The sequence below is a fragment of the Balaenoptera ricei genome, chromosome 10 (genome assembly GCF_028023285.1).
Source record: "Balaenoptera ricei isolate mBalRic1 chromosome 10, mBalRic1.hap2, whole genome shotgun sequence".
Taxonomy (NCBI): Eukaryota; Metazoa; Chordata; class Mammalia; order Artiodactyla; family Balaenopteridae; genus Balaenoptera; species Balaenoptera ricei.
In genome coordinates, this window is record NC_082648.1 from 45554339 (window position 1) to 45825684 (window position 271346).

Consider the following 271346-nt stretch of genomic DNA (forward strand, 5'->3'; position numbering starts at 1 on the left):
TAAATACCTTTTCCAAGCATTCGGTTTGTTGGCTTTCTGACCAAAAGGGCCCGTTGTTAGATCTCTGAAAGGAAGCCAAATCCAGCCCCCTGCAAACGCTCCTCCACCTCTTCCCCAACCCCCCTCAACTCCCTTGTCTAACTTGAAAATGAACTTGGACTTCCCTCTCAGACAGGCCCTAAAACCAGGAGAGATTTTATTTGTCTGTTTTTGAAGGGCTTCCTAAAAGGAGGAGGTGTCTGGGGTGAGGGGAGGGGAACAGAGGGCCCTCTCCCACTGCAGGGATGGGGTAACGGTAGGGGCTCTGGGGAGGCAAGAAGCCGGGAGAGATACTTTGTTAATTTCTTAACTCTGTGTTTATTCCCGGAACTTCTGTCAATGGGGGTGGGGGGAGGGCAAGTGACCAGCTGAGATGCTGCTGAAAAAGAAAAGGGAGTAGGAGGAATGAGGATTAGAAAAGGGATGGGTCTGGGGAAGGAGAGGATGAGGAGGGTTGGGAAGGGTCTCTGTGAGGAGCTTGGCAGGGCTGAGAGGACAGCGATGGAAGCAGTGGAAGAATGAGGGCTGAGGTAGGGACCCTGGAGGCCACTGGAGGAGGCTTCCTGAGACTTCCCCATGGAAGCAGCTACCTGATCTCCCCACTCAAACACAGAGCACCACAGGTGTGATTGGGGGCAGGCTGGAGGAGAATCCAGGAAAAGACTGGTGATGGCAGCCTAAACCCCGACCCTCGTGTGGATCCCTGCAGAACCATAGAGGAAAGTTTGATGTGACTTCCCAAACCCTCAGCCAACACTGCAATCCTAAACTGACAGCAGAAGAGAGTGGATTTCCCTGATGTCTAAGAGAGGGAAGTGAATAGGGCCTGGAGGAAGGCAAGTTTGGGTTTGAGAGCAGAAAACTCTGAAACTAGGAGCAAAGCGATGCCTCAGCCCATCCTGGTGCCATCTTCCTCAAGCTGGGGGCCCAAGGAGGAAGAACAATAAAGGTGGACGATGCCAGGATGGCAGCTGCTGTCCAGGAGGTGAGTCTCAGCCTGGGAGGAGAGGCCTGGGTGGCTCTGCTCTGAGTCCAGGCTGTGGGGGTGGAGAGATTAAAGCCGAGCAGGTTCCAGAGGGATCCAGGAGCCTGGGAGTGGCATCTGCATCTGCACACTCCTTGGGCCACCCCCAACCTTTTAGAGTCAAGGGAGGTGGAGGGAAAGGAGGCGAGGAGGGGACTGGGCAGGGCCAGGGAGCCCCATTATCAGCCACTTTTCCTTCCTTCCCCACCAGTATCACCCTTTGTGACCCAACAGGAATTAATTTCCTCTGAGTGTGTAAGGCTCTCCCAGCTCAGTCACACTATCAGGGGGCTCTCTCATAGTTTCACCCCCCCACCCCGGAACTCCCAACCCTTCCTGTAAGTGACTTCTCTATCCCAAACATCCCTTTCTTTCCTAGATAGCTCAAGCCCTATGTCCTCTATCCTCCACAAATCTCTTCCATCCTGCCTGCAGCCCGTATCCTGGACAGGAAAGGGCCCCCCAAACTCTATGCCCGCCCACCAAGGCCCCAAGTCTGGGCGAGAATCCAGACCCCATGGTGGTAAGGCTCTTTGTTCTCCTGCAGCCTCAACCCACCCCCTCCTTTTTTAAACTGGAATTTCTCCCATAAAAAAAAAAAAAAAAAGCGGGGGGTGGGGGGGCAGGAGCTTCAGAGCTTCAAGCTCTTTTTTTTTTTTTTTCCTGGGCAATATGGAGGAAACAGAGGAAAGAGCGGGAGGAAGGGAAATCAACTGATGCTTGATTTCCAAAGAAGGCAATCTGGGCCCTGAATAAGGGGTACGCCAACCTCATTTATCTCATCCCCTTTTCCCTAGCCTGGCATTCAAGCTTCACCCAGCCCTCGAGTGTGTACGGCAACCTTGCACGCTCCTGCTGCAAATGCTGCTAACTTACCCCTCCGACTTGGTCTCTAACACAGCAGGCCAGGAATTTCACCCCTCAACTTTAGAAAGACACAGACATCTGCCTCTTCATTTTCCTGGGGATATCTAAGTAGAGAGCAGGATGAGCATATAAATCAAGTGTGTATCCAGAGAAATAAACAGACCAGCAGAGATCTTTATTTGCATAGAGAGGATTTCAGCGAGGGCTGGATATTTTCATGAATACACTTGGGCCGTATCCGCAAGGGCATGTGCTGGAACAGTGCATGGAGGCTGCCCACGATCACAAACCCACAGGCCAGGCGTGTGCACACGTACACCGTGCAAACACACACACACACTTCCAGTGAGAAGGCACATTGAATATCTCCTTTATATATTGGGGCCTTTGAAAACAAGAATTTCAGAGTTGAACTTAGCGGGGAACTCAGTCCATAGAGGAAGCTGAGGGCAGAGCGGCTCCCGTGGCCTCGCCATCACAAATGTCCCTTTGAAAAAAGAGCGGAGAGCGCAGCCCGGGGCTTCTAGACGGGGCTAGAGGGGCCGTTTTCCATTTTCCTTTGGTGTGATGAAATGCTCCGTCCTTTCCCGCACACACCAACATCACAGCTAGAGACCGAAGGGTCACATTCCTATTCATTCCTCCCGATTTCCTCTCCACCAGGTCCGCAGTCCAGCTCCATCGGCCCACCCGCGAAGCCCCAGGCGGGGCGAGGTGTGGCTCAGCGGCGGGGGGTGAGCGCCGAAGCCGAGGGTTTCAGCGCCTGGCTTTCTAGGGCGGGATCGCCTCATCGCTTCGGCGATGTAATTACTACGTTTCCAGTAGTGCATATTCTCCTGGAGTGTTTAATTTGGTTTTATTTGTGTCTCAGCGAGATTCACAATTTTTTTTTCGGGGGAGGAGGGAGAAGCGACCCCAGGCTTAAAGTTAATTAACCAACAAGGCTCTACTTTGAGGCGCCCGCCCGCAGGCTCTCGCCTCGTCGCCTCCCTCCTTGCTCCGGGTGCGCCCCAGTCTTGGAGCCGGCAGTTTCAGGCGCGGAAGGTCTTGGGGAACCCAGCGAAAGAGTGGGAAATCGTTCAGAGCATGCGGACCCTTCTCTGGCGCTTTCAACGCCCTGAGTCCTGAACTTTCGCCTCCAGCCTTCCCACTCTCTCAGGTCTCTGGGGGGCCTACATCTTCTTCAGCTGGTCTCCTTGACGAAGGGAACTTTTCCTTCTCTTTCCACTCTTCGCTAAATTTTGGCCGCATAAAGCCCCTAATAAATGGAATTGTAAAATTGCTGGGTTAAATCTATATCTCATTGCAATAGGAACAGTTAATGCCCTTATATAAACCTGGAAAAGAACCTACTATTGATTTTATTTATTGCTGGGCCGCCTGAACCCAGAGCCTTTCTGCTGTTCTGCCCCTTACTCCCAAAGGCTGGGGGACCCGTCTTTGGGTTCTGGCCCGTGAAGACGGATCTGGCGTTGAGCTAGACCATTCCCGGACCCGGGAGGGAGCCCCAGGAACGGGGTGGCCATTTCAGGCCCTTTGTTTCGCCCGGTTGCCCCACTCAGCCCGGTCCACGTCGCCCGGGTTCTCCACGCGGAACCGGACCCCGCACTGCACAGGAGGGGAAGCTAGGGCCTCCACACCACCCCTACACCTGCGGAGGGAAAAAACGGCAGACCTCTCCACCCACCTACCCCCACCAGGCAGGCCGCAGGCAGACGGGGGGGGGGGGGGCCAAGGTCACACGACCCAGTCTAGACTAGCCAGGCCATGTTTGCTTTCCTCCTTTTACCTTGACCTTGGAACTCCGGAGGCAGGGAAGCCAGTTTCCTAGCCAAGAGCCGGCTCCCAGCAAGACCCACCTTCCCCTCCACTCCTCTCTCCTCCTTCCACCATCATCGCCCTCGACACACACTCAAGTTGGCCTGCTCATGTTCCAAGCTTCCTGATATATTTTTCCTCCTACTGCCAGCCCAGTCCAAAGCCTGCTTTCTGGAACTCTGAGGTGACCCTTCCGAATGAAGATCACCCTGATAAAGATTGCATCTCTTATCCTAACTCACCCACGCCAGGGCGCTCTCCATCGTCCAACACCACCTTGCCCCTACCGGTAGAAGGGAGGCGGCCCGTGGGCCAGATCTCAGTACAGACCTGGCCATTTGCTCTCAAGTTGAAGGGATCCAGTGGGTTCGGCTTAGCCCGAGGCTATTTCCTGGCCACGGCCTGTGCGCGGTCTGGACAGGAGCACCCAGCATTTAAAATCTTTGGCAGAGGCAGGAAAGAGGGAGATGCTGTAGCCCCTCTCCCCTTTTTTTTCTCTCTCTTTATTACCTCTTCTCCTCAGGGAGGCCCTGTGCTGAAAGGGAACTTGGCTCAATCCCACGGAGATGCTCTCTGGAAAGGGGTGCCTCTACTGAGGCACCAAACTGAGCACAGGAAGCCCGACAAGTCTGGAGATTGGGAGGAGAGAAGAGGGGGGCTTTTTTAGAAAATTAGTAAGTTGGTGTTAATTTTTTCTTTGAAAAGATTGGGTAGTTTCAAAGCATCGAAACACTTCACATTAAAAGGGAGTGACCCCAAGAATGCTATGGGAGCTAAAGTTGGGGTTATTCAGCTGGGAACTGCATTGATCCCGACTCTGCCTGGCCCCTCAGCCTATGGCCGGCTCAACCCAGGCGGCCGAGGGCGGAGGCGAATCCGCGGGCTGGGGTCGGGCCTCCTGGGGTCTCCCAGAGTAGCGCCTGGGAAATGTCCCTCCAAAGGGGCAGCGCTGCCGACTCTCCCTCATCCCACGTTTCCTTTTGTACACGGATCTGAGAGCGCGTACTCTTCTTGTTCACATCAAGAGCTTTTCAGCTTTCCTAGACCGAATCCCTGCTCCTCCTCCCCCTTTTCTTTGAAAAATCTCACTCCGAGTCTTTTAATTTCTATTGTATATTGAAATACCCGTCTATTCTATTGCCCCCATTTCTCTTCTTTATTCTACCTCAATTTTTCATTGAGAGCATCCCGCCCTCCGTGTGATGATGTTTGTGTTTGGGGGCTACTACATCCTCCTAGCCTTCGCTGCTCCGCTGGAGGAAGACCTGCGGGCAACGAGCCTAGAGAGGGTCCCTCTTAGACAACTGGGGCTTTGGGGAAAGTGGCTGAAAGTCGGAAATGGAAACACAATCCCGGCATCAAAGTCTTGCTGCTCGGTGTCGGGTTCTTTCCAGCCGGAGCTCCCAGGGAGTCAGCCAAGGCCAGACCCGGGGCTCCCCACGCCCTGCCGGTGCGCTTCCGCCTGCTTTCCAGTTTTTTTATTTATTAAGAAAAAAAAATACGGTGTCTCCCCGACTCTTAGCTCCAAGCCCCAATCCAGTCACAGCGATCTTTTTGGGTAGGAATCAGTCTCCCCCACACGCCTCCTAAGCCTAGTGGGAGGCGCCCAGGAACAGTCCTGGTCTTGCCAGACCCCTTTGCGTCGGCCAAATTCAGCCTCCCCCTCCTCATTCTCCCTCCCCGAGGCCGGCCAGGGGGCGTTGCCCTGTCCCTTTAAATCTCCCAGCTCCCTCCTCTTTGCCCCTCCTGAGAGCCAATCAGCAGAGACCTCTTCCCTTTCGCCCCGCCCCACCTCTAGGGGTGGGAACCCCAGGAGACCCGGCCAGGGCATCACGTGCACGGGTGGCGTCACGTGGGCGCGGGAGGGTTGCAGAGGGGAGGCTGGCGGGAGCCGGTGATTTCTTAATGAAATGTCCCCGCATGCGTAGAGGGCATGTAGGGAGGGAGGTGGAAGCACCAGGAGGAGGAGGAGGGGAGGGGTAGAGAGAGAAGGGAGGAGGGATGGGGGAGGGGAAAAGGGAGCGAGGTGTCTCCCCAGCTCGCAGCCTCTGGCAAGTGGAGTTTTTAAAAAGCTCGAGCAGATCATGTCATGACGACTTCGCTGCTCCTGCATCCTCGCTGGCCGGAGAGCCTTATGTACGTCTATGAGGACAGCGCGGCGGAGAGCGGCAGCGGCGGCGGCGGCGGCGGCGGCGGGGGAGGCGGCGGCGCGGGCGGCGCGGGGGGTGGCTGCAGCGGAGCGAGCCCCGGCAAAGCCCCGAGCATGGACGGGCTGGGCAGCAGCTGCCCGGCCAGCCACTGCCGCGACCTGCTTCCGCACCCCGTGCTGGGCCGCCCGCCGGCTCCCCTGGGCGCCCCTCAGGGCGCCGTCTACACGGACATTCCGGCCCCGGAGGCGGCGCGCCAATGCGCCCCGCCGCCGGCGCCCCCCACCTCGTCCAGCGCCACCCTGGGCTACGGCTACCCTTTCGGTGGCAGCTACTACGGCTGCCGCCTGTCGCACAACGTGAACCTGCAGCAAAAGCCTTGCGCCTACCACCCGGGCGATAAGTACCCCGAGCCGTCGGGCGCCCTGCCGGGTGACGACCTGTCCTCCAGGGCCAAGGAGTTCGCCTTCTATCCCAGCTTCGCCAGCTCCTACCAGGCGATGCCCGGCTACCTGGACGTGTCTGTGGTGCCTGGGATCAGTGGGCACCCGGAGCCGCGTCACGACGCGCTCATCCCCGTCGAAGGCTACCAGCACTGGGCTCTCTCCAACGGCTGGGACAGTCAGGTGTACTGCTCCAAGGAGCAGTCGCAGTCCGCCCACCTCTGGAAGTCTCCCTTTCCAGGTAAGGAAGGGGCCCGAGCGCCGCCGCCGCCGCCAGGGACCCGTCCCAGCCCCGCCTGCCCCGGGGCTCCGCGCCCCAGCCACCCCCGCCGTCTGGCCCCGGCGCGCCGGCTCTGCTGGGCTGCCGATGGAGCCGGCCGGGCGAGCTGCGCTGAGGAATGCGCCGGGGAAGAAATCTGCTCCGACACGTTCCCCGGAGCTGCCGGGCGGAGAGTGAAGCAATCACAGGCGCCCGAGCGCCCGGCCGCCGGCTCCGCTCCAGTCGGGAGCTTGTCTCCTCCTCCCCCAGCGGGCTCCAGTCTCACGCGCGGCTCTTGGCCTCCTAAGCCCGCTTCCGGCCAGGAATGGGGGGTGGGGTGGGCCTTGGGTGCCTTGGAATCCAAAACCACTAGGACAAAACGCTCAACCCACCGATTAACTGCGGAAAAAAATAAGAACACCCAAACATTTTGTTTGCCTGAACGTCCAAGATCATTCAGGCACTGCAGGCACTGGACAGTTTTTGTTGTCGTTGTTTTTAAATAGGGGTCTAATTTGCCGGGATCTACAGAAATGTAGGATGTTTTCTTTTTTATTTTCTTTTCTTGATTTATTTTAAGAATTTGGCCACGAATTTCCTGATTGTTAAAGGAACAAGAGAGCTAAAATCTCTGGAGAAGGTGTGGAGAAAAGGGAGTTCACATCCCTCTCCTGGATTATAAAATTCTTTGCCTCTCTGGTGTACTGAGCTCAAATCCTGTGGGTGTTCGCACTACCAACTCCCCCAAATGCGGGGGAGAAAGAGAGTTACCCATGCCTTAGACACAGGGGAGTGTCTCTTTCTCTTAGAGGGGAGTGAGGATGAGGGTGGGGCGGGGCGGGTGGGGGGGAGACCTGCTTTGGAAGGATCTGAGGTCCAGGCCCAGGCGGGGGACCCCTCTGTATTGTCTGGCTCCATATGCGGTGGGGGATTGGAATTTACTGGTGTTCTGTTCCCTTTCCAATTGAGGCTATCTCTGAACAGGAAGGGATCCTGCAAACCACCACCCCCCACTCCACAGGGGAAAAGACCAGTTCCAGGTTTCTCAAAACCACATCAGGAGCTTTGTATTCAGCTTTGTGCTGAGAAATCAGGATTAAGGGTCTAGTGAATCCAGAGCTTGAGTCTGCTCTTGCTATATATAAGCAGAGCTCAGTGGGAGAGGGCTGACTGGCTCCATTCTGATGCCTACAGGGATCCTGGGGCCCCAGAACAGCCATATATGTCTCCCCATACTGCCCAGAGCCCCCCCCCTTCCCAGCTCTACATGTGGACCCAGGGACATTTTCACTGGGAAGTATAGACCTGAAGACCTCCTAAGGGTGGGCCTGAAATTCCTCTGCATCCGGGATTGGGGCAAGGGCAGATGGTTAAAAAAAAAATTACTGAATGATGTTAGAAAGTGTAGCAAATAACATTCTTGTAAATATTATAAGATGACTTAGTATAACACAGCTGACCAAGGTGGGACCCACACTAGACACCTAATTTCTGGCTGCCAGAAGATTTAGGATGATAGAATTTTAGTACATGGTATCATGCGTTACCTACTCTGCATTGACTATATTTTTATATAGTATGATTTCTGTTATTAACCACCTAATATGAAACACATAATAACACTTTTCTAGAAGATAGGCAACTCACATGTAGGTGTACAATAATGTGTTGTGGAGATATGGCCCTTTAATTTCCCATCTCACCCAGATGGGAAGCTGCTTAGGAGATGGGGGTTTAGCAGGAATTCCTGGAGCATCAGTAGCTGGTAGCCAACAGGCCATGCTAAGGAGCTGAAGGACAGAGGGGCAGATGCCCACCAAGCCCACTGTGGGCAGAGGCACAAGTCTAGAGCAGTGGGCAGTGGGTTTAGTGTGAAGAGGGGATGAGAGGGAGCTGCTCTGGCATTGCTGTGTATGCATGTGGAGCGAGGTGGGAGTGAGAGATTGGAGAGAAGCTCAGAAATATCTTTGAGCAAAATAAACATCTTAAAGATTCCCAGAAAAAAAAAAACTAAAAGTAAGCACTTTTTTATCACAGCCTCCTAGAGAAAAATATCTTTGACATAAAAAAATATATAGCCCAACTGAGATTTAATACACTTGCAAATTATGGCATGGAAGTGGATATAAAAACCCAGTGTATCTCAACAGCTATGTGCTCACACACTCCCGGTGTGGAAGTAGAATCAGGCTGGTGTATCTCAGTGAGTGCAGAGGTCCAGGCAAAAGGCAGATGAATAAGAAATTATCTTCAAATACCCTCCATCTTTCTACCCACACAGAGCTCTTTTAAAGTAGTGAGATTTCCAGATAACTCTGTCTATGCAATTGTGGTTTGTTCGGCAGCATCTAGGCATAAACACTACTGTCTCTTTTCAGTGCCTCTGGCTCTGAGAGACCTCATCTATGGCAGTCTGGGCTGGTGTGGGAGATGAAGGCAATTGTTCAGAAAGATCCAGATAATTAGGGCCAAGATGAGTTGTGGCTTCTTCCTTCACCCAATTATCTAGACCCTTGCTTCTTTGCTCTTTGTTTTTCTTCCTATAGTGCGTATAGACAGTTTTTAATTTTGACAGAGAGAGGCAGAAATTCCAAGAGAGAAGCAGAGAGGAGGGGGGCGGGGTGGGGGAGACAGGGAGAGACAGAGACAGATAGGATGGGGGGAGAGAGTAAGAGAGAGAAGGAAATAATGGGCTCTTTGGGCCATACTGGAAGTCTCTACTGACAAGTCTTTGGAATTGGGTTGAGAAGAGTGGCTAGGATTTCTAGCTGAACAAGGTCCTCTTCGGAGGACCAGAGCCCTGTTTTGGGAGTGGGTGGTCAAGAGCCAGTGGGCAGTAGGAACATGTACACAGGACCCCAAGAGAGAGCTATGGCTGAGTATTGATCTGATTTTTATCTGCTCCTCAAAAGTGTCTGTTAGGTTCCCAGGTATGAAGTGGGGTGTGTGTGTGTGTGTGTGTGTGTGTGTGTGTGTGTGTGTGTGTATGTGTGTGCGCCCACACGCTCTGAAGGGAGATTAGGGAAAGGTTGATTGTAAAATTAATCACCAGGTCCTCTACTTACTTTAGGCAGCATAGACACAACTCGAGGCCTAAGCTTCCAGATGTTTCCACATCTGCAGATCCCACTTCCTTTCCAGACAAGACAGCAGACAATGAAAGGGGCTTCTTTGAGAAGGCAAGACTGAAGGTATTTCCCCAGTTGGCCAAAACAACCAGCCGTTAGGTCTGATCCACGAAAAACTTGGCCAAATCAACTCTTGGCATTCTGTAGAGAAAAATAACCAATTTGGACCAGTTATCTGCTTTTTTTAAACTGATTTTTTAGGGTTTGTTGATTAAGCCTCATTGGAAATTTATAGTTGGGGTTTAGGAGACCCAGACTTGGGTAGATAATTGTGAGCATTTCCAGAAAGTGAAGTTTAAAAAAATCAGGGACAATTATCTGGTTAATTCAGGAAACCAAACCCACTTGTATCCCATTTGCTCTCCAGGAAAAAGGAGGTATTTTAAAGCTAAATTGTACCAGGTGGTCTGTTTCCATTTTAGAACTTACTGTGTCATTATGTTGAGTCCAAAAATCTGGGTTTAAAATCTGGCTCTGCCACTTAAGTTCTTTTACCTACTCTGAGCCTCAGATTCCTTATCTTGTAAAATGGGTTTAATAAAATAAGACTGGAAAAAATGTTCCGAGGATTAAAAAAGAGCCTCACGGTATCATTACTGACCCTCTCTGTTTTACTCTTATTCCAGAATCATCAATTTCTCAAATCATAGTTACATCTGTAAGAGTAAGACACATTTGAGAACTGAGAGACTTTTAAAAATTATCTGTGCAAAAAAAAAATCCTTTTTAACATAAAGAATCTGCTCTGCTAAAGTGAAGTTGTTTTGTTTTGCAGATTAAAAAAAAAAGAAAAACAAAAACTTGGCCTATTCCTACATAGGCAGAGAAAAGTGACAAGTCCCACAATTTTCCTGAAAAATTGTCGTCGTGAAGACAGCCAGACCAGGCCATTGGAACCCCCTCTCTCCCATATTCTTTCTGTGTACTTTATTCCCCCCCTGCATTTGATGGTGACCTCTTCTCTCCCCATCCTTGTCAGGGACAAGGGTCCCTGAGAGAGAGCAGACCCAATGAGAAAGAGTATAAGGAAGGTGTTTCATGAGGGCGGGATGGGGGGGGGCAGTGAGAACAAGCATTTCAGGAAGAGCTTTGTGTCCTCATTCTAGACTGTGTCTACACTTCCAAAGGGCAGTAAGAATGAAGGGGAAATCTCAAATATTCAGTCCTACTCATTAAATCCTGCATGAAGAAGTCTGCCAATTACGTTTTTAAAAATTGAAGGGTGAGTTACTCAGATAATTTTCCTAGTTCCCCACTTCCCCTTGAAAGTGTTGCTATGATCTTTTTATTGACAGAGGTGAGGGTGGAGTGGAAGGGGGGATATAAGTGACACATATTGCCTGTGACATTCTCAGAGCATGAAGAAATTGAACTAGTAGTGGGATGACAAGGTATTTAGAATTTAGGATTAGGGTTCCTGCATGGGGTGGGGACAGTCTCCTTCAGCCTCAGAGGAATGACAAGGATAGCAGATTGGAGCAGAATTTGCAGTTTTGGTGAGTGGACATTTATGGGGGCAAGGGAGGGGCACTGATTTCTTTTTATAGAAGACTTACGTGAACAGCTGGTTTCAACCCAAGAAGGGCTCTCTTGGTGTCTCCTCTGGTGGGCACACACCCGGGTGTGGACCCTCTACTTCTAGGGACCTGATTCCCTACATCTCAGTGCTAGGACTTCCCACCTTGGATGTTACTAAGTGGCTCACAACACTGGACTCCTAGAGATTGGCTCCCAGGCAGTCTGGCTTCACCTGGCCACTTTTCTTCTCTCTAGCTGTCGGTGCTGGCCTCAGATTCCTAGTGCAGAGCCAGTGACCAAAGGCAAGAGGCCCCACTTGGGGGTCTGTGCCCACTGAAACTGTCTCCCTGCCCGCCATGCCCTCCCTCAAACATACAAAAGAACACCTTCCTCTGATAATGGGGCAGAGTATAAACTGACCCATGCCCAAATGATCTAACTGCAGGAAAGAGGGATTTTCCTGAATACCTGCAGTCCTGCAGGCTAGCAGACCAGGGTGCAATTTGGAGGGACCCCTCTAAGGGAACGAGGATTCTAATAAGGAGTGCTGTGTAGAGCCATGCTGGAAGCTGAGGCAAAAGGAAAAATCAGTAATACTGGTCCCGTATTTATTTAAAATTTTCATATTTTGTTCATCATGGATTTGGGGGCATTCATTTATATATTTTAAAACATTGCATTAAAATATCATTTATCTTGGTTACTGAGTTTTGGGCGCCCCCTCCTTTAAAGTTTGCACCAGAGGCAATACCCCAGGGTCCTCACCTAAGTCGTGGCCTTGCTAATAACAGAGGTGCAAAAGATTTGGGGACAATCCATCAGCTCCCTTTGAGTCCCTGCCGGAACCTGTGCCTCCGCAGCCGCGCAGACTTGAGGCCCCTCGCAGGGTCCTGGGTCCAACCATGCGACTCACTTCTTGCCGCCCGCCTTCTCTCTCCCCCCAGACGTGGTCCCCCTACAGCCCGAGGTCAACAGCTACCGGCGCGGGCGCAAGAAACGCGTGCCCTACACCAAGGTGCAGCTGAAGGAGCTAGAGAAGGAGTATGCGGCCAGCAAGTTCATCACCAAAGAGAAGCGCCGGCGCATCTCGGCTACCACGAACCTCTCGGAGCGCCAGGTCACCATCTGGTTCCAGAACCGGCGGGTCAAAGAGAAGAAGGTGGTCAGCAAATCAAAAGCGCCTCATCTTCACTCTACCTGACCGCCCACCCAGCAGCCCGCCCCGTCTATTTATGTCGCCGATTTGTACCATATCCGAACACACCGAAGGACGCTTTTCGGGTACAGACAAATATTTAATGTTAACCAGAAAGAGGAACCGCTCCGCTGGGAGGCAGAGGGTATCAGAGGGTGTGCTCTGCCGCCCTCTACTCCCCACCCCGTCCTCAACCCTCACCCCTATGCAGATGGCACCTACCCCGCCTCAGCGGCTTTGGAGGTGGGTCCGGGCGGGCGTGGGAGGAAGGCAGCCTGCCTCCACTCCCTCTGGCCGTCGCCCCTCGCCTTGCCAGAACGCCGAGTGGCAGCGAAGAGCCCAATCATTCCAGCCAAAGCAGAGTTGGGGAACCCCGAATGACCCTATTTTTGCCTCATCCTTTGCCCGGGCAGGTAGACGACCCCCCCTGAGGGTGCGACCCCGAGCAGGACCTGGCGAGCTCCTACTTTCCTTCCAGTCCTTCCTCCTGTTCCCTGTCCCTCTGGCACTCTTTAGTTAGGCAAGATTTCCCAGTTAAGATTTTTCTGTGCATATTTTAAAAGTCACATTAATATTAATGATAAGTATTAGGGATCTGGCATCGTGATTGGAGTACAGACAGCGCTTAGGTTTTCTTTCTTTCCTGTTTCAACAAAAGCTGGAATTGGCTGAGGAGCCACCTACCCTTCTCCCTGACCTGGACCAAGGAACTGAGTTTCTGAGGAGCCACCTTTGCCCCCATGGCCTCCTCTGTTCTGCTTCTCAATCAACATGCGGAAATCCAGGGAAGACAGAAACTCCCACCATGCTGCTAAATCTGTCTTCTCTCCTTCTCTCTCTCTTTCTCTCTCTGTGGTGAGGCTGAGGATCAGGCCAGGCACAGAAGCAGAACTTTTTTCTAGGGAGCGGACAAGCTTCTCTTCCAAGGGGATGGAGAGCCGGTCCCCCAGCAGATTCCCTCTCCAGTTGCTTCTCCATCAAGGCAGTAGCTGAGAAGGCCTCACATTTTCACTTTTACTCATTGTCCAGAGGACAGCAGTTTTTCTTCCAGGAGACCAAAATAGCTGGCTCCCAATTAGCCAGCTAACGTAGACGCTGCCTGACATTTCCCTCCTCAAAGGCCAACTTGGTGCTGGGGGATGGGGGCTCACCTTCTCCCTTCCCACTGGTGCATTACAAAACAGTGTTCTTTTGAAATGTTCATCCAAAATAGGCTTTTTAAAAATGTTGTGTATCTGTATATAGTATTGTGATGTCTGAATGACAGTGTACTGAATGCAAAAAGGAAAAAAAAACCCCACAAACCTGTTTTTAAAATAAAATCTTTTTTTTTTTTTGCCTTGATTTTATTGCTCAGATTCCTTCTGAAACTCCTTCTATCCACTGGCTCTTGGGGTAGGCTCTGTTGCCCTGACTCAGCCAGAATGGGCAGGGGGAAGAGTAGAGAGAACACCCCCAGCTGGATAGATCCCAAATTTATATTCTGCTCCACTTAAGTTTTTTAAGTGAGTTATTCAGATTGTTGATACTATCTAGACAGGAGAAAACTCTTTCCCATCCTGATTCCCCAAATAGATGAGTATGCTGGGGAGAGAAGGATGTGATCAGCGACTGAAAAGGCCTGGGAGCAGGTGAGTGGGTTCACTTCAGTTAATAGTCAGAGCTCAGAGCTGGATCTCTGTGCTGAGAAAGTGGTGTCCCAGCTGGGAGCTGGACGCTGTGGTGGTGGCAGCATGGCGGCAGTGGGGCACTAATCTTAGGCTCCTGAGGCTCTACTGCCCCCAGAGGGTCCCAAATCCCTCCAGACAGTTTAGAGCTGGAGCTAGGAAGGGGTCCCCTCAGTCTGTCCTGCTGGGAGGCTGCTGCAAGCTCAGCATTCCCAAGCTGCTCCCTTTTCCTCCCCACCAGCCTATGCAAGAGGTCGGGCTGCTAGGGCCCCATGGGCCCCCAGTTCTCTAAGCCAATCTCACTTGTATTCTCCAGCATTCTCGGGAACCCCAGTCTTCCAGGCAATCAGGAGCCCTGTAGACTCTTCCACTAATTTGTTTTTCCTGCCGCGTCCGTCTGTGCCTATCTCCCTATCTGGCTGAGTTAATGAGGTCGTTAAGATGTCAGGTTAAGAGACTTTTAAAAAGCGATATAGCCTAAAACAATGTTATCTCAGATTAAATCTTTACTGCAGCAATTTTTATTTATATATAATATTTTTTCGCTCCTGAGACACAGAAAGACTGGAGGCATTGGGTTGGAAATCAGAGTTCTCTGATCTCACATTGCCTGATGGCTGAAGTTCTTAAAATTTTATTTAAATAAATGTTTCGGGGTGTGTGTGTGTGTGTCTCTCTCTCTCTCACACACACACACACACACACACACACCCCGAATCTGAGAGACAAAGAGCCTGAGGAATTCACCCTCTGTGGAGACTCCGCTACTGATATGGCTGCCAGTACTGTTCTACTCCATTTCAACTCTGGGTTAACTACCAAAGAATCCCACGCTGGGCAGTACAGATCTAGGAGGGAATAGATGAATCTCCCAGGAATAAGGTTCATTCTCAATTCCATCTCTCCTTTCTCTCCCCACTCACCACCTTAACCTCTCTCCAAAACCCCTGTGTCTCTCCTGAGGTGGGAAGAATTGAAAATTAAATGTGTGTGTTTGGTCAGAAAAAGGACCTGAGTAGACAAGAGACCTGGGGCTCTCTTGATACCCCCACCCCTCTTGACTTGGGGGTACATGGGGTAGTCCCATGACATAGCTGTAGAGTCAGTGGAAGCTGGAGACTCAGTGGGGAAAGAGAATTCTATAGTTCTCCGAGGCATCCTTCCACTTCTGCACACAAATCCACATGAGGGCAAATGAGCGAGTCTTCCCACATGGAGGGATCCGCCCTAAGGCCCCAGAAGGGGGCGATGGAAAAGAGAAGAAAGCTTGTGCAGGCTCACTGGGATTGCACTGGGACACCAGTGACCCAGGCAAGCACTGCGGTCCCTCTGAGTCCCTGTGAGCCCCAGTGTGCCACAGGGTGTTTAAGATGTCTCCCATGCACTGGATCAAATATGCCTGGATCAATTTTGGAGATGCCTCTTCCATAAAAGTAAGCAAGTGTGAGAAAGGAAACTCCTATAGGTGAGACAGGTGTTGTGTGAGTGTGTGTTCTGGGGAGACATACACTTCCCAGAGTTGGGAAAAAGTATGATTCTTTCCCTGATTGTGTTGGTTCCTTACCTTTCCTTCCTCTGAGAGTTGGCATTCTCATTGGGGAACTCTGTGAGACATTCCTGTGAAGGTGTGTGTGTATGTGTGTTTGTGTGTATGTGTGTGTGTGTAGAGCCTCTAGTAGCCAGTGCAGAATTTCCTCAGCCTTTTCTGCCTGTGTGTGTGCACGTGTAGCAATGTTGTCAGTCGGCACTGATCTCAGGGTGTAGAGTGTGTTTTTTTTCTTTATGCAAATCTATAAAAAGCCTTTCTTTCCAAGGCCAGTCTCCTAGTGTCTGTGTGAGAGTGAAGACGCAATAAATATGCGGGTGCAGGGGGATAGAAAATGTCTGAAGGATTGTGAGTATAGAGGCATCCCCGGGAAATGGACAGCTCTTCTCTGGGACTGAGGTTCCTGCTATCTTTCTCATAATCCGATGGCATCCCCGGCTCCTTGTGGCTCCCCGTGGCCAGGGCTGGGGGACCTGGGTGAGCTGGAGCCTCACGGGACTCTCCATCCGGAGGTCTCTCTACCAGGCTGCCAGGGAGGGCTCAGTTAGATCTTTTCCTGAACTTGGGGAGAAAACCCCTTCCCCACCCACATCTTAGTCCTCAGACCTAGGGCCAGCAGAATGGGCCTTTCGGACGGTAGTCAGTCCCACAGCCAGGAACCCACCTGAGGGAGCAAGGCCAGCAGTTCTCGGGAGATCCCTCCACGACTGTCTCCAGACCATCTGCTCCTGAGGCTTTTCGACAGGCGGCTCGGTCAGCAGGCCCGTGTGGGTATAAGGCGGGGGCAGCCCCTGGGACACTCTCCATCTCTCGGAGGATTGAAGCTGGGGACCCTGCAGCAGCCCCCTCTGTTCAGAAGAGAACTCCCCACCCTAGGATCCACCTGGGTCTGACTTGGATGGTGTCGGGAGCCCACTCCTCAAAAAACTCCAAGTGCCGGATCAGGCAGATGTGTATCTAGACCCGCGCTGGTGGAGGATTGAGGGGCCCTGGGGAGCCAGGGGCTTCTGGGAGGAGGAGGGGGCCAGAGCCTTTTCGCAACCAACCAGGCTCTTCCTCTTTTAGCCTTGACCGTGACTAGGTCTTTCTGACCTTGACATCACAGGGAGCACAGGGAAGGGGGGAGGGTGGAAAAGGCCTTGATCTTCCGGTGGCCAGAGAAGGGGAGGGCCACTCGCCCCCTTGACGCGTCATCCCCCTTCCCGCCAGAGCCCGCCGCCTCTGTTTACACACAGAGGTGTCGTCTCCAGTCTAGACAGGGGCGCTAATAACGCCCATAAAAGGCGGCCTCTCCAGAGATGCTCTGCAACTCGGCTCCCGCGCGCCTACCGCTGGCCGCAGCCTCCGCCTCCTCCGCCCCGCCCTCCTCAGATACCTCGGCTGGGCTTGCGGGCCGCCTTGGGAGGGGGGACCCAGAGGGTTTCTAGAGGCTGAGAACCCCCGCCCCGCACCCTTCTGAACCTCTTCCGTCTCCAAAGGTAAGTGGACCCCCGCTCTTCCAGCCCAGCCAGCCTCGGGGATAGCGCATCCTCCCACCCCCACCAGCCTCCCCGGGCCCGTTGCCCTTACCCCAATCCGCCCGTGCCCAGCGCCACACCCGCCCCCGCCCCGAACTGGAGGCTTGGATTTGGGTAGCAGTTGGGTAGCTGGGCAGATCAGACCCCAGGCAGAACTCAGCCCCTCCTCAGAGCTAGGCCTGGTCAGAGGCCATGGTCACAGAGAGCGGCTGGCTGTGGGGCAGAGGGCACTCTGGGTAGTTCTCACCCCATACTGAGTTTCGAGGTCCACGGAGACCAGGCCCTTGGCTCCCCATACTTTGCTGGTGACTGTAGGTGTGGCGTTTGTGGAGAAGGTGCTTTTTTTTTTTTTTAATAACTCCCCACACCTTTCCTGACACTCAGTAATTCACTAGGTGGAGGAGATCCTCTGCTGGCGAGGGGGAAAATGTCAGAACCCCGAAATTATTTAACTATTAGTGCGCCGAAAGGACAGTGAAAATGGGGGAAGATGGCTCACTTAGGGATGCTCAGGTGAGGGGTGGAGGGATGGTCTCCCAGATATTCCTGCCTGGGACCACCCCCATCCCTTCCGCATTTCCTGAGTGGCAATCGGGCTGGTATCTTGTGGTGGGAGGGGGCCAAGTGGAGCCACTGAATGTTTGGAGGAGGTTAGGACGCTGCTGACCCCAGGCTGCTTGTGTGAGCCTGAAAGCCTGACTGGGCCCCTCACCCAAGGTCCCTCTCACACCCCGCTCCTCCAGGCTGCAGAGCCCTGGAAGGCAGCACAGGGGAAGGGGCCTCCTAATTTTCTCCTTAAGTCCTAGGCGCCCGTAAGGGGGCCTGGGAGCCAGGTGGGCTCGGACCCCTGGATGAGCTGGTGAAGCGAAAAAGAGGAGTCTGAGCCCCCTACCTCCACCCGGCAGCCTTCGCTGAACCCGACAAAATCCTGCCCCAAGCCTAAAATGCCCTAAAGGGGCGACATAGAGAGCCGAGGGATCGGGCTGGATCCCAGACCTTCCCCACCCGCCGCTTTTCATCTCCCCGCTCCCGCCCAGCCCAGCTCCTGCTCACCTCCCTTCAGAGACCCAGACCCTGCCTCATGTGCATACGCGGCAGAACCGTTTTGTGCAAACTAGGCAGTGACCTTGAACTGGGCCGCCTTGTCCTCTCGACTGATCCGGGAGAAGGCAGCACCGCGCGGTATAATTTCGACCTCGGTTTGTCTGGGGAGCCCGAACCCTGCGGCTCACAGCCACTCCGCGGTGGCCTAAGCCTCCCGCAGCTGCTCTGCCCCTGCCACCAGAGCCGGCGTAGATTTTATAATAACTCCTTTCACCTGGCTCGGCGGTGGTGGGGACTTGAGGACCAGCGCAGAGCCCGCGAAGATGCAGGAGGGACAGAGGCTTAAACAGAGTCGGTGCGGGAGAGGCGGCGACGCATCCAGCTGGTGGATGCGAGGAAGCAAGAGGGCTGCCGCGGGTCTTCAAGGAAAGCCTTGGACCACATCCTGGCCTTCAGTTGTAGTTAACCCCTGAGTTAATGAGCGGGGCATGGTTGAGCCAGGCCAGCTGTAGCAGGAACCTGTGGTCCAGGGGCCAGCAGGCAGTCCACCTCTTCTAATCTCGTAATTTGATGAATGTGCGGAAGAGTGGGCGCAGAGATCGCTCCGCGGGTCCAGAGCCTTGCCAGGCCATTACAGTTTTCCATGTGAGCTGCGAAGTGCCGGCGGATTAAACCCAGCTAGAAGCCGCTGCCCAGCGCCTTGGGCTGCTGCGAGTCCTAAGCATTCTCCTCACCAAGTCCCCCGTCGGCTCCTGGAGAGCAGCTCTCGCCGAGGCTGGATTTAGATCTGAAGCTTTGCACCCGAGCCTCCCGCCGGTCCCGGGGACCCAGGCTGGGAGCGGAGCTCTGCAGCCTGTTAGTCCAAGTAGGGTTAAGAAAGGGGCGCCTGAGCTGCGTGTGCGGCGGGGAGCCTTAAAGGCACACAGAACCGCGGTGGTGCACGAGGAGGCTGGGCGCCTAGATTGCCTGGGTCGTCGCCGGGGTCCTGATAACCCCTAGGTTCCTAGTGAGCCTCGAGTAGCAGGGCACTGGGGATGTGAATTTTGCTGATGGTCCTCGGCAGCTCTCCCCTAGAGGAATCAGGTCGGCTGCACGGAAGGAAGAGGGGGAAGGAAGAGGGGTTTGTGCGTGTGCCAGTGCCCAGGGTCCGAAACCTGGGGGAAATGGTCTTTTTTGATGGGGCCAAATCGGACTGGGAGAAACTGCGTGTCTGGAAGAAGGAAGTCCTCACTCCATCTTCATTTCCCCGGCATTGCATCTGCCGCCCTGCGGCCGCCGCTCTGCGTGCTCAGCGGCCTGGCCGGGAGGGCAGCGAGCACAGCTCCGGGCCTGAGATTTTCGAGCTGGCGAGGGATGCGAAGAGGCTAAGACCTTCCTCCTGGAGTCCCCCTTCTAGGAGATTGGAGTCATCTGGGAGGGAAAAAGAGAATGGGGAGAAACCTCCACCGCACAAGGACTAGTGATTATCTCGCAAAGCTCAACTCGGCCTCCCCCACACCAACAATAGCGGCTGAGCGCGAGGCCTGGAGGCCTGGAGACCTCGCCGCCGGCGCAATGTTCTGATTGAAAACAGCAACGATATTAAAGTCACACCCTGTTTATCTTTATGACCAAAAATAACCCCCAAATAAATTTTTTTAAATTAAATATTCAGTAGCGCTCATTAATGCATCTTGAAAAGAGGGCATAAATAAGACGTTGGAGATGCTGTGACGTGCATTTTGCAGCCGAAGGATGCTCCTCTGTGCAGCCGCGCAGCCCCTTAATCAATTAGGCACGAAAAGGCCAATTCAGGCTGTCTGTCTCCTGCCCGCTCCTCGGCGCCCCGGCTCTCGTGGTTCTGACCGAAGGTGACTGCGCGGGGCTGGCATCCCACCGCTTGGCTTCGGTTCTGGCAAGTGGGCCCGGCGCGGGGCGGGCTCCTGGGGGGGGCGGGAGGGACCTTGGCCGGCCAGGGCAGGGAAGGGGAAGCAGGGCGAGGGGCGGGTGCTGAGCTGCGAGCTGTGCCGGGCAGGGCGACGCCCGCGCGGACACATTTCTGTCCCAGCTTTGGTTTGGGATATGAAATCGCCCGGGGAGCTGTGGAATTCGAAGAATCTGCGTTTCTCTCTGCCATGTCCTGCAGAAGAGAGAAAAAGAGGGAGATGAGAATCTTCTGCTTCGGTCTGCTTTTGTAGCTTCCGCTCATTCTCAGATATTTAACTTTCACCCACATGGGTTTCTTTCTCCCATATTCTCTCAGACTCACGTCTCTCTAATTTTCTCTAAATCTTCTGGTGTTCTCTCATATTTAGACTTTTGCTGAACTATTGATCTCACCTGGTATTACTTAAAGCCACACTTTTGCTAGGAGCCCGAAGTAATCACATAGAAATCTGAGTATTTTGTCTACTAGACCCCAATAGAATACACCTAGTTTTGAGGGGTTTGTTTCCTTTTTCATTTTAATCTGTTTGGCTGTGTCTGTGGACTTGGTTGAGATCGGATTGTGGTTTCCAGATGTCGATTAATTTCGCCTGTGGCCAGCGTTGGGTTCTCAGCCTTCTGCGGAAGGAGCTGCTGAGGTTAGCACCATAAAAATAATTTTAACCCCCCAACAAGATAATTCTCTGGCATTCTTTCCCTTACTCCCAGCACACCTATTGGGCTGGGCACTGTTATCTGATGGTCCCAGTGGTATGCTAGGCTGGTTCTGGGGTGTGAGTGTCTCCTCCACAGTGGGAATCAGTAGCCTCTTGGGCCAGCCAAGCCCTGCTGGGAGCCCAGAGCCTCTTGCTGCAAAGTCTCCAAGAGACGCCCCCAGAAGCCCCCCTGACCCACAGAAGTCATGGGGAAGAGTAGTTCAGCCCCCAGATTTTCAGGAGCAGGCAGGCAAGTCCTCATGGAGCTGGGCGCTTCCTTTTTCTGCTGCTTCTGCCTCTCTTCTGCATCCATCCTCTGACGGTGAGTGAAGGTGTGTGGCTGGGTGGCTCCCAGCTGGAGAATGGGGAAGACCCAGCGTTAGTAACCCTCCCTGAGCCCTTCCTGGAGGAGAGGACCCCAGGTGTCTCCCTAAATTCCTGGGGAGAAAGAGCTGAGGAAAAGGAGCGCAGCAGCGGCAGGGCTGGGAGAGACAGCGGCAGGGAAACCTGTCTTTACCCCCACTTCGCCTCTACTGTAAATAAACCCCGAGCCAAAGGGCTCATCCGTCTCCTTAAACAGCCAGTAAACTTTATATGACACAATATCTAATAGTAATTTATTGGGGAGATATTGTAAATTCCAACGGTTTTAGTTAATAAAGGAGCTAATTAAAGAGGGACGGGCTGTGCTCGGCCAGCTGTTGGTGAGAAGATAATACATCTGGGGGGGGTGCAGGGTGCAGAAGCGTGTATGTGCGGGTATTTTTGGTGTGGCTTTTTTCCTCTTGCCCCGTGTCGGGCGATTGCCTCGATCTCTGCGTTAGGTTTTATATGATTTTTTAAAAACCAGAAGCCAGCGAATAAATCTGCCCCCGCGGTTCGTTCCCTCCCCCCCCCATTGGGGAAGGGGGAAGTTGGAGTTGGTGCGGGGTGGGGGGATTCTCTGTCCCCACCCATCCCCCTGGCGGCGGCGCCCACGTGAGCTGGACGGCCAATGGGTGGCCGGTGCAGGTTTAACTATGTTTAATGTCAGATAGCAATAAAGTAGAAGCTGCCGGTCGGGCCCCGCGGAAATGGGCGAGCATAATCTCCTGAATCCCGGGTTTGTGGGGCCGCTGGTGAACATCCACACGGGAGACACCTTCTACTTCCCCAACTTCCGCGCGTCCGGGGCGCAGCTGCCCGGGCTGCCTTCGCTGTCCTACCCGCGCCGCGACAACGTGTGCTCGCTGCCCTGGCCGTCGGCGGAGCCGTGCAATGGCTACCCGCAGCCCTATCTCGGCAGCCCGGTGTCGCTCAACCCGCCCTTCGGCCGCACGTGCGAGCTGGCGCGCGTGGAGGACAGCAAGGGTTATTACCGCGAGCCGTGCGCCGAGGGCGGCGGCGGGGGCCTGAAGCGTGAGGAGCGCGGGCGCGACCCCGGCCCAGGAGTCGGGCCCGGGGCAGCGCTGCTGCAGCTGGAGCCGTCGGGGCCGCCTGCGCTCGGTTTCAAGTACGACTACGCGGCGGGCGGCGGCGGTGGCGACGGTGGCGCGGGACCCCCGCACGACCCGCCCTCGTGCCAGTCGCTGGAATCCGACTCCAGTTCGTCCCTGCTTAACGAGGGCAACAAGGGCGCCGGCGCGGGCGACCCCGGCAGCTTGGTATCGCCTTTAAACCCCGGCGGCGGCCTCGCGGCCAGCGGTAAGGACCCCGGCCCATTCGCGAGGCTACTCTGGACGGGACGTCTGACCCGGGGGGCGGGCAGTGTAGGACTGAGCTAGGGCTTCCTGGGGTGACAGACTGTGAGGAAGCGCTTCTTTTAAAAAAAGGAGTTGGGGGGGAAAGCCCTATAAACATGTAAATATCCCCGCAAAAGAACTAGAGATTCCCTTTTTCCTCAGCCTGCAGCTGGAGGGGGCAGGGAGCTCCGGAGAAAGGGGATTCTGACAGACTTCCCCAGGCCTGGGGGGGTGGGGACCCAGAGCCTGGTCCCCGCCCTCCCAGGGCCTCTCTTTCCACCTTCCCACAGGCCCCCATTACCTACTTTTTTTTTTTTTTTAAGAAAGACCAGTGGTTGACTCTTGTCACTCGCTCATGTCTGTTCTAACTAATCAGGACCCCATCCTGGAGGATGTGAGAGGAAGGGGCCAGGATATCCTGGAGAAGAAGAGGTTTGGGGAGAAGTGAGAGGATAGGAATTTAGAAGGTTCTGGGATACTGCAGTGAGAAGTAGGGGAGGCAAGGAGAAAGAGTGAAAGGGGAAAAAGAGATTGATGAAGGCAGAGGAGTTGTAGGGATGGGAGTCTTCCTAAGAGAGGAGAGGAAGAGCCTGGGGTCGGGTGTTAGGCCGAGGTGAAAGGGGCTGGGGAAGGACCGACGGTACTGGGCTTGTCACCTCTTGGTCCCCTGGCCAACCCTGCTGGTTCGTCTCCACCCAGGCGCGCCCTGGTACCCGATCCACAGCCGCTCACGGAAGAAGCGCAAACCCTATTCGAAGTTGCAGCTGGCGGAGCTGGAGGGCGAGTTTCTGGTGAACGAGTTCATCACAAGGCAGCGCCGGAGGGAACTCTCAGACCGCTTGAATCTTAGTGACCAGCAGGTCAAGATCTGGTTTCAGAACCGCAGAATGAAAAAGAAAAGACTTCTGTTGAGGGAGCAAGCTCTCTCCTTCTTTTAGGGGGCAAGACACGGGCACCAGCCCCAGACTGAGCCTGTCTCTGGCAGAGAGCAAGAGGGGGCACTGCCTGGGACACAGTCCCCGCTTAGAACGCCAGGAGTCTCTGGCAGGTCTTCCTGGGACGTCCTCTTGTCTGTTTTGTTCGTGGTTCCCTCCCACACACCCCCAGCAGACCCTGCCAGGTCCCAGAGAGAAGGGAAGAACCCAGCCAGGGAGAGAGGAAGCCCACAGCTGCACGTAGGGGGTAGGGGCAGGGAAGGCTGAGGCGCTGGGGAGGGGCTAGTCTGACGTGGGACTGGGGCGTTGGGCCTCCGTCTGAAGATCTGGAGGAAAGGTGACTCAGGCGTCCCCTCCCACCACTTCCATGGTCTTAGGTCTGTCTGCCTGCAGGAGTAGGCGAGGGTGGGGACAGTGGGACCAAGGCTCTCAGAACTTGCAGTTATTGGGGTTAGGAGAGGCTGAGAGGAGGGAGCAAGAGTGGAGGATGGGCAGAGAGCAGGGAAGGGGTCAGGGTAGCTCTGGGAGGGCAGAAGGAAGTGGGGGAACCTAGGAGGAAGTGTGGTTTGGGAGAACAGAATGATCAGCAATGTCCAAGTCCGCTGGGGTCTGGGTCCTCCAGGCCTGGCTGCAGAGCAGGCCGAGGCATAAGCATTTGGCAGACTCGGCTGTGGACAAGGTGATGATCAGGCTTTTGTCCCCTCTAGGGCAGGCTACCCGAACCGTCTCCTGGTCCCCAGCCCTCTCCCGAGCCCCCTGCGCCCATTCGCTCACAGGTGTGCTGCCATCCACTCTTCCTGCCGCTGAGGCGGCTGCGGACCGGAAGCCGCAAGCGGGGAATTGAGAGCTGAGCGGACGCAGCCTCAGGTTCAGTAGCCACCCCAGGGACCCCCACCTGGCCCTCCGGGAAGCCCAGGAAGCTGTAAAAGGAGCTGCGAAGCGCGGCATTGATTGGCCGAGAGAGTTTCTGGCAGCCGCTGCAGATTCTCCCTTCGCCGCTGGCGTTCACGGTCACGGCCGGCCGGAGGCTGGCCCGGCGTAATTTACGAGGCGGGAGGAGAATCCGCCCCTAAAAGGGGCTACCGGCCGCGGAGGCCCCCGCTCAGCCCGGGTTTCCCAGGCTGGTGACAATGAAGGAGGGGGCGCTGCAGCCCCCCACCCAACTCCTTTCTCTCTTTTACCCACCCCTACTCCACCTGCTCCCCAACGGCGCCCTTTGTCTCAGGATCCGCTGTCTCCGCCCCCAGGCCAAGGAACCGCAGATTAGGAGGACCAGAGCAGAGGGAAGGGCACATCCCAAAAACCCATTGGAGGCCAGAAAGTGGCTTCTCCAGCCGAGGGCCTTTTATTCATAGCCCCCTTCAGGCCTCAGCCCCAGCCCAGTAGATCCCAGGCTGGCTTCCGAAAGAGAAGCTGTGAAGGAGCCCCCCTGCCTTCTTGCACTCTGTTTTTATTCCCCTTGGTGAGAGTCCCCCAACCTCCCATCTGCTGACCCACCCTTGCCAGGAGCAAGAGGGCGAGAAGCAGGGGAATGATGGGAGTTAAGCCCAGCCTGGACAGTGTGAAACTGGCCTGCCAGCTTGGAGTTCTTCCCACCTGGGGAGAGTCTCTCCTTCCACACCCTGGAAAGGCAATCCACTCTCCCACCAGCTTCAAGTTCCTGTGAAAGATTGTGCAGAGGCATGGGCAAACATATAGGCACAGCTGCCCAGTACAGCACTCGGCCCACACCACTCTCCTGACTCTACTTGCAAACAGGCAGCCTCATATCCCCAAATACAGCCCTGCAGAGTAGCCGTACAATCACATACCCTCATCCCCCACTGGGCACCTGACACACTTCCCCACCCACATTAACCTATGTACAAGTTTGCAGAAATCACCACCGTTCCAGCTGTCTGCACACTCCCCTGTGGGCTGGCGCTGGGTATGAGGCACTCCCCTCTTTGCCTGGTCACCCATGTACCCCTTCATACAGCCCCTCCTGTGACCTCTTGGTCTCTGGGGTGCTGGACTTGAGTTTCACCACTCCAGCCTGACTCTCCCAGCTTAATAAAGGAGACCAAAACACGCCAAAAGGGGTGGGGGGACAAAGATATGCAATATTCTCTTCCTGTCGCTTTAAACTTGATTTCTGTGAGCTTCTCTGTCAATCTGTGTCCTGTTCTCTGTGTCTGTTGCTAGTACCTAGTGTGATCCCTGTGGGTAGATGCCCTCCTTTCCTCCCTCCCCGGCTCTCTGTAGTGTGCCCTCCTATGCAAATGTCTGTCTCTAGCACGTTTTCCCTTTATATAGTCCTTGTACAGAGTTGCTTCATCATATTAATATTAATAATAATAATTAAAACATGATGGTATGATGATGTGATTTTTTTGAGAGAAAAATTTTAAACTGGCTCCATACACATGGTCTCCTATGCCCAGAAAGAATGGGATCCCCAACCTCCTAGCTGTTCCCCAACTTTATTTTTTCCAGCCCAGGTGAATAATAAAAATAATAAACATATAATAATAAAGGAAGAGCGGTTGCAGGGGCAACAAAAATATACAAGCAACCAAGATCTGTTGATGAGCTACCATCTCTAGTCCCAAGCAATTACTAGCAGAGAGAAAATTGGGGGATGGTAGATTAGGGGGGAGGAGAGGGATATCTGAGGAGTCGTGGGGTTGTAAAAATAATGTGGACAGCCCGGAGGAGGCTGAAACTACCTTCAGGACCACAAAAAGGAAGTCTGAGCTGCAAGATCTCCAAGAAGTGAAGCCAGGGTAGGGGCAAGAGCTGGTTGGAGCTGGGATGGTGAGAGTGCCACGGGGTAGGGGCAGGGGTTGGTGGGTCCACACTTCACCCTGATGGTTCTAACCCTGTGGCTTCACTCTGAGAGCACATTTTGTGCACTGCAAGATGACTGGAGAGGGTACTAAAGACCCCTTGAAGCTGGTGAAATAGGCTCCGCCTCTGTCAGCTGAGGCCCCTCCAGGCCATGACAGAGAGAGGCCCAGGTCCAGGCCAGAGTCTAGTCCCAGCTGAGCCCATGAGTCCTCTGCACCTCCACCTCACTCCTTCCTTATGGATGGGATGCCCTCCCTCTGCCTCCACCCGTGAGCCTCTGATCCCCCAGTTTCCCTTTCTCACAGCCAGCCTCCAATCACGGAGTCTCCTCCAAATTCCCCCTCCACCCTCCTGGGCCTGCTCCAGAATAACAAGAGCCCCCCACAGAGCCCAGCCTCCCGAGCCACGCCTCCTGCCCTGAAATCTTTCTTTCTCTTTCTCCCCTCCTTTCTTTACTCCTGCAACTAGGAAAAGTAGCAGATTTAGACCAAATCCCATCCTCCCTTTGCCCCAATCCCCTGCTGAGTGTGCATCTGAAGGATTCAGGCAGGAAGGAGATCTCAAGCTTTGGGAGTCCTCCTATAAAGGGCCCACAGAGTTCAGGGGAGGCTGGGGACTGGATAGCTTCTGGCAGCCTTGAGCTGGTGGTGTAGGGGAGGGACTGAGTGGCTGCCCTTGAGTCTGAATAAAGGTGGGGGGAGGTCTGAATCCCAGTGAATCCAGGCAAGAGACTACCCTCTCCTTAAGCCACATCTATACAGGAAGAGTTAACAGTGAAGGCATTTCTGGCTAAATAGGAAAGAGGGAATTTAGAGAGGTCAGGAATAACTGGCCTTTAATTTATTCCCTTGATTTATTCCCAGAGACACTGCAGATCTGAGAGAGAAGGTTCCTTGTTGGGTTTTGTCTATGCAGGCCCTGAGACTCAATAACTGGGGAAGCTGTCAGAGAAGGAAAAACACTATAACCTCCTCCCAATGGCTGAATAACAAGTCCTTGGGTCTCCTGGCCAAAGAGAAGGTCATGGCTGGAGCCACAACCCAAATACCCAGGACGTGGCTGAGCTCTGGATCTGGGCAAAGATTGCATCTATTTTGCAAGTATTTGGCTTAAGCCCTCGAACTACAATTTACTCCACTGATTTAAGACAAAGCACCCTGTGTCTCTAACTGGGTCGTGAGGAACAAGAAAAGGAGAGAGTTATCTGGATAATTCAGGTAGAAAAATAATTTCACTGTTGTGTATGTGTAAGCTTATGCCGTTCAAATGAGTTGTGTATTTGGCCCTGATTAGCACCCAGTTCTACTCCACTCTGAGCTGCGTAGACGCAGCTAGGGTATTTAAAGCCACTGTCGAGCGGGCGGGAGATGGGCCCGGCAGCCCGGGTTCTGTGGATGCTAATGCAGCCGGAAACCGGGCGCGATCGATGGCTCAGACCCAGAGCAGAGCAGGGACCGCCGGCCCCGATCTTCGAAAAATCAAACCCCCGGGACCTTGGGTTCCGGACCGGCCGGAGCTCCCGCCCATCCTCCCCGCCATTACCAGGAAAGTAGGAGCGTTTTTTAGGCCCCCGATCCGTGCGGGAAACGCACCCCGGAGCCCCCAACCCTCTCTGCGCGGCGGGCACAGGGAGGCGCCAAAGGTCCCGGTGTAATTCAGCGCGAGGTGGGCTGCAGGCCTGGGATCCCGCAGCCGCGTATAAGCCGAGCATCAGGCCCGAGCGGCCGCCCTTCGGTATCTGCCTCCGTCGTGACGGAGCTGCCGGTTTTCCGCGGAGAAGCGTGCGTCCCGGACGCCCAGCACCGCGGCAGCCGGGGGCCGAGCTCGCGATCGCCGCTCAGGGGAGGCCCCGAGACAAAGGCCCGCCGGTCGCTGGTGGCCGACGCGGGCGCCTGGCCGCTCGCTCCCCGCCCCGCGCCCGGAGCGCTCCGTGCCCCGGCCCGGCGGACAGGGTTCCGGGACCTCAGTCCAGTTCCCCGCCCGCCTGGCCCGGCCTCGGCTCCGGTGTGCCCGGGGTCCCGGGGAGAGGAAACCCGGCGCGCCTGCCAGCCCCGGCCCCGCCGCCCGAACAGCGCCGGCAGCTCCGGTCGCTGCGCGAGGGCCGCCGGCTCCCGCGAAGGACCGGATGACCCCTGCTGGCCAGATCCGCGGAGGCCGCGAAGACCCGGACCCGCCCAGCCGCTCGGCCCTGAGCCCCAGCCCGGGGGCGGGGGGACGGTCCGTGGGTTTGTGGGTGACCTCGAAGAACAGCCCGAGTCCGAGGCGCTGCCGGGCTGCGGGAACCAGGCCTTTCTCCCAAGTGCCCTCCCTCTGCTGGGCACGCGGCGTCCCCACAGCGGCGGCCCGCCCTCCCGCCGGGTTCGTCACCGCCGGCGGCTCTGCCCCAGGCTCCGAAAGCCTGTGCCGCCCGAGAGAGCCTGGCACCGGAGCCGAGGAACTGGACTTGGATGAGACCAAACGCAGCGGACCTTTAGCCAGTGTGACCCAGCCGGTTGCCTGGGGGTGATTTCTCCTCTCTGAGCCGGAGCCGCTTCCTGGGGACTCCGAGATAAGCCTTCCGTTTGTCAGTTTCCCTGACCCGGAGTGGAGAACTTCCTTCAAGGACCGGTCTGTGCGGAACTCACCGGCAGTTGTTGCTAGAAAAGCTCCCTGTGAAAGACGCATAGTCCACATTCGGAGCGTGGAAAAGATGTTCCACAAAATGCACGCTTGGCCATACTGCCGACATAACCGATATACTGAAACAGTCTAAAATGCACAGAGATCTATATTACATGTACATTCTGGGCATGGAAAATATATTTCTCTAGAAAATATACATATGGAGGCACTCTTTTCTATTTTATAGGAAAACAACCTCCTGGGAAAAGATTACATATAGCATGTATACCCATCACATGTAAAAATTCATTTACATAGATTAAACAGTACACTTGCACATATCCTGCGCAGGGAAGGTACAGTCCTACATCTATTTAGCTACATGGATGTAGGCATATAAAGGGCATATAAAATCAGTACATGGACAATGCATCCAGATATTAATATATCCACATTAAAAAACTGCATGGAAAATATACATCATATTATTATATATACACAAAGTGCCTATCAACCCAGTGTATGAAAAATATATTCTGTGAATTATGTTTGCATACATGGTGTATGTGTACCAAATACATTGAAGTACATACTTTGATTTCACATATTACCGTATTTATAATACACATTTCTCTGGCAATCTTAAAAACAGTAGCAGGAGGAAGCTCAGGCATTGGCAATGACATTCTCTATCAGCTGAACCTCTTTTCTGTCCTGTATTTCTATTATTTCTGTCTTTTACAAACCCCCTTCTGTGTCTACATGGATTATTTATATGAGTGGTCTTCTATCTCTCTTTAACTGTTGCTTCTCTTGTCTGAGGTCAGGGTCTATATTTAGAGCCCTAGGTCCTGTTTGCGGCAGAGTCTGACTGCATAATCACTCCTGTATGAAATTAGCATTGTATAATTACGTTACCCCTTCTGTCTCAGGATGTGTTCTTCTAGATCTAATATAAATATAGTTACTCTGAGCTGCCAGTTAGGAAAGGGGGAAAGAAGGCAGCCCAGCAACCAGGTGAAGTGTGTGGCAGGCAGGCTCTGGCTGTGTGCTGGACATGCAAGGGCTTCTTGAAAGCTAAGGTTTGTTTAACTTTTACAAAATTTACTTTAAAAACTCAAGTCCAGGGAGCAGTATGAAGCAAAGGCTGGACCTTGTCTTCTATGCTCCTCTCAAATCTGAGAGCAGCCCCACTCCGTCCCAGACGACCGGGAAGAGGACTCCGGCCTGCCCAACTCCTCGACTCCAGTTCCCATCCTTAACCTTGGCCGGGTCTACACAAGCAACTGGGAAAGGTTATCCAATAACCCAAGTTTTTCTCAACAAAACCCATTCCCAACGCCTTTTCAGAGGCAGTCATAACCTAAAGTATTTTCTGGAGCTGAGCTAACTCCGATCTGGCCCCCTAAAAATGAGTCCCACTTGGGTCTCTCTTTAGCAGCTAAAAATCCTGGGCTACATGACACACGCCTATGGAAAAATTCTTTGAGAGACAATACACTCACACCCAACAGAGATATTGTTTATGAGTCGATAGGTTCCATGTAGATGCGGCCATACTTTACTGTCCAAAGAAATCAATTAATTAGTGCCTCACCAGTCCCCCCCCCGCCACCGCCCCCACCGGCCGCTGCTTGGCTGAGCTCGAGCGGCAGAGATAGATGTGCGTGGCCAGCTCGCTGGTCTTGTTAACAAGCCTCGTCATAAAGATGGAATGATAAGGACAGCAAGGAAGCCCTGGTGGCCGCGAGGGGGGGCTTCAATGGCCCAGCCCAACGGGCTGTGGGACGGCGGCAAATCGGAACCAGAGCGAGCCCAGTGCAGCTCCTGCTCCAGCACCAGCACCGAGGATCACCAAGGATCTGGTGTATCCAGTGTTCTCCCCTTCTGGGGTGGTCACGCTGTGACTCGAATAATTCCCTCTCCCCTCCCCTTTCCTGAGTTGTCCCTTTTCTTCATGGAGCCCCAAATTTTAAAAAAAATTTAATAAAAATACATAAACCTCTGTCCATGAGTGCCTGTCTTGCCCTCTGCCACGTTTGTTCCGGAACCTGCCGCCTCCTTCTTTCCCTGCATTTCTCCGCGTGGTTCCTTTTCATCTCCATCTGGCGCTCTCTTCCCTCCTTTGGCTCTCTCTCTGGCTTCATGGTTGCTTTTTCTACCAGGTTGGTACTGGCTCAGGCCCCAATGAGCTTGTAAAAATAATACAAATACCCCCTGGTTATCTCTCGGCAGAGTAAACACACCCAGATAAGCCCAATGGAAAACAAAAAAACAAATAACAACAACGAAACACTCCCCCCCCAAAAACCCTTGGATATAATCGCTGGTTTGGGTTGCAGCACTTAATTCTGTTTATTCTCACCAATGTGCATACTTAACAGAGAGATATTGATATTAAAAGGCAGGGGGGAATTAATTTTACTTTTATAGTCATCTATTAAGAGCAGAGGATGATCTGGGTCTCCTTTAAAGGGACCGGAAAAAGGGAGGAGGGAGAGAGAGAGAGAGAAAGGGAGGGGGAAGGGAGAAATATGACTGAAAGGGAACAAAGATCTTTGCCTGAAGAAACAATGTAACACTAGACAGAACTATAAAGTATGGGAATGTAAGAACACAGGACTCTCTCAGCTTCCCCCATTTGGAATCCTGTCCCTTGCACTTCCTGCTGAAATCTCAACCCTGACTACACAGCAATATTCAAGGAAGAATTCATGCAATTATCTGGATAATTGTAGGGGGAGAGAGAAAGAATTTCCCTTTGATTGTCTGATCCTCTCTGGTGTCTGTGCAAAGGAGGAGGAGAAGTGAGATGTAAGGGGGAAAAGGAAGTGGTAGGGTCTCCCAATATGACCCTATCCCCTACAAGATGGCTACTCCTAAATCAAGGAGGTCCTAGGCAGGCTTACAGATTCTGGAACATACTCAAGAATGGACACAGATTCACTTTCATTTTCCAGGATATTTGCTTGGCTTTACATTGTCTGCATAGATCTGCCTCATCCAGTATTGTAATTATCACAAGTAAGTGAATAATAGATAATTATAGGGGTGTCCATAATATCATTTATTTTATAGCCACACAAGATATGATTAGAGTTAATGTCGGAGGCTTTGTTGGAGCCTGGGAGGCAACAAGAGGCAAAGCAGAGAGGCCTGCATAATCTGACTGTTTCCTATTTTCATGTGTGTGGGAATCTCCAGAAATCCCTAATTCTCTAAATTCCTGCCCCAAATGTCTTAAGTGAAATCTCTAGGATTTTAGGGGCTGGAAGCTGAGAGAAGGGCAAACAACAATTTGGTCCTAAGTCTCCCCCTTAGTCTCAAGAGCAGTGGTCTCTGCTCTCCCCATACCGCCACGAACAAGGGCTGCGTCCTCCATTCAAGACCACTAGGGTCACAGAGACTTGGCGGGTGAGGCCAGTGAGAGGAAGACAGAGTCTTACCAAAACCAAATTCACTGCCATCCTCAAGTGGGCACTGGGCCCAGAGTGAAGCCCCTATAATCCCAAATTGGCCTTCTTTCCTGGACCCTCTTCCCCAGGGATACCTGGATGGGGGCAGAGGCCAGGCTAGGGCTGTGAAGGTCACTTGGGGTGGGGATGGGAGAGTATTGAAAATATTTATTCTTGTTTCCGGGATTCAAAAGATCAGGAGAGAGAGAGAGAGATTGCAATAGAGAGCCGGGCAAGAGAGAATCAAGGGAAACCATGAAACCAGCAGCCAAGAATAAAAGGAATGAGTGAAGGGAAAGGGGCAGGAAGAAGAAAAGCAGGAGAAAAAGAGAAGGAAGGGAATAAAAAAGAAAAGGTAGGAAAAAGGGAAGAAAAGGACAAAAGAGAAAAAGAGGAAGTGGAAAAAAAGGAAAGAAGAGAGAGATTTGACAGAGAAAAAGAAGTAGGGAGGCAGAGGCCAGGGTCGCCTGGGCTCTGCCTGGCTGCCTGCAGCGGTCTGGGTGGGCGGGGGGCGCCCTGACAAAGTGAAGGTCAAGTTAGCATCGTACCTTATAAGGAAGGCGTCAGTCCTCCATTTCAGCCTTTCTTTCTGGCAGGACGTGGCCGTGGCATTTCTGGTCTTGTAAACACTGGACTCTTTGGGGCCTTAAAAAAAAAAAAATAAAGACCCCCCTCCTTCCTTTATTGGGGGTGAGCTCGGCCGGCTGGGGGAAGCAGTGGACAGAGAAGTCAACTAATGAAGACTCCGGGAAACTTTTCTCTCCTTTTCTCTCTCTCTGGCTCCGCTCCCGCCAGCTGGGGCCCCCTCCCTCCCTCTCTCCCTCCCTCCCACTCCCTCCCTCCTCTCCCCACCCCAATGCCTCTTTTTCTCTCCGTATCTCTCCGTCTTCCGTATCTCTCGCCACCGTCTGTAACTCTGGGCTCCATCTCTCCACTCCCCCCCTCCCATACGCAGACTTCTAAATCCATTCCATTCCACCGCGAAGCGGAGCAGGACGTAAGAACTGGAGAGAAAATTAGCCGTCACAAAGAAAAAAAATGTTAATTTACAACTTAGATGTCTGACTATTAAGATTTTCTTCGAAAACAAGGCGGTACACTCGGTAAGGAGGAGGGGAAGTGAGGCAGCAGGAGTGGGGAGGGCTGATGAGGCAGGAGCCTTGGATTTATTTATTTCTCATATCCAGAGGCGGAAAGAATGGGGGAAGAAGCGGCAAAGCGAGAGAGAGAAGCTGTTGAACCCGGCAACTAGCAAAGTAGGAGGCTGCAGCCGAGGGACGGGGAGCGAAGCGCGCCGTGCTAGGACCCTGTAACGCGGCTGCGATCCCCTAGCGTTGAGCCGGCTCAGCCTAGGCCTTGGGTGCGGAGAGACAAGTATATTAGATATCTGTTGGTCTGAGAAGTGGGGGAAAGGCAAGGATGGAGGGAGGCAGGGAGAGAGGCGGAGTAAGGCGACGCCACAGCCTGCCCGCTGGAGGGAAGGCGAGTTCCGGAGTGGAGGCGGCGGCGGGCTGGGCTGCGGGCAGCGGGCAGCGGGCAGCGGGCAGCGGGCAGCGGGCAGCCGGCGGGCTCAGGCGAAGGAAGGCAGCCGAAGAAAGGAGCCTGAAGTGGAATCATTGGCCCTCTCCCTCCAGGGTACCAGGGTAGCACTACGGGAGAGAGAGGGAGAGAGAGGGAATGAATATGACGTGGAGGTGTCTGTGAAGGGCTCACCTCTTTCCAGGACCTCACAGCTTGTTTTCGCCTGCTCTGCGCCCACTCAGCCCTTTTTAGGCCTAATCATTGCTTTTGAAATGGGAATTCTAATGGCAAGGGAAGGGAGGGATGCACTGATGGGGGGCTTCTGGTTAAATCTGATGCCCTACAAACCCCTGCTGGTTGTCACCTACACCCTTCTCAACTGGAAAACCAACCGGAGTCTGGAATCAGTCCCCTCTCACTTGACCTACCTGGTTGAGGGTGCCTAAGAGCTATCTGGGACCTGAAGTGGGGTCTGGGGCCCAGGTGGGAGCTGCCAGGAGCGGTGGGGGCTGTCAGGGAGCTCCCAGGCCTGTATGCCTGGAGCCCTGCCACCCTGTGTTCTGATCATGAAAAACAAAGTGGGAGGATTTGATTATCTCTGCTGGTGTTAAAGGAGCCTGGCTTTCAAAAACAGCCTCTGACCCTGAGATCTAAGGTGATAAGTGTCTCTCCCACTGACGTTTAATCTGGGCAAACGTCCTACTGCCTGGGCTCAAGTGGCTGAGGGGGTGGCCGGGGTGAGGACAGTTGCTGCCAGGAAGCCCCAGGGAGGGAGTGGCAGGCCCTCTCTGGCATTATCTGGAGTTCTCTGGAGAGTATCTTTAAAGGTCAGAGTGGACTGGGGAAGCCCTTTCTGATGTCCCCCTCAGCCCAGAGAAGGGGAGCCCCAAGAAGGGAGGGAGTTTACTACGAGCTGGGACATTTTCCCCTAGTGAGGGAAAGGCAAAGATAGCCAGACCTCATCCTGCAAAAATGTATTTTGTGTCTGTGACAGAAAATTGGTAGTCACTTGGGAGATGTAGGGACTTGCAGTGAGTGGAGCAAGGCAAGATGTTGTGGCGAAGGCAGAGGCTGAGGTGTGATTTAGGGTGGTGCAGGAATCTGAGGGAACGAGACTGGAAAGGTATCACCCAAACCCATTTTCTCAGAGAAGCCAAACACACACACACAATGGGCCCAATACTGAAAAACACCAGATGATCTGCTTCCAAGGGACATAACAGGCCAAGCGGATACAGGTTAATAAAACCCGCAAAAGCCCAGACAGGAACACTTAAAATGCCCGAGAAACAAAGCATACCGTGACAAATTCTCACCCAACACACAAGTACATGCACCAGAATGTTCCTTCTGGGGAAGGCACAGACAGACCTTCCCCATTTTGAGCCCTCACCCTTGGACACTCAGGTATACCTGCCCAGCTCCAAGGGCACACACACACACACTTGCGAACCTTCCTAAACCTACCCACAGAAACCCCTGGGGGCAAGGGGGCAAGCACTCAGCTGCACACACACCCCACAGAGCCAGGCCCGTGTCTCCTGAGCCTCAGTAATGCACGATCCATACCCGGAGATAAAAGTCTAGACAATAGACGGTTGTTTATGACAACGAGGCTCTCCAAGTTTGGGGCCAGGCGATAAATCTCTGGCGAATCTTCTTGGAACTCAACTTCTGGCTGTAGTGACGGGAGAACCACGGAGACCGCAGAGAGGAGAGCAGCAAAATGGGAGAGATTTTTGAATCGTGAGCAGAAGACGACTTCCCCGCTGGGGCAAGGGAGTGCAGGCGGCCACATTCTGCCCCACGTGGCAGGTCCACACTGTGGAAGCTTTCGGATCAGGCTTCAGAACCAGGCGAGTCAGGCTTCCTGGCTCCCGAAACTGGGGAGAAATGGCAGGGCCTGGAGGCTGGGACTGACCCACAGACAATTCTTGCTGCAGGCAAAGGGTCTCTTTTGTGGGTGACTGGAATCTTCTTGCTATGTGTCACCTGAATTTTTTCACCCCACGCCTGCGCCCTCTCTCTCTCTCTCTCCTTTTCCTTTTTGGGTTGTTGGGCTGTTCCCTTTTGCATTTTCGACCCAGGCATCTGATCACAAGTAAAGAGCCACTGAAGTTGATCTCATAAAAATGCCGCCAGCTCACTTTGATCTGTGCGGACTGGGTCCGAGCCTAAGTAGGCGCTGAAGCCGGGGAATGGCGGCTCCGGCCAACCCGGCCTCCACTGGGCCAAGAGTTCGGAGATCCGCGTGGCTCAGCACTGCAGTTCTGCCCAGAAAAGGCATTTTTTGTGTGTGTGCTGTTGCAGCTGAGTTTGGAGAACAAGGTCCAATGGTAGTGGCTCCATTTCCAGACTGCTTTTAAGACATTTCCTTGATTTTAGAGCATTTGGTGAGGGGCCAGTGAAACTGGCTCGTAAAATGGGACTTTTATTGGGAGAAATGGGGTCGCGTTGCTAGCCTCCTGGGACAATCCCTCCGCCGAGGAGGAAAGGGGGTGGGGCTGCGGGGGCAGAGGGGCTGCCCTTCTCCCTCCTCCTATCCTGTCCAGGGGCCGGAGGAACCTTGGAGCAGCGTCCTCTTAGGTGACCTGACTTGGGGCCTTGGGCTTGGGGCAATGGCCAGGGCTGAGGAGAGATGGGAGTCTGAGAACTGGCGGTCCCTTTCCCTTCTAGTTCCCTGGCTGGGGGTGGGAGGTGTCACGGGGTGCAGGATAAACCGCTGGCCTGAAAACCCCCAAGCACATTAAAGGGATTATTAAACTCAGTGGCACTGCAAGGGAGAGAGATTTGTGCAAAAGGATTCAATCCTCGCTGGCCCAGCCTCGGATCCACTGAGGGTGTCCATGCGCTGATTGCCTATCTCTTTATTGACCCCACAGAGACTGAACTTACAGACCAGAGAGCTCTAAGGGCCCCCTTTCTCCGAACTGGGGTTTCCTCCCAGTTCTTGGTCTGTGGGGTGGGCCCCTTTCTCTACCGCAGTCTGCTCTCTCCAGAGCAGCAGCAGGAGGTGGACAAGCTCCGAGGGGGCCCAGTACTGTGTGTGGGGTGCTGGGCTGGGACCTGGAGATACTGCCCCCTTCTGAAGCCACCTCTGGTGTCTGTGTGTGAAAAGGAAGTGTACTAGAGTCTGTCGTGGCCCTGGCCAGAGTACCGAGGCAGCTGCCCAGACCGCAGCTGCCTGCTAGCCGCCGGGCAGGCAGGCGGTGCTGAATGAGGCCACCCAGAGCCAGTGGGGCGGGCAGGATGGCCCTGCTGAGGAGGATTTCAGGTGAAAGCTGGGACTCCAGTAGGTGGAGAGGCCGCAGGCACCCATGAGATGAGGGGGGGAAAGCCGCCTCCTCTCCGCGGCGTGGGGCTTGCCAGGGCTCCTGGGAATCAATTTGGGAACCGATTTTGGATTTTGGGTCTCACGTCGGGGGAGGCAGTGATGCCCAGGGATGCCGGCTGAGGCAGGCAGCTCAGCCTATGCTTCAGGGTGGCCTGGACCTAGGACTGGGCAGGGAGGCCACTCACCCACACCGTAGGCACTTTTGCCAATCAATGTCTCCCTGACTTCAGCAGCCAAGGCCTTCTCTCCTTGACCCCAGCAGCAACCTCCAGTTGTTGGGATTTTTTTAAGTTGTTAAAAAATTAAAAGTCAGACCAAAACTAGAAAAAAATTTTTTTGAAATTTGTGCCTTAATTTTAGGGGGAAAAATATTAATGTTCAGAAGCCTCTATTGGGAGACCCTAGAATTTCCTGAACATCGACTCCTTTGACATTCTTTCTTGCCTTTCTTTTTTGTTTCAAGGAAATAGAGCCGCCAGCAGCTCCTTGTAGCAGCCTGGCTCACTTTTATGGTGGCCCTGGAATAAACTTTGGTGGTCAAATTCAAGTGCTCAGGCCCACAGCTGTCTCCTCACAGGAAGCGAACCCCCTCCCCACTGTCGGCCCTGGCGGTGCAGAATTTGCCTTGGGGGCTTGGGCCCCACAAGGCCCAGGAGGCCAGGACTGAGGGGGAAGCAGGGCCCTGGGGGGAAGTGGGGAAAGCCAGAGCGGAGACTCTGAACGCTCATCCACACCTCTGCAAGGGATAGGGGTACCTCTCAGCTCCCTCTTACCAGTTCCTATCACTGTTTGGGGAGCATTTTGCCTCCAATAAACTCGAGTTTAATGAGGAGAGCACGAACCCCATAAAAGCCATAGTCCATAGTTCCCCATCATTATAATTAAAAATGCCGGCCCCAGTACACCCTATAAAAAGAGGTAGGGGAAAGAGGAAAAGCAACAGATTTTTTTTTCTTGCAACCTTCTCATTAGCAAAGCCCTAATCTAGTTCCTTTTTGCCCTTAGTTAAGATCTGGCCCTTAGTTAAGATCTGGCCAGGGCTAAAGGAGAGCTCGGGAAGCAGTGCCCAGCAATGAATGTGTAGAGGGATGCCAGAGACCTATCCCTGGGTATGCCAGAGCCTCCCCGAGAATGGGACCCATGGCCAAGGCTGTTCCAACCCAGGTGTTGCTCTAAAGCAAATTTGAGGAGACAGGAGGGTTGGGAAAGAATGATTTGGGGAGGGGTTGTATTTGGGGTCAAGGTACCATTTTTTGTGTCTTCCCCATCTAGTATTGGGGCCTCAGTACCTTGTCAAGTTCAACAAGGAAAATCAAATACAAATAATATTTTTAAAGTGGAAACCAATTTTAAACAAGAGTTAGGGGTTAAAAGAGGGTTTGGGCCATTTCTGGCTTTTCCTAAGGGTGCGGTGGACTGTGTCCCTGGGGGCTTCAGTTCCTCCTGCTGATCTGAACAGAACAGATCATGCCCTGCTGGCTCCTCCTTGGATGCAAGGTTGCTTTCTGCTTGTGGGAAGTTGCTGTAGTACCCAGTCTAGAACCTTTCAATAAACTGATTTTCAGCTGCCCAGATGTGTCCTGTGGGAAGGAAGGCAAGGGAGTTCAGAACCACTGAGCCCACCTCTGGGGTCACAGCCATCCAGGAGGCTGGCAGGGAAGGGCAGGACTGAGAAACAGGAAAGTGGCACCCACCAGGGCCTGGCTGCAGCCCCCGGGGAGCGGGGAGCGGGGCTGGGGGTTTCCACTAGAGAGTGAGCCCTGGCCCTGCCCAGCCCACCCAGGGTCCTCAGTTCCCTTCCACTGCCCTGCTGGTCTATTCCAGAGACCTGTACCTGGCCCCACCGTCCACCTCACAGCCCCCAAATCATCCAAGGATAGGAGCCCTAAACCCAGTCCCCCCACCATATCCTTCCTAGAGCCGACACTGGGCTTCTTTTCAGTGAAGAAGCTGAGACTGAGCCCCCAACCCAAAGGGCCCCTGACAGAGAAGACACAGGACTCTCATTCCAACCTTTTTCTTGCGGGTTTGAGACTTAAAAATCCACAGTGGATGTAGCTTTCTGTGCATTGATTGACAATAAAGTCAGGCATGAAATATTCACCCAGGGCCACTCTGTCGTACTAAATATTTAACACAACATTAGAGAAGGTTTTTCCCAGACTTCGCCAGGCACCGGCTGGGCGGCTGGCTCACTGCTTACCACTGTTTATGACTAATCTGAGTCCCTAGCCGCCAGCAGCACAGCAAGCCAGACAAAGTTGGGACACTGGCTTGCTGCTGGGCCGCCTCACCTTTGGGAAACTTCAGATACACTTCCGGGGAGTCTCTCCAAAGGGGAAAGGGAGCCTTGATACCCAGCCCCAGCCAGGAAAAGAATCGACTTCTTCAAACTCTTGTAAACAGGCGCTGTGACCCTCTTCAGGTTGGTGGGGTAAGAGTCCCTGAGACTTGGCGGAAAAGAGTCACATCTCTGGCAGAATCAGGCAGTAGGGAATGAGGTCCTCATCCCTAGCCCTGTCTTGGGCTGATCACGGGGAGGAGGCAAGACCCCCCCCCCATACGTGAGAACCCTCCTCCTTCTCCCAATCCTGGGGGGGGGAAGAGCAGCAGCTAGAAAAAAATACAATTACCCCCTCCTAGCCCCCGCCCCCGTCCATCCCACCGCCCACCCCACCCCACCCCACCCCAACCCCAACCCTCTCTCTCTCCTCCTTTGCTCGCTCTGTGGAATGGAGAGGAGGGGAGTGTCAAGAGAAAAACGAATACAAATCTGCAATTGATTTTCATAATGTTTCTGCGGTGTTTGCAAACCAATCGCCTGAACGTCCCCATCTTACCTAAGAGAGAACCCCTCCTACGACTGCGAAGTGCTCCGAACTGATATATGACAATATCTACTTTGGATCACGTGCTCGGGGAGAGAGACTAAGACGGATAACGCGTCATCTCGCCTTCCCAAATTTCCCCCCCTCGCTAGATCAGGTCCAAAACCTTCATCTGGAGCCGGCAGGAGAAGAGAACGATGTTTAACTCGGTCAACCTGGGCAACTTCTGCTCGCCGTCGCGCAAGGAGAGGGGCGCTGATTTCGGCGAGCGAGGGAGCTGCGCCTCCAACCTCTATCTGCCCAGTTGCACTTACTACGTGCCCGAGTTCTCCACGGTCTCCTCCTTCCTGCCCCAGGCCCCCTCTCGTCAGATCTCCTATCCCTACCCGGCCCAAGTGCCCCCGGTCCGGGAGGTCTCCTACGGCCTGGAGCCCTCCGGCAAGTGGCACCACCGGAACAGCTATTCCTCTTGCTATGCGGCGGCCGACGAGCTCATGCACCGGGAGTGCCTGCCTCCTTCCACCGTCACCGAGATCCTCATGAAAAACGAAGGCTCCTACGGCGGCCACCACCACCCCAGCGCCCCGCACGCCGCCCCCGCCGGCTTCTACTCCTCAGTCAACAAGAACAGCGTCCTGCCCCAAGCCTTCGACCGTTTCTTCGACAACGCCTACTGCGGTGGCGGCGACGCGTCCGCCGAGCCCCCCTGCCCGGGCAAGGGTGAGGCCAAGGGGGAGCCCGAGGCGCCCCCGGCCTCGGGACTGGCGTCCCGGGCTGAGGCGGGGCCCGAGGCCGAGGCCGAGGAGGAAAACACGAATCCCAGCTCGTCCGGTTCAGCCCACTCGGCGGCCAAGGAGCCGGCCAAGGGAGCCGCCCCCAGTAGGTAGCAGCGGCCGGGAAACAGGCGGGCAGGAGGGAGGGAGCCAGAGAGGGAGGGCGAGAGTAGGGGGGAGGCGAGGGGAGCGGGGACGGCCTCGTGTTTTGGGTCAGTCCGATTTTATGTGGAGTTTTATAAGCATTCAAAGGATTTTATTATAACCTACAAAGCCCTCTCTCCCAACGACTCGACTTTTTACGATGGAGAAGGGGTGGGGCGGGAGGGAAAAGGGCTCTTTGGAAAAGCCGGGTGAACCCCCTCCCCGTTATCTCCCTCGGTCTGTGAAATTTTTAAAAGCGCCACCATCGCGGGCTATATTAACTTTGATCGTGAACTTAGAGGAGCATTTAAGGAAGGATGGGGAGCCCGGCTGCCGGGGGGCGGGAGGGAGGGGAGGGGTGGAGGGGGAGAAAGGGGAGGGCAAGGGAAAGACAGGGAGAAACTCAGAGAGGGGGAGTGGAGGGGGAGAGAGGCAATGGAGCAGAACCTGAGACCGGGGAGGCCAGCCAGGGCCGCTCTGCTTCTTTCAAAAACTATTTTCCAAATGTTCAAACTGTGTTCGCGTGTCCCTGAGCAGAACCCGGAGCAAGCTGGGGGTCAGCGACGACAGGGGGGTGGGGACGAGGCGGCTCAGGGCTCCACTCTGCTCCAGGCCTGGGGCTCAGCGTTTCTCTGCGGCCCGCGGCCTCTGCGCTGGCCTAGCCTGGCCGCAGGGAAGGCGCGGCCCGCCGGGCGTCCCGGGGCGCCAGGGCCCCCGGAAGCAACTCTCGGGTGTCTTTGGTGCCTGCTCGCTCGCTTCTTCCCCGCCTCCCCACGACTCTCGCCCGGTCTAACTTCTTCGCGCCTGTTCTCCGCGGTTCCCCCAGATTTCTGGGGGAGGGGGGGCGGTGGGTTTTCAGAGTCACTAGGAGGGCAGCGCAGGAAGGGGCAGAGGAGCCCGGCTGAGCAGAAGTCGGGGGGGGGGGGGGCGGGTTCCACGGGGACGCACTTGGCCCCGGCTGGCTTCCTTCTCCCCCAGACTCCGCCAGCCCCGGCCGTCGTCCGAGGGGAGGGGACGCGGGTCCCATGGTGGCCCGGGATGGGGGAAGAGCTCGCCCTGCCAGGGGTCTCGGCTCGGCCCAGCGCTGCGCCCGCGGGAGGGCTGCCCGGCGGTGGGGCTGGGGTCGCCCGGGTCTCACGTGTCTCTCTCCCCCTCTCCTCGCACTTGCCCCCTCCCCTCCCCTCCAGACGCCCCCCGCACCCGCAAGAAGCGCTGCCCTTATTCGAAATTCCAGATCCGGGAACTGGAGCGAGAGTTTTTCTTCAACGTGTATATCAACAAAGAGAAGCGGCTGCAGCTGTCCCGGATGCTGAACCTGACGGACCGACAAGTGAAAATTTGGTTTCAGAACAGAAGGATGAAAGAAAAAAAACTAAGCAGAGACCGGCTGCAGTATTTCTCGGGAAATCCTCTGCTGTAACCGCAGACTGGGCCCTTTGGGGGGAGGGGGGAAAGGGGGAGATTATTTTATTTTATTTTTATTTTTTATTTTCTAACTCGCCTTCTTTCCGCGGGTGGAAAACTGGACTGTGGCCAGGGCTGGCCCCCACTGCCGTTGCCCGCACTTCTTTCCGGAACCTCCTTCACCTTGGTCTGACTCAGTGTGGGACAGGGACCGGGCCTGGAAAGGGAGGTGAAGGAAAGTGTCTGATCCACGGCGAGTGGACACCGTTGGCGCCGAGGCCAAGAATCTTTATTTAAAAGAAAACACACCTCGCGACAATGTCTTGCTGCTCGGATTGGGTGGGGGGAGGGGCGTGAGTAGTGGGCGCTCGAGCCGAACAATCCTTGAACTGAAAGCCTTCCCTTGCCCATGTGAGAAGATCTGCTAGGACACCGTGTCTGGGAGGGGAGACCTCCCGGGCGGGCTCCCCGTCCCTACCCCACCACGCCCCACTGCTGGGGGGCAGCTAAATGTGATCCCGCCTTGCTGTGAAATTTCTGTTCCTTTGATCTGGTGTTAGGTGTGCAAAGTCGTGTCCTACCTCTGTCTGTGCCCAGGCCCTGCCCAAGCCTAGTTGTTCTCCCCCTTGAACGTGTAGAGCCCTCCTTTGAAATTTCTTAACTGGTGCGTTGAGGTTTCCTAACCTTTTTCCAAGCTGTGCCCCACTCCGCAAATTTATAGCTATAGTCTATGCATTTGTTACCTTCTTTTTTTAAAAAAAAAAGATCGGGGTGGAAGAAGCAGTAGGGAGATGGGATTGGACGCCTCCCCCATGCTGAGGCCTGAATTTTTGTAAATAAATTTCACAAGCATTTCTTTCTACCCGGAGGGGATATGGGGAGGACTCGCCTGGAATGAGATTTGAATCACCCATCTCCTTGTGCGTGAGTGCGTGTGTACGTGTGCAATCCCCACCCGGCTCCTGTCCCAGAGGGATTGCTGTGAATTTTTTTTTTTTGGTGGCAAATAAAGATATTTCATTCTGTTCAATATTATGATTTTATTTGACCCTTTTATTAGCCCCTCTCCTCTTAAAACCCTCAATGCTCCCAAGGCAGAGGAGGTGGAAGCAGGCAGGCAGAGCCCAGCAGAGGAGGACAGGCGTGCGAAGGTGAGGTAGGCTGGAGCTGGCGGGCCTGCACCCGTCTCTCCACGGGCAGGGGCAAGAGTATGGCGGTAGCTTCCTCCTGCTCTCAAGTTGAGGACTTTCCACTGCGACTCCTAAAGCTCTCATTTCTCACGTGCAGCTCGAGCTGCGTCCAAACGCCCAGCAACGCTTTCCGTTTAAGCACACGTTTGTTGTGGAGTTAATTGTAACCATCATCGAATTTAAATTTATAGGAATTTTCTTGGCTCCACCGCCCTCCCACCAGATGTCTCCGTCTGTGGCAGTTAAATGTGTAGGGCTGAGGGTAGGGCTTTCGTTTTTTCTTTTCTTCTTTTTCCCTCTATGAGAAGACTGTATTGGAATTTTTATATACAGTTTTGAGGGAGGGAAGGGAGAGGGGGAGAAACCAGCCCCCTCCCTTTCCTCACCGCGCCAGCCCCTGAGGGTGGGAGGGTAGGGCTGGGCCCCTTCCCCTCAAGCACAAATGGCCAGGCTCCTCCAGACACAACAAGACCCTAGGCTGGGGCCACCCTGATGTTTATACATAGGTCTCCCAGCATAGAAAGCCCCAGAGATTTGTTTTGTAAGAGGTTGGCTTGGGGTGGGGCGCTGGGGAAGGAGGTGACCCATGAGGATGGTCACCACACCCATATATATATTTGGTGCATGTTTCTTCTGCATAAAGATAACCATAGTCCTTTCAGCGCATTCGTTGAGGGCACTCTGGCGGTCTCTGTTCCAAATTCGTTATTTGGGGGCAGAGGTTTAGGACCAATTCTCTCATCTTTCCCTTTTCTTTGGAACTGCTCTTCTGTAATTCGAAGAAAATGTTTTCGTCAATATAATTCTGTTGAGTGAAAGAAAAAAGCACCATGACTATGGACTATTGCATCTAGGTTCCGTCGTTTTTGATGACAGGGGTATCTGAATCTCCAATTTGTAAATGTAGGTCTTGAGACAAAATTTGCAAGCTGGGGTGTATGTACAACCCCACAATTGCCTCATGTGCCCACACACAAATATTTGTCGGATGCCTATGGGTGCACATGAAAAGGAATATTAATGTGTACGCTTTTGCCTATAGTATGGAGTAAAACTGACCACATGCACATCTAGGGCTTGTGTCCTCTGAGGTGTGTAACCACTGTCAGTGTGTAGTGAGTGTCAGAAGGAATGCAGCTGAGGATCGCCTGTGTGTGTGTGTGCATGCACATTTGCATGCGTGTGCACTTGTGCACGAGAGATATCTCTAGGTGTGATGTTTATCCATTAGTCATAACAAGGGATATTGGCCTGCCAGCCTTGTTTCCAATAAAATAGGATGGAGATAACTATATAGAATGAACCTGTTTATAAAGCAAAATACTGATCTCTAAATGGCTCTTGATTTTGGAGAAAAATATTTAAAATCCAAAGCTACCACTTTCCCTGCAATATGCAGCCCAGAAAAGATCCCCAGCTCTAGAAGGGATTTCTGAAGGAAGGCGGGGTGTCATGGTGAAAGAAAAACAAAAGCTTTCTATGATCCAAGCCCAGGAAGCTGCCAGTCCTCGGTGACCTTCTAAAAATTAGAAAAAAGAGGTCTCTGTCCCCCCCAACAAACCCACCTTCGGGCCCCCGGGATGTCCGACCCCCCTTGGCGGTCAGGGGCACTCTGGGCTCAACCTCTTCGGGTAATCCCCTCCAGCCGTGCTCTGCCCGGGAACAAAAGAGCCTCGTCTAGACGCCGCCATAAAGTGCCCCCACCCCACCCCGCGCCTCTAAACCTAGTTTCATTTCGCCCTTAACGACCCAATCTGGCCTGTGTTAGAAAACGCTTCCGCCCTAAATAGTAAACAAATCTGCAGTGGACAGTCTTGGCTCCCCCAGCACACCCCATACCCCCACTCCATTACCCCCTTGCCCGCAACCTCCTTCCCCCCCTCTTCTCCTCCAGCCTTTCTCAGCTCCCAGTCCCCCAATCCCCCCCCCCACCAGTAAATAAACCCGAGGCCGAGTTCAAAGTTTCCCGGAGCTAAGGAGGAATGTTGGTTGTAAAAATCCAAGTTTATAGCGCACGTGGGAGTTTACAAGGGTATTAAGTGGTGTGGGCTGAGAGAGCACTCTGGGCCCCTCCCCCTCCCACTATGGGCTTTGGGGGTGCAGGGGGAACCTGGGGGACTTGAAAGGAGAAGTGGGTTTGGTGTTTCTTTGTCACGCAGACCCCCAGGTTGCTGGGGGATGGCGATGCGAGGGCGCCTTGAAAGACGGTTCACAGAGCCCAGCCAAGCGCCTCTGAGAGAAAGCCCACAGGTTCTAGGTGTCCCAGATGGGGAAGATGGGGAGCTCTGCTTTAGGCAAGCAAGAAAGTTACAGACTAGGTGTCTGAAAGGTGAATGGAGTTGGAGATACCTGGAGCCGTTTCTCAATCGGAGGAGGAGAAACTACCTGGGGAATAATTTCTCGAGTGGATTGAAGGCAGAGAGGGTTTTTCTCACCAGGACAAAGAACTTTGAACTTCAAGGGAGTCAAGGGCGCCACCCCTTCCCTCTCCCCGCCCCTCTCCGGAATCTGTAGGGCAATTCGTTTCTGGGCCAATATTCCCTCAAGGGGGCAGCCCCTGGGGTTTCCTGTTGCCCTAAGGCTGGATAATGCTGTTTGTTGAACCCTCCCAGCTCAGAGCCCGCCAGAACTGTGTGCACGCGACTGCACTCTTTATTATTCATATAAACCTTTGGAAAAGGCAACGCCCGGGAAGTTTTTATAACTTTGTTTGGCATAAAAGTTTTACAAGATTCCTCCTCTCTTTTTAAAAAACTTAAAGTTTTGGTCTTGCCATGGAACGAAGTCTCAGGGTCTCTGGGAGGTTGGGGAGAGAGAGGTTCTGGGGTCCTGGTGGGAGGCGGGTGTCTGGAGCTGTATCTCTAACTAAGGCAAAACAAGGCTTAAAGGTTGGGATTAATCCTTCCTGAGGCCCACCTTGGATCCAGCTTTGGGGGCTGCTAGGAAAGTCTCAGCCACTCTGCTGTTGAGACACACCCTTACAGAACCCCAAAGTTCGGACAATGTCAATTAGACCAGGTCTTCCCCATCACATCCTCTTGTTCTCCTGTAGGCATCTCTCTTTCTCTCTCTCTCTCTCTCTCTCTCTCTCTCTCTCTCTCTCTCACACACACACACACACACACACACACACAGCCCTGCACACACCCTCAACCCACTGCACAAAGTGGAGACCCATAACCTTGACTCAGACCGTTAAGTTTGGGAGAGTCTCTGCACACACAGCCCTGCAACCCTGCCTCCTGCAAAGTCCACAAAAGGTTTGATGGAAGACAGAATTCAAAACGACAAGAAATGCCTGCCCAGAGGTTGCAGTGATTCTAGGACCGACCGAGAGAGAAGGAAGGCCAGCGGGCTGCAGTCCAGAAGCTCGAAGAACAAAGTTGCCTGTATAGGGACGTGGCCTTGGACTGCTAAGCCTGCGAGTGACCCCTTGGATCTGCCCCTCACCTGGGACTGACAGACCCCACTCCTTCATTTCCCCTAGCTCCAGCCTTGGGGTATCAAATGGGCTCAAACAGGGACTATTTTAATGTTCATCTCTGGAAGTCAGGACAAAGATGGAGCAACTTCTCCAAAGACAGGCCTGGTGGATGAGGCTTCTTCAGGGTGATGGACTTGAGGATACCTAAGCCCTGGAGCTGAGCACTTCAGTGAGCCAGCGGAGTTGGTCAGGATGTGCCCCAGCGCCTGCTTTTCCTTCCCTCTAATAGTGACTGCTGAGGCCTGGCGGCCAGCGGCTGCCAGCCCTACACTTCGCCTTGTGAGGAGCCGAGTTAAGGCTGAAGGCGGCGGGCGAAGGTCAACTCCAAGCTTGAGCAGTGGGGCTGGGAAGGGTTGCTACTAAGCCTGGCGCGCTCCCCCTCACGGTGCCCAACGCAACAGAGAAAAACAAGAAGAGCTAGGGGAGAAAGTCAAGGGGAAGGAAAGCATTTAGGAGGAAAGAAAAGAGTAAAGAATAAATTGTATAACAAAGAAAGAAAGAAGGGAGAACTAAGGAAGACAAGAAAGAGAAAGAATCAGAAAAAGAGAGGGAAACAAATGAATTGCAGAGAAAAAGAGAAAGAAGCAAATAAAGAGAAAGGAGGAAGATGGAAAAAGAAAGAAAGAGGGGGGAAAAAGATGGAAAACAAAGATCTTCGAAAAGGAAGTTAGCTGGTAAGGGAGGAGTGCGATTTTCTCCGAAGTAAGCCGGCAGACCACAGCCCTGACTCCGGCTGGAAACACGACCCACTGGGCAACTTGGGCGCAAACCATAAAGTGGGGAGCAAGGCTTCCCCCCTCCCGCCCGCCAAAGACATCATCCCATCCGTCCTCCTCCCAAAGCTTCTACTGGATGTGTTTGCTGTCTGGTTTCAATTCAGGAGGCAAAGTTAAATAACTGGTTGGCTTCGGCAGGGCAAGAAAGCAGTTGTGCTGGCTATCAGACTTCGGGATGCGGGGATCGTAGGGAGTACATTTTTTGGGTAAAAGTGAATATTTGTGGCCGTGTACATACAATCAAGCTCCAAGGCAATTACGTGTCTAGGCGGTAACCTCCATAGCATCTGGGTGCAAACGTGTACAACGTCCAGATGTGAGAGCGACTCTGATGGCCAGGCTGCCGCCAGGGTGGCACTGAAATCCGGAGTAGACCAGAGGCCCCTCCAAGCGTCCTCAGCCTCCCACTTTCCTCTTGTACCTGTTCGAAATTCCGTTTGGGGGGCTTCGGTGCATTCTGTCTTTTGCCTGGGATTTTTCTGCTCCCAATTCAGCCGGAGCAGAGCCCGGTGTTAGTGAAGAAAAAGAAAGCAAATCTTTCCTTCAAGTTTTGAGAAGAGAATGATTTATTTGGGCCTCCAAAACAAGAGGGAAAAACCCTGCAATTTTAACCACTGGTGTGATTTTGTTTTCCATTTCACTTGAGATTTCAACACACACACACACACACACACACACACACACTGTATAATTATTTTATTTTATTATTTTATCCCAAAGGGAAAGACACTCTTTCTTCTTTTCACCTCACCTTTGGAATTTCCTAGATGACGTCCTTAGCCTTGTGGGGAAGCTCCACTAATTTTCCTTGGAGAAATCAGGGTGCCTCTGGGGTGCTTTGAGGGCTAGAGCCTGGAAAGCAGCCGAGGTTCCTTTCTGTTCATCGAGCACTAGATTCTCCTTCTGTTTTCACATGGGGACCCCTAGCGCCCCAGTCCTCAGCCTGCCGTCTGGAACCCGCTAACCACCCTGAAGTCTGCGAGGCGCACCCTCCACCTCTCCCTTGGTCACAGTCCCACTGGCGGCAGGAGGCCCAGCTGCTCATCCCTGCTGCACTTCCAGGGTCTAGGTACCGGGAAGAAGGGCACAGGGGCCCAGAGCTCTCGGGGTAGGGGGTGTTGGTCAAAAGGTAGGTGCAGCCTGAGCCCGCTCTGGCCTGAAGCCCCTGGATTTTCACATCCCCCAAGTTGAGGCAAGAAGAGGGAGCCTCGGAGTCAGGCATAGATGCAGCACTCCTGGAAAGTTGGGGAAATGGCTTAACAGGGTGATTTTAGCAACATAGAGTTCTTCTGGACCCCAATCCAGTTCCCTTGGGGTGCAGGCCTGAGGGTCTTGGCCCGGTGGGGCTTGGCCGGTAGGCGCCCAGCAGTGGCGGCAGGCGGCAAGTGGGATGGCCGTGGCAGCCTGAATGCCTTTGAACACCAGGCCCGGACAATAGGATGGAAACAGCCTTTGCTCGTGCCTCGGGAAAGACAGAGCCCAAGGGGGCAGGGCTGGGACCCACACCTGACTGTACTTTCCCAGACCCGCACAAATGCTCCCCTCTCCCCGTCCTCACCCTCACGTCTTCCTTCCTTTCGTCTCCACTGGTGCAGAATCCCAAGTCTGCAAAAACCCAACAAGTTATTCAAGTCGGCGTCTTCGGGTTCTTGTTTAACAGCTCCGGGTTTGCGTTTATCCTGCGTAATTAAAGGCAAACATTTGTCCCACCGGGGGTCCCACTTAGGCTGATGAATTTGATTTCTTTTTTCATTAATGGGCCATGTTTATCATACTTCTAATTATTTCAACTTTAAACACTATTCGTTCTTGTGAGGAGATGGGAGTGGAGGCGCGAGGCTCCTTCTCCCAGGGGGATTATTTCCATTAATAATAGCAAGGATTCTGAAAGCGACTCCATCCCCACCCAGGGCTGAGGTAAGGAGTGAGTTTGGGATGGGGGTCGGGCTGGTAGGGGAGACAGGTCTCAAAGCCGAGTGACTCTGCTTCTCTCCCGCTGGTTCCCCAGGTTAAGCTGTGGGGCATGATGTTTTTGAGAGGTTATCTGGAGTTTGTCTCCTTCACTCTGCCGCCTCCCTCACCCGCTCCCGGGCTGGGCTCAGACCCTTCCCCTTCGAGGCTCTTGGAAACCTTCCACAGCCCCAGCCGATCCCAGCCTGGCCTGGGCAGAGAGGCTCAGGGAGTGCTGTCCCGGCCCCCAGCTACTAACACCGAGAGAAAGACGAGGAAAAGCTGAGGTGGTCAAGCGGCACCTGGGTCTGGGGGAGAGGGCCCAGCAGACCCCAAGATAGGGGGCAAGGGCAGGAGACTGGGATGCCAAACTCCAGGGACAGGGACACCAGGCAGGAAAATAAAGGAGATGTGAAAGTGGGGGGAGGGAACCCCCCCCAAAGCCATATAATTCTCAATTGCTTTGGTCTTTAATTTCATCGCCCCATAAATGAGGAAATATCAGTTCCCATACTAAATTTTTATCCTCGGCTGATAAATATGACGGGGAATTTTCGTTGGGTCCTCGTAAAAGCGAACAGTTTCGATCAAACTGGCGGGGAAAGACTTACGCAGATAATACAAACAGAGTGGCCATAAAGTCTGCGCGTTTCCCGCGGGGTGGGACAAATGGCTCCCTGGATTGACTGCCACGGGGCCGTCCCAAGTCTCATCTGGGGCCTAAACAGGCTAACCTTGCCGGGGCCAACCCCTTGTGCCGAGCCCATGACGACCTCTGTAAATGAAAACACGAAAGCATTTCAAATCTCCCCTGGCTGGCCCTGCCAGCAAGTCACACATTACACATTTTCTTCCAGTTTTCCCGGGGTTCGGGGACCCCTGCGCCTTGTCTCTCACTCTCTGGATGACAGATTTCGGCGGATTTCTTTCCGAAGTCGTCTTCTAGCAGCCGCGGGCTTGGGCCTCCCTAGAAGCGATCCAGCCTCCTCACTCCTCCGCGCCAGGGTGTCTGGAGCGCTGGTCTTTTCCTGGCCAGCCCTTCGGAAAGTCGAAACCCATGGCTCGGTCCAGGGGAAAATGTGGGGCGACCTGAAAGACAAGTTATACTCCAGATTCCGTTTCCTGAGGAAAGGGTGGAGAGTTTAGTTCGCTTTGTGAGAAAGGAGATGAAGAAACGGAAATAACTATTTGAAACATACCTTGTCCCTTATTTCTCGCTTCCCTTTATTAAAAAAAATAACCACAAAAATAGACTGGTCCGTCTTCTCCTCTCAAAAACGCCCCCAGCTCATTCGCTCTGTTAAAGGACACTTCTCTGGGTCGGATTTTGTCGCGTCCGTTGCCCTGGTTTCCCGGTTGATACGTGACTCCCCCAAACCGCCTGAGGCCCCGCGGGTTCCCTCTTTCTCTCTGGGAATGCTCCCTGTTTTCGTGGGGGCAAGGTCAACTGGAAAGCGAGGGCCGCCAGGGCCTGGAGCAAAGCAGCCGAACCGGCTCCAAGGCCAAAGCCTTCCTGCCCCTGAGTTGATAACCCAGGAGCCACCCACCCAGCCAGGCCCAGGCCGCACACCCTGGTGGGGGAGCCGGTGCCTTTGGTTGCCGGCTTCCTCCTCCCGCGACCCCTAAATCCCCTCGGAATCCCCCTCTCCCAAGCAGCCCTTAAGTCATCTTGACCTCCTCCCTGGCCTGCCCCAGACACTGGAGATTCCCCGTCAATCCCCACGGGGAACTTGCAACTCAACCAACTTCCGTGACGGGAGGTCCCGAGCTGAGCTCCCAGCCCCAAGGGCCGAGCGCGACGAAGGAGGACGCAGGAGAGGAGAAACTTTAGTTCCGTTTGGGATTCCTTAACTTTTTCTCTCCCTTTCTCGGCCCGCAGGATCCCTCCCCCAAACCTCACCCCACTCCCATCCCAGGGGAAGAAGTGGGGGCGGGGGCCAAGGCGAGGAAAAGAGGAGGTGAGGAGGGGAAGAAGTACCTGAATCGTGTCTTGACCTTTTAGTTTGAATGTGACTGTTTTGAGCCCCGAGTTGCCTCGCTCTCTCATTCTGTCCCGCATTTCCCCCCTCTCCGCTCCCCTCTCCCCAAGAGTTACAGGCTGCTTCCCGGATAAACAAACCCCATTCTCCCTAGAACCCCTTCATCCCCCCTCCACCCCACTCCTGCCCCAGTCGCCCCGGGGTCCCTTCCTTTGTTCGCGGGGAAGGGCTCCGGCGCCCCTACCTCGAGGCGGCTGCTAGGTGGCGCTGTTACTCCACGCTGCGCGCTCCGCCTGCAGACAACTTGACCCCGCTGACGTCACGGCCGTCTGAATCATCAAGGCCATTTTCAAATCCCATTGGTCTAGCCGTCACATGGTGAGGGCCGAATGCGCGGATAATTATGGAGCTGATATTTCCCCCCCTCCCCTTCTTTTCCCTCCCGCCCCTCCAACCGCCCCCCCTCCCGGATGGGGAAAAAAAAGATGTCAGCTCCTCCGCAGTAGTATTGCTCCTTAAAAACCCCTGTCTCTGAAAATGACATGCCCTCGCAATGTAACTCCGAACTCGTACGCGGAGCCCTTGGTTGCGCCGGGCGGAGGAGAGCGCTATAGCCGGAGCGCAGGCATGTATATGCAATCTGGGAGTGACTTCAACTGCGGGGTGATGAGGGGCTGCGGGCTCGCGCCCTCGCTCTCCAAGAGGGACGAGGGCAGCAGCCCCAACCTCGCCCTCAACACCTACCCGTCCTACCTCTCGCAGCTGGACTCCTGGGGCGACCCCAAAGCCGCCTACCGCCTGGAACAACCTGTTGGCAGGCCGCTATCCTCCTGCTCCTACCCACCTAGTGTCAAGGAGGAGAGTGTCTGCTGCATGTACAGCGCAGAGAAGCGGGCGAAAAGTGGCCCCGAGGCAGCTCTCTACTCCCACCCCCTGCAGGAGTCCTGCCTCGGGGAGCACGAGGTGCCGGTGCCCAGCTACTACCGCGCCAGCCCGAGCTACTCCGCTCTGGACAAGCCGCCCCACTGTGCCGGGGCCAACGACTTCGAAGCCCCTTTCGAGCAGCGGGCTAGTCTCAACCCGCGCGCCGAACATCTGGAGTCTCCCCAGCTCCGGGGTAAAGTGAGTTTCCCTGAGACCCCCAAGTCCGACAGCCAGACCCCCAGCCCCAATGAGATCAAGACCGAGCAGAGCCTGGCGGGCCCAAAAGGCAGCCCCTTGGAGAGCGAAAAGGATCGGGCCAAAACCGCCGACTCCAGCCCAGACACCTCGGATAACGAAGCGAAAGGTAAGGCCGCCTGGGCCGTGGCCCGGGTGGGACGCTCGGGCACTTGGTCTTCGTGGCCGGGGCGGGGGCAGAGAGAGGGTTGGGCCGAGGAGGCCCTGGACGGTCTTGGGAATGCGACCCCGGCTTGAGACTCGTGCCTGCTGAGCGCCAAGCTGGTGGCGCCTCATTTGGCTAGGGAAGGTAAGCGGCGAAGTGGAGGTGCCGGCCGGCAGCGGCCGTGGGCGCCGAGACCGGGGTGGTGCGCACGGCGGGCAGCCTGCAGCGTCTTGTGTTGCCCAGGGCGGGGGACCGATCCCGGGCGCGTGCTGGCTTTGGTTTGCTTGCTCTGCGTTGGTGTCCTGGGAGGCTGATGCCCCCCTCCCCACCCCTCCACCCCCACCCCCGCTCAGGTCAGAAGCATGCAAAAAGCTTAAAATGGCGATCTTGGGCCAGGGACTAGGAAAGGCTTGGGAGAAGGGGCATTTCGCTTCACTGCGTTTTCCCAGTTGAAAATTGTTTCCTTCGAGGCGCAATTTGTTGTTTGTGGGTCTGATTTGTGCGTGTGGCTTGGGCTCCTGCGGTTTTTGGCTCGGCCGGGGGCCTCTGGCAGCCGCGCTGGGGCCGGAAGAGGTGGAGGTGAAGGGCTGCCCGCCACGTCCCTCCCTCCCCCAGACGCCCAGGCTGCGTATGGCGTTGGAACAGGGCATTTGGAATGTTGTAAGTTTTTTGTCTCCCCTTTGAAAATTTTTTTCCTTTTTTTTTTATAGTTACGTTAAAAAATTTTTTTCCCCGTTGGTTTCCAAAAGCAGCTTACAAATGAGTGGTCGGGAAATTTCTGTGTGCATGGTAAGCGGTTTTCTTCTGAAAGGGAGTGAGGCTTTAGTTGGATTTTATTGTAATTTTGGTGGCGAGGGAAAGCCTAGCCAGAGTTCAAGCTCGGGGTTCAAGATTCATTTCTGCTGCAGGTACTGGGGGCCTTCAGGACCATTCTCTGACACCTGGAGAAAATGTGGAGGAAACGGGAGCAGTGGAGGGAGGCTGAGGGGACTCTCCCTGAAAAGTTGGAGCAAAAAGCATCAGAAAAGGCCCAACTGGCGGGACGGGGGTGGGGGGTGCGGGCAGGGGATAAACCTGCTCCCCACAGCACTGGCTACTGGAGGCTGTGTGTAAGAAGGGCTCTTTGGGTGCAGAGGCAGATGAAACAGTGAAAACTGAGCAGACTGGGGGCAGCCTGGGTCTTATGGTGTTTTGTATATGGATGCGGTCCACACGTATGCCCGGAGGCGACCTGTGTCACACTCACACACACTCACGCATGCCCTCTCATACATGCACACGCACTCTTTTGGCGGGTGAGGGCAGACCCTCGCCCTCTTGGGTCTCCTCTGCAAATCAAAGGTGGCCTTGGCAAATCAGCCCATGGAGACCCTAGCCAGAAGGTGGGCACGGGTGTGTCCATGAAGGGGAGGGGGAGAGAGGCACGCATACCCACGAAGCCTTGGTGGTGGCACATGTGCAGCACAAAAGTTTAATTTTATACCATCTCCCCACACCCCGAGCTTGGTTGGGATGCAGATTTAGGGTTAGGAAAAGCTGCGTTCTAGCCCCACCAAAAGAAAAGTCAAGGTTAACAAGCCTACCTCCTAGCTCAAACTGCCCCCATTCCGGTAGGCTCCCCTTTCTCTCCTGCCATCCCCATACCATCTAAACCCTCCCACCCCAACTAATCCCTCTGACTCTGCCTGCTCCCTTCTTGCCTGCCCCCTTCATTGTGGTGCCTCCACCAGGCCAGAGGCAAGAGGGCTTTGGGCCAGACTCCCCATTTGTAATTTCTCCCCTTCCCCCAGACCCCAGCAACCCCAATAAAAAATAAATGGCACAGAGTTAGATGTGGAGAGCCTTTAAACAATTTGGCAGGAGGCTGCAGGTGCAGAGGTGGGAACAGAATTAAGGACATTCAAGTGTTTTAAACTGCAGCCTCAAGTTTGCATTTTCTGATGCCTCCTGGTTCCCCTAGGACCCCCACCCCACTCCCCATCAAGCTAAGATCCAGGAACCTGGCAGTTTCATTTGGCATAGAAGGGGAGATAGAGCACAGAGCCAACAGCAGAGTCCTTTGCTGGGTGCCCCTCTCGGGTCTCTGGACTCTGGGTTTTTCCCTAGAAAAGATGGCCAAGGTCTCTTCTGCTGCTTGAGGAGCAAGGCTGGTTCATTTCAGCAAGAATTTGTGCTGGGGGGAGAAGCTGTAGATAAGGGAAAGGGAAATACGCACCACACTTATAGCATCTCCTGATATAAATAGACACATGTGTACATATCCCTGTGTGTATGTACATATGTGTAGGAGTGTGTATCTCTGCAGAAATACACATGAACATGCACGCATACATATCTACATAGACTAGGCAGGAGATTTCCAGGAGGCTGCATTTCCTCAGGATCTCTCTCTCCCTTGACCTTAGGTCTCTGGCCAGGGCAGTTGTCTGAGGACTCCTCAGCATGCCCCAGAGCTGTTGCCCCTGACCTCTGCTGCCTGCACAAGCTCCCTGCCTCAGTTACTCCTGGGGGAAATGGCCGGGATAGGAAAAGCTGGCAATGGGAGATCCAATGGGGTAGAGTCGCTCTGTGACACTTCAGGTGGGAGCCAGGGCTGGGGATCTGGTGCAGAGACGGCTGCAATGGCCTCTGGCTGCAGAGTCTGGGGCGACATCCCTCCACTGCGTTGAAAGGGGTCAAAGCTCTCTGGAAATTGCTCTGGGCAGCGAGGTGGCCTCTGCCACCCGGTCTGAGGCCTGGAAAACACTTTTCCTTCTGGTTGGATTTTTACAGAGCTGGAAAGGAACAGAGAGGAGGCGGGGACTGGTGAGGCTTAGAGTGCACACCAGGGTCAGCAAGCCAAGGGAGAGCAGGAGTACTCAGAACATGCTAGGTCAAGGTGGATTGGGTGATTAAATTTAATAGACGCGTTGGAGGCAGTACTTTCTGTCTTTCTCCCGTGTAAGTCTAGACCCCAAAGAAATTCTAAGAGCCTTGAGGCCAAGAGGACCCCACCAGCCAGGCCTGTGGGGCGAGAACAGCTCCCCTGTGCTCCCTCAGCTGCCCCCACTGCAAGCTGGCCAAGGCTGCAGTGCTGCGAGGGTTGCCTCTTCGAGGGATACTTATGTAAATAATGTTATTTTTAACAGAGGAGATAAAGGCAGAAAACACCACAGGAAATTGGCTGACAGCAAAGAGCGGAAGGAAGAAGAGGTGTCCCTATACTAAACACCAGACGCTGGAATTGGAGAAAGAATTTCTGTTCAATATGTATTTGACGCGAGAGCGCCGCCTGGAGATTAGCAAGACCATTAACCTTACAGACAGACAAGTCAAAATCTGGTTTCAAAATCGCAGAATGAAACTCAAGAAAATGAACCGAGAGAATCGAATCCGGGAACTGACCTCCAATTTTAATTTCACCTGAGCGAGGGGCCTCCCCTCCCACTCCCCCTCTTCCCCCCCCCTCCTTCCTTTCCCCGCCCCTCCTCCCTTTGTGCCTGGTGGTATATATATTTTTTCCTCCCTGAGTATAAATGCAACACGCCTGCAAAAAAGGCAAAGACCTCAGACACTCCTTTCAAGGGACCCATGGTTCGTGCTGCGAAGATGTGTCCACCTAAAGCATGAGAAATGGGGTGCTGGGTTGTGGGGTGTGGTGTGCCTGCATAGACGAGGGTGGGAGTGTGGCTGGTGTGTGTGTCAACCCCTCACTCACCCACGCACTCACACATAGCACCCCGTTCTCCAGGCAAAGTTAAGGTCGAATCCACCCAATTATAGGGGAAAAAAGGAAAAAAAAATCAACCAGAGAAGGTCTGTAATCTCGAAGAGCACAGTCAGAATCACTCCTTCCTTGCTGCATTTCCTCCTTAGAATAATAGACGTTTTGGAAAGTTCGGCTAGTGTTTGTGTGTTTGTCGTAGCGTCCAGCGCCTGCACCAAACCCTCTCTGTGTCTTCACCTCCCAATCGCTCTGAGAATCTGCTTGAAGTCTCGTATTTGTACTGCTTTCTGCTTTTCTCCCATTCTCCCAGCACCCCTACATCCCCCATGCACTGCCATCTCAGAAATTCCATCCAGAGGAGCAAAAAAAATTTTTTTAATTTAAAATAGAACATAGTGAAGCAAAGACAGAGTGCCCCTCCCCCAAATATCGCCCTGTCCCTGTCTGGGAGTTGTGTTATTTAAAGATATTCTGTATGTTGTATCTTTTGCATGTAGCTTCCTTAATGGAGAAAAAAATCCTAATAAATTTCCAGAATCATAATCCTCAAATGGGTGGTTTTTTGTTTTTAGCGTTTTTTTAGCGACACCCTCCCCCCAAAGAGGCTGAGTGTGTGGATGTGTGTTTTGTGTTTGAGTCATCTCCTAGAGCCTTTCTAGAACGTCTCTTGGCGGGTTTAATGTAAGTGAGAGACCATAACGTTGATTTAAATATTATCCAGGTGACCACAATAAGTCAAGGTCATAAAACAGTAATGTCAGGACGGTCTTGGTGCGCGCGAGAGGTGGATTTTATGATCTGCAAATATAATGTGGTGCTGCAGTAAAAGATGCATTTAAAGGTGACTGGAGGAGGGAAAGAGGCAGAGAGCAAACTGCAATCTTGAGGAGCAGACGGATCTGATTGCCTGGGGTGCTGGGCCAGGCGCACCCCACCGCTGCTCGGGGGAACCCCAAGAGCCCCCCACCTATCCAAGGAAAGGAATAAACTTAACCGCCGGAGGGGGACAAGGAGCTCAGCCACCCCCCCTCGACAGCAGCAGCAGAAGCACGGGCAGCGGCAAGAGGAGGAGGAGGAGGACGAGGCAGCGACAAGGTAAGAGAAGCGGTTTCTTGTTCTTCTCTTGGCGGTGGCGTGGGGACTAGCGGTGTCCCCAGGTGCCCAGCGCGCAGTGGGCAGAGCAGGGTGGAAGGTGTTTCGCGCATCCGCGCTTGCTGAGAGCCCAGGCTTGCCTTGTGGCGGCTCGCAGTGGAGGGCAGTGGCCGTGAGCTCCCCGTCCCCAGCCCGTTGCCGTGGGGTTCGGCGGTCAAAGGGGTAAATTGGTGGTTTTTGGCTTCTTTCTTTACTCGGTCACTTAGGGTCGCCTTGAGTTCAACACATGGGTCTAGATGTCTCTCATTCTGGTCGTCTGCTGGGGGAAGCAGAGGGAGGATGGGCTAGAGAGTGTTGGAGCTTGAAGCTTAGGTTTTCCTGCTTTCTGCTGGTTTGGACGTGAGCCTTAGCCAGGCTCTCGTCCCCCACTCTGCCTGGCCGTGGGGCTTTGCCAGGCAAGTGGCCTGATTGGAAGAGGCTCTGGAGTGGTTCAGCCACACATAGACGAAGGGAAGCCAGAGCCCAGCTGAGAGACGGAGAAGATCAGAGGGAATCTAGGAGGAGAGCACAGGAGAGCCAGAAGGGCAAGACAGGGGACCCAGCTGGAGAGTGGAAGGACACTCCAGCTTCCCCCAGGGCCAGGGCCAGAGGCAGGGGGGTAGCTCCACTGCGGTGCTGGGGGCGGGGCGGGGGTTTGGCAGCTGGAGGTCCCATTTCACCAGTCTCTCTGAGCGATTTGTTTAGACTAGCAGCTGATGAGGCAGTCAGATCCCCTACCCACCCAGCCACCCAAAGTCTACTCTCTAGTCCTTAGGGAGGTCGTGAGGGCGGAAAGGGGGACGGGGCTGAATTTCTTCCTTCCCCAACCCCCTTCCCTTCTCCTCCTGATAGATGCAAAGCTGAATCTCCCGCCCTGTTCGCTCAGCTGATCTGTGGCTTAGGTAGTTTCATGTTGTTGGGATTGAGTTTTGAACTCGGCAACAAGAAACTGCCTGAGTTACATCAGTCGGTTATCGTCGAGGGCCCCCAACCCACCTATCCTGCTCCTACCCTCCCCAGTGGGACTGCCCCCAGCCCCCCTCCTAGATAGGGCAAAGTGGGTACAGACTGAGGCGGGCTAGCTGTGAGTGGGGCTACACCACAAGTCTGGAGAACCCCGCTTTATCCTGTCCATTCCTCAGCCTGTCCCCATCCCCGTGATTGAGGGAGAGGAGTTTTTCCTGCAGCTATTGTTTCCTGGGCCCACCTGATAGAGACAGACAAAGAAGGTCTAACCAATTCCAAGGAAATTCAGGAATTTGAGTAAGAGGTGGCCTGGCGGGCCAGCTCAGTTGGGTAGCAGGGTGGGGCAGGATGATTAGGAGAGAGAAGACCACAGAAAGAGAAAGGAGTCTCTGGAAGGGTTAGCTTCTCCTACCTTCCACCTCCAAGGAAAAAAATCTGCCTCCAGTCGGCTGGGGCTGGAGCTTCTCCTTAGAAGAGTGGGGTGCCTGGGGTCCTAAGAGTTGGGAAACTCTGAGCACCAGCTCAGCCACCTCGCCTTCCCCTTCTATATCTCCATCGCCAGGAGACGGGCATATTTAGGGTGTTAGTAGGCTGGAGGAAAGCCATCCAGTCCAAGTAGAAACCCCCCACACCTACCCTACTGGGAAACATCAGGGCAAGAATCTGGCTCTGGTCTCTTTTTAGCTGTCTGTTGCCCGTAGGCCTTGGTGTGTTGTGTCTGTGCCTGTCAGGCAGCTGCTTGTCTTCGCGCTGTGTGGAAATGTCTGGGTGAAAGGAGGCTACCAGCGCCCACCATTACCATATTGCTGGGGAAGTTGTTGGCTGATGCCAGGGGGAGGAGGGGAGGGTCTGGGTTAGGGAGAATCCAAGCAATGTGCAACTTTGCAAAGCTTCTTCCCCTCCTTGGCCCCTCTGGTTGCTCAATTCTGGTCCTGGTTACTAGAGAGAGGGCTCTCCAGCGAGGTTTCTCTGCCTGCAGAGAAAACTGAGGAGGCCCAGGGAGAATGGAGAGATACACCCCCGTTCTCAGAGAGACTGGGAAAGAGAAAGCCAGGTTCTTGGTTCTCTTACTTTGGAATTATTATGATTATTAAAACATTATAAACTTTCAGACAAGGGAACAAAATCACGTCCCCAGAACACAATATGTACATGGAGTTCTGTATTCACGCAGTTTTCTGCTGGGGGCTTATATGTAACCTTGGATGAGTGTGGTTCTCTGTTTCTATATCTCTTGTCTCCTCCAGGCTCTCTCAGATCCCCTGTATATATTTTTGTGCACACTCGCGTATTTTTCCCTGTCTCCTGTACGAAGAGACCCCATGGAGACTAGAGGGGAAAATGGGAATAGGGCCTTCCTTCTCCCCAGCTGAAATTGTCAGTCTGTCTTTCTGTCTGTCCCCCAGCCCTTGGTAGGGGAAAAAAATCTCTTCCCTTGGAAGGAAGTGCTCAAATCGCCCTATGGATCCTGGGGAAATGGGGAGGTTTTCAGAGAGGAAGGCCAGCTGGTGCGAGGCAGGCAAGGGCTTCCCCAGTTTGGGAGCCCCTAGCAGTCTCTGAGTTTTCAGGCTGTCAGAAGCCCGGGGCCAGCTGGAGTGAAGGGAGTCCCAGGCAGGGGCTGGGTGCTCAGGAGTGCCTGGCTTGGAGACAACATCCCTGATGGGCCGAAATTCACCAGTGAACGACTTCTGTGCTTTGGGTCTCTCTGCCCCAATATCTGTTTCAGAGCTGGTGGGCTTATGGGGTGGGTGGCCACAGAGCTGTGGGTCTGGGTGCCCCCCCATATCCTGGGGAATGGGGTACATTCTCACAGGGCCAAGGTGAGGGCCAGTCTGGTGGCCAGAGTCCACCAAGGGGCCCTGGGGCCGTGGATCATGGCTAAGGCAATGGTGATTATTTATTCGCTTCGCTGGAAGGGAGTCTTCAAAAGAAACAGCGTGAAGAGGAGGGAAAAAATTATCTCTCGTCTGCGGATATTAAGATGGATTTTTATTTCTTAAAGGACCCTCCCCACCGAGAGTGCATAAGCGTAAACTTAATATATGCTCCGCAGCCCAACTCCAGAAATCGCAATAAAAGTTAAAACCTCCCCTACTGGTTTTTTTAAATTATGATATGGGAAAGAGGAGCAGGATTTATAGAGCTGAACTCTCGGCGTGTGAGTGTTTAAGACTTGCAGGAGAAGGAGGAAAAGGCAAGAGCTCGACAAGGAGAGCCTTGGTCTCTGAGATCTCTCGCCCGCCTGCGGGGGCTCCGGCTTAGCCGGCCGAGCCTCTGTGGCCTCCCTGGGACCTCGGCTCCCCAGCACCCTCCGCCCGGGCCCACCGGCCTGCCTCGGCTCGCCCCGAGATGCAGCCCTTCTCAGGAACAGGTGCAGGGCATGGGGCCAGGGACAGGGGGCTGCGGGTGGGAGCGTCAGGACACTGGGCTTTGTGTGGGTCCCGTGCAGGGGAGGAGGTTTGCAGCCCCGGGCAAGGCCGCGGCCCGAGGGTGGCCGGTGGGCGCCTTGGCTAGGAAGGGTGTCCGGCCGGGCGCGAGAGCACGAACAAGGTGGATTGTGTGTGGACTTTGGCCGCAGACGGAGCGGAGCGGGCTCCCGGGGAGAGGCCAGCGGCGAGGCGGGCAACCGGAGGTTGAGTCTGTAGTAAGGACCTTGAGGTCTGTTTGGTGTTTGGGCCTCGGGGGCGGCGGCCCAGAGTGTGCAGCGCACAGTGCGCGGAGCGCGGCGGCCAGCGTGGGCGAGGCGGCAGGCACCGCACACCTCTGCAGCTGCAGGGCCGGGCCCAGGACGTCTGAACTGAGGCCCACCAAGGGTCAGAGCGTGAAAAATAAATGCAGTTAAAGGTCTTTCTTTCTTTCTTTTCCACGTAAGAGGTCCTTTCTTTTTTGTCTCTTTCGGAGATACCTGGATTTGGTCCAGAACAGGTTGCCCGCGGGAGGGCCCCGCGAGCGGCAGCGCGCGAGGGAGGGAGAGAGGGAGGGAGGGCGAGGAAGAGGGAGGGAGGGAAGGAGGGCGGGCAGCGGCGGCTGCGGTGGCCGGGGCTTCCCTCCCCCGGCGGAGGCGGCTTCCCTGCATCTGTGGCCGTGGGGAGCCGAGGAGCAGGTAACGAAGGCGCTTCCCGAGGCGGGATTGGACCAAGCCAGAGGGACCGAGTCTTCCGGGTCTCTGCCCAACGCCCTGGAGGGGAGAGAAGGTAGGGAGATCGGCGCTCATCCGGCCCGGCACAGAGGCCTGGGGAATGTTGAACCTGTATTTGATTTCAGGCTCACACTCATGTTGTGAGTCTGTCTGCCTCCGGAGATGCGGTTTGCCTGCCTGTCTGTCTGTCCGTCCGTCTGAGACGTTCCAAACCCTAGGCAGTCCTTCCAAAGGCTGGAAAAAATCGGGCAAATTCGTCGGAACGTACACTTTCATTCACTGGATTCTCTGCAACTCAGCGGACCTGGTTGGTGCGCGCCCAAGTTGGAGGGAGCTTTCCTCCTGCTTTCTGGCTGCCGGATCCTCTGGTTCCCTCCACCATGGGCTGAGTTTCCGGCTCCAGGTTCGCGGCTTGCCCTGAGGTTTGAGGCCAGACAGCTCCTAGTCTGGCAGGGAAGGCGGGGGAGAGCCTAGCGGCTCTGGCCCCTTAATTGTACTTCGGACCCTTATTGTCTCTCCTTTCGCCACCTCGGCTTCCTCAGTCTGGGCTCCAAAGTCACTGCAAATTTCCTTGCGACACACACATCACACAAAGATCGGGTAACCAGGCGCCCTAGGCCATGGGGGCTCCAAGCGCAGAGCACCCCTAGCTCTGGGGCCGCTCCCCCTCCAGCCACTCCACAGGCGGGGAAACCGGACCGGGTTGGGGGAGCCGGAAATAGCCCCGTTCGCTGTGGGGCGGCTGGGCAGGGGCCGGTGGGAATGTAGGCCGTGGCGTTGAGAGGGCCACGTTCACAGCCCCTGGGGGTTGCACTCCTGCTGGGTTTAGCGGCTGGACTCCTAGTGTGTAGGGATCGCGGGTACCCACCTGGGGTGGGTGCAGGACGCTGGTCTCCTCGCGGCAGGCCAGGAGATTTCAGTTTCTGCTTCCAGCGCAGGCCTGAGCTAGGAGGAGTTGTGTGTGTGGGTGTGTTTTTCCCAACAAAGAGGGATCAGGAGAGAAAAGGGGGGAAAGTAGAGGGGAACCAAGGAGGGGGCGGGGAGGAGGAGAGGGCAGCGGAGAGGTGAACTGAGCCCATTTCAGGGGGAGAAGGAAAATGAAAGCAAATGGAGTACACACAGCCTCCTCCGCGCTGAAGAGCCGGGAGCGGGCGCCCTGCCTGCGGGCGTGGGGATGACCCGCTGGGGGACTGGGAAAAGCCTGTTTTAAATTTAATCCGAACTTGGCGGTGTGGATTGAACCGGAGGGAATTTAAATCACTAAAAGGGAGATGCAGGGCAAGGGGAGGGGATGAGTATAAACTGCCTGTCTTTCTGTCTGTCTGTGCTTCCCACGGTGGTGCTAGCTTGATTGTGGTCCCAGCTGTCCAGGTCTGAGGTGATGCAGTAAGGGTGCTCCTCCCCCTGCGGGGCCTCTCCTGTGCCCAGTGCCGTCTTTTGGGGTCAGAAGAGAGCTCTAAGAACTAGAGTGGATGCACAGCTGCTAGCTAAAGCTGGGGTCCCCCCGCCCGTCCCCAACAGGGACTCCCAGTGGCCTCCAGTCCCTTGGGTTCCCCATCGGTGATGAGGAGAATTGAAGGGAGTGGTGGGGGTGAGAGGGAGGCTGGGAACCGGGCAGGAGATTCAGCAGGCATAACTGAACCTGGGAAGACAAACCCCTCCTTCTTGGTTCCCCCACATCCTTTGTGCCCGGACACCTACAGGCCTGGATTTGGGGGGAGCCTGAAGGTCTGCTTCAGAGCCCTGACCTGCCACCCCATCTCCAAATGCAGAGAAGAGGGGTACTACCCACATGCAGTTGTGGAACCTGAGGGACCTCGGCCTGGTGGCCTGGTGAACTCAGGGAATCCCAGCCTCTTCCAGCCCCCCTCCACCTGGCTGCCTCTCTCAGCAAGGCCTAGGCAAAATGGGGCGTTGGTGGGGAGGGGGCTGTGGTCGAGGCCTGCTTCCTGATCCACAGCTGTGTCTGTGCCTGAGTGAGGAGGGTCTGAGTTCACTCTCCGAAATGAAGGCGCGACAATCTCCCCTCAGTCTGACAGGGAACTTGACGGCAGCGGAGAGCGTGGGCCTGGTGATCCAGGCTGCCCCACTGCTGCTGCCTCTGCTGGGTGGGCAGGCTGCTCAAGAGTTGAAAAGAAAGCGGTGACCGAAGTGGGTAGCAGAGAAAGGGACATCTGTTTACAGCCAGTATGTCTGGGGGGCTCTCCCAAATAGTAGAGGCTCACAGGAGAGGGGCTGTAGGGGCATCTTTCTTCTAAGAAGACTGAGGTTGGGACAGATGGGCTCTGTTCCCTGGCGAAGATGCAAAGAAGGAGCGGGTGTGAAACCTTCTCCTTCCTCATGTCTTCTTTGCTCCTTGACGAGACCGTGGCTCAGCTCCCAGCTGCCTGGGCGGCTGCCTGGGCCGAGTTAGGGTTCTATATCCCAGAGGCCTGGTGTACCCACCTCAGCAGGTCGCCCGGGAGAGGCAGGAGAGGAGGCCTCTTCCTCCTTTGTGTCCAGACAGAAGTGGCCGCAGCGCCCGGAGCTGGTCCCGCGGCAAAGGCCCGGCCAGCCAGCGGGCTGCACAATGCCACGGCTGCTCGGCCAGCCCGCGCCCTGCCCGGTCCTGCCTTCCTGTCACCGCCCTTCCTCCGGCTCGCTCTCTGCATGCCTTCCTTTCCCTGCTCTCCCCCTCTTTTCATCCTGCCTCCCCTCTTTTCTGTAATTCTCCCCTCTTTCTTTCTTTTATCCTAATCCGTTTTCTTTTTTCCTTCCCTCCTTCCTTTCTCCCTTCCTCTCCATGGGCCTGGTGCCGTGCTTCAGTCTTGTTGTCTCAGGCCGTCTCGGGCTCAGTCTGTCTCAGGCTCTGTCCTCTGATGTCCTCTTGGTCGCAGTCTGGCCCCAGGCCCTCTGAAGGCTACACAGCTCTGCTCAGCATTGCCAGCAGTCACCCAAGAGCCAGGCAGGGTCCCCAGCCGCCTGGGCTGGGGGAGGTGCTGATGGCGCTGGGGATTTGGAGGAAGCCTAGGCAGGGGAACGGGAATCTCCTGTCTTTTCCTTGAACTAGTGAGGGAGAATTTTTGATTGACAGCTAACCCAACTCCATCAAGGCCAAAGAGGTATGCTGTTTCTTGGTGTAATTTGGATTTCCCAGACCAGTCCAGTCCGGGGCAGGAGAAGATAATCAGAGCCGAGGGTAAAGAGGCTGAGGTCCCGGGTCGTCTCTCCCCAGCCCAGTACTTCTCACGTCACGCCCCCACCATGCGTCAAAATCCCAGCCCTGCTGGACCGAAAAGGACAGAACCGGGGTTGGGGGTGTGTGGGGGGGGAGTAGGGACTGGGGAGGGGGCCTGGCAGGCTGGGGTCAGTGCTTCGGGCTGCAGATCTATCCTTCCCCCTCAACTTCCCCCCACCCCAAACACACATATTACACTCTCTGGGACACCTATCTCTAGCCCTTCTCCTCCCCAGAGGAGACAGGTCGACAGAGATGTGGGGTGGGGGGGAAGCAGCCTCTGCCCCCAACCCCTGGCATTTGGTCCCTTCCTGGGAACGCGAGGGGAAAGAAGGGCAGGCGTCTCAGATCTGGGAAAACTCGTCCTTCCCTGCTGCCTCAGAGCCTGTGTCTTAGCCTCAGCTCCTGCCTATTTCCCCTAGCGCAAACTGGACTCTTTCCTGCTGACCCTGAAATTGTACCCCTCCTTCAAACTCACTCTGCCCTGCATAGGGTGCATCTGTCTCTGGGGACATCACCTGCTCTTCTCCCCCGCCCCCAGCCAACTTCCCTGCCCCCTCTCTTGCACCCACATTGAGAATTTCCTGCTTGCCTAAAGCCCACTTTTGCTAAACCACCATGGGACAGTGTGATGGAAAGCAGAGGGCTGGGCAATGAACCCCAGATTCAAGGAGGAGGGTAGCGACCAACTTATTTCGGGGGGGGGGAATCCAAGTTGTGTGATCTTCCCTACAATCACACTACCCCTCCAGAATTCCTGTGTCTGACTCCAAAGAAATTGCTTTCTCCCATTCCTCTGTAGCTTTTTTCCCGTTCCAAAAACAGCCTACAATTTTATTTAATGAAAGACACATTTATGAACAATCAAATGATCCTCATAAAATTTTTATTGAAGGACGTAAAAACAAGCTACTTGCCCACGACCGAGGTCGCTCTCTTGCCTTGCCCGCTCTCACCCTGGCTCTCTGCAGACAGAGCCCTGGAGTGACTTCTTTTTGGGGGGCGGGGGAGGGCAGGATGTCTCAGAGATGGAGTTGGGGGCAAAGGAGGGCGAGCAGGAAGACGGGATGGGGACACCCCACTGAAGTTGTGTAGGTCTCTCCTCCACTTCTTCAGGCTGGCAAAGAAAGATAAATAGATACAGACAATAAATTTAAAATAAAGGCGTTTGCATATCTGTGCCAAAGCCAAGAGAGGACTTCTGGTGACAAAGGTGTACGAGGTCCCGAGGTCCTACCCCTCCCACCCGCAGACCACCTTCCCCAAGCTTCCCTTGCCCCAAATTTGGGGGGCTGAGTTGGCCAGTGGCAGAAGGACGCTCCCCTTCCCCTCCTTCCCTCCCTCCACCCCAGCTTCCCCAGTCCCCTCCCACTCTCCCTCCCTCGCTGCTGCTGCTCCTGAAAGAAATACATACATACACACTGTTTAAAAACGTATTTTTAAAAGCCACGTTCGGAACTGACAATCGCTGATCTAGGCTCGCGCAGAGACTGCGGGAGCGTCGGGGTCGACAGAGACGGATTACGTCAAGAAATAGTTCCTCCACCTACCTCGGCCGGCCTCTCCGCCCCTGCGGGGCTCCCGCGCCCAGCTCGGCCCCGGGGGTCCGGAAACCCTGGCTTCGGGGAGTGGCACTTGCACACCATTAAGAAATCCTCCCGGGGGTGGGGGCGGAGGCCATCTGCTTAGGAGTGGACACGAGCCAGGGGCTTCTCTGCTGAGATGCGAGTTGTCCTGAGGGGGTGGCCGGGTCCTTGGGTCCAGAGTTGCGAACCCCCAGGAAAACGCAGGTCGCGGGGATCAGCAGAGAGAAGGGGGTGGGAGAAGGTTAAAAAAAAAAAAAAAAAAAGCCAGGAAAAAAAGCCCCTGCGCATTGATCCGCGCCGTATTTTTGGGTAAATACGATCACGTGGGGGCCGGGGAGCCAATGAGCTGCGGGGAAAAGGCTGGAAAAATAATTACCTGCCTTGATTGTTCTGTGAGCAGATAAAAAGTACATATACAGTTCATACAATAATCTTATGTATGTAAAACCCTGTTACGATGTCGGCGACGGGGCCCATCAGTAACTATTACGTGGACTCGCTCATCTCTCACGACAATGAAGACCTCCTAGCGTCCAGGTTTCCGGCCACGGGGGCTCACCCCGCCGCCGCCAGACCCAGCGGTTTGGTGCCGGACTGTAGCGATTTTCCGTCCTGTAGCTTCGCGCCCAAGCCGGCCGTGTTCAGCACGTCGTGGGCGCCCGTGCCCTCGCAGTCGTCCGTGGTCTACCACCCGTACGGCCCCCAGCCCCACCTCGGCGCCGACACGCGCTACATGCGGACTTGGCTCGAGCCGCTGTCCGGCGCCGTCTCCTTTCCCAGCTTCCCGGCCGGGGGCCGTCACTACGCCCTCAAGCCGGACGCCTACCCCGGGCGCCGCGCCGACTGCGGCCCGGGCGACGGCCGCAGCTACCCGGACTACATGTACGGCTCGCCCGGGGAACTGCGCGACCGCGCCCCGCAGACCCTGCCCTCGCCCGAGGCGGACGCCCTCGCCGGCAGCAAGCACAAAGAGGAGAAGGCCGACCTGGACCCCAGTAAGTTGGGAGCAATTTTCCTTTACAACCCGAGCGGGAGGGGAGGGGAGGCCGGGCGGGGGGAGCCGGATTACAGCCCCTCCGAGCGGCGCAGGGAGCGCGGGAGAGGGGGTGAGGACTCAATAAAAGCGAATTACCTTGGGGAGCTTTCAGGGGCAGGAAGGTCTGAGAAGGGGGCCCAGGGAGCCAGGTTGGGAGAAGGCTGATGGGGGCTCCTCTCCCAGGAGCTGGCTTTGATGAGACCCCCGCCCTCACACCCCCGGCCCAGGCTTTTTGGCTCAGTCGCTACTTTCAAAGAAATGCAGACAGGGCCAGGGGATGGGGTGGGGGCAAGGTTCATTTTATGGTTTGGGGTGGGATGGGGGAGAGATGGGGAGGACACTGGGGGCAGAGAGGAAATAACCCCAAGGAGAAAAGCCACCCCCTACCTCCCAGGCAGTGTAGGGGTCCTCATCCCACTAGAGATTCATAAAACAGAGGGTCCATGGGCTTCTCCCCCAGGAACCCTGGGTGAGGGGTCTGGGGGCTTTCCCAGCCTGGGAACTTGGAGAGATCAGGACTTCCAGAGTTGGGGGAGAGAAGTGGGGTCCCAGTCTCCTTAAACTTGAGAGCCCTCTTCTGAGCGTCTGCAGGAGAGAGGGGTGGGAATGGGGGTCAGGGATGAGGAGTGGGGAGCGGGAAGCGGTATCTCCCCAGATTAGAGAATTGTACACACACACAACACACACACACACACACACACACACTCCAATCAGGGAAACAGGAGCCTTCTAAGTATTGCAAAGAAAGGCAGGGGTAGGTGAGGTGAGGTGGGGTGAGGTGGGGTGGGGGGACAGGTGAGAGCTGCAGGTCCAGAGAAAGAGGAAAGAAGGGGAAACAGCAGGGTAAGGGGTGCAGCCCCTGGGTGTGAGGGAGTGTCTGGGGGAGTCCCAGGAGGGGGTTGCAGGAAATCCTTTCCTGAAGCCCCATAAGGGGCCAGGGCCTAATTATACCCCTCTGAAGGCTTCCCTCCTTGCCCTCAGCTACTCCCATAAACCTGAAATTGGAGGCTTGGCTCCTGCAGAGCCTGTCCTGGGGCTGGCAGGAGGAGGGGGCACTGGAAGCCAAACAGGGAAGCTGAGATATAGGGGAGCCTGTCCCCAAGGCCAGCAGCTCCCTGGGGAGAGGAGAAAGGCTTTTCCCATCCCAGCATCACTCTGAGAATTCGCCTCATCAGGGTTGAATTCTGAGAGAGCGGAGATGGGGCGCTGGAGAGGGTAGTGAGGGGCTTGGGGACTCTCAGGGTCAGGAAGCAGAACTGCTGAAATTTCAGGACTTGGTCGTGGGCTGGGAGGATGGGAGGGGGCAGAGGAGGAGGGAAGTGGGGAGGAGAGAGACCTCGCTATAAAAATAAAAAACAAGAGAGAGAAGTGTTTATGGGCCTATGAAACGGTTGGGAATTTGGACTTTTTATGGAGATATTCTCGAATTACTACTCTTGAAGCTGAGGACCAGACTGTAGAGGCTTTGATAGCTTCGATTTCCTATCGTTTTAGGTGCTGGAAACCGAAGAGGGGGAAGATGAGGAGGGGGGAGAACGCAAAAGGAGTAAGGGGGGAAATTCCTCAAGCAAAACGTGGCCAAATTCAGGTTCAATTATTGGGTTTGGGGAGCCTGGCTGAGGCTGGGGGTGGGGTGGCAGGCGTCCTGAACTGGAAGGGGGCTCCACTGACCCCTGCCTGTGTTTGGCCCTCCAGGCAACCCCGTGGCCAACTGGATTCACGCCCGCTCCACAAGGAAGAAGCGCTGCCCCTATACCAAGTACCAGACGCTGGAACTGGAGAAGGAGTTTCTCTTCAATATGTATTTAACCAGGGACCGTCGGTACGAGGTGGCCCGGGTTCTCAACCTCACCGAGCGGCAGGTCAAAATCTGGTTTCAGAACCGGAGAATGAAGATGAAAAAGATGAATAAAGAGAAAACCGACAAGGAGCAATCCTAAACCCTGCCCCAGCCTGCTGCCTCGGCACAGCCAAGGGAAAAACAAAAAACCCACAAAAATACCCCAACCCAGGCGGGAGACAGCACGAAAAAGAAAAGGAAAGAGCAAGATAGAGAAAAGCCAATCGGCTTAAAAAGAAAAAAAAGGGAAGGGGAGAAGGAAAACTCTTGCGATTTGGGAGGGTTCAGTGTTGAGAAATTGGTGTTTTAGTTAGTTCTACCCAGCAAGGAGGAGGAGGCCGGGAGAGAAACCGCGTTCTCTTCTCCCAGCGCAACTGAAATAAATGACACACACAAATGTGATTTTTTTTCTCCTTTCTTCAGAGAAGCCAGTACTTGAATCGCTATATTTCTATTTTTTTTTTCTCCTGTGTTGTATTTGGTCCGGGCCATCCTTCCCCAGGCCTGGGGTGCTCTGCGTGCAGATTTTGTACAAAAAAAAAGACACATACGTATAGACAAGAATGCTTCCCAGCCCAGGAGCTGAGGGGCGACGGCCAGGGACCATGCCGCAGGCTGGGTCCAGCGGCTCAGGCCAGCGCCTCTGGCGTGTACATAGCAGTGTCTCCTCATCCCCAGAGTCCGTCCTGTAATGTGCTTCTGTTTGTTATGGTAGAACAGCTCTGTGTTAATATATCGAAGTCACTTAAAAAACCAGAAACCCAACCGTATCCAGTTCTCGTTATTTCTCCTCCCTGTGGCTCCCAGGCTTCTGGCGTGGAGGAAGCAAGTGCTTAGATCCTTTGGGGGAGGCGGGAGCCAGGCAAGGGGCTCCCTCTGCTTCGGAAGGGCAAGTCCCCGCCGCTTCTCCAGGCAGGGTGCGATGGGGCTGAGGGCTGCCGGGGTGCAGTGGAGGCTGCCGAGGCCCGGGTCCAGCTTGTGCCTGCCCAGGCTGGCTGCCTGTGAGTCTCCTGGTAGCTCGATGGAGTCCCTGGGGGTGGGGGCACGGCATGAATGGTTTTCCCTGGCTGTAATTAATTGTAATAATTTATGAGTACATGAGATCGGAGGGAAGAGATAGGTAAAGATGAAAGTTGGGTGCTGGGTGAGGGCCCGGGCTGGATTCTTGCCCGGCTGCATCGGTGCTTCGAGGGATGGCTTGGGGGGGTGGTGCGGGCAGTGCTAGGGAGGGTGTGTGGTGAATGGTGAGGAGGAAGGCCCAGCAGACCTCAGGGAGCTGGACAGGCACTGGGCATTGAGAGTAAAAGAAGGAAGATGCAGAGAGAGAGTAGGGAGAGAAGAAAAGGAGGAAGGAAGGAAAGAAGGAAGGGGGGGGCAAGGGAGGGAGGAAAGAGAAAAAGAGGGAACGAAAGAAAAGGAAGGAAGGGAGAGAGGGAGGAAGGAGAAGGATGGCAAAACCAGAATCAGAATTAGATTTAGTTTCTACTTCTCAATGTATTCTCAGCTCCTCTCTCTCTCTCCTCTCTCTCTCTCCACCTCCTAGTTCTCTCTTTTCTAATCAATCTCTCTCTCTGGTGCTTAGTTTGAATGTTGATCTGGGGGTGACGGGGTTATGCTGAGCGGCTGCAGCATTCCTGGGAGATGGCGCAGCTAGGGCCCAAGGAAGCTGGTCAGGGATTAGCCAGGAGTGGAGGGTTCTCTGGTGGCTGTGGGACCCAAGGGGCAAGGATGTGGGGATGTGTGTGTAACAGCCCAATGGGGCTGGTTGCCTGCATAGCACCCCAGAGCGCCTTCCCCAGAACCGGCAGTTTTCATCTGCTAATCAGAAGCAGACTCAAGCTGCCGGGTATGACTCGGCCCGGCGCCCCCATTCTCGGAAATCCCCCAATCTGGAAACTATTAAACTCAGACTGCTTGAAATATAGCCCTTTAATATCTCGGGCTGCCCATTCTGGGGAGGGCGCAGAGTGTTGCTCTGAATACTTGGGGAATACCACCGTAGAAGAAAATAATTGGGGACCCCAGTCCCTGTGCAGCTCCCTCCATGGCATCACCTTACAGGACTGGTGAGGCACTTGTAGGGACCAGCCCCTTCCCCATCATTTGAATCTCCTACCCCCTCCTTCTACTAAATTCTCCAATTTCGGGGGCTGGAAGAAGGTGGGAAGAGGTGAACATTTTGTTTTGATAATATTTCCTCTCGTCTTCCCCGCTTAAGAAGAGACCTCCCCAAATTCCAGAAGCGATTGTTTTCTCAGTCCTTTTGAAAGGTGCTTTGCCTGTAGTTTTCTCTCTTTTCTCGCCTCCTCGCTCCTCCCTTGGGCCATTTTGGTGTTCCGGGACCCTGGCCTCAGTTCCGCACCGGGCGGAGGACAAGGCACCCGTCTCCCTCGGTCCTGACCGCCGGGACTCAGGCTTCTCTCCGGCCCGAGCTCGGCGGCGTTTCCGGGCCTCCACCCCGCCCCTGCTCCAAGGCCCTGTCGCCTCCCCTCGTCCGTCCGTCAGCGCGGCCTGCTTCCTGCGGCCCGCCTGAGCCGGCCTTGCTCCGGGCAGGAAGGAGGGCCCTGACCAGAGCGTGGGATCCAGAGCAGGCCCACCCGGTCCAGCCCACTGTTCAGTACCAGCTCAGCCTCCAGCCTGCAGGTCAGGATTGGATTCTATTTTTATTTATTGTCATTTGTGAGCTCAAACCACAACAACACAACACACATCTGGGGAAAGAAACGAAAGCTGGGGAGGAAAGAGGGGCTTGCAAACGCCCCCCCGCCCTAATCTTCTCCTCCCACCTCTCCTCTGCTCCTTTGTCAGAATCACAAAACCCTAAAGGTTGTTCCACTTGGGAAGGCAGAGGATAGGTACATTTCCGCGGCTCCGAAATGCCTCTTTTATGGCGCTGTTTGTCTCCCTGCGCTGGATTCTGAATGGGGCCGAACAAAACAGCAGCGCGGAGCTGGCTAGACGTCTGGGCTTGTTTTATGGTTTAAATAAGGTGGACACTCTTTCCTTTGAAATCGGATTATAGGAATGTTTTGTCTATGGTCCACGGAGAACAGGACCTCACTGGCTGGGAGGGAGAGGTGGAGAGAGCGCGCGCGTGAGAGAGAGGGATGGGCTACAAACCAGGGGGCAAAGAGCCGGGAGAAGTCAGAATCCCACCCCAAAGTCCTGCAGGCGGCAGCGGGATAGGCGGTGCGGAGCCAGCGGCAGGGTAAGAGGAGCGAGGAGTTTAGGGTGCGCGCCGCGGGCAGGCGGTCGCGGGAGCTTCGGGGCGTACATCTGCGTGCGCGGAGGTGTTCCGAGGCCAGAAATGAGCCTGAACGCGGGTGACATCGCGGCAGTTCCATTGCACAGTGTCTCTTAATGCGGGAAGGGAGGGTGACAGAAAGAGAAAATAGTGTGAAACCTTTGACAAGGTTTATTTCGAGAATTTAGAAAACAAAAGAGCAGCGGTCCGGAGGGAAATCCCTTCCGGGGACCCCTCTCACGCGCACCCATTTGGAAACTCCTTCCTCCCTCCTCCCACCTCCCACCTTTGGGTCAAGCCTGGGGACCTGCTTGCTCTAGCTGTTGGCTTTTTCCCGGCCGGACTGCATTGGAGCAAGTGGACGCGAGGTGGCGCTGTTGCTCAATGTTAGAGGCGGCGGCGGTGCCCCCGGCCGGCCTGGCCGCACTGACGTTTGAGGCCCGGCCCCGAGGAGCAGCAACGAGAAGGCCCGGCGCCCCGGCCCAGCCCGGCCCCTCTGGCTCTGAGCAAATCAGTCCTCTCACCTGTGAGGTGTAAATAAATCGCGAGTGGCGGCGGGAGATGGGCCCTCGCTCTGGCAGCAGACTTGGGAATCTCAGGAGGGCGGGCGCCGAAAATAATCGCTTTGCGGAGGAGATAAGCACGAAGCAGGCAGCGCGTAATGATCACGAAAAGGCAGAATGACCCGGACAAACGAACATAAATCCGTGGTACCTAGTAGGGCGGTGCAGGCCTCGGGGCGAGGGACAGAGACGCCCCAGCAAGGATGGCTGCTTGCGGTTTCTTTATTTCCAGGCTCCCGGAGCGAAATCAACCAGATACGTGTAAAAGAAAAAAAACAATCAAATGAACGAAAGAAAGAAAAGGCGAGGGACGCCCCCCCCCTCCACCCCGAAAGGGGAAACCAAGTCCAACCCGGGATTTCGGGACTGGTGGGCTCTCGGAGCAGACGGTGCTGGCAGCACACTCGGGACAGTCGCATTCCAAGACACAAAGGCCCGGAAGAATAGCTCTGTGGCAGGGTTTTCGCTGGACCATAAAGTGTCGAGATATCCCCCCAGCCCCTAAAAGATAAGGCGCAGGCCCCAGAGCGGATCCGGCCTGCCCAGCCTCCTCTTTCCAGGAGGGGAAGAGAAAGTATTTATGACAGTCCCCAGTGACCTAGAAGCTGGGAGCCCAGAGTCTGTCTCGTTCAGCTCAGTAGCCACAGAACAGGCTCAGAAAAGGCAGGGCCAGAACCAAGGCTGCAGCGTGCTCTGGTAGTGGAGGACACCTCTGTCATGCCCTCTACTGCCCTGGACCCTGGGGAGGCCTGCAGCCCTGGCACGGCCCTCCGCTGACCCTCCCCTCCTGCTGCTCCAGGGCCAGAGTTCTGGGTGTCACAGAGTTTGGGCGGTCCCTAAGTCAGATGGGGGTAGGTTCTTCCAAATTCAGGGGATCCTGGAAGCGTCTCTTGCTGGGCCACCAGTGACTCTCCTTTGGGAATTTGGCTGAGAGTGGCCATTTCCTCAGCAATTATTTAGATACAAAAGGGGGAAGCTCATTCTCTCTACACCATCCTCCCCTGCACTTTCATTTCTTCCTCCATCCCCAGAGCTGGGCTCTGGATGGGGAAGAAAAAGATCTGGTTTTCTAACCGCCTCCTTCCTCATCCAACCCTGAAACCCCAGGATGTGGAAGGAAAATAGGTAGCAATTTTTTTCATGATGCAAAGAGCTAAAGATGCATGTGTGTTTATAAGGTCTTATTTTCATATGTGCCTGGATGTGCATGTGTGTGCACAGTGTCTGTGAGGTGACAGGGGTGCTTCCCGGCATGCGTGATAGCTGAGTGAGCATGCATTTGATGTTTTTCAGAATGGAAGGTAGCACATACAGTATGTGTGGATCCCGAGTATGGCCCCGCGTTGCCCTGTGTATGACAACCTCACACACTGTGGAGGGGGAGGACCGGAAAAATCATTCTTATTGCTCGTCTTCATTCGCCTGCACACAGCACACATATCCACAGCTCTCTGACTTTCTCCCTTTTCTCTCTGTCTGGGTTAAGTCCACATAATTGTACATGTTTATGGCCAGGAAAGGGTGCTGATGGAATAAGGTTCCTTTATCCATTAGAATTAACTTGAATTTACCCAGTCTTGGGGATGGGGGAAGCCCCCCAGAGAAAGTGTGGGTAAATATTTAAAGAGTGTCTGTTGACAGTTCCCATCCACATCCTGGCCTGGGCAGCCTGCCTGGGGAAGCGTGGGGGGGGGGGTGCGGTGAGGCCAGGGGGCCCCTCCTAGCCGAACTGGCATTTCCTATGGGGTTAGGGTATGTGGGGACAGCTAAGAGGCCTGCTTTAGTCTCCTCCAACCCAGATACAAGGGGTCTCCTGAGAAGAAACCTCCTGGATCAGCCCAGCCAGAAGCCAGGGACCCACCAGCTGCCCTCTCCTTCTCTGTCCCCACCAGCAGCTTTGCTCTCCAGCAAGCTCGTGGCTATTGCCCGGGCTTCCTGCCTCAGGCAGGAGCTGGTGTCTGAAGGGTCAGTGCAGCCCTGACTGGGTATATGGAGTGCCCCCTGCCTCTGGCCCTCTCCACTACCCACAGCAGGCAGGCAGGCAAGAGAATCTTAAGGATCTAGGGAAGACAGGGCAGCTTCCCACCCTGGGGAGGGGCAAGAGTCCTGGAGGGTTCTGAGGCCTGAAGTGTTTGGGGATATGATGCGCTTGTTCCTCCTCAGAGTCCCCAGACTTAAGGACCCCCCTGGGGAGCCCATCTTTGGGGGTTAGGGGAGCAACTGTTTCTTGTTGGCATTCAACCCCTCGGGGGTCTTATACCTGTTGAGATAACCTGAGTTGACCTGCTGGCTCAGGTATCTCTCTCTGTCTCTCTCTGAGAGGAAGGAAGAGAGAAGGGGGGAGAGGCACCTTCAAATCTGAATGCGCACCTTGGAAAAGCTGGCCCTAGTCATTAGCTAGGGCTGGCTCACCCCCCCCCGACATACCACACCCCCATCCCTCCCCCTTCCTCCCCTGCCCTTCTTCCAGGTCCCCCCCCCAGCCCTGAACCCCTCTACCACCCGCCCGCCATCCCTCCCTTTCTTCTCTCTCTCTCTCTCTCTCCCTCTCTCCCTCTCGCCTGTCTTCATGTCGTGGATTGATGAACGCGAATCGCGTGTAAGCGCCGCCACCGCCGGGGAGTCTGAGGAATTCGCCTGGGCTGTTAAAGGAAAGAGCTAAGTGCGAGAGCGCGAGCTCTACCTACCGACAGTGAAGAGAGCCGCCGCCGCCGCCGCCCGCTCGCCCGCCGCCGCCCGCGCCCAGCCCGGGAGCTGCGCCGCCCCGCCGGCACCCAGGCGCCCCCCACCTGCCCAGCCCGGCCCGCCGCCCCGGGGAGCCGGCCGGCCTGGGGATCGCTCCCGGGGGGGAGGGCAGTTTCGGGGTCCCGGGCGGGGGAGTCGGGAGCCAGAGGGGAGAGGGCGGCGGGTTTTCATGTGCCCAGCATGAGCTCCTACTTCGTCAACCCCCTGTTCTCCAAGTACAAAGGCGGCGAGTCCCTGGAGCCGGCCTATTACGACTGCCGCTTCCCGCAGAGCGTGGGCCGGAGCCATGCGCTGGTGTACGGGCCCGGCGGCTCGGCGCCCGGCTTCCAGCACGCCTCGCACCACGTCCAAGACTTCTTCCACCACGGCACCTCGGGCATCTCCAACTCGGGCTACCAGCAGAACCCGTGCTCGCTGAGCTGCCACGGAGACGCCTCCAAATTCTATGGCTACGAGGCGCTCCCCAGACAGTCCCTTTATGGGGCTCAGCAAGAGGCGAGCGTGGTGCAATATCCCGACTGTAAATCCTCCGCCAACACTAACAGTAGCGAAGGACAAGGCCACTTAAATCAAAACTCGTCTCCCAGCCTCATGTTTCCATGGATGAGACCCCACGGTGAGAAGCCTTTTCTCTTTCCCCCTTGGTCTCCCGCGCTCCGGGGTCTTCCCCCCCCCCCCGCCCCTTGCCTCCTTTTTGTCTGCCCTCGCTTTACCTCCTGGCTTGGGGCTCTCTCGGGCCCCACCCCCGGGCATGAGTGGGTTTCTGGAGGTTGGGAGGTTCAGCTGGGGGTGGGGCACGGAGTTCGCCTGGGAGATTTGGGGGATTGGGGTGAAGGTGGGGGAAAAGGTGGTGTCTGGGTGCAAAGGGTTAAAAAAAACGTTTTCTCCACTTCCGTCAGTCAGTCAGTCTGTCTGTCTCTTTCTCCCCTCCACCCCTCTGTCTCTCCCTCTCACCATCTCTAGTCAAAGTTGGGGAGGTGGCTGGGAAGGGGCCGGGGACCCTGAGGTTATCAGCCTTTGGAGCAAGCCAGTTTCTCCATAAGGCAGACAGCCTCAGTCCAGGACAGTGGCCAGGCTGTCTTGGGGTGAAGGGAGACCCCTGCTTCCCTCCCCTAGCTGGGTCAGAGGGTGGCGGGACCCCAAGGACAGGTGCTCTGCCTGTCTGGGGCCCCCACCACCTCCTCTCAGAGCGCTAGCCTTAGGGCCACTACCCCAACTTTGCTTTACTTCCCTCAGTTGGAGAGAAGAGAGAGCCAGAGAGGAGAAAAAAGTGTCCCGGAAAGGATGGAGGCCATGCAGATTAGTGAGCTCTGAGGTCCGGGGGACCCTCGCCAAGTTGTCCCCAATCAAAGGCTTGCGGGGTCTCCCTGAGACCCTCAGGGCAGCTCAGGTCATGAGCCCCTCCAAGGGTGGCCCCTCAGAGCCCAGTTTCGAAGTAAAAGGGGACGCGAGAAGGCGACAAGTTCCAGCGGGGATGGCCCGTGATTTATTTGCTGGTCTCCAGTTAGCAATCAGGCCAAGCAGTGATACATTCCAGGAGATCAATTCTTTTTCTTCTGGAAAAGCATTAGGCAGAGAGATCCGAGGAAGGGCAGTGAACAGAGCCCCACTTCTTCACCCCCAGCCCTTATGCCTTCCTTTTGGAAACAGACTCTGTCCCCATCCCTGCTCACCCAATGCCCCTCTGCACTTGTGAACAAAGCTGCAAGGGCCAGTTTTCTGGGACTGCAGGCCTGGGGGGACTCTACAGTGCTCCCCTGGCCTCTGCCAGCCCCTACTTTCCAGACAGACCCCAGCCCCTGCCCCCCCCACCTCCCAGGGTGAAGCCAGACCAAAACAAACCCCCAAACTTTCCTGCCCTTGCCTGATTTCCACTCTTGCCTTTTCTGCAGGAGGGAGGGGAACTGGGGAGACCACAGGGGGGACTTCAGGGGAGGAAGAGTGACAGGGGAAAGCCAGGCCCCCACCCAAACATAACCAGACTGGGCTTCTGTTCTGTCCAGCTCCGGGGCGGCGCAGCGGAAGGCAAACTTACAGCCGGTATCAGACCTTGGAACTAGAAAAGGAGTTTCTCTTTAATCCTTATTTGACACGAAAGCGCCGGATTGAAGTCTCTCACGCCCTGGGACTGACTGAGAGACAAGTGAAGATCTGGTTCCAGAACCGAAGGATGAAGTGGAAAAAGGAGAACAACAAGGATAAACTGCCCGGAGCCCGAGACGAGGAGAAGGTGGAGGAAGAAGGAAATGAGGAAGAGGAGAAAGAAGAGGAGGAAAAGGAAGAAAACAAGGACTGAGCAAAAAAGAGAGACATTCCCCCCCCCTTTAGCAACTCCCTTGAAGTTTCGTTTTATGGTAGCGGATAAATTGAGAAGTTTACGACTGTCATTTGCTTTTATAGAGAATAGAATGACACTCAAAACCCCAACTACCTGTCAGATACTTGCAGCTCGGGTTTTATTACCTTTGGACTTCCCCCAATCTTTATTTGTTTGGAGACTGGAGGGGGGAGACTGAGACACAGCGAAAAGTTCCGAGTCTCTGTCTCAGTCGTTGCCCCAACACACACACTTGTCCGTCCCCCCACCCTTCTTAGTCCTGCCTGGATTTTAAGGTCTGAGACCTGGCGTCTTTGCCCCTTCTCCCGGCCCTGTCTTGCCACCCTGCCACCTCCCTGCTTCTCTGGTATTTATTTTAGAGGGGAACCCCCTCAAACTGCAGAAGAAGACTCGTGGCTTTGTTTTCAAGCTAGGATTAGTGTATTAGATTGACTTTTTTTTCCCCGAAGGACAGAAGATTGAAGGAAGGAAGGAAAAGAAAGGGAAGATGTTCAAAGACATTTTTTAAATGATAGCGAGGAATATCCCCTCTCCCTCCCTGGGGCTCCCCGCTTAGAAAGACTCCCTTGACTTTCTCTAGGAACCTGATGGAAACCTGAAGCAGATGGGGGTCTCCCCCTCCCTCCTCCCTTTCCACGGGGTAGATAAGAGCCTGCAGTCACCCGCTAAGATCCTACCTAGCCATCCCATGGTCACTCGGGCCCATGCCTTCCTCCCCTTTCCTGTCTAATTTCTGTTGTTGGGCCCAGCTTCCTCTGAGCTGCGTTGGTGTGAGCGCTCAGAAATCACCATAATCATGAAAATAATAATAATAATGATAATAATAATAATACTAATGATAATAAATCTTTAACATACTACCTAAAGGGAACCTGCAATAATCTTGAAAAAAATAAAAAAGAGAAATTTTTTAAAATCCTAATATGGGAGAAAAAAAGAGAAAAAATTTAAAATAAAAAAAAGAAAGAAACCTCCAACGTATTTTATCACTACCTATAGGAAGAAATCCCGCTTTGAGAGTATTTGTAATGCGGATTTGTTGTCGTTTGTTGCTGCTTATTTCAATAAGAAAAACCCAACAACTGAGACTGCCTAGCCCGACGGTCCTGTGCGCTATTATTGTGCTTCTAACCCCAGTAGAGTAGAACTAAATTGCACTGAATGTATAGTTAACTCTGTCTTGAATTCTCTGTTTATGCAATGTGCTTGAAAGAAAAAAAAACGTTTAAAATTATCTATAATAATAATTTTTCGTCATTTGTCTTTATGTCCAGCTATGAATGTAGATTTTGTGTCCCAGCAGCCCTGTTTCTGGTCCAAGTACTTTGTATTGTATACGTGAGTCATAATAAAAAAAAAAAGAGGAGAAAAATAGTTGAAGCTGCAATGACTGACTTGTTTTTTCCCAGCACACACCCCCCCCCCATTCTCTACCCCCCTCCCCTCCTTATCCTTCTTTTTCAACACTCTGGTAAAGGTTTCCTCCACTGATTTGACTTGGGGTTGGGAGCACTCACGTGGAAAAGGGCAGGAGAGTTGAGAGGGCAGGCTGGACTGGGAGGGCAGGTGAAAGGGGGGAGGTGAAGAAGAGGAGGAGGAGGAGGAGGAAGAGGAAGATGCTCTTGGGAGAACCTTGGCTCCAAACAAAGTGGGTTTCTGGATGCCAGGATCCCAATGGGAAGAAAGCATCTTCTCCGCACTTATCCCTCTTCTTCCTCCTCGTCCTGGGCTGGGCCCAGACCAAAAATCTGCCCCTGTGCCCCTCTGGCAACTAGGCCTTTTTCTTCCAGGGGCTGAGGATGAGGATGAGGCAATGGGGTGCTTTCTGATCTCCACATGCTCCTCATGGCCAACCCTTGGTACTCAGCACCCAGCACTAGACCATGAACAGGGTGGGAAGGATGTGAGGCTCAAGGCAGTCTGGAGGGCTTGGCTGGAAGAAGCCTGAGTGTGGGGGGGCTAGGAAGCTTAAGCCCAGGGGAGAGGAGAGGAGAAGGTGAGTGGACTGGCATGCCAAGCAGCATGGGCCCACAGTCTGAACTGCGAATGCGGCCAGCACAGGGCCATCGCTGTCACCTAGCCTGCTTGCACTTACTCCAGCCTCTGTTCTGGCTGTTTCAAGCCCGCTCCTGGCTTCACCTTGGCAGTTGGGCAGCCTGCCCTGGCCTTACATTGTGGGTCAATTGGCCTGGGTTGGGGGGTGCTACTGAGTGTACAGTCCCCCACCCCAGCCACAGCAGGGTAAGGACAGTCTTCATGGGACTCCTCATTCCCCAAAATAAAGGGTCAAAGGCTAAGGGACTCAGGGGGCAAGGTGTCTCTCACTCCTCCCTGGAGGGTCCTAGACAGAGAAATCTGTTTATGCCAGTAAGATCCTGGTCAAATAATACCAAATTCCAGAGATACAAGTCGTCTGATTCAGTCATGAGAGGGGGAGAGGGGAGGGGAAGGGATCTTCTGGTCTTAAAAACCAGACCCCCAAAGACTGAAATATTTTTGAGGCCAGATCCCTCTCTCTGTCTCTGTCTCTCTCTCTCTCTGTTCCCTGGTCAATGATTTTCCCGGACTTAGGCCCAGGTCGACTCTAGTTTTGTGTAATTTCACCCGCATCTGGGTGCCTGGCTCCCACTCAAAGTGGTCCTGAACACAGGATTGGATCAGGCGTCATTAATGGGGGACTCCTGCGGCCCCAGCGAGGCTGCCGATTGGAAGCGCAGGCTGCCGGCAGCCGGGAACAGCTCTGAGCAGCTCTGGGGGAAATGTTTCGGAACCTGGGGTCCCTGCTGCCAGCCGCGGGGCATCCAGGTAACCCCGTCTGCTGCGGGAAACACCGGCAACCAGCCGGGGAGGCGTTTCGCTCCGACGTCAGGCCTTCCCACAGGCATCCAGACTCCGAGGGCCGGCGAGGGCCGTTTCATTTTTAAATGTGGACTTCTGATTGCTATTAATACAAATCGCTGGCCCGGTAGCCGAGTGGGTTGACCCTACACTAAGTGGCTTCGAAGAACCTCGCCGAATTTTCCCCACACCCAATGCCCCATTCAACCCCGGCCGTGCAGTGCCGGTGGCCCCAAGCCCGGCGTCGGAGGGCTGGGTGCGTCTGGCACCCGGCATCGCTTGAGATGCGAAGCATCGGGTGGGCAAGACCAAGAGAGCTCCAGCCGCCCCCTCTTGCAGCACCCGACCCCCCACCCCTGGTGCCCACAGCCTCTGTTTTCTCGTTTGGAGAGAAAAAGAGGCAAAACCCGTTTTATGGGGGAACTTAATTGCGAGCGGCTTGTACTCTCTTTAGAAACGCGTCCTCCCAAATGCTCCCGCCGTCCCATTACCGGAATGGGGACCATTCGGCTGCAGCAGATAGGACTTTCTCCCATTCTTTACTTGTTTATTAGCCAATCAAAGTGGCTTCCGAAAGCTATTTGTGATTTGTGAAAAATAGTATCTTTCAAACTGCTGAGTTGAAGCATCTCGCTCATTTCGCCTTGCATTTATTATTCTAATCCCAACCGTAGAGAAGGGATAACGCAGCTATTAAGTTGGGGGGCAAATTCGTTTCTCTGGCATTTTTGAAAATTCTCGGCATTTTCTCTCCCTCCCCACTTCACTGCAGAGGCCAAGGGAGTAGCGGGCCTGCAGGGGATCTGGGGGGTGAGGGAGGCAGTGAGTGCCCTAAAGGGTTCCTTGGGAGAGATGGGAGAGTGGATTGGCCTCCCCAGCCTCAGCTTCCCTAAATGAGATGCCCCAGCGGCCGCGTGTTGGATAGAGAGAGTCACCCCGCCCCAGTTAAAGCGAACTCAGGACAGGTTATGCCACAGACTAGAAGTAAAATTTCCGGTGAACTGCCCGCAGTGCTGCCCCATTCTCCCCTCGGCCCATTGTGAAAAGCTGGGCCAGCGCTTCCTTGTCGTAATTTTTAACTACCTGTTATAAAATTTATGGGTGGGTTTGTAAAAGGAACGAGGTCTCTGCATCCGGCTGAGGGAACTGCTTCTCTTACTGTGGAGGAAGTTTGGGGAGGGGATGAGGGACCCCCTGTTGGTTGGGGTGGGGGCACCCAGCCACAGAAGTCCCCATGCCAGCTTAATTTGGGACCAAGGGAAGAACTTTGCGCCTTCAGATCTCCAGCTGGTGGGGAAAGTGGCTGGGTTGCGACTGGTTGGCAAATAGTCTCTATGGGGGAATTTATTCTGGGCTCCCCCACGCTGGATTCATTGCCAAAATCAGGGGTCTGGAGTCTCGGGTGCTCAGTGTTTAGCATGGAAGGTGGAATTTAGGGAAGAATTGGTTCTTTTTTCAGAGCCTCCAAGGTGTGTCCCAGCTGCCCAGATACTAGAATTTTTCCGAAAAAGGCAGGCGGCTGTGGGCCACCTGATAAGACAGAAAAGGCTTCACACGACCATGCACTCAAAGGAAAAAGAAGTGGGAGCCAAGATTGTGGGCCTTTATTTTTAATTCTAGAAAGATTAGGAGGAAGCTGCCGTCTGAACCTAGGAACTGAGGAGACCTGACACTAGGGATGGTCTTGGGGGAAAATGTCATTCATTTTCTCTGAGAAAGGAACCTGGGGATGACGGGCGCTTTGGGGGTTCTAGAGGCTTCCCCCCCTTCCCATCCCTCCTGCTGCCTCCTCAAGACTGCCCAGGACCGGTCTCAACCCTCTCTGCTCTTCAGACCGTGGCCAGGTCAGGCTTGGTTATTAGGCCTCCAGCCGCCTGCCCCTCCCGTTCCCAGCTGGGGTGAAGTGGGGGGGGGGGGGCTTCCCGGACGCCCCATTGGGAAGGATGTTGTTCTCTTCCTAGAAAAAACAGGGGTAGGGAGGGAGCAGGGGTAGGGAGTGAATCCCTTCTCAGTCCCTTCACGCCGCCACCGGCACTGCCCCAATGCCACAAACCTTTGCAAAGCTTTGGTTCCGCCAGAGCCAGCCTTAATACCCCATTTATTAAGGAAAATATGTAAAATTCGGTATGGCAAAGGGAGGCAGCTGACTGAGCAGCCAGAATCCTTCCTTCTCTCCTGTCACGTCCTCCCGTTGCCCTTTCCGCGCTACCCAGGAGCAGCCCGGCCCGTGGGGAGTGGGCGGTGGGTGGGGGTGGGGTGGGGGTCTGGGGATGCTCCCTCTGCGAGAGAATTGGGTAAACATGGCGACCGTGGCGCCCATTTGCACACGCTACACAAATGCATCGCATTCCCGGTTGTTTGCAGAAAATTTACAGCTGAGTAATAAAAGTTTACGATCGACTCACAAGTTGGATTGGCCACAAGAAGTCATGTGGATTCCATCCATGAACGTGAACTTTTTATTGTGGTTTGTCCGTTCGGAGCGCTCCGCAGAACAGTCCTCCCTGTAAGAGCCTAACCATTGCCAGGGAAACCTGCGCTGGGCGCTCCCTTCATTACCAGTATTTTTTTTTAATTAATCTGATTAATAATTATTTTCTCCCCTCATTTAATTTCTTTCCTCCCAGATGGAGTTGCTGGAAGCTGGAAGCACCTGGGGAGCGGGGTGGGGGGAGAGGCAGGAGTAGAGGGCACCCCTCTCTCCCTTCCCGACCCTCTAGCCCCCCAAGGGGCAGGAGGAATGCGGGAGCAGGAGTTGAGATAGGGAGCTGCAGATGCCTCCGCCCCTCCCCTCTCCCAGGCTCTCCCTCCTGCCTCCTTCTCGCAACTCTGCTTAAAATTTATTTGGCTTTTTGATTATTGGGACTACTCTTTTTTATTTTTAAATTTATATAAAGTATATATATGCATGTGGAGCTGAAACAGTCTCGGCAGCGGCACAGAATGAGGGAAGACGAGAAAGAGAGAGTGGGAGAGAGAGAGGCAGAGAGAGAGAGAGGGAGAGGGAGAGTGACAGCAGCGCCCGGTAAGTGTTTCCTTATTGGTTCAAATATGTAACTAATGGTCCGTAACTGGGTGGCGGTTTCAAGATAAGGACAGCAGCGGCTTGTCTTGGTTAGAGAGGAGAGGGGGCTGGCGAGAGGGTGAGAGGGTGGGCGCGTGGGCAGTTATGGGGGGGGAGGGGAGGGAGGAGAAGAAATTGGGTTAAATTGGAATATGGTAGTGGGGGAAGTGTGTTGTCCTTATGTCACTGTGCGCTGAAATTGGGGGTCGGGGGGGCAGAGGACTGCACCGGTGGGGCTCAAGGCCTGGGTCTAGTGCGCGGACCATGTCCCTACGTTTTATAGATCTGCGGCCTCTTGGCTAATGGGACTGGGACAGAGGGGGCCCGGAGCTCAAACTCCAGGGCAGGTGAGAAAACCTGTAGGCTGTAACCATTGCTCCCTGAGCAGAGTCAGCCCCCCAACCCCCAAACAAACTTTCCAGCGCCCCCTCCCTGCTCCGCAGCCCCCTCCCTGTCTCCGGGAGACCGCGACCGCTAGAGCTCACACATGCGCAGTGCGAGCCCAGGGCCGGGCAGCTGAGCAGGAAGAGAGCGCAGCTAGGCGGGCGGCTGGGCCTGTTAATTGGCAATTAGGGTGGAGGCTGGTGGCTGGTGCGCGTCGGCGGAGGGGAGAGCGTCTGCCCACCCCTGCTCCCACCCCCACTCGAGCGGATGGAAAGATGGGAGGTGCTCTGCGCTGCGGGTGGACGGGTGGGGGTGGGGCTGGGGGACTCGGTACTCGGTACTCAAAAGCCATCTTGTGCTTGGAGAAAGGGGGCTAATCTGCCTTCTCTCCCCGCGGCCCGGAGTCCCCCACCCCCAGCCGCCGCCACCCCACCCAGGATACCCACTGGGCTGCTTCACCCGCGTCGCCTGGCTGCTCTGGGCTGGGATCTGCCCTGTCTGGGGCGGAGGTGGGAATTGGGGAGGCCCCTGGATGGGTGGGGACAGGACCAGGCCTCGCTGGCGGGGCCTCCTGGGTGAGCGGAGACAGTGAGGACTCAAGGCACGGCTGGCTCATGGGGTAGGGACGTCAGAATTGGGCGGCCTGGAGGGTCCCGGGCGCTCGGGAGCTTCTTAATAATTGGTGCTAATGGCGTGTGGTATAGTCTTAACCCAACACACATGGTTGCATAACACAGTGGCTTAATTTCTTCCAAATGTACGTAGCCCTGAATGTGTTGCAGCTTGATATATGACCCCGCCCTGCTCCCTGGCCTGGGTCCGAGGCGGCACCTATATGTGTGAGCTTCTGTTTATAAAGGGCGGTGATGCACACACAATCGCTTACACAGCCAGGCAGACACACCCCAGAGCTGGGGGAGGGGGGTGCATATTCCTGGAGAGATCCAAGAGTCTGGGGGCCAGAGTCCCCTCCAGTCCGAGCCAAGAGCACCCCCCCCCCATCTTCTTCCAACCATGCGACTGGGCTTCTCCGCCAAGCCCGAGTGGGGGAGGGGATCACTCCTCGATTTCCTGTTTAAACCCCGACCGGTCGCCTGGGGGGGGGGGAATGGAGGGGGTGGATAACCTGTTTTTATCAAATTCTTAAAAATATAATTCGACTGCATTCAAATCAAACCCCTTGGGCCCGAGTTGACGGTGAATCTTCCCTCCCCTACCCCCACAATCCCCTTCCCTTCCTCTCCTGCCCCCCCAAAATTCCCCTTTCGCAGCCCACATAAAGGCCTCGGAGGTATTCTCCCGGGGAAAGAAATGGCATTTTCTCTACCCCTTCCACCCCCCCACCCCCAGTAGGACTTGTGTGTGTCGGCCGAGGCGTCTGCCGAGGGGCTAATTTCGCGTTCCTTGTTTACGATCGAGAAAAGCACTTGGCTCTTCCCAAATGGGCCCAGCCCGCCGCCTGCTCGGGCGGCCGCGCGCTCTCCCGCCGCTCCGGCGCGGCCCAGGGGCTGACGCCCCGGGGAGCCCGGCTGTGGCCGCCGAGGCCCCGAGTCCGTGCAACCTGCAAGGGGCAAGGGGAGTACAGTGGGCCAGTGGAGGGGCCCCGGAAGCCTGAAAATGGGAGCCTTTCTCCTGGCGTACTGTGGGAACCGCCGATCGGTGAGGCCTCTATTTCTCTCTTTCGCTGTATTTTGTCTGCCCCCACGCCTGCAGATGGCCTTACTGATTTGCGGGGGGGACGGGGGTGGGGGTGGGGAGTACGGACAAGTCTCCTTTGTTCACCCCTGAGGACAACAGTTTCCGGAGAAGGCCTCTCAGGCCAGTAGGGCTTCACCTGGAATACTAGAGGGGGCCCCCTTCCTTTGGAGGGGTGGGCCTGTGCAAGGCTGGGGTATTCCCCTCGGCCTACAGGGATCTAACCGAACGTGGCTGGTGAGACTTAAGCGTGCTAGGGTTCGTGGTTGTCGGGTTAACAGCACCGTCCTGAAACGTCCTTATATAATATTTTTATCAGTTGATTTTCTGTCCCTTCCTGGCTAGGGTCCTGCAGGCCCTCACTCCCTTCACCCCTAGACTCCTCCTCAGGACACAGAGAGATGCAGAGACAGCATAGCAACAGTGACTGGCCCTGGTTTTCTGTGTTCTAGTCTGGCCAGGGAAAAAACCCAGCCCCAAATGCCAGCCCCTTCCTTCCCTCCTTACTTTCGATTTTCTTTCCCTTCTCTCTTTCCCTTGATGGTGCTCAAACTGAAACACAAGAGGGGCCACCCTTGGCAACCCTCAGCCTCCTTGCAGGCCAGATTCCCTGTAGACAAGGTCCTTAGAGAGGGAGAGCACTGCTGTGATTGTCTAATAATAGCCAGGGCAGTTGAGAATAGCATCAGGCTCAAGGACTCTGCACACCCAGAACTAAGGCTGGGCAGAAGCCCTGAATCCGTGGGTCAGGGTCTGGTGACACTCCCTGGAGCCCAGGGCCCCCAGCAGTCTCCTCTGAGCCCACTCTTTTGGGCACCTCAGGCCTGCCTCTTACGGGGCTTTGTCAGTCCTGCCACGGGCTGTATTTCATGCGCCAGCTCCTAGCTAAGGAGAAGTGGGCAAAGCAAACCCTTTCTCTCCCTGGTCTGACAGTTGTGATCCCCACGAAGAAGGAGACCTTGTTTGGAGAAGGCGGCCTTGTTGGGTTGGCTGTTGTGTTCCGAAACCAGGCTTAGTAGCTTTATACATTTATTAGATAGAGGCTGAAATGTACAGGCGCAGACTTATGCATGAATATATACAGACTCATATTTCTTCAATGGTTAATTGTATATAACCATACCTATATTCGCTCAAACACCGTTTTATGTGCGTGTGAAATTTTGTTAGCCCTCACTAGATGGGCATGGGCTCAAGGAGGCACTGGGTGCCCTCTGTGCGTGCTCTGCTGAAAATGTGTTCGTGCTGGAATCGGAGTATGCGGGTGTCAGTAACCAAGGGATGCCACAAAGGCTTTCTCAGACCTTATTGCCTTCGCTGTCCAAGTAGCCGGGTTGGGGAAAGACTGACTCCCTTTTGCTTTCTCTCCACACCTCCCTGCAATCTTCCCCAGCTCAGGACTGTTTTAGCAGGGGAACCCCGTTGTGTTGAAAGTGAGTTCGGTGGGAAACTTTCATGGGTGAGGTAGGCCTGTGAGCAGTTTTGAGCAGTCGCTGGGCCCTGGTGCTTGAAGCCTTGCTGAGGTGGCGGAGGGGATTGGAGTGGTTAAGAAGGTGGCCTCTGGGCGGTGGTCTGGGGCGGCTGCCAGCTAGGGTGCCTGGAGAGGCCTCTGGGGAAAGCCAGCCAGACGGGTAGGGGTGCGGTGAACATCTCTCCCCCGCCCCTGCTCACCCTGGCCGCTCACGGGGCCCCAGCTTTGCCTGTGTCATCTGTAGGGCAGATTAGGGGCTCTCTAAGTTCCCCAAATACCCAGATCTGGTTACCGGTGGGACTTTATTTTAATCCTCTCTGCTACCTAAGCCGGGGAGATGGCTGATGGGGCAGAAGAAGCTGGGTCTGACCGCCTGCAGGCTTAAAGCACTGAGTGTGGGCCAGGGCTGGGAATTAACCAGCCTTCTTTCTCTCTTCTGGGCCCAGGGAAAGACAGAGCTGGGGGGGGCAGTATAAATGTCCATTAAAATGCCCAGGAAAGAAAGTAAGGACGGGAGAGGGGCTCGTGGGTGTTTTTCCTCCACTCCCTAGGTGATCAAGTTCCTCCCAAGAATCTCCTGTCCAGACTTGCCGTGGGTCCCAAGGCGTGCAGCTCTCTCCCACCTTCTCTCCACCGGCACCAAGGGCGGCCTTGAGCTTTTAGGCCTAGGCGGCCCCCGGGTGCCAGGGTGACATTACCCCCAAAGTGTGCTCCTCACCCGGACCCAGGCCTCTGCCACAGCGCCGCAGCCGCCCCTGTTTATTGTGTCTGTGAGTTGTTTACTTGTTTTGTCTGCTGCCACCCTGCGTCAGAAACCCGCCAAACCAGCAAACTCACCCAGGAGAACAAAGTACAGCGCTATCCTGAGCTCCCTCCCCTTTCCGGCACCCTGCTCCCGCCATTACCATCTCCCTCACTCTCCCTTTCCGAGGGGAGGAAGCAGAAATCGTCCTAAAATAAGGCAGCTGTTTATAGGGTGGGGGGAATTATGGGGACACCATAAACCTCCGGGTGTCCTGGTGGTGGAGAGACAGAGCAGCCTCCAGCTTTTCTTCCTTCCCCCTGGCAACTGCTTGGTTAAGGGGGCCACACTCATTGAGAAAGTGGAGTCCCCCTCACCCCACTCCTTTCTGCAGTTTTCCCTGAGACATAGGTTGTTGGGGTTTTAAATCAGGGTAATGTTGGCGGATTCATAAAGCTAGATAAAGCATGTCGCTCTCCCCTCACCCTCCCTTCTCCTCAGCCCCCAAAATAGCAGTGAATTTAAGCAAATCCTACAAAATTAAATTGCCCCTTCACTAAAGATCCTATAAATCTCCAATCCCACCAGGTGTAGAGTCGGAGAGGCCGCTGTTCGCCTCTAATTTTGCTCCTGGCTATCAAATCTGAAAGAGTATCATTGAAGTAAGTAATATTCTAGTTTCTGAAATTAATTTCCCCCCTGCCCATCTCTCTCCCTCTTTTCGCCAGCGCAGATTAAATGGTTCTTTCAGGTCTGCAAACAATAAAGGATAAAATTATTTATAGGGAAATGAGGATGATGTTTCATTGTTGGCTTATTGTTCTAGAACATAATATTTTATTTTCAAGTGGGAAAACTTAGACCAGGGGAAGAAGGGGAAAGCGAGGGAGAAAGTGAGGGGAGGCAGGGAACCACACACAGAACCTAGTCGTACATAACTTTTATGACATTTACAATTTCCTCATGACAACTCGCTGTGACGTCATAAATGCCTTGTTCTTGAATTTTACAATTTTCATAAACCTCCAAAAGGGGTCCAAACAGTGCTCGGTGCGGAGGGGTATAAGAGAAGCCAGGAAGTTGGGGATCCTTTGTCCTTATTCTGGGGGCCAAAAATATTCTGAATATTCTGGATTTTCATTTTCCTTCCTGGGCCAAGCATGGCTACTTGCTTTCCCTCCCTGAAATGTCACTCAGGGTCTGAGCTCCCTCCCCATTCCCAGTGGGGATGAGATACAATGTCCGAAGTCTCTCTGTACGCCCCCACCTCAGCTGATATTCAGCTGCTTGGGATAGAGGTGGGAGGCTTGGGGGCCAGGCCCCCAAAGCCAAAAATGATTTCTTCCAGAGGGAGCCAAAAGGGGCTCAGGGCTGAGTCTAATGGGACAGAGATGCTGAGGACCTATTTTACTTTTTAACCTTCAGCCAGAGAAGTGAATTGAGAAGCCAAACAAATGCCGGTGTGGGAGTTTGTGTCTGCTAATGGTAGCAGCATTGAGTGGAGTGGTGATAAGGAAAGGTCAGGCAGAAATCTGGACAGAGAGAGGGAAAAGAGAAAATATGATGTGAGTTAGCAGTGTCCCTCCAGGTACCTTTCTTCTGTGTTTAATTGCAAATAAAGCAAAAGCAGCTTGGGCAGCCTCTCAACCTCTCAGCTCAAAAGCCCAGGCCTCTGAGGTGTTTGGGGCAGTTCTCAGGCACTTGACATGCCCCCATCTGGCCTTTTCCTCCTTCCCCCCTCCCTGCTGACCCCCAACTCCATTCAGCTAGCCAGCCTGGGCCCTGTCCCCAGAATATCAGCACCCCCAAATGGGATCCATTTCCGGGTTGGGTGTGTCAAATTTCACTTCTCTCCAAGTGTCTCCACGCCTGAACTTTGAAAGACGAAAGAGCATTCTTTTTTGCAATGCAATGTGTGTATGGGGAGGTATGAGCTCAGACAATTTCCCCACTGGATCTTTGAGAAGCTGGGGGCTCCTTGCGTCAGCTATGCTTTGGTATCCCCAAGCAGACCCCGTTCCCCGTGTTCAGGTTCTCTGGCAGACTAGGAAACTCTCTCTGCAATCCTTTTACTCCGGATTCTGTGGAGATCAAAGGAGCTCGTACACAAAACACTAGGCATTTGGAGTAGGATTTATTTTTTTTAATTTTTAAATAAAAAAAAATCCAATCATAAGTCAGTCGGGCCAACTGAGCAGTCACTCTAGAACAGCAAAGCCTTAACCAAACAGTGCTATTGTGAGGTGAGCTGAACAATTATTGAAACTCAGCTTTCTCTGCAAGAGGGATTTCAGCCTTCGCCCAGTGGCACAAAAGGGACCAGTGGGGCAACCGCTCCTCTCCCACCCTGGAAGTCGAGGATTGAGGGGGTGGGTCGGCAGCTATAGTGGCTTCCAGGCAACCAGGCGCTCAGGCCGAGTGCTGAGTCCTGTGGCTCCAGTGCCCACGTCCCTGAGCAGCCTCCAGAGGCGCCGAGCTGTAGTTGGTGGCGCCGGCAGCCAGGAATGGAGTGTGTGTATCTGTGTGCGAGGCTGGGCGAGTCACAGACATCCAGACATCGGTGCAGAGTTGGGGGATCTGGGGAGAGAGAGAAGACTGGCAGAATACAAACTAAACAGGACCTCTGGAGAAGATTGTCCCCAAATCAAAATTCCAGATCTCATCCCTCTCACTTCAGATACCCTTACCCAAGAAATTAATATATTTCCCAGAGCAGAGTGGAAAGCAAAGGCAGGCAAGATGAGGCCTGCCCATGAACCCCTCCAGGGCCAGCGTCCAGTCCCAGCCACCCTTTCCCCAGTTCAGAGCTACACAGGCCCCCAGCCCCCAGCCTGGAGCGGGGTAAGGCTAGAGTAGGAGCCCTATACTTGCCCTGGGAAACCCTCAAGTGCCCAGCCTCCAATGCAACTTTGGGGACTCCAGACCAATGACTGCCCCCCACTCAGGCCCAGGGCACCTACAGTAAGTTCTCTCCTATAATTAGCACTCATGAAAAGCATGTGTTTTGGATGGGGGTGGGTGGCTGAAGCAGGGAGCCGGGCAACTTTCCGCCTTTATTCCTTTTCTGTGTTTTTGGAATTCTGTTTCTGAATCCACTAATTCCAGCTCTGAAAGCGAACCGCTCTTTCTGCCAAACCCCCTCCGATGCCTGATTCCGGAGGCCGAAGGGGGCAGACCAAGTCGGAGACCTATGGGCCTGATGGGGAGTGTTCTCTGATTTCTCTAGGCTTGTTTTATAGAAACAAAGAACAAGTTCTCACCCCTCCTTCCCAGGACTTGTGCATATTTACAGAGCTCAACTGCAGTTTTAATAAAACATCTGTTCTTGCTTCTGCTGATGAGTTTCCATAATTGTTTTCAGACAAATTTAACAGGAAAATATAAATATATTTAGAAAAACCCAAGTCCCAGCTTTCCCCCCATAGACAGTTGTTCTTTTGCCAAAAAAATAAAATTATCATGAAATGAAAAAAGGAAAATATAATCCAATGGAGGGAAGATCCGGCTCATCTGACCTGCTCTCCCCCTATGGAGCAAATCCTTCCAGCAAATTTCAGCTGCATAATTAAAGATCCAACTGAAAGAAGAAGGCTTCATTCCTCAGGAATGAAAGGTGATGGGGGAAGAGTGTGTTGGAAATTAATTTTGCCGAAAGTCTTTAAGCAGTAGGGGAATTTATTTGTATTTCTGCTTCCCCTTCTCCCCCCGTCCAGCATTTCTGCCTCTTTCCCCCAGCAGCTGGTTCCTGTTCATTATAAATCGGTGAGACCTTTCAGTCTCTGCCCTCTGTTTAGGGACGTAATAAAACACTTAACTTTCCGGGGCTGAGACTTAACATTCTGTTCCTCAGGTCGCCCACCCCCCGCGCCCACCGCTTTTAGGCCCTAAAGGAGACTCTCCCCAACTTTGGGGCCCCTTTCCCCTCCAGACTTGGTTTAGGAGGGGCTCAAGGAAACCCAGGCATCCTTGCTGGGGAGCTGCAGCACATGTTTCCCCAGAAGCCCCTTCTTTCTTTCAAGGTCCTTCCTTCCCCCACCCACCCATGAAAGAGATTTTAAAATACATAGAAAATCAACACTCATTGAAAGCGAAACCTCATTAAGACATCCTATCTTCCATCATTCAATTTGTTGTACATTGCAACAATTTAATATCTTGAAGGAAATATCACTGACATGATTTATCCCTCTAGCAATCTCTCTCTGAAAAGGAGGTGGGGGTGGGGAGGGGATTTACTCTCTCTTCCGGCCTCTTTTACGTGTTACACTGCTACCCTTAGGGCAGAATTGAGGATGGGAACTCTGAGAGCGGCTACTTGTATCCAGGGGTGCACTGACTTGCTCCTTAGTTCAGACCCCTCGGTCTTCCACCCCTTCCCCAGTTCTCTCTCCCTCTCCCTCTTGCCCTCCAGGGGGCCTGGAGCCCCAGCCAGCTGTTGGAAACCACTGCCCAGGCATGCCACGAATTCAATTCGAGGACAGCTGGATTCTAGAGCGAAAAGCAGCTTACGCTGGTGTCTGTTTGTGTACCTGCCATGGCACCCCAAAATGAGACAACTCATCTCAAAATTTCTTCCTTAATTTAAGAATCCTCCTCTACGCTTCACCTTCATCTCCTTGGGGAGAGGAAAGTATGGTCCAAGAGGGGGAACCTTAATAACTATAGGGGCCTTCCCCCTGCCCTTCTAAATACCAACACATTTCTCTCCTTTCTGAAGGACTGGGGCTGTATTTTTAAAAGCCAACACAAATTGTCTCGCAGGAAGACTCTTCCATCCCTTAACGAGGTTCATCATGTATTAAGTAACATGTTGTCTCCATCAGCTCCCACACAGTCTGCTTTTGGGTTCGAAACTTTATTTTTCCCCCCTAGTGACACTCCAGGGAAACCCTTAACGTTACAGAAGATGAATAAACGAGTTTTTTTCCCAGCGTAGTCCCGTTTATGGCTTTATTGCTACCCATTGATTACTCCGCTTTGTTACACAGAAGGAAAAGATCATAAAATCCGGAGACATCCGGGTTCTTGTTATAGCCAGTATCCCCCCACTACCAAAAAATGGTGAGGCGAAAATATGAGCTTCCACTGCTCCCTTCGCTTGCCCCACTGACCCTCGCTTTGTCAACTCAAAGCATTTTCAGCCTATGTTACGATATCAAAATAAGTTTGGATTAATCAGGGGAAAAAAAAAAAAAGAACATCTGCACACCTTCCGCTCTTTCTGTTTGCCCACTGCGGCTCCCTCAGAAGCCTCGGACACAGCCGCCTTTTCCTAACCTTCTCTTCCTTTTTCTCAGCCCCCAGGTGGGAAGAAAATGGAGGTAGGGGGCTGCTGAGAGGCACGGCCCCACTAGGTGTGGCCGGCCCTTGGGTGAGAGCACCCCGGGAAACCTTGGCTGGAATCTCCAAGCCCCAGAGCTCAGGTCCAGGGGCACCTCCCTTGGCAGGACAGAGAGTCCGAGGGGGCAGGGGCTTCTGACCTGGGCAGGGGCTTTGAGCCTGCAAGACACACACTGTCCATCAAAACCCCGCCGGCCTTCTCTTTCTGGCTGGATCCTATGTGAATTACCCCAACGGCCCTGGCTGGCTCTAAATCATAAATTCTCACCAACATAAACAGGAGTTGATGTGTCTAGAAAGACTCAGAGTTCTTTCTTCTTCCTTTCTTCCTTTTTTTCTCTCTCTCCCACCTTTTACTTTTTTCTCTTCCTTTCCTGTTTATTTTTAAAATAAATCTTCCCTTTTAGGCAAAAATGCTTCAAGAGTTTCCCCCAAAAGGGGTCCTGAGGAGGAGGTAGACGCGGGGGGGGGGGCTAGGAGGAAGAGGAAGCAGATGCATGGCTACTTTGCACACCTCAGCTCTGCCACTGCACCCTGAAGTCTCACTCTTCCCTCTTTAGACTTAGGGACTCCCCACATGCTCCCTTCACCCCAGACTCTCCTTCCTCTGAGCACCATGTTTTATGCAATTTCTTTCCACTTTTGATTTTTTTTTAAAAAATTATTGGGAAAAATATACTGGTTTAATGATGTGGACTCACTCCATGGAGTATCAAACCAGGATTTCCTGTAGGATTTCTGGGGATCCCCCTGAGCTGGGAGGGAGTTCCTCCCATGGAGAAATCAAGATGTAATTTTAGAAGGGGGCAGATATAAAAGATGAAATCAGATTGAAAATACAGGGATTTCTCCAGCCCTGGCTGTGGCTACAGCACAGCAAAGTTAGCTGGAGCTGAGAGATTTCCTGGGAGTGCAGCTCTCCTTTTCTGGGCCCCAAGGCCCTGCTCGGGGACATTCACCCTTCCTTCACCTTCAAATCAGTTCCCTTACATATATATTTTTAAAAGAAATCCAAGTCTTACTTTCAAAGCACACACTTAGTCTCAACTAGGGAATCAACAGAAGCAGAAGCGATTTTTTTCCCCCTTCTTGACATCTGGCTTGCGATTGGCTGGGAGGGGGTCAGCTGACTTTGTCATTTTGTCTGTCCTGGATTGGAGCCGTCCCTATAACCATCTAGTTCCGAGTACAAACTGGAGACAGAAATAAATATTAAAGAAATCATAGCCCGACCAGGTAAAGGCAAAGGGATGAATTCCTACTTCACTAACCCTTCCTTATCCTGCCACCTCGCCGGGGGCCAGGACGTCCTCCCCAACGTCGCCCTCAATTCCACCGCCTATGATCCAGTGAGGCATTTCTCGACCTATGGAGCGGCCGTTGCCCAGAACCGGATCTACTCGACTCCCTTTTATTCGCCACAGGAGAATGTCGTGTTCAGTTCCAGCCGAGGGCCGTATGACTATGGATCTAATTCCTTTTACCAGGAGAAAGACATGCTCTCAAACTGCAGACAAAACACCTTAGGACATAACACACAGACCTCAATCGCTCAGGATTTTAGTTCTGAGCAGGGCAGGACTGCGCCCCAGGACCAGAAAGCCAGTATCCAGATTTACCCCTGGATGCAGCGAATGAATTCGCACAGTGGTGAGTTTTACAGCTCTGAGATATAAATTAAATAAACTGAACTGGCTTTATGACCGGCTTCCCTAGAAGAACGGGCGGAGAGAGTTTTTTATGGCCCCATAAAAACAATCACGCTCGTCTCCTCGCCGACGCCGAGACAGGGCCCCCTCTTCTGCCCCCTCTGCTCGCCTCCCGCTTGCTCGCAGGGGCCTGGCCCCCTCGGCCCCTGACGGATTGGAGGGCTCCAAGGCGAGCTGAGGGGGCAGGAACAGGGCAGGGGATGAGGGGAGGGGGTGGGGGAGCCCCCCCAAAGTCGAGTCAGGCTGAGGAGAAGGGAGGGGGAGAGGAGGGGACAGAGAAGTGGGGAGAAGTTTCCAAGGAGCTAGGGCGCTTGGGGAGATGGGGGAACCCAGTCGTACAGAAATGGGGCCCCATCCCCCGTGTTTGGGATTTTTCAAAAATCAGCCTTTAGACTTGCAGCTTTCTGCCTGGTTCTGTCCCCCACCCTACCCCCACCTTTCTTTGGGACCCACCTACCAACCTGGGGGGGGGGACTGAATGAAGTTGGGATCCTGGCTGTAGTACCCCCAGTGGGGGTGGAGGCAGGGCAGAGAGGAGAAGGCTGGAGCCCGAGGGGGCCCGTGAGTTGCTGGCCAAGTTGGGAGGGTCAGGGCTGTGCTAGGCTAAATCGTCTGTGGAGGATGCCTTGCTGATTGTTCTTAGTGTGTTTTGTGCCCGGATCTCTAGGGGTCGGCTATGGAGCGGACCGGAGGCGCGGTCGCCAGATCTACTCGCGGTACCAGACCCTGGAACTGGAGAAGGAATTTCACTTCAACCGCTACCTAACGCGGCGCCGGCGCATCGAGATCGCCAACGCGCTCTGCCTGACCGAGCGACAGATCAAAATCTGGTTCCAGAACCGCCGGATGAAGTGGAAAAAAGAGTCTAATCTCACGTCCACGCTCTCAGGGGGCGGCGGAGGGGCTGCGGTCGACAGCCTGGGCGGAAAAGAGGAAAAGCGGGAAGAGACAGAAGAGGAGAAGCAGAAAGAGTGACCAGGACTGTCCCTGCCACCCCTCTCTCTCCTGCTCCCTCGCTCCCCCCAACTCCCTCCTAATCACACACTCTGTATTTATCACTGGCACAATTGATGTTTGGACTTCCTGAGACAAAATTAGGGAGTCAAATATGGACCTGAAAAGTCAACTCTGGACCCCCTCCCTCACCGCACAGACTCTTTCACAAGGCGCCTCCTCCTCCTGCTCCTCCTGCTCCCTCGCTAGCTCGTTCTCGGCTCGTCTGCAGGCCCCTTCCCTCGCCCAGGCCTTGGGGCTCGTGCCTGAACCTCGCTTCAGACTCCACAGATCTCCCTCCAAACGAGGACTTGGCCTCCCACCCTCTCGGCGCCCCCCACCCCCGCCCCCGCGCAGACAGCCGGCTCCCGGGCCCGGGGGCCTCCGCTCCCAGGCCTCAGGGCCCGGCGTGGCAGCCGGGGAGGGCGGGAGGCCCAAGTAGGGTGCGTGGTGGTCCCACAGCAACCCCCAGGGCCTGCCCGCAGCCCCCGCCCGGCCCCTCTGCCCCAGCAAATGCCCAGCCCAGGCGAATTGTATTTAAAGAATCCTGGGGATCATTATGGCATATTACAAACTGTGACCATTTCTGTGTGAATATTTTTAGCTGTATTTGTGGTCTCTGTATTTATATTTATGTTTAGCACCGTCCGTGTTCCAATCCCATCTTAAAAAGGAAAAAAAAAAAAAAAGAGGGGAAAGTACAAAAAGAAAAAATAGTGAATGACGTTTGTTTAGCCGGTAGGAGAAAAAAAATAAATTAAAAAAATCTCGTCGTGTTACCCTCCTGTATAAATCCGACCTCTGGATCCGTTCTCGAATATTTAATAAAACTGATATTATTTTTAAAAGTTTATATCGGGATTTCTGTTACTTCGCTCGCCTGCCGGCCTCGGGGTGAAACTTGGAACAGGCTCCGAGCGCTCCCGCGTCTGCCCGCCGCCTGCGAGCCCCCGGCCCCCTGCACGCGCCTCGCCCGGCCCGGCGCTGAGCCCTGCCTCCCGGTTCTCCCGGGGATCGCGCTGGTGGCTGAGAGGCCTCTCCGGGTTCCCCACATAGAGCAACGTCCTCGCCCCGCAAAAAGGGCCGCACGGGGTTTCGCTGGGGGTAGAGTGGGAGCCCGGGTTGGTCGGTGTGGTCTCCGGCCCCACACAGGCCTTTCTTCCTGCCTTTGGTAGTCTGGGGTCCTCGGCTTCTGAACCCCGGGCCCCAAAGGCCAGAAAGGACGCATTATCCAGGCCCCAGTTCACCCCCGCCCACTCCCCGGAGCGAGGAGGGAGGCGCAGCCGGAAGCCAGCAGGGCAGCCCCCGGCCCGCGCCAGGCCGACTCTTGCGAAACGTGGCGGAGGCGGAGAACCGAGGGAAAGAGGAGACCGCGGGACCCGAGCCCTTCGGCAGAGATTGAGCGATTCAAGGACATCTCGGAAAAGAAAGCCTGGAAACTGAGCTCTCGCCTGCTCTGGGACTCCTGACGTGGCCGGGACCAAATTCCTTCCTCCTTACAGCGCCAGCCCCAGTCTGGTTCCTTACTCTTTCTTCTCCCCTCAAACTAGGCCGGTGAGGAGCGCAGCCAGACCCTAGCCCTTCCCCAGCTCAGGCCTTCTCTCCTAAGCCCAGCCAGAGAAACCTGAGTGGACCTAGGGGGTGAGGTAGTGAGGGGGTCTCCCAGAGGGAAAAAATCCGCCAGTTTTCCAGACCTTCCAGATCCCCCGCCAGCGCCCCCTCCAGCGCCTCTGCCAGCGGGGGCGGGAGGGGGGCTTCTCCTGGCCGGGGCGGATATTTCCTGGGGAGAGGCAGGCAGGAAAGAATAAGACTTGGGGCTAGCGGAGGGGGGATGTGAAGGGGCCGAATAGCTGCGGAGCCCCTGGTCACAGGCTGTGAAGGTGGCCCAGACGCCAGCCCTGCCTACCCCCATCCCCCCACCCCCAGCTAGATCCTTTTGGACACCTCCAGAAAGCTCAGAAATTGCTCTCCTATGGACCTTTTGAACCCAGGTCCCTGGAAAGCCTGGTCCAGAGGCCTTTCCTCCAAAGGGCACAAAACAGGCCTTTTCCTCTGCCCTGCTCATATAATATTTGTGGAAGCTTGAATCTTGCTTCTCCATGCCCTCAATTAACATCTATTTTCCATCCAAAATACCTGGCATGGGTACCACACCAGGGTCATACACAGGGATGCAGAGCAGTCCTCCAGTTCATTGTGTGTGGTTCTTCACCCACCCAGCTAGCCATCCACCCACTCACACAATTGAAAATTGCCTTGTTGCTACTCTGGGGTCCCTGGCACGATGAGGAGGCCTACTCATCTTCCCCTGGCTCCTCACCTCCAGGCTCATCCCAGAGTCCCCAGCACTCTCAGTCCCATGAGCCCCCTATCTAGTTCTGCCCACCCGGGACCCCTCCTCCTGGGCATCCTGCCTACCTCTGCAGAGGCTGGGTTCACTTTCTCAGGCTGACAGGCACCTCCTCAGCAGTATCAGGGCCCTGGGGCCTCAAAGGAAAGGGACCTCGACCCTTGGTTTAGAGAACCTGAGATAAGCCCCCTCCAGCCTGGGTAGGGGCTCTCCTACCTCAATCCCCTTCCCTCCGCCATTTTTGAACATTGAAAGACCCCGGGGTTGGGGAGGATGGGGCCATCCGTTACCCAAGAAAACCCCGAAAAAACAGAAAACAAAAAACCAAAAAGCAAAACAAACCCTCTGTGCATCCTAGTGAAGCCTCATCTCCCCTTAAAATTAAATACAATTTAAAAGGCCATTTCAGTGGTTTGTTGCAGCAACACCCAGCTTCTCCTCTACAGCGTGGAAAATCCAGAGTCCTGAAGGCCAGCCAGCGAGCCAGGCTGCAATTCCTCCAAGGAGGCACCAGGTGTCGCTGTGGGCTCGTTGTCCCGCCTACCCCCCAATTCCAAGAACCTTTTTTTTTTTCTCCCCCTTCTCTCTCTTTCTCTCTCTCCCTCACTCCCTCTCCCCCTTGGTTGGGCTTTGCCAACATATCAAGATGCGTTTCGCCGGCTTCCATCACTAACCTCCCGGAGGTCATCAAGCCAAATTTATGAGTGGCCGCTCGAGTCACGTGACTCTATTTAAGGCTCCCTTATTTGGGAAGAGCGCATAGGATAAAGAAAGAGATATCTCCACCTATAAATTGTGCACTTTGGAGAACAAAAAACCCCTCAACTTCAAAGAGTCACAAATCACCCTTAATCAAAAAGGGTGCAGAAATTTTTTTTGGGCCCTCCCCGCCATGAGCTCCTACGTAGCCAATTCATTCTATAAGCAGAGCCCCAATATCCCTGCCTATAACATGCAAACTTGTGGGAACTATGGATCGGCCTCAGAGGTGCAGGCATCCAGGTATTGCTACGGCGGATTGGACTTAAGCATCACTTTCCCACCGCCTGCGCCTTCCAACTCTCTCCACGGGGTAGACATGGCTGCCAACCCCCGGGCTCACCCCGACCGCCCCGCCTGCAGCGCCGCGGCCGCTCCGGGACACGCTCTGGGCAGAGATGAAGCGGCTCCTCTGAACCCCGGGATGTACAGTCAGAAGGCGGCTCGCCCAGCGCTGGAGGAGCGAGCTAAGAGCAGTGGGGAGATCAAAGAGGAGCAGGCGCAGACAGGGCAGCCCGCCGGACTGAGCCAGCCACCGGCCCCGCCACAGATTTACCCGTGGATGACCAAACTGCACATGAGCCACGGTAAACTTTAGGACTTCATTTTGCGCGCTCGGGTCCGCCTGGGTTTTATAGGCCATGCGGGGCAAATAAAGAAAAAAAACCTGCGGCCATAAATTTTACGATCCAGGCATCAATGGCTCGTAAAACTGTCCACTAAAAGGCTTAGAGGCTGTGTGCGCCCAAATTTACGACGACATAATTGGATCATAGGAACAAAACGTGTATAAAAGGCAATATTCAATTTTGGGGGGAGAGGGAGGGAGTTAAAAAAATAGAGGAATCTGAAGGGTGAGGAGCGCGGGGCTCCAGAGCGGGGATCCCCCCGCGGTCCCTCCTCCCTCCCCTGCGGAGCCGGCTCGGCCGCCGCTTGCCGCTCCGGAAGATTTCAGCGACTTGGGAGGGGCGGAAGGGGGGTCCCCGGTGCTCGGATCTCGAGGGTGCTTATTGTTCGGTCCGAGCCTGGGTCTCCCTCTCCCCCCCACCCCCTCAGCCCCTCCGGCTGCTGAGTGAAGGCTGCGGCGGAAAGTTTCCTGCCTGGGCGGAGGCGCCTCTCCCGGGGCCAGGCTGGGCTGGGCTGCGCTGGGCTGGGCTGGGCCGGGCCCGCCTGCGGCCCGCCGGGCCTGTCCTGCCCCGCTCGCGTCTTCTCCCTCCGGCTGCGGGTGGGGACCTGGGGCTGGGATGGGGAAGCTGGGGCGCTGCACGCTATTCACCCCTTCCTGGCTTGGGGGGTTTATATTCCAGAGACTGACGGCAAGCGGTCCCGAACCAGTTACACGCGCTACCAGACTCTGGAACTGGAAAAAGAATTCCACTTTAACCGCTACCTCACTCGCCGCAGGCGCATAGAGATCGCCAACAACTTGTGTCTCAACGAGAGACAGATCAAGATCTGGTTCCAGAACCGCAGGATGAAGTGGAAGAAAGATTCCAAAATGAAAAGCAAAGAGGCTCTCTAGAGGCAGCGGGGAGGCCCGCCGAGAGCACCCCGAGCCCGCTTCGGTCCCTGCGCCTTTCCTTTTCGGTTTTCCTCTCTCGGTATAGGGCGGGGGCTTGGAGCATCGGCTCCCCGGCCTCACAGACAACAGCTCTTTCCCTTGGCATTCCGCATCCCCACCGACCCCAGGTTCCCGCGTGGCTGCCCGCGCTGCCCGGACTCCCCTCAGTTCGGCTCAGCACCGAGGTCCCAGGGCAGGCTATCCGCAGGATCCCCAGGGGGCTGTGGCATAAGGGCTGGTGCTGAGCGAGCCCGGCCTGGGCTGCCTCTCAGGATTCCTGCCCCGGCGTGGCCGCCGGGGTTCAGGTGGGCCCTGCGGGCGCCTCAGGCCCCGCGCCCGGACCCTCCGGCCTCGCCCTCTCCTTTGTTCCAGGCTGCGGGCTCGGTAAGAGGATGGTTGTGCCTGGCAGAGTCCGGCACCAGACTCGGGGTGCTTCCTTGTAGCCACTAAACTCGATGTTCATTTTTTAAATGATTTGCATATGAAAGGGGGAAGATGACTGACTGTCTGCCTAGGGCCCCCTTGGTTGCCCTATGCTCTCCCAACCTGCACCCCCCACCCCAAAGCCCGGGAACTTGTCCAGCCTGCGCTCTCTGCATGCCCTCTCAGGCCCCCAGCCTCAGACCGCTAGCTAGCTCAACTATTGGGGTTCCCTGCTACTGGACCCCAGCAAAGGTCCTAGAGGCTCCTGGCTGCCCCAGCAGTCCCTGCTACGACTTCCGGTGTCCTTCTGCTCATCGCTATTGTCCAACTATTTATTGACTCCAGGTCTTTCCTGAAACTATATTTTGTCATATCAAATAAAGACAAAGAGAGAACAGGACTAAAGATGCAGCGGCTCCTCTCTGTTTGGGGGGCATGTATTGGGGAAAATTGTCTAAATGGGCTATGGGTGTTGGGGGAGGCCCGCAGCCTTTAAGCCTCTCCTTTAAAATAATTTTTAGGAACCTCTAGGAGTATTGAGAAGAAGAAGGTCAAACTGAGCTTCTTTCTCAATCCCTGGCTCCAAGAAGGACCTCTCGGGGAAGGGGAGGGCACCCAAGCCGTCTGTACTGGCTTTTCCCATGCTGTGGCTGTCCCAGGCATTCAGGCCTCTGCACCCACTCCCACTTTGGCTGGATGGATCTGAGGCCTCTAGACTGGCAGCGGCCCGACAGCATGCCAGAGCTAATCTGCAGGGACCAAGGACCCATGGCTCCACGGTGCTCAGACTCAGGCCCTTCTGGGCCTGTGCAGAGCTCTCTCAGGGCTATGGGGTCCCCGGGCCTCGCTGGACATAGAGGAAGGGCTGAGCCCTCAGCCTAGGGGCCTATTTGGTCCCAAAAGGATGCTCAGAAAGAGTTGGTACTGCTCAGTAGAGGGGCGCTGTGGGAGGAGGTGTGTGAGCTTTCTAAGGTTGGGGGGAAGCAGTGGGGCAACTTGCAGTGTGTACCTGCCTGGCAGGAAATGTTCAGACTGTCTTCCCCACCTCCTAGGGCCTAGGGCTATGCAGGACAATTAGCTGGGAGAGGAGTTGCATAGACCAGTGCCTGAGTTGCGTCTGTTTGCCATCATTTATCTCAGTCTTTGGGATTTTGTGTGGAGGGGGAGGGGGAGCTAAAGGGAAGGGGAGAAGGCAGATAATTCAGGTGGTGCCTGAGGCTGGCCTAGGCCAAAGATCTGCTCCGCCCCAGGCTCCTGGGATGGGATGGGGGAGGAAGTACTTTATAGGAGAAACAAATGCGGGAAGGGTTCATAAAACTTTACTGCATTTCCTCTCCCGCCTCCCACGACGGGGTGATTTCCTGGAGCCAAGCCTAGGCCCCCCACACTGGGGGCGGGGGCCAGTTCGGTATCTGGGCTAGAAGTCTATTCCATCAGCCAAGAGGGAAAGGGAGCAGAGAGGCTTTGGGGAGGGGCAAGGAGAATATTTATGATTATTAATGCTGATGCTCCTTGGATTTATTATAAGGACTGACTTCTCTGCATCCCACTGCCTAAGCTGCCAGTCTGTCATTTTTTTTTTTCTGAAAGACCCAAGAGGCTTGCCTCACCCCATGCCTAGCATGTAGGAGGTCTCCACACATGTTTCTTGAACTGCACCCATGGCTACACCCTTCCCCTTCTCACTGCACTCAGGCCAGGTTAGGGAGCCTGTAATGTCTCTCTTCCACTAGCGCTCAGCAGTCAGCCCAGCCCTGCACCAACTCATCTGTCTCCTTTCTCTCAAATAAAATGTGTAATTTTCTTCAGAGAGTTATTTTAATTTTTTCTCCATGCTGAGTAAAACTATTGGGCGAGCAGTGAAGTGTGGAGAAGCACTGGCGTCTCCAGTGGGTAACAGTTAACTAAGAAAGAGGTTGTAGTGCCCACCATCACCCACCCCAACCTCCCTGACTGCCGAGGCCCTGCGCTTCCTCCTGGGGGTTGAGGTGCGGTGGGGTGAGGGGATGCATCGCCCCGGGAGGAGAACCAGGAGCTTGGCCAGGGGTGGGGACAGTGTGGCTCAGACCCGCTGGGCAGGGTACACCAGCCCCACTGTGCACTGATGCCTCCTCCCCGCAGGGTTTGGGTCTCTCTTTCCCTGGAGGAGCTGGAGTAGTGACTCCAATCGGCCAGACTTGGGTAGACACAGCCGTGCCTGCCAGTTTTCCACCCTCTGTCACAGTCCGCAGACCTGCGCTCAGGGCCCAGCCTCTGCTTCAGCGGCATCAGCGACCACAACCTAGACAGAGGCCTCGGACATACTCCCTTGCACTGCGAGTGGGTGCGGCCCAGACTCTTGCTTTCTCCCAGAGCAGAGGCTTCTGCTTCACCAGCCGGCCTCCTGGAACAATCTTCAAGTACCAGGGTTTGGCATTGCTCTTGGGGAGTTAGTGGAGGGGCTTCTGGGTCCCAAACAGAGACCACGGAGCCTGCTTCTCCACTTTGCCCTGGAACCCACCCCCTGTGGCAGTGAGAAAGAAGGGGAAGAAGCGTGACTTACCTTCCCCGGGGAGTGGGAAGAGGGGGACACGGCCCACTCTGAGCAATTAGAGGAGAGAGGAGAAAAAAAATAGGAGGAAAAAAAATATCAACATGACCTCGAAGGCGACAGGTCCTTATGTAAGTAAGTAAGTAAATAAATAAATAAATAAAGATCCACCCTCTCCCCTCTCCCCACCCTGCAAGGGGGGTATGGGGGTGAGGCCAAGGAGCAGCACAAGGGCTTTTTAGTGTAACTGAGCATTAGGGAAACACGCAGGGCTTCTATGTGAATTTAGGAGTTTGAAACTTTTGGAGGTTATTTATGTGAATGGCCCGAAGGCAAGCCCATGAGTGGCTCTTGGGGGACCACGTGATGTCATTAAACCAAGTTTTATGGTGTAGGGAGAGCTGACAAACCCACAATATATTTACATCATATATAATCTTAACTGTCCAGCCACGCAGCTGCTGGTGAGGTTTAATGCTAGGACAGAGGGCCTGGCAGTTAGAGGGGATTACGGCGCTGGGGATGATGGTGAGAGAGGTTACATCTTCGCAAATGAATCCCAGACGAACGCTGTAAGTTAATTTTCTCTATCTCTGACCCTTTCTCTCATTTACCTAATCCCCCCCCCTCAAAGAGGAGGCAGTTCCCACTCATGAAGGGAGGGGAAGAAGGCCTCCCCAGGCCTCCCCAGGCCAGGGTGGGAGAAGAAGAGGAGAAGCCGCTGGGAGGTAGGAGGATGGGGGAGCTTGTCTCCCCAGACCAGCCCTCCCCACCCCCAGCCCCTCGGTCCCTCCAGCTGCAAGTCGACTGGGGTAAAGAGAGACCTGTGTCCTTTAGAGCTTTGCCAGGTCTCCCTGACCCCCTCTCCCTTCTCAGCTGGGAAGAAAGACAGCGGCAGACACAGGGATGTTTGGTGTTTGTTAGGAGTGTGTAAACTCTAGGCACAAGTGCAAAGGGCCTCTGGGGCCCTTGTTCTGGGGAGGGGCCAGTTCAGCCCTTGGCCAGTGGCCCAGAGTCCAGGCAGGGCAGGCAGCTGGGGAGGGGGACAGGGAAGGAGGCCTTTGGGACTACTGAGCCCGCAGGCTGTGAACTGAAATGGCGGAAGCATCTTAAAGTTGGCGGGTGGAGCCCAGGGAGTCCCGAAACGTTCTCTCTCTCTTCACCACCAGGCCTGGGTGGGCAGCTGTCCCAGTCTCCACAGTCTGGGGTCTTAGTCTGTCTGGGGCCAGTGTGGTTTCATGCCTCCCCCTCCCTCTAACTGTCGGGGTCTTTCCTGGCATCCCTAGCGCTGGCCTGAGGTAAAACTAGGCCCTGGAGGCCTAGAGGCTCCTGCTGTGAGTGGAGTATAAATGGGCATGGGAGTGGAGGCAATGTCTTTACTAGGCTGGCCAGGAAAGTCCCCTAGCCCCGAGGAGAGAGTGGCCTCTGGGCGATGGAGCCCTCAGGACCCAATATGGGTATGGTGCCCTGGGGCCAATCTCAGACTGGGACTCCCTTCAGGTTTCTAGGAAGGAACAGCAGAGGCGTTGGGCACGGAGGCACGTGTCCTCCACACGCAGGTGTGGAGGACACGTAGTGTTCACCTGCCCGTGCTTCACTGGGAGCTAAACAAAGAAAATGACAACATAGGAACGCAGGTTATCTGAAGGGGCCAGGGATTCCAAAGCAGAGTGGGAAGTGGGTCCTTAGAGGGCAAGGCATCTAGGCCAGGGGAAAGGGGGAGGGGAGCGAGGGGGTGAGCCAGAGCAGAGGGGGAGGGAATGCTTTGGGGGCAAGGGGCTCTGGGCGCCCACTGGGTGGAGAGGTGCAGTTGGGGGACAGGAGGAGGACGCTGTTACCGTGCCCCTGTCGCCCAAAAGACTGAGAAAGAAACAGGAATCAGGCAGAGGCAGGGAGCCCAGGCAGACTCTGGCAGGGTGATGGGGGACAGAGACCCAGGGACACCTGGTGTCAGAGCTGGAGCCCCATCCCTCGCTCTAGGGGACTGTCGCATGTGTGAGGAGCTGAAGAGCGGGGGATGGGGGGCTCCCAGGTGGAGAACTCTCCAAAGCCTTCCCTCCCGGGCCTCAGTCCCTCACCACCCACCTCCCCCTCCAGCCTCCCACCCCTTTATTTTCTGGAGAAGCGTTAGGATCCCAGCGGACTCTTCCCAGGAACTCATTGGAGAATTAACTCTCGTGTTCTCCCTTTCTCATTACGGGCCCTCCCCGACTCTACCCCTCCCTCCCAGTCTGATTTTGAGGATTTTTGGAAACTTTCCATCCAAGCAGCAGGGAGATGGGAGTTTCCCTTGGTCTATAACTTGACTCCCCCCCTCCCTCCAGCCTCCCTTGGGTCTGGGGGAGCGAATCTAATGGTCTTCAATCAAGAATTTAACCAGGGCCAAAGTCCCACACCCAAGCAAGACTCGCTGCCTTCCCCCACTCCTGGCCAGATCTCAGTCCCAATCCCTTCAGCTCTGTGTAGCAGGGTGAGTGAGTGTGTTTCTGTTTTACAGATTTACACAGCGTCTCTCGGAGGGTTTCTATGACTCCCTCGCCCCCTTTTCCTGTTTCTTAGGCTCAAAAGTTCCATGTAAATATCACCCCTTCTTCCCACCGCAGTAATTACAGACTGTCTTTCCTCTCAGATAATTTGCCACGGCGTTGTTGTTGTTGTTTGTTGTTTGTTTTTTTGTTGTGGTGGTGGGTTTATTTATTTATTTATTTAGCTGTTTTGTAGGACTAATACAAATGGCAGTAGTACAAATACAAACGGGCCTTGAGATTCTTGGTTTTCCCACCCCTCCCCCATTCTGGAATTTGAGGTTTCTCTGGAGTAGGGGGATGGGCGGTCCATCAGGTGCCAAGGTGCCCCAACTAACCCGGAAAGCTTTTAATTTTGTTCCTAGGTCTTTAACCCTAGAAGAGGTCAAGCAACCAATCAGAAATGCGCTAAGCAGGGTCACATGGCCTTTAGCAACCAATCAGCCAAAAAGTACTGGGGTCTCAGTTTCGGCCTTCCCCACACTCCTCTTCCTCTCTCCCCACAACCCTCTTTAGTTCTTGGGTCCTCCATGTCTCTGATGTGAAGGGGATAAGTGATGCTGAGAATATTCTAGCCCTCTTCCTCTGTCCCTGACGCAGCTCTGGGGAGTCTTTGGCTTTTGTCCTCCAGTTCTAACAAAGTTATACTTCGAGATCAGTCTCAACTGTACTGGGATCTGAGGTTGTGGGGCATCCTCTGTATTATTCTCATGTTCTCCTGTGTGATCTTACCCAATTCCCTGGACTTTATAGATAATGCACTCTAGATTAGGCTGTACAGTGGGTGTGGATACAAACTCCAGCCCTGAATTCAAATTCTGACTATGATTATTCCCTATACACTTACCTTGCACACCTTTTCGCTTTCATTCTCTTCTGATCCTCTTGGGGACAGGTGGAGTGATTAGAAGAGACCTCTTTTGATTTATCTTTCTGGAAATGCTCCAGAAGCCATTAGCTTTATCAAAGTGTCTCTGGCATGGTTGGGGAAGGGAGCAAAAGGGAAGGGAGACTTTTTGAAAGTTGTATTTGGTACCTTTAGTTTGTTGAGTAACTTCAAGTCAGTTGAAAGAAGCATTCTGGAAAAGGGAATCAGCACGGAAAACCAGGACCCTTCCCCCTCCCTGCCCCCATACTAAACAGGTGATGGATTTAAGTCCCCTTCCTTTCCATTCTTCTAACAAGATACGATGATGATGATGAAAATGATCCTTTGTCCTGGCCAATGGTTATCAAAGGACACAGCCACTGAAGGTGTGGATTTTGGTGTTTGTGTTTATACATGGGTTAGGTCAGAACAAGCAATGGCTGATAAACTATTTCTGAGCAAGACCATCTGATGGCACAGAGAATGTGCATGTATGGCAGGAGTGCTTGTCCTCATGTCTCCTGAACACTTGACTTTCAGGTCCAGACCCAGGCATTTCTCCCCCCACCCCCATCCCCCAGTCTCCAAGGCTTTGTTCCAGGGTTAATTTTCTGGTTGAGTTCCCCTCCCCTCCCCTCCCCTTCTCCTCCTCCTCCTCCTGAACTCGTGCCCTCCTTGAACTGACTGAGGAGCAAGAGTTCTGATGGGCTGTGCCACCCAGACCTCTAAGCCCTCCTCTGGGGGTGTCAAGGGATAGCCCAGATTGAGCTGGGCTTTGTCAGCACTCCCCTGTCAATTTGCCTTCTGGGTGGGGCTGATTTGGGGCCAATGCCACAGGTCAGGTGGGAAGGATTAGAATGAGAAGCCAGAGGGAGGGCAGCTCTTCTCATAAACCATTGAGCCCCCACTTCCCAAGTCACCTTCAATCCCACCACTCCATTGACCTCTATCATGAATTATTAGAGCACACAAACTTATCTTTCCCTGGTAGATGGTGTGGTAGTCTTGCCTGAGACCAATCCTCATCTCTATGTGGATATCTCATGCTGGAGTTTCCAGACTCTAGGAAAGTAAGGAAAGAAAGGGCAGGAGTGTTGGCTCATTCTAAGCAGGCACTGGGAAGAGAGATTTTATTGCCTCAGCCCCTCTTAATATCCAGGTCAACTTTATCTGTGTCTTTGACTCTCACTCTCTTTGTGTAATTGCTTTGGGCTGAGTTTCTGAGCTGAAACATCATTGTCCTGGGCTTTAATTCTGTGCTTTCCTTTCCTGGAGAGACAGGCACTGCTCTGAGCCTCCTCCTCAGTGGGATTGGAGACCCTGGAGCCCTTAGAAGTGGAGAAGGGACAGAATCTGGATTCAGGACCCCAAGCTAGGGCTTTTTGGCTTTTTGAGGTTCAATTTAATGAAGAGGCTAGCTGTTAGAGGGCCAAGAAAATCACATCCGTTTTGTCGGGTCTTTGTAACCCAGAATGGTGGGTCTGTTGTGATACCTCCCTTCACTGCTTTGATGGGGTCCCAGGAGCCCAAGGAGTCTGGACTGAGGAACTGAGGTGATAGAGATCTCTTTGTCCTTGAGTCCTACAGAAGAACCCTGGAATCCATTTTCTTCTCCCACTCCTAGGAAGATTCACTGTGTGGGGGTGGGGGTGGGAAGGAGATGAAATTTGGGACTTAGGGAAGTTGGGCTAGGTTATCCAGGACCTTGTTCAGCCTCTGATGACCAGGCCTTAGAAGCTAGAATGAGAGGTTGACCAGAAGGCTCTGGGCATGCTGCGGAGCCGGTGCAGGACGGAGGCTACTTCTCTACACCTGACACAAGTGCATAGAAAGTGCCATGATCTGCAGCCCCATATTAGGAGGGGGGTGTGGAATGTGTGGGCTCAGTTCCCTGGGATCCCTTCAGCTCTGCATGTGCCACAGCTCTCAGAGAGGTAGAGGAGGCTGGGTTCTGCCCTTGAAAGATCCCCAGTTCTCTCAGCCCCCAGCCCAGAACACCACACCTGAACAGACAAAGTATATGTATGTGTCCAAGTGGGTATGAAAGAGGTCTGAAGCCCAGGCTGGACACAGTAAACCAGCCGTAAACTAACTTCCCAGTAGCCCATGATTCTTCCCATCAGCCCAGCCTGAAGACCATTTGTCCTCCCCTCCCCACTCATGCCCTCGAGCCCTAGGCATCTGTTAAGTTTCTTCCCTTCTGCCTCCCCGGAAAACCAACCCCCTGGAGCAGCCCCCACAGATGGGGTCAGCCAGGCTCTTGGTGACCTTTAGTGTCCTGTTGGCCTGTTGAGTTGCAGGGGGTTGGAAGGTAATGTGGGACTATGAGGCCAGATCCTTATCTGATCAAATCTGCTCTTCAGGCTCAACTCCAAATATCTCAGGGCTGCTTCTCTGCTCAGATAGTGGAGAAAATTTTTGTCTAGTAAATACTTCTTTAAAAAGTCAACTTTCTGGCTGGAAAACCCAGTGTGTGTGTGTGTGTGTGTGTGTGTGTGTGTGTGTATGTGTGTGTGTGTGTGTGTGTGTGTGTGTATGAAGCGAGTAAGGGTCAGGTCCCTCATTTTAGATTGTGTCTCTCCCCCTCCTCTGGGTGGAGGATGGGGGCGTGGGCTGAGGTTTTATTGAAGGTGCTTTTCCTGTTGGGAGTAGAGATGGGGTCATAAAGCCTAGAGGAGGCTGTTTTGATCTGGTGACTTCTCAGGAAGTAGCATTTGAGCTTTTGCTTTGTAAATCACTCTCCCCCAAGCTGGCCAACTAGATTGGATTGCACTTCTCCAAGCCCACCTGGGGCCCTCCTTACCTCCCTTTCCCCAGTAAACCAAAGCAGAAAATTCAAAGGAAGTCCAGGGCCCCCCAAATCCTCTGCCTCCAATAAGAAAAGGGCTCATTGGTGATTTTTCCCCCTCAAAACTCCAGATTTAAAAATCATGCCATCTTTTATTTTATTTTGCCCACACAGACCTTGGTTCCCCCAACCTCTTAGTTAAAAAGGAACTAACATGGAAAGCAATCAGCTTCTGAGCCTGGTGGTAGATACCATGACTCCTGGGGGCTCTACTCTCTTATGGGGCCACTGTCTCCCTGTGATGTCTTTCCTGAGCCCAAAACCCCTTCTTGACAGGGTGAGAATTCAGGTGTGTAAGAGAGAGCTCATGAAGAGAGGGGATGGGAGGGGAGCATATAGACGACCCCATCTAGCATTGTATGAATGGAGGAAACTCTCTGCAGTCAGTGACTGGGTTTTATGTAATTAAGATGGGTGCAGGGTTGTGTGTGAAAGCCCACAGCTTTCTCACATTTCTCTCTAACCAAGCTGTTGCCAAAAAAAAAAAAAAAAATCATATTTTACCTAAATGGCTCCATTTTGTAATGTTAATGAGCCTTCCCTTCCTAAAGACACCCCAGCTTCCCATGGATCTGTCCCCCAGCTTTGGGTTAGGGAGCTAAAGGGAAAAGAAGTAAAGAGTCCTCTACCTCTGTCTCAGTTCAGGCTACATCAAGTCAGAATGCTTTCAGGCCCAGTTGTCAGGGCTCCTATCCATCGCCAGAGAGATGCCCCATATGCTGGAAATAAGGCCATAGATTATATGAGTCCCTGGGCCCTCTTAGCACTTACTTGCACAGGCTTCCGTTTACTCTCATTTATTTCCCAGAGAAGTCTGGGCTGGGGCATCCCAAACCCACAAGCATCAGAGAATCTCCCTCATTCCTAAGACTCGATGCAAATACACGTGTCTTTACAGAGAGCTGAGCAATCCCATAGCTGTATACGTGAAAATGTATTTATAGATTGCCCTGTGTATAACAGGATGTATGTTTTACATCCCTCTCTACTCCACATTTAAATGCAGATTTATAGATATTTAGATTTATAGATCCACAGTGAACGTAACAGTCCTCTGTCAAATTCCTGTGTGCACGTTACCAATCTCTCTATAGTGTTGGATGTATAAGCTGGGATGTATTGGTATAGCTCTCCCTAAATACCTGGATGAATAATTGGTGAGTTTTTTTCCTCGGTTGGAAAGAACTCTGCGTGTGCTGCTCAATCTCTATTTTGAAAATTTTATCTAGATTTATGCAAAAGTCCCAACTCATAAAATAGCTACATATTGAAGCTACATATTTGGAGATCTTTATAGTCTTTGCAGTTTTGCTGCAAACTTAAATATTTGAAAGTGTGTTTAGAGATGGTTCCATAATGCCTGTATCTATATGTAGGGGCATAGATCTCCCTCTAGAAGGACTGAAACTTACTGCATCTCTCTGTCTCTCTATCTATGTGTCAATAAAGATATCAGGTGAGTGGGGATAGGGAACAAATATCTTTGGGCTGTTTTGCTTATTAAAGGGAGTGATTCTGTTGCTATCTCCAAGGCTGAGTCCAAATGAATTATTTGCCTCCGAAAACCTGCTCTAGGGACCACAGCCCCCTCCAGGCTGTCCCTGTGACCTGAAATCCCAGCCCAGGCTCCCCAACCTGCAGTACCTCCCAAGACAGCCACTAAGAAGGGAGAGAGAAGGGAAGAGCCCTCTAGCTCCGCTCCCCTTGGCTCCCAGGGTGGAGAGGCTGACGGAGGCGTTGTCCCCCCACGCCAACTGGGCCTTTGAAATTTGGGGAAAAGAGCGTTCAAGTCCCCCACTATTTTTGTAGGGTGCCCAAGTGGTGCCAGAGTCACTGCCCGACCCATAGATGCCCCCTCCCCAGTTGTTCTTGGTGCCCAGGGCCCAATTAAGCGGCCGCCTCACTCCCGGCAGCCGAGCTCTTATCGGCCGGGATTGATGCCTCCGCGGCTCCTGTATATCATTTCCAAGATTTTTTCTGTCCAACTCCTCGGCTCCTTTGGCTTGCGCGGCTTTGACTAATGATTGCTACAGATGCCAACGTCTCCAGAATCCTAATAGCCAGGCAGGCGGACTCTTATTTACCCGGCAACATTTCTGCGGGAAGGGGTGGGGGGGAGAGGGGCTGAGGGAGCTGGGGCTGGGGTGTTGCAGGTGGGGGGGGGACAGGGAGAAGGTTGTGACCAACTCACGTTTCACTGAACTTCTTCCCCAGTGAGAAGGACATTCCCAGCTCCCTCCTCTCCCTGAGGGAAAAGCAGAATCATAAAATAGTGCTAATAGTAACTCAGAGCTCGCCTCATTGAAAAGGATCAAAGAACGAACAGGACATGGGGAAATAATCAGAGAAGTGTTTATTAGCTGTAAATAGATGAGAGATTAAGCGGGAGACCAGCGGTTTAGGGAGGAAAAAGGGGGATTTTTTTTTTTCTTCCGGAGGAGAGAAAGGGAAGGTCAGCCACGGTGGGAGAAGGGGCTCCCTTTTAAAATTTCACGTCTTCCCTGTCCTCTCCGCACCCCGCATCTAGTCTTCCCGTCCGTGGAAGTGCCTCCCCTCCTTCCCTTACTTCTCCTCACCTTCGGTCCCTCCGGTGTGGGACCGCGGCCACTTCCCAGAGGCTGCTCCGGTGCCCGCTGGGGCTGCCGGGGTGATGGGGCCTCTATCTGGGGCTGGGGAGCAAAATCAGACCCAACGGCCAACTGCGGGCTGGGGGCCGCCGGCCCTGCGGTCCCACTCGCGCCGAAGTGGTGGAAAGTTGCGGCCGAACTCGCTTCTCCCGGCGCTTCAGGGCCGCCGGCGGGGCCGGGTCTTTGGGGGAAGCGTATGGAGCTCCCCGCCGAGCCTGGAGCCGGGCGTCGTGCTTCCCGGGGTCTCGATCCCGAGCTTCCCATACATACACACCTCATTCGGGTGAAGAGAAAACAAAAACGCTGAGCAGCCCGGCTCCGAGCCCAGGCATGGAGTGCTAACTCCAACGCGGAACATTTTTCTATCAGAGAATAACGGAGCACAAAATAATTCAGCGAGGCGGATGGGCAGGAGCACGGTGTGAGAGCCCCGCGCGGTGAGGCGGCAGCAGAGCGGGCCGCGCCGCATAGCCCGGGAGGACCATTTCGTTGGAGTGTAGGGCGAGGCCGTAGCCCGGACCCGGACCCGGACCCAGCCGCCCGAGGGCCAGTCTCTAAATTACAGCCCATCAGGAGGACTCGGAAATGCAAAACAGGGAGCCGAAAGATTTAAACAGTCCAGAGGCGTCCCGACGCGGCCAAAGCGAAAATCAATCACGTAATTAAAACGGGGAGAGGGCGAGGCCCGAGCTTGGGGGTCCGGGGTTCGGAGGAGGTGGCCAAGGTGCGGGCCGAGGTGGGCGAGCGGCCTGAGGATGGGGCTCTCCCGCCGCGGCCGGAGCGCGGAGGGGCTGCGGGGAAGTTTATAGCAGATCGCTATTGATTCCCGCTTGGCTGGAAAGAGCAGGCTGTGTGTCCTCTTGCAGGCCGGACCCTGAAGCCGCCCGATGGGCCCTTCCCGGGCTCCCCCATTTTCATGGGGTTGTGGCGTGTGGTGATCCCTGGAGTGCCCCGATCTGTCCAGGCAGGTTTGTCTGAGAGCGCAAGTGGCACCAAGACGTTGCCTCTGGGTTTAAGGGGATAGAGGGAAGTGGCAGCCTAGTTTCAGGCACTTACATGTTGCCTTCGGACTGGATTCCCTCACCCCAGGGATCAAGGCTTGCCTTTGGAATGACTCTCATCTAGGGATCCAGGTTTGGAAGGGAGGTGAGTGGGCTTATTAAGGGGAAACTTGGGCCTGAGCTAACTGGACCCCTTTGGGCAGGGAAAGAGAAGGAACAGTTCCTGGAGGAAAAAAATAAGGCACGCAGGGAGCTCTGTTTGTGAGGGAATGATGTTCTTGTTATTACTGAGGTTAATGATGGTAATGATCGGATATGGCTGGGTCAGCCTGGAGAGAACGAGCTCTCCACAGCCCTTTCTCACAGAGGCTTCTCTGGAGAAGTCACCGGCTCCCCAACTTGGGTGTGATTGGGGCGAATAAAATGAAGACCTTTCCTCCCTTTCCCTGCCCTTTCCTCTCCCACTCCTTAAGAACTCCAGAAAAAAAGGGGAAACCTTATAAACTCTTCAACTCCCCCCATCATTTTCCTCTGCTCTCTCCAGTTCAGTAAAATGCATCATCTTTGGGCACTGGGCTTTTGCCGGGCACCCTTCTTAGGAAGTTCAGCAAGCAGTTACCGGGCCAAGTCCCCATGACTTCTGTTTCTGACCCTGGAGGAGACCCAGGATTCTCTTGCCTGCTATATTGGAATTCTCCCTCTATCCTTAGCCTTTCCCAGTCTCTGCCTTCCTTGGTCCTGGGTGTCTGATCCCATGGGTCTCTGGCAGCTCAGAGGCCAAGAGCATGTTGAGATGCCCTCATCAGCTCCCAAAAGGGATCCCACCTTCCTATCGGCTTCTTAATTCTGGGAGCACCAGGTCAGGGAGCTCTCCGTAAGCTCCCCTAAACCAGCCTAATTCCTAGATCTTTCAAAACCACATTTAGAGAGCTTTAAAAGTAAAAGTCCTTTCCCTCTCTAACAGGAAAGTTCAGGTTACAAATCTTCAGCAGCGCAAGCTTCCTGCAGCCACAAGTCAGAATTTTCAACAACAACAACAACAAAAAGAAGAATTAAAGCTTGCATCAAAGGGAGAAAGGGACACCCCAACCCCAATTTTAAAGGGGATACAATCCAGCAGCCTTGGACAAGAGTGGGGGCCTCACTTGGCAAGAGTCAGTGAGGCCAGGATGGGCAAGGAAGGGGGTGGGGAACCCAACCTCTAACTAACAGTTTCTCCAGCATAAAAATGAAACATCAAATTCGTTAGCCCAGGGCCTTCATTTTTTCCCCTTCCACATTATAACTAGTTATTGAACTCGCTGGAAGATCTAAAGGCCATTTGCGAAGAGACAAATTTCAATGGAGTTTCCCCATCAATAACCCCATGGCAGTGACCTATTGGAACAAGTCAAACACCCGAGGTGAAATGCAGGTCACTCTGTCTAACCAATATTAAAATGCAGCCACTTTTTAAAAAGCCACTTTAAACGAGATTTGAGGAAAATTGAATTCCAAGGAAGGCAAAGCAAGGAGGGGGAAATCCATGAGAGGACCTTGCCTATGGTCTCCGAACAAACAAGAGAGATTCATCTTTAATATTTAAAGGGGGGGCAAATTAACATTCCATGATTGCTTTTTCTTTTTTTTTTTTTTTTTTTGAGACTATAAGCGATTCCAGGAGAAAAAAAAAGGTTGAGTATTTTCTGGTGACACTTCTGGGTTATTAAAATCATTTTAGACCAATTCATTACTTTTACTGACAAGAGATTTAAGAAAAAATCAATTAAGCATTTGCATATTCTTTTGCATACATTAGCCCTGCCTGCTGGCATTAGAAAGGGACAAAACACATACATATATACATATACACACACAGGGGGGAAAATGGGAGCCTTGCTTTAGTTTGGGGTTTTCAAGTTGCTCAGAGAAAAAATAAAAATGAAATGAATTACTTGATTGTATACCATCTAAAAGTCAATTTATTTGAGGAAGAAGAAAGAGACATGTTGCAATTTTTAATCTCTAAAACAACAACAAAAACCACATACACACACGGGCGCGCGCGCCCGCACACACCCACGTCCTGCACTTCTGAGAGTGGGGAATGGAATGACCCTCATTTTCCTTCTCTTTGCCCTCCAAGTCCTGAGTTGGTTCTCCCACTTATTTTTCTCCCTAGGAAAATCCAGGGATTCTGAGAGGTGAGATTTTAAGGCATCGCAGAATCAGTGGAGCCGCTGAGGTCTCTCAGCCGGCAGCTTGTTACTGGGGAGGGGAGGAATATGGGTTATCCAACGGTCAGTATGGTAATCCGGGCACAATAAGGCCTCGCACACAATGGACACATATTTTTCTTCAGCGGTGTCAGAAGGAAAGCGCTTTGTACTGAAACATGTTTCCGAAAGAGAAACCAGATCAAGATTTAGAAAGGATATGGGGTGAGGGGGGCTTTCAGACAGTGATTGCTTAGAGGCTGGCAAAAGGTGATCAGAAAAAATAAAAAATAAAATTGGGGCAGAGAGAGGTGGAGGGCAGAGCAGGGGTTGGAGATCCCTGGGCTGAGGAGACAGGAGGGCGAAGCACAAAAGGAGATACAAGGATTCATCACGGGCAAGAACCGCTTTATTGCCCCCCTCCCCAACCCGTTAAGCCAGTGCTAAGTACAGAAGCCCTCCGAAGGGATCTTATTTCTGTGCTTGCAATAATATCCTGGTGAAAATGTTCTTATGTGTGTGTGTGGTAGAGTCTGGCTTGCTATTTTCCCCATAGGCAAGTTTCTTGCTATTAAGATATAGGAGCCCAAAGAGAGGGTTTTGGTAAATGATGTAGATAAGTGTGGGCATACTTGGGGGAATCTCCCAGATTTCACTTTCTGGATGTGCATATCGAATTAGCTGTGAAAACCTGGAATGAAAACTCCACAGATTTATGGCTGCATAAGGAGGCATTTAATACATTAATAAATATGAATAGTATGAATGCATATATATTTGTTAGCAGTAATAACCAAAGACGGATTTGACATGTGGTTGGAGGCATCTGAACTCTCTGGATCTACTTACACATACTGGCCCGAAGTGGGTTTCCTGCTCCCGTTCCCTCGACCCACCTGCAGGAGCTCAGAATCCTGGGGAGTGGTGGTGTAAGATGTGCAATGCCTTGGGAAGGACTCCCTAATAAGCCCAAGAGGGTGAAGAGATGGAAGAAAAGCGAGCTGAGGTGGGGGCAGGGCTGGTAGAAGGTGAATGTGAGGACTGGGAGGAGGGGAGCCAGGTGGAGCAGAGATTATTCCCTGCCAGGATGAGGTGGGGCAGCCTGATCCAGGTGCAGGCCTAGAAGGGAGGATGGGGGTGGGGCTGGAAGGCTTTCTCCTTCAGCAGCCTTCCTCCCACCCTACCTGAGCTCTCAGGAGCTTTGCCTCTCCCCAGGCAGCAGTCTGGGGCTGGGTTCAGAATTTTTATGTAGATCAGCAGTCAGCATTGGTTTCCCTCTGCCACTTCCAACAACTTATAATTAACCTACCCCCCTCCCACCAATAATAAAACCCTCACGCACTCCAAATCACTGTCAACCAAGCAGCAGCCTTCCCCTTCTCACAGTCTCAAGCTCCTCTTCCAGCCAAACCAGCCAGCCCTCACACGCAGAGGGTCCCGGACAGGAGTGGGCAGGAGTTCTCAACCAACTTTGGAAATCTGAGAACCTCTTCTAAGAGATGGTCAACCTCCAGGGAATTCCGGTTCTCTCACCCATCTGGTGGCAGGGGTCGGGCACTGACCTCTTGGGGAGAGGGTATCCAGGGACCCCCAAGCACTGGCTCTTGGTGAGCCTGGGGTGAGTGTGGGGGGGCTTGAGCATTGCAGAAGGGAAGGCAGCCAGGGGCCCAGGCAGGGCGAATCAGTCCCTCTGGGCACCGGCTGTGGCCCAGCTCTCATTCCAGCCCTCAGGGTGAGCCCTAATTTGGAAGTGGGGACCCTCTCTGACATCCCAAAGGTGGTGAGAGACAGATTGGGAATCTCCCGCCTTCAGCCTCCCCTCTCACAAGGGTTTTATTTTTTTTCCCTTTCCCCTCCTCATTCCCTTAATTGCAGATGTTCTAATTAAACCCTCAAATAGTTGTTATGCCGTTTTAAAAGGTACTTATTCAAGTGTCAACCAGGCTGGGTTGGGAGGAGGCAGCGTAGGGCGGCGAATTAAAGGTAGATTGACTAATCACAGCGGCGATCATAATAATAAAATCAGAGGGAAAAAAAATCACATTACGACTTTTCGTGGAAAGGAGGGAGCAGGCAGCCAGCGGCCGCCAGCCCTGCGCTGCCGCCGACACAAAGAGTGCGGGCGATTCCTCGAGACTGATTTATGACGTTTTACAGCCCTATAAAAGCTGTAGCGACGAGGCAAGCGCTTCTACCACCGCTGGCAGATTTAGTCTAATAAATAAAACATAAACAGTTAACTTTATGTGTCACTTTTATTGTTATCAAGTAAAATATAGCCGAGCCCCGGCAAGCTATGATTTTAAACTATAATTGTTATCAAGTGCAACAAGGGGACCCGGCTCCCTCCCTGGGCTCTCCCTTCTGCCACCCCCACCTCAACTCTGAGTTATGGGATCAGTTAATTGGAATTGGTGCAAGACGTGGCCACCCCTAGCTGAGGGGGGTGTGTGTCAGAAAGCAGCTCTTCCTTGCCCCCTCCCTCCTCCATGGCCCTGCCACCCCACCATCAGGGTATTCCTGTGGGTGGGTAGCAGGGAGAGGGGAGGGCGCAGGAATGGGCTGGAGACCCCCAAGTCCCGCCCAGCATCCCCAGCTTCGTGAGCTCACCCTTCAGCTTTTGGAAGGCGGCCTGGAGCTGGCCCTTGGGGATGCGTGTTTACATGTAAACACATGTGTTACATGGATACAATCCCTGGCCGGAAGCAGGCTCTACAGACGCAGGCCTCCCCCTTAGCTAGGTCTGCCCTCTGTGGGGATGGAGAAAGAAGAGCTCCCTGGGCCTTGGCTGGGCACCATCCCAGGGCACTGGCCCCTGGCAGAGTGCTCTCCTCCCTGCTCCAGGTCCTTGGGAACCAGCCTTGGAGACAGTTGTCAGAAAGCAGCAGGCCGGACGGAATGGAGAGTGGAAACAGCGGCCAGCAGGAGAGATGCTCTGCTCTGGGCTGGGAAGGGAGGGTTAGTGGGTACTCGGGGAGGGCAAGGCTTCTGAACTTTGCTTTTGCCAACCACTTCCTGTCTCTCTTCAGCGGGGGCTCAACCCCCAGACCTCCAGAAATGACGTCAGAATCATTTGCATCCCGCTGCCTCTACCTGCCCTGTCCAGCTGGGACCCTGCCTCGCCGGCCCCATGGCCAGAGGGTTGGGTGAGTGTGTATGGGGGAGGGGGCTGGACTCCGGTCTCCTTGGATGGGGGGCATCCCAGGCTCACCAGCTTCCTGGGCTCAGCCTGGGCCTCTCCCCATCCAACCTCCACTCCAGTCCTCATTCAACTTCCTCTTCCTGCGAAAGAGGGGCGCTGCCACGGTGCCCTACGCAGACTGAGACAGGATCGCCATGAATGGAGACCTCTAGAAAAGCTCGGGAGCCGAAGCCCGAGGGGCCCACCGGAGGCCCAAGGGGAGACCCTGGGCGGGGGCTGAATCACAGCCTCCCGACAGCCCCCCAATGCCCAGGCTTTGGAAGGGAGCTGGGGGCTTCCCATCTCCTTTTGCAGGGGAGGGTTGTCAGTCGGCGGGGTGTGCACTGGGGGCACCGCAGCCCCTGCCAGCTAACCCCACATCACAGCCACCCCCCCACCCCAGCACCACCACCACCACACGCACAAAAAAAATTGGATACATTTTGAATAAAGCGATTCGGTTCCTTATCCGGGGACTGGGTTGCTCCGTGTGATTGGCCGGCGGAGTCACATGGTGAAAGTAACTTTACAGGGTCGCTAGCTAGTAGGAGGGCTTTATGGAGCAGAAAAACGACAAAGCGAGAAAAATTATTTTCCACTCCAGAAATTAATGATCATGAGCTCGTATTTGATGGACTCTAACTACATCGATCCGAAATTTCCTCCATGCGAAGAATATTCGCAAAATAGCTACATCCCTGAACACAGTCCGGAATATTACGGCCGGACCAGGGAATCGGGATTCCAGCATCACCACCAGGAGCTGTACCCACCACCGCCTCCGCGCCCTAGCTACCCTGAGCGCCAGTATAGCTGCACCAGTCTCCAGGGGCCGGGCAATTCGCGAGGCCACGGCCCGGCCCAGGCGGGCCACCACCACCCCGAGAAATCACAGCCGCTCTGCGAGCCGGCGCCTCTCTCAGGCGCCTCCGCCTCCCCGTCCCCAGCCCCGCCAGCCTGCAGCCAGCCAGCCCCTGACCATCCCTCCAGCGCCGCCAGCAAGCAACCCATAGTCTACCCATGGATGAAAAAAATCCACGTTAGCACGGGTAGGCAACTTTGCTTTTTGCTCTCCCCCTCCCTCCCCTCTTCCCCAGCGCTCCCCACCCTCCTCGGCCCCCTCCGGCCCCCGTCCTCCTTTCTCTCCTTCCCCCTCTCTCTCCAGGAGCGACTCTGGGTTAGCACAATTGAACTGGATTTACGAGCGAGAATGGGTAATTACATCCCCCATAAATTTTATGGCTTAGCTACTCTGGGCAGTCCGAGCCATGTGCTACGATCTGTTATGTATGTGTGAAAACTATGCTCGCTTTCTAAGGGCGCATAAATAATTCAGTGTCGTTACAATGAGGATTCCCCTCTTATTACACTACAAAGTCTCCAGCTCCCTTCAACTTCTTTATAACCCCTTTAGCTTGATGACTTTATTTCCACCACCCCTCTCCTCCTGTTACAACAGAGCTGAGGATGGGGTGAGGGTGGGGGGCAGGGAGCCTGCTGCCTTTGAACCCCACTATTTGCTTTTCCCCTCCCCCTCCCCCAGTGAACCCCAATTATAACGGAGGGGAACCCAAGCGCTCGAGGACAGCCTACACCCGGCAGCAAGTCCTGGAATTAGAGAAAGAGTTTCATTACAATCGCTACCTGACCCGAAGGAGAAGGATCGAGATCGCCCACTCGCTGTGCCTCTCTGAGAGGCAGATCAAAATCTGGTTCCAAAACCGTCGCATGAAATGGAAGAAGGACCACCGACTCCCCAACACCAAAGTCAGGTCAGCGCCCCCGGCGGGCGCTGTGCCCAGCACCCTCTCGGCAGCCACCCCGGGCACTTCTGAAGACCACTCCCAGAGCGCCACGCCACCGGAGCAGCAACGGGCAGAGGACATTACCAGGTTATAAAACATAACTCACACCCTGCCCCCACCCCAGGCCCCCATCCTCCCCTCACACACAAATTGACTCTTATTTATAGAATTTAATATATATATATATTTTGGTTCTTTTCTCTCTTCCTCCCACCTTATCCCTCGTCATTTCCAAACAGACAAAACAGATAAACAAACAAGCCCCCTGCCCTTCTCTCCTTTCCACTGTTAAGGACCCTTTTAAGCATGTGATGTTGTCTTAGCATGGTACCTGCTGGGGTTTTTTTTTAAGGCCATTTTGGGGGGTTATTTATTTTTTAAGGAAAAAAAGCTGCAAAAATTATATATTGCAAGGTACGATGGTCTGGTTTAGGTGCGTTTCAGGGGAAATGAGGAAAAGAAAAAAGGAAAGAGATTTTTAAGCCAATTCTCCTCCTTCTTCTTTCTCCTCCTCCTCCTTCCCCGCTCTTTCCTTAGGCCTTTTGCATTGAAAATGCACCAGGGGAGGTTAGTGAGGGGGAAGTCATTTTAAGGAGAACAAAGCTATGAAGTTCTTTTGTATTATTGTTGGGGGGAGCTGGGAGGAGAGGGGGGAAGACAGCAGACAAAGCTAAATGCATCTGGAGAGCCTCTCAGAGCTGTTCAGTTTGAGGAGCCAAAAGAAAATAAAAATGAACTTTCAGTTCAGAGAGGCAGTCTATAGGTAGAATACCCCTCATCCCCCCATCGTGGTTATTGTGTTTTTGGACTGAATTTACTTGATTATTGTAAAACTTGCAATAAAGAATTTTAGTGTCGATGTGAAATGCCCCGTGATCAATAATAAACCAGTGGATGTGAATTAGTTTTACGTCAATGTCTGATGGTTTCTTTTTATCCCCCTCCTCCTTCTGACCTGGTAACATCCCACCTTCTCTATATAGTTGCCGAAGTTTACTCTAAGCAAACACACAAATCTTAACTCTCAACTCCAGTTTCCCAAGGTCCTTAGAAGAACCAGCAAAAGGTTTGGGGCAGAGGATCTCAGGAGAGGGAATGTGGAAGATTAGGGCCAATTTCTCCCTGAGTCTGCAGAGGCCAGACTCTCCTGGGGGTAATTAGAGTGGAGCTGGGAAGGGGGGGTGTCTCACTTTTCTAGAGTTTAGCACAGTGCCTTCTTTTGTCTATTTCCTTCTCCTCTCTTCTCCTTTCTCTCTGATGAGTAGGCCTGCCTAATTTGCAGACTAGAAGGCAAGATTAGGGAGTTGGGAGGAAGAAGAGTTTTCATCTTTGGGAAGCTCTTTGGGAATAAGGGATTAAGGAAGATGCCCACTCAACATGCCTGTTCTCCTTAAAAGAAGAAACATTTTGAGCTGGTGACTCTAAAGCAGCAAAGTGACCTGTCAGGATGGCTTCTCTGTTTGTTTAGACTTGGAAAGAAGGGTGAAGTGGAGGCCAGAGGCCTGGGAGGCCCCCTTGCATGGGTAGGCCTCAAAGCCTGATTCCTGGAGATAATGAAGCACTTTTATTTTTTCCCCCTAACTTTTATCATGGACCTGCCAGGTGTTGAGAAAAGACACAGGGAGAGGCAGGGAACACCCCTCTTCCTACAACTTCCCAGGTCCCCGCAGGGCCTGGGATAGGCAGAACAAGGCTGCCTGGTTGTAAAAAAAAATTTTTTTTAATTGTTTCCTTGGGGGCTAAGACAGACAAACAAACAAAAAACTGAGCTGGATGACCTGAATGATTAATTTAAGCCAAAGCCTCTAAAGAATTCTGGTCCTGGGGACCAGGCTCTGAGCAAGGCCTGCTCAAATTTTTGCTTGTTCGTTGGGAGAAGGTGAGGGGGTAGTTGGTGAGCTTCTCAGGCAGTTTAACCAAATTTCAGGATGGAGGGCTATCAGAAGTAGAAGAGAGAGGGAGAAGGTATCTGGGGTAAGTAGGGGAGACATGGATACCTCTGTTCTCTCTCCCCAAATTCTGGAGTGAAAGGCAACAGAAGAACCAAGTTATGAAAATCTGTTTGGTGTGCTTTGGATTTATTTCCTCTTGAATGACTTGCTGGCTGGTACTTAGCGTGTGTGTGTGTGTGTGTGTGTGTGTGTGTGTGTGTGTGTTGAGGGGAATCAGTCCTGTAGGTCTACTTTCTCCTCCCTCAATGGTGCCCTGGGGACAGCAAAACAAGCTGCCTACAGTGTGAGGAAGCAGAGCCAACAATCATCTGGAGTGATTTTATGTAATCAAGTGAATTAGGGGCCAAATCTGACTGTGGCTCCCATCATCTTGAGGCAATTGACTTTGGGGCAGGAAAAGGGGGTCTAGTTGTGCTTGGGGGAAGGGAAGGAAGGTCTGAGGGGTGGACCTGGGTGTCTTTCCAATCCTGTAAGGAAGCTAAGATGGAAAGAGAGGGGAAAATGGAAATTAAGATCCATAGTCCTTTCCTAACTTTGCTCATTTGGTTTCAGGGGAATTTATTCCCTCTCCTCCCTAAAGTGGAAGAGGTGAAAGCAAGGAGGGGAAAATTCACTATCTTTTATGTCTTACGCTTCTTCCTGAACTTGCTGAAGGGACATGCTCTTGCTCTGGAAAAGCAGCATAAAAGGATTGGGACAGTTCTTTTATTTTTCCTTCTTTAGGGGCTTCTGTTTTTAATTCTTCTTCCCACACATACACACATGGTCACTCTGTCCTTCCTCCCTCTGTCCTCCTCGGTCTGAAAAGGGGAAACATCAGACATCCCTAGTTTGTAACAAATAAAACAAAACTAAACCCTCTTACATTTGATTTTTGGAAAATTTTGGCCTCTGGCCTTCCCTCCAGTGAGCTCCATTCTCTCCTCTTTCCCGAAAACTCTCCTTTGCCTTGGACCTGGCCACCCAGAATGCGATCAGGCTGTCGGGGAGGAGTAGGATGTCGGGTGTGGGGACCGACCTGGGCCGGGGCCCCTAGCTCCAGCTGTCTTGGTCCACTGGATGCTGCTACAGCCTCACTGGGAAGGTGAGGGCCAGAGCTTTTATTGAAGTTGGGTTGAGCAGTGGGAAAAGGCTGGGGTGGCGGGGGGGTGGGGGGGTGGGGGGGGGGAGCGGGGAGGATGCAGCCCAGGTTCACGGGGAGGACACAGCATTTTCTCTCCCATTGCCTTTATATTCGGCAGCGCCTCTGACCTCTCCCCCACCCCCATCTCCGACCCTCCCAAGCCAGCCCTTGCTCAGCCCCTGGTCTCCAGATAGGATGCCACTGCTTTTGTAGGGCTGGGGATTTCTTGCCCCGAGTAATGGGAGAGGCAAGGCGCATGAATGCCTGCTAGCGTATTGTGTGTCTCTCCAATGGCTAAGTAAAAAGAAGACAGGGTGAAAACGGAGACACCAGTCTTCCAAGGTCCTTCTCTCCAAGCACCAGGAGATTCCCCAGAGGTCAAAAATCCCCTTGACGTGTAAGTAGTTAGCACTGATCTGCTCTGGGGGCGAGGAGCACAGCAGTTTCAACTCTATCTCTGTTTGCGATTCAATTTTTATCTCAACTCCCGGTCTTGGGGAGGGAAGGCGGGAAATCCAATCAGGAGCAGAGGGCTTCTGCTTGGGAAGAATGGAGTTTCTGTGCAGAGTCGTGTACCTGAGGAGTGAAGAAACTTGGCTCAAAAAGGAGAGAGAGAGTCGAAAAAGTGAGCCTGGGGGGAAGGACTGGGGAACTTTGTTTCTCTGAGGGCCTCTCACTGCCACTTGTGTGAAGTTACCTACAAAGTTTTCTCTGCAATCTGTGCATCAGCTTTTTTTTGAGCATGGACTGGGCGGATTGCAATCCAGAGACATCTTCCTGCTGTTAGATGTATGTATATGTGTGCGCGTTTGGGGGAGTGCTAGGGAAGATAAACAATTAAGGGGTCCTCTGGAGCTTGGGGCCAGGGTACGCTCTGCTAGGCACAGTTTGTCTGCTTTTCTGAGATTAAAGAGACTGAACGGTGTCCTTGAGATGGAGGGTGCTATGATGGGGAGGAGCAGCGTGCTGGGGCAATTTCACCATCTTTTTCTCAGCTTTTTGCCCAGTCCTGGGGGAGCGTGGTTCACAAAGCCACTTCTCATGGTTTTCCACAGCTTCTATCTGGCACTCCACTTTTGGAGAGCTAATTCTTATGAAAGTGTTCCCCTTTCAAGAAATCCTTCTCTGACTTGGAAAAAGAGATGGAGGAACCCCCAACTCCAGCAGCCATCAGTGCCGAGGGAATATTTATTACCTCTCTGGATATCATTACCTAAGAATACAATTTTATGAACTTCCTAATCTGTTAGCTTGATTTATCTGGATGGGTAGGGGCCCAAAATAAACATTTGGGAGATTTAGTAGAAAAAAAAAGTCTTTGCCTGTAACCAATCTTTCTGATGGAACTGACCACCCCCCTCAGCCTGCTTTTTCTGCATCCCATCTCGCTAGCCCCATTTCAACTTTTCTCCTGTAGTGTGTGGCTGCTTTGAGTGTCCGAGTTTTAGCTGCTTCTTGAGAATTAAAAATGGTAGGGTGCACTGTTTGAACCGGAGACCTGAAGGGCTCCCTCAGCCATCTTAAAATCTGTGCGGCTCCAGGAGCTCAGATCCCCTTTGGACTTGGGGAGCAGAGAGAAACCAAGGTCTGCTCACTGCCCCCCACGTCCAGGAGCCTCTTCTCAGGCTTGGCTCTCCCTCTATGCCTCGGGATTTTCCTGCTCTTCTCTCTGGTGTCAGCTCTGTAGCTTCTTTGAACACAGGATCCATCCAGAGGCCAAGCCCACAACCATACAAGCAGGGGTAAGGTCCTCTGCAGCACTGTCTTCCAGCCTGCCGCTTCCTGCAGGCCCAGCTAGCTGATGAACTAGGAGGCAGGGGAGACAAGGATGGGTAGGGGGGGGGGGTCTCAGAGTATGTTTGAGTGTAAATAGGGTTACATAGTCTAATAAATGGAAAGGGACTATTTAAAATTTCCAGTCCCCATCAACAATTGCCAGATTCCCTAAGATGTAGGGTCCTGTAGGATCCGCTCTGCTAGCTGCCAGTGGTGATGGTGATGGGCTATGGATCCAGCCCGAAGAAGTGTCACCTCTACTCACTCCTTTCTGACCCTCTCTTCCAGCATCAGAGATTGGGAGCGGGAAGTATATTTGAACTTCTGGGCGGAGAAACCCTAAATCACAGCGTATCTGAGGCACGGCCAAACAGCCCAACCCTAGGTTCCCGCTCCTGGCCTCTGGCTTCCCAGGAAGCCGGGCGTAAGACAGCAGGGCACAGAGCAACTGCCTGCATGCGGGCCGGGGCCGGGGCCGGGGCCGGAGCCGGGGTGGGGGTGGGGGAGTGGGGGTGGTCCCAGCTCCCCTCCTCGCAGCGGCCAGGGTCTGGAAGATGGCGAAATGTGACCAGCCAGGGCAAAAGCGTGATGCAAGGGCGAGATGCGAGAGGTCGGCGGCGGCCCGGCTCCTCCTCCGGGTTCCACGCCGCGTCCGCTCCGGCTGGGTGCGGTGTCGCCTTCAGCTGGGTCACGACCCCGGGCTCGCACGGAGGACAATAGGGCGCGGGGCGGGGGCTTCGGGCTGCGTGGCCGGCCGAGCGGGTTCACTGCGCGGTGAACTCCGCTCCACCTCCGGGGACTCGCCCTTTAGAGCCCAAGCTCCCTTTGCTTCCCCCTATTCCACCTTCCATTTTTTCGTGGAAAATGGAGCGGACTCTCGATTGCTCCTCTACCGACCAACTCCCCACCGCCAAATAAGGAGATTTCATTTCCTGGAAATGAAAGGATAGTTTTCTCTGAGTTACAAGAGCAGGAAATGGGACCCTCTCAAGATTTCTGTGTGGAAGGACGGAGAGGAGAGATATAGTTAGTAGTAAACATCCCCAAGCCGGGACTTGGTTACTCTGAAGAATCCAAGTCATCAAACCAACAGTCTCCTCCATCAGAGGAATTCCAGGCAGAGAGTGGGTCCTCCCCCCACCTCCACCCCAAATCCTAGGGAGAATTGCCTCCCTCTTCCCCTGGCCTTTGTCTCTGGATGTCAAGTTAGGATTAGGGCTCTTACGAAAGGGGGCGGCACCTTCTCCAATCTGATGGACGGGGACAGGGCTGGGTTATCCACGGGGGTGTGGGAATGAGTCACTTGGGAGATGTCCCCCAACCAGTTTGTTCTTGTTCTGAGGTGTTACCCCCCTCCGTTGATTGCCTGGCTCCTGTTTGTGACTCTGTCCCTTTGGGCGGTAACCCAGTGTTTGTAACTTTGTACATGTGGAGTCTTTCCACTCAGCTGGAACAGACCTTAGTAATTAAGGTTACAGAACAAGGGTTGAGTTCTAGCTGGAGGAAAGGAAAGTTGGGGAGAGGAGAAAATGCGGGAGGTACGGAATATTCCCCATGTGCATTTGCTCCTGCCTTTAGCTGCCCTTCTCCAGCCCCCCACCTCACCCTTATCCTGCCTGATCAGACTCAGAGGTGAGATGGGGAGATGTGGGCCCCCAGCTGGAAACCTCTCTTCTTGGACTCAGTCTCTCTGATGATTTTGAACCATTTTGGAATGTGACTGCCTCCAGCTCTGTCTGTCTGTCTGTCTTTGCTCGGCAGTTTCAAGGAAGCCTCGCATTACTGCTGCTTTCTGTGCTCCGTATTTCCTCGAATTCTTGCTCCTCTGCCCTGTCATCTCCTAATAATCTGCCGGGACAATCCCCAGCCCCAGTGCTCCTCCTCAAACTCCCCTCCAACTGAGAAAGCAGAAGAGGAACCAAAAGGTAGGGGCGACAACCTGGGAGGCACAGCTGAGGTTCAAAGGTTCCTGGCTGAGCCTTCAGTCCAGGTCACTTCAGGGGCCCATCTGACCGCTCCAGAGTGGCCCCTTGGCCAGCGGCAAATAGAACAAGGTTTTATAGCCCGGGGCAGATGTTGGTTTAGCCGTCTCACCCGGATTGCCCTTTATCTCTCCTCCACCAAAGAGGCTGCAATCTCCACTATACCTTTGTTCTCTTTCCTTTTCCCCCTCCTCCCCCTCGTCTTCCTCCGTTTGATCCTGCCTTTCCCCCTCAAATTATTTCTTTAGATCTGGAAGCATCTGTTCCTGACTGCCCCTCCCCCGCACCTCATTCCCTCTTCCCCCCTCCTTCCCCCTCTAGCAGTCAAAGAAGCCCCCAAATGGAGGGCCTCTGGGTTCTCGTCTGTTCTGCTACCCCAGAGCCCAGAGACCTTTGAGGCCAAACCTTGAGACCCTTCCCCAACCCCCAGTCCCTTTCATTTCATTCTCCTAGCTGGACAGGGTCCTGGAATTGCACAATTTGAGTCTTGGCCCCCAGGGACCAGTCTCTCCTCTCACTGGGACAGTTACCCATTAAATTCAGGTAAAAGCGCGGAATCTGAGGTCGCGAAGGGTTTGGTGCTGAATTATTTAGATAATTGCCCCAGTTCTCTGCTGGGCTTTTTTGGGCTCCAGATTTTGAACATACCTTCATATTCTGACCATAGAGGGGAGATGTCCTTTTCTAACCTCTCTACCTGGTCATTCTTTATCACCCTCTCCTGCCCCTTCCCTTGGTTGCAAAGTCATTTTCTGAGAAATTAGAATTTCCCTTAATCCCCCCCAGAATTCTGTAACCTAACTGAGGAGGCCAAGGCAGTGTCCACACTGTACACATTGGAGGCTCTCTTTTCTCTGTCTTCCAAAAAATAAAAAAGAAACCAAAAAAAGACTCCCTCACATCCTCCTTCTCTCCACTCATATCCAGGAATATGTGGTCTCCAAAGCTTGATGGAGAGGGTGGTAAACTTAATCAGGGTGAACAATAGCCTGCCTTATCCTCTTAGTCCAGTTGGGTCTCAGTCCACATCATTCAGGCCCAAGACTCTTGAACTCTGTCTGGTAGACCTGTCTCTAGCAAGAACCCACCTTATATTCCAGAGCACCAGACTGGAATAATCCTGAGGTCTTTGCCCTAGTGCCCACAGTTGAAAACTGGTAGAAAAGAGTAAATCCTCCTCCCTCCCTTCCCTCCAGCTTTGTCCTGAGATTCAGCCCTGCCTGGGATCCTGCCCCTCTTCTCTTCTTGAACATCAGTGGTTGGCCAGGAGCCCCAGATTCATGCTCCCCGTTGCTCTGCCACTCAGTTTCCATGACAATGAGCGGCAACTGAACTACCAACCCACCCCTGACTGGTTGGGTAGACCTAGACCAGCTAGGGTGTTCTCTGGGGGAACCTGATCTAAGAAAGATACAGGAGACGGGAGCCCGAGCCCGTATTTTGTTATAGCAGCTTTGCTAATTAGTCAGGATGGAAGAGGGAAAACTGCGGAGAGAGTCCCTCCCTGCACCCTATAACTCCACACAGTCCTTTCTCTTTGCATACGTGTTTACCTAGAGGTACACCCTCAAAACACGCATGAGGCAAGGACCTTAACACATTCATTTCTTCTGTTCATATATGCATGGGAGGTGAATTTGCTGAAGGCGTGCGTGTGTGTGTGTGTGTGTGTGTAGGCTATGAGTGACAGAGAATAACATCCCAAGTAGAGCACCTATGAAGTAGGTTTTTTGACTTATCACTCATATCACTGGTGACAGAGGCTTTTGCTGTCCCCTCTTCCCCATACACTGCTTTAAAAGGCCTGCCCATTTGCTGAAGGCCATGTGGCCTGAGGGGTCACTCTTGATCCTACAACTTGGCTCCATAGGCCTGGGGTGGCTATATAAAGAAGGAGGCAGGAGTCGGAGGCATCTGGAAGATCAGATTCCTCGCTTAATACTCTCACTTATATGTCAAAGTTAAATCAAACCCACAAACATTTATCTAACCCTCCAATCTTCGCTATTCTGCCCATAGGCGGGACCTGGGAAACCACCACCACTACCACAATAGCAGCAGCAACTGCAGAGTAACTACCTCCTACCAGTGTTCTTAATTGCCTTGGGATTAAGTGGATTAATGTATGAAAAGCACTTAGATGAGTGCTTGGCATACAGTAAGCTTTCAGTAAAAGCGCTATCTATTATATTATTAACAATAATAGGCATTTTCTTAAGTGTTTACTATGTACCAGGCACTGTGCTAAATTGATTTCAGTCGAGCCTTACAATAACACTGCAAGGAAGTTGTTATATCCCCATTTTACACAAAGGGAAGCTGAGTAGCTACTGATATGCCCCACTGGCAGAACCAGGACTCCAATCAGACTTGCCTGACCCGAGAGTGGGCACTCTGAACCAATTCTTTGCTCATAATGGACTTGGCACTGGCTGTTAGTGTGGGACTGAGTTTGGCAGGGAGCGCTGCTGAGGGTGTAGGGACAGCACCAGCCTGAGGGCGAGCAGAACCTAACCTGGGTTTTGCTAACTTGGCTTGGTCTTGCCTTGACAGGTTCTTGTCTTCATCAACAACAGACTCTGACCCAGTGGTTCACAAACTTTTTGGTCTTAGGACCCCTTTACACTCTTAAAAATTATTAGAATCTCAAAGAGCTCTTTTTATATGGGTTATACCTATCAATATTTACCTTACTAGAAATGAAAACTGGAACTTTAAAAGTCTTTTAAAACAATGATAAATCTATTATGTGTTATCATAACTAACTTTTTATGAAAAAATAGCATTTAGTGAGAAGAATGTCACTGTTTTACATTTAAGCATATCTTTTAAATGTCTAGCTTAGTAGAAGATGACTGGATTCTTATATCTGTTTCTGCATTCAATTTGTGGTGATACATTGTTTGTTTGAAGTATATGAAGTACATAGCCTCATGCAGATACATATTGGGAGAGAAAGGACTTCACAGAGCTCCTGAAAGGGTCTTTGGAACCCCCAGGGATCCTTGGACCACACTTTAAGAGCCACTGATCTAACCAACTGAGACAACCAGCAGAACTCACTTCATGATAACTATATTGGACACCTTTTTAGCTCTTTAATGGTGCTTCTAACTCCAAGACTCATCATCATTTCACAAGTCCATGCTGCATTTGAATTGTGTTATCTTAGGCAAGTTACTCAATTTTTCTATCCCACAGATTAAATTAGAAAGATAGATGATAGATAGATAGATGATAGATAGATGATAGATAGACAGATATGCATACATACAAATATTTATATGCTATGTATGTTATCAGTGCATACTCATTATTTTATTGTGAATATGTAGAGTAAAATATAGATTTATAGATAAAATAGTTTTTATGTTTAGCATAGTTTGACATGGGCAGCTTAGCTATTCATGTCAATCTTGTTTTTCCAAAGGGGAAACTGAGCCAAAGAGGAGTGATGTGACTTGCTGAAGATGACATGCTCAGCAAGTGGTGGACAGGAAACCAGAACTCCTGTCCTCTGACTCCAACACTTGTGCTCACCTGCTTAGGATCCCCTCTCTGAAGACGTGGCTGCGTAACACGCACATGAAGGTGGCTGGGTGCCATGCACTGTTTATGGAAGTACATGTGGTGGTTTTATTTATCTGAACATATCTATGTATGAGAGGAAAAAAAATATCTTGTATCCCTGCATGTGAAGTTGCAGCTTTATTGAGAGGTACAAGGCACCAGCTTACCAATGTTTTCCCTTCCTCACCAGACTCTCTGTGTCTGTGGTCTTGGTCTTGATCTGCCTAATTTCAGGGACATTTCTTCCTTCCAAGTCCCCTGTTTGTACATTCTCACCGGGGGTATGTGGATAGCCCAGTTCTTCACATGAGCACACAGAACAGGCACACCTGGAAGTAACAATCTGATCCCCTTCTTTTTTTTCCTGGACATCACGTGCAACATACTTTTTCAAAATAAGTGATCTACACGTGTACAACTAAGGGAAGGATAGCTGTGTGAACTGAGATGTGTATGTGTTTCTGCAGATGCAAATGTGGAACCCTTGGGTGTCCATATACTTGTCTAGGTAAGCACCATGCAAATGTATGAGCAACTGGAGCCTCAGTAATTTCATTAATCTGATAGGAATTTATTCACAAATTCTATATTTTACGACTGCATGAGGCTCATGTTTATGCACGGTCCAATGAGAAGAACCCTGGGTGGGAAGCAGGCTGCCGGAATTCTAGTCAGAGCTTTCTGCTCCCAGTTACCTTAAACAAATCACTTACCCAGTGAAGGCCCTCCACTTCCTCATCCATTTAATGGGGGGAAATAATTAGAGTTTCAGCTACATCTCCAGATGGAGAGTGTAATGGGGAAGAATAGGAGACGCCTGCATGAATGTGATTCTTTTCTACTATGGAAAAATCTAAACAGAATCATGGAGAGAATAATATAGTCAAACACTCATGTACCCATCACCTCACTTTAACAATGATCAACCCACAGCCAATCTAGTTTCACCTAGATTGAACCTAACACTACCTCATATACTTTGAAGCAAATCCCAGACATCACATCATTTCTTCTGTGAACAATTCAATAAATATCTCTAAAAGGTAAAGAGATTTTCTACAACCTAACTACAATATGATTATCATACCAACCTAAAAAATTTCAGCAAAAATTTTTTTAGCTTTTAAAGCATGAAAACGTTCTAAAAAATGCAGAACGGCTGACTTCCCTGTGCCTCATGCTCAGCACTGATGAATGTCAGTAAGGGAAAATGAGGAGAATGGGGAGGAAAGGATGAAATTTCCTTTTGTATTTCCCTCTTAAAATCCCAGTGCACCTCCAGAAACTCCCCTCTACTCATTAGGTCCATTAAAAATGGACTGAGAGGGGACCCTAGAGGTCTAGATGTGCTGGAGGCAGCCAGAAGGGGCCCTTGGAAGGTGCTGCAGACTTCATCGTGGAAGAAAATAGTTTTTGAGCCAGAGGAATCTGAGCAGAGGGCCTGCCCAACCATTCTCCAGCATCAGATTTCACCTTTGGCTTGCCAGGCATTTGAGAGATGTCTGAAGTCTCACTGGAGTCATTGATCTCCAAAGACATGCAGATACATGTAATAGCATCCTCATACAGAAACCCAAAAAGATATGCACAGAGGCACAGGCAAATCCACCCGTTCATATACAGGTCATGTACAAACACATGCAAACATTCAGAGACAGATGCAAATGTACAAGTAGACGCAAACTCAGGCATGTGGGAAAACACAGAGACACAAACCCAAACACTCTGACATATGTGAATATACAGGGATACAAAAACATGCAAGTCCTGGAAGAAAAATACAAAAACACAAATACAAAAACCCAGAGGCATGCAAATGCATGTTGGGTCATTTTTACTCATGAGCAGTTAACATGGTCAAGCCCCATTCTAGCTGGCTCCTTCCCTCTCATCCTATCAACTGGGCCAAATATTGGCCAAAGCTACAATCTGAGTCACATTCATGCACATATGTGCCTAAGAGAAGTCATCCCAAGGTCTTCCCACTGTTCCTGCCAGCACAAGTTTTCTATCTCTCAGTCCTCTCTCTCCCAGAAGACAAGACTAAGAGTCGAGTGGCATGGTATGTATGTGTGCATGTGTCCATATGAACACATGTTTCTTTGTCCTAATAAGTCAGCTTGGTGAGAAGGGGAAGGATGCTGGTCACGTACAGACTGCAAGTCACCTCAGGCTGACAAGGGAACATTGCTTTGCCTACACTGTGCCACAGCTGTAGGTTAGACTGATTTTTCACTGAATTGATTGACCCAAGTGGGTGTTTTGGCATCTTATAGACATGACCTGAGAGTGCTTTCTCTGGGCCTGAGTGAGGCTGTCAGTTGTCTGGGTTTGATTTTTTTGAGCGAACTTACCAATCAATTCAAAGAATAACAGCGATGGAACTGAGTAGATCAGGTGGTTGACTAGGCCTCACGTGGCCACAGAATGATTCTAAGTCAGAAACGATGGGCGGGATCTGACAGTTTAAAAACAAGATCCATCAGTTAAGCAGAGATAAACCAGTGGGGCTGTGTGGCACTGTGTTCACCAAAACTAGTCAACTGACTAAAATGTTCTCATTTCAACCAATTTTTGCAAGATGCACCAGCAGCACCTGAGAGTCAGGGAACCCAAATGTTGTTTGCATTGAAAGTTGGATCTACACTGGCATTTAGGAGAAGAAAGGGCTGTGTTCATGGCTGTACATTTGGAAGAATAAAGTTGTGATGCAAGGCTGTGTGTTTGATTTCATGAGTGCATCTATCTGGAGCTGTTGTCTATTTACAATTAACATCACTGGTAAAATAGTAAAAGTTGTGTAGCGTAACCGGGAATTTCCCTTAGTATGGAATCACAGAATGTTAGGTATTGAAGAGACTTTGGAGACGGACCACCAAACACTGGGAAAAGGAAGTTTCTAACCAGAATCTTTGGCCTGGAAGGAACCCTGTGAGATTAACTTGACCGTCTCAGGGGGATGAGAACTTACCTGGTGTGTTCAGAGAACACAGGTGTCTGACAACTTTCATGACTGGCAAATTCTTTCTTATGTATACTCGGCATTTCTCATGCTAAGCTCAAGCCTCTTCCCTTGCCTCCAGTCCTCAGAATTGGACAATAAGAGAGGTGGTTGTTTTTTTTTTTCCTTTGGAGCTTGAGGAAGACTTGACAACATATTAAGGAAAACTTTCTGTTCAAGACAGCCTCTTTCCTTATCTGAGGCTGGAGGTAGGATGTGAGAGGCAAAAAAAGGTGTGCTTACCCCTTTGCTCTTTGCCCTGAGACCTTCAACCCCTCTCCAGGTCTTGACCAGCTCTAGGGAGTGGATTAAGGTGAGCTGACATGTAATGTGGCACAGAAACAGGGTCTTCTCCTGCTTATTAGAGAGGTCCTGTAATTTCACAGAAATCACAGATGGGCTCCAGTGGGATTGTGGAGCATGGTGTGGGTATAAGGCATGTGCCAAAAAAGTGGCCATAACCAGGCAAGAGAGTCCACATTAACACGATGGTTGGTGCCTGTGTTCTCTGCCATGGAAAGCAAGCTCAGATCCTGGGTTTTGGAGGACGCAGTTCCAAAAGTATCTAGCTGAAATGCAAAGCGAGCCAGTTGCAGTGTGACATTGGCAAGAATACTGGTTTGGGGAGCAGAATACCTGGGTTCTGGTCTCTGTCTGAGCCTCAGTTTCCCTTCCTTCACAATGAAGTGGTTCGATTAGGTTATCACAAAGATCCTTCCAGCTCTGAGACTCTAAGCAAAAACTAGAGGATGCTGTGGGGCGGGGAAGGAATACTCTTTGTAGCAAATCAAATGATGGACTATGTGTCTCTGTGAACCAAACCAGGCACAGAAAACTCTCCATCTTCATTCCAGAGGTGGTGGGGGTTGGAGGAGTGGGGTGTTAGCTGTGGTATCTCCTCATTTGACGACTCAACCTTTCCTACAGGGCTCCTGCAGACACACCATGGGGAGCTGTCTCCCTTAAGGACTCTGCCCCTGAAGGGAGGGAGGCAAAGACAAGATGGGGCAGGACCATGGGGAGGGTGTCTGCAGGACGCCAGCAGCCAGGTAAAAAGGGAGAAATCCGCCCACTCTCTGCTTAGTCTCAAATATCAGAATAAAGGAATCCAATTTTATAGCTTTCAACTGAAGTTAATGGATAATGAGATGCAGGATCAGCCTTATGCAGTGGTGCAGTTTAAAGCCCCTGGGAAGGCTCTGTTTTCCCCCTCCCCAATTATCCTGCTGCTGAAATGCCTTAAGTTCCACCATTAGGGCACATGGTGTTAAGTGCAGTCCTCTGCACATCACATCCTTTAAAATACAAAAGCACCGCTGGGATACTTTATCAAACAAGGATAGAATCAGAAAAGTAGTGCTTAGGGGGGATGCTCAGGGAAATGAGGGGCTCTGAAGATTAATCTCTAGATACTTCTCAGTTTCACGTTGGCTAAGCCTTAGGGGAAAACTAGACTCTGCCTGGGGAAGTGGGAACTCAAGGATTCCCCTAGAAACCAGGTGCCTGAACTCTGGGTATATTTCCATTCTTGGGAAAGGGCTGACTCTAAGTGGGGAGGCTAGTCACCATGCTGAAGAAATCACAGAGGCTGACAGAAAAGCCGAATTCAGGCAGATGAAAATTCTGAGTGTACATGCACTTGGATCGGCCAGCGTAGAAGTGCCTCGTGGAGCTGCCTCTGTGTGTCCAGACGATGTAAAACTATTTCAGAAAAAAAATTTTTTTTTCCTTTCCATGGTTATCTTCTGTTTATTTAACCCAGGAGGCATGATTTGGAACTGTTAAGACCTAGCAGATGGGGAAACACACAGCCAGGGTTCAAACCTGGCTCAGCGACCTTGGGCAGGTGACTTAACCTTTCTGAGATCACATTTCCTCATCAAATTCAGTATAAAGCACCTGGCATATAGTAATCCTCTATAAATGGCAGCTATTATAGTTATGAGTATTGAGAGGGCTTCATGACGCTACCCATGAATTGGAACTGAGTCACGGAATGAATAATCACCATATTCTGAACAAATCAGAAGCCCAAACCCTGATAATTCATGCATAATCTTCTCACCTGAATGGAATCCAGTCTTTTTCCAACTTAATTTGACCCCTCAAAAACTGGTGATAAAAGAGGAAGAAAGAGTTCTGGACCCCTCAAAGCAGCCTGGAAACCTTAGGTTTGGGGCAAAAATGGTCTTCCCCACAGACAGGATGGGCGGCTGCCTTCATGATATGGTTTAAGAAAAATCATATACCACCCTCACACAAATCTATACCATGCCACTTGCCATGGATCTGAAGTTCCATCATTATAGCGATTTCTTTCCACCTGGGCAATGGTCCCTGCAGATCCCTACCAAAAAGCACACAATTTCCTGGGAGAATGTACATGTGAACACATTAGTTAAGGTTTCCTAATCTGGCAATCTGGCTTTTACCCAGTGGATACTGGGCTGGGACTCAGGACAAGTAAGTTTTTTGATAGGACTGGGGATATGGAAAGGCCAGAGGGATACAGTGGAAAGTGTGGGCAGCAGAAAGACATGAGTACTAGAAAAAGAAGAAAAGACACCAAATGGGCTATGGGACCTGCTGAGAATGTCAACTATGCCACCTACGGTTTAGAGAGGCTAAGAAGTAGATGCAATTCTAACTTTTCCAGTTCACCTTGATATTGACTTTACCTGGCTCTTGCACCCTCCAGCCCAGACTGGCTTCTTTCCAGGAGCAATTGTGTACTTGGGCAGAGAGGTGGAGGGCTGGCCTCAGCATCCTGGTGGTCTGAGCAGCAACACCCAGGACCTCAATGACTGGCCAAGCAGCTCTGTCTCTGACCAAGACTACCATGACAGCAGCTTCAGTTCCCCACCCTGGACTGGGGCTGAGGAATGAGTAACTAGGAGTGTACTCTGCAGATCACTGGGACTCCAGGGGGCCTTTTAGATGGTCCAAGCTTCTGGGTCTACCCAGAATCTGTCATCCAAAAACATGTGTCTGGTTTTCATTTTAATTATAATCTCTGAGAAGATAGGAATTTACATTTAAAAGTACAAAGAAATATTTTAAAAAGTATAACCACTGTCATGGTTATTTACTCAGGAAAAAATATGTGTATGAATATGTATGTACGGATAAATTTATATACATATGTATATACACACACAAACACACATATGTCTTCCTTCTTTCCTTCTTTCCCTCCTCCCTTCTCTCCTCCTTTTCTTTCCATTGCCAAAAGAGGCCAATAGATGTTTGGGGCCTGGCATCTCCGAGGTCTGGCCTGAACAGTCTGAAGGCCACTGATGTTGTTACATTTGTAGGACGGGCCACCCGTCTACACTTGATTCAGATGTTTTGGCATCATGGCATCAAGTACCCTCTCTAACCCAGTCTGCCTGGGAACCCTGTGCAGGCAGTTTCTGCCCCAAAAGAGCAATCAGAGAAGTTAAGAATTTGGTTCCTCCCACGTTATCCTAGATACTGCTGTGATGTCAGGGAAACAATATTAATACCTACAACTCTCTGGTAGTACCTCAGCTACTCCCCTCCCCGGCCTTTCCTCCTCCTAATTATGGGGAAACTTCCCTAACAGGGATGGAAAAATCTGGGAATGGGAGAGGAGAATTGGGACTGGGGAGACTGCTAAGCAGGTGTAAAACACCAGGAGGGGTTCTGTAAATGCTCCATCTCTGAGAGGGTGACTTTGTGGATGGGAGGAGGAGAAGGAACTGAAGGGTGGTAATTAGCTTATTATTGTCTCCCCTGGGTGTTGTGAGACTTCCTTAGGAGACACTTGTGAAAAAGCTGAGGGAAGACAATAAATACACATCTAATGATATGCTAAATAAATTATTATTGTTATTATTATGACTATTATTATAGCAATTGCAACTTGCTCCTCGCATCCAAGTTTCCACTAGAGATGGGAATTGGTCCCCTTATAGCCAGGCCTCCACTGCTGCCAGGATGCCCCCAGACTCCCCCACCCTCAGGAATTAGTGGAGTAATTGGGCAGTGGAGACCAGGCTTCAGTTAACAGCCACTTGCCCGGTTTCTGCAGGGGAGCAGATAAGGAGCTCAGCAGAAACGTGTAAGGCCTCTGCCTGGTACCTCTGCTCATGAAGGAAAGCAGGAAAAGCACTTTGCCAAGAAAGGCAGGGCTTATACCTGGGGAGGACTCAGTGAGGGCAAAAAGCAGACCACTGGGGATGGGTCACAGAAATAAAGGGTAAATAAATATATAAATTAGGGACACCCAACCCAGAGATCCCAGGCTTCCCAGCCCCATATAATCCCGGCAACTGTCTACACTGTGTATGTGCTTGGCTGGGGACAGAGCAGATTGTTTTTAACAGCCTCTCAAAGGGGTCTGGTACCCAGAAACAGCTAAGAGCCATTCCAGCCCAGGTAAAGGGACCCAGCCTCTCCAGGCTCAACAGCGTATGGCCAGCATCTCTTCATTTCCTGCCTTTTGGCCAAAGACAATTGTTATTTGAACCCTGCAGGTTCTGCGGGTTACAGCAAACCATCTCCACCTCCTGGCCCGAGCCCAGATACCTGCCCAGAGTCCAGCTACCTGCCCAGAGTCCAGCTTAGGCAAACATATGCAAATGCAGGCCCGTCAGTTCTCTGTCTGCATTTCCATAGGGAAAGCATCCACCAACTGGGTGGGCATTGGGTTTTTGGGGGGGGGGCAGGGGCGGTGGAGACCGGTTGTCTGCAGAGGAAACTGTCAAAGGCTGGGGGACTAGAAATGAGATTCCAGGTTTAACTTGGCCCCCTCTCCGGACCTCAGTCCCTCACCCAGACACCGGGCAGATGGCCTCTAAGGGTCTTTAGGAGAAAAAGGAACCAAATTTGGGAGGGTTCTCCCTGCTTCAAGCCTTTATGGGATCCTGCAGACCTGGATCCTCGCTAGATGGGGAAACTCTGAACTTGCCTATCTCACCCCATGCCAGTGACTGCCTGTCCCCAAACTCCCAGAAGGAACTATTCTGCAGGGACCAAAGCAAGGGGGAATTAGGACAGTTAAGAAATAACTATATGAAACAACCTGAGCAGGGGGTATGACTGGATCAGAAAATCTGTGAGCCCTTTTACAGTTAAAAAAATTTTTTTAAACATTAATTCTGATCAGTTTGGTAGCATCTCTGGAGCAGGGCTGAGGCATAGAGGTGTTTCCTCAGCCGGGCTAACTGCCTCCACTGATTTATGTTTGTTTCATTTGTATATTTCTTAATGGATCAAGTGGGGGTTCCTCTTTGGGCCCCTCAGGCCCACTGGCAGCTCCATCCCAGCCCAGGTCTCAACTCTGGTTTAGTTTTAATATATTTGGGGGTCTGGGGAACCAGGAGACTGAGGGTGGGGGGCAGAGCCTGCCTTGCCCCCTCCCCTATTTCCTGGCTCCAGGTGCCTCACTCCACCCCCTAAACCCCCATCTCAGGGCTCAAGCTACCCTCTTGCCCTGGCACTAACCACTGGCCCCACCAGAGGCCACTGCAGCCAGTGACCACGTGACCCCCCAGCCCGGCTCCAGCCCGGACACCCGGATGCCCTAGCCTGTGGTGGCCAGTGGTCAGGGAGGGTGAGACTCCCTCCGCCAAAAGCTTTGGAATTGATTGCCATTCAGTTTACTGCAACAAGTAGTCATATGTATTGGACGACCCCTCTGTGGCAGGCAGCAGAGAGAGTCCCTGCTCTAGAGCTCCATTCCAGTGGGCAGGGGTGGGAGGCTGGCTCTCGGCTTTTAACCCCAGCAAGGGGTCTCCACTCCCTTCCCAGCATACTAGAGATCTTGGAAGCCCTGCTGGCCACTAAAACTAAGCGGGGAAACGCCTTCACGCAAACCATTCAGCAAAGATGCCTGTGACTCCCCAGTTAAAAAAAAGGAAGTGGGCTTGAGGGTGTCTTTTTCCCAGGGGATGGTTGGTGCAGGAGAAGAACTGTGGAGCCTGGGCTCAGCGGCACCTGGAAGGGGGCTGGCAGGAGAGCCATGTGGATGTGAGTAGGAGAAGTGAGGGACAGAGGTTCATGTCTCTGTTCATTAAGGTCAAATTCTCCCCATAAAGGCCCAAGGCAGGGTTATTAGGGAGCTGGAGGGGCCCCTTGAAACCTCAATTTGGGAAGCAACAGAGAAGAAGTGGTCCAATGGAGCAGAATTAGGCCCCTGAAGCCCAGGCCTCAGAGAAGGGGGGATGAGGCAGACCTTCCCAAACTCCTATCAGAATAGGCCCAATACTGGAAAATTCATCCCTCAATCCACCAGGGTCCCCACGGGCACAGGAGACCCAGGCTAAAGCAAGCTTTATTAGGTCACATTATCTCGATTTTCTGGCCATAAAACCAGAGAGCAGAAGTGGCAAAAGTGCACCCCACTTCCTGCCCTGTCCCTCCTATATTTCTTCATCGCTAAAGCCTACTCTTTGAGACCCCAAAATTAGGGTTCAAGAGAAATGCACCAGGATTGCGAGAGGGGTTGGGCGGTAGCCGATCTTTGGTGCATTAAAAGCCAAACCGAAGGCCCTTTAAGGCCTTCTCCCTCCCTCCCTCGGTGGAGAGTATCTCTGGGTGGTAGGACAGTTCAATGCCTCCCCTTCCTTAAGACCCATGCCCGCCTGCGCCAGCCCCTCACAAAGCTGGTTCCGCTTTCAGTGGGTGCCCGCTGTTTACCTCTTTCCTCCCTAACTATCTGTGCCGAGCCCCAATCTCCTTCCTTTTGCCTCCTCTCCTGGAGGCTTCCTATGCTCTGTTTACCCTCTTGTAACTCCATCCTCCATAAGTAAAGAATTCTGGTAGCTGGTTTCCTTGTTGGCCATATACAGCCTCTCCGTTGGCCCTCTGGAAACATTTCCGTGAACAAGTCTCTCCCAGCCCCTGCATATAAATATGCCTGTACAGAGATAGACTGGCCTAAGCCCAAATACACACACATCATGAGATAATTACACCCTTATATACATACAGATATCTCTATAGAGTTATATTCGCAAATGTCTATAACTCTAGCGAGATAGCAGCATGTACATATAGGACTATAATTACTTATGTCTATTTTTATAACTATGCAGTTATAAATAGATATGCCTATATATAGTGATAATAATATAGAAATATCTCCGTAGCCATATATGGCTCTAAGTGAATGCTCTAACTACTCTATATCACAATCAATAAGTATATATCTCCTGATACATAATTCCAATGATATACATTTATCTATATAGCTGCTCAGAGATATTAATCTGTCAGGATATCAAATGTCCATAAAGCTGGATGGCTAGAAAAGAGTCGTATATTTTCCCATATATAAATCTGCTCTTACAACTACTGTATATGTACAAATACAATGGTAATAATTATATTTTCCTCAAGCATAAATCTGTAAATACAACCACAGCACATTTAGGTATGGTTAGAGATAGAGCAATATTTTCTAGACATCAGTCTGTCAACAGAGCCACCAGTGCCTCCAAACAGAGAGAGTTATAGTGGGAGTTATAAATAAACTCTCCAGACAGGAAGGGATCTGTAGAACTACATGTAAACAGGAATCTAAGCCGCCTTTCTTCTTCTTCTTCTTCTTTGTAAGATATTCCTGATGAGAGCACGGTGCAGAGGTGCCTGGGCACTGCTGTTTTCCCCCCAAAGAGAGCTGGAGGCCGCTGGACTTGGGGAAAGCAGGCAGGAGTTGGTGGGGGGCAGCCCAGATGCCCCTTCCGCGTCAGTCTCCCGGTGGCCGAGAGCTCGGGCAAGTGGAGAGGGCCTAGGGGGAGAAAAATGAAGCAGAGTCTGGCCTGAATCACTGTCCCCCGTCTTAGGCCCCAAATCCTCGCACCAGGGAAGCCCCCGACTGGGCGACGGGGCATCCGAGCCGAGAAAGCCAGGAGGGTCTCGGAGGCTGGGAGAAGAGGGCTTCAGGCCGGGCCAGGGAGGCCGAGACCCAGCGGGGTCGCCCACCACCGCCGGTGCCCAGCCCTCCCGGCGCCCCATCGCCCGGGGCAGCTGCCTCGCTGGGCGGCTGCCTGGAACCCCAACCTGGGCCCTCTCGGCGCGCCCCGCGCTCAGCGCTTCGACCGCTGTTCTTTCCTTTTATTGTTATTTTGCCCGATTGGGTATCACAGTGTCCTCCACCCCGCGTGGTTTTCAAATGAGAGGACGCCCAGGGGTCTCTTTCGAATTTTTGTGTGTCTACACTGGGCTTAAAGAAGTGTCTCAGTGGAAAGTGTGCTTCTCGGTCTCTTTTCTGACCAGATGGGTCACCAGCTGCTAAAAAAGAATCCAAACCTCTGACCAGGTTTGTTACTTAAAATTTTTTAAAGTTCTCACGCTCATTTGTTATGATCATTTTATTTTATTTCTCTTTTTAAAAGTTGGCTAATTTGCGTTTTTATATTTCCTGTTTGGTTTTTTTTTTTTTTTTTGGATACAATTATTTTTAAAGGGAGGGAATTTCGTTAGACCCGAAACTGTGGGGCAGCTTCCTCCCCCGCGAGAGTGTCGATCGCATCTCTACACGTATGACTCCATCCTCCCCCCCAACACATAAATTAATAAGATTATCAACAAATTGTACCTGGATAGAATGAGGCGGACGTGGAAGGAGCCGGGACCGTGATCTTCTCTTCCTTTACGGAAATCCGCTCCGCTCCAAGCCCGCGAAGGAAAATTCAACGCGCCTCAACCCCTCCCTTCTTTCTCTCACTCACTCTCTTTTTTTTTTTTTTTTTTTTGAAAAGACCCCAGGAAGGCAACTTTCCCTGGGCTACCGGAGCGCCGACCTCGCTCTCCCCTCTCTCCGGGCGAGGCCATAAATGTTTTTAGATCTCTGCCCGGCGGCTGGTCCTCCCGGGCACCTCGGCCGCTCTCCGGGCCTGGACCCCGGCTGTGGTCATCGCCTCATCCCTCTCTGCCGCTGCAGGGCCTGACCCTGCACGCTTTGCCTCCTCTTTAAAACAGGGCCTCCAAAGAGTCCTCAAAGCCACTAACCATCCCGGTATGGAGGTTCCTCCCCTGATCGCACAAAGCAAAAGCCGAGAAAGAGAAGCAGGACAGAGCGGCCTCCGGGCTCTCCTTCTCCTCCTCTGGCCGGAGGACCTCATCTGGGGAGGGGGTTCCCCAACCCAGCCCCCCAAGGGCATAGGAAGAAGCTAACTTCCTTCCTTCCTTTCTTGTCTGTCCTCGGTTGCTGTGATCATGACTCCCTCCCCTGTCCCCTCCTCAAAACATCTCCTCTCGCATTTTATTGCTATCCTGCTAGGGAGGGACTGTTAACTACTGTTTTTATTATTTATTGTTATTATGATTGTTGTTAGAGATCTGTTCACCGGGTTGGGGGGTAGGGGACGGCAGCCTGGCCCAGAGGGAGGCCTGCTTGTCACACGTGCTCTTACACACACACACCCCTAGCGTGGTGCACACACTCACAGGTACATGCCCACAAATTCCTGCTATATTCACAGGAGGCTGGCATCCTCCTACCTCAGCGCACAAACACCACACTGCCCACGCACACCAGCATTCAGGCGCAAACACCACCCCCAAACCGATTTCAAAACCCACACAACGCGCTGGTAAGGAAAGGAAAGTACGGAAGAACCCACTTGCAGAGATCCCTTCTCTCCCACAACCTGGAGGGGCGAGTCAGGCCTCTGTCTCTTCCCTCCCAGTCTCTCTCTTTCTCTCTCTTTTTTTTTCTCCTTGTTTACAGCGGCAGAGAGCTCAAGGCCCATAAATCTTGAGGGGCCTACAGAGGCAGAGCACATTTGTATGCATCGTTAGGACTCGCTAATACCTAAGCCCATTAACGAGCGTGTTTGCGCGTGGTTTCCGGTGTGTATTAACTTATAGTTAAATTCTGGAGGAAAGGGCATTGTGAATTAACATATACCAAATCCATCACGGGCTTTTGTCATATCAGATTAGTCAGCTATGGGTTTGGGGGAGCGGGTTGCCTGCGTCGGGGGGGAACCCACCCTCTAAACTTGCTGGTGCAACCTGAGGGTCTAGGGGAAGACAGGATGCTCCGATCCCAGCCCCAGTCGTTCAGATCCCCCAGGCCAGCGGCTGCCCACCTGCGGGACGGTGGATGGCCAAGGGACCCGGGTCCGGGAGGTCGGCGCCGGAGGCGGAGGGAGGCGGGCGAGGGGAGGCCCTGCCGGCGAGGCCTGTGGTTACGCTGGGACCGCTCAGCCCGCGGCTGCTGGGCTGTCTGGTTTCCGCTTTGTGAGAGAAATGAGAGGAGAGGCAAGTGGAGTCGCTGAACTTTAATTAAACCGAAGAGAAGACAGTGGGGGGAGGAAAAAAAAAAAACGATCAGAGAAGGAGGAGGAGGTGGAGGAGGCCGAGGAAAGGAAGCGAGTCCGGCTCGGGAGATCTCTGCGAGGGCCTGAAAGCTGGGCCTTGTGTGAAGTTCTTCCTTTTCCCCACCCCAGCTTCTCCGTCCTAGTCAAGGAAGGTCATTCCAGCCCTCTTTTAAAAAGAAAGGAAAGGCAAAAGGAAAAGAAAGAAGAGGTAAAAAAGAGAAAATCCTTTGTAATTACAGGGCATGTTTCAGCCAGGTGGTCCCGGTTCCAATGACTCAGATCCTATTGGAACCCCAAGTATCTCTATAATTGGCCTGTATAGACAGAGAGGAAGGATGCCAGTTCTAGAGGGAGGACGAGGAGTGGAGGAGGGTCCATCTCTTGGGGTCCTGTAGAAAATGCCAAAGACAAAACCAACTAAATTATTGTGTCCGTGTGGATCTAGTAGCCTATTTAAATAAAGCAAGCGGGGCGGGGGGTTGGGGGGCGGAGATACACGGCGGCCGGGACGGAGCGGGCTGGCGGGAGAGAAAACGCCCCCCTCTTCCTTTGCCAGAGCAGCTCAGGGGCCTCCCCGGCTGGGCTCGGGAGGCCGCGCGGGCCGGGCCGGGGCGGGCCCGGGCCGGAGGGGGGAAGGGTAGGCGGGGGCGGGCCCTCCTCGGGCGCTGTGAACTTTAGCTGGGCCGCCGCCTGTCAGCCGCAGAAAGCGTTAAAGGTGCAGCAGCCCGCGCCAGCCTCCGCAGCCGCCTTTGTACGTGTGATTTATGACTTCAATCTTGGTTCACCGAGAGTTCACACGGCTTTCGCTGCTGTTGAAGGTTAAAAGATGGTCTTCGCTTGACAAGTGGGACTATTGAAAATTCCTTCTTCTTCGCTTTTTTTTTTTTTTTTTTTAGAAGCGAAGAGAGGAGGTTCAGGAGAGAGAAAAAAATTTGGGGGGCGGGGGGACAGGGGTTGCAGGTGGGGAAAACGGTAAATCAGGAAAGTTTGCCCCTCTACGTTTAGGATTTTTTTGGAGCTAGGACTTGGGAGTATACGCTGGGGAGGCGCGTGGAGAATAGGAGGAGCTAGGGAAAGGATTTTTTTGGCACCTTTGGAGGCCAAAGGAGTGGCATTTTAAAAAACACAACTCGTGCTTCCACAGTTAATTATCTGGATAACTTGGATCACACCTAACTGATCCTCCTCTTGACACCAAAAGTAGGGCCAGGGCAGGAGAGAACTTGGGGCGAGGGGGGGTGTGTGTGTGTGTGGTGCCAACCGGTATGCTTGGCTGACCATCCGCCTTGCCTGTAGCAGCTTTTCAAGGGCACCATTATACCCACAGATTTGGAAAAGGCTTTTAGATCCCAATTTTCCAACTCCCTTCATCCTGTAGATGTAGCCTCACATGCATATTTGATGCATATGATGAAGCTGATGGGAAAAGTCTAGAATTGGAATTGGAAGACCTTTCTAATACCAGATCCCTGAGGCCCCCGATCCACTCGCTCCTTCTTCCTTCTAACACTTTGAACAAGGTGGGTCCACGGCAGAGATGGTGGTCAAGGATCTCCTAAGGGCCAGAAGATAAGGCCCCTTTATGGTCTAAGACATTGAGTGTTTGGAAGAACAAATCTCTCCTCCTTTTCAGATTCCCTGAGAGAGAGAGCCGGAGAGTCTCTGGAGCTGAGAGTTTCTGAGCAGCCTTTTGAGGTTCCTTTAAGATTTTTTAAAAAATCCCCTGAAGTGGGAATTGGGGGCAGTGGGTGCTGGGGAAGGGAGCAGCAGAGAGCTGGGTCTGGTGCTGGGTATGCCTCCCTACCCCTGTTTAGGGCCCACCACCATGAATGATGCCATGTAGATGTCTTCTCAGGAGGTCAGAATCAGCCTCTCTAACCCAGATCCTGGAACCAAGGGCATCCACACTAGAAGGGGTGCTCCCTGCTTCCCTTCCTGCACAGAGTTGGAGAAGCCTTCCGTCACCATTTGAGGGCTCCTAGGCAATCCCCAGAAGAAGGGAAGGAAGAGGGAGGAGAGCCAGATGACCACACCCCCTGGGACACCCAGCACCAGCCCCTCCCACACCCTATATATAAACAGTAGAACAGGCAGCAGGGAACAGAGAGACCCCGGAAATCCAGAATCCAGGTTCTAAGGTCACTTTGGCATGGATGGCCTCTGGTATCAAGGCTGTGTGGCACTGTGTTCAGAGGCTTGGGGAGGGGAATAGCTGTTGGGAGGAATCAGCCAAAGAAGCTAATGAATCTCTTCCAGATTTGGGTTGGGAAGCAGAAGAATGAACTTAAGGGCCTCTAGAGGTAATGGCTGCACTGAAGTCCCCTTCCCACCCCCTCCGACTATGTTCCTCCCTGGGAAATACTTTTAGCGGGCTTATGCTTATCTGCAAGTCTGGAATAATTATGAATTATTAATTCATAATTGACTGTTGCTTGTGACCATTGCCCTCCAGTGGGCTCACTGATTTCCTTCTCCTCTGTGAAACACAGGGCAGCCTCTGTTAGCCCCTGCCCTCAGAACAAGCAAACTGAGGCCAGCCCCTTGAACTCGGCCCCTATGTGGAATGCTTGCCTCATTCCCAGTCAAGTCACGTTGCACCTCATAGAGTATTTGCACTCAATAAACCACCTCCCATGAACTTCAGATTTCAAAGTGCTTTGTAGGCTTGGCTCCTAGAAAGACAGAGTGGGGACTGGACGTGAGACCCCAACAAGGGAAGCAGCTTGGCCAAGCTTTGTGTGGAGACAGAGATTAAGGCCTGGTGGCAGGACTCCCAGGCTCAATGCTCAAGTGATCTGGGATCAGGGATGAGCATTCTGCCTCCCCTGCCCTGAGGGGGTGCTGGCCTCCCTCAGCCCTCTGGGGACCCCTGAAGACACACCAGGCTCCTTTTCCTGACCTCCTTTTCCCCCACCCCGCTCCCCTGTAGGAGGCACACACCCTGGGGTGATTAGGGGTTGAGAAGTGGAATCCGCCAGTTGTTTCACATCTGTAATGGCCTAGCGAAGGAGAGAACTGTATCCCATGAGATAATCTGCCTTTAAATCCCTGCCTGCAGCTCACCTCCCTCTGCACTGAGACAGTTCTCTTCACCCCCTCTTCCCTCCTTACCTGCCCTCTGAAAATGCCGGTGGGGAGGTCGAGGCAGCTCCCACAGCTGCACCTCCTGAGGGACAGAAGTAGTAAATGAGGAGGGGGGTTCAGACCTCCTACGTCCCATGACTTTTCCCTCTATTCCTCAAACCCAGCTCAACCCCTTCATATCAGGGCCCTCCCTCCTTCCTCCCCCGACTCGACTCTCTCATGGAAAAGGAACCCTTCCTCCCTCCCTGAGGTGAGGGCTGCTCTAAGAACACCACCACCTTCCATAGGACATCTGGGGACCCAACCCCCAGGGGAAGCCAGTGGCCCAGCCAGCCCATCACTGCTTCCTGCCCCAGTGGAGTGGTCCACGGAGTCATCTCAACCACCATCCCAAAGCTCACTCGCTCTTCCTCCAGGCCACCCCAGTGTCCCTGGGTCTCTCCCAAGCCAGTGTCCCTAGGAAGCCCATCCATAGAGTCCTCTGGAGCTGGCGAATATATTTTAATTTACTGTTTGATGGCAAGTAAGTAGACCTTGGGAAAAAAGGGAAGGAGCAACCGTGCCCGGCTTCCTCCCCACCCTCCCCTCCTCTGGACATTGGCTTTCTCCACGAAACAGTGCACTGTTGTTCTTGGACAACCATTCCCCGCCATCTCCTTTCGAAGGGTTTGAGTTTCACCCTCCGTTCACCCCCATTAATCACCCCAGCAGCTAAACATCACCCAGCCCCCTCTGGCCCTTTCTCTTCTTCTTGCCCTTAGTATTCATGGCGGGCATTCCTTACTGCTGCATGCCTCACAAAGACCCCCTCCTCCGACACAAGGTCCCTCCCCCTCTCCAGCCACTCAGTCCGGGTGGGCACTACTCACCGGTCCTGCGGTTCTCACTGCCAGCTCCCGCTCCTGGACCCCATTCCCTCACCACACCCTCCTTCAGGTACCTCATCCCATCCCCACGTACCCTGTCCAGTCTCTCCCACCCATCACCACTCTTTCCTTCATGCCCCATCCACGTGTAGCCCCTTTCTACACTTTTCCCTTCCCCTCCCCCAAGATATTCCCTAGGCTCTTCAGATACTAGCTTTCAAGCACTTCCCTTCCAGCCTTGAGAAACTGAGAGGCAGCGAGCATAGCACAGTGGCTAAAAGTATGGGTTTTGGATTCAAATCCCAGATCTGTCACTTGCTGGTTGTTTGACCTTAGGCAAACGACTTAACCTCTCCTAGACATCCATAAAATGGACACACCCACTGACCTTATGGAGCTGTTGTGTAGATCAGATTAAATTTTATTTGCATAGATCCAAGCATTCAGCAGGAGCTTGATAAATGGTACTTATTAACATCAGAAGCTTCTTGTAAGGGGAGAAAAGGATGCTTTTCAGAGTCCAATAAAAGTGAAGGAATTGCCTCCTCCAGCATCTAAGAGGGAGGGATAACAATGACAGAGTCTTGCAGATAAGCAGGGCCCTGGACCAGCAGCCACTCTCTTCTGTTAGCTCTCTAGGTTCTCATCATTTGCCTCACACTGGAACCCCCTGGGGAGCTTTAAGAAATACTGATGCCTGGGTTCCACCTCCTGAGATTCTAATTTAGTTGGTTTGGAGTAGTACCCAGGCTTCTGGACTTTTAAGCACTCCTCAGGTGATGCTAATTTGCAGCCAGGGGTTGAGGTATGGGCCCTAGGATACAAGAGGTGCTAGGAGGCCTGGCACGTTGCCCTTTTCCTGTGTGTTAACAGGGAGCAGAGCAGGAAGGATACTCAGCCGAGAGCTTCTTCTCAATGTGGGGCCCCATCGGCAGCCACACTGCTTCAGGGGGTGGAGAGCTGTCACCTAGGATTGGCTTCTCTTGAGATCGCAGAATTTCAGACTCCCATCCTTTTCGTTTCCTACAACTATTGGGATTTATAAAGGGGCCACCCCAAGAGGAAACAGGGGAATGGACAAATTGACCTCTTCAAGGTCCCTCCCTCATCAGAAAACTATATGATCCCCAGACCACCAGTGACAGAGGCAGAGGCAGCTAGTGGGGAAAATCTGTAGTTACATAGTAAATGGAGTTTCTCCCGGGTTGCTACAATAATAGGCTAAGCAATTAGGATACAAGTTTCCAGGATCTTTTCCCATATTTCCAAAAAGATAAATCAGCCCCAGGAACAGAATCTGCATATTATAATTAACTGATAAATATTTCATGCTTGGTTCAAACTTTCTCCTCTTCTATTTAATGGCCACAAACTTGAGCACAGAGGAAACTGGGGAAGAGGACTGGGAAGGGCGGGAGGGAGGCCCCACATTGGCTTTGGGGGAGGGAGAAACTGTCTCAGTCGCTTCTTTATTTACTTTATTTATTTTCCTCCTGTTCCTTTAAGGAAACATTGCTCACCTGAGAAAATCTGGTCCCAGGTGGTAGAAGGTGTGACTTGGGCTTCTTGGCCTCAGCCCTGACCTCCCCCAGGAGAGGCCAGTCTCTTGTGACCCTGGGGCACTGGGAGCCGCATGCTTTGGAGTCCAAGGGCCCAGTGTTTGAATATAAGCTTGGTTCTGCCATTTCTTAACTGGTTGGCTTTAAGCAATTTACTTAATTTATCTGAAACTCAGTTTCTTCTTCTGTAAAACAGGCATAACAATCTTTTCCTCGTAGGGTTGCCTGTGCCCAGTAGTATTATACATGATAACTATTGTTATCAACAGTAACAATTTATAATGATTAATCACCCCATTGCATTGCCTTGCATTGTACCCTTTCCCTTGGCCAACCCCACCCCAATGTTTAGGGCACTTAAACAATGAATGCTTACTGTGAATGGGGTGAATACCTTACCTCATTTAATCAACACAACAACCCTGTGAAGGGAGTATAGTATTATCCCTATTTATTATGTGTGTTATGCAAATAAGGGAACTGGGGCCTGTAGCAGTTAAGCATCTAGCCCAGGGTCACCCAGGGAAGTGCTTAAGAGCGCCGGCTCTATGGTCTGACTGCAGTTTCAAAGTTGGGCTCTACCATTTAATAATAGCCATAGGATGCGGAGTAAACTACTTAGCCTAAGTCTCAGTTTCTTCATCTGTAAATTGGGACTATTAATGGTACCTACCTGGAATGTAATTGTGAGACTTAATTGTGAAATGCACGGGAAGTGCCTAGCTCAGTACTGGCACACGTAGGTGCCCAACAAGTATTAGTTATTGTCATCATGATCTCGGCAACTCGGCCCTGGTGTCTCCTGCTCTTTGGTGCTGCTTGGAGGTTAAGTGTGTGAGGTTCTCCACAAGCCACAGAGCTGCTCTCTCATTAACTCCCCCTCTCTCCCCACGCACACTTCAGTACCCAGGACTTGGGGAAAAGGACACTAAACAGATTATGACTCCATTTCAGGAATTAAATCAAAACTCAAGACTAACTCAATTTGGCTTCCGACGAGAGGGAAAGGTTAAAAGGGAGTGAGGAGGCGTCTGGGTGTGCTCTCAGAATTGTAATGGGTTCTGGGTCCTTGCTCCCAGCCCTCTGATGGGCCCTTGCCCAAGGGGGATCCCCTGGGGTGGAGGAGCAGAGGAGCCTTATAACTCTAGGTCACCTGGAAGTGGTGAGGGGGTGGAAAATCATCCAGGAACATTTCCCCAAGGGAGACCCTCTCCTCACAGCCCTCAGTCAGCCCGGCCCTGGATTGAAGGGGATCCCAAGACTGGATGGGACTGGGGCTTAGATGGGTAGGTGGGCCTTGAGGCCGTCACCTCCTGAAGTGATATCTGTGCTGACCTGCTTCTCCCTGAAGACACCTAAGCATACTGATATTGTTAGACAGCCCCAAACACTATGACATGTGTACTTGTACAGACATATAGTATGCATGTGAATATCCGCCCAGCTCTCATTCAGCTTTGTATATTAGCCCAGATTGCTCTGAACACCGTGAAGGAAAAAGTAAAAATCGATTTCTACTTCAGAGAGAGTGGTAACTTCCCTCAGTATTTTCTCCTTTGCTGTTGACACTCTCCATCCAGGCTTAGAAAGACCACATTTCCCCTTATACAGAAGGGGAAAGTGAGGCTCAAGGAGATGGGTAGCTTGAATCAAACAGAAGCGGTGTAGGATCCAAGGATGAATCCCAAACAGAAACCAGTGCTTTGGGGGAGACAGGGCAGGGAAAGCCCCTACCTCGGCTTTCCCCTGGAGGCTGCAGGCCTCCCCAGAGCCCAGTGGGATGGGGACAGCGCCTGGGAGGCAGTCGCTCCGGAGGGAGGGACTCCGGGGCTCGCCGAACAGCGGGGCCTCGGGCGAGAGCGTCGCCAGCGCGTCCTCATTCTGCGATTACTGTCAGGGGACCATCCATCAGCGCCGCCCAGGACGCTCGGCCAGACTGCCCGCCGCCCGCCCGGGTCTCTCCAGATCGCATTAGCGTGGGGAGAGGGCGCGCGGCGGCACCGGCTGCTGGGAGAGGGGCGGACCGGCCACGCTGGGGGGTGGGGGAACCTGGGCACCGCGGGGGGGCCGCTGCGGGGCAGGGCAGAGGCCGCTTTAGGGCCCCTCTCCTTCCAATCTCCCGGCTCTGGCGTCTAAGGTCGAGGAAGGGGGCGCTAGAACCGGGGAGCAGTGGGGGAGGGGAACCCAGAACACAAAGGGCTCCAGGGAGGGGGCCAGGTAGTGGGGGAGGAATCACCAGAAGCAGAAAGCGAGAGAAACACCTGCAAAGGGGAAAACAGGAGGAAGTTGGTTGGGGAGGGGAGGAGATTGAGAAGGGGAGGGCAGAGAATGTGGGTTAAGTGGGAGACGGGGACTTAAAGGGGGAGAGAAGTGAGGATGTAGAGAGAATCGGAAAGGAACAGATGAGCGAACAGGGGAGCAGGGGTGAAAAAACCTTAACCTAGCGCACCCCCCTCCTTCCACACGTGGAGAAAGTGAGGCCCAGAGAGGGGAACCCTTATCCAAAGACCCACTCCAGCTGCTGGTCTCATTTATTCCTTCAACCCATGTGTTTCGAGTATTTGCTGTGCGCTGGGCACGGGCCGCTGAAATGATGCAGGATCAGTTCTTTCTCTCCAGAAGCTGCAGTCTTTTCTGGGTGGGGTGGTAGAGGGGCTGAGTATCCAGAAGAGCTCTTCCACCCCCAGCCAGGTGGGGTTCACCTGAACTCAACTCCCCTTGCCCTCTGCTGTTCTGCTTATCTCCTTGCGGAGTGTGGCAGGTGCATAGAAGAACCCCCTCCCCTCTCCACGGGACTCCCCAGAAGCTGAGACAGGTGCTTGAGAGTTTGGCCAACTCTCCCACAGCCTTCCCTGCTCAGTTTGTCCTCTGGGGATGGGCAAACTCCACAGTGAGATCAAAGCAAGCAGGATTGAGGTTGAACACAAAGAAGTACTTCCGGGTCCCACTGTCGGGAATCATTTTTTTGCTGAGGCTGTAAAGCAGCTGTCCTTCCCCAGGGGTGGAGTTGGCACCATCTGCCAGGGGAAGACTTGTCCCCTGATGTCAGATTCTACGGTCTGCCTTGTACGAGGCTTGGTGCTGGGCATGTTGGGGGTCCCAGACAGCCTGGTCCCTGTCCGTGGGGTTTGTGCTCTAGACATGGATGAACCGACATCTCACTGGCCTCGTCCCCAGTCCCTGCCAGCTCTGCAATATCATGGAATCCCTGTATCCTTGGCAACCCCCAAATCATCTCACCCTTCTTCCTGCCTCTGGGAGAACTGAGTCTGGGTGGTTCCATCTAACCCTCCCCAACTTCTCTCCTTACACCTGTTTCCTGACAATCAGGAAGTGCCTCCTTATGTCTAAACTTGACCCCGCCATCTCCATGGTCCATCATCATCATCATCATCACTTTGATGAGATTTTGTCATGACCAGGGCTGAAGCAGCACATTCTTTCTACAAACACCCCTCCTTCCCAGTGATACCCAATCCTCAGTGGCCAGGCAGGGAGTGGGGACGGCCTCCTTTCGAGAGCCCTGGAAACTTCTCTTCCCTCTATCTGAAACCAGCTCCTATATGCTCTGAGGTAGTTGTTGTCGTTTTTAAGAAGGGGTCATCTTCCTCCAAAGCCCAGGTTACATTTAGAGGAAGGCAAATGTGAGGGAGTTTCTAATCCCAGCCTTTGCCTCTGTGCCCGTCCCCAAAGAGGCGAGGGGCTCAGGAGAGGAGAGAAATGAACAGAGGATTCCCTGTCCCCCCTCCCAGCCTCAACTCCCAGGGTCGGGGTCCCCACAGGACAGGAGAGGTAGATACTCTTGAAGCTCCAGACTAAAAGCCCATAGATGAACTTCAGCATTATTCCTTCTTGTGGGCAAAGTGATGCCCTCAGGACTTAGCCAAGTGGAAAAAACTGGGAAAGAGGCTGTTGCTGCAGCTGCTGACACTTTATCCAGAGGAGGATGTCAGCCTCACCCCAGGAGCAGTGCTGGAAGCTGAGAGCTTGGGAGTAGACAGTGAAACAATTCTTCCAAGGGCATGCTAGCTGAGGGGGTTGGAACGCCCAGGCCAGAAAATCATCCAAGGAAGGAGGCCTTGGCAATAACTCTCTGTGTCTCTGCACTAACTCCACATACATTGTCTCATGTGATCCTCAGTGCCGGGTTCAGCGCCTGGCACAGAATACATGCTTGTTGTACAAACGGATGAATGAAGAGCCGTGGGAGGGAGGTCACGATCCTCAATTATAGATTAAGAAACAGAGGCACACAAAGGTTAGACGACTTGCTCAAGGTCACGTGTCTCACTGGGGCAGGGCCAAATTTCAGGGGAGAGCTACTTTGGTGGTCGAGGGTGCTGGAGAGGAGGGAGGCAGGAAGGGAGGGAATAAACGATCAGACACCAGACCAGGGGACAGAGGCGAGCTCTGTAAACAGATGACTCCCTGGGGAAGATGACATTTCAGACCATGCAGCTTAAAAAATATCTCACTGAAGGTTGACTGGTAGCATATACACAGCCCTGCAAATAACACGGAGAGGGCAAGGGGGAGACTGGGCCGTTGAAGACCAGGAGAGGAGGTTGACACTGAGAGTCTGGACACATGACCCTGGGATCTTTGCTTGCTCCTAAATGCTGTGTGACATCAGACCAGCCACATCCCTCTCTGAGCCTCTAGAGAATGGAGATACCAGATGAAGAGGAGGGTGCACGTGGGCAAGAAGGGTCATCATCCTCAGGCAGCAATTGCAGGCATCAAGTTCCCACTTCCCTGGATCTCTTTTTTTTGGGCTGTGTTGGATCTTTGTTGCTGCACGCGGGCTTCCTCTAGTTGCCTTGAGCGGGGGCTACTCTTTGTTGCAGTGTGCGGGCTTCTCATTGCGGTGGCTTCTCCTGTTGCGGAGCACAGGCTCTAGGCGCGCGGGCTTCAGTAGTTGTGTCATGCGGGCTCAGTAGTTGTGTCTCACGGGCTCTAAAGCACAGGCTCAGTAGTTGTGGTGCACGGGCTTAGTTGTGCCGCGGCATGTGGGATCTTCCTGGACCAGGGATAGAACCCGTGTCCACTGCATTGGCAGGAGGATTCTTAACCACTGCGCCACCAGGGAAGTCCCTGGATCTGTTCTTTGTTGTTATTATTGTTGTCATTGCTTCTGTCTGATTTTAATTATCTTATTTTTTTCGAATACGAAATACATGTACATAGTTGAAAACTGAAAAGGCATCAAAAGTTATACAGTGACAAGTAAGTCTCCGTCCCATGCTCAGGACCACCAGGCCACCCAAGTCCTCTCTCCATTCTAACCGCAGTAACCACTGTCTTGTAGAACCCTCCAAAGATACTTTCTACATCTCCTGGCTTGTACCCTGGAGTCACCACAAAGCTGAGTTGAGCACTGAGGTTTGGGGGAGAGGAGTAAAGGGACACACCTGAATGGGTGGGGCCTTGGAGGACCAAGTACTTTCAGTTTCCCCTCCCACCCTGGTGAGATGGCTGCATGCCTTAGGAGCTCAGAAGCCTTGCAGGTCAGAGGGTGTGGTCAGGGGTCCAGGCAGAGACAGGAGTCTTCTCCAGGGCTCTAAGCCCCCACTCTGCCCTCCCAGGACCCTCAGTGTTCGCCTGGCTGAGGTGTCACCCAGTTGGGTCCTGCTTAGGTCCTCCAGAGAACAAGGCTCCACATCTTCCTTCTAGTACCTGTTGCACTGTTGGGAAGTCTTCCTTGATGTCTAACTCCAATTCCTTCTACTTTTGGTGTAGCTCATGGTTTTAGCTTCTGCCCTCAGTGGAGATGGAACGTCCTCTTTGAGATGATGATTTTGTTCCTTCCCCCACGCTGACATACACAATAACATACACCCTCCCCCGTCCTTGAAGGCCTCTGAATTCCCATCCACCTATCATTTCCAACCACTTCGTTCTTGCCTGGCACATCCCTTTGGTACTATTATCCCAGAGTGCACTTTGGTCACTGAAATGATGAAATCCCAACATAAAGCCAAGTCTTCCACCATATTCAGGGGGTAAATCCAGGCTAGACCCCTTGCCAACGGAATTTCCCCATTTTTGCTGATGGCCTAGCCCAACTCTTGCACTTGTGCCCATCACCTTGACCCCCCCTCGCCCCCCCCGCAATCCTCATTCATGGCCTGCAGTGGGATAAGGCATAGGTGGACCCCAAGCCTGGGATGGCCTCCCCTGCCCTCTGCTCCATACCCTGCCCTGGTTAAACCTCATCCTTTTCATTTACTCATTAAGCAATTATTACTGAGCACTAGTCTAGGTTCTTGGGATACATCGGTTACCAAAACAGAGAAAGACGCCTGCCCGTGTGGCGTTTATGTTTTAGCAGGGTGAGACAGCTAATAAACAATACATTTATTAAATAAGTAAATTCTATTGTGTATTAGGTGGAAGGTATCACAGAAAAAAATAAATCAGAGAAAGAGGGATAAGGATGAAGGGGAAGTCTGCAATTTTAAATATGGTGGTCAAAGAGGTCTCATTGAGAGTATAGTATTTGAACGAAGACCTAGAGGTGAGGGTGTAAATAAGCCCCACAGCTGTCTTGGGGAAGAGAGTTTCGAGCTGAGGGAAAGCTGGTGCAAAGGCCCTGGGGCAGGTATGTGCCAGGCAAGTCTGTGGAACCTGGAGGCTCGTGTGGTGGAGTGGCGAGAGCAAGAAAGTGGGAAGGGATGATGTCAGAGAACTAATGAGGGGCCAGGTGACATAGGACCTCCTAGACTGTCTTAAGGAGTTTGATTTTTATTCTGAATGAAACAGAGAGGAAAGATATGATTGGACTGAAGTTTTAAATAGGCCTTCTGTCTTTTGTGTTGAGAATGGATTGCAGGAGGTGGGGAAAGATGCGGGGAGACCTGTTGAAAGGTTCTGGCACTAATCCAAGTGAGAGATGAGTGGCTCGGACCAAGGTGGCAGCAGTTGACATGGTGAGAAAGGCCCAGATTCTGGATTTGGTGACAGTTTTCCCTTCTTTGGCTTCCATCCTCCACTCTCTTCACACCCTCTCTTCTTTTCTCTTTCCTTGAAGACTGAGAACTCTCTGGGGGCGGGGTCAATTCCGGCCCCGAGATCTGCCCCAGCATCCAGGGCTGGGCCTTGCACAGGTCAACAGGCCCCAGTGCTGTCCAGGAAGAGGCTGACAAACAGGGCAGCCTGGCAGCCCTTCCCGGTCCCAGGCTCCCTGAGCCGAGGGGCGGGGGCCGCTGTCTCTAAGGAGGATGTGATGGACAGTTACTGAAGGCACTCAGCTGGGGTCTCCACTCCAGTCTTAATCTGAGCCGCCCTCAAGGAAATCATAACCAGCTCTTAAAAACATGTTAAGACCAAAGCTGGTGTGTGTGTTTGAGCAGTGCTTCAGACAGCTGCCTAATACTGGGGGCCTCCAGGCCTTTGATTCCTCCACCCTTCACCTGGCCCTCTCCCCCCATCTGGCTGGTGTTTATCGGCCAAGACGTTGTTTAAATCACACTCATTTCCTATAAACATTTCACTTGAAATGCCATCCGCTGCTCCAGAAATTCATCTATCACCAGCTCAGGGCTGTACTTGAGGAGCCTCGGGGTGATGGCTCCCCATCTCTCTTCTGTCCCCCATCATCCCTCCTCCCCGACCCATATTCTCAGGTTTCACGCCATAAGAACAACTTCCCCTCAGTGTAACAGCACACTTAGTGCCAGGATTATTTATAACAGTTGAGATGGCAACAGGCTACAGGGAACAGCCCCGCCCATGGACACTGTCTCTTGCAAAGCTCAGTAAATGGACCTGGATCGCTGTTTACCACCTGGCGTCTCGGCCTTCTCTGTGTTTCCTGCTGGCTTCAGGGGGACATGGGGGGATGGGGGAACAGGGGCCTGGACCAGGTCAAGGCTGTCCTCAGAGTTTATTATAAGCCAGGCCCCAAATAAAGTGACCCCCTCACTCTCCCTCTGTCCCCTGCCTCTCCGTTCTGGCCTCGGGCCAGCTCTCCTCTTGAAAATGAGCTGCTCCTAAGGGCTTGTTCTCTAGCAGGGGTCCCACCACCTCCCCAGGAGTCAAGCTGGGGAAGGCATCTAATCTGGATTGGAATGGGGGTGTGGGAGGTTCTGGGGTCTTCTTCCAAGGAAAGGTTTGAATTGGCTCAATTTGGGCTAGAGTGGAGGCAGGGGGATGGATGAATTCATTTCCTGAAGACGGGAAGCTTTCCGACCATCTTCCTCCTCCCCAGGCGTAACAATTCACTAGTTGTCCTAATTTGAAGACTCTGCTCCTGTTTGGGGCTGGCGGATCCTGACCCATTGAATGGCTCCTCTCTCAATCTCATTTATTTGGCTGGAGTCACTTGAAGGAAAAGCATCATCAGATCTCCTAGTCCTTCCCTCAAGCCTGATCCAACCCCTCCCCAGACACTGGGGCACCTCCACCTCCTCTCCACACCTGGGACCACTCACTGCACTGGGGAGGCTCCCAGCTGAGTTCCAAGGAGAGCCCAGGTGAGAAGCTTCTAGAAGGTAGGGAGGGATCAGGGTTAAACCCAAGGTGGGGCAGGCAAGGGAGTGGCCCCAGTCTTTGGGGGTCAAGTAGTATCCCTTTACAAGCCAAATGAAGAAAAAAAGTTCTAAGGGGAACACATGACTCCATAAAATAAAGGGACATAATTGGGAGCGATATCTAATTTATCTATTGAATGCCTCCTACGTACTCTTTTATCACTTAGATGGACAGAATATAATTGGTGTGCTGAACGCCATCAATCTCAGGGCCTGGGCTTCCTGTGCTGGCTACACCTATTACTGTCAGATTATGACACTGTAATACCAAGATCAATGACATTTTAAATGTGCTCCAGTTATGGGCAATTGCTGACAATAAAAACAGTGACAAATTGATGAAACTTGGGCAGCGACGATCTGGTGTCAAAAATAAACCATAAATAATCTGCTTTCCAAACTGGAAGAGGTGCCTGGGACTCCAGCTTAGGGGGAAAAGGCCCAGGGAGAGCAGAACCTTCCCACTCACAGCATCTTGGCCAGTCAGGAAGCCCCACCTGCTTTGGCAAACTCCCTGCAGGCTGGACTGCGAGGCCCCGACCGGAGATGCAGAGGCAGTCTTGGGTCAAAGCCTGGAGTACCTTTAGAGAGAGTCCCCATCACCAAGACTTTGGGAAGTGCCTGTGTGTGGCTGCCAAGACAGGGGCCACACAAGTTCTCCAAGACGTCAGCAAGTGGTCTTGCGGGATCCTGCCCACACTGAGGGATTGGTGGCCGAGTCACAGAGTCGGACTTAGTTAACATTAAAGCTGGGAGAGAGTTTGGACTTCCCTGGTGGCGCAGTGGTTAAGAATCCGCCTGCCGGGCTTCCCTGGTGGCGCAGTGGTTGAGAATCTGCCTGCCAATGCAGGGGACACAGGTTCGAGCCCTGGTCTGGGAAGATCCCACATGCCGCGGAGCAACTAGGCCCGTGAGCCACAACTACTGAGCCTGCGCGTCTGGAGCCTGTGCTCCGCAACAAGAGAGGCCGCGATAGTGAGAGGCCCGCGCGCCGCGATGAAGAGTGGCCCCCGCTTGCCACAACTAGAGAAAGCCCTCGCACAGAAACGAAGACCCAACACAGTCAAAAATAAATAAATAAATAAACAAACAAACGAAAAAAAAAAAAAAACCAAAATTGTTCTTTAAAAAAAAAAAAAAAAAAAAAAAAAAAGAATCCGCCTGCCAACGCAGGGGGACACAGGTTCGAGCCCTGGTCCAGGAAGATCCCACACGCGGAGCAACTAAACCCGAGCGCCACAACTACTGAGCCTCTGCTCTAGAGCCCGCGAGCCACAACTACTGAGCCCGCATGCTGCAACTACTGAAACCCACGCGCCTAGAGCCTATGCTCCACAACAAGAGAAGCCACGACAATGAGAAGCCCGCGCACCGCAACGAAGAGTAGCCCCCACTCGCCGCAACTAGAGAAAGCCTGCGCTCAGCAACAAAGACCCAACCCAGCCAAAAAATAAAAAAATAAAAAAGCTGGGAGAGACTTTGAGTCTCTTCCGGTGGAGGGTCTGACTTTGTCCTCCAAGCTGGCTGGCAGAGGGGCCTGCATCCTCCCTACTCCTCCTCGATCTGCCCCAGGCATTCTTCCCCCAGGCTGCCATCCACCCTGCTCATCTCTTTCCAGAGAGGTTTGGTGTCTTTCCTCAGGGAAGGCCTTCATGCAGATGTGTTCTGGGTGCCCAGCACCAGTGCAGCGGGAATGAGTTAGAGGCGTGTTCCTTTTGGGATCATGAAGAAGAGATGGGAAAAGAACATGAAAAAAAACAAAACCAAAAACACCCCCAAACCATAATGTGTGTCTCCTTCTCTGGTTTTGACTTACATTAAAGGTTTCTTAATGAAAGGGAGCTCCAGGCCTGCAACCAGCAGAACTTTTTTGGGGGTGCATTAAGACAGACCCTTCTCCAGTTCCTTATTTTTAAGGGATTGCCTTACTCTGTAGTTTCGCTCTCACACATTTCCCTCATTTTAATAATCACAATTTCTCAGTATGGATACTACCGCCAATATTATTACAAGGTTTACTATTGGAAAGCATTTATTGAGCAACTACTGCATGCCGAACTCTGTCCCAGGTGTTTTACACCTATGGTTTTTAATTCCCATAGCAGTCCTATGAGGTGGATGTCATTTTCCACATTTCGAGGCTTAGAGATTTGGTGACTTCCTTGAGATGACATAGTGGGTAAGCAGTAGAACAAGAAAGGAATCTAAGATGTAGACTCTAAGGCTCATTTTTTTTTCCGATGTCCTCCTCACAAACTATTTTCATCCCATTTTACAGATGAGGCCCCAGAGGCTAAGGGGCTCCCTCAAGAACCTAGCTAGTCACGGACAGAGCTGGACCTAAACCTAGCTTTTCTGACTCCCTCTATACCATATCCATGCTCTTCCTAGATGTCCCACAGCTGTCTCCTTCAGAAGGCTACTACTCACTTGGCCAGGTGCTCCAGCCTTGGCCCCTGGAGGCGGCAGGCGGCCACAGTCTGCTTGACTCCAAGCAAGCGGAGTCTGAATCCTCACTCTGCCACTCGACAGCCGTGTGACCTTAGAGAAGCCGCTTCACCTCTCTGAGCTTCAGGTGGTTGTGAGAATTTAAGTGACATAATCCATAGAAATCATTTGGCACCAGAGCCTAGTGCATAATAAGTGCTCACTAAATGTAGTCATTAGAGATATAACCTGGGACAATGGCAGGGAAGTTTGATAAATGAAAAAGGCAAATAGAGAAGGGACTTACTGGGGGAGAGGGGCACACACGGAAGCATTCCTCACCTGGGGTACAGAGGCCGCATAGTGGGAGTATCACAGGATGCATAAGAAGCCCCTCTGAGGACCACAGAGGTTCGTTGATGGCAAACATCATTTTTATATGAAGACATAAAAAATATACTATGTAATAGAATGCAAAATTTGCATAATTTTAAAGCTAAAACTTAAGGCCTCAAAAGAATTTGGTCCTCAGTGAGGGCCTTTCAAGCTGAGCTCCCAGACCACTGGGGTCCAATTCACTCTTCTCTCTCTAATATCAAAGGGACTTTGGCAGAAAAGTTTGAGAATCTTTATGTCAGGGACAGAGCCTGGACAAGAGCCAGGATTTCCGACTTGGTCACGCTTTAATAGAGCAAAACAAACAACAACACCACTATTTCCACTGTTTAACCTTCAAGTTTATCATTAAGAACATGAAGTATCCAATTTAAATTTATGATAACTTATTCCTGATTCCTTCCTGTTTAATAATTACTAGCTGAACCACTAACCATCAACCCGGTGAATAGTCACACTTTATAGAAGGTAGCAAAGCAGAATACTTAAAATTGGTTGGATTCTTAAGGAAAAACCCAGAGGCTGCCTGTCACTTAGATGGACAAAAGCCTTTAAGTTTTATGACCGTGGGAGGGATTTGCCCATCCAGGTCTCGTGGACTCTTTCCTCTCTTGACCCCCACCGTAGTCCTCTGCAGGTGCCCTCTGTTGGCCCAGCCTTGGGGCTGCCCAGGGTTCAAGGCTTTCATGTTCCCAAAGGGCCTTGGAGTGGCCCTTGACTCATTAGAACATCCCCAGGACACACCTACCTAGGGCTCTTTAACCAACCCAGCAGTAACCACCACCATGGCTAACTTCTGGTCTTTATAAAATTTTGTTTTCTTCTTAATTGTGTAAGTAATACATGTTGATTGTAGAGAAATGTAAGAGTCCAGATAGGTGAAAAAGAGGAAGAAAGAAAGTCCCCTGAGTTTCCCCACTAAGGAAGATCCTCAATTTGCCGGGCAAGTTACAGGACTTCGGGAGCCGTGCTGAGTCTCCCCCTGTTTAAGGTGGAAGTCTACATAATGTGACCCTCTGTTCAGGGTGGGGATTCAGCGAGGTGGTATTCTGCAGGGTGTATTGCTCTGATAAAAATCAGAAGCCTGCCCAGGTTCATGGTGGAAGGGGACTGGTCACAGCCCAGTTTGAGGATCGTTAGATTAGTCCTTGGGTGACTCTAGGGGTTGGATACAGGGGACGGGGGGCCTTTCCAATGGATCCCACCACCCCTTCAAATGGCAGGCTCATGGAGAATTGGACAGACCAGACCCTGGCCAGCCCTTCCAAGATTTTTCCCTACACTTATTCCACTACTTCATGGCATTAAAAATTCCTTGAATAAAGAACAAGTCTAAATTGCAAGTACTCTCAGGAAAGGAATTTGAGTGACTTAGATCCATGACAGCTCCATTTCTGAGAGAAGGAAATGCTTTATTCCACCAGATCAGACAAAACTAAAATGACTCTTTGGTCCCAACCCCCAAGAGAGGGGCAATGGGATTGGTAAAATCATTCCTGCCCCCAAACCCAGGAATGATGGGGGGAAATGCCACGTGGCCATACCCAGGTCCCAAAGAACTCTGAGGCCAGGTGAGGGGCTGAAAAGAGGAACAGAGACAGATAAGGATGGAGCCATGAGCTGCCAGACTCAGTTCAGGAAATTGGTGCTAGGGGCAGGGAAAGGGCGGGGCAGGGAAGGCTTCCAGGGGAGGGGAGTGTGTCAGAGGAGGAGAAAAATGAGACTGAGCAGGGAACTGGGTAAAGGTGAATTGGCAGCAGAGGGTGGGTGATGGCTGGGACTGGGGCAGGAGTGTGGGGCGAGGAAGGGGAGGGGTGGCAGCGGCTTTGGGAGGGTAGCCTTTCGAGGTGATGGCCAGAACTCTGGGTCTTAAGAGCAGGAAAGCAGGTTATAATTCACATCCTTCTCCAAATATCGAGATTAGATTTGGTCGAGAATAAGTCCCTAGGAAGCAATTGTGAGTGCCCCACCCACCCATCTTGTTGATGAGTATGGAGTGGGAGCAAAGTTAAGAGTGTGGGCATCTGACAGGTCTTTATGATTCTAGAAGCACTTATTACACCTTCTTCCTCCTCCTCTGCCTTGGCTAATGGGCTGTGGGTACCCACTGTGCACAGGGCAGTGAGACTCTTGTGGGTAATGCAGAAGCTGGGTCCTGCCCTCCTGGCCTTCTGAGGAAACTGCTTTTTAAAAATTTGGTTTGTCTTTTCAGCCCCAGCAGGACTGAACCCTTCCCCCCTCCAATCTCTGGGTCCCTCCAAGTCCTTCATAGCCTTCAATCCTGAGAACTGGAAGTCTGGCCTGCTCCCTAATATCAGCTCTCCTGTGCACCGCAACCTCATTGCCTCTGGCCCGAAAGACGACTTCTTGATACATCTTTCCCTGCAATCCAGCTTCTCCTCCTGGGACCCTTGTCTTGGAGGCTGGCACCATCATTGGGTCAGTCGTGTTGGGCCAGGAATCTGGGAGTCGCCTTGGGTTCCTCTGCCCCTAAAACCTCTCTGATTCAATATTTATTGAGCATCTTCATTGAGGCAGGCCCTGTTCATGGTGCTGAAGACCAGTGTGTACAAAACAAATTCCTGCCCTCGCTGGCTTGCAGATCAGTGACCTGATGTGTGGGTTCTACCTTCGGAACATCTGTTACCCTCTTCCCACTGTTATCATCCTCGGTCCTCTGCGTCACTTGGAATCCTCTGCTTGGTCGCCAGAGTGATCTTACAAACCCAGATCTACCCTTGTAGTGCTTTGCCAAAAACCTCAAATGAAGACTTAATTTTTAAAAATTCAGAGTGAAAAACTCAAGTTGTAAATTATATCATAAGAGTTGGACAGTTTTTCAAAAAGCACTGAAGCAATGTAATATGCTATTCTTGGATCTATGTATGTGGTAAAAAATACAAAAACAAATTCATGATGGTGGGGCCTTTGATAGGAAGGAGAATGGTACTGGGAGTGGGGGAAGGGAGCTTCAATTTTATCTGTCATGACCTGTTTATTTTATTTTTAAAAACTCCAGAGCAAAGTTGAAGAAATGTTGATAGTAGCTTAATAAAACCTTAAGTCTGGATGGCGGGTACAAGAGTGTGACATTATTCTATTTTTTGTATTATAAAAAAAACTTGTCCAAATTTAAACCATAAAATCCTCAGGGGCCCCTCACTGTCCCCACCTGCTTAGCCTAACATCTTGGGCCTTCATGAGCTTGTGCCAACCTCCTCTCTACAGTGAAGGCAGTTCCCCAGAGATGCCACAGGTGCCCTGGCCCCTGGGCCTTCACCCAGGCCTCTCTCTTCTCCCAAATGGCCTTTCCTGATTTGCTGATTTGCTACTTCACTTCTGCCCCATAGCAAGCTGGATAGGACTGGGGAGGTAGAAACATTATGAGGAGGATAATTCTTTCTTGTCCTGGTTTGTATTTAGCTGCAGCTAGAGAGACAGATCACCTGTTTCTTTTTATTTAAAATCTGGTTTATTTCAAAACTGTTATCAGTGAGGGGGAGGTGGAAAGAGTAAGACCCTCCACAGAGCCTTCCCGCCCTCCAGGCCTCCCAAATAACCCAGCCGGGAGGCAGAAGCTTCCCAGCAGAATAGAGAAAAACTGATAACCTCATTCCCTGGTCTGGCTCTGTTAGGATTATCATCTGGCGTTCCCTGCTGTTGTTGGAAGAGCTTCTTTAGAGCAAGCCAGTGCCATCCCCTGCCTAGAGGGAAGAAACTCAGTCTGAGCCTGATTTGACCACAGCTCCTGGTGGGATGCTGAACAGGCACACAGACTGGCCCAGAACACCCTCCCGTACCGTCCTGCCCCTGATTGCCATGCATCCTTTGGGATACATTTGGTGTTGCCTCTCCCACATCCTCCTTGCTTCTGCCTCTCACAGACCAGGGTAAGTGTCCCTCATATGCCTTCCCTGGATCCCTCCCATGGCAACTGTCCTTTCCCCTTCATAGCACACATCATCCTGAATTCTAACTGCCTGTTATGTACCTGCCTCCTGCATCAAGTCTTGCTCTCCGAGAAAGCAAGGATCAAGTCTGTCTTGTTTGCAGTTGCATCTCTAGCACCTACAACTCTGCCTGGCTCATAGTAGATGCTCAAGAATTTTTTTGAATGAGTGAATGGTCTCCCTCACTAGACTGTGAGCATCTTGTTGGCAAGGACTATGCCCTGATCATCTCTGGATCCTCAGCGCCTTATATATTGAGTGGCACATAGTAGGTGCTCAATAAAGACTTCCCCATTTGAGTGACTGGACCTTGGTTTCTCCCCTTACAAGCTGGGTAGAGGGAGAGAATCTTTTCTTCTCTCTCTCTCCTCCCCCGACTGTGTCAGGGCTGGTGGTTAAAGCTGTGGGGCCCTCCCTGCCTTCAATGACCATATATTCAAACATTCTAATGGTACAACAGAAAGTGGTGGCCAAGACCCTGGATCCAGGCATCTCTCCCACAGCCCATCCCAAATAGGGATGGACTCCTTCAGAGAAGGGGTGCTTCAGGGCCCCTCCCCACTCACTTCAATCTCCTGTATCATCGAAGAGCCCACTGTCTACCCAGAATTCTTCCTGCTACCACACACATCTTGTTTCATCTATTTGTGGGGAAGATGTGCTGTAGCCAGGTGTATCTGCTCCTCAAGGAGAAATAAAATATATTGGGTTGGCCAAAAAGTTCCTTCAGTTTTTAAGTAAAAATAAAAGACACAATTTTTTATTTTCACCAAGAACTTTATTGAACAACATAGTCACCGTTTTGTGCCACTACCTTCTGCCATTTTTCAGGCAACTTCATAATTCCATCTTTCCAAAACTTTTTATCTTTTTGTGCAGAGAACTGTTCCAGGTGCCTTTAACAGTCTTCCAGGGAGTTGAAAGATTTTCCATTAAGATAATTTTGTAAAGACCGAAATAAATGGAAATCCAAAGGTGCAATGTCTGGTGAATACAGCGGATGAATCAGAACTTCCCAGCCAAGCTGTAACAGTTTTTGCCTGGTCATCAAAGAAACATGCATTCTTGGCATTATCCTGATGGAAGATTACGCATTTTCTGTTGACTGATTCCGGATGCTTTTCGTCGAGTGCTGCTTTCATTTGGTCTAATTGGGAGCAGTACTTGTTGGAATTAATCATTTGGTTTTCCGGAAGGAGCTCATAATAGAGGACTCCCTTCCAATCCCACCATATACACACCATCACCTTCTTCGGATGAAGACCAGCCTTTGGTGTGGTTGGTGGTGGTTCATTTCACTTGCCACACGATCTCTTCCATTCCACAGTATTGTACAGTATCCACTTTTCATCGCCCATCACAATTTGTTTTAAAAATGGAACATTTTCATTACGTTTCAGTAGAAAATCGCATGCAGAAATACCGTCAAGAAGGTTTTTTTCGCTTAATTTATGTGGAACCCAAACATCAAAGTGATTAACATAACCAAGCTGGTGCAAATGATTTTCAACGCTTGATTTGGATATTTTGAGTATGTCAGCTATCTCCCGCATGGTATAACGTTGATTGTTCTCTAGTAATGTCTTGATTTAACGCTGTCAACTTCAACTGGTCTAGCTGACTGTGGAGCATCGTCCAGCGAGAAATCTCCAGCACGAAACTTCGCAAACCACTTTTAACACATTCGATCAGTCACAGCACCTTTTCCATACACTGCACAATCTTTTTTTGCTTTTCAGTTGCGTTTTTACCTTCCTTGAACTAATAAAGCATAACATGCTGAAAATGTTGCTTTTTTTCTTCCGTCTTCAATATTAAAATGGCTACACAAAAATTCACCAATTTTGATTTTTTTTTAAATGCACGTTGAGATACGACAGCTGTCACAATACAATCTAACAAAATTGTTTCGAATGAAGCTAAAGACAACTAAGCACTATTAGAGCCATCTTATGAAAACAACCAAACAAACATTTTGGCTAACCCAATACAATCTGTCTTACCTTAGGACCAGTGTTCCCTCATCTGGAACTTTCTTTTCACATTTGCATCTCCATTCTACTTCCAAATCCAGTCTCTGCCAGGAAGTCTTCCCTGATTAAGCTAAACATGTTTTAATTTTCACCCCCTTCTTTCTATATCCCAATAGCACTTGCAGTTTGTACTTGTTCCCTATACTGTTTGTGTGAGTTTTGTCTCCCTAACCATACTGCATAATCACACACTATTTTAAGCAGGTTTAATAGATGATCATCGCAAATTGACAAGAAGAAAACAATACATACGAAAAAGAAAGCAGAAGAGGATTTTTTTTCTCTTTTTTTGTTTTAACCTAGAATTTGTCATCTGGTGCTTGCGAGCTCCTTAGTACAATGAGAACAGCACTTGATTTCTGCAAAACATTTGAGGATGCATAAAGTACCTGTAAATACACTGGAATAAAGACCATGTCTTTTATTTGTATTATTTTTCTAATTCCTCCGCTCTGAAGAGTTTGCCAAAGTCCTCGGTTTAAACCCTGAGTGTTAATTGGTTGATTTAGCTTTGGATTGTAGTCCACTGAGATCCCTGGATCCTTTTAAGCCGAAGAGTTATTATGCCCTGCGATGGAGATATAGGTAGGAGAAGGGCCTTTAAATGTGACCCGTGAGAGGAGGTGGTTCTCCTAGGCCTCAGGCTCCAGGCTCTGTGTGTAAGGTGGGAGGGGGTTGAGGAGAGACAAAACATATATACTGAGCTGGCAGTTATGGGCAGGGTTGGGAGGAGTGGGGAAAGGGGAAGAGGGGAGTCTGGGCCAAGGCCAGAGGTGGCTCCCAGGGGAGTCCTCGGAGCAGGCAGCTGCACGTCGCTCCGTCCTAACCGCCTGACGGATGGGTCTGCTGCTGAGGCACAAGCTGTCAGGCCAGGCCGCTGCCAAGGCGGAACAGTGGCGCTTCTGTGCGCGCTACTCGGCGCCTGGAGAATGGGGCCCTCCCGGGAAACCGGGGAGTAATGGAGAAAGCAGACGTCCCGGGACAGGAGCCGTGAGGGGCGGGGGCCCGGAGCTGCTGGGTCACAGGAAGTGTATCTGCCTCCCTGAAACAAGGGCCACAGGATGCCAGCAGAGGTGGGGTGGTGGACAACCTTGGGGGGGAGGCGGGCGGGGTTGGGGTGGGATGGGGATACTGGAATAAGCGCTTGGGATTGCTGTAGTTGGGAGCTGCTGCTGGCCGGAAGAAGAGAGGCAGAAGGAAGGACACTGAAGGAGGGCTGGGGTGAAGAACTCAGTCGTTTGGCCAAAAGCGCCCTCCCCTTTAATAACAAGAGCCGTTTGCCTTCAGTTGCACTATGTTAGTTTCCTGGTCAGACGCTCAGAAACCTTCCCACCTCTTCCCCCACCCCTCCGCCTCCGCCGGCTCTGCTGGCGACTTCGGCAGCCTCGCCGGGCCCTCCACGCGCGCGGCATCCCTGCGGCTCACGCTCGGGACCTGGGGATCCACGAGGCTCCGTGATCCGTCCGTGGCCCGGCCCCGACCCCGCCCGGCAGCCGCCTCCCCCCTCAGCGTTAATTAAAACTTGCTAGATGGAGAGGCTGGTGCGGGCGGCTTCGTTTTATTTGCAGCATCTTTCATGCTGCTGACGATCGTAAAGGGCTTTAATATTGAAATATGGGCCATTTTCCCAGCTCCAGCCCTCGCCGCGCGCTCCCCACACCCCCACGCCCAGCCACCCTGCGCTTGATGAAAGAGCCCCTACAAATCCATTAAGAAGAGATAATTGAAAATTCCGGGGTAATATTTAAGGCCGCGCGCCGACGCGGGGCGGAGGGCCCGGCTGCGCCCGCGGTGCCCGTCATTGCCGGTGCACGCCTGTCCCGCGCTCCAGGCCGCCAACGCCCCGCGGCCTTCGCCTCCGTGAGGCCTCCTCACTGGGCTCGCCTCCCTCCCAGCTCTCAAAGGGTCCTTGGCTCTGAGGAAAACTTGCCTTGAGAGACTCCTAGTTCCACCAAGAGTGACAAGTCACACTTGCGAAAGATGGCTCAGGGGCACGTGTGCTGCGACAGAGCATCTTGCCCCACTGCTCCAGCCCCGATTTGATGCATCGGCCTGAGGCACTGCTTGGTGGCTCTGGTCATTGCATTCCCTTCTGTCTGTAATGTCCCTCCTGCATTTGCTGTTCCTCCATCAAAACCAGCCCAGCTCCATCCAAAGTAACGGTGCCCCACGGAGTGGAGTGGGCCGGAGAATAGTCACACCAAGACTGAACTGGAAGTGATCATCGCTGCAGCTGGTGATGAGGATACACGGGTTTATTATACTGTTCCATTTTTGTGTATGTTCTCAATCTTCCACAACAAACATTTTTAGAAAGCAGCTCAAGTGTTTTCCTTTTACCCCTCCCTTTCCCTCAAGGATGGGCTGGCTACCTGTTCCTGTACTTTACTGTCCCTTAGCACATTGTGTTCTTAATTACTGTTGAAAGTCTGTCCCCCTACTATGCTATGGCATCTTGAGGACAGGCATCAGGTCTAATTTCCTTCCTTAGTCCTTGCTCCTGGCTCAGGGCCAAATACCTAACATGTGCTCAGTAAACGGTATTGAATTGGCTGCTGTCTGGGCCCCTAGAAGTCTCCAGGGTTTCCAGATCAGGATGGGGGAGGAGTACAGAGCATGGAAGAGGGGCAGGATCTGTGACGCTGGGTTGGGGTTAACGTCTGTGTCCCCAGTGACGGGCTCCAGGATGTACCCAGAGTGGGATGAAGGGATGGGAGAAGGGCTGAGGACCCTGCTGTGCACTGTGGCATAGGAATCCTTATGTTTCTACCCACGTCCTCTGGGCGGTGGGTGTTCTCTACACCATTTGGTCAGACTCTGTGCGAGTCTGGTTCTGCCGTGAGGTAGGCTCTACTGTGATTATGAGTGCCTGTGTGTGCCCGTACGCCTGCGCACTCGTGCGTGTCTTGGGTGGGAGGAGAAGAGAGGAGGGGAGGAGGTTATTTTGCGCAACAGGCACGAGTGGTTCAGGCATTTGCATCAGCCCCCACCTGGCTGCCTGCCCTCTGCAGGGCCCTTTAGGGCCTTTCACCCCTCTTGCCCCAGGGCTCCCAACCACGGGGTGGTCGGCCAGGGATTGTGCTCACGGGAAGGCACCACTGAGGCAGGGGCTGTTCCTGCTCAGCTCCCACCCCCACCTTGGTCCCTAGGTCTGCAGTGGCAGGGATACCCTCCGCGTATGGCTAGGATGAGGTGTCTCCTTTCCATCGCTCCATTTCCAGCTCAAGGACTCCTTGTTAGAACCACGAAACATCAAAGCTGGAAGGTGCGAAAAGACATTGGGTCTAGTCCTCTCTTAATACCTCTGGGGCAGCTGAGGCCCAGAAAGGTTATGCGTGGGAGGCCACTGGGGACAGAGCCAATGCTAGATGGAACCCCAGCAAGTTAGTGGCAGAGTTCGAATCCCAATCTCTTGACCTACTTAAACGCACACAATTAGTATTTGAAGTGCCTTTTGCAAATATTATCTCACTGAATTTTCACAAACCTATGGGACTGTATTATAATTCTTACCTACAAACGGGGAAAATGAGGCTCAGGGAGATTAGCAATTTGTCTTAAGTCACACACTGGTAAACAACAGAGCCAGGATTTGAACCCCAGCTTGACTGGCTCCAATTCTGGTGCTCACTTCTCCAATGACAACTCCACCACCCACCACACACACACACACACACACACACACACACACACACACACACACAGGGCCACACTGTGCTGGCTTCCCAGACACTCACTCTTCGTCCCTGGGACACCTAGAGTCAGAGGTCATTTCTCTCTGCAGCCCACCTCCCCTGCCCAGGGCAGTGCTCTTTGCAGATGGCGGTGTCCCCACTATGGTCCTGGGCACAGGACTCCGTGAACTGAATCCATGCAGAGCCTCGTCTCCTGCACACAGCCCTGCTCCTGTCTGTGGCCACTGAGGCCTCCGCCATAAATCCCCAGGTCTCAGCTCGTAACCATTAGCAAGCGATTGGGCTCATCAGGATGCGTTTATGAGACTCAGGTCAGATAAATGGATTGCCGGAGGTCAGGAACAAGGGATCTCCTCACCCTGCCTTGCTCCAGAGGTGTCCGCACCATCCAAAGCCTGGCAGATTCCACTTACAGCTGCAGGAAGAAGAGGGGGCATTGCCACAGTGGAGTAAAGACGTATCCCCAGGTAATCCACGTTCATGGGAGGAAAATGGCCTGGAGATGTAAAGCCTCAGATGGCTCACAGCCATTAAGGCTGGAGTTACACACACACACACACACACACACACACACACACACACAGGCACATCCACAAACATGTACACTCTCACACTCCATCTCTGATTCAAATCCAAACTCTTCAGCAACCGCCCCCAACCCTGCCCACCCCAGTGCTGGCCTCACACTGTCCCACCTTTGAGGTGTTCTCTGGATCAGCGCTTCTCAAACACCCCTGTGCCTACAAATGACTAGGGGTCTTGTTCAAATGCAGATTCTGATTCCGTAGATCTAGACTGGAACCTGAGATTGTTTTTCTAACCAGCTGCCAAGTGAGGCCGCTTCTCCAAGGATTTTAAACAATGGTCCTCCCATATTGAAGGGGTAGGAGTGGAGGAGATGGGGGTGTATAGTTTGGAAAAGCTACCCACCCCCACCCCCTGGACATTCTACTGTGCACACCCGGGCGCTGAGCCACTTCTGGAATGCTGTTCTCCTGCTCTTCACGTGTCTCCTTCTTCCCCTTTAAATCTCAGGCCAAATTCTCTGCTTCCCCTGAGAAACTTTCTCTGACCCCCCCGATGGAATGGGGCCCCACTTACCTTAGCCCTCTTCATAGCAGTTACCTCAACTTGCATTTATGTATTTACTTACTTATTTTGGGGGGTTCAGTCTCACCCCGTGCAATGTAGGGTCCCGGAGTTCAGGGGTCATGCCTGCCCTGTTCATCCATGAATTCTCAGCACACAGTGCCTAGCATGTAGTAGATACTCAGTATATCTTTTTTTCTTTTAATTTTATTTTTGGCTGCTTTGGGTCTTTGTTGCTGCGCGCGGGCTTTCTCTAGTTGCGGCAAGCGGGGGCTACACTTCGTTGCGGTGTGCGGGCTTCTCATTGCGGTGGCTTCTCTTTGTTGCGGAGCACGGGCTCTAGGCGCACGGGCTTCAGTAGTTGTGGCATGCGGGCTCAGTAGTTGTGGCTTACGGGCTTAGTTGCTCCGCGGTATGTGGGATCTTCCCAGACCAGGGCTCGAACCCGTGTCCCCTGCGTTGGCCGGCGGATTCTTAACCACTGCGCCACCTGGGAAGTCCCCTCAGTATATCTTAACAAATGAATGAATGAATGGATGGATGGATGGATGAAGCACTTCCACGATGACAATGGTGTGGGAAAGAATATCTGAGGGGCTAAGGTCATAGGCAATTAGAGAAAGCTTCTGGAAGGAAGGAACATGGGAGGAAAAGAGCATGGTGTGAAAGACTTGGTAGATATGACCCATGGAAATGGGGGAGGCAAGTGCATCCGGGTAACAGGTTGGCCCCATTGGTCCCAGCTGACAGAAGTGGGGGAGGGTCCTGGAGGGAGAAGTCCTGGGGGTGGAGGCAGGTGGTGCAGGGTCTTGAAAACCATGACAGGCAACAGGAAGGCTATGGTCCTCTCCAGACCTCATGGGCAGGGACCTTCATTTATTTATTCTTTCCTGTGCTTGACAAATTCTTCCTGCGCCTCTGTCACACGCCAGGCACTGTGCTGGGTACCGCACATCCAGGGATGAACACAACGGCTCTGATTCCAGCCCTCATGGGGTTGACGGTCTATGAGGAAAGACTGAGGTTAAACAAACTAAACCGTTAGAGTTGGGCTAAGTCCACAGAGAAGTGCATGATGAGGGACGTGATGATTGGTGGAGAAGCTTCCCTGGGGAATGACAGTCACCCAGAGTCCTGAGGGGTGGGACCGGTCCTCGCCAGCCAGCCCCCTGTCTGCCTCAGCACTTGTCCCGGGCTTCCCTGCATTCCACTGCACTGCTCCTTTAAGAGGCGCGCCTCTTTCCTGAGCAAAGGAGGTTCCGGGCACACAGCCGAGCCTGCCAAGGTTATGGGTTATAAATCAACACTGGCACTCCCTTGGCAGTGGGCTCTCCTCTGAGCTGCCCAGATGGCGGGCAGGCCTGGGGCTCCAGGGGCAGCCAGACACACGGGAGGGGGAAGGAGGGCAAGGTGGGGACGCAGCTGGGTCCCGGGCCCCAGTGGCAGCTGCCCACCTCTGTCTAAGGGCCTTGGGCCAGAGAAAATGCCAAGGTCCTTCTCTGCCGATCACAGGGACCTTCTGACTCCTGAGTCACAGGCTGGCACGGGCTTCGGGGTCATTGCCCTCACCCCTGCCAGTGACCCAGGCCTCACGGACACCCGCTGGGACCGAGAGCCATGGGTTTTCCCTTTTGGATGACCTCTTGGGGTCACAGTCCGCTCCAGTACCCAACCTGAAAGTTCTACTTGTGGTTTGACTCTCTTCCCTCTTGCTGTAGCCAAGATGTGCTCTTTTACATTCTCCAAAAGACAGCGGCTTCCCATTTGGCGGGGATGGCGTGGCACTGGGGCTGTGGTGATGTGCCTCCTCAGCCTTCACTTTAAACCTCCCCGAAAAGCAGGATAAGAAGATTTCTCAAGGTCAGCTGGAGAGGGTGCAACTCCACCCTCTTGGGGGTTGCCATCCCTCAGCCACCCTCACAGGTGCTGTGACAGAGGGGACATATGTCGCTTCCACCCCAGAGGACAGTGACAACATCTCAGAGGCCACGGCCCCACAGAGCTGGGCTCAGCGGGCCTTGACAGAACTGGAAAGGCAGCCTCTCTCCTGGGCCTGGGCCTGGGCCTGGGCCTGGGTCTGGGTTGCATGCGGAGGGGTGGAAGCAGAGCCCAGAGACCCCTCCCACAGAGGGATAGACAGGCTTGACTGCTCTCCCCCTCCCCACCCCACCCCCAATATCCAACAGTGTTTCTAGAACAGTGGGAAATTCCTGGGTTATAGAACAATAGAGATTTCCTGGGGTGTTCTTGTCCTCCAATTCTCCTGTGAAAAATTGGAGCTCACAGGGGCTTAGAGACCCTCTTACACACTCTTTGTACAGATGAGAAAACTAGACCCAGAGAAATAAACACAGGCCTTTTAGCATTTAGGTTATTTCTGCTACCCCACATTTGCCTCCTGAATAGAAGCCCCCTGAACCACCACTAAGCAGGATACATTAGACTCCAACTGTAATAGAGCAGATGGAGGTTAGATAACAAGCAGAACTTTCCAGAATAGTCGATTACAGAGAAGGATGAGAAACGAAATATAAGAATGGAGTTCTCCAAAACAGTAGGGTGGGAGTGGGGAGGGATGGAATCAGGAGTTGGGTTGGAATTTTGCAAAAAGGAAATACAGAGAATGGAGGAGAAGGCGGCTGGCATGGAGCCCAGAGCAGGGCAGCTGGGGTGTGGGGCTTCCAGGGTTCCTCACTGAGGACCTCCAGCCTCCACCTGTGCCAGGCCTCTGGCTATCTACAGAGTTTAAATTCAGGCCTTACCTCAGCTGACTCTCTGGGCTTATTCCTTGCTCTCCCAGGATGGCTTATCTGGCTGCCAGAGTCATTTGCCTTCTCTAATTTGTGTTTAAATTAAAGTTCCCACAAAACAGGGGCTTAATGTGCTGTTACCAAGAGCTCCCGGGCTCCCTGCCTCTCCGGAAGCTGAGGGGGGCTGGAGGGAAGAGGCCATGGTGCACGCATAGAAGCTGATCCCACTGGGTGCAGGGACCTGGCGTGGATGACCCAAGTGAGTCTGGTCCTTGTTGCTCTCTCCAAAATGGTGACATCTGGGGGCAGGGCAGAGCAAATCATGCTCACAGAGGGTGTGGGAATCAACAGACTTGTCAATGGGCTCCTGGTAGGTGTTCACCCTTTTTCAGGACCTTGGGAAGAAGGCAGGGAAGGCAGGCAATAAGAAGAGGGCAGGGGGTAGAACATAAGGAGAAAGCTTAAGGCTCCTTTTTTTTTTTTTAGCTTATACATCTGGTTTATTTCATTTAGCATGTTTCTGAGGATCACTCATGTCATAGCAGTTATAGTATTTCAATCCTTTAAGGCTCCATTTTTTAATCACTTACACATAGTGTTGCACTGTGTGCCTGCACTTCCTAAGGACCTCATAACCGTAACATCACTTCACGGTCTCCACAACCCTCTCAGGGAGTGTTGTTTTTATCAGCCCCATTTTTATAGCTGGGGAAACCGAGGCACAGGGAGGTCAAGTAACATGCCCAAGATCACACAGCTAGTAAGAGGCGGATCCGAGATTCAAATTCTTAACAGTCTGGCTCCAGATTCCAGTGCTATGCTGACAAGCGGAGATTTGTCTGTTACCCTGCCAAGCCCTTGATCACAAAGTGAGGCTTCTCTTTGATTGACAGAGCAACCGAGGTGGAGTGAAGCTCCTTTCTGCTCCCTCTTTCCCTCTCTGAGCCACAAGCTTCTCACTTGTAAAATGAGGACAGGCACTTGGAGGGATTAAGGGGCTGGGAAGTGTTGTCAGAGGCCACCACAGGGTCGGTCCTCAGTCGTAATTTCCTTCCCTTTGGCCCAACCAAAAGCCCTCCTGCACCACTTTTTTTTTTTTTTTTAACATCTTTATTGGAGTATAATTGCTTTACAGTGGTGTGTTAGTTTCTGCTCTATAACAAAGTGAATCAGTTATACATATACATATGTTCCCATATCTCTTCCCTCTTGCGTCTCCCTCCCTCCCACCCTCCCTATCCCACCCCTCTAGGTGGTCACAAACCACGGAGCTGATCTCCCTGACCTGCACCACCTCTGGATTCTGCTTTCCAGGGAGCTACAGGCGGTGATTCCTCATCCCTCAGTGAAAACCATCCGTAGAGAGTTGTCCCCCATTCCTTGGTCCAAAGCCTCTCTCTTCCAATGGGGAGCCCCTGGAGAAGAGGAGGAATAAAGCTCACCTGGGGCCCCAACCTGCCTGTTCCCCCTCCCCCACCTACACCCAGGTGAGCCAGTCAGGGTCCCAACAGCAAACACGTGACACATTCAAAAGGGCTCCACTGAAGAGACTTTAATGACATGACAATTTTCAAGGCATAGTTGGAATTAAGGGAACCGTTAAGGGCTGATGAGGTACCAAAAGGGTTGAAATGGTGCCAACAAAACTGGGGTCGGGGAGAGCAGCCACCCAGCAAAGCCGGGGCCACTGGGGAACCACAACCCCTGCCAGGACTTCAGGCAGGCCGGTGGCGGAGAGGCAGGCAGGGGACAGGGAGACAAGTACCTTGGCTCCTCTCTCCCCTCCCTGCCAGGACACCTGCTGGCCAAGCCAGACCACAGATGGGAAGTCAGGAGCCCAGGTGATGCCGTCTGCACAGGGCAGCCTCCAGGGCCAGGGTGGCCCAGAGAACGGAGGCGGCAAACAAAATCACCGGCCCGCTCCACCTGGGATTCCCTTAGGACACTGAGGCCTTAACTCTGCTGCTTTATTGCCACCTTTGTCACTGCCTGCAGCCCAACAGCGACCCAGCTCAGAAGGAAGATGGGATCCAGGCAGAAAGAAGCTGGAGGGAAGGGGGCTACGCTGAGCATAGGGAGAGGCCAGGAGGAGGGCGGCTCTGAGGGGTAGTGATGTCAAGTGGTGACACGAGACTACTCAGTACTTGGTACAGATCACTGTAATCTTGCTCCGGCCTCCTCTCTCTAGACTGTAGCCCCTGTGGGGTGGGGATTTTGTCTTGTCCATCCTATACACCTAGCATGGTGCCTCTTAAGTACATAATCAGAACTTACTGAATAAATAAGGGGCTAATCGGTAAATGAACAAGCCTATTCACAGCTCAGGTGTACACCCTGGGCCCCCGTCGGGGAGCACTGTTGAGTGAAGCACACATAACCCTCCTACAGGAGCTTTATTTCAACTATCCACCACCTCAGATTTTCCATGCCGCCGCCGTTCAGTCACCGGCTGCCCAAGCCCACGTCTGCCTCTGAACTGGTCAGAGGCCGCGCTTTGATGGCCCCCGTTCAAACGTGCAGTGACTTCATTTGGCGCCTCTTGATGAGGAAATCGGGGAAACAGCAAGGGACTTCATTTCTCACAGCAGCCTTCCTGTGAGCTTTCTCCAGAGGAGTCTTGATCCATGGCAAACCGTCTGTGGTATTCCCGGCTGGAGCCCCTGGCAAGAGATGGGAGGCGAGAATGACAGTGCCAAGGAGGCAGCTGAACGATAGTCACCCTGGGAGCCACAGCTCTGCCTTGCTTTTTCCAATGGGCCATAAAGACTGAGGGGAAGGGGAGGGAGGCGGCCAGGGAAACACACTCGACTTCCCAAGTATAGTCACTGCGCCAAGCCCACCTGGCGGAGCGATGACCCACAGACTCCGTGCTGGGCGGCTGGCTTCGTAATCCCTGCCCGGCCATTTGCCGTCTGTGTGACCTTGGGTAAGATGCTTCACGACTGTGCCTCAGTTTCCTCACCTTAAAAAACGTACGTGGAGAAGATTAATACCTAGTTCGTATGGTGGTGGAAAAGAGATGAGTTAATAGTCATGAAATAGTGCACAGAGGACATGGTCCGTAGTCAGCCCTGCATAAATTTCATTACATGAAATTGAGCAGGACACTTGGGTTCTAGTCTCAGAAACTTTTTTTTCCGTAATAAGCCCAGCCTTGGATGCATCTTATGTTTGCTCTGAGAAGTGAACAAATGCATGTGAAAATTAGAACATGTTACAGTTTGTTATTTGTCGTCAAGCTCGTGTACGTGCCTGATTGAGCAGGGGTCGGTGGGGGTGTGGACGCTAAAGGGCTGTCAATCGTCAGTTTCTGATTATCTGCCTTGCTGAGGTCCCCTTCTCGTCAGCATCATCGGCTCTTTGGCTGGTTCAAGCCTTTGCTTGACAACATCCAGGCCTCTTGTGGTCCCTCCCACACAGCACGGGCTGGAAGGATAAGGCTTTTGAAAGCAAAACTGGTCCTTCCCTTCCTACGCACGAGGCAGGTATAGCCAGTGGACACACGCTTCCAGAGAGGAGCTGGCAACTCCACCTCAGCCCACTTTGCCTTTGGGCAAAGGGAGGAGAGGGGCCGAGCCAGGGCAGGACAGGGGAGGGTGGCCAGCTCCTCTGTGCTGGGGCCTCAGAAAGAAATGTATCTGTCTTTGTCGTGGAGACCTGGGAATAAAAAACAAATCCATCCCAGAGTCCAGTACGAATGTGCTGCCACTTACTGCTACCAACATGATTTCAAATAGTTACTTAATCTCTTTGACTCAGTTTTTCTCATCCTCAAAATGGGGATAATCATACCTAATTCAAAGAGGGAAAGGGAATTACCTGGCAGTCCAGTGCTTAGGACACGGTGCTTTCACTGCCGTGGCCCGGGTTCAATCGCTGGTTGGGGAACTAAGATTCTGCGAGCTGAGCGACGAGGCAAAAACAAACAAACAAAAAACAAGTGAAAATCAGTGAGATATATTACTCCCTTGGTACATGCCTAGTCCAATACTTGGTAGATATTATTAGCTGATATTTTGCGTTGTCTGCACACCATCCCCTCTGAGGGATGGAGAAGTAGTGCTGTTTTCCAGACTGGAAAAGCTGGTGGCAGCAAAAGTGATTGACAACTCTGTTTTGTTTACACTTTCTTTATGGAGCACATAATAGGTACATCATTTGTTCATTCATTCATTCAGCAAATGTTTACAGATCTTGCCATTATTTTGCTCACTTGTATTTAGCTTACTCTCACCACTAAAACTGCAAGGTTCATGAGGGAAGGGGCAGTGTCTCTTGGGTTCACTGGATGCTTTGTGCATACTTGCTAGGTGAGCGGAGGGTGGAGCTCAAAGCCTGTCTGCCACACTGAGATGGACCAGGCAAGGAGGCGGGGGCAGGAGGCCTGCATTCTAGGCTCCATCACACCTCCCACAGACCTTGGAGCCTCCACAGACCTTTCTTCAACTGTGAGATACTGGAGGATCGCTGGAGACCAGACTCAGGGAACCGCTTCCCCAGTGGGAAGACATCCATTCATCTACTCTGTGTCTCTGAAACCCCTGGAGAAGGCTCTGAGTCCCCAACTCTGAGGAGCACAGCAAATGACCCAAATAGCAACAGGAAAAGAATGAAGAGAGAATGGAAGGAGTAGCCCCCCCTCAGTAACTTACAGAGGGAGGAAAATTCCAGCTTATTATATGTAACTAACACAAAAGAAGACATGTTCCCAAGACCCTGCTTTCATGGATATTGGGTACTCCCACGTATAAGACACACCCATTCTTTTTTTTTTTTTTTGCAGAACCAAAGGTTTTATTTTTTTAGTAATAATTTCCATTTTTATTGTTATCAATAATTAACAATAAAACTAATATCTTTTTTTTATGCCTCCACATGTTTTTTTTTTTAATTTTTATTGGAGTATAGTTGATTTACAATGTTGTGTTAGTTTCAGGTATACAGCAAAGTGATTAGGTTATATATGTACACATACAAATATATGTATATATACATACTTTTTCAGATTCTTTTACATTATAGGTTATGACAAGATATTGAATATAGTTCCCTGTGCTATACAGTAGGACTTTGTTGTTTATTTATTTTATACATAGTAGTGTATATCTGCTAATCCCAAACCCCTAATTATCCCCTCCCCTTTTCCCTTTGGTAACCATAAATTTGTTTTCTGTCTGTGAGTCCGTTTGTTTTGTTAATAAGTTCATTTGTATTAGATTCCACATATAAGCGATATCATATGATATTTGTCTTTCTTTGACTTACTTCACTGAGTATGATAATCTCTAGGTCCATCCATGTTACTGTAAATGGCATTATTTCATTCTTTTCTGCGGCTGAGTAATATTCATATACACACACACACACACACCACATCTTCTTTATCCATTCATCTAAGACACATCCATTCTTGCCCACAGACCTCATTCTATGTGATCCAGGCTGTCTAGAGACATAAGAGTTAAGGTAGAATCATAATATCCCAAAGGTAGAAACAACCCAAACATCCATCAATGGAAGAGTGGGTAAACAAAAGTACAATGGAATATTATTCAACCATAAAAAAGAATGAAGCACTGATACATGCTACAACACGGATGAACCTTGAAAACATTATGCTACGTGAAAGCCAGCCACAAAAGACCACATAGTATATGATTCCCTTGATATGAAAGTCCAGAATAGAGAAATCTATAGGAATAGAGCGCAGATCAGTGTTTGCTTAGGGCCAGCAAGGGTATGGAAGAGTAAAAGGGGGTGATAACTAAAGGGTATGAGATTTCTTTCAGAGGTGATGAAAATGTTCCAAAATTGACTGTGGTGATAGTTGCACATATCTGTGACTATACTGAAACCACTGAATTATACACTTCAATGGTGAATTGTACCGTATGCAAATTATATCTCAAGAATCTTGTTTTTAACAAAGAGAGAGAGAGAGAGAGAGAAACGGAGACGGAATGGTTGAGATGGAGCAGGAAGACCAAAACAAAGCCCAGGCACTGTCTGTCCTGGCTGCCCCCCAAGCCAAAGCCTGCAAGTCACACAGGCAGTGCTATGGTAGCCCCCCAAGCCATGACTCAGGAAGATAAATTGGCCCCAGAGGTATGGGGCTGGGTCCCTTCTCCCCTGACAGCTCCCTCTCTGTGTTTTTTCTGGCATGAGAAACATTCTGTCTTCTTGTATAAATAGGGGAAATTTATGACAGTTTTCCCCCTTCTCCTCCCTGGTGGGCTACTAGGAAGGGGCTGGATGGGGGGAGGAGGGAGATATAAATGTGGAAAGACTAGAGGGAGGCAGGGAGCTCGGCTCTGGCCCCAGCTCTGCTTTGCATGTTTGACCATCTGGGTGAGGAGGCGGCTGGAGCAAAGGTGCAGCCCGGTAGTTTCCAGGCCCAGGGAGGCGGGTCTCCAAGGCAGACATCCAACTGGAGGGACCCAGGGGAAATCAGGCAAACATGGCCTGGCTATTCCAGAGCTTTATTGGAGGAGACACAGGCCCCCTGCCTGGTTTGGGTTCTTTCTGTCCTTGCGATTTGTTGAGGCAGCTGATATGATGGTTAGAGAACCCATCTGGGATTCAGAAAATGACAGAAAAACTAAGTGTGTGACCTTATGCAAGTCACTGCCTCTCTCTGGGCCTTGGCTGTAATTAAAAAAAACAGGGGAGGGGATTGAACTTTCAGGGGTTTTCAAACTGGTTTTAACCATAGGGTCCTTTCTTCAAATAAAACCTTATGTAGCAACCCAACATCTAACATGAGTGTCCTGCCGAGCTTCTTAGGTTGAAGTGAGGGTGGGGATGGGAGATACCCAGGCCCCTGTGGGTGACATGAAGGGACTTGGCCAAGCATAGGATGATCTCCAAGGTCCCCTCCATCTCTGTCCTCAGGTGGGAAGGTATATTAGGAAGGATGATGACAAAACTGGTATTAAAAAAAAGGCCCCAAATACAGCCACATATAGAAAACAAGTTTACTTGTCACACAACGGTCCAGAAGGGAGCAGTCCCAGACAGCAGGTGGCTCTGTTCCACCTGGTCCATCAGGAACTTGGGTTCCTGTTCTACTCTTGCTCTGCCCTCTCTTAGGGATTTCTCCTCAACTGCATGGTCAAAGCTCAGTCTCAGGCACATCCGGTCCAGCTCATGAAAAGGAGAACTTACCCAACGTCTTAAGGCTCTGATGACATTACTTGGCTCACATCCCCCTCTGGCCACACCTGGCAGCCGGGAGATGGATTGTCCAGCTCGGAGGTTCTCTACCCTCGCAGAACAAGGAGAGAAGGATTAAGTAGACAACTAGCACTTTTAATCCAGGGCTCAAACCCCTCAGCTGAGCCGCCCTCTTCTTCTTCCCCTCCCAGAGGAGGAGAACTAGAGTCCACAGTTCAGAAAACAGTGTGATTCCCAATGAGGTCCCACCATCCACCCCGAGATCAGAGCCCCAGGAAAGTGATAGCAGGCTTCCTCCAGAGAGACTACCCTTCTATCCACCTTCTTCACAAGAATGTGAGAAAAGTTTCTGTTGCCACTGCCCCCCTGCCACTCCCTCTCTCAGTCTCACCTCATTCTCTAACCCCTATTCCCAGTCACTAGGCGTGACTACAAATAAGGGGGAGCAGGATGGCCAGAACTAGGAAGGGAAGGTGAGACCGGGCGGGAGAGCTGTGCTTTGCAGGCAACCCAGGTATGGTTTTGGTGCCAGGCAGACCCAACTACCAGATGTGTGACCTGAAGTGGGGATTAAGCTCTCTGAGCCTCAACTGACTCTTCTTGATATAAGAATGAGAGGCTCACTTGCAAGAGTTGCAGCTCCCCTCTGCCCTCCCCCGATAGCTCCAGCGGGATCAGATGAATTTCACCTAAAAAGACCATCAGCCAGTCCCCAATCAGGTCCCCACTGCGCCTGGATCTCACGGCCCCGCCCACCCCGGGAGGCACGGCAGTGGCTGTGCTGGAATCAGAAATAAAACCCTCCTCTTCCTCCTCCCCCGCCCCCACTTCCCATCACTCATCTGGGAATCCAGGGCGAAGAAGGGAGCTAAAGTGCAGAGCGTTCATTTAATATTAACAAATTGAAATGAATTCTTTGAATGCCAATTAACTTGGAGCAGCCCCTTATTAATAGTAATTTAGATTCATACTTGGGAGAAGCGGTTACGGGGGCTGGGCCGAATGTGCCCAGAATGTCAATGTGACGACGGAGCTGGGGACCGAGCGGGGAGGAGCCGTGGCAGTGTTACTTCTGCCGAGTTCGGCTGTTTCCCTCAGAGGAACGGACAAAGTCAGCAGAGGCGGATCTTTGGGAAACAGATTTCTCTCATCATTTGAGTTTTGTACCTGCAATGAATCTGAATAGGCTGAAACCATATCACACCATTTTGATGATTTACTTCACAGTGACGCTAGAATGTCCTCAGAGCTGGGGTTTACCGCAAACTCTCCTAAACCAGATCCCACTGACCCAAAGTGATCTAGTCCCTAGGCCAGCTCTCTCTTCTTCTTTGTGTCCGTTCAAAGCCAGAGCTGGAGATCAAAATGGGGTCCCCCAACCCCTGCCACCTCCACCTTAATCAGAAGTAAAAGAGGGGACTAAACATTGTGTCTCCCTTCTGGGAATCCTCTCCCAGGAGGCAAGAGTCCCAACAGGCTGACCCCGAGCTAACAGTTTACATTTAAGGGAGAAAAAAAATCTGCTGGTACTTTTCTTAGAATTCAGGGACAAGATGAGAACTAAAAATTCAACTTTGTGTACCAAAGACTTCCCCAGAATAGAGCCAAGGAGAAAGAGCTTGGTCCCAAACTAAAAAGTCAAACAGAAATTCTGCTTTCCCTGAATTTGCTGGCTTGGGGAGTCGGACTAGAGGTGCCCAGAACCAGAACCTCAAGTGTAAGCTCTGACCCAAGTAGGACATTTTCTTCTTCCCCGGCGTCCCACCTTGCCTGGATGGGTGAATCGAATTTGAAGCTGGGAACTGTGGAAGTTGGGGGTGGGAGTCTGAGACGGAGGATGCAGGAGGGCAAAGGGGGCTGAACAAGGGTAAGGAAATGTACAAAATGGTGAAGTTTATAAAATTAAAACTTTAAAGATGGTTTAACATACACAAAAGATTAAATTTAAAGAACAGGACAGGTTTTAAAAGGAGGTAAAATACATCAAAATTGAAAGATTAACATCAACAAAAATTGAAGACTATGCATACAACACTTCAATTGTTCTTTAAAATAGGAGGGATCGAATGAGTCAAAAGAGACCTCATTCACACTCTCATAGAGTTTCCCAAACAATAAATTCATTTACAAAACAAAAAGAGAAATCAACACAAAACTAACCCTTGGTCTACACCAGGAGGAAAAAAAAAATCGTGTCGATTTAGTAACAGCTGAAAAACTAGTGACGGAGGAGAAAAACAAACGAATAAACTTGAAATATGTTAACTGATTATTTGTGAATATTGAAATTGGAAGATGGGATGGAGAAAGGCACGAACTTAACATCATCAGAAAAGTGAAACTTGCAAAAACATAGGGTGTAACTCATCTGCAAAGTAAACTCTCCTTAAATAGAATGCTCCTCTCCAAAAGAAGAGAATATAAAATTGATCCAAAAAGTGCCACTAACCCTCCAAGAAAAGTATATTAATCTGAACTTAATCTTTCCCCAAATCTGAAATTATACGAAAAAATACAAAAGGATTATATTTTTTCAACTAAGAGAAAAACAAAACCGGATTTAAATTGTCTAATGGGGCAAGAAGGGGGACTTTTTTGCAGGTGCCAGAAAGGATGGGGCTGGGGGTGTTTGAGGGATGGAGGACCCGCTTACCTTGCTCTGGAGCAGCGGCTGCCGGACAGAAGTGGGTGCGGGACTCTGCGAGTGCCTGCGTGTTGGGGGAAAGGAGGATTCGGGGATCCCGCTGCCCAGAACGAATGAGGAGGGTGGAAGGACTGGGGGGCACCCATTTCCCCACCTCCGCCCGCCTCCCACCCTTCGGTACCCAGGCCTAGAGAGCTACTGAAAGTTACAAATTGCTTCCATTATTAGCTCATCCCGGGCGGCCTGGTCATTGGCCAACCCCGGACCACGTGGTCCCTCGTACCAATCGATCGAATTTCTAGTGCAATTCTCTGTATGTCCCTTGGCTCTGGGCAGGGAAGCGGGGGCGGGGAGCAGTGGCGCGGGCGCTGGGGAGGGGCTAAGGAGAGGGTCACTTCGTCCCCTCACCCTCCTTCTCTGCCTTGTCCGGGCCCTGAGTGTCGCCCCAGAACGGGTTGAGGGAATGTCGTGGGTTGGGACACACCCGGGAGGGCGCAAACTGGAGGAAGCGAGAGACGTCTCCAGGCACCCAGGGCCCTCTCCTTCCAGTTCCCCGAGCCTGCCCGGTCCCGCTGGCTTCTCCCTCTATAGCGCCCAATCTGCCCCGGGCAGTCCCGGGCTGGCAGCCTGACCCAGTACCCCGGGCGCTTGAGTGTCATGTCCCCGGATCAGTGCTTGGGCCCCCACTTTGGGGAAGATGCACGCGAGTACCGCTTCCCCGGAGCTCGCCCTGAATCAGGCGCCTGCGCTCTCAGGGGCGCCCACCCTACCCCAACGGCCGAGTTTGCGCACCTCCTGAGACAGTTTGAGAGAAGGACAAACTTTTGAGTGGATAAAAGTCAAGAGGAACCCGTCTGGAGCAGGTGAGCTGGGTCCGGGAGGGGTGCGCTGTAGCCTGGAAACAATGTCTTTCCCCATCTCTGTCTCTCCTTACTCCATCCCGGCTCCCCTGCTGGCAGATACTAATCCCCACTAATCAGAGGAGTGGGACCAGAGCAGCTTTCCCCCCTCGAGTTTGGGGACTAAGGTGGCAGCCGGCAGAGGGACGAGGAGTGTTGCTTCTGAAACTAGAGAGGATGGGAGAAACTGGGGGCCTAGAGACCCATAGCGTCTGAGGGTGATCACTTCTTTCCCCAAACGCAACTTGCGGGAACTTCAGAAAAGTTTTTTGAAGAGAGACGGAGAAGGGAGCAGGGTTGGGGTTCTGAGGTTTACAGCGAGAGGGAGGGCCCCCTGCTTCTTATACTAAAGGAAGGATGAGTTTGTTTCCCAATCAGGGCTGATCACGGATGTAGAAAAACCCGGGCAGGTCCCGAACCTGCTCATCCAGCCAGCAGGTTAGAGAGACGCTTGGAGATCCCCAAAGGGCTTTCCCAGGAGAACGAGAGACGTACTAGCCGAAAATAGTAGTTTTCGACTCTGCCGCGGTGGGGGCGGGGTATCGCCCCAGAGCCTCAGCCCCGGACTTCCTGGGGTCCCCTGCTGCCCCGGGACCTTTTGCTGATTTTAAGTTAGGAGTGACATGAATTTCTTCTTCTTCTTCTCCTTTTAATTCCAATTTGACTCAGAGACCCATTTCCCTAAGATGGAATCCAGGGAGGGCTCCTCCCCATCTTCCAACTTTCTGCAGCTCGCGCAGTAGGGCCAGGAAAAGAACCCCCTACCCCCTTCCCGGGTCTGGGATTGCCCCCCACCCCGTCCCACGAGAAGTCCCGGGAGGAAGGGATGGAGGAGGCTCTTCAAAAGGGAGTCAAAGAGGGTGGGTTCAGAGGGCGCGACTGAACTTGAGGACCCCGGGTGGAGAGTTGCGGGAGTGGGCAGTCCAAGGCGGGGACGGGGGCTGGCCTGCGGGGTCTGGGAAAGCGGGCGAGGGTCGAGGCCGCGGCAGGTGCACTGGCAGGGCCGAGGGAACTCTGGAGCCCCGGAAAGGGAGGCCCAGCCTGGGCGGAGGGTCTCCGTGGAGCCTGAGGTTTGCAGGTCTGGCCTGAGGAGCCAGGCAGGTGGCGGCTGCAGCATTTGGACCGCTTCTTGGAAAGGGCCGGCAGGGACTGTGGATCCAGGAGAGAAAATTCCCTTGTCGAGCAAGTAGTGTCTCTGGCCTCTACTTGGCCCACATCTTTTGGTCAAGAGCGGCCAATCCTCCCAGGCCTTTGTTTTCACTGCGCCCGAGGTTTTGCTGCAAGTAATCCAGGGGCTGCCCCGGCACTGCTCCCGAGGGAGCCCTGGAACTAGGCCCGCCTAGCTGAGAGGTCCAGGAGGGCCGCAGGGGGCACTGCCTAGGGACCCGGAGGGCTCCAGGGCGGGGGCCTCGGGAGGGATGTGTCCAGGGGCAGATGCAAAGGCAACTGATACTCAAATATAAGCCCTTTTCTTTCCTCCCATCCCGAGGCCCTGCGCACCTCTCCAGCCCAGAAGAGTTGGATGGAAGGTCTCATCCTGCCCAATCCCAAAATGAACATGGGAGCCGACTGGGGTTTCTTTTGCAGGCTGCCCCCCCGCTCTGGGTGCACTAAGAGAAGGTGCCTGCTTCTGGACTTTGCCCCCTCCCTCTTTGATGAATCCAGTCCTTTTTGCCCCTTCCTCCCCAACACCATGCACACACGCACGCACACACAGTCTGTGGAGCTGTCTCTCTTTTACTCTTTTCTTCTCTTCCTCTTTCTCTTTTACTAGGATTGATGGAGTGACAACAGTTTGGCAGGTGTCCCCTAAGCCTGTAGTGAGGAGCTGTGGACTTAGCCCTGACTTCTCAGCTAGCAGGGAACAGCCCCATTCCTGGGCCCTTGAAATTGAACCTCACATTGAGGGAAGTTGAGAAGGAATGGCATGAAGGGTGGCTAGGCTGGCACAGGACGGAAGCCCCACCCTGGGGAGGGGGCACTTTTATGCCTTATGCTTGTTGCAGAGAGAGGATTTAGAAACAATGGAAGATGGAAAGGAGGTCGAGGAAACAGCACAAAGGACTGGAAAAATTGAGAACAACGAAGAGAAAAGACTGGTGAGGGAAGAGAAAATTTGAGAAAGCCCCGATACTGGGGGCAGCGGAAGGAACTCGGGAGGGAGATGAAATGAAGGAATGTTGATAAAGGACAGAATGAAGAAGCAAGATTAGTTTGTTGTATGAGAGAAGAGAAGGAAAGAGAAAGAAAAGAAAGAAAGGAAAAATGAAAGAAAAAGAAAGGAAAAATGAAAGAAAAAATGAAAGAAAGGAAGGAAGGAAAAGAAAAGCAAATGAATGAAAGGAGCTAGAAAGTAAAAGAAAAGGGAAGGAAAAGAAAGAGAAGTTTTAAAAAAAATAAAAGAGAAATGAATGGGAGAAAGAGAGACGGGTAGGAAAGGAGGAAAGCTAGGAAAAAAGGAAAGAAGGAAGAGAGGAGAAAAAAGTGGAGGGAGGGCAGGAAGAAAGCAAACGAAGGAAGGAAAAATGAGAAATATACAGAGAGAAAAAGAGGAAGGAAAGAGAAGAAGGGGGAACTGGGTTAACAGAAAGGGGGTCTAGATGGGAGGAGCAGCGGGAGGAAAGGCGTGGGGAGGAGGGTGAGCGGGGAGAGGCCCAGTGGGGCTGAGGCGGGGGCTCCCAGGTATCCTGGCTGCCGTGACCCTGACCTCCCAGGTTCCAGTGCCCACCCCAGGCGGCTGCAGGCCGGGGTCACAGGAGGGGTGGAGGCGGAGGCCAGCCTCTTGCGACTCACTTCTCTCCAAAGTAGCTGACAGAGCTGGAGGAGTTCATAGTGCAGCCGCACCTGCCTGGGGCTGGCCCTTAGGCTCTGCAGGTCAATATCTGGCTCCCAAAGCAGTGCTGGAAGCAGAAGAAGCGGTTTAGAGAGGGGTGAATCGCGGACCCACCCTGGCTCTGTCTCCTGACCTGCCTCCTCTGTCTGCAGACTGGGCCACTTTGTTCTGCCATGCTCTGGCTCTGTGACCTTGGGCCTCAGTTTGTTCTCTATGTCAAATGAACCCTTTGCACTGGAGGGTTCTTCTGTCACTTTGGTTAGCCTGCCCGTGTGTGTGCAGGTGAGAGAGGGGTGATGATAAGGCCCGGTCCGTTCTGGGAAGGACATCTTCATTTTCTTCCTTGGTGAGAAGAAAAATCTTCCTCCTTTGCCATACTTATCTCCATCCCTGCCCCAGAAAGCTACCTTCCAGGGCAAGGGATCTCTCCATGCCAGAAGGGGTTGGATTAATCTATAAAGAGCTTGGTGTGAGGTTTATAGATGCTGGAGGAGCCGAAGAAAGCATCTCACGCTGGAAAGAGAACAAGGACATGCCTTCCTAGGGCAAGCGGACTTTCGGTCTGCAGTGTATTTCACGGAACTCACACACACAGAGAGATTAATTGGCAAAATGGCTTTAGATTCAGCCTGTAGAGGAGGTTGACTTGGGGCGGTTGTGTGTCTGCAGCCTCTTGGCCCTGTGGTCCCGCACCCTGTCGGTGTGCTCCAGCGGCAACCACCCAGTTAAAGCCAATTAGATAACTCCTTTGTTTCCCCAAAGTGGGATGGGGCAGGTCACTGAGGTCAGCACATCTTCCAAGGGCAGCATAAACCTTGAGGATGCAACCCTCAAACCACCGGCCAATTTTATCATGGCTCTGTTAGCTTTCCTCCCCTTTCTCAAGCTCCTTTCCTTCTTTTATCTCCCTCCACACACCCCCACCCACTTGCTCCCTTCCTTCCTTCTTCCTGTTTTTCCTTTTCTTTCTCTCTCCCTTTTCATCTAGTCCAGGCTGGGGCTCTTGTACTGTCTTCGTACTCAGAGGCTTTGCTCTGAGACCTTCAGACAAGCTAACATGTGCCCTAACCTCAGGAGTTCATTACCTGGATGCAAATATTAGGAACGGAAGATGAGAGGCAAAATGGGGAGTAAGCTTTGCTAATCAAGTGCGGGATGAAGCAACACATTTTCTGTATCAATCATGATTATCGCCATCACGTTCCCGTGGCTTACCCCAGAAAATCCTTCCCCACCTCACCCATCTGCAGGCCACAGTCGGCCTGCCCCTGCCCATAGGGGTGGAGTTGCTGGTGCCCCCAAGGCTGTTGCCCTCCCGGGGTGAGTGAGGGCCTGCAGGAGCTCACCTTGGTGCAGGTGGGATGAGGTCAGTGAAACCAGGTCAGAGCCTCAAACTATTAAATAAGCAAAGCCTGTTTCCTTATTCCCATTGCATTTAGGGGTCCTCTTTCCCTTGAATGGAGAAGCTGGTCGATTCTGGCTCTTGGCCGTTTCTCCAAGGAATGCCCCTGATTAGCTGGGCCTGCCGCCGCCATCCACATTTGCTCAGCAAAGAAGGGAGGCCTCTTATTCCAGGCCTTGGTGGAGGGGTTCCAGACTGTCTGCCCGGAGCAGCCTCCTTGCCCCCAGCCTGGCCCCGCTGGGAAGGAGGGAACCCAATTCACTTCGCAGGATCCGGAATCTTGAATCACCAGGGGCAGAGCCAACAGCTGCGACTGCATCCTCGAGTCTGAGCCTGACGCTGGAAGCAGCTTCTGTCTTTGGGTTCTCCTTGCTGCCTCGGTCTCTGCTCTGTTCGGCTTGCTATTGTGTTTTTCTCTCTCATTTAGGGGTTTTGGGGGACAGGGAAAGGAAATGTTTCTCCTCGGGCCCCTAATCCTTCCCCACGCCCCTGCCAAACCTTAAAGCTGCTGATGGTAATGAGCTGCAGCTTCTGGCCCTGCTCACAAGCTACTCAAAGCAAATTCAAATTCTCTTCTGGGCAGGAGGGAAGACAGATACTCCTTCCTCAGTCCTCCCTTGCTCATTGATCCATTTTAAGGGCATTTGGGGGTCAAAATTGAGACCGGATCGCTTCTGTTGGTATAAAATTAGCATTTTTTAATCACGCCAAAGGCCCAAATTTCTCAAATCAAGGAATAGGAGGGCTTCACCCAGACCCACACCTCTTCTCTGGCCTTCTCTGATGATAAAGGTTTGTTGAGGCGGAGGAAGAGACGGGAAATGAGTAGTTTGTTCTATCAAGAAATCAATCAGTAGCTGCAGCTGTTCATGCCACTGATATTTATTTAGCACCTACTATGTGCAAAGCACTGTCCCTACCTCTGTTTGTCATGACGGTCAGTAATGAGATTCTTGCCACTGTGAGGCTTTAATGCATGTGGACAAATACATAAATAAATGAACTGATGGAAAAGAAAGTTTGGATTTTGATTGCCGCCTTCCATGTGCCCGGTCTCCGAGCCCGTGTTTTCCCAACTCCAGCTACCCAGACCCAGCCGGTTGGAAAATAGGACAGCCCCAGGGCTCATTTGTTTCCCCCACTGGAAAACTATTAGAAAGGGAGCAAGAGTTGTGCAGTGGGAACGGCAGAGACGAGAGCCCTGAAATAAAGGGGTTGGGATGGTGGGCAGAGGGGTCCCCCAGAGGTATCTTCCCATCTTTGAGGTGTGCATTATCGGTGAGGGGGGCTATGTTTCTCTGGGTGTCTGAGCAGGTCTGCAGGTTTGCCTTGGTGTAATCACAGGCCTGAAGGTGACAGCAGGGTGTGCATGTGCAAGTGAGCTGAGGCGGGGCTGGACAAGTGTTTCAGCACCAGGCTTGTGTGCACTGGGCCCAGACGCCTGCACTGGAGCAGGTGCATGGGCGGGGGAGGTGCATAGATCTGAACATATCTCCGCATACATGACCCTCTGTGTATTCGAGAGCGTGTGTACCCGCTGAATTATTATAAAATTACACTGACCCTTACAGCAAATCCATACCGGCCTGGCCTTTCTCCCCTGACCTCTCGACCTCTGGGGTGCCTGAGGAAAGAGCTGACCGGGTCACCGCCTCCCCCTAGTCAATGAGTCTCTCTCCATTAGCATGAAACATGAATCTACTGGCAGCTTGACAAATTATAACTAGCAGCCAGAGTTTTGCCAACTGGCTGGCTTGGGCGCTGTCTATTTATCACTGAAAATGGTAAATCATAAGAATCCAGATGACTTAATTATTCAAATCCACCCAGACCCAGAGAAGCTGCAGTCCCGTCAATCTCAGCCCTGGGCTCAGGGAGAGGGCAGGGGGAGAAGGCTGATTGCTTGGGAGCTGGGAGACTCGGGTTCCAGCTCCTCTGCCCTGCCCGGCAAGTGGGGGCTTTCTCTGCCACCCATTCCCCTCCCTGCCTTCCTGCTCACCTTCCCGGGCAGAAGCCTGACCGATTGTTTTGGCTGCTGACCGTCCCGAGGCTCTCCCCTCCCCGCCTCCCGCTGCCTGGTCCCCAGGCTCCTGCAGTGTTTCTCTGCCTCTCTTTGTGTGGGTCTGTTAGCTTGCTCTCTCTGTTTCAGTGCCTTCATTTTTATTTCTTCTCTTTCTCCTATCCTCTTCACCATTTCTTTCCCTCCCTGCTCCCTACGGATGAACGCTGACCCACAGGCTCACACACACACACACACGACCTCTCTGATGGAGGTTTGCCTGTACCCCCGGCTCCTTTGTTCTCCGTGGCCCGGAAGTGCCCAGCTCAGGATCTCCACGCACACATACTGCACCCTCCTTAACCCGGCGCCCTGAGTCGTGGAAGGTCTGAACCCTCTCGACCTGGGAGCCACATGGAAGCACAAATGTCAATGGATGATCTGGGCTCATTCTGCCTTTCACCCACCACGGCATGTACACAACTTTCCTGTCCCTTTCTTCTGTGGAGTTCTGCACGGCTTGGGCAGTCAGAGATGTGCCCCAGCAGGAGGCAGGCCTGTGTCCCAACAAGGCCCACCTCGGGCTGTCCCCTTGCTCCCAGCGTGGAACCACCACAAGCCCTAAGGGAGGGATCCCTCAATGTGAGTTTTCCCCGAAGGAGGAAATCTGTTTACGGAACAAATTCTAGACCCAGAGGTCTGCACATGGAGCTTCTGGGGGCTCTTTGATCTCTGGGTCCTTTTATCTTTGTGTCCCTTACAACCCAGTATAAATATGCACCCCTATTTCTTCCAGTCCTGGGCCCCAAGGGAAGTCTATGTTCTCCCGGCCAGTGAGGGGTGGCGCTGGGTGGGTCCAACGTGCCCTAACGCTGGGGTTCGCTCACGCGAGAGGAGGTGGTGGATGGCGGGGTCACCGGAGCTCCCCTCTTTGAATGGTGTCCTGGCTTGTTCTTCTGGGGGGCTTGTTCCACCCACGAGGACCCCAGAGCCCTGTCCCCAGAGGCTCCTCGGAGCACACTCCTGTGTCTGCAGACGCTTGTCAGTTTGGCTCTGAGTGGCTAGGTCAGTGCGTGTGACTGCACACTTTCGGGAGTCCTTGTGCCAGAACAACAAGTGACAATGTCCCCACCAACAGGGCACCTGAGGAAACAGTCCTCTCACTCCCCGCAATTCCATTTCAAGGCCTCTGAGCAACGTTGCTGTCAATAGAAATTGGCCTTGCCCTATCACAGAGCTCTGAAGAAGGAGCTGCTTGTTTCTGCTACTGAAAATGAGTAAGTTCTTCCTTGAGTCTAGCCTTCTTTTCCTTCTGGGTTGGAGGATGGAGATGATCAGGAATCTTGGGAGGGGACTCCCCACCCTCCAAGAGAACATTTATGACCTACAGGGGACCCTTCTACACCCGGGCTCATCCCCACTGCTAAAACACCACATTCTCCTCCTTCCTTCCTCCCCACCTTTCAGATCCAGGTTGTTATTTGACCACAAGGGCAGTGTCCACGGGTGAGGCAGGAGGGGAGAGGATCAAGATTCAAAAGCAGGCCAGCAGCTGGGCGGCAGGGAAATCAATAAGGGCGATAGATTAGAGACAGGTTTCTCTCACTTTTTTTTCAGGCTGGCTCAGTGTCCCTGCCCCAGCTCCTAAAAGCAGGTGGAGGACAGAGCCAAGCCCTGGCCTCTCTCTGCCCTTCTAACTCAAACAGGTTCCTAATCCCTGGGTAGAGGGTAAACAGCCTCTGAGCACGGCCAGGATTAACCGCAGAAATGCCGCTAAGGTATTTTGGGCACAGTTCCCTACCCCCGCTCCCACCCCATGTTACTAATTAGCCCAACAGCTTGGGGGAGTAGCTAGGAATGCCTTTGTGCAGCCCCGCAAGCCCAGGGCTGAGCTCTGGACAGTATCTCTGGTGCTGGACCAGCTGAGGGGGGCAGAGGGATTCCCACCCCCTCCCCACTCACTGACTCCCAGATCAGCGCAGGGCAGAGAGCGGATTTTTCCTCTGCACCCTCCCCGAATCCCCCGGCTTCCCCTTGGCTGTTCACAGCTGGGAGGCAGGTGGGGGACAAGAAGGAGAGTGGAATCGGCTCCGGAAATCAAACGACCCAATAAAAAATTAATTGTCTAATTAAAACCATGAGGAAGCCCCTTGCCAGAGTCTGCCTCTGAGTCGTCAGGGCTGTAAAGGGTGGGAAATGAGTCTCAGCTCCTAATAAATTCCGGATTTGCAGCTTGGTCTGCCAGCGAAGGAGTAGGAGAGCTGAGCATTCCGCCGTGCTAGGGCCTCCTGGAGGTCATGCCATCCCTCCCTGCGCCCCCAGCCCCAGTGATCACACCCACACCACCACACACACCCAGCTCGAGCCCGGAGACAGGAGCCTCTCCCAAAGGACAGAGAGGCCACCGCCCAAGGCGGGCGAGTATTCCCGAGACTGACCCTCAGGCTCCCCAGTCCAGGGGTCACCCCCTCCTTCCAGGTCTTTCCTCAGGAAAGCAAACGTCCTGGAAACTTCTCCAACTGCAGAGTTCTTCATTTAGGTTAACCGATCGTTGTTAGAAACAGGTTGCTGTGTGGGTGCGTTTTGACCTCATCCCCTCCACTTCTGTGAAAAATACATTTTTACGTAATTCATGAACCAACACTCTCTTAAACTTGTGCTGATTTTTGCACGAATGACAGGGAACCATGCTAAGAAATGAATTCCTCTCGCCTAAAAAAGGGCTCTGCCCAGTTGGCCAAGTCCCCTGGAAGAATGAACACAGAGCTAGTCCAGAAAGGAGTGCGGAGTTAGGCAACTCTCGAGGGTAGATGGCGATCCGAACCTTTGCCCTGGATAATTGTACCAATTCTTCACTTGGGTCAGCCCCGCCTCTATTCCCTGCATCCCTCAGCAAAAGCAAGGGCACTGTCGTCAGAGGCATTAAGTCATAATAGCAGAAGGAGGGGGAAGCAGTTAGCACACAGCCTTCAACATCCTAATACATTCTTTTATTATACAGAATACAGTATGGGATGTGTATCTGTGATTAGCTTCTTTAAACAAACACGGAAGAACAAACAAGGGCTGTCCTTCGGAACAGTCACCTTAGGAGGAAATACGCTTATCCCATCTGTACCTCTCTTGATTAAACCATTTCTGCAAAGACTCCTTTAAAGTGGACTTTCTAGCCATTTTACAAAATACTCAAGACAACCAAGATTAGCTACGAATCGTTTTTTGACTGATTCCAGAGAAGCAAATGATAAAGATCTGTCACCAATAAGGACATTTAAAGACTGAGTCACATACCCTGAAGACAATTCCCAAAGAAGAGTTACAGAACTTGTGTCATTGTGGCCTTGTTGGAAGAAGGGGGTCGCCCCAACGTGACTACTTGGAGGCGGCGGTGTTTTCAGTTGCATTTCTCTCTGGCCACATCTGGAGTGTATTATTTATCATTCCTGATGATCATTCTTTTGTTCATCTGGTTGTCATTTTTCATCCTAAACAGTGAACTAAGAAGGAGAAAAAGGGAAGGAAACAAATTCCTGACCCCCATCTGGGTCAGGATCTCATTTCAGATTTCAGCAAATTCCCATGCACAAGTGTCACCAGGGTGACTAGGCCTTTCTGCTTCCAAGAACCCCGAACCTAGAGACTGGAATGTCAGCACTGATTCTGGTTCACCTCATGATAACTGCAGACCTACTAAGTGCCACTGGGTCTTTACACGTGAGTTATTCTTTTCAATCTGGGGATTAAAGACAGTTTTCCTTCCCCGATGGATGGAATTTGTCATTTCTTTTCCCTGCTACTTAGTCTCAGACTGCACCCTGCTTTGTGGACCCGTTGTGTGGGAGACACTCTGGTTTCCTGGTGCCCACGTCTCATGAGGACATGACTTTGGAGACTATTTTGTCCATCTCTCTGTCCCCGGGCAAAGCCTCATGAATATTCCTGGTACTCAGGTTAACCAGCTTGGACTGGTAAACAGAACCCTGACCCAAAAAGGGCATGATGGTGGCCCACCATCACCACACGACCTTGGGCGGGGTGGGGGGGGGCGGGGAGGGGGCGGAAATGCGGCGACCATGCACATCAAATTCTATGTGAATGGCACCACCTAGAGTTGTGCTCCAGGAGTGCAGTGAGTGGTTGGTCCCTGGAGCTGAGCAGTGCTGCCACCCTGCAGCCCAGAGATGCTGGCAATTCGGTCAGCTTCGCGCTGCATTCACAGATGAGAAACCTAAGTTCTGACAACTAAAGTGTCAACACCTCAGCCCCCCGAAAAAGGGCTCAAAGTGGAGATCCCCTCCCCTCACTGATGTCTGGGAGATCTAGGCTCAGGCGACAGCTCACCAATCTTCTCTCCATCAACTTCAAAAGCAGCTCCAGCCCCAGGGAGGATTGTGAGGGTACGGAGCAAAGCTGATCCAACCCAAGCTCGGTGTCAGGTGATGTTGCTGGAGCACAGGTCAGCCTGGGCCTAGAAATGGCAGGGGGATGTAGGATCCCTCCTGGCCTAGAGTTTGGGGAGGGATGGGAGCGGGTTGTGGAGCGGTGGTCACAGTCCTCACGGTGTAGAGTGAATGTTTACAATTGCCAAAGCCCCTCCCTCCTGGGCCCTCACCTGCAGGCAGAGCTGCTCTAGCCTCCTCACCCACTGCCAAGTCTATCCCACCTGGATATCTTCGTGCATCCTCTGCCAGCCCTGCCCTTCTCTCCTTCCAACCTCTTTCATACATTCCTTGCCCAAAGAGTTTTTCTGAATAAAGCCCACTGACCTTGGTCATTTTCACAACATCCCCGCTCAAGCATTCTCTCGACCTGCAGGGTCATTCAGACTCTGCATCCTCACCTCACTGGGACCGGGCTCCTTCGTGTGTATGTATGTCCAATTCACCCCGTTACGCCAAGACATCCCGACTCAGCAGCTCCCGACGCTCAGCCATCAGAGCCCTGGACGAGCCACCACATCAAAAGCTTAGACACTAGGACTTGGAGGAGTCAGCTAGTCAACAGCCAGCCTGTCCTGAGGAGACTCCACGCTGGGCTCTGCGGGCCGCATGAAGAGTAGGACTAAAAGAGTCTGGTCCCAAAGAGCATCGGGTCTCACGCGACCAAAAAAGACACATCCATCCCGGATTAATAAATAACAATAATAACCATGAAGGTGTAGTGAGACTTTGTTTGTTTGCTTTCGTTTGTTTGTTTGTTTGTTTTGGCCGCGGCGCATGGGGGATGTGAGTTCCCCGACCAGGGATCGAACCCGTTCCCCCTGAAGAGGAGGCACTGAAATTGCCAAGTCTTAACCACTGGACCAGCAGGGAAATCCCGGGTGAATCTTGTGGACAATACATTTCAGAGGTGGGAGAGAGTGCTGTCAACTAGGGTCCCCACAGAAGACTGCCAGAGGATGTCAGATAGGAGCTGCCCTTGTAGCCCCTCAGAGGCCTCGAGGCTGCGGAGGAATCATCGCGTGGGTTGTTTTGTTTCCCAGAACGCTGGCGGCGGGAGAACGCGCTCCCGCTGGGAGCTGGAGCAGGGCTGCATCACCGAGCAGCTACTCTCTGCCAGGCACTGTGCGGGGCACTGGGAACCCAGTTAAGAGTGAGGGAGGCCATGCCTTCAAAGCTGACAGTCTAGATAGGAAAAGAAACCGTACGCCGATCTTTATAAGGCAGTGAAGGAAGGACCTACACCGGTGATACACCTCCCAGGCAACGTGGGGTACCACGCCCACACATAAACCTCTCAGGGGAAAGGGGAGAGGAAGGGGGCAGGGAAGGCATCCTGAAAGGGAGGCTAATGTAAACTCTAAGCGAGTGGTACCCTTCTTCTCCCCACACCCTTCCCAACTGAAGGTCACCTTTCACCTCAAGAAGAAACCATTGGCTTCTTCAACCAAGGTCACGGCGGGCTGTCAACATCCCAGCACGCTCTCACCCACCTGCCCTCTGGGCAGAGTATTCAAACATGAACTGGGATTCCAGCCATATCTGGGGCACCTCCCTATCCCATCTTCCCCACTGTCCATCCCACCCTGCCAGCATCATGGCCAGGTGCTCTCTGATTCCCAGGACCCGGGAAGGAAGAGCCTATCGTCTCCTAGAATTACATGCTCTGCAGCCTTCCTCCTTCGTGCCTTTGGGGAAGATGCCCCTGCTTCCCCTTCATTCTCCGTCCGGATCCAGCTCCCACCTCCCACGGCTGCAGCTGCTCCCTCCTCTCCCCCCTGGAAGAATGCCCCCCTCCTCCACATCCCTCCACAGGGGGAGAGTGGGAGGGAGGCAGCATATGGCCCCACTCTCCTTGGCCTGGGCAGGCTATTTTGGAAATGAGAAAACCCCCTTGCCCTGTCCTCCCCTCTGGGGAACACCCTCCCTCCCCTCTCCACATTCCCCAGAAGTTCTCAGACTGAGATCCATCCTACTCCTACGTGCAGTTATGTGGTGAAATCACTGCTTTCCTGCCCTGAGGCGCCGAAGCTGGGAAGGGAGCCTACTCAGACCTTTGATGTAGGCACGTTTTAAAAGGCCCACCTGTCCCCTCTCTCTCCCCAACCCCCAGCCTGAACTGCTGGAGCCCCTCATCACAGCTTTAAATCCCAGGCTACCCCCCAACGTGGCCAGGATCAGGTCACACACATCCTCTCCCGCTGGGGGTAATCAAACCCAACCGTACTCACTTGGGGACATCTGTCTCTGGTGAATAAGGAGAGATCCCAAACTTGAGTGGTTCTGTGACACTTAAAAGCTTCAAGCAGGAAGATCTGCAATTTCTCTTGGAGCAGGGCCTGTGGGGAGGGTCCCTCTGAAACCCTCGTTTGATGTTGTGCTTTCATGGTTGCGGTTTGATCCAGATGTTACCCACTTGTGGGATTTTCTCTTTGGGAGGGAGGGGCCCTTGGCTGTGAAGATATTTCCATCGTGTGCACATTTAGATCGAGGTGGCTGGGTGCGGGTGCTCTTCTAGCTGATAACACACCCTGCTCTGGACAACCCTGCCCTTTCTCTCGGGGATCACATCCTTTCCCTTCGCATCCAAAGACAAGAAGAGGGCATTCACATAAGGAGGCATTCCCAGCTCCCTGTAGGCTTGTTGTGTCACTGCCTAGACATGGCTCTACCTCTCTGTTCTTCTGGCTCCATGAAATGGAGATGGAGTGGGTTCCCAAAGATGGTTCCCAGATCATGGAAAGAACAGGAGAGGGAATTCAAGAACCAGATTTCTGGCCAAGGAACAAACAATTATCAAAGAAATTGTGAATGGGATTGCACTGAGAATGATGAGTCAGGGCTCCTAAAGAGGAAGTGGCCATCCCTCTTTTGGATCAATCCTACAAGGGTGGAAGTAAACCTCTCCAGATTCACAGACCCCTCTGCTCCCTCCGAGCTTGAAAAGGTTAAGGCCATCCCTCCCCAGCGTCTTCACAGAAACCTTGGAAATCTTTCCTTCCACCTTAAGAGTCTTCAGAAGTTCTTGCTGTCCAGCCTCAGTCACTGCTTGTTGTAGCAGGAGGTGGCTTCCCTGGAGGAAGTGCCTTAGTCACACTCAGTGGTCCTCTAAGACCTCTCAGCATCCTTCTAGCTACTTCTGCCTCATGGAATCAAAAGAAAAGCTGTCAACTCTATCAAAAATCAGGTTGCTCCCGGAGCTGTGCTGGTGACCACATAAACACTTGGATCCTTGCCAGCCCTGTGGAGGTCACAGTCTAAACCAGACATGTGGATGTTGAGTGATAGAGGCCAGACGGACCAGAGAAACTCCAACCCTGGAGCTGGACCAAGGCACCAGCCCACAGTGGACTGTGTAAGTGAACTTGATTTAGGGGGAGGGGCCTACGTGGGGACAGACAAAGCCTAGGAGGCTTGGTGCAGGAAGGGGAGATTCAGAGGATACAAGAGAGGGTGGGAGCCACTGAGTGGATGAGGAGGGCTCAGTGCTGAGGAGAACCATGAGAGACAGGCCAGCGGGAGAAGAGAGAACTGGTTCCCCATTGGACTAGATAGAGGGGAGGGATGGAGAGAGAGGCGGGCACAAGAAGGACGGAGGAAGATGGAGAAAGCTCCACCCACTGTCCCACCTGGAGAATTTGGGCGGCTGTTCCCAGCTCCCCGTGCTCTGTGTAACATCGGGGAAATGCACGTTCAGAGGATCAGCTTTTCCCCTGCCGGAGGCCCTGAGGGTCAGTTCTCAGACCTCCCCCTCCCCTTGGACTTTGATCCAGTCAAGCACAGATGGGTCAGGTCATGATGGTGAGGGGGCAAGTGGCATTGGGTCTCCCTGGCTTGAATTTTTTCTTATCCCCCCATGTCCTCTCTCTCTTAAGCAATAACTTCTCATTTTGCTTGGTCTTATATAGCCCATATGTCTCTAGCTCAGAGAACTAAGAAACACTCCATCATTCTTAAGCTGGGCCTTGCCACCTGCAGGCCCCTCCCCTCCCACACATATGTTCACACAACTGGGGCAAGTGGTTAACTTCCACGCACCCCTCTGGACCCTCTCCCCGTACCATCCTTCTCATCTTTCCGGCTAGAATTAGAACCTTCTCTCCTGCAGGGGCGTGGGAGGGGCATGGTAAGGGTTCTTCACAGCTGGATAGCAGCTGGGAGAGCCCCACCTGTTCTGTGCACTCACAGTGGCTCCCTGGAGGGGACCAATGACAAGGGGGAAAGGCGCTGCGAAATCGAGTGCAGGAGGGGGCACCCAGGCGGTGGGATTCTCTACCTGGTCTGGTCTGGCCTGAGGGGGAGGTCAGATGCTCAGCAAGGTGTCCTGGGTCTCAGGGAGGTGCTGGAGCACCAGCCCCCTCAGGCCATCCGAAGACTCGGCCTACCCACCTCCTTCTCCTCTGCCTCTCCCACTCACTGTTACTGTGGGATCCACAAATGCTGCCCTCATCCCTCCCTGTGGCTCCACTTCCACCACCCTAAACCCTTTCACCCATGCCCAAATCATCCCCCTGCAGGGCTGCTAGAGTCTGACCCAAACTCTACTCCAGAGACAGCCCTGTTCCCCCACTCTCACTGCTGTTGTGGATGGAGAAACTGAGATGGGACCAGAAGAAATGCTCCCATCTCCTCTCATGAGAAGCTAGCAGAGCCCCAGCACGTTCCCAGAATTACCCTTCCCAGGCTGACATGAAGAACCTGAGAGGGGAAGGGCCACCATGCCTAAGACCGGGGCCAGGGGCAGCAATTGCCCCCGCTCTCTCCTTATTAGTCCACGTAAACCTAAGGGCTTTCCCCAAATGTGAGGGTTCTGCTTCGGTGCCATGGAAGATACCCAGCACCTGCTCGCTCACCCTCCTCCTCTTCAGCCCATCATTGCCAAGACAGAGTTGTTTGGGCAAGCGCCACCCCCAGGACGGGGCTAAGGAGTTTGGGTGGGAGGGCAGAAGTGAGAGACACTTCCTTCGTGTTTCCTGTCAACCCTGCCAGGCTAGAGGTGCCACGATCTGGGCCCTGTATCAAACCCACTGGATCAGTTCACTGAAAACCTCCCTGGGGTATATGTGAGGCCCCTGCACTCACTGGAGCTGACAGGTAAGATCATGGCCAGTAAGCAATTGACACGGAGCATCCACTATGTGCTTGGCATGGGCCTGACTCTTGCTGGTGGAGACCCAGAGAAGTACATATTACAAACCTTGGAGACCCTCATGTTTGTACAGAACCCCATAATCTTACCCTCACCCCCACTCAGACATGTGCTCATATGTGGACCTCAAACACACGAGCTAGACAGAAGAAAGAACTTCCTTGAGCATGGGTTGTCAATGTTGTACAGTAAAATCATCAGAAGACCTTTCCTCTTGGAAGGCTCTCCTTTCCTCCAGGAGAGCCCCTGTCTTGCTGCGCCAGGGGTGAGGTAAGGCTCCTGTCTGCAGGCGGGGGCATGGCCGACATGACCCCTCAAGATCCTACCCAGGACAAGGCAGAGAGGTGGAGGTTCTAGTTGAGGGGCATGAGGACGAGGGGGCACACAGAGGGACAGACAGACAGAAGAAGGGACTGGAGGAGCAGGGTTGGAGAGATGAATGGTCTTGGCTGGACTGACGGACGACGCCAGGATGGATGGATGGCGGCTGAGGTTTGTTTACTGGCAGCCCCCAGCCCGCCATCGCCGGGGGAGAGGGATGGCGGCTGGCACATCAGAGGGCTCTTAGGGAAGCTCATGGAGATGATTTAGATGGGAATGAATCAGCTCCATATGGATTAAGTGTCCCTGCAAATCCCAGGATCTTACAGATGAGGGGACAGGGCAAGGGCACTCGGGGGAGGGGGAGGAGGGAGCAGCGTGGAGCTGGCGCTGGGAAACAGGCCCGGAGCCCACTGGAGGTGCCCTCCCAGGGCACGGACAGGCCCACCTGGCACAGACGCCGTCCTCCCCAGGTCTGTTCACACCACCGTCTCTCTGGCTTTGTACCCGGCTTTAGGAAAGGTCCCTGCCCGTTGGAGCATCCTCTCTGGGTGAGTTTCTGTCTGTCTGCCCTTGTCTCTGTCTCTCTCACTTTCTCTCTGAGTCTTCATGTGTCTTTCCATCTTCATTTTTCTGTCCCTGTCCTTCCCTGGCCTTCTTCCTCCGCACTTCGTGCCTCTCCTTCTACTCCCCACCCGCCTCTTTCACTAGAGGAGTGAATGGCGTGTAGCTGACACACAGTTCCTGTTGCCTCCAGCCCTTAGCTCTCCCCTCCCTCTGCTGCAGGCATGCTGCCTGCTCTCTCCTGGGACCCTCAGGTTTGGAGTCGGATGGTGGAACCAGGAAGGTGGTCTGAAAAGTGACTTTCTGGCTACAGAAAGTTCTTTCTCTTCCTCTCTTCCCACCCGGCCCTCAGCCCTTCCTTCTCCCAGTGCCAGAGGCAGCTCGGATGGGGGCCCATGCTCGGCACACTAGGGCAGGTTGAGCAGACGATGAGTCCGCAGCTCATCCGCTGGCTGTGGGGTAATCGGAGCCACCATCTCCCGCAGCCCCTCCCATGCCCCGGTTGGAGGGCCCTGGAGCTGACTTTGGTTATGAAGCCGGCTGCCATGTGCATGACCTGGATCAGAGCACAGGGTAGTCATATATGACAATTGGTTGAAATATCACAGCCGCTCTCCCCCCACCCCCACTGGTGATCTATGGGCTGCGTGCCCTGTAAAAATTATTTATCGGGGCCTCAGAGTGTCCTGATTTAGTGCTGCTGCCTCTGGGGCCGAGGGGCCTGCCTGTCCGCCGGAGCCTAAGCGTTAAACAACGCTAAAAAGTTAAACGGCCAACGTTGGGGGCTCACTCGAGGAGGCGCCATAAAGCTGTCGGAGCTGCTTAAATCAGCAGCGAGGATTCCCGGGGACATCTTCTCACCATATGCCACAAGCCAAGAAGGCTCTCCTCGTCTCTCTGCGCTCACCCAAACCCAGCGGCCCACACAGGCCTGGGCCCAGCGCAGAGGAGGTCAAGGCCAGCCTCCTGCAGGCCTTCCTCCAGCATCACCTGCGCAGGGTCCAAGAGGGTAAGAGGTCATGCGTCCAGCCCTCTGCCTCTGGCCAGCGGTTTCCTCGTTCAGATCCAGATTTTAAGGACTTCCGGCAAAAGGCAACACGGCAGCCTCTTCCAGTGGCCCGTGTAGGACAGTGCTTTCCTGGTGTCTCACTTCAATCTGTGTTTCTGTGGAGCGAATCCACAGGAACTCAGTGTCTTCTTGCTCGGGTTTAGAGAGGGTGTTCTGTCCAAGCCAGCCTGCGACCTCTGGTCTGCTTTGTGACCCCACCTCCTCCCACTCACACAGCTCTCTGAGGATCAGAGCCCCACTCTCTAATCACTCCCCTCAGGCTGGCACCCCTGGGTGCTCACAGTTTTCCTGGCTGAACCCCAGTCCACGCTGCCACCGCCAAGCAAGCGAGAGGGAGGTGGGTCTCCACAGGCTGCCTATCACGCCTTCTTCCAGCGGCAGTAAAACTCACCTCTTAAAACCTCTGCTTGGGTCCCTAATATTGGCCTGGCTATATATCTCCAGTGATATATGGACAGAAATTGCTCGTAAACGGCTATAAAACCTCTCAGTTGAGCCGGGGTGGAGGCGAGCGAGGGTGGGCACGGCCCCGACTGCAGGAGGATCGGAAGCCAAGACACTCCACTGAGCATCCGGAACGACCCCAGATCCCAGGGCCGAGGGGCCGAGTGTGAGGCCCTCAGGGGAGGGAGGGAGGGAGGAGACCCAGAGGAAGATCTTCAAGGCCCTCAGGAGGTATTATGGGGTCATCTCACCTGGCTGCTCCAGTGATGTGCTGTGTGGCCTCGGGCACGTCACTCAGCAGCTCTGTGCCATGGTTCCCATCTCTAGGAGGATAATGATACCCACCCAGGCTCGCTGAGGAAACTCACAGAGAATTAATCAGTCCTTTGTAAACGAAGGAGGTTGCATATATTGGGCATTACCTCCCAGGTGGCTCTGGTGCCTTTGGAAGGCCTACTACATGCTGGATCCTTTACCTAATCATCTCTAATCCTGACCACGGCCTGCCGCGTAGATGTTGCACGCTGTGGGTGCGAACCCTGAGATTCACAGAAGTGCACACAGGGAGTCAGTTCCCAGGAACCGATTCCAGGGCTGGTGCCCTTTCCACACATGAGAATGAAATCCCGGCAACAGGAGGGATAACAGGTAAGACACTAGGGGGACTTCCAAACAAGGACGTCAGGGGTGTTAGGAGGCCTTTTCTCCTGGGTCCCTCCCCTTCCCCAGGGTGCAGGCCTTTCGCCCTCCAACATTTCTAGTCCAGTCTACCCAGGGCCCAAGGATTCCTGCAGCGTATTCCCAAGCACTATACCCCATCTCCTGGAGAAATTGCTCCCAAAGTGGAAGGGGAAACCTGGGGCTTTGTGGGAGGCCAGCGCCCTCCACCCAGAAGACCAGGAGACACGGGTCCTGGGTGGGCCAGGGGAGGAAGGGCCTTCTTGGGGGCAGGTCAGCAGGTATAGATGGAGACGGCCACAGTCCCGGAGTCCCTGGCCCAGCCCCCCACCAGCCCCAGCCCCTGGGCATCCCTTCTGATTACCCCCCCAGCCGCCCCCCCTCCCAGCCCCTGGATGCCTCTTTTCCCCATGACTCCCAGCCCTCCTCTTCCCTCCACCCTGTGTCCCCTCTGGTTACCCTACACTCTCCCTCTCCCACAGCATCCCCCTTAGAGCCACTGCTCCCCTTCCGGTTATTCCACCCCCTCCACCCCCCATCCCAGTGTCCCTCCAGCACCTGGCCACCCCTTCCCTCCACCATGAGCCCTAGTTCTCTTCGTCCTCTTTCCCAAATCCCTTTAACTCCTGGTTGCCCCCTGTGGTCACCCATCCTTTCCCTCCCTCCTGGTGTCTCCCTTGCTCCCCGGATGCCCCTTCCTCCCATGATCCCCAGCCCCTACCCTTCCCCTAGTGAACCTCTTGTCTCTTCTCACCTGCCCTCCAGGACCCTCAACCCCCGGCCTGCCCTTTGTCCCCTTCTTGTGATGAAGCAGGACAAACAGTAGGAAGGCCACCCTCTGCCCCACACCTCCCCTTCTCTGGTGGCTCCCACCCCCAACCCCACTTTTCCTTAAGCTTCCAGATCAACCTTCCTCCAATAATAATGATAAAGCAGGAAGCCGGGCCGGAGGACAGTGCAGATTTTTCTTCTTGACACGGAGTTTCCGATTAAAGGCAAAAGGACATAAATCCTCCTGCGTAATTGCTGTGCTCCAGCTTGGAGCCACTCGAAGGGGAGGCTCTCACCCCTCTGCCCCTGCCCCGGGGAGCCCCACGCCCATCCTGAGCTGGGCTCAGTCCCCAGAGCCTGGGGCTGGGCTGGGAAGGGGCAAGGCAGTGGCAAAGGAGGGGCATAAACCCAGCAGGGGCCTGCCTTTCCCTTCCAGGGGTCCCAGCCCAGATGATGGGAGCCAGCCCATGGCCCGCCTCTAAGCGCCTTTCCCCCGGCCCCAGGCAGCCCCTCAACCCCTCACAATGAGAGCATGCTTTATATTTTGTCAAAGCTTCTCGGCATGCATGATCTCATTTGATTCTTGTAAGGGCCTTGAAAATTATTAAACAAGTATCAGACGGAGGAAGGGGCCCCGAGTGATCAGCCAGTGCAACTCCCCTCGTTTTAGGGAAACTCAGGCCGTTTAAGGGGCTGGCCTGTGGCAGAGCTGTCCTAGCCTCTCAGAACTTGCCTTCTCACACACCAGGAGGGGCTGAAATCTATTAAATTGGGTCCCAAATATCCCCCTCCCAAGTGGTGTTCTCACCCACCATAGAAGCTTTTTAAAAATCAAGAATGCTTGCTTCATCCCCTATGATTAGGGAAAGAAGACACTATTAGTGTGTGTGAACTGCTCAAGGCTGAGGGTTAAGGGCAGAGTCTGGAGTCCACAAACCTCCTGCCTCCACCTCCACGCTCATCCTCAGAATTTTACCCCCAGAGATTCTAACTTCTGGTGACCCTGCAGGTTGGACTCTCAGCCTGGCCAGGAAATCTGTCTCCCCCACAGTCAGAGCCGCAGAGCCCGCCCAGAGCCCTCCTCAACTCTGCCCCTCCCTTCTTTTCCATCCCACTGCCCACTCTCCTCCTCCATGAAGCCCTCCTGACTTGAAACCCTTGGTTCTCCTCTGTTCCTCCCTGCAAAGAACAACCCCTTCCAGCTATTCCTAAATCAGGTCCTAGATGTGAGTCTCTTCTCTCATCAGACTAACGGACTGGGCCTGTGTGTCCTTCCTCTGAACTGCCATTTTCCAAGCCTCCCATCATCTTCCCCTCCCACACCCCCCCCAATCCATGCCCAAAACATGTGTACGGTAGACATGTATACAGATGTGTGTCCGGGGAACCCAGCAATCCTGTCTCCTTTTATATCAGCGGACATTTCCACAGAAGCCACAGGATGCCCACATCAGGTGTAAACTATCATGACTTCTGGGCTTCCCTGATCCTACAGGGCCATCCAGTCTGCTGTCCTCCCAGACCCCCCACTTCCCCCGAATCTCAAGGGAGGAGGGTCCTTGAGCTGAGACCAAGGAAAAGAGAAGCCACATCTGTCACATCCTCACTCTGCTTACCCATCTCTGAGTAAACCTGGGCCCAACCGATTCAGGCAGGGCCTCCCAAGGTCTAACCTCTAGGCCTCCTGCTTGAGCTCCTTGGACATCCTGACAAGTTAGCAGATGACCAGGTCCCTCTCCCGGGCCCTGACATCCTGCATGCACCACCCAACCCACATCTGTGCCCTGTGCACCCACACTTCCCTCTGCCACAGTGAAATTGAGTGGGAGCAAGGTCAGTGAGGGCTTTGGAGTCTTCAGGAAGAATGTCTTGTCTAGGTCAGGAAAGAAAACATGTGCAGGGGAGCAAGAAGGCCAGCTTGGGAGGCTTAGGTGCCCCTGCAGAGAGCCTGGGTTGGGTTCCTGTGCCATGCTTGGCGTGGCACTGTAGCACTGCCTGGGCCGGGTAGTCCTGGGTGTTACCATAGGTTTTGGGATGTTAGTTTAGATTCTGGATGCTGATGTAAGGTTTAGGGTATTAATGGAGATTATGGTGGGTTTTCTGGTAGGGTTTCTCTGGGATTTCTGTAGGGTTAATCTAAAAGGCCAAGAGCCCATTCTTCTTCCTGGGCCTGGACAGGGGAGAGAGCCAAGGCCGTAAAAGAAGCAGGGGGTGAGGTAGCCCAGGTTTCCAGAAGAGGGGGATAATCTGAGGTTGCAGGCATCGAGGCTCTGCTCCCCCCCATCTTGGCGTTCAGCTCCCAATCCCTGGCCAACAGCCTCATTTATTGACAGAGAGGGGCTGGGAGTGATTGCTGGCCAGAGACTAGGCATGCTCCTGGCTTTCTGCAGGGAGGAAGGACCAGGGAGAGGGGCCTAGGCAGCAGGATGGTCTTCCTGGTTGTGTGTCCCTAACATCAACCAGGATCTGGGATCCCACCTCAGTCTGAGAGCCACGCTTGGGTGTTGCTGAGGCAGGGGGAAATCTGGAGGAAAAAGGTATAGATGCTTCTCCCTGGAGACCCCAGTTTTCCAGGGCTGATAGACCTTCAGCTTGGACCCAGGCAAATAAATGGAGAATTGTCCTTGTAGCTTAACGATGGGAAACTTCCTGAGAGATGGGGGTGTGGGGCAAGGATTGGGCAGAGAGGTGGGAAGGGAAGGGGTCCCAAGCAGGAACAGGCGGAGGGCCATTTCAGAGGAGAGCAAGGATGAGGGGGAGCTCTAGCCCCAGAGACTTAGGGAGGGGAGAGAAGAGCCATCACTCTGTATCCATCATTCACACAGCAAACATTCAGGCATGGCACCAGGACACACAGAGATGAATTAGGGAGACAGGGGCAGCAACTGGAGAGGTTCCAAGAAGCTCGGTTCCTCCCCTCAACCTTGCCGAGTTCTCCAGGTCCATGTTAGCTAAGCTTCTACCTCCATGCCTCTCTAACCCTAAAGATGTCCATTATCCCTAATTCTAGCTTCCTTCTTCCCCAGGGTCCCACCCCTGCCCCAGCCCTTGCCATAGTCCCTGCCACTCAAATATGCCAGTCTGGGCAGACTTTGGAGCGTCTTCTGGGCCACAGTGTCAGCAGGAGGGATTGGGGTTAGACATTCTAAGCACCTTCCCAAGCAGCAGGGAGGAGGAGATCTAAGGACCTGAGCGGGAGGCCAAGGAACTGGGCCTGAGATCCTCAGGCCGACTCTGCATTGCGCTGGGAGAGGCATCATTCATCCGCCCAGGGGCAGAGATGGGGCAGGGGGAGGGGAATGAAAAACACCCACAGCCCATTAACCTACTTTTGCAACTTCATTAAAACAGAGTGTCTGACACATAACCATAAACTGTCTTCCGAGGAGGAAGCCAGATCCAACATCCAGCTCTAGCGGTGCAGCCTCTGAGAAGAGGCTGGAATAACCAGGGTGGAAGGGACACTAGTTATGGGGAGGGGGCGTGGGTCACTGAGTGGCTTTGCAGGCTGGGCCAGTTGGGCTCCCTACTGCAGGATCTCCTAGGTGGGCAGGCCACTGGGTGAGGGGCAAGGAGGGGATTTTCTATAATATTATACAGCTGCTGCCCTGATCAAGAACCCTCATAGCAACAAAAAAGGATTTACTGTATAGCACAGGGAATTATATTCAGTATCTTATAATAAACAATAATGGAAAAGAATTTTTCAAAAGCATATAGATATGTACACATATATAACTGAATCACATTGCTGTACACCTGAAACGAACACAATATCGTAAATCAACTATACTTCAATTAAAATAAAAAAGAACCCTCATAGCTTCCTGGAGTCCCTCGTAACAAATCTAAAAGGTCCTCTCAGCTTTTCAAAGCCTCATTCAAGAAGCCCCGTTCTGCGCCGAAGCCCCCTTCTCCGAGGCGTGCGCTGAGCGTTACACCGACAGCCTGAGTACAGCAGCCTCCACACAGTGTGAGGCTGTCACCACCCTGGCTAAACAGGTGGCCAGGTCCAGCAGAATGAACACCCGCCCAGGGGTCAGTGAGGCTGGGCTCCCACTCCCCGGCTGACTGATCTGGATCTAGTCCTCATGGGAGCAGTGACTGAGTGCCCAGGCCCCGGAGAGGGACTGCCAGCGGTCCAATCCGACTTTGCCATTGCAGGACCTCGGCCAAGTTATTTAACCTCGCTGTCCCTTAGTGATCTCACGGGAATGATGACATCTCATAAAATTATTGAGTCTTAAATGGGATGACCCATGGAAAACACACAGCACTTAGGACCTGGCACATCCTAGTACATTATTATGTATTTATTTATCTAGGGCTTCACAGGCCTGAAAAGGACCTTGGAGTTCATGGAATCTGATCATTGAGTTTTACAGATGAGGAAACCGAGGCCCAGAGAGGGGAAGTGACTTGGGTCAGAATCAGAACCCAGATTTCCTTTTCCCCAGTCCAAGGATCTTCTGCAAAATGTCCTCTCTGGGCCTCAGTGTCTTCATTTATGTAATGAAGGTATTAGAGTAGACCAGCGGTTTCCTTCTTTTACAATTATTTATTATTATTATATTATCGCTATTATTATTATTGCCTTAGAACCACTTTTCAAACACTATGCCTCATATGCAAAGGTGGACTAGGTCTGGAGAAAATAGTGCAAGAGCAGGAGGTAGTCTGGAGCCTGAGTGCTGGTCCCTCCTTCTGCCCTAGCAGCAGCCCCAGAGGCCCGCCAGAGAAAGCAGGGGGTCACAGACCCCAAGTCAAGCCCCTGGCTGGATGACCTTAGGGCTTCTGCCACTGGCACTCTGGGACGCTGGTGCCCCAGAAAGAGCAAGAACCCTCCCCACTGGGAGAAGAAGATGGGCCTGAAAAGAGACTGTGGTGATAAGGTTGTTTCTACATCATCTCTGCACAGAAAAAGCGTGGAGGGAGGGAGGGATGCAGGGAGCGGACCAGAGGCCCAGGTATACACCACCCCTAGTACCTCCACCCTCTCCACGCCTCCCAGCTCTGAGCCGCCCGCACTCCCACAATAGCTGCAGCCCAAGAAAACATGGTCATAAAACAGACATTTGCTTTAATTTTCACTTGAAGGGGCAATTTAGCACAGGCTGTTTGCAAGCTGTCGGAATTCTTTATGAGGCTCTATCATGTTTTCCCAAAATGGTCCCCCCAAGCGGCTTCCTGGGGTCAAAGTTCATAAATAACTATTTAGGGGGAAAAGGGGTTGGAGAGAGCATGGGAAATTGTGAAGAGTGGAGAATATATATTTTTAAAATCAGATCAAGCGTGGCCGGGAGGGACTTCCCTGGTGGCGCAGTGGTTAAGAATCCGCCTGCCAATGCACGGGTTCGATCCCTGGTCCGGGAAGATCTCACATGCTGCGGAGCAACCAAGCCCATGTGCCAAAACTACTGAGCCGGCGCGCCACAACTACTGAAGCCCGCGTGCCCTAGGGCCCACGTGCCGCAACTACTGAGCCCGCGTGCTGCAACTACTGGAGCCCACGCTCCACAACAAGAGTAGCCCCCGCTCACTGCAACTAGAGAAAGCCCACGCACAGCAACAAAGACCCAAAGCAGCCAAAAATAAATAAAATTTAAAAAAAAAAAAAAAAAAAAAAAGAGTGGCTGGGAAACTAAGAGCAAGAGAAAGCCAGGCCAGGACAGCCGCTGATTGGAGGCGAGTGCTGTGTGACTTTGCCCAGCCCTCTGCCCTCTCTGGGCCTCCCACAAGCAGAGGCCAGTCCTGGTCATAAAAATGAAACACTGTGACTCAGCCCCTACATCGAGGGCCCTCACACACTCATTCATAATGACCTGGATACTCGATTCACAACCAAACCAATCTCGCTGTGACCTGATTGGCATTTCTGCTTCGGGCTCTCTCCAGCTCTCACTCCCAGAAACTTCAGCCCCACAAACTGCTGACCTTACTCTTTACTCAGTGTCCCCCTCTTGGTCCCATCCCCCACTGGTTTTCTAGGTCCTTTTTCCCAAGGAGAAAGTGCTAGATTTTACTAGAGCCTCCCAGCTGCCCCAAGGAGGCGAAAAGTCACTAACCCAACTCCTCTCAAAGCTGGACTTGGTTCCTCTTCCTCAATTTTCCCACAGTCCGTCCCCTCAAGAGCCCTGAGCTGAGGCGTCAGTAGGAATAAACCTCCCACATCATAAACAGAGCAGCTGCTCCCGGGTCTGGATGCACGGAGGCCCTTGGAGATCACAGAGTGGGGAGGGGCTGGGAAGCTGGACCCTGGGGTCCCCTGAACATACTCCAGGTCCCCTTCAGCTCCCTGTGACGAAAGCTTCCTGCCTCTAAGGTCTTGTGGAGGCTGGGGCACAGGGGTTTGGGGGGCGAACTCTGGGGCCTTCATCCAACCCTCTCCCAGGGGTGACATGGGAAGCGAAGGGGAGACAGAGGCCATAACGTAGGGCGGGGGTCTCTCCTCACTCAAGACCCCTCCCCCTTCCTCACACTTCTGAGGAATTTTCCTGGCCACTGTAGACAACTCCAGCCTCAGTATTCCCAGGGAAGGGTGATGAGGCAACAGGGACGTGTCTCAGGCTGGGAGCGATCCCAGAGATCAGGTCAGATGCGGGGCAGGATGGCTGGAGACTATGGGAACTTGGGGTGTGGGAAATCCTGCCATCCCTGCATAGCGGCATTTGCATAGGAGACTCCCCCGAGGAGCTAACTGGAAGCTCACCCAGCATTCTGCAGCCCAGACCACCCAGTAGGGCCCCCATTAAAGCCTGTTGCCAAGCGGCCCCAGCTGATTGCAGGAGAGGTGAGCATGGGTTCTCCCAGGCAATAATCAAGGAGAGAAGAAACAGAGCAGAACCCTCACGAGAGGACCTGAGAAGGGAAGAGGACCCAGACACACCACTCCCCAGATAACTGAGTCCCTAGATGTACTGTGGGCATGAATTAAGCTTCCACATACTTAATCTTCTCTAATGCCCAAAAGAAGCCTGAAACATCAATCCTATTTTTCATATAAATAAGTTGAGGGTGCAAGAGGTAGAGGATGTAGTCCAAAATCACACAGATCTGTCTAGACCTGACACCAACCTGCCTTCTTCCCGGGTCAGGGACTCTCTGGACCCTTGAGTTTAATTGCCATTGAGTTAGTTACCACCCTCAGCCTCCTTACCGTCTATACTGGAAAGGGCTGTATGTGCATCTACCTGAGGATGTTTGTCTCCATCCTCACCACAACAGAAATACAGAATCTTACAGTAGGGAGGTCTAACCTCCTCATGGTACAATTGGGAAACTGATGTCCAGAGAGGATAAGCTGCTTGCTCAGGGTCACAAAGGCAGGAAGAGCCAAAGCAGGAGCTTGATCCAATTTGGATGGATGCTCTTCCCCGGAGCCAGGTTCTCAGCTGTTTACACATACAGATTCCAGGTACCATGTTGGCATCAGGGAAATAAAGGTGAATAAATACAGGCCCTGCCTGGAGAGGCTCAGAAGTGGGGAGAAAGGGCCCTCCCCCCAGCCTGTAGAAAGACTTATCCTCCAAATGTCAAGGACATGCTAAGGAAGAAGTTGCTGTAAGCTGAGGCCTGGAGTCAAGAAGGCCTCCCGGAAGAGGTGGATCTACCCCAGCAGAGATGTGAGTGGGAAAGAGGGCATGTTCCTCAGTGATCCTGGAGGAAATGTAAGTGCGTACGACCTTTCTTTCGGAAAATACTCCTGTTGGAGGATTATGGGAGACTGGGCTGGGAAGTCAGGTTGGGACCAGATCAGAGAAGACCTTGAATGCTAGGACAGAGAGTCTAAGCCTCACCCATGGGCACCGGGGAGTCATGGAAGGTTTTCACCTGGGTTAGGAGTGGGGGACCCATGCAAAGGAGTTTCTTAGTGAATTTACCCTGGAAGCAGCTCACAGGGCAGACTACCGGAGAAAATGTGTCAGTGTATCTGTGTGTTGTCTCTTGGGGTGAGTGTGTGTGTGCATGTGTGCACATGTTAGTGTGATGCTAAGATGAGGAAAACCTAGTTTCAAAAACCGCCCTGGTCTGCTTTTGGGGAGATGATGGAAGACCAGCTCCCCGCCCCTTCCGTCTCCCTCGTAAGCCGCCCTGAAAGGGCAAAAGCCTTGCCACCTCCTCCAGACACTCCTCGAGCCTGCACCCAGCAGGCCCAGGAAGAAACCCTCTGAGAAGCAGAGACACACACTCGGGAACAGAGTAAGCATTTCCTCGCCTGAGACTTCCCCCAAATCTCACAGCAGTAGTGAAGGACACCCAGGACACTAGGAAAGGGCAGGGGAGGGCGAGGGCTGACCATTCAGCAGCCCATGAGCTCAGAAGGGCAGCGAGAGTCAAGTGGTGGGGGACAGTTCAGCCAACAGGGACCCATGTAAACACAGAGAGGAGGGGAAATGCTCTGGAGAGAGAGAAGTAGAGACCCCTCAGAAGAGGGGTCACTGGAGGCATTGGGAGCCCACCTGCCCCTCGCCCTCCTGCTCACTCTCCCCCTCACTGCAGGCACTGACTGAAGGAAGAGGAAGAGATGTCTCACCAGGACAGCTGTTCTATTTTGTCCTCCTCTGGGACCCAGTGTGCCAGCGGCTCAGGCTACCTCTTCCGCCTGTTCCCTTAGCTGAGAGACCCCCAATGGTGTGGAGACTGTGACTAATGAATCCCAGTGGGGCTGTCATTACTGAGACCTGCAGTTTCCATCAATAGTGATCAGTGATTATCACAGCCACACCAGCATAGCCACTGCCCCCAAGGGGAGGGGGCTGGTAGCCAGGATTCCTGGTGCTATTCACCAGCTCTGCTCACCCTTCCCAGGTTTCCCTTCTTGAATCCCATGGAGAATCCTAATTTGGGGATTCATAGGATCTCGGAGTCAGGGCAAATCTTGGAGAGGGCCCATTCCCTCTGTAACCACCTGTTTGCCCACCTCTAGCCCAGGCGCTCGAGCCCACCAGGCATCCCCCGCACTGGTGATCTGTTAAAATGTGCATCTGCCCCCTAAGACCTTGGTGCCGCTGTGGAGAAGCCTGATGGAGCTCTGCCATCTTTACAATCCTGAGGTCTTCCCCATGCCTCCCCAAGCAGGCCCAGACACAGAGCCTCCCACATTGATCTATGATAAGCTCCTCAAATGCCAAGTCCAGGGTCACCCAATCCCACCCCTCCGAGAAGCCCTTCCAAATTCTATCTCCAGCCCTGCTACTCTAACACCAGCCTCCTTCTTCTGCAGCTGTTTGCTGTGAGCCTCCCACCGGGCAGAAAAAGGATGATCTCATTCGCCTTCTAAGAAGTCTTCCAAACCTCTGTCTCCACATTTCTGACTTTTGCGCAAGTGTTTCTTGTCCCTGACTGCCAGAAAGTTCTCCTCGATATTTAACTTGAACCTTGCCCTCAGTGAGACAGACTTGGAGAAAGGTCATTTATTCAAAGTATCCCAGCTGCCCAGGTCACTGATGTTATAGCTGTGATGTGCTTTCGTTCCCTCTATCAGCCTTCCAGAAGCTCCCCCCCACTCCACACCCCCACCCAGTGCTCCCCGCACGCCCATCACCCCAGAGCAGCTCAGGGACTGCCTGCCTCCAGGCCTGGCTCTAGCTCAGGAGGTCAGCCCCAGCCCCAGTGGAGCGAGCGAGCGGGGAGCCGCGGGGAGCCCTCGTACAGCCCAGCCCTGCCCCCAGCCCAGGCTCAAGAAGGAGGTAATTAGGAGCTGTGCAGTCCCTGTCCCCCAACAGGTACAGCTGAGCAGCTGCATCCATCATCGAGGGCAGCTGCCAGAGAAGGGGAAGGTCACGTGGCTCAGCAGGACCAACAGGAGGGCGGGGGAGGCCGTGGGGGCCAGGGATTGGCTGGTCTGCAGCGGGGGAGTCAGGGCTGTCGGGGATAACCTGAGAATGACCTTGTGGGGACTTTAGCTCCCAGTCTCTTCTCCTCCCTAGACACCCCCACCTTCCCCCAGTTCCTAACCTACAGCCCTCCCAGCTGCCCTTGCCCTGGCATTTTCTCTCCTTCAGTACCACCTATCTAGGGTACAAGGGCCCCTCTTACTCTTTTTTTTTAAGGAAAATGGCCTCTTGTGTGCTTAATAGATCTGAGAAAGCATGTGGGAGTGGGAGGGGGTAGTTTTCTGGCCTGAAGAGGGGCTGGTGACTCTATGAGAAACACTGTGGATAGGGTTCGAAGGGAGCAAGGAAAGAAGGGGGAAAGGAGAGAGGGGCCCCTGCTTGGATGGAGGAAGTGTTGGTACAGGTGCATTTTTCTCTAATTGCCAGTGTTGGTGCCGGGGCGTGAGTGGGCAGGCGCATCGCGTGGGTGCAGCCTGGGACGTGTCTTGCATACTTGTGCTGAGCCGGCTACCTTCCCATGTGCTGCAGTGCACTCGGGCAGAGATGGGCGGGTTGACCTTGACCTTCTCTCTGTGCACGTGTCCAGGCTCCTGTTCACACGTGTTCACAAGTAGCTGGGTCCCTTCGAGCACACTGCCACAATGGGCTTTCACCTTGCCTGTTTCTGACCCAGAGAGGGCAACCCCCTGCAATTTGCCTGTGCCTGGGACCCCTCAGCACATCCCCCAGCCAAGTGGGCAGGGACCCTCACGCCCACCCCCAGAGCTACAGGTCAGGGTGGCAGCTGGTGGGAGAGAAGAAAGGGAAAGAGAGGAGGGGCAGCTTCCCCAACACCTGTGAAGGTTCTTCGTTATATATGCAAATGTCCTCATTAGAGATGCAGAGCGCTTCCCTGAGCTAATGGCTGCTGCAGCCATTTCTGTGTGGAAGTGCTGAGCAGGGGACTGCGGCTGGGGGAGAGGAGGAGGGGCAGGACCACTGTCCTCCGGCTGAGCAGGGCCAAGGCTCTCATTCCGCAAGCCTGGTCCTGGGCAGTCCTGGGGGCGCGGGGGGAGCCCGTGGGAGGGGCAGGCGGAGCAGTATCAGAAAGCACAGCTCTGGCACTTGGCACTGCCTGGTCCCCTACCCCCACCCTGAGCCAGGACTTGCCGGCAGGGTCCTTTGAGGAGGGCGGTAGCCCAAAGCCCCAAAGCCAGGGTCCCTGTAGGTCTGGGAGCAGGTGACCCTGGCTCCTGCTCCATAGGACACCAGACGCCTCCTCCCTCCTACTGGCCCAGGCTGACACACACACAGACTTATGCCCAGCCTGCTTCCTAGGCCTCACTTCCTGCCCCCTGTGCCATTGAACCCTGGAGAAAACAGTCTCATTGTCGTCTTTTTCTGTCACCCAACCGTAGAGAAAGGAGCCTGATTCTAGTCCAGAGCTGCTGCCTCTCAGCCCCATTGGACATCCATTTATAGACTAGCCACTCTTCGGGGCTGTCTTGTGCTTATTCACCTCACTGCCACCAACGTGGCACGAGAGACAAACACAAACACACAGCTCACACATGCCCTCGGAAACACGCAGTCACCCTCATCCCAGGGGCACACGCTGTGTGACTTAGGTGAACTTGCCCTCAGACACACACCCACACTTAAACCATCCCGCCAGCCTCCGCCGTCCTTGGGCACACGCGTCACCCCATCTTGGGGACAGAGTCCACAGAGACGTCCCATGCCCTACCCCCCACCTCTCCTCTCCTTGCTTCTCCCTCCCCCTCCTGCCCTCCTCCCTGGGCACCCGTTTGCCAGGGTTATTTATAGAAGCAAGCGATAAATTCAGTGTGTTTCTCGGCGCTCAAAGCTATAAATAATGGCACAGATCATTAAACCCCGAGAGCAGGCCCAGCCGCCCCGCAAACAAGATGAAGTGCAAACCACCACGTGAGAGGGAGAGAGGGAGGCACAAGGCAGAGCCCCAGACCCAGGGCCATGGGCCCCAGGCAGCACCCCGCAGCCTGGTCCCCATGAACGTGGGCCTCCAAGGGGCCTGCCTGGGTGGGCACGAGGGGAGGGGAGAGCGGAGCTGGGGCCTGGGCTTGCAGGCTGGCGGGCAGGCTCACCCCCACCTTATTTCCACACCCTCCCTCTCTCCTCCCTCTCTCCCTCTTTCCCATCGCCCTGCCCTCTGCTTCTCTCTCCACTTCCCTCACTGTTCTTTCATCTTTCCAGTGTTTTCTTCTTCTAGTCTCTCCTCTTTCCCACCTCTCCTCTATCCATCCTCCTTCCTCTCTCCTTACCTTGTGCCCTTCACCTCTCCCTCTCCATCCACTTGTTCTCCGCCCCGGCCCTTTCTTCCCCCCATCCGGAATCTCCAGGCCCCAGGAGGGGCCCTGATCCCACCACAGAGCCCTCAGAGGCAGAAAGTCCCCCGTCAGCAGAACGCTGGAGCTGGCTGCTGATTCAGTGTCTGTAATCTCCCAGGCGGAGGCGGCCATGGCAGGGGGGGCAGGAAGGGGGGACGGGGAAGATGGATGAGGAGTAGAAGAACAAAATGGCATGGACACCAGGGACGGGCTCCAGGCTGAGAGAGGTTCTGGGGAGCGGAACCAGAGCCCCGAGCTTCAGACCAACCCCACCACCGCCGGCTGGTCAGTGGGGCGAAAGAAGTGCTTTCTGGTACGAGAGACGGCACCATGGGAAAGATAAGGCAAACGGACAGGAGCAGAGGGGAGCAGGCAGGGGCGGCCGGGAGGTGTTGCAGAAACCAGAGAAAGAGGGGTCAGAGGAAGCCAGAAAAACAAGGGGCATTGATAGAGGCACTGACAGAGGGTTGACCCCGTCCAGGCCCAGCCAGCCCCAGTTCCAGCGCGGACCCTGGGCAGCCATCCTGAGTCGGAGCCACCGTGTGGAAGGTTTCAGGGTCCTGACCATGGCTACCACAAGCCTCCCTCCTTCACTTTTAGGAAGTGCCTCTATCCTTTGGGGCTCACCCAACTTGACTCGGACTTACTTTGGGGAGGTCTCCCTCAGCCCCCGCTCTAGGTCACCTACCTCCTAGAGTCTTTCACCCCATCCCACTGGAAAGTTCTTACCACTTCCTGCTTCAGTTTGAGCCTCCTTCTGGAGGGCAGAACATAAGTCCAATATGTGCCATATGGTGCCCCAGAAAACCAAGCAATGCCTGACTCTTTGAAGCCTAATCAAACCCAGGAATGGTAGTCAGCTCTCTCCTTCCCGAGCGAAATCAGGCAAATAGACTTCAGATGGGGCAAGAGGGCCAAGATTAGACATCAACCAGAACCTGCGGGTGCTGGGGGTTGGGAGATGCCTCTGAAAGTTAAGGAGGACCCATGGGCCTGAGGACGGCACAGCCTGACCTTGTGGCCAGGGGTGGACGAGAAAGCCTCAGAGCATTCCCCGCCTGCCCCTGTCCTCCGCACCCCATGGCCAAAGCGGCCATCTGCTCCCGCTTGCTCCCCTGTTGGCCGCTTTGATGCAGAGCTCCGTTATTTGCCCGGGAATTTATAGTAGGAGCCAGGACAGCAGCTAAATCCCCCAGCCACAGAGGTAAATCAGCTGCTGCGATGGGCCGGAACACGGGAGCTGTCGGGCTGGGAGGAGGCACATCGGGGCTGGAGAGGAAAACACTTGTCCCTGCTCCCTGGGGGCGGCAGCCAATAAATCCCCTCAGGCACCGATTAGGGCTGGTGGCCTGACCAGATCTTGAGGGCTGTCAGTGCTGGTGGCAGAGATTACACCACTGCGGGCACTGCCCACAGAAATAGGCTGCAGCCCAGGGCTGGGCCACAAGGGCTTCTCAGAGCAGCTGGGTGAGTAACAGTGGTTGGGAAACCAAAACCGGGTTTCCCAGGAGCTGAGTGGAGTAGTGTCACCACCTAGGAGGGCAGGTTCTCTAAAGCCCAATTGCCTGGGCTCAAATCCTGGCTCTGCCACTGATTACCTGTGTGACCTGGGCAAGTTACTCACTTCCTTGTGCCTCAGTTTTTCCATCTGTAAAATGGGGCTGATTAAATGAGGTGATAGGCATACAGTGCTTGGAGCAGTGCCTGACAGTGTAGCGTTAGTTGTACCGTCACACAGAACAAGCTGTCCAGGGTGGGTTAGATCTGGTCTTGTGCAGAGAAAGGAGAAGGGACCAAATGACCTTTGGAAGAACCTGGGGGTGCCAAGATGATGTTTAAAGAGAGAGGGCTCTCTTAACCCCACCAGGGAGAAAGTGAGAACAGCTTCTCCCAGTGGATTCCTGTGGGTAGGGGCACAGGCTCCTGGGTCACACAGGCTGGCCTTCGAGTTCTGACACCTATTAACTATGAGAATTTCAGCAAGATATTTCACTTCTCTGTACCTGACTGTCCCCATCTGTAAAATGGGGCTGATAATACCACTCACCTCACAGGGTTATTGAGAGGATTACATGAGATCAGACATAATTGAAGTGTTTAGTGGTGTGTTGTCCATAGTAAGTGCTCAGTAAATTTTTGTTTTGTTATTACTGTTATTTCATCAAGGGAATGACGGCTACACAGTGGATCCTAAACCCAAGCAGTGAAGCCGACAGGGAGAGAAAGGAGGAGAGGGGTTGAAGGCTGGGGGTGGGGGCAGAGGGGTCAGTAAGGAGAATGGGGGCCAGACAATGGAAAGGGAAGATAAAAGCAGGCAGGTAAAGATGTAGACTTGGAGGCGGAAAGAGAAAAGGGAATGGCACAGAGATGAAAGACAAGGAGAGATGGGGGGGAGTTGGAGGGAGAGAGAGGAGAACCCTGGGGGTGGGGGGCACCAGATCAGGAGGACAAATGGACGGGGCCTCAGAGCAGGGGTCAGGGAAGTGGGAGGGGGAGAAGAAGCCTGTGGGGAGTATTGAGGGGCAAGGGAAGTGAGGAGAGAAGAAAGAAGAAAAGCAATGGGAGTACAGGCCGAGAGACAAAGGAGGAAGAGCAGTATCTGGAAAAACAGCAAGCCGAGCTGGTGCAGCTCATTACGCAAACATGATTCCAGGCGCTGCTCAGCTGCCCCCTCCTCGGCTTTCATTTTCAGCTTGGCTTCCCCCTGGCTTCCCTCCTGCACCCTCCTGCCAGCCTCTACCTTCTCAGCACGTCACCCGGGGGCAGATGCGGCAGCAGAGGGGTGAGGGGCTCGGACTCTGCTCCCCAGGGGGTGAGGAGGAGCGGAAGGAAACAGTCCCCAAAGCAGAACAGAACCTGGGGGTCCTCCCCTCCTTCTGGCAGCTTCCCCCTTCATCAGCATAAATACAAGACAGCAGCGGAAAGAAATGCAAGAATGGAATAATAATAATAATAATAATAATAATAGCAGCTAAAGCATTAGCAGTCTGCAGTTTACAAAGTGTTTTACAAGCCCCGAGTCTCCCAACACCCCTTGTGATGTAGGTAATATTACCCCCATTTATTACTATCATTATCATCAAGGATTCTATAATGCTTACAACCTGCTAAGCACTTTATTCTCTTACTCCTGACAACAACTCTATTATCCCCATTTTACAGATGACAAGCTGGGGCCTAGATCCTATGCCCCTACCCCTTTGCCTCATCTCTGATCTCTCCCGTCTTTGCTCAACCCTCTTTTCTATTCTCTCATCTCCTCTTGTCCTCCCTTGATTCCCCTCTTCCAATCATGCTGCCTCATTAAACTTCAACTTGGCATTTTGTTCACTCTCCAGGCACTTCCCCCCCAACAGTGACCTGCAGGACCTGGTGTGATTACAGATGACTGGCAGCCCCTTCATTGGGAGGGGCCACCTGACAGGGAGGGACCAAAAAGAAATCACATGGCAGTGGAAGTGAACTATGACAATGTCTTCAGAGATGCTGTTTTTTCCCCACATTCTTCTCCAAAAGACCTGAGATGATCTAGCATGTAAGACACATAAAACCGAACCATTAAAACACACATGAAAGGGCTTCCCTGGTGGCACAGTGGTTAAGAATCTGCCTGCCAGTGCAGGGGACACGGGTTCAAGCCCTGGTCCAGGAAGATCCCACATGCCACGGAGCAACTAAGCCCATGTGCCACAACTACTGAGCCTGCGCTCTAGAGCCCGTGAGCCACAACTACTGAAGCCCGCGAGGCACAACGACTGAGCCCATGTGCCACAACTACTGAAGCCTGCGTGCCTAGAGCCCGTGCTCCGCAACAAGAGAAGCCACCGCAAGGAAAAGCCCACGCACTGCAACGAAGAGTAGCCTCCGCTTGCCACAACTAGAGAAAGCCCACGTGCAGCAACGAAGACCCAACGCAGCCAAAAATAAAATAAATAAATTTTTAAAAACTGTTTAAAAAAAACACACATGAAAGAGTAAGACAAGATCAACAAGTCACGGTGAGAGAATGTCGCCCAAAAAGGAAACCTACGGTTGGAGAATTACCACAGAGGAAACCAAAACTTAGCCCTCAGCTCTCAAACACTGAAAATAAATGAAACCAGGGAGTAGCTACAATCCTCCTCACCTCCACCAGAACCCCTTCACCTGTTCATTGGTCATGAACTCAGCACCCACTGTGTGCCACAGATCAAAGACGTGATCAACGCCAAGGACACAGACTTTTCACTCTACAAGTTCAAGGAGGTTTTACCTGAGATGCGCTGGGCGCAGTTGCTGTAGAAGAACTGACAGGACTCTGGGCTGAATGAGGTGGAGAGCAGTGAGGACTGCAACGGTCAGAGGCCGTGGGACGCAGGGAGAGGAAGGGCCCACACAACGTTGTCCCAGAACTGAGAAACCGAGGCTGGGGTGTGTCAGCGGCAGCCCTTGGTTTCCTGCCCCTGAGCCCTTTCCTGAGTGGCCTATTTGGGACGAGGTCCCTGCCGGCCCATTAATCCATCCACCTTGCACACCATGCTGGTGACGGCTGCTCCTGGCTACTTCTGCTCGTTAGCACATCAGCATGGGGATCATCAGGAACGAAAATAAATCAGATGAAAATAATATCCCATGCTCTCCCACAGAAAGAAAATCTGCCCTCCATGTTGGCACAATTTCCAGCCTGCGGGAAGGGTGAGCACAAGTGAGCGTGACAGAGGACAGGGGCATGCAGGGAGGAAAGACATGGACCCCTATCAGGGAAAACCCCAGATCTGTGCGGGGGGGGCACCCTTCCACAATCACAAAGATGCTACCCCTTCCCCAGCAGCCAGCAAAACAGGGCCTACACCCACACGTGTCTGTGGATGAAATACATACGTGTTAAACTTAAAAGCTGGTTCTTAGGAAGGCTGACACCTGGCCTGGCCAGCGCTGGAGGTACCTAAGTATATGGCACTGGTGATACGCCCGGGGCACCCACTCCAATGTCTTAAAACGCTTCAAGGGGTTGTGAGTGGCTGGTGTGGCTTAAGAGTGAAGCACAGGGGCTTCCCTGGTGGCACAGTGGTTAAGAATCCGCCTGCCAATGCAGGGGACACGGGTTTGAGCCCTGGTCCGGGAAGATCCCACATGCCACGGAGCAACTAAGCCTGTGCACCACAACTACTGAGTCTGCGCTCTAGAGCCCAAGAGCCACAACTACTGAGCCCGCACGCCTAGAGCCCATGCTCTGCAACAAGAGAAGCCACCCCAATGAGAAGCCCGTGCACTGCAGCAAGAGTAGACCCCGCTCACCACAACTAGAGAAAGCCCACGCACAGCAACGAAGACCCAACGCAACCAAAAATAAATAAATAAAATAAATAAATTTGTTTAAAAGAAAAAAAAGACTGAAGCACAGTCCTGGGCAGGTAGGTGGGTCCGAGCATTCACCAGCCCGGAGCACGCACGCTTCACCTGCTCAGCCATCATGGAAAACTGGCCTCCTTTTTCCCCTCCTGCTCCCTTTCCTGAAGCATAGTTTGTTCTCATCAGGGACTCCTGGGTAAGATAATCTGGAGTTAGGACAGAAGTTCATTAAACTTCCCACAGAGCAAAATTAGCTCTTTCCCACAGTGGGGGAGAAAAAACACCACCACCCCCAGCTCCTCCCAAACCAGGCACCACAGTTGCACCTTCAGAGCCTGACCAAGCCTCCAGTGAGTAACAGAGACGAACAAGACAACTCACAGAGCAGAGTCCCTCCCTGGTAGGCCAGGTAAACCAAGAGATGGCAAAGCCTTTCCTCCAAGCACCTCTTCCAATACACGGACCTCCCTTCCACGGCTCCCTAATGCATACAGAGTAAACCTGCCTTCACGCCACAGCGCTGATTCCTCAGACCAACATTCAGAGCCCTCCTTAATACAGACCCATACTGAGCTGCTACAATTTCTCCTTCCTCCATCACCTCCCCTCCCCCAGCTGCTGATCCCCATACGCTTCAAGGAACATGCCCTGAACCATCCTGCTGCCAGCCCGTGTTGCCAGGAATGCCCTCTCCACTACTTCCTGGAGCTCCCATACGCTCATCAAAGCTCTCCCCATCCTCCGCCAGGGCAAATGCAAATCCCACCTTCTTTCACTCATGCAAGTTGTCTCCCTGCCCACTAGACGGGCCTCCTGGCTCTTGTTCACCCGTGTGCCTGGTACTGAGAGGCAGTCTGGGGAATGTGCATGGAATTGAGTGAAAACTCCAAACCTGTTCCCAGCCAAGCTTTCTTTCCTGGGACTCACAGTGGTCTCAGAAATAAGGAGGCCAATCAGGGACGCAGAGGTGGCAGATGTCTCTAGAGCCCCATTACCCCGAGTCAGGGTAGGACCCTGGGGAGACGGAGGCTGCTGCGGGAGACGTTACAGGTGCTTCTAGGCTTCCTGAGACTGTTGGGACGGGCACTGCTGAGGGGCTCTAGGGGCCGTTAGACCAGCGGTGGAGGGTTTCCTTTCTTCCTCTGGCTCCTCTCTCTGTCACTCTCTCTCAGTCCCTCGCAATCGTCATCATTCTCTCTTTCAATTAGACAGGGGCTTCCTTCTGCCTAGAGACACCTCCCCTTAGAGCTTTGCTACTCAGAACGTGATCTCAGAAGCAGCAGCAACAGCATCGCTGAAAATGTGCTAGAAACGCCAACTCTCAGGCCCCAGCCCAGACTGGTCAACCCAATCCTTCAGTTTAGCAAGATCCCCAGGTGGTTTGTGTATACATTCAAGTTTGAAAGAACTCATTTAAAGAATCAGAAAAGCTAGGCCCAGGGCCCAACAGGGAAGCTGAATGCTTCAGCTGTTCATTCATTCATTCATTTATCCTTTCAATAAATATTTAATAAGCACCTACTGGGTGCAAAGTGCAGTGCTAGGCATTGGGGAGGAGATGGTGAATGATTCAGCCCCGGGTGCACAGGCCAGAGGGGGTGAGATCAGCCTTCCCCATCTGGTTGTCCCAGCTCCCCAGAGTTGGGGGGCTTAGATCAGGAACAGGGGTGCATTTGACTGGAGACTCTCTCAAGACCCTGAGGCTGGTGACGGATCCCTCTCACTCCCCAATACAAAGACAGAGAATCAGTCAGTGAGATGGAAGGGAAAGAGTGATGAGAATGAGGGAGAATGCTGAGCGGGAAGAAACGGAAGACGGAAATGAGGAAAAGTGAGTCTACAACAGACTCTCTGAACCACCCCCCGGCCACTCCAGAGACACACTCGGTTTTACTTCCCAAGCTCCCTGTTGAGTGCCCCCTCCAGGACATGCCCCATTCCAACTCCAGGCAGACGGCCTCCCACAACAGGGGTCCTCAGTGGTCCATGAACGAAGGACAGCTCCAGCCCTCCAGCACCCTCCACCCCAGGGGCTGAGAGGGGAGAAGACAGGTCACACCCGGAGGAGAAGTATTCACGGCAGGGGGACTGGTTGGAAGGGCGTAGGGATAGTAAGAAGCACACAGACTCAGGAGATGGGGGGGGGGGGCTCCAGGTGAAAGGGACTGTGGTGTGGAGAATGAACTATAGGGAGGCCCATCGGGGGCCCCTTGTGCTCAGCAGTGCAGGCAAGCCAGTGTCTTGGCTAGAATTGTACAAGTGGAGATTGTGAGATGTGGTCAGATCTGGGATCTCCTTGGATGATAAGGCTGATAGAACTTGCATATGGATTGAGTATGAGAAGCGAGGGAAAGAGAGTTAACGAAGATGACTGACCCCTGCGTCTTGGGCCTGAGCTACCTGTCAGATTAGGGTAATCCAAGGTGATCTGGGAAGGGTTCAAGAAGAAAGGGTTGGGGCAAGGTTTGGAGGGAAGGAAAGACCTAGGGCATAAAGTAGGGAAGAAGAGAGTCCATGTTGGGCAGTCATAAGGAATGAGAGTGAAGAGATGGGAAAAGAAGGGAACAACTATTCAGGGGACGTTAGTTCAAACTTCTCGAGGGCAAGAATTGCATCATCTGTTTCCACTGGATGCCTTAGGGTGTTCCATTGATATTCTGCACATGGCGGGTTTAATCAAGTACTCAGTAAACATTTGTTGCTTGTTGAAAAGTGACCCAAAAGGCAGGGTAGGGTGGTATAAAGAGAACTCAACTATGTCTTGAGAGCCCTGACCACCTACTGGCAGAGGGACCTTGAGCAAGTCACTGTCTCTCAGGGTCTCAGATCTTCAGTCCTTTCTCACCCCAATCCTCTTTCCTTGGCTCTAAGACCAGAATGCTGAGCCTTGGGAGCTACTGTAGGTCCTTGAGCAGAGGTGGCATGAGGTGGGCAGTCTGGAGGGGAATGAAGCCGAGACCCAGAGAGTGGGTCGGAACCATCTAGATATGGGTCAATGAGAGTTCGCCCACCAGGGTAGCTGGGAATGAAGAAAAATGATCAAGCCAAGAGCCCCACACATGCCATGCCCAAATTTTCCTTGCTGTGATGTCTCAGCATTTTGGGGGAGTTTTTGCAATTCCACAACTTCTAAATATTGAAATGCTTGGACTCAGTCACTGGATGCCCTTTATCTTCTATCTGTTCTCACTCCTTAGGGGATCTCATTCAATGACACTGATGACCCCAAATTTATATCTCCAGCCTGGACGTCACCATGAAACCCAGACCTGTACATCCCTCTGCCTACCAGACCCCTCTACTTGGTTGCTTAACAGGCATCTCAAACCTAACATGTCCAAACTGACTCCCCCCAGACCAGCTCCTCCTGCAGTATTCCCCAAATCTCCATGGTTCTGGTCACTCAGGCTAAATCCCTTGGTCTCATGCTGACTCCACTCTTTCTCTCACACCCTCCATCCAGCCCATCAGCAAATCCCTGGGCTCTCTGAAAAGTACATCCAGAATTTGACCACTCGTCACCGCCTTCACTGCCACCTCCCTGGTCCCGGCCACCATCATCTCTTACCTGGTACTGCAATAGGCTCCTGCCTGGTCCCCCCGCCCCCGCCCTTGTTTTCTCAATCGAGTCTCAATAGAACAGTAAGAATTTTCTATACAAATACAAGGCAGATCATGTCAAACCTTCTGCCCTGCTCCAAACCTTCCAGTGACTCTCCATCTTACTGAGAGCTAAAGCTAAAGCCTCACGGTGGTTATCAGTCCCCACGTGATCTGGTTCCCATTACCTCTCAGCCCCACCATTCACGCTCCCCCTTATTCTCTCTGCTCCAGCTGTATCAGCCTCATCACTGTTCTCCAACAGTAGACACACTCGCATCAGGGCCTTTGCCCTTGCTGTTCTTTGTCAGGAATGCTCTTCCCCCAGAAATCTGCATGGGCCCATAGCATCTGGTAAATGGCAGGCTCCATATGTTGGGGGCCTGAGCAGGGATAAGAAAGGGAATGAGGAGGAAGAGGAGATGATAATGGAGTCTGGTCCCACACAAGAAACGAAATGGTTCATCTTGCTTTCTCTGTCTTCCTCCATATAGGGAACTTGCTCCACCCTGGTTCCTCAGGAAGCACCCCACTCTCCATCCCACCCTCAGGAGAGCCTCAAGCTCCAACGGCATCACATCCCTCCAGGACTCGTGGACCTCCTGAAAAGGAAACACCTCACTCCCCTGACGCTGAATGGGACAACCCTCTCTGCTCTGCTCCCAGAGGATGTGGGGAAGAATGGTCTCATCCAATCATTCACGCAGACACACTTATCTCCACCACAGTCCTGCTGGGCCTGAGCCCATCAAGTCCATCACCGCTCCCCCCTCTTAACCTCTGCTTACTTTCCCTCCTCGGCCCTGCCTTGCTGCTCCCAGTCATCAGACCCCCATTAGCACACACTGGAGGCAGGCTAAGGCTTGAAGGCTGGTGTGATGAGGCCAGAACAGCCCGGCCACGGGCCTCCGAGTCGTGGGGGAAGGCAAGTAGACTTGAGGGGAAGGCTTTGGGGGTGGGAGGCTGCAGAGGCCAGAGAGACAAGGAAACAAGCAAAGAGAATCAGAAGCTGTGATGAGATGGTGATCCAGAGGGACGCCGAGAGGGCATCGGCCAGAAAATGGGGGTCACACTCAGAAGCAGAAATGGTGAGAGAAGCAAGAGCCGACAGACGTCAAGAGCTGGAGACAGGAGGTGCGACAGAGAGTCTGACCCCCAGAGACAGACAGACGGACAGACAGAGACAGACCAGAGGAAAGAGACAGAGAGACGCAGGAGCAAGACCGCTAGGCGGGGAGGGACGGCGGCAGAGGCTACCCAAAGAGATGGAGAGATGCACGGACAGACCAGAAGGCTGCAAAGAAGGCGAGAGAGAAAAAAGAGCGGAGGCGGGAGTGGCGGGAAGCGGCGGGCGCGGGGCGGGCGCAGCGGAGCGGGCGCGGGCGCCGGGAGCCGGCTCGTAAAAGCCGCGCCGAGCGGGGAAACTGCCGCCAGAATCGCTGAGCTCCACAAAACGCTGCCCGCGCGGCCCGCCGCCGCACCCGCTCCAATCTCCAGCCTCATCGCCGCGCGGGCTGGTTATGCATTTAAATGTTATTTAATTGGATTGCGGAGGAGCTGGGGGCCAGAGCGGCCCCCGCCCCCGCCATCCCCACCCCGCACACGCCGCGCGCCGGGGCTGCTGCCTCCAACACAAATCTGTTTTCCGAGTCACAGATTGCAGCGCACCCCCTCCCTACCTCCTCCCCCAGCCCGACGGCTCCCCTCTGCGTTTGGGCGCCTTCTTCTGTTCCCTCCTCCCAAACGGAGCCAGAGGACACTCAGAAAGACACAAGTCCCCGGAAGATGCGTGAAAAGGCAGAGGCTACACAAAAATACTCCAGACGCACAGAGCCCCAATGGCAGCAAAAATGGGTCACACTGAATTCCACGAGTGTCCATCTGGGAGATTTTTCAAAATGCAGAGACAAGATCCCCAGGGATCACAAAAGTACACAAGTGCATGTAATACACTGGAGATCCACGCTCTGTAGGGAACACATCACTGTATCCCTTGGAATGGTTCTTACAAAGTGACACGACCACACAGGGGGGCAAGATCTTGCTAACTCAGTGACCTTCATAGAACTTCCTAAAGCTAGGTAAGGAGTAGAACGCACATTCACTCTCACACTCAGAGCAACCATCACACCCCAATCGCTCAACTGCGGTGCCTTTCCACGGGAAGGCAAACCCTTTCTTCAAAGACTTGTTCCTCTCCCAGTGCGCAGCAGAAAGCATCATCGGACGAGGTTCTGAGAGGCAACTGCATCAGTCATCAAGTTTCTTAAAACTGAACAAAGAAACAAAACTGAGCCAAAATCACAACAGGTAGGCTTGAGGGTAGACACCGGGAAGGCCTTCCTCAGAAGACAGAAAGTTTGAGATCCCAAAGGGTGAGACTGGGCTTCTCCCCTATCAACTGCAATGAGACCCATTTCTGCAGCCTAGACTAGGAGTCAGCACCATCAAGGTAGATGGAAGGACAAAATGACCTGCTGAGGCACGTCCCCCACATACTCCCAACCAGCCGACAGGAAATTGCTGGCCTGAAATTATCAGGGTCAAGATGCTTCAATTAATGAAAATGGAAATGGCAACCCGGCTTGGCGCAGGCCACCACGGAGGACTGTTCCGGGCTCTCGGCCACCCCCTCTGCCAGCTGGGCATAGAGACTGACATCAGGCTGAGATCCTTGAGGAGGAGTTAGGGGCAGAAGAACAGGCAAGAAGATGTGCAGGAAAATTCTATTGCAGTTGTTTTGTTTGTTTTGTTTCTGACAGAATGAGGGCCAAAACAAGGAGAGAGAAAAGAAAAAGGGAGAGAAAGTTTCCCCAAATACATAATTCAACCTTGACTGGTAAGCTTGGGCTGGGGCCAGGCTGGCATAAAGACCTCTGAAGAAGAAAGCAATTCAGCCTCCCCCAAAGCAATTTATTTCTGTATCACCTGATGGTCATAGCTGGGACGTTTATCCATGTGTCTAACCTCAATGTCTTATGCTCCAACTGAAATTATTTCCTTCTTTGGGGCATTAGGAAAAAATAGAAAACAGCTGGCCTACATCCTACCAAACAGGAATATTTGGAGAATTGAGACCTAGCCTGGGCTGGGCCACAATCTCTATTCCCTCCCCCCATTCCACTCATCTTCTCTGCCCAGCAATGCCCAGGCTGAGTTTCTGGCCTTTTTTGCTTCAGCACCTGGACACCCCCTGACACACCTATTGCTGTTTTCCATCCCAGAGGTTCACAGAACAAGAGATCAGAAAGGAAGCCCCATTTCCCATCTCCCATAGAGCCACGCCCAATGCCTGGTTCCGGCCAATCCTGGCCCCTGAGCCCCTCCCCTCAACCTTGCCGTTGGGGCTGAGAAATTCTTGGGGCAATCTGACACCGTTGGGTGTTCTCCTTTTTCGAACACCCACGCCATGGAGGTGGCAAGATTGAGCAAGTGATGAGAGAAGAACTTTCCAATCATTGCCCTCTCTCAGTGGCACACAGCTTCCTATCCACACTGAGGGCTAATCCCTTCCTCAGTCAGTGTGCCCAGAGCACTGTGTTTAGAACTTGCTCACAGCACGTTTTCCATTTGATTTATACTATAATTATATGCCTGTATCTCCCAGCACCAGACAGTGAGCAACATGAGGGCAAGGAATCATCTAATTCACCTCTGTCACTCCCTACAGCATCTAGCGTGGGGAATGGCACATAGCAGACATCAGTAAATGTTCGTCAAACTGGGAAAGGGAAGTCAAGGACCACACAGTGGTCAAACTCAAGACTCAGTCTTGGGACTTCCCTGGTGGCTCAGGGGTTGGGAATCCGCCTGCCAGTGCAGGGGACATGGGTTTGATCCCTGGTCCGGGAAGATCCCACATGCCGCCAAGCAACTAAGCCCATGCACCACAACTACTGAGCCTGTGCTGTAGAGCCCACGAGCCACAACTACTGAAGCCCGCGCGCCTAGAGCCGGTGCTCCGCAAGCCACCGCAATGAGAAGCCCGTGCACCACAATGAAGAGTAGCCCCCGCTCACCGCAACTAGAGAAAGCCCGCGCGCAGCAATGAAGACCCAACACAGCCAAAAATAAATAAATAATTAATTTTTTAAAAAAAGACTCAATCTTGCTTTAGGCCATCCTGTTTCAGTAAGAAAAAAAAACAGGAAGAGCCCCTTTCCTCCCCAACACACTCCATCCTGCAGAGTCTCAGAAGCACTCCCACCCCAAGCACAGCTTGGTTTCTATCAAGTTGAGTGTGTGTAATTGTGTGCATGTGTGTGCGCATGCATACATGTTGGAGTGGGACCTTGAAGACCCCATCACTCCTCTGAACCGGAATTCGCGTCACCATCACTGGGCAAACACAACAAACTCTGGAGATACTCATGTTACTGGATGGGCACCCTGGGGTAGATCTCCAAACCCAGATGCGAGCACCCAGATGTGCATTCATCCTGGACACCTACTTTGTGCCAGGTGTGGGGTTACATACGGGGAAAGGAATATGAGGCCCTCTCCTTGCCTTCAAGGCATCCTGTCTTCACCTTGGCTGCATATCCACAGCACAAAGAGAAAAATAGATGCGAGGCTATACTTCAGACCTCCCTAATCAACATCTCTTAAAGTGGAGCTGGGACGCTTGGCTTTTTTAAAACCTCTACAGGTGAACTGATTCACAGTTCTATCCAATAGAACTTTCCACGATGATAGAATGTTCTGTATCTGCATCATCCAATCAGTAGCCACTAGCCATGTGTGGCTATTGAGCACTTGAAATATGGCAAGTAACTAAAGAGTTGAATTTTTTATTTTGCTTAATTTTAATTAAACAGCCACACATGGCTAGTGGCCAACATATTAGACTGCAAAACTCTTGATCCCAAATCACTTCAATTTGGCTTTAAAATACTTTTCACAACATTGGTGGTGGGGGCGGTTTGCTGCAGTGTGCAGCTTGCAGGATCTTAGTTCCCTGATAAGGGATCGAACCCCAGCCCGGGCAGTGAAAGCACCTGAGTCCTGACCACTGGACTGCCAGGGAATTCCCTTACAATATTGTTTTGTAGCAGCTGACATCACCATTCCCTTTGGCCCAGGAGAAAACAATGAGCTTCCCCTCCCTAAGGACACTCTCATTTGTACTGAAGAAACTGTTCTAAAATGGACTGGGGGGTAGGGGCCAGTCTGGTATATTAAGGCCTATTAGCCAGCTAAGCCACCACACCAGCCTCCATGCCCAGACTGGAGGAAAGGCACTGAGTACCCATTTGTTAGAGGCTGACATTGGTCAGGGAAGAAGAAGCGGTGACATGATTTTAGGTGCCTGTTATGGACTGAATTGTGACTCCCCCAAATTCCTATTGAAGCCAAGTTAAACGAGGTCATAAGGGTGGGTGGCACCTTAATCCAATACGACTGGTGTCCTTCTAAGAAGAGAGATACCAGGGAGGTGCACACAGAGAAAAGGCCATGGGAGGACACAGCGAGAAGGCAGGCAGCCATCTGCACACCCAGGAGGGAGGCCTCAGGGGAAACCAAACCTGCTGACATCTGCATCTTGGACTTCCAGCCTCCAGCACTGTGAGAAAATAAATTGTTCAAGCCCCCCAGTCTGTGGCATTTTGTTATGGAAGCCCTAGCAGACTAACATGCTGCCCTTGGGAAAAGGCAGGCCCAGGACCCTATTCAGCCTCTCCCTGAAAAGATGCACCCCAAGAATTGAGGGCAACAACCCTCTAGAAGCCAGATCCAGCAGTGACTCTGCCACATCTAAGTCTTCAAGTCATCATCTTGGTCACTACTATTCAAGAACCTCTACGCACTGCCCAACCCTACCTCCACGACCCCATGATTCTCACCCCAATGCTAGGCTTTCACCCCAACCAACTCTATCCCCCTGAGACATCTTCCCTACACACTAACCCCCTCCCTTCCCATTCCTGACCCCACTGCACCTACTCTGCCTCCTATATGGCTTGCCCCTCCATCCCCCATCTGTTGGGTGTTTTAAGTGCGTGTTCTGTGCATCTGATTTCCTTCACTGGACTGCAAATTCTCAAAGATTAGTCTAGCATTTAAGACCTTTCACAAGCTGGCCCCAACTTAGCTCTCCACCTTGTTCTCCCAACTGGGCCAAGTCAACATTAATCTACTCGCCAGCCCTTGAACAGAACAATGCTCTTCTCTAAGCTCTCTGAAACTTTCCCAGTCTCTAAAGCCACCTGAAGTGCCACCTCCTCCAGAAAGCTCTCCCTGACTACCTTAGCTAAATACATAAGAGAACAATGGCTCCTATCTCTGTGCAATTACTCCAGTGCCCAGTTCTAGTGCTCTAACTGGGGCAATAACTACTTAGAGAGGAAAGGAGTCTAAGGAACATGGGGGTGCAAAACTGTAATGTAATTCTGATGCCAACCACCCGGAGTTAGCACAGACCCCTCAGGTTTAAGGGCAGAGCCCCCAACAAGACTGCCTTCACTGTAGATGCCAACTTCAAGTTTGGAGGTCCCCAGGCCACCTGCACTGCTGACTAACTGGCTACAAATTCAAGGGTTCCCACACCCTCCTCAGGCTCGATAACTTGCTAGAATGACACAGAACTCAGGAAAGCACTCCACTTATAATTACAGTTTTATTATAAAGGATACAAATCAGGACCAGCCAAATGAAGAGACACATAATGCAAGATCTGGGAGGCTCCCAAACAGTTTCCACGTCCTTTCTCCCACAGAGTCAGGACACATCACCCTCCTGACACATCCATGTGTTCACCAACCAGGAAGCTCACCGAAGCTTCCATGTCCAGAGTCTTTATTAGGGTTTCATTATGCAGGCACAAGTGATTGAAATCATTGACCATGTACGTGGCTGAGCTCAGCCTCCAGCCCCGCCTCCCCTCTCTGGAGGGCAGGCTGATATCACCTGGCTTGAAACCCCAGCCCTCTAATCACACTGTTGGTCTTTCACGCATGGTCGGCCCTCCTGAGTCAAATTTCAGCATAACCTCAAGTGTGGTCTGAGGGTCACACCATGGATGACAAACTCCCAGCACTTGGGAAATTCTGAGGATCTAGAGGCTCCCTCCCAAGAACCAAGAATGGAGGCCACTCAAATTACTTATTATGCAATGGGGGGGGGGACACATATTAAAAATCTTACTAATTTTGAGGGCTTCCCTGGTGGCACAGTGGTTGAGAATCTGCCTGCCAATGCAGGGGACACGGGTTCGAGCCCTGGTCTGGGAAGATCCCACATGCCGTGGAGCAACTAGGCCCGTGAGCCACAGCTACTGAGCCTGCGCGTCTGGAGCCTGTGCCCCGCAACAAGAGAGGCCTCGATAGTGAGAGGCCCGCGCACCGCGATGAAGAGTGGCCCCCGCTCGCCGCAACTAGAGAAAAGCCCTCGCACAGCAACGAAGACCCAACACAGCCATAAATAAATTAAAAAAAAAAAAATCTTATTAATTTTGAGAGCTGGAGATGACCTGTCCTAGAAGCTAGAGTTCAACCATGTGTTCCTTATTAAGCTGGTCTCTGCCCCCAACTGAATTCACTCTCCCAGCCCTCACTAAAGGGGCAGCCATTCAGCAGACGTAAGAAATGAGTCAGCTGGAGATACCAGGCTCCCACCCACCCATCACAGTGCCCCAAGTAGCAGACAAACCACTGGACAGGCCCCTAACAGAGACCCTGCAGCTTTGGTAAGGCAATTAGAGACTGTTCATACCACCCCCAGCTACCCAAGAGAACCCTTTGCAAACAGGAAGAGGTAAGAGGTGGGAAAATATAAACTACCACCTTCTACCCCTGACCTGCAGGAGGGAAAAAGAGCCAACACAAAAGGGTTTAGGAGCTTTTAATGCTTAGACGGAAAAATCACAGGCTGGGTTTGTCATAAAGTCATTAGTCCATCTCTGGTGGGGCAAGAATCTGCCCGTCACTCAGGCTACAGGTGGAGGCCCAGACCCCTACCCCCACCCGGGTCTTTGGGTCAGAGGGGCTTCCTGTGTAGTGCAGTGCCGTGCCTCCCCATCCTGGGGGCAAGAAAGCTAGAAAAGGTGTAATGAGCACCCACGTGCCAGGCACTACGCAAGGCACTTTTAAGGGTTATCTCAGCTAATCCCCACACCAGCCCCACGAGGCAGGGACCCCATCTTATAGATGAGGATCTTGAGGCTTGGAGAGGTCAAGCAACTTGTCCGAAGTCATAAAGTTCACAAGTCTCAAAGCTGGGAGATGGAAATCCAGGTCTTCTGGCCGTTCCCACGCTGCCACACCGAATTGTCTCTCTCTGACGCAGCCTGTCTCCCGTCAGAAGTTCACTCTCAGCAGCCATGACCCACACTTTGTCCTGGTCCCTGTGAGGCAAGGGGTGAGCTGAAGGAAGCCGTTCTAGGACGACGGGTGGGGATCCTGGTAGGATCTTTTCTCTAAAACAGCAAATGTGACCTCGGAAGTCACTGTTCAGGTCACTCTCCGCCAAAGAGAGGCTCCAGGGAAAGACTGAGGTAGAGCAGTTTGCAGGTGCTGGCTCTCTGTGGAGCTGGGTACCACAGACCAAAGAAGCAATGCTCAAAGGAAGGTGAGGTGGGCAGGAATCGGGAGGGCAAGCAGGAGTAGTGTCCAAACTGCCGCGGCAGATCCCAGCAACCAGGGAGCCAAGGGGGACCTTGTCGCTCCAGTCCAGGAGGCGCGTGGCCATCTGCTTGTCCCGAAGGACCCAGGGGACCTTGAACACGTCCTGTGCCTGTGCCGGCCACAGGGGCGCTCACTTCGTTAGCAGCGGCAGCAGCCCCAGCTCGTTCAGTCTCTCCTTGGCCACCACCTCCCAGCCCTTGTTGGCCTGCGGGTTGCGAGGGGAGGGGTGCAGGAGCCCCTCCACCTGGACCTCAGGCATCAGGCCGGCCAGAGCTCGCCGCGCCCGCTGCTCGGCCAGGCGGCCCACGCCCACCACCAGCCGCACCCCCAGCAGCTGCACCTGCCGGTACAGGGCCGCGTCACAGACCCCAAGGAGCTGCTCTCGCTGCTTGGCCGGCAGCTCGGCGGGGGTGAGGTTGCGCCCGCTGGGAGCCAGGAGGAGCAGAGGACACAGGTTGTGGACGAAACAGTGACGGAAGAAGACCTCGGGCTGTCCACAGAGGTTCCGGAAAAAGCCCCAGAACCGGGCACCACTCACCTCGGACTGAGGGCACGCCAGTCCCAGCACTGGTCGCTTGGGGTGCTCTTGGGGAGGGGTCTGCACAGGCCCCCCAATGCCCAACCAGTCCCGGACTACACTCACTTCCCCAAAGGGCACCTGTGGGGAAGGAGAGACACACCAGGGCTTCAGACTGGAGACCTGACGCCTGGGCTCTGAACCAACCAGCCCCTCTCCACCCTCCAAGAGGATCTAGCTGCGCCCCACTCACCCCCCACTCCAACCACCTTCACCCAAGGGCCTGGGACAAGGATTCCTGGCCCTTGGTTTGAGCCTGTCCCTCTTTCTCCAATTGTTCATGTGGCTTGCGGTCCAGGAGAAGCTATTTGTTTGCCTCTACTCCACGAGCCTTTGGGACCAGGTACAGGAAGCGCATAGGGGATATGTGCTCCCACACAGGGCGTGACGGGTGGCAGGGGGGACAGACAGATGGCCCGAGACAGAAAGGCAGCCAGAGCTAGAGGAGGCACAAGGACAGAGCTGACCACTGCTCTCTGGGTGCCCTCTCAGCCCCAAGCCTCAAGCTGTCGTTTCCATCGATCATCATGGATCACCTTTCAGTCCCCAGTTGGGATCAATAAAAGCGATTGAGCCTCCTGCCCTGAAGCCTCTTCCCCTCCCCCACCCGCCAAGCACCGCACTGAGGGGCAGTCACTCATCTGCAGGTCCGAAAGGGAAGCACGCAGGCTCTGGAGTCTGCTCTGTTCCGAAGCTCTCCTCAAGCTAAGAAGCAGAACCCGGGTTGCCGGAAAGTCCTGCATCTCTGCCCTACCCACCCCGGTCAACCAGTCTCCCCACGGACCCCATAAGTCCTGCTCCCTCTCCTGACCCCAAGCACGCTCTAGGGAGAGGGGAGATCCGGCAGGGTAAGGAAAGGACGGGGCTGGCGGAAGGAAGGGCTCTCAGAGGCAATTAGTGCACAGCTCACAGGGGAAATGGAACTACCATTAATGTGCTTGGTTAACTAGGGGCAGCGAGGCCGGGAGAGTGTCTGAGACCAGAGGAGCCAGTGTATGGCGGGGGGGGGGTCCCACACACACGTCCACAGCCGTGCACAGGCTCCCCACAGCACGCGCAGCCAAGCATCCACCCTGAAGCCTCCCCCTCCACCCAACAGGAGAAGCCGACCTCTTTACCCCAGTCTGGGCCATGCCAAAGGGTCCTGGGTTCATGCCCAAGAAGAGCACTTGCTTGGGCCCCTGGCAGTAGCGGGTCACGTAGCTGCGATGCGGCTCCCACGCATACTCCACCGGATTGTAGATGATGCCCACAGGCTCAGAAAACTGCAGCTGCTTCAGCTCAGCGTTAAGCCGGAGCTCCTCCTCCAAGAAGCCCTCGGCCGAGCTTCGAGGGGAGGGCTGGGGCTCCACCAGGGCAGCCCCCTCATGGAGGGGCCCCAGCAGGAAAGCCTGGGGCACAGCCATGCCACTGTTACCTGGAAAAGAGATGGACGGAGGCCCCAACAGCCCCAGTCATAGCGTGGGAGGGATCCAGGCTGGCCAGGGCCCCTACTACCACCTCCTGGGCTCAGAAGAGACTGTCAGTCACCCCCAACGTCCAGGCAAGCCCTCACTCATCTCAGCTCCTGGTAATGAAGGGCCCTTCCTCTCCTGGATTCAAGCATCCTCCCTCTTCATATATTACCTGGTGAGCATAACCTATAACCACCAATCATCCCCCACTCCAAACTTCCTTTCCATCAGGCACAGGTTTTGAGTCACTGGTTCCTAGGCCATGCCTAGGTTTTCAATAAATATTTACATGGCAAACTTTCAGCACCTAAAACAAGCCCAGCCAGGAGAGGCTGTGTCCTGGAAACCAGTGTGCTGAAGGATGGGATGCAGGTGCACAGCCACAGCCCAGAGACTAATTACAGAGCTGATTACAACAGCTTCCAGGTGGTGAGCAACTGCTCTGTACCAGGTACCCCTCACTGCTGTGCACAACCACCCCACGAGGTGGGTATTACTGTTCCCAGGTTACAGGTGAGAGAACTGAGGCTTAGCAAGATCAAGCAACTTGCCCAGGGCCACACACTTAGCAAATAATGAAGCTGGGATTTGAACCCAAACCATCTGACTCAAGGCTGTGCGCATCTTGCCTTAGATGGTTCGATCGGCCACCCTGCTAATCCTACAACCCCCCAACCCCAGCCCAGCTTCTTGCCCACATTCAAGAATCCTCAGTGGTGAGTGAGACGATTACCAGACTCACACTAGACTCCTACAAGCTACGTAACCATGGCCAGAGCCTCAGGTCTCCTCCCCCAAATACTAAGAAAAACAATATCCACTTAAAAATATTGATATAAGAAATGGAATGAGATATTGTGTGTAAAGCGTGGCCCGGGGGAGGTAGAAGGGGAAGGGAAGAGGATGAGAAAGAGGGAGGGGGGGAAGGAGGAAGAGGGAGCACCCCAGCGAACTCTGTAACCCACAGAGGCCATTCCTTCCAATCTTCCTTCTAATCACTCCCGTGCAAACCCAGTGGTCCACCCTGACCTTTCCATTAACACTTTCAAAACGCCCTTCCTACCTCAACTCCCAAAACCTTGCACATGCTATTTCTACAAACCCAATTTTTCACAGACCCCTTGAGTGAAGCAGGACTGTGAGTCCCCTAGCCCTCCACACATGCAAATCATACCTCCCCTTCCAGATGCAGCTCAAACTGTCCCTTTGGTAAAGCCGTCCCTCTTCGGGACGCTGCAGCATTTGCTGTACCTTCCCAGCCTCGCCCAACCCAAGTAGGGCTGGCGTGAGGCCTGGGAATCTGTATTTTAAACAGGCTTCCTCAAGTGATGCTGATTGTTGGTGACGGCTGAGAACCACTGCACGTCACCATGGTTAGTTGCTTCTTCATGAATTCACACCTGGCCTCCCGGACTAGACTTGAGGCAGATCAGAGAGGAGACCCTGTTTAATTTTCCTCCATAGCTCCAAGGTCCTAGATTTTATTAGGCAGTCAACAAACACCTGCTCAGCTGTATCCATACCATCTTTTTTCAATCCTGTTTACAACTACCTTCTGGGAGTTCCCTGGTGGCCTAGTGGTTAGGATTCCAGGCTTTCATTGCCATGGACCAGGTTCAATCCCTGACTGGGGAACTGAGATCCTGCAAGCTGTGCAACACGGCCAAAATAAATTTAAAAAATAAATAAAACTACCTTCTACCAAGGAGCCTTTCCTGATGGACTCCTCTCCACTTCTACATCCTGAATTCACTCAAGGCTCAGCTGCCTGCTTTGCCCTCTGCTTGCTTCTGAGGGCTTGCCAGGCTCTGGCATGTTTCCATCACATCTGGGCCTCCCACAGGGCAGGGACCATGGTTCTTCTCCCTCTCAACCCCTTGCCCAGGTGAAGAGTAACCTCTTCCCCCAGATGGGACCTCAAGGTTGACACAACAGCTTGATCCATCAACCTGTTCTCTGACCCTAGCCTAGGGAAAGTGGGAGAGAGAGAGAGAAAAAAAAATCTTAAATCAACTATACCCCAATATAAAATAAAAATTAAAAAAAAAAATCAGGGCCAAACTTAGGAAATCCTTCCCTAGACTGATCTCAGAAGTCTTTAACTGATCTGTCTGGGTGGCTACCCACGGCCAATTGAACTCAAACAAAAGCTGAGAAGGGAGCTGCGGAGAACTCAATTGTCTCAGGGGCCCTTGCTTTGCCATCTCCCCACACAGTGCCAACATTAGTAGATTGGCTGCTCTAAGTCTGGGATCTCTCTCAGGCCTTAAGTTGAGCCTACCTTTGATCTTTAGGGACCCATGCTGAAGACAGCAAGGCTGGGGGTACACAAAAGAGTGACAAGGTCTTATTTTCAGTGTTCCAGAATTTCAAAGCCTGACCGGATGGCAAGAGCTGCAGGCTATGTGTCAACTGACTCAAATTCTAGTCCTGGTTTTATCTCTAAGGTTCTCTTAAGTCATTTAACTCTCTTCTCTATGAAATAAAAATCACAAATTCCATCCAACCTACCACCAGCTGTTAACTCATTTATACTTTTCAATATTTATGAGTCTCTTACATGGTAAGCACTGTGGTAAGTCTCCTGGTGGGGAAGAAGTCCAAAATGAATAAAATGTAAGCCAGGCTCATAAATGACTGTGACAAGACACATAAACAATTGTTATACACTGTGATACACTGTGATTCCAGCTTTAATGTCCTGAACAAAACACCATGAAAGCCCAAAGGAAAAACTTGGATGTCCTATCTGAAGTCACCCAGGGCCAGAGACTTCAGAAAGGCAGATACTTTCTAAATGACAGTGTCATATTACATTAAGTACGAAGGAAATGGAGGGTGACCCACCGATAAGTCTGGCCACCCAGGCTCTCTGACACTAAACCCAGCAAGTGCAGAAGGAATCCAAGACACTATCCACTCCCCTGTCCCTTGGGGGCACTCCAGGAATCCACAGGGACAATCAGCAAATCCTTAAACCAATAATGATAACAATAATAATAATGGAGCATGGACACAGAAACAACATTTCATCTCTCCTCCTAGTTCCGAGGGGGCTGACGGCTAAGCTCCACAAGAAATCTCGACCTCCGCCCGCGGGCTCCGCCCGACGGGAAAGCCTCGTCTCCGCAGGCCCCCCGGGCGGCTCCATGGGCTCGGCTCTCCCTGCGCCGGGCGAGCCCCTGACGGAGCGAGGGGCCCCGAAACACAGACATCCCGACTCCCCGCCTGCCACCCACGGGGAGCCCGGGGAGCTCCCAGTCCGCCCCCAGAGCCCCAAGTTCCCAGACTCCCACTCCCTCACCTGGTCCGGCGCCCCATCCGGTTTCCGGTTCCTTTCCCCCGCCCCTGGGCGCGGAGGGCTGTGGGAGTTGTAGTCTACTTTGTTTAGGGAAGGAGATTGGCGTAGCTGAGGCCACTTCCGCCGGAAATACTCAAATTCCCGGAAGGTGTGTTAAATTAGCCCTAAGTGACGCTGGGGATTGTAGTTTATTCTTTACAGCGGGGCTAAATCCTGAAGACTTGAGAAGTGAGAAGCCAAGCTCTGTAAGGATCTTGGAGATCCTGGATTCTAGCCGTAAAGGGCATCACCTTTCCAAAAGTTCATCCACAACACTTTTCCCAAAGGGATTGTCAATCAAGGAGCTTCAACTATCTGCAATCTCTCAACTCACCTGAGTATTAACAATGGCTACAGACCATTTCTAGCCCTCCTTCTGCCCCAGGTATGAGACCTCTCCTTTGCAGCTCTCCAAGGACTGTATATAGAACATCCACGGAGGCACTTCTGGCATCTCTAACAACTCCTTAGTAATGACTTTGAGACTCTTGCATCCTCCATTACTGTCCAAGCCCCTGTCTCCATGGCTTTACCATTTCAGTTCTCTCCCGACTCTGCTCTGCTGTCTACCCAGCTCTATGACCTCCCATCCTTCCCAATCCTCCCCCTCGAATACTCTGTCCAGCACACCTTCCTAGACCAATTTCATGGCCTCATCTAACAGTTCATTCCCTCCCACCTCCCCAACCCAATACTAATATCCAAAGCTGTCCCACTCCTAGCTTTGTTCTTGTCCTGTCTCTGGATCTGTTTCTGTGTCTTGACTATAATATTTTCATTAGACTGTAAACACCATAAGTCCTGTTATCTTGTAGATTCCTCTCATCCCCCTGCCCTGAATACTCCAGCACAGCCATGACTGAGACCAGGGAAAAGCAGTCTCCCTGCAGGTGGAGACCAATGAATCCCAGAACAGGAAGAGGTGAGAGAACAAGGATGCTACCCCCTTCCCTAGCCTCCCCTGCTCTCCTACCAGCAGACAAAAACTTAAAGGATGGAGGAGGAGCTTCAGGAAACTGTGAGCAGTGACCCTCTGAACCACAGGTGAGAAACCACCCCTACCCTTGCAAGACTTTGGAAACTGAATTAATCATCCACCTCAACAAATTCCATTATTTCCTGAGCTTTCATTTGTGCCAGATTCTCTCCCTCTCTGTGTCTTTGACTCTCTCTGCCTATGTAAATGTATCTCTATCCCTAGTCTCTTGTATAGCTGTGTATCTGTGTGTCTCTCTCTCCCTCTGTGTGCATCTACCTCCCTATCTCTGCTTTTTTCTCTGGAATGAGTGAAATAAGAATATCCTGGGGACTTCCCTGGTGGTGCAGTGGTTAAGAATCTGCCTGCCAATGCAAGGGAGACAGGTTCGATCCCTGGTCCGGGAAGATCCCACATGCCGCGGAGCAGCCAAGCCCATGCGCCACAACTACTGGAGCCTGCGCTCTAGAGCTCACACGCCACAACTACTGAGCCCGTGTGCTGCAACTACTGAAGCCCGTGCACCTAGAGCGTGTGCTCTGCAACAAGAGAAGCCACCGCAATGAGAAGCCCACGCACCGCAACGAAGAGTAGCCCCCGCTCGCTCGCCGCCACTAGAGGAAGCCCGTGCGCAGCAATGAAGACCCAATGCAGAAAAAAAAAAAAAGAATATCCTGAACTTCTAGACAGGTCCCTGCTCAGGCTCGTCTATCTCCGTAGATCTATGCATTTGTGTGTTTCTAAACAAAAATTAGGAGGGAAGGGGAACTACACCGGTGGTGTTATCTCATTGCTTAGGAATTCTAGGAGGGAATTCCCTGGTAGTCCACTGGTTAGGACTCGGGGCTTTCACTGCTGTGGTCCCAGGTTAAATCCCTGGTCAGGAAACTAAGATCTCTCAAGCTGCATGGTGCAGCCAAAAAAAAAAAAAAATTTCTAGGAACCTCACCAACCCTTTGACAACCCTCCTGCCACCCCATCCTTGGCCCCTTGCTGCCAAGCACTACCAGGTTATCATCATGGCAGCCCCTCCACACTCTAAGTCTGTTGACAGGACAGTAATGAGTGAAGTGAGCGACAGGCAAGCAGAGATCCCCAGGCCCCCCACCCCCAATTCCAACTTCCTGGAAGTGTTGGATAACTGTTTCTGTCCCTGTAAGCCCACTCACCCCAGGGAACCCAGAGGTAGGGAGTCCAACATGGGAGAAACTGAATCTTGGGCAACCCCCAGTGAGTGCCTGTAGCTGATCCCACAGTGGCCTGGGGGCCTTCTCTGTCTCTAGTCCGAGCTACTCCTCCCCACTTGGTGAGTCCCTCTCAGGGAAGATGGAGGTGAGGAGCTCTCCCGAAGTGGAGGTTATTAGAAAGCGATCCATACGCTTTCAAGAGATGGAGCCTGAGAGATGAAACTTTGGCTGCGGTAGAGCCTCCCTGCCTTGTCCATGTCTTAGTGTCCCAGCCCTCTGGGAAGTCTCCAGGGGGCTGGCTGACTGGGATTTACAGATAAAGCTTGTGGGGAAGCAGCAGAAGCAGACCCAGGCTGTGGCCTGGACAGAGCCTAGAGAGTTGGGTCACTCCCTAGGGGCCAGCCAGGCCTGGGGCAGCGCCCTCAGCTGCCCACCAGCCTGCTTCTGGGGCTGGAGCCAGGCGGGAAGGGGTTAACCTGCTGGCTGTTTTCCTTTGGTTTCCTTGGGCTGCCTGGGCTGTATTGGGCCACGAGCGCCATCTATCGGCGTCTGGAAGTCCTAGCTCAGACTCCCAGATCACTTGGGCTTCTAGGCTGATCTTTCAGCCCTTCCCCTGCCTCCAGGCTCCTAGGGGAGGGAAGGGGAGCTGTCTAGCACAGGGCTCCAGTGCAGAAAATAGATATGGGGATTGGAGAAGGTGAGGGCCATGTTTCTCCCTCCCCAAGTAACAGGTATCACCCTGTTGGCTCCTGCCACCTGCATCCTTGGGAACCCCGAAGGGCTTCAGGTGTTTGTCAGTGTAGCCGTGTCCCTCTACCCCACTACAGTGGGCGCTGTCTCACTTGTCCTCTCTCAGTCAGCCCAATAAACATTCAAAGAGCATTGGAGAGGAGAGGCGATGTAGCAGAGGCCTTTAGAGTGTGATCTCTGGACTCTGACCGCCTGCATTTGAATCCCAGCTCTGCCATTTACTAATGACCTGAGGCAAGTTATTTAACTTCTCTGTGCCTCAGTTAACTCAACTGTAAAATGGGATTGTAATCCAAGTCTTCTTTTGTGATAATTAAGTGACTTAATTGCGTAAGGTGCTTAGTACAGTGGGTAGCACAGGATTGGTGCTCCATAAAGGTTAGTTGTGTTGCTGTTATGGCCATGTGCCAGGGTCTCAGGCAGATGCTAGTCTGAGGACCCCAGATCCAGGCCATAGAGCCACATCAGACACACAAGCATGAGGACAAGTCTGGGCAACTCGTCCCTGGAGATTTCCACAAAAACAGTGACCCATATGAGCTAGGTTTGGGGGCTGGAAGCTCAGGATTGCGAGGAAAGTGGTTTCAGGTCTCCAAGATCAGCAGGAGATGGGATGAGGGAAGCTGTAGGAGGAAGGGCATTAAGGAAGAGGCATTAACAAGCCCTTAAAAGGACGTTGAATTAGGGGAGTGGCGAGGAGTCCCTGATGCATGGGGCAAGCAAGAACCACTGCATCCCAAAGACATGTCCTCCTTGGTAAAGGCTCAGAAGTCTCAGGATTTGATCAGGCTCCCCACGCCTCCAAAGATACATCATATCACAGCCGCAGCCCAGAGCTCCGTGGGGACTTAACCCTCGATGTCTCTCCCCCAGGCTGGTGGAGAGGGGATTCATAAATGGAGAAAGCTATCTGTAGGTCCTGCAGGTCCCACTCCCACCTCCTTCCTATACCTGGAGAACCAGGGGAGGTAGGCTGTGAATTCATCCATTTGTTTTTTTTTTTTAATTTATTTATCTATTTTTGGCTGCATTGGGTCTTCATTACTGCGCGCAGGCTTTTCTCTAGTTGTGGCGAGCGGGGGCTACTCTTTGTTGCGGTGCGCAGGCTTCCCACTGCGGTGGCTTCTCTTGTTGTGGAGCACGGGCTCTAGGCGTGCGGGCTTCAGTAGTTGCGGCTCGCAGGCTCTAGAGTGCAGGCTCAGTAGTTGTGGCGCACGGGCTTAGTTGCTCCGCAGCATGTGGGATCTTCCCAGACCAGGGCTCGAACCCGTGTCCCCTGCATTGGCAGGCGGATTCTCAACCACTGCGCCACCAGGGAAGCCCCATTCCATTTATTTCTTAACAGGTTCAGGCATCTCACTGTCTCTGTCTTCTGTATCTCTGCCTTCATCTACCTTACTGGGAAATGGGTATGTAGGATTCTTCTCCAAGGGGCGAGAGTGAGGTGCAGAATGACGCCCTCTCAGTTAAGGCAGAAATGCAGAGCCAGAGGGGCCCCTGTCCCAGCCTTACCACCCCACTGCCCCCTCCTCAGCCCAGAGGCAGCACAGACCAGCTTTATGGATTGGTGGCCTTTACTTAGCTGGAGGCAGGCGACAGTTTCCAAAGTCTCTCCAACTCTGGTGTTCTCCCTCTCCTGGGGCCTGGACGCCTGGGTCCCCAGGAGAGGAGCAGGGACTGGCTGGAGGGGTGATTTGCATCGCTTACTTGGGAAGCAATTATCGGAGGAGCTGTCAGCTCAGCGCAGCGCTCTCCTCGCTAATCGGATTTCACCAGAGCCTGGGGCTTGGGGGGGCTGAGTAATTTGGCTTGATGCAGTGGTGGGAGATGTCGGGGCCAGGAGGCCGGACAATCTGTCTGAGTGGTGTTAGAGTTGTCCAGAGCAATTATCCTGAAGGGACCACACAGATATCAGACAGACAGACAGCCAAGTGGACTCGTCTGATCGCTAGGTCCTGCAGCAGGAGGATTAAAGTTACACTTCGGGCAGAGTGGGAGGTGCATCTCCCACAGATTGAGCCAAATTAAGCAACTGAGAAGTCAAGATGAGTCTGGAAGAGGGTCCCAGTAGCCAAGTGGGAAGAGGACCCAAGAACCCCAGCTTCCAGCCTACCAACCACCCAGGCCCTCCCCTTCCCTGCCCTGCTCTGCCAGCAAACCAGCCACAGAGCAGGGACCTGACCAAGGCTGAGTCTTCCCAGCCCAGCTCCTCCCCCTACAGTGTTTCCAGACCACACTTTCCCTGCCCCTGCCTCTGGCTCTGTCACTTGTCTCCTCTGGTCCCTGCAGCCTTCTACCTGCCCCCTCCTTCCCACCCACACTGCCACACTCCATCTCTCCCCACGTTTTGCAATGGACTGCTGACCCCTCTCCCTGCCTCTGTCCTCCATCCCATACCTTTCAGAGTAGTGATGAGGATGATTACAAGAACCAGCCTGTACTGAGTGCTCCTTCTAGATGAGACAGCACCCTAAGAACTTTATGTGGATTCTCCCATCTAATCCTCACACTAACACCGTGAGGGACATGCTCTCATATCTGCACGTACTGATGAGGACGCTGCCGCTGACCCAACTTCCTAAAGGAGGGACCTCACCTGAGCTTGGCGTCCCAAGCTACCAGGGCAGCCCTGGCATGTGGTTCATGTACAATAAATCTCTATTTACTGAATTCATGACTGAATGAATGCTTTACCCTCTCCTCTACTTCCGGCTGACCTCCAGCCGGGTAACATCCACATCCCGGGCGTGGCCTCCCAGCTGTCTTGTGTCCTGATCCCCCCTTTCCCTCACCATCACAGCTTAACCTCCCTCACACCTCTCCACACATTCTGTGCTCCCACACGTCAGAGAGCTTGACTCCCTCATCCTCTTCTGCCTTTACGCCATGGCCCATCTTGCCCCCCTCACCTGGAACATTCTTCCCTCCCCATCTCTGTCACTGAATACATTCTACCCACTCCCCAAGGCTCACATCAAATGCCACCTCCCCCTGCAAGCATTCCCTGATCCTCCCTTTGCTTGTACCTCCCTGGTGACCCTTGTCACCAACTGTTCAGTTTCACTTATTGCTAAAATGCTTATGAACCTTGTTAGACTGTATATTTTGAGAGACCAACCCTTAGTCTTCTGAGCACGGGCCCACTGCCTTGTACCTACTAAGTACTCAATAAATACCTGCTGAAAAGATGAATATCTGTTCTCTATTTTTATCTCATTCAGAGATGCTCTTATGGTGGGTTGAAAGCATCACTAAACTTTCAAGGAATCTCGGAGTTGAGGGTCTGGCACTTACCAGCAGTGTGACCTTAGGAAGTTCATCACCTCTCTGAACCTTGGGCCGGCCATTTCGTTCTTCACCTAGAAGAGAGGATGACAATGCTTTACCTCGCAGGACATGTGAGGCGTCCTCATCTTATCCGCGTATCTGTCTCTGAGCTGTGGGGATCTGTCTCTTTCCATCTTTCTGCCTCACTGCTGAGCCTCTGCCTCTCAGACTCCCATCAATTCAGGTGCATAGCCCAGAAGTCCTACCACTCAGCTCCTTCACTGTCACTCAGGCGTGTCAATTTTCCTGATGCTACCGCTCCCAACGGGGAGAGGGGGTGGTCTTGCCCTTTCCCAGGGAGCCCAGAGGGACCAGCCTCACCTTGGCTCCCTCTCCCGCTTAGCAAGTGAGACCTTGTGTTCTCCCTCTGAAAATATTAATAATAAAGAAACAAGGCACTGGACATGGACCTGGATGCAAATTGGCCCCAATTCTCAGTCCAAGGAAGAGAATGCCTGAGCTATGGACTCAGAGAAATCCTGTGCTCATTTGCATGTCATTTGCATTGTATTTACATGTGATCAATTTCATGTTCAAATGCACAATCCTCCCTCCCCAGTTTTTCCCCCCCAGGGTCCCCTCAGCCGCTGCCCCCATCATTCCCCCCAGCCCCTGGCCCTCTTCCCCTGGCCCCTACCACAACCCTCTCCATCCTTTTCCTCCTTCCTACCAGGGTCCCCGGCTCCCCCACCTTTACCCTCAAGGACCCACTTGCCCAACACCCAAGATAGATTCCTAGGGTCTCATGCCTCAGTTCAGGAGGGGCATCCCTGCCTATCCCCTCCCACCCTGAGCCGGGCGGGCACAGCAGACAGCAAGCGCGCCTCTCAGCAAATCCCAGCCCCATTCAGCCTCGTGATTAATGGTGCTGCCCTCCCCATGAACCTGCCTTTAATACTGAGGAAGTTATGAAACCGCTATACATCAGCAGCTCCGGCCCCGCTGCCCCCGCCCGCCTCCTCCTCTCCTCCACACCCCACCCTCCAGCTCCCTCTTCAAAATCTCATTTGGGCTCCTGCCGCCTGGGCCCACCCCTCCTCCGGCCTTTGCTGGGAGGAGGGGGTGTCTGCTCCTGCCGCCATCCTGGTGAGGACCCACATCTCATTTTCCCTTCCTCTGTCCCCCCTGCTCCGCCCTCTCTCCCTCCCCGTCCCCCACACCCCCACCCCATGGCTGCATCTCCGGACCCATTTAGAATTGCTGACATTTTATCTGCATTACATACATCACTCCATCCCCAGCAGCCATCTCTCATGGATTGTCGAGGGGTGGGGGAGGGCGGGGTGGTCCTGAGCTTGGGAAGATGGTGGGGAAACAGGGTAGAGGTGGGGAGATAGATAGATAAATAGCACTTCCTCTACGCCACTTTCCCCTCGGGCCCTCTCCCCCGGCCACCTGGGAAGTTGCGCAGGTGGGACCCTAGGGTAAGTTGGTACCCTAGCCTCCTCATGTGAGTCCCTGCTACGTCACAACAGCAAAAGACCTTTTCTTAGACTGCACAGACTAGGGAAGGCCATGTTGCCCAACACCCCCCTCCCATGGGGCTCCTCCACAGGAGACTATGAAGGTGCTTGTTTAATCTCTTTTAGCTGACCTGTCATAATATTTCCCATACCTGTCTGTTGGGAAGTCCCTCTGAATGTCTAACCACTGTGCCTCATGCTGCAATCATTATTTTCTTCTTGCTTTGTCCTTAGAAGTTTGAAAAGCAATATTACGTCTCAAGTGAATTAAACCTTTTGTTCCAATGCCTGAGCAATCATAAATACAGTCACTGGCCCACACCTCTGAGTCTTATAAGCACAATAAGAGGCAGAGGGTGGGGCCACCCTAGAAAGGAGGAAATTGAAACCCAAATTCAAGAAGAGGAAAGGCGAGAACCTGTCTGAGACCAGGAGGCAAGGACCCAGGGGTCCCACAGTCCCAGTAAGCAGTTTTCTCTCCATAGAGAGATGGACAAGGCAGAGGGCAGCAACAGAAAGAGAGGTCTGGACCAACAGACAGACAGCAGAGGGGAAAAAAGTAGGAGCTGGGAGAGAGACAGGCAAACAAAGAGACAAACAAACAAAGAGCTAGACAGACAAAGGGACCATCAGCCTGGGACAGGCAGACAGGTGAGAGGAAGCCAACAGAGGCACTGGTGCAGCGTGTCCCAGGCTGGACACATGAGAAGGGCTGTCTCCGTCTGTCTCTGTCAGTCAGGGTCTCTGGGGCTTTTCGCCCACTGGGTCCGCATCTATCCATTTTCCTGGGAATGTGTGTTCTCCTCAGGCCTCTCCACTCCCTGTCCCTTACCCTTCAGTCTCCCCAGCCGTGCCCCATCCCTGTCGCTCCTTCTGTCCCAGGTCATCTTTCTGACCTGCCCTTCACTCGCCGTCTCAGAGAGATTCAGACACTTCCTGTGGGCTTTGGGAGGCTCCCACAGGAACCAGGCCAATCCTCCAGGGATGGACAGGATAGGCAAGGGCTCCAGCTTGGTGGGGGACAGCTCCCAGGCCTGCAGAAGGGAAAGAGCAGCATAGCATGTGTCCCCATGTCTGGCCAGGCTTAGCCAGTGAGGCAGGAGGAGCCCTGGCAGGGAAGGTGAAAAGACCCTCTGCCCCCACCTCCTCCCGTGACTCAGCCTCAGACCAGACAGACCTCAGGCAGTGGGTCTAGGGGAGAGTGGCTGATTTACATGCTGTTTGCATCGCATTTGCGTGTCCCTGATTCCCAGTCATCCCACAGACCCTGTCTCTCCAATTCAAGGCTGTCTCCAGCTCAGTCTGGTCCCTAGGAGGGTTGGGGGCAGAGAGAGTGTGGGCAGGAGTGAGGGTGGGGCTCACACGCTGGTGCCCGTGAGTCTTTCTCCCACACCCCCTGCCAGCACAAGTCACATTCCTGCCCTGCCGACAGGCGACTTCCCTCCTACCTTAGAGCTAGCCTCTCAACCCCATTCGCCAGCCACACATTTTCTTCCAGACATGACTTTCACTGTCCTGCCTCTGACCTTTGTCCCCACATTTCCCCCAGGCTTCCCACCCCTGTCTGTTTAGCTCAATATTAGCATCCTTTAAGGCCAGGCACTAAGCCCTCCTCTTCCATGAAGATCTCCCTGGTCACACAGCCCAGAGTGATCATAATACTACAGTTCTCAGTACTGGAAGGCACCTCAAGAAACCCCACTGTTTGTCTTACCCGTCTTCAAGTAGATGATGCATCACTATCCCCATTTTATAGATGAGGCAACTGAGGCCCAGAATCAGTTAAGTAATTTCCCCAGGGTAGTATAGGCAGCAAGTAGGGAGGAAGTTCAAGCCCAGGGCACTCTTCTCAATGTCCCTTGTCCTACCCTCTCCTTGTCGTTCATTTATCAGGGAGCAACGCCCTGTTCTGGAACCCTCTTGTCTGGCCGGTGAGCAAACCATTAGATCTTGTTGCTTAACTTCTCCTGGATTGGGATTTTAGTCTTCCAAAAGCTCCCTGAGAACTACTACAGCAGTTCCCTGAATTCTCCTTTCCCTTTCCTAGCAACATGTCTTTGCCCATGGTGGTTCCCTCTGAAAGGTCTGTCTTTCTTCCCACCCTCTTATGAAGCAGGAAGACTCCAGCTCATCCCTCAAAACCCAGCTCAACTATCACCTTCTCGGTGAAGCCTTCCCTGATTTTCCTCCATGGCTACCCAGCACCACATTTAAGCCTTCGAGGAAGCACTTGTCACCTGCTGCTGACGCCCCAGCCTCACTCCTTAACTGAGAGTCCTTCAAGGGCAGGGATCACCACATCCTGTTCAGCTCTTTCCCCAGAGCACACATTGTTTAACTGAACCAGATTTCATTACCACCTTCCTTCCCCAGCCCAACCCATGAACAGAAGCATCAACATCTTGGGGAGGTCAAGAAAAAGCCCAAGAAGTCAGAACCATATGCAAGAGAAGTCCCAGGAGATGGTCCAGGGGCACAGGGCACAGGATGTGCACTTCTTGGTTTTCTAAATAATCCCTTCCACCTAATTTAATGCTGCATGGCGAGATGAAGTTGGAAGAACAGAGGAATAGAGCTGAGGGGAAAAGGAACAGGAAGAAAAGAGGTGGGGCAAGGGACAGAGGGAAGAAGAGTCAGAGAAGGGCAGTGAGGAAGGTGGGGAGGAGAAGCGGGGAGACCAAGACTTTGAGCCTCAGGCACATCCAGCAGAGACCCCGAGCTTTGGGCCCTAGTATTATTTTGGGTCCCTTTCTCCTGTCCGGGCACTTCTCTCCTTCTCCAAGAACAAGTGAGCCTGGAGTGGGGGTGGGGGTGGGGGATAGAAGCACCTGCTGTGCTGTGAGCCCTGAGGCCCTTTCACACACAGTCTCACAAATTTCGCCTGAGATGCAGGAGTGCTTATGCCCACCCTACAGATGGAGGCACTGAGGCAGAGAGGTATGCCATTTGCCTCCATGTTGTGGGGTCAGACTCCAAAACTCTGCTTTCCCCACAACCCCAGGGCCCTCTTGGCATTGAAGACACACAAGAAAGAGGGGCAGGGCTTCTCTGGTGGCACAGTGGTTGAGAGTTCTCCTGCCAATACAGGGGACACAGTTTCGATCCCTGGTCCGGGAAGATCCCACATGCTGCAGAGCAACTAAGCCTGTGCTCTAGAGTCCGTGAGCCACAACAACTGAGCCCGCGTGCCACAACTGTTGAAGCCCGCGCACCTAGAGCCCGTGCTCTGCAACAAGAGAAGCCACCGCAATGAGAAGCCTGCGCACTGCAACGAAGAGTAGCCCCCTCTCGCCACAACTAGAGAAAGCCCGCGCAGCAACGAAGACCCAACACAGCCAAAAATAAATAAATAAATAAATAAAATTTTTTTTAAATAAGAAAGAAAGAGGGGCAGACGACATTTCACACCCCATTTGGAAAGTCGAGGTGCTGAGGACAGAAGGGTACCAGTCACCTCCACACCCCACGGAGGAGTGTGAAGTGCGGGCCATCTCCCACTCCAGGAAGGGCCCCCCCACCCCGCATCAATGGAGTCTTTGCCTAGTCGGTTGATGATGTTCAATCTGCCCTGGCATTTTATCCTTCCCTCTGCCAGTGATCACCAGCCAGTGGAAGGAGTGATTCAGGTGTTTTCCTTTGAATGACCCCTCACAGGTCTCGTCCCATCCCCAAAGCCCAAGGATCCGGCAACATCCATGGTTCTCTGAGGCTCGGAGATGCCCAGGGGCAAGCAATTGTACCCAGCGCTCCTCTCTAACCCACACTAGGGAAGTAGAGGTGGGAACGTTGGATCACAGAGGACTCTCCCCAGCCCCACAGAACCAGAGCCTCACCCCAGATGAATAGGCAACTCCCCTGTGTTTAGCCTCCCTCAGATACCAAGCCCAGTGGCTCATGCCCCTCTTGGTCGGGAAGTCCCTCCTGATGTCTAGCTTACGTCTTTCCTGCTGCTGCCTATCCTGTCCTTGGCTGTGACAGAGCAGAATCTGCACTCTAATGGTCAGGGGGTGTGGAAGAAAATAAGTTCTTTACTTTAAGTCTGGCAAAGGGAAGAGTGGTAATGCAAAAAAAAAGAAAAGGAGAAGGGGAAGGGTAGCTCACTCAGCCCCATCTCTTCTCCCTAGTAGCAATACAAATGGAGGGTAGACAGCTGAAGACTTCCTGACAGACTAGGATTATGAAGGGCAAAGGCAGTGTCACCCTCCAGTGGCCTCCCAGCCTGGCAGAGACCCTTTAGTGGCAGCTGCAGGAGGATGGCCTGCACTCCCAGAAAAGCTCAGGGCGCCTGCCCTGCTGGGAATCGCTGCAGCTCCAGAGGAAAGGAGGAAAACTTGGTCCCAGAGCCCCCTTGTGGCCACATGCAGGCAGGACAGGCAGCTCTGCCTCCCGCTGCCCCAAAGGAGGGCGGGGTTGGAGACCCCGGAGCCCTGATCCAGGGAAGCAGCCCCCAGTGCCCCACCTTTGGAGAGAGGCCCAATCTGCCGCCCTGAGCTCATCACACCCACCAGCTAACCCCAGGGACAAGGTGGGGACAGAGACCAAAGGGTCGCCACAGCTCTGATGCAAAACCACAGGGGGGGCTTCCCTGGTGGCGCAGTGGTTGAGAATCTGCCTGCCAATGCAGGGGACACGGGTTCGAGCCCTGGTCTGGGAAGATCCCACATGCCGCGGAGCAACTGGGCCCGTGAGCCACAATTACTGAGCCTGCGCGTCTGGAGCCTGTGCTCCGCAACAAGAGAGGCCGTGACGGTGAGAGGCCCGCGCACCGCGATGAAGAGTGGCCCCCACTTGCTGCAACTGGAGAAAGTCCTTGCACAGAAACGAAGACCCAGCACAGCCATAAAATAAATAAATAAATAAATAAATATAAATAAAAAACAAAATAAAACACCACAGGGGGACCGCCAGGCATGCACACACATCCACGCACAGCCATACACACCCCTGGCTCCACAGACGTAACAACACACACACACAGACCTCCTGAGAGGCAGCTCCTGCAGGCTCTCCGTTGCTCCCATCCTGAGAAGGTGAGGGAGGTTGGAGTGGGTGGTGAGAGCACAGGTCCCAGAGCAAGGACAATGGCCAAGGCCAGGGTGGAAGTGTGCCCCAGCCCATCCTTCAGCATCAGTGGGGCCCTGAGGAGCCCATGACCACTCACCCCCCGACACACACCAGTGTCCCTGAAGAGGTCAGAGGATGGGTACGCAGTCACCCTAACAGGGGCTTCGGGGGTGTGAAGAAGACGGAGTGGGGAGAGGGAGAGGGTCATAAGCCCAGATAGAGACCAGGCTTCCCCCATGGATCCACGGCCTCCTTTCAGGACTGTTCCCTTTGGCTAGTTGGAAGTTCTTCCAAGCATCTAACCTCGATCCTTCCTTCTGGGATCAGAGAGGATTTCTTTCTGAGGATTACTCTGGCTTTTTGCCTCTGTTATGAACCAAACACTTCTGAAACCTGAAGAGGAAGCGGGGCGGGGGGGGGGGGGGCGGGGGGGACTGGCAATGGATGAGAGGGAGGGAGCAGGAGGCAAGGGGGAGTCAGGTGGGGCAGGTGACGGTCAGAAAGGTGATGTTTATGACTCTCTCTCCTCCCCATCCGTGAGGAAGGAATGGGGATTAGGAACTCCCCTTGGAGGAGGGACTCGGGGCGGATGACAGGGAGGACTTCCCAGAAAAGGATTGATGAGTCTGAAGTTATTTTAGATTATTACAAACTGGAGATGACAGGGAGAGAGAGGAAAGATAGAGGAAGGGAAGAGGTCAGGAGATGGAAAAGGGAAGCGTCTCTTCTGTTAAAAAGAAGAGAAACCAACACGGAGTGGAGACAAATGCCCCAGACCTGCAGTGATGAGGACCTACGATAGGACTATTGCCCTTAACCACTCTGGGCTTCCGTCTACTCCCCTCTCACCAAGATGGGAGTAACAGTACCTGCCTGTGCTCTAAATGAACACAGCCCAGTGCCTGGCACGGTGGCTTCCTCCCAAGTGCAGGCCAGTGACCAGATCAGAGCAGGAGACAGGAGGGGCCCTGGGAGGCCCCGCCACCTTCCAGCTCCACCCCCATCACCTGGCCATCAAACCATGGCGAGCTCAGCGGAACAACGTAGGTCCTGACCCAGAGCTCCTGGGTCAGAGGGACTCAGGAATGTGAATTCTAACCAGCCCACAGGTGATTCTGAGTTGGCACCTGAGAACCATTGACTTAGCCTCACGCCGTCATTTTTCAGGGGAGGGAAATGATGCCCGGAGAGGCCGAGCAACCTGTCCAGGTCACCATCTGCACACCGGTCTCCACACGTGCAGGCAGGGAGAGCTTCTCTCTTCTGTTCAGGCTGCAGACTCCAGGAAAGGTCCTCCTGGCCTTGCCTCTCAGTCCTGATGCATGGGGGCCTCCGTCCCTCTCTCTGGTCCGTGTCCAGGGCCTCTTGCTTCACCAGGACCTGAGTTGGGCTGGAGTCTCTGATGTCCATCCCAGCACCTAACACATGGGAAGTGTTCAGTAGGCATCTGTAGAATGAATGACTCCATCAGTTAATCCCTCCCGGCCTCCACCTGGGGGTCAGGAACTTCCTTGGAGTCCCTGGGAAAAGGCCAGGAAGAAAGCTGCTGGCATCTCTTGCCTCCAGCCTAAGTCCTGGAGGGAGCTGGGACCAGCTCCCTTGACCCCCAGTCCTTTCTCAGCCAGCCCCACCTGGGGCAGGAAGAGCAGCTGGACCCAGCTCTGCTTTCAGGCTTGCTTGGTGAGCAGCTGGTCTACTCATTCTCTAGCTAAACACATGAGGTCAGGAGACCCCTCGGGAGACCAGGCAGGGCTGGTGGCATGAAAAGACCAAGGGTATGGGTGCTCCACCACCCCCAAGCCAAAGGCCAAGAGAGAGACCAACCTGAATGCCACCGCTGGGTGCAGGGGTGAGGTTCTGGGGGCCCTGTCCAGCCAGCTTCTGCAGGAGGTCCACCCGCAGCCAGGAGGGGACCACCTTCTTGTTCTAGCCCCACCTCAGATAGGCAGGTCCCGCACTGTCAACCTCAGGGGGTCTGTCCACCCCAAAAGTCTCCTGCTGCAGAAGGCCAGGTGGGCACAGACCGTGGGAAGATCCGACTGAGCAGGAGAAACAGAGAGTGGGGCAGTCCAGGCGAACTGGTCAGAGCCATTCACAATCCCCTGTAACTGCGTGCTGGCAGGCTGGGAACAGGCGGGAGAGAGTCAACTAGAGATAGGGTGAGCTTAGGGACACCCAGGGCTTAGCAACAGCAAAAACAGCAAGGGACAGAGAAGGGGAGAGAGAAGGAGAGAAAAAGCAAAACAGACATGACGGCACCAATGCAAGGAGGGCAACCTGCTTCCAGCTGCCTCAGTTTCCCCTTTGACGCCATTACCCATAACAAGGACTCATCACGCAGCCTTGCAAGGGACCCCCCAGCCCTGCCAGTGTCCAGTGGCTGGGCCTCCCTGTGGATTCCTAGAGCACCCAAGACCCTTTCCAGGAAGAGTACAGGCCACCTGACAGAGGCAGGAATATGCGTTCTAGTTCAGGATCTGCCATGAATGTGCTTTGTGACTTTGAGAAAGAACCCACCCCCACAAGGGCCTTAGTTTTCCCAGCTGTTAAAAAACAGGGAGGGACTTCCCTGGTGGCGCAGTGGTTAAGAATCTGCTTGCCAATGCAGGGGACATGGGTTCGATCCCTGATCCCTAGTCCGGGAAGACCCCACATGCTGTGGAGCAACTAAGCCCGTGGGCCACAACCACTGAGCCTGCGCTCTAGAGCCCGCGAGCCACAGCTACTGAGCCCAGGCACCACAACTACGGAAGCCCGCGTGCCTAGAGCCCGTGCTCCGCAACAAGAGAAGCCACTGCAATGAGAAGCCCGCGCACAGCAACGAAGAGTGGCCTCCACTCGCCGCAACTAGAGAAAACCCGTGCGCATCAACAAAGACCCAACGCAGCCAAAAATAACTAAATTAATTAATTAAATAAATTTAAAAAAAAAAAAGACTGATTTAAAAAAAAAATAGTGGGCTCACCAGGAGGTCTTTAAGGTCACCTCCACCGCCACTTCGAGAGACGGTGATGCCAAGTGCTTAGAGATGGTATAAGGCAGTGGTGAGGGAGAGAAAGAGCCTGAACTGAGAATCCAGATTCGTACAAGCCTCTTCTTCTTCTCAGATGGGGACACTGAGGCCCAGAGAAAGTCCATCATGCCAGGACCGGGCCTAGCCATAGACCCTCAGTGATCGACGTATGATCTGTGCACCACTGTAAGGCGCTTATAGAAATGCAGCTTCTCAGGCCTGGCCCCGAACCGACTGGACCAGAATCTGCAATTTTTTTTTTTTTTTTTTTTTTTTGGCCATGCCAAGTGGCTTGTGGGATCTTTAGTTCCCCTACCAGGGATTGAACCTGAGCCCTCGGCAGTGAAAGCGTGGAGTCCTAACCACTGGACCGCCAGGGAATTCCCGAGAATCTGCATTTTAACAAGATCCCCAGGTGATATAAAGTTTGAGGGCACCGCACCAGCGGATGGCCAAGTGCATGGGTTTCACATGGAGCCACACAGGCCTGGCTCCTCTGCTTACTGACTGAGCTTCCATTCCCTCCTCCGCAAGGTGATGATAAAACCTACTTCGCAGGGTCATCATGAGGATTGGAGCCCACTTGGAATGAGAAGTGTTTGGCACAGTGCTTGGCCCATGGTGAGCCCTCAGTAAGCAGTCAGGTTACTGGAACTTGGGCTCGCACCATCATATGATACATTATCCTTAGCACTTGGAGCTTCCTTGGGACAGCCTGGTTACCTGCTGGCTGTGTCATCTCAGGCAAGGCACTCAACCTTTCTGTGCCTCCGTTGCCTCACGTGTAGATTGAAAGCAGTCAGAGTGCTTCCCTTGTAAAGTTATTGAAGGATTAAGTAATTGAATGATCTGATGCATGTGGCAATAACTACTCGACAATTTTTTTTCATTTTTTTATTCGACAATTTTTTTTTTTGGCCACCGTACGGCATGCAGGATCTTAGTTCCCCAACCAGGAATCGAACCCGTGGCCCCTGCATTGAGAGCGCAATGTCTTAACCACTGGACCGCTAGGAAAGTCCCTTGACAAATATTTTTACTGTTATTATTGCGAGAGCTCTGATGTCCAGAAACCTAGCTTTCTTCGCCCAGCTGGGTCATGAGGAAGAGGCTGGGGCAGAACCTCTTGGAAGGGGAGCCAGGAAGGGGAGGGCAGGACCACTTCCAGCAAGCAACCACCGTGCCTGGGGACCGAGCAGGCACTTGTTCTGAAGCCCCGTTTCTGAATGAGACTGTATGTGCACCTAGATCACGCTGGTACACCCACTAGTAATAGCAATGGGGTAAGAGTCTGAAAGCTCTGCCGCAAACTTGCTGCGCAAGCCTTAACAAACAGCTTGCTCTCTCTGTGCCTTAAGCCTCCTCATCTGAAGAAGAGGATTGGACCATTACACAATCTCTGAGTCCCTTTTGATTGTAACATTCTGATTCGGTGGTTCTGGTACATTGAAAAACATACACCTGCCCCCGTGCAATGTCACAACATGTGTAACCACAAAGCAGGACACTGCCCTCCCCACCTCACTCTCACACACACACACACACACAGAGGACCAGGGGCACGAAGGAGGCACTCTGGAATCAGCCTGGCGGTGCCACAGACACACAACCCCTGGGCTCTCTTCATGGCCCTCCTTGGCCCCTGCCCTCAGCAGGGCCAGGTGAGCTGGGCACACCCCTTCCCAGGCAGCACAGTCAAGCGTCTGCTGCCCCCTGCTGGCTAGAGAAGGGATGGCTGCCTGGCCCGCAGAGCTGCCCTGGGGGCCTGCAGGAAGGGGAGATAGAATGTCCAGCAGGCACCCTTTCTTTAGAGTCAACTCCCCCTCAGTTGCTTCCATTCCAGGATCCAGGTGAAGGAGGTGAGAAAAGATGAGGACAAGAAAACCCACTGGCTAATTTGGATCCCTCCACAGGGAACAGAAATAGGAAACAGAAATAAATACCAGACATACTAATATTTATTATATTAACAGACAATTAGATAACACTTCATATGAGCCAGGCACTGTCCTAAGTGCTTTACAAATATTATCTCATCTAGTTTCTGAGATAGGCACGCGTGATTCCCCATTTTACAGATGGGGGAACAAGTCAAAGAAGTCACATGGTTACACAGCCAACAGGCTCACATAGAGGTTGAACCACCCCTCACAGGAAGGAGCTGAGAAGGACCAAGTAGAGGTAAAGACACATGGACACAGCTACAGAAACGTGGGAGAGGAGGGGGTGGGGAGGGGACAGGAAAGAGCAGCAGGATGGCCTGGAGAGGGAGGGGAGGGAGGCGGGCTCCCCTTTGACCCCAGGGCCCCAAAGATGCTATCAGGTCAGACCAGGCCGGAAAATCCTTCCTGGATCCCTCCACATTCCAGCCTCTGCCGGGCTGGTTTTACAGCCTTGAGGTGCTGCCGGACACTGTTTATGGCAGCCCCATTCTCCAGCCCTTGTCTCCAGGCCCCAAAGGCATCTGGCCAGGCTGAGAGAGGCTTGTGGGGGCAGGGGGCAGGGGTCCCCCCCCCACCCGCCCAGCCTCCCAACCCCTCCTTTGAACCCTGCTGGGCGCCGGAAGGAGGGGGCTGGGTGGGCGCCACAAGGGCCCCTTCCAGGCCCCTTCCAAGCTCCTTACTGAGTGTCTGGGGGGAGGATGCAGACTCCCAAGCAAGGGCCACCCCACAGGGACCGAATCCCAGGACCAAATCCCAGCTCTGCCACTTCCTCCCTGTGTGACCTTGGGCACGTGGTGATTTAACATGATTTAACCTTCCCCAGCCTCAGTTTACCATTATGTAAAATGAAAATAATAGTACCTCATGGTTATTTTGAGAATTTGACACGTTATATATAAAGTGTCTGCCCCAAATTGTAGCTGATATTATTGGCTATTACAGAATTTGTAAATAAGGCAAAGAACTAGAGATTCCCACCCCATTTAGTGGTCCTAGAAATTTTCCGCTAATTCTACCCTCAAGCCCCAGTCCCTATGCTACAAGCTGCCTCTGTCCCACCTCTCACCGCGGTGGGCCCCACCCCAGACCCTTCAGCCTCCACGCCCTCTGCCTGGGCTTGGGTGTGTTGCCCTTGCCCTCTGCTGGCAATGGGCAGAACTGCAGCTCCTCTCCCCTCTGGGGCCTAGAAACCTGAGGCTTAGGAAGGAAAGAAGAGCCAGGGAGGTGGAGAGGTCCTCCTCGGTACTCCAAGTATCAGGGAAAACCTCTGTGGAACCCAGAAAAGGATCAAGAGCAATAGGGCTCACAGAGGTTTCGCAGTAGGAGTCAAGGACTAGAACGTCTGTGTTCTAGGGAGAAGTTTGGGCAGATGAAACTGAATGGAAGAGGAGGGATGAAGGAAAGCCTTCTAGAAGGGCTTCCCAGTGATGCAGGGAGAAAGAGTTTAGGGGAAGGGAATGAGAGAAAATGTAAGACAGCTCCTTTCCAGCGACATGCCCACCTGACAGAGACAGGGCCGGGGTGGCGGGGGGACATGGATTGGGAGGGATGTAGGATGCCCCCAGAGACGCTCGGAAAGGGGGGCACTAGGGTTGGGAGGAGGACGCCCTCGCTCACTCTCCAAGGATGGGAAGAGGTTAATTGAGTCTGTCTGCAGACAAGATAAAGACACCGGCAGAGCTGGAGCTGGTTCCCTGGAGTGTCTTCCAGATAACGCTCAGAATCTGGCTGAAGATGAACAACTCCCAGGGAGGGTTGGGAGGGAAGAGCCAGGAACTTGGCCTCCTCCACTCTCCCTCCCCCCTCGCCACGCCCCCAGTCCCTTACCGAGGGAAGCGTGGAAGTCGGACAAGAGGAAAAACTTGTAACCTCGGCTGAGATTGTGCTGCATTTCCCTTCCTGGCCCCCAGGCACTTCGAATCCACGGATCTCCCCATCCTCTGCTCACTCACCTGTGCCCACCACTGGGCAATTTCATAAGAAGGGAGGTCAACCTTCGGGGACTCTAGATGCTAGACCTTTCCTCAAAGTCATCAGCAATGAATCCTTGAGCAATGTCAAGGGCTGCAGGGCCACAGTCCCTTTTGTCTGCATCCCCAGACCCTCCAGGAGGTCTGCTCTCCCCTCTCCAATTCCTTTCCCGCCAACGAGCCCCTCCCCACCCCACCACCATCCCAGCTGTCAAGAATTCCAAACAAGAGGCTGGGTTCCAGGCCCTGTGTTTGTGTTTATCTCAGGACAGGCTCTGTCTTGTCAGAAGCTGCTGCTGCGCCTGACCTCCTGCCCTGCCCCCATGGCTCTGCTAAGAGGATACACTGAGCAGGGATGCCCCACAGGCAGGCCCTCCCCGGTGGCCGGGGCCTCAAGAGTGTGGGGTTCATATCCTCACAGCAGCCTGAGCCCCAAACAGGTGGAACTGGGCCTGCGAGAGCCCCCGCCCTGCCCCTTTCAGAGGAGGGTCTTGAGGAAGGGCCTACAAAGAGGGCGTCAAGAGCAGGAATAAGCACAGTGCATGGGAGAGAAACTGGAGAAACAGAACCGAAACTGACCCTAAGCAGGTCCTAAACAAAGCAGGACTATGGCAAATAAAGAGTGAAATTCACCATAAACAGAAGGTGAATCGGACCATGACAGAGGGGCCCGAGGTAGTTCAAAACATGATCACTGACCCCTTCCCAAGTGAGCCATGAAGGGAAGGGGACCCAGGAGCACCTGGCCCAGGGAGAAGGAGGCCCAGAGAAGGAGGCCCAGAGAAGGGACAGCATGAGGGACAAGAGCTTACTGCCACCTGACGGGGCACCACACAAGGATGCGAGTTGATGGAGCAAGAGGGATGGAGGTGAGACTTACAGAATGATTTCTTGGTGTCAAGGGCAAGAGTCATCTGCCACCACTTCACATTTTCTGTTTGTCCTCCCATCTCCCCTCCCTCCAACCCCACAGGGCAGTGGGCAGAGTCCCAGGAAATAGCCAAGGGGAAAGATTCAGATGCTGAGGTCTACTCCAAACCTCAGGAGAGAGAAGGTCCTGAGTAGAGTGGGTGGTATGGAAAAGAAGGTACAAAAGGAATCATCAGACACCCCAGCAAGAACAAAATACGGACTACTGGAGTTCCAGTAGAGTTCCAAAGCCAGAGGTAAAGAACCAGCCATTCATCCTCCCTTCCTCCCTCCTCCCTTCTCCTGACTGTCTCACCTTCCCTTCCTACCTCCTCTGGTCTCTACCTCCTCTACTTCTCCTCCTCTCCGGTGGCATCCACCCCGTTCCAAAGCATCAGGTTCAAAGGCAAAACTCTGAGTCCATCCCAGCATCGTTCTTCTATATCAACTGACCCGTCAGACTGAGATTGTGGGGACATCTGGCACATTTAGGACTTGCCTCTGTCTCTCTGTCTCTCCACACCAGGTCCCTCTCTTCACCCTGTTTCCCCTACATACACACACACACACACACACACACACACACACACACTCACACACACTCACACACACTCATAAGTGCAAGTTGTCTTCATTTTCCTTTCACCTCTGTGTGCATATCCCCAGCTGCCAAGTCCTGCATCCATCTGAACTCTGGAAATCAGGAAGAGAAGGATGAAGTTGGTACCTGCCCTTGGAAAGGGATCCAGGTAGACCCCATTCAGTTCCTAATCTCTAAGCATGAGTCTGAGGGTGGGGGGGAATGATGGGGCCTTATAAACCTTCCCTAATCTTCCTAGGACCAGTAGAAGGTCCAGACACTGCCAGACCTTAGAGCCATAACCTGCTCTGCTGCTGCTCCCACCACCACCGCACAATTACTATTCATAGTGCACAGCTGGGTGATTAATGACCTGATTAATAATTACTCAGGCTAATAAAATAATTAATTAATTTGGCAAGCCATTATTTATCTGTTCATCCTCAACCTGAAACTCTGCAACTAGGAGTTTGGGAATCTCCCCTCCAGGCTCTTTCAGAAATGTGATAATTAATGTGAGTAAGGAAGGATGGGGGATGGGACGTCTCCATCCTGAGACCCTCCCAAGGTAGAAGAGAAGAGAGCCTGAGGGCTTTCTGAGAATGCAGATGGGAAGGGCTGAAACAAACTGACCAGGCAACTTCAAGCCCTGGAAGGAGCTGATGGTGGCGGGGTGGGTGTGGGGGGGGAGTACATTTTTTGCGGGGAGGAGAGCAAACCATAACCAGGAATTGGGGGTGGGTAGCTGAACACCCAGGTTTGGGGAAATCTTGGATGTGTTCTCTCCAGCACATGACTGATGACACCATTTTCAACAAATGATCTTTATCTCGCCTCTTGTCTCCCAAATTTATGACTTTGCCCCCAAGCCCCAGGCTAAACAAGCAAGGACCAGGTGAGTCCTGGGGTGGGGAGGGGGCTGACTTGGGGTGGGGTCCAAGAATCAGTGGGGTGTCTTCAGGACTCTGCAGAGGGGAGAAGCCTCCCCCTATCATCTGTTTCTGGGCTCTTGAGAAATAAATCTCTGCATAGGACTTAGAATTGAGTGTCTAGAACCTACAGGGTCTGGACCACCCCCCTCCCAATAGGGAGGTGAGCAAATAACAGAGAGAAAAGGGGGACAGCTTATCTCCTAGGGGCTGGGAAGGGAGGCAGAATCCAGCCCCAGGGCTGAGGGAGGGAGATGATTGGCATATCCAGCCAGTCTTTAAACAGGCGGGGTATCTCTGCTACGTTCAAGCAGAGGGGCAGACACAAGACATGGATTCTCCATGTCTGGGGCTGAGCTATGGGTCAGCCGTTCATGGTAAGTTCAGACCTATATTAGACTGCCAGTATGTGCAAGGACAAATAACCAAACCTTGCCCTAGAGGAGCTCAAGTTCCTGTTGGGAGGAAAACAGGCTTTTAAGTAGATAATTGCCCCCCCCATAAGTGCCATAAAAAAGAGGTGTATATATAATCCACAGGAGCACAGAAACTTCCTGCCTGGGGGTATCAGAGAAAAACAATCCAAAGGGGGACATTTGAACTGGGCCTTAAGGAATGAGTAGGAATTTGCCAAGTGTAGACGGAAAGTATGTGCAAAGACATGGAAGACCAATATGTGCTTGGAGAGTTTTGAGTAGGTAGGCAAGGAGGCAACCTGATGAGACTGGAGGCCAGATCTTCAAGGATGGAGGTGGCTTGAGCAGGAGTCTGGACCTTTTCTTGCAGGCAGTGGGGAGCTACTAGAGTTTAGGAGAGTGACCTGCCCTGATTTCTATTTTGGAAAGAGAAGATGGAAGGTGCAGAGGAGAGACGGTAGGCAGGCGGGTCCAGTTAGAAGGCTGAAGCATGTCCCGGCTGAGAGATCCCGAAGGTCTGGCCGGTTAGGACCAGGCAGTGGCCTGGGAGCTGGGAGCAGGCAGGTTAGATTTCAAGCCTCCGTGAGTCTGGATATAGATACTCTTAAGCCTCGAGCTGCGGCGATTTTCCTCACCACCCACAGCCATCGGACCAACGTGGGAGCGGAGATGGGCAGGAAACCTGGGCTGAGGAGCGGGGATGAGCCAGACCCTCCTCCACAGAGCTAAGGAACAGGGGGATTTAGAGCCAGGCCTGGCTGGAGAGTCGGACTTCTGAGTTCAGTCCGGCTTCAGCAGGGGGCGTGGCCATGAGAACAGAGATAAGCAGAAACCCGCCCAATGGGTGGGCACAGGGGAGGGGCCGCGCAGCTGTGCCCCCCGTCGCCAGCAGAGGGCGCGCGGGAAGCAGGCGGGATCTGGAGAGGACAGTATCGAGGTGGCCGCCCGGGCCGGGGCGCCCTCTGCTGGGGGCCGGTCCCGGAGGCCCGGACTCACGGCTCCTACAGTGGGGTCTCCCACCTCTGGTTTCTGGGGTCGCGCCCGCTGGGTTACGCCCAGAATCCCTCAGGGAACTGGGGTCCTGCCCTAGAATATTGAATCCTAGTTCTGAGACAGCCAGTTCTGGCTTGAACTCCCATAGCTCACAATTAACGTAAAATAATACTTTCTCATCCATTCTTCTTTCCAACCGCCTGGAAAGTGAACAAGAGAGGGAAATAGAGATGGGGAAACACCGATGGGGAAATAGAGGCTTCAAACCGAGGTCACACTGTTAGTAAGTACAAGATTTTAAAACCAGGCCTCCACCCCAAGGCTATATTTGATGTCCCTACTATGTGCTAATCAAGGTGTGGTCACTGTTCGCAGATGAAGGGTCACCAGGGAAACAAACTAGAGTGCCAAGCGGAATACCGGCCCGGCTGGCGCTAGCAGGGCAAGCTTCCCGAAGGAGCCCTTTCCCAAGGGTACAGAGAAGAAGGGTACAGAGAAGCACTTTAAGGAAGTGCTCTGAACGCGCCAAAGGAGGGGGCGCGGGGGGCCGAGGTGCAGCGGGAGCCAGTGTGCAGACCTTCGTGGAGATCTGTGCGGCCAGCGTGCGGTCCGAGACTCGAAACCTGAGCTCATCCAGACACAGCTCGCTGCATCTGGCTGGGGATGGGCCCCCAGCAAGCCCCAGGTTGGGGGCGGGTCGCAGGACCACCCTGAGTCTGTCCCAGTGGGCGGTCAGAGTGAGAGCACCTGGTCGGACGCCGCCTACCCTTTGGGTCCTGCAGCCTCTTCCGTCGGGAAAGGTTGGCAGCCTCTTCCGTCGGGAAAGGTTGGCCGCCTCCACCTAGGCTTCTGCCAACTGTGTCTCTTAAACTATATTACCTCTCTCATGCCAACCACCCCTGACGGGCTTCCATGATTTCGGGTGACTCGCCTCCAGCCCCTGGGTATGGGGTATCATCATCCCCTTACACCGTACAGCGCAGGTCTGACTCCAACGGGGAAGTCCTTCCTGGTGTCTGACCACCATTCCTCCTGCTGCAGCTAAACCTAACAAGTGAAAGTGGGTGCTTTAACTTTCCTTCTTTTAGCTAAACAATCCAAGCCTCCAGCCCCTTTTCCACATCCTATTTCCCCATCCTGACAAGGCCTCCCTTTAGCGGTCGTCGGGATCTTCGTTTCTCCTGCCTTTCGTGGTCAAAGTAATCCAAGGTGTTTTCTGATTGGCTGCCCCCTCCCTTCCAATATCCCCTCTCAGTACAGGACCTCCCCAGCTGTACTGATATCCAAGTCCCACTCGCCAGGGTCCATAGATGGTCTCAGTTTCCCCGGTAGGGAGTTGCGCTGCCTCTGTGGCGCCCTCCTGTTTTGTGAGGGTCCCTCCCCCAGCTTCTGAACAGGACACCGCCACGTTCTTTCATTCATCTCGAAAACATTTATTGAGCGCCTACTCTGTGTCCGGCCCGAGTTCCTCGCCTCGACTCACTTGCAGCCCTCCGCTGCTCCCTAGGCTTAGAGGAAGGAGCGGGAGATCCAAGAGTGCCGATCTCCAGTCTGGAGCTCGAGGTGAGAGAGCTGAAGGTTATCTGCAGCCGAGTGAAGCCACCGGGGTAGGGCGGGGCTGGTCGGAAGCCTGCGGGTCTGAGTGCTCTGGGACCGCAGAGAAGACACTGCGCCAGGCGCCCCAGCCTCCCAGCGCTCTGGCCTTGCGCTGGATTTCCCATTCTTAGCGCAAGGAAGACCCCATGTGGCTGCTGTGGGAAGAGCAGCTGTTCCCAGCAATCCTTCATCCCACTTCCACACCCGAAAAACTCAACAACTGGGACTTCGGGAATAGTCTTCTTACCAAATCACAGGAAAAATAAGACAGAAACAGTAGCACTTGTGACCGTGGTTAGACTTCTGGAACGACTTCTCTAGAAGCGGTTGGGAGGACATCGCAATGAAAGGATGAAAGGAAACATGCCTTCCGACCCTCCCCTTCCCAGGCGGTGAGGACAGAGACATTTAGGAGGCTGGGGCGGGTGTGGGATTATCAGCCCCTGCCCCGCGGCTGCTTCCGCACTAAGGAAGCTCTCTCCAGCAGGGATGCCTCTGGTAGCGTCGCCGCCGGGGACGGTCCCTCTGCCCACACCCTAGGGGTGGGGGGTGCACAAGGTCGTCGGGGACAGGGAGGGGACTCCACGTTCGTCACAATAGATTGTCACGGTCCTGAGGGGGGAAGATGCACCCTGCACACACCCTCTCTGAATTCCTTTGTAGAGCGGAAGAGCACTCACAAGGCTGCGCCCCTCCCCCCCCCCCCCCATGGACGCTGCTGGCGACCAAACCCGGGTCCGGGCAGTGTGAATTTGCATACATTTGCATACCCAGCTGCGCACAGCTGCATCCGGTTTTGGGCCATAAATTCGTGGCGGGTGGCTCCGGGCGAGCGGGCCCCACGCTGGGCGGGGGCTCTCTCCGTGCGTCTCGGCTGTGCCTGTTCACGCCTCGGGCGCTAGCGGGTTCTCACGCCTCCCTGAGCCATCTCCCCCAGTTCGCGCCACCTTCCGGGCATCTGTCTGCCTCCGCCAGCCGCAGGCCAGGCCTAAAACCCCAGATCCCCGTTCTCCGTCTCTCTGGGACGCGACCCGGTCAAGCAACGAATTCACGTTGCTCTGATACCTCGGGCCAGGGGCTTCTGGGCGGATATTCCTGCCAGGACTAGTGCGTAGCCTCCTAGGTGGTAGTCCGGCCTCCTGAGGCACCTTGCCAAAAAACAGGTCTAATCATGGTCAGCAGCTTAAAACTCTGTGGACTCCCTAGGCCTGCAGAATAAAGCTTATATTGTTTACTCTCACCAAGGAAAGCCCCTCACATCCTACCGGCATCTCTCTTCTTTACCTTTAGCCTTGTCTCCTGCATCGTAGCCAGACCCAGGCACACAACAGCGTGTGCTTCAGTTACACAAAACTGCAGGGGAGTCATTAAACTCCTCAGGAGCTCTCCTCCTCTGCCTGGCCTTTACCTGCTCCTCGTTTCCACCTAGACTGCCCCTCCCTCGTCTGCTTGACTAACACATCCTTAAATCGGTGCTAAAACGTTCCCTCCTCTGGGAGAAATTAGTTCCCTTCCTAATTTCTCTCACCTTTGGCAATTTGTAATGACATCTGTTAATACTTACAGTATAAACGTTTGGTCAGTTGCACCCACCAGATTGCTAAGACAGGGGACTATGCTCGTTGCTGTGTCCCAGTTCCCAAGTTCCTGGCCCTCCTGCCCAGGAGATGTTCAGAAATACTGAATGAATGAATGAATGAATGAATGAAGCTGCAATTCCCCCAGGCACTCGGAGTAGGACACAGCTGAGACACTGTGCTGGTCCCAAGCATCCTTTACATGACATCTGTGAGCCCACAGGAGAGTTCCTGCTCCCACCCCATTCCCTTTTGGTCCAAGCACCTCTTCAAGCAACAGAAAGATTGTGAGGAGTGAGAAACCAGGATTATGAGAGGAGAGCCAGTGCAGTGAAAGAGCAGTGGACTCAGTCATGGGGCTGAGGGTCAAACTCTAGGGCTGCAGGACCTCAGCAAAGTAACTTCCTCCCACTGAGGCTGTTTCCTTAACTGGGAATAATAGGAATAATATTGACCACTTAATAGAGACTTCATAATGATTGAATGAAATAGTTCATGAAATGCTTACTCTGTGTTAAAAAGTGCTGGATTCCTTGATATTCCAGGCAGATGACGCGAGGATCCGTCTTGCCCCCTTCCCTGGGGAAGAGAGCACCTCCACTAACAATCCAAGCCAAGAAGCTTAAGGGATTGAGGTTTCCAGAGCCTCTGATTTCACCAGTGTGCATTCTGCAGGAACGTTTGGGACAGCAAGACATTCAGCGAAGTAGGATAGAGGTCATACCAGCCTGTCCGATGAGGGCCGTCCTCACTGCTGTTCCCCTAATAGCTACCAGGGGGCAGCACAAACCCCCAAATCACCTCAGGCTGCCTGACCGCTAGAGGCAAGTACCCTCCTGGGCCATCCTCAGAACTGAGTCCTGGTCCCTGACTCTCTTGTCTGTTCTTACCATCCCCTCCCAGGCAAGTCTTGGTGTCCTGTCCATCCTGTCTCCCCCCACCCCTCTCCCGGTGCCTCCTGTCTTTTCTGGTGGTTTCATGCTCTCTTGGTCAACTTACAGCAGACTCCCAGGCCCCCTAATTGCCCAGCCTCCCCTTGATCATGGCCAATCTTGCCCTAAGTAGGCATCCCAGGATTGGAGAGGGCACAACTAAAAGCTCTGGGAACAAAACACAGCATGAAGTTCTGGGGAAGACAGACCTGGGTTCCAGGCCTGACTCTATCACTAATCAACTGCGACACCTCAGGCAATTCACAAAGGGCTTGGTCTCCTCTCAGAGTTGTGAGGTGTCAATGCGTTCATTGCATGGAAAGCTCTACTTTGCTCTGTGGGTATCTCGTTCAACATTGATCCTTCTGACTCTTCCCAGGGTTCACCCTACCCCTGCTCAGGCCAGAGCCTCCCTCATACCAGCCCTATTTCCTGTCTGGTCTCAACTTCCTTGAACTGGTGACAAGACCCATCATCTTTCTGACACCTTCTTGGATACACATACCCTTCCCCCGCCCCATTCCACAGACAGGACACTTGGTGAAGTTGTCCCCATCAAGACTCTCATCAACTTTCTTTTATGGCGATGGTGTCCAGGAGGTGCTGGACACAACTCATGTGCCCCTCCCTCATGTGGTGCCTTTTCCTTCACTCTCCACCATACCTCATCCTTCTCACCGTTCTTTTTACCCTTTTCTTTTCCTCTCCTTTTATACACCCACCTTTCTATTTCCTCTCTCCTCTTTCTTCTGGGACTTAGTTTCCTTCCATCCTCTCATCCTCTAGAAAGCCTATCCTCTCTCCATCCCAGTGTTTCCCCTGCTCTCCTAGGGGAGCTCTCCATCGTCTCCCTCCAATACCCACCTCTATCCTCTGTGCTTCCCTCCCAGGCCTGAGACACCACCAGGGCACTAAGGATTTATGAGCCATTTTTGGAGATCCCAAACTCAGAAACCAACATCTTCTGGTGCTTCAAGGGACATAATGTGCAACCTCACTGCTGGGACAGCCTCACTGATAAGGGTAGTGAGACCGAGACAGTCCTGCTGCAAAAAGCAGCAGGGCAGGAAGGAGGACTGGGGCTGGGGCCAGACAGTCCAGGCAGTGAAGGTCTTGCAAACCACGCTGGTGTTCTTGGTGAGTTTCACGCTTGCTGGTGAGGATGGAGACAAATCCAACCCACCTCGATGTCATATCATGTCATTCATTAAGTTATGTTCACATCCTGTTCACTGTCTATCTTTCAGCAAGTCAGTGTGTGATGACCATCCTCCAGCACCGGCTGTGTCCTGGACCGTGAAGTCAGGAGGCAGGGACGACATGTACTCCATCCGTAAAGCTCTTTGCTTTGAGAAGCCTCCAGGATACTCAGGAGGATGCAGCAGAAGGCACGTGGACACAGAGGGGACAGAGAAACAGTTGAGGCCCAGACTTATAGGTCTGGGGTTCACGAGCCTTACCATAAGTAATGGTTGAAATTATGAGAGTGCTTGAACTATTTCAGGAGGAGGAAACAGATGAGAACAAGCGTTGAGGGTGGAACACTGGAACCACCACTAGTTCGAAGGTACGAAGCTGAGTTGAAGCAGCCAGAGAGGTAGAAGGGGGCCTTCCAGACCCCAGGTCCTGATAGAATTCATATGTAGCACATTCATAATCATTTTATTTTTATTTATTTATTTTTAATTTATTTATTTATTTTTGGCTGAGTTGGGTCTTCGTTGCTTCATGTGGGCTCTCCCTAGTTGCGGCGAGCGGGGGCTACTCTTTGTTGTGGTGCGCGGGCTTCTCATTGCGTTGGTTTCTCTTGTTGCAGAGCACGGGCTCTAGGCGTGCAGGCTTCAGTAGTTGTGGCACGTGGGCTTCAGTAGTTGTGGCTCGCAGGCTCAGTAGTTGTGGCGCACGGGCTTAGTTTCTCTCATAATAATTTTAAACAATAATTGTTAAGAATACATAGTGCTGGGGCTTCCCTGGTGGTGCAGTGGTTGGGAGTCTGCTTGCCGGTGCAGGGGACATGGGTTCGAGCCCTGGTCTGGGAGGATCCCACGTGCCGCGGAGCACCTAGGCCCGTGAGCCACAATTGCTGAGCCTGCGCGTCTGGAGCCTGTGCTCCGCAGCAAGAGAGGCCGCGATGGTGAGGGGCCCGCGCACCGCGATGGGGAGTGGCCCCCGCTTGCCACAGCTGGAGAGGGCCCTCGCACAGAGGCGAGGACCCAACACAGCCATAAATAAAAATAAATTAAAAAAAAAAAAAAAGAATACATAGTGCTATTTGTATCCCACCAGGGCTACCAAAAACAAAAAAGAAAGAATACACAGTGCTATGGAACTATTTTATGATAAGTGAAAACATACAAAATGGTACACAATGTAAAAATAGGAATTTGTCTCCTATGGACAAATATCTGATCAAGTGCATAAACATAAAAATATGTATTGTATTAACGTGATAGGATTATGCTTTTTCCACTTTTTTCTTTTATCAACTTTCTGTTATGATTATAAGAAAAGATAAACTATTTTGTGAAAAATGAAATAATTATTCAACATTTCAGCTGACTCTTCTCAGGGAACTGACACCCAGAAGGGAAAATTAACTTAACCAACATCACACAGACTGTGAAAGACAAAGCCTGATAGAACTCTCAC

General features: G+C 53.0%; 9 protein-coding genes and 5 long non-coding RNA genes across 40 annotated transcripts; 9 read left to right on the forward strand and 5 right to left on the reverse strand.

Moving 5' to 3' along the window:
- Positions 1-5837: 5837 nt before the first annotated feature.
- Positions 5838-12444, forward strand: HOXC13 (homeobox C13). Its single transcript, XM_059934631.1, has 2 exons — positions 5838-6579; positions 12188-12444. Exons 1-2 carry the CDS (start codon positions 5838-5840, stop codon positions 12442-12444), a joined length of 999 nt encoding a protein of 332 aa, XP_059790614.1.
- Positions 12445-21906: 9462 nt separating this feature from the next.
- HOXC12 (homeobox C12) lies at positions 21907-23492 on the forward strand. Its single transcript, XM_059934632.1, has 2 exons — positions 21907-22516; positions 23254-23492. The coding sequence occupies exons 1-2, from the start codon at positions 21907-21909 to the stop codon at positions 23490-23492; spliced, it is 849 nt and encodes a 282-aa protein (XP_059790615.1).
- Positions 23493-39964: 16472 nt separating this feature from the next.
- HOXC11 (homeobox C11) lies at positions 39965-43403 on the forward strand. Its single transcript, XM_059936036.1, has 2 exons — positions 39965-40936; positions 42162-43403. Exons 1-2 carry the CDS (start codon positions 40255-40257, stop codon positions 42392-42394), a joined length of 915 nt encoding a protein of 304 aa, XP_059792019.1. The 5' UTR covers positions 39965-40254; the 3' UTR covers positions 42395-43403.
- A 4973-nt stretch (positions 43404-48376) lies between these two features.
- Positions 48377-51879, reverse strand: LOC132373248 (uncharacterized). 6 transcript variants are annotated; one of them, XR_009505378.1, is made up of 3 exons: positions 51757-51879; positions 50978-51075; positions 48377-50867 (listed from the first exon to the last, which is right to left on the reverse strand). It is a non-coding gene; the product is annotated as an uncharacterized LOC132373248 (long non-coding RNA). The 6 variants fall into 6 exon arrangements; XR_009505376.1 differs by having other exon boundaries at positions 50978-51201; XR_009505379.1 differs by lacking the exon at positions 51757-51879 and having other exon boundaries at positions 48377-48680; positions 49387-50867; positions 50978-51724.
- Positions 51880-52209: 330 nt separating this feature from the next.
- Positions 52210-57338, forward strand: HOXC10 (homeobox C10). Its single transcript, XM_059936045.1, has 2 exons — positions 52210-53045; positions 56210-57338. Exons 1-2 carry the CDS (start codon positions 52295-52297, stop codon positions 56485-56487), a joined length of 1029 nt encoding a protein of 342 aa, XP_059792028.1. The 5' UTR covers positions 52210-52294; the 3' UTR covers positions 56488-57338.
- A 462-nt stretch (positions 57339-57800) lies between these two features.
- Positions 57801-122367, forward strand: LOC132373254 (homeobox protein Hox-C4). 15 transcript variants are annotated; one of them, XM_059936050.1, is made up of 4 exons: positions 57801-57882; positions 119545-119661; positions 120301-120745; positions 121240-122367. In XM_059936050.1, exons 3-4 carry the CDS (start codon positions 120307-120309, stop codon positions 121593-121595), a joined length of 795 nt encoding a protein of 264 aa, XP_059792033.1. In that variant the 5' UTR covers positions 57801-57882; positions 119545-119661; positions 120301-120306; the 3' UTR covers positions 121596-122367. The 15 variants fall into 15 exon arrangements, 11 of the variants coding, with proteins under 11 accessions (XP_059792033.1, XP_059792036.1, XP_059792038.1 ...); XM_059936049.1 differs by lacking the exon at positions 57801-57882 and adding an exon at positions 61999-62078; XM_059936048.1 differs by lacking the exon at positions 57801-57882 and adding an exon at positions 83859-84455.
- HOXC9 (homeobox C9) lies at positions 65352-70472 on the forward strand. The gene is made up of 2 exons (XM_059936062.1): positions 65352-67821; positions 69558-70472. Exons 1-2 carry the CDS (start codon positions 67284-67286, stop codon positions 69800-69802), a joined length of 783 nt encoding a protein of 260 aa, XP_059792045.1. The 5' UTR covers positions 65352-67283; the 3' UTR covers positions 69803-70472.
- On the reverse strand, positions 72356-76830 carry LOC132373251 (uncharacterized). Of its 3 annotated transcripts, XR_009505384.1 has the most exons (5): positions 76447-76830; positions 75770-75824; positions 73661-73742; positions 73254-73470; positions 72356-73058 (listed from the first exon to the last, which is right to left on the reverse strand). It is a non-coding gene; the product is annotated as an uncharacterized LOC132373251 (long non-coding RNA). The 3 variants fall into 3 exon arrangements; XR_009505383.1 differs by having other exon boundaries at positions 73661-75824; XR_009505382.1 differs by lacking the exon at positions 76447-76830 and having other exon boundaries at positions 73661-75931.
- Positions 76377-79995, forward strand: HOXC8 (homeobox C8). Its single transcript, XM_059936044.1, has 2 exons — positions 76377-76870; positions 78258-79995. Exons 1-2 carry the CDS (start codon positions 76435-76437, stop codon positions 78548-78550), a joined length of 729 nt encoding a protein of 242 aa, XP_059792027.1. The 5' UTR covers positions 76377-76434; the 3' UTR covers positions 78551-79995.
- HOXC5 (homeobox C5) lies at positions 99812-102294 on the forward strand. Its single transcript, XM_059936063.1, has 2 exons — positions 99812-100524; positions 101245-102294. Exons 1-2 carry the CDS (start codon positions 100071-100073, stop codon positions 101457-101459), a joined length of 669 nt encoding a protein of 222 aa, XP_059792046.1. The 5' UTR covers positions 99812-100070; the 3' UTR covers positions 101460-102294.
- Positions 122368-141185: 18818 nt separating the features above from the next.
- Positions 141186-145112, reverse strand: LOC132373252 (uncharacterized). Its single transcript, XR_009505385.1, has 2 exons — positions 143472-145112; positions 141186-142661 (listed from the first exon to the last, which is right to left on the reverse strand). It is a non-coding gene; the product is annotated as an uncharacterized LOC132373252 (long non-coding RNA).
- A 31729-nt stretch (positions 145113-176841) lies between these two features.
- On the reverse strand, positions 176842-185642 carry LOC132373259 (uncharacterized). Of its 4 annotated transcripts, none has more exons than XR_009505391.1 (6): positions 185407-185625; positions 182745-182839; positions 179400-179483; positions 178421-178542; positions 177994-178240; positions 176842-176995 (listed from the first exon to the last, which is right to left on the reverse strand). It is a non-coding gene; the product is annotated as an uncharacterized LOC132373259 (long non-coding RNA). The 4 variants fall into 4 exon arrangements; XR_009505392.1 differs by lacking the exon at positions 176842-176995 and adding an exon at positions 183725-183880 and having other exon boundaries at positions 177118-178240; positions 185407-185642; XR_009505393.1 differs by lacking the exon at positions 176842-176995 and adding an exon at positions 183378-183442 and having other exon boundaries at positions 177118-178240; positions 185407-185636.
- A 96-nt stretch (positions 185643-185738) lies between these two features.
- Positions 185739-191549, forward strand: LOC132373260 (uncharacterized). Its single transcript, XR_009505394.1, has 2 exons — positions 185739-186260; positions 190569-191549. It is a non-coding gene; the product is annotated as an uncharacterized LOC132373260 (long non-coding RNA).
- Positions 191550-235328: 43779 nt separating this feature from the next.
- On the reverse strand, positions 235329-241089 carry SMUG1 (single-strand-selective monofunctional uracil-DNA glycosylase 1). Of its 3 annotated transcripts, XM_059936060.1 has the most exons (4): positions 241037-241079; positions 239428-239699; positions 237397-237695; positions 235329-236359 (listed from the first exon to the last, which is right to left on the reverse strand). In XM_059936060.1, exons 3-4 carry the CDS (start codon positions 237682-237684, stop codon positions 235832-235834), a joined length of 816 nt encoding a protein of 271 aa, XP_059792043.1. In that variant the 5' UTR covers positions 237685-237695; positions 239428-239699; positions 241037-241079; the 3' UTR covers positions 235329-235831. The 3 variants fall into 3 exon arrangements, with proteins under 3 accessions (XP_059792043.1, XP_059792042.1, XP_059792044.1); XM_059936059.1 differs by lacking the exon at positions 239428-239699 and having other exon boundaries at positions 241037-241089; XM_059936061.1 differs by lacking the exons at positions 239428-239699; positions 241037-241079 and adding an exon at positions 238907-239410.
- Between the last annotated feature and the right edge of the window lie 30257 nt (positions 241090-271346).

Excerpts from the sequence above, each read along its gene's own strand:
- HOXC13 (XM_059934631.1), top strand. The coding sequence starts at position 5,838 with ATGACGACTTCGCTGCTCCTGCATCCTCGCTGGCCGGAGAGCCTTATG. Across the intron at positions 6,580-12,187 it reads CTGGAAGTCTCCCTTTCCAG|ACGTGGTCCCCCTACAGCCC; the intron begins GTAAGGAAGGGG and ends CTCTCCCCCCAG.
- HOXC12 (XM_059934632.1), top strand. The coding sequence starts at position 21,907 with ATGGGCGAGCATAATCTCCTGAATCCCGGGTTTGTGGGGCCGCTGGTG. Across the intron at positions 22,517-23,253 it reads CGGCGGCCTCGCGGCCAGCG|GCGCGCCCTGGTACCCGATC; the intron begins GTAAGGACCCCG and ends GTCTCCACCCAG.
- HOXC11 (XM_059936036.1), top strand. The coding sequence starts at position 40,255 with ATGTTTAACTCGGTCAACCTGGGCAACTTCTGCTCGCCGTCGCGCAAG. Across the intron at positions 40,937-42,161 it reads GGCCAAGGGAGCCGCCCCCA|ACGCCCCCCGCACCCGCAAG; the intron begins GTAGGTAGCAGC and ends CCTCCCCTCCAG.
- HOXC10 (XM_059936045.1), top strand. The coding sequence starts at position 52,295 with ATGACATGCCCTCGCAATGTAACTCCGAACTCGTACGCGGAGCCCTTG. Across the intron at positions 53,046-56,209 it reads CTCGGATAACGAAGCGAAAG|AGGAGATAAAGGCAGAAAAC; the intron begins GTAAGGCCGCCT and ends TATTTTTAACAG.
- HOXC9 (XM_059936062.1), top strand. The coding sequence starts at position 67,284 with ATGTCGGCGACGGGGCCCATCAGTAACTATTACGTGGACTCGCTCATC. Across the intron at positions 67,822-69,557 it reads GAAGGCCGACCTGGACCCCA|GCAACCCCGTGGCCAACTGG; the intron begins GTAAGTTGGGAG and ends TTGGCCCTCCAG.
- HOXC8 (XM_059936044.1), top strand. The coding sequence starts at position 76,435 with ATGAGCTCCTACTTCGTCAACCCCCTGTTCTCCAAGTACAAAGGCGGC. Across the intron at positions 76,871-78,257 it reads TCCATGGATGAGACCCCACG|CTCCGGGGCGGCGCAGCGGA; the intron begins GTGAGAAGCCTT and ends TGTTCTGTCCAG.
- LOC132373254 (XM_059936047.1), top strand. The coding sequence starts at position 86,496 with ATGGGAGCCTTTCTCCTGGCGTACTGTGGGAACCGCCGATCG. Across the intron at positions 86,538-119,544 it reads ACTGTGGGAACCGCCGATCG|CGGGGGCTCAACCCCCAGAC; the intron begins GTGAGGCCTCTA and ends GTCTCTCTTCAG. Across the intron at positions 120,746-121,239 it reads AAAAATCCACGTTAGCACGG|TGAACCCCAATTATAACGGA; the intron begins GTAGGCAACTTT and ends CCCCTCCCCCAG.
- HOXC5 (XM_059936063.1), top strand. The coding sequence starts at position 100,071 with ATGAGCTCCTACGTAGCCAATTCATTCTATAAGCAGAGCCCCAATATC. Across the intron at positions 100,525-101,244 it reads CAAACTGCACATGAGCCACG|AGACTGACGGCAAGCGGTCC; the intron begins GTAAACTTTAGG and ends TTTATATTCCAG.
- SMUG1 (XM_059936059.1), bottom strand. The coding sequence starts at position 237,684 with ATGGCTGTGCCCCAGGCTTTCCTGCTGGGGCCCCTCCATGAGGGGGCT. Across the intron at positions 236,360-237,396 it reads TTGGCATGGCCCAGACTGGG|GTGCCCTTTGGGGAAGTGAG; the intron begins GTAAAGAGGTCG and ends CCTTCCCCACAG.